This window comes from Strix aluco, chromosome Z (genome assembly GCF_031877795.1).
Source record: "Strix aluco isolate bStrAlu1 chromosome Z, bStrAlu1.hap1, whole genome shotgun sequence".
NCBI classification, from domain to species: domain Eukaryota; kingdom Metazoa; phylum Chordata; class Aves; order Strigiformes; family Strigidae; genus Strix; species Strix aluco.
In genome coordinates this window covers 38,251,392-38,453,534 of record NC_133971.1, presented here as the reverse complement: position 1 = coordinate 38,453,534, position 202,143 = coordinate 38,251,392, and the positions used below count along the sequence as shown (strand labels likewise).

The following is a 202,143-nucleotide window of genomic DNA, read 5'->3' as shown; positions in this document are numbered from 1 at the left end:
TTACAGATCTGTTTTCAGTTTGCAGATGGACTTAGCCCAGCATACACCAGACTGGACACACACTTCAAAATGCTGTTTTACAAACTAGTGATCTGTAACACTGTAAAATACCAACTACCAACAGTTTAATCAGTTTTATTTTTGTACAGTATTCGTATCCTTTATAAGTTATTTTGCTGTCCTGTTTTGTAAATCACATGAAATTGTAAAAAAAAGAAAAGGAAAAAAAAAAGTAGGCATAGATGTTTTTGTATATATGTATATATATATTCTCCAAATAAAGAAAAAAGGAATAAAAAAACCCTTCATGTTGTTTTGAATTATTGGAGTCAAGCAGTGGTTGTGTAAACCAGTCCAAATGATAATGAAAAAAGTACTGCTGTACATGATGAAATCCATGAGTTGAGTGGTGTATGAACCAGCTTCAAAGGTCTTAGTGTTGCTAGTCATTATTTGCTTGGGTCTTGTTTCTCTGCTTTTCACAGGTGTTTTCACAGCTATTCCTTCTGCCGACACTGCAGGGAGACAGACATAACCTGCAGTGGGAGAAAAGTGTCCCCTCACCAGCATGCCCCCGCTCCCAGGAAGTCCCTCTCCCATTGCTCACTGGCTTTTGAGCTCAAACTGGTGCTGTCCCTCACCCCATGCAGCTGCTCCACAAGCTAATGATGCTTCAGCCTGCACAGCCACACTGCTGCCTTGAGATTTCCATTGGTTTGGAGGGGTTGCTCATGTAAGGAGAAAAAAACCATCCACTCAGCCTCTGAAGGAGGGAAAGGCAAGGAACCCTGTGCCAAAAAGTTCACTGACATTTACAGTCACTGACATTATGGTTGCTAAAAGCAACTACTTACACGAACTAACTTAACCTGGTACATGGGAACAGTGCTAGGGTGTGACTGCAAGCAGAGACCCTGGGTCCAAGGGAATATGTAACCCTCCAGCAATGCCGGCAGAGACAGAGGGGTGGAAGCGTGCCATCTGCATCTGGAAAAAACTTGTAAGCAGCCTCCAGATTTGACTTGCTGAGCTGGAGTTTTCTGTTCTCAGGTTGGATGGCCAAAGGACAGATACAACAAATTCAGCACAGGGTTTTCTTTTTTTAGCTTGTCATTGATTTTAAGAATAAGGGACACAGGACTGTGGCATTGGCCTCATTCCCCTGCAATCCCATCATAAAAGACTTTCCATAAATGTATCATTCTTCACCTTAAACCCTTTAATATTTGTCTTTAGTGCTCTAATTGGAACAGCTACCAAAATCTTCCAGTGTAGAGAAGACCTTAGCCTTAGAAAGATGTTTCCAGCCACTGAGATCTAATACACTCTACAGAATAGTCTTTGCCAGGAGTGATGTAAATTTTGGCTGGAATAGGTACAACATGCGAAGACTGGGTGCACCCCAGTGGATGCTGGCAGAGTTCCACAGTGACATGGGGAGATGTGACCCTCAACACAGACCAACTGATAGAGAGAACACAATTTCTACAAGGTGAATTTTCATTTCTCTTGTCTTTCAAGGTCAGAAGAATGGAAACATGACATAAAATGCCATAAAAGTCCAGTTAAATGCCTACAGAGTGGTTCAGAAAGCCACATGCAAGGGTGGCTTTCTGAACCTGCCTGCTAGGGTGACTAGAATGACTTTCGCCTCCACGAGAGCTTAAAACAATGTTGTTCAGCACTCACTCTTTCAGGGCTAAGGAGTCAGTGAGGTTTCCTTTCTGCATCAGAGCCCCATAACAGCAGCTACTTTCTCAATGGCTTTGACTTTGGAAACAAAATCTCTTCCAGGTTGAGCTCCTTGCACCTCCCAGCCACATCTGGCAAATTACATCAACAATAACTTAATGCAAAGTCAGAATTGTCAGAACAATGTACTTACCCAAGTCCTTTGTAAGGGACTGCCTTAAAGCAGGGGAAGCTTTCCCAATGGCAAGAATTTTGCAGCAACCATGCTTTCAGTGCCATGCTCTACTAAACGGAGAAACGCCATGTTCCCTAAAATACCTCCTCAAACACTTCCACAGGTATTATGGAAATCTTCCCATTTCAAAAAAGGAAGGTCTTGACCGGCATCAGTTCTAATCCTTAATAGACACTTGTTTCAGTATTATTACACATTGTATTTTTTCAGTTCATGTACCTCTATATGGAGCTCATGTATACCTTTTGGGGTGAGAGAGTGGAGTCCCTGTTGTCTTCAGTCTGTATTTTTGAAGTTGCTACAACTGTTACTGTTTTTTACTGGCTTGTGGTCCCCACTTAACAACCGATAAACATTGTATTGCTTTTCATATCAAAAGCCATCAGACTCTGTTTCAGTATTGTCTGGTGCCTCTTAGACCATGTTAATGCCAATCAAAGCAACACCTGGATGTCCACACAGCTGAACATCAGGTACAAAGGAAATGGAGTGTGTAAACTACAGGACTAGGAGAATCACTGAGTAAGTAGGTAAGGACAGCTTACCATCCCAAGATCCAAGAAAGCCCTATGGGAATTCAGAATGCATGGAGAAAGAGCACAATGTCAAAGCCCTCCTGACATTGTGCTAAAACGGTGCACAGAAGTCTTGGGCTTTCCAAATGCCTTCTTCTTCCTCTTCTGGCTAATGGGCAGCGGCCAGAAAGAGAGCAGCAGATGTTTCAGGAGATGCCAGTGTAACTTACATGAAAGCTCCCTGGAGAGACCACATGTAGAGGTTTGGGCTCTTCTGGTGTCAACCACTGCTTTAGTGGCCTTGAATAGTGTTTCCAAGCTGAAGACTTCTGAGAGCCTATGAAAAGGCATGCTTAACTGCCCTGTCAAAAAAACACACCCAGATGCCCTGATTTGAGCCCAGAAGGCAACTGAGCACCACACAGCTGCTTGCTCACCCCTTCCCCCTCAGGAATGGGAAGGAGAAAGTAAAGAAAAAAGGCTCAGGAATCACGATAAGGACAGGGAGGGATGACTCACACCCGTTATGGTCACAGGCAAAAGACAGACTCGTTAGGGGAAGAAAAAGAACATCAATTTATTTCAAACACTAACAACACCACTTAGCAGACAGAGTAGGACAGTAAGAAGCATTACCACATCTTAAAAACACTTTCTCCCCACCCCTCCTTTTTTCCTGGGTTCAGCTTTGCTCCTGATTTCTCCAACTCCTGCCCACCAGCAGTGCAGGGGGACAGGGGATGGGGGTTGTGGTCAGTCCCACCACTCCTTCCTCCTTAGGAAGAGGACTTCTTGCAGCCTTCCCCTGCTCCAGCATGGGGTCCCTCTCATGGGAGACAGTCCTCCATGAACTTTCTGCGACATGAGTCCTTCTCAAAGGCTGCAAACTCTTCCTGAGTTGCTCCAGTGTGGTCCCTCTCACACGTTGCAGTCCTCCCAGAGCCAAACTACAACAGCGTGGACTTCCCTCAGTCCCGGACTTCTTCAGGCACAGCCACCTGCTCTGGTGTGGGGTCCTCCAGGTGGACATCTGCTCCACGTGGACCTCCACGGGTGGTTGGGGGGGCAGCCTGTTGTCTCTCCATGTGCTGCCTGGGAGTCTCTGTTCCAGGTGCACCTCCTCCCCTCATTTCTTCCACTGACCTTGGTGTTTGCATAGCTGTCTCCTTCACAACTCCACCTCACAACTCCCAACTCCTCCTCAGCAGGTTCCCCCTCTTAAATATGTTTTTCGCAGAGCTTCAGCCACCGTCACTAATTGGCCCAGCCTTGGTGAAAAGGCGGGTCTGACTTGGAGGTGGAGGAGCTCTGAGAAGCTTCTCACAGGGGGCCACTGCTGTAGTGCCCCCCCCCCCCCCCCCCCCCCGCTATCAAAACCCCACCACACACAAACCCAGCATACCAGAGAAAACCACAATTGTGTTATTAGTCTATGCAATGCTGGAGGTAAATCACTGTCTATGTTTTACTGGATTATAGAAAGTCAATACAGGCCTTACCTAGAAGCTAAGCTACATTCAGTTCTTATGTCCAATGAACCATTTTTCTCAGAGGTATTATTTTTTAACTGAAACATTTCAAGGGGGACAGCCTTACTGTAAACTCCTTCAAAATGAAATAAAGGAGATTCTCCCAATATAACTTACTCCAATAAATTTTCATTAGCAGTACATTTTATACAGCAAAGTGTATTTTAAATACTACAAAAGTTCTGACCAAAAAAATCCTTAATGAACAACAGCACAACTGGGCTGAGAAGAAGACATGAAGTGGATCAAGATTCCTCAGCCACTCAGGCCCATAGAAAACTGTAACATCAGTGGCTTTTCACATGAACATACCTTTTAAGCATCACTGCAGCAGCACAGAGTGGGGCCAATACTGTTGGTGGTGTCTGAGAGCAAGTGCCTTTGTACTCCTTGCACTGATCATCTGCTTTGGATTTACTCTGTTTGTAATTCTTCAGGAAAACCAACAACAGAAAATACCCCAGCAAAAAAACCCCAACTAAACCAACCAAACGTTTGTTGTCCGTGAAAAACCTATTGCGTGTCCCAAACTGAATTAAACCAGTGCTAGCGGATTGCAGTCAAGATCAAGCAGCATAATGTTCACAGTCTACAACTTTGATTACAAACTGGGGACAGGAGAATTGGAGACTTTTCCCCTTTGAATTACATGATCCTGATTTCTTTAAAGCATGTATTTACTTTGAGCCATCCATGTTGCATGTTACCTGTGCCTGCATGTTACATGTCATCTGCGCTGCTCTTTTTCACGGCTCCCTGATACCTTTCGCCACCATCTTCTCAGTTTTCATCTGTTCCCTCCTTCATGCAAAACCAGCTTTGTCCACCATTGTGCATGGTTCCTTATCCCCAACAAAGTGAATTTTGTCATTCCTTTCCAGCTTACTTCCCAAATAAGTTGGCAGTCTGCAAGATGATGCCTTGCTCTTCCACAAATACACACTGGGCATATTTGCCACGACTTCATGTACTACCAGGTGCAATAATTGACAAGAATAATTTACAATACTAAACTCTAGCTAATGACATGAATACTGTCATGTTTTGAGACTAACATATACTGATGTTGTGGGGTAACCCTGGGCACCAGCTCAGCCCCAGCCAGCCAGCCACTCACTCTCCCCCAAGGGTATGGGTCAGAGAATCAGAAGAGTACAAGTGAGAAACCTCCTGGGTTGAGACAAAGACAGTTTAATAGGGAAAGCAAAAGCTGTGTGCACAAGGAAGTCAAAATAAGGAATTCATTCACTGATTCCAATTGGCAGGCAGGTGTTCAGACATTTCTCCAGAAAAGCAGGTGACCACCACACATTACTTTGGAAGACTAACTCCAAATGTCCCTCCTTCCTCCCCCAGATTTTACTGCTGAGCACGATGTCATATGGCATGGGATATCCCTTTGGTCAGTTGGTGTCAGCTGTCCCAGCGGTGTCTCCTCCCAACTTCTTGTAAACTCCTTATGCTGGCAGAGCAGCGTGAGAAACAGGAAAGGCCTTGATGCTGTGCAATCACTGCTCAGCAATAGCTAAAAGCAGTACAACTGTCAAAAACCCACTGGCTTAGCGAGAATAATAGATCAGCACAAGACCAGACAACTGGAAAATTACTTTGAGAGCAACTGGGGAGCAGAATAGTTGAGAAAAGCTGCTGGAATCTGGTGGAAAGCAGAAAGATGGGAACTACTGGCCGGGGATTGCATCATTGGGAGAGCTGAGCCACACAACGCCATGTCAACATGTCGGCTGCTATAGTGCTGGTTATCACTTCTTTTACCTTCTGTCTCTGATGTTGCTACTTGCCTTTTGTTTTCCATGCTGGCTTTCCACCCTGACACAGTGGTGCCTGGAAAGCTAAACACATCTGGTTCCCGCACTCGTCTCCCCTCTCCTGTTTAACAGTTCAGTCTTGTCAATGGGTAGTTAGCAGTAACTACTAAATGAACTACTTAATGAAGTAAAATGCAGTAACTACTAAATCACCCCCTGAATACAAAACACTGCTTTTCATCCAGGCTGTCCTAATACGCAAAGGACAGCTGATCACTGAGCCTCACAGAGGAGTGGCTCTTGGCAAGTCTAGTCTGTGAGTGCAACCCCTACGACTTTCAGATGTTTAGGCTAGTACAGGAAGAGGAATTTTCTTGGAGCAGAGGTGGATTTAATTCACTTCCCCATCTCCTTCCTCTCCAAATTATGATGTACTGAATCCTGGGTTTATTCTTAATTAGCACAGTACTGGGAAAAAAATGCTTCTGTAACAAAAAGTTCTAGGAAAAATTATTTTGGACATTGTGTTTCAGTGAGTCAGAACTGAAGAGAGTAATTCTGGCTCAAAGTTATTTACAGTGAAGCTAGAATGCCAAGGTTCCCCCCACCCCCCCCTTCCCATGCCTCCTGCCAGACACCTCCCATCAGATATTGTGCCAATCAAATCAAAAGAAACTACAGTGCACCTTTCAAGCAGCAGGCCAAATGAAGACAGGAGAGAGGACAGGGCAATGATGCATGCAACATCAAAACAGCTTCCATAAAATTACAATACATACTGATGTAGTTACTAGGTATTGCTGAGACAATATAGCCCTTCACCTCAGTGTCGTGTTCCTTCCCCAGCAAAGGTGGTGTTGGATGAAGGTTGTGGGGTGCAGGGACAAGAGAAGGAATTTTGTACTATGTGAGACCATCCCCTAGCCAGCCCCCACGGATAGCCACAGCACCCCTGCTCAGCTTAGCAAACACTTGAACATCTTGAATTCTAGATCTTCTCACATGTCCTTCCCTCCCCCAGGTAAACCCCACTACCCAAAGCCTAAGTGTGGACAGCATAGCAGTATTAGACAATGTTAATGTTATGCAGGTATCTGTAAAACAGAATGGCAAATTTCACATCTTATGTATCTGTTTGCTCCAATGCTTTGCTTTCAAGAAAACACTATGGAATGACATGTGAAACAGGCAAAGAAGGTGAAAATTAAGACCTATTAGTTAGAGATGTTCAGAAAATTAAGAAGCCTTACTAAGGGAACAAGCAGGTAACTGCAGGCTCATGGAAGAAACCCAAGTCAGTTTCCACAATCCACAGGAAGCAGTGTTTGAAGATGGTCCAGAAGCTTCTAGAAAGGAAGCATCAGCCAGAGAGCTCAGAAAAGAGAGGGCATCTTGGCATGAACCATACACAAGAGCCTCCAGTAGTGTTAACTCTTAAGTAAAACTTGTGATCAGGCCTGGAGCAGGTGCCTGTCCTGGTCTCTAAAGAGCAACCACCATCCTTTTCCATAAGCATCCTGCAGCCCAGATCAGCTCTGTGTGTCTCATCATCTCTTGCAAACTCCAAAGCCTGGAGAATAGATGCTCCCAGTCAGCAAGAGCCTTAACAGGCCTCGTTTATTTTCTTCCAATAAAAACCTAAGCTTCATGTAAGCATGTTAAAAGCACTGTAGTTGTGCAAGGCTCCCTCCTCATTCTAGTCTGCTGCTTCATCTAAGCAATCTCTCCTACTTAACAATAACATAACACACACGAGTGCCATTTACAGTCATAAAATACAGTAAAAGGTGACGTATAAGTGCTTTTCAGTATTTGGTTTCTCAAGATCTTTTTATTTCTCAAAGTCACAATTTCCATGCTGCCTTCTCTCTTTGTCTCAGCACATGAGTAGACACAGATGTTTGTCAGAACTGCAGATGGTGGTGGAAGAGGATCTTTCCCATAGTCTTCAGCTGTCTAAACAACAGGGAAAAGTATTTTTGGGAGAAAGCTCTATTTAGACTTCAGCTGACAGGACTATTTGGGGTCTTTCCACTTCTACATTTTTGAAAGGTCCTGTCTAGTCAGCAGAAAAAGTTGGATACTACATATATATTTAACCTAAACTCCCACTCATTCCCCTTCCCCTTCTCAAAGTTACACTGAAATTAATTCCACGGGTTTTTATAGCAAGAGTCCCTGAGGAGCTGAACAGCAGTAGCAAAGCATAAGGAACAGCAAGAAAGCTGGCAGCATGGAAGGACCCTACAATGCGGGTAAGGAATGCTAAATAACGCTGTAGCTACACTAAGCTACTCAGTGTGGATTTTCATGGCTGAATACACTATCCAGTCCAAAAGACTTCCTTTTAAGGCAGAACATATCTGTATGTGGACGGGACGCACCTGTCAGGAATTAGGTGGCTAACAGGAACATGTGTATGGGAGGCACAGAGTCATGTTGTATAGCCCATTTGCAAATAGCAATGGTTGATTTTATATACGAAATTGGTTTTACGGTTCCTTTTTAAAGGCTTTAGCTAGCAGAACTGCTGGATAGTGAAGCTCTATTGGTCAGTAACATGACAGTGGTACGGTTTGGTAGCTTATTACACTGCCTGGAGTAAGGTAATATGAATCACAGTGCAATATTAAGATTGTAGCCAGATACATCAAAATCAGGACCTCAGGTCAATACTTGACAGACCTCCAAGGAAAAAGCAAACACCCACAAGCCCGTTGCCACACTTCTGCAGTGGCAGGCACGTATCCAGAAGACATACTTTTTGAGACAGGATCTGAAGTGCCAGACTCTTGAAATAAGTCAGACTTACATTTCAAACCTCAGCCTGAAACATGAGAAAGGAACTGAATTCTAGGAAGAAATACCACAAGGTCTAAGATGACAGTATTAAGAATAGTCAGTGTTGTCTAGCCATAGAAGAATTGAGTCCTAACATGTGTTCATGTAAGTAGTTTCACTAATTTAGACACTGAAAACAAATTGCATTTTTCATATAGTGATCCTCAGAGACTAAACAAAATGTATGTTCTTGCATTCAATTTAAGAAAACCCCCCAAATCTTAGGGTTATGAGAATCCAAGTATTTTGAAGATCAAAGAACACATTTAAAACCCAGATCTTGCAATACGGTGGACGGATAGGCCTGTAGCCTCAATGAAGTCGAGGATACTCTGCTGGCCCACTCAATCCCTGGACTACAGCCCAAGTTTCCACACTCTTTTTAGTTCTTCTGTCAAATATTTGTGTATGGACACTAATCCTCATGGAACTTAGTCCAGGAACTCATTTCACAGTCAGATGGAGCTCCATTGATAACAGTGGCCTGTGATATAAGAATGTGTACTTCTCTATTCCCTTGAAGGCTTGTCTACTCAAAACAATTATAGTATTTAACTTTTAATATCTGGAACCTTTCAGATCCTAGGTTCTATTTTGCAGCAGGTTATTTTATCTCTAACATTCTAATGTAAAAAGCCTGGCATCTCAATTCCATTGGCAAAGTTCACTGACAGGATGCTGTTAAGAAAAACTCCCACTCAAAATGAAGTGGACACCAAATTTTATATAAAATTCTATTGAAGGCTACTCTCCTCGTGAAAACAAGGATACTGCATTTTTTCAGATGGTGTCCTGGGACTCCAGCATTTTTACATACATTCTACATACCAATTAGTTTTCATTTCTTTACTCTTCACAATTCAGTATTAATTTTTATTTATAGTTAACTAAATAATTGGATTTTATTTTAAGTATTCAGCATTCTGCTGATAACATCTACTTTCAAATGCTTAACAGCTATGGCCAAAACCCCGCTAGTTAATTTTATGGCTATCTTTTGAAAAGCCACTGTGTATACAACCACTCCAATGCAGCCGAAGCCTTGTAAAAGCCTCCTGGTTTTAACCTACATGTGAAATCAGCAGGACTATTTATTCCATCTATCACCAAAAACCACACCAGTTTTACTTAAAAAAACCAAAAAAAAGTGATATATTGCTCAGTTTCACTTCTGCAAGCTAACTAGCTCATTGTTTCAAAAACACCTGGCTCTTTGTCAGTCAGTCTCTTTGCTGAGAGAGACTTGCTAGAAAAATAAAGACCTTATCCTTCCGGGAAGAAAAAAATGGAGCATTAGCTCAACAACAATAAATAACAATAATAAATTATATTACTCTAACAAATAGTATATTCTTTATATTAACTTCAGGTGTATTTTCACAAAACCAATGCACAGGTACTTGCGAACTCCATTCTCTTCTTGCACATCATCATCTTCATTCACTCAGAAAGTTTCCATTTCAATAGGAAAAGTCTGAGGAACATCCTTAGCTGTGGTAGGGGAACACTATTTACCAAAAGTGAATTCCAATTTGGGGGGCAGGGCGGGGAAGAGAAAAAACAGACATAGAATTAGTCCAGTATAACCTAGAAAAATTAACTGTACTTCTGATGCTACATTACTAATAAAATAGCAAAATACAAGAAACTTCCTTTTTATTTAAAAATACTATTGGAAAAAAAGTAGGTTCTTTGAAGACGCTGCTATGAAAGATTTGTAAAAACATCACGGACTTCAAATCAAACTTCAAAACCAAACACTTCTAACACAAGTCTTAAAAATCAAAGTTCTTAATCATCAATTCTTTGCAGGTTCTCATCTTTCACAATTTCTGAAGTCCTGAAAGCCTGATGTTGCAAAAAGTTCTACAAAAACATTATATATATATATATGTATCACTGCTCATCCATCCTTCCAAGTCGCCGCCGCCGCCTACAGAAAGACTTTAAGTCCCATTTGTTTGACTCCAACATAAAAGGTCCATTGTAGACAAATAACACCGTCATCTTGTCACTGTAAGTGAGATTCTGCAGGAGCTGGTGAAAAACACAAAAACCAGTCAAAATAGCTAGACGAGATGTTCCCCATTATCTAAAAAACCAAATCACAGAATCATCTAGGTTGGAAAGGACCTTGAAGATCATCTAGTCCAACCATTAACCTAACACTGACAGTTCCCAACTACACCATATCCCTCAGCGCTAAGTCGACCCTACTCTTAAACACCTCCAGGGATGGGGACTCCACCACTGCCCTGGGCAGCCCATTCCAACGCCTAACAACCCGTTCTGTAAAGAAATGCTTCCTGATATCCAGTCTAAACCTTCCCTGGCACAACTTGAGGCCATTCCCTCTTGTCTCATCACTCATTACTTGGTTCAAGAGACTCATCCCCAGCTCTCTGCAACCTCCTTTCAGGTAGTTGTAGAGGGCGATGAGGTCTCCCCTCAGCCTCCTCTTCTCCAGACTAAACAACCCCAGTTCCCTCAGCCGCTCCTCGTACGACCTGTGCTCCAGACCCTTCACCAGCTTCGTTGCCCTTCTCTGGACACGCTCGAGTCATTCAATGTCCTTTTTGTAGTGAGGGGCCCAAAACTGAACACAGTCATCGAGGTGCGGCCTCACCAGTGCCAAGTACAGGGGTAAGATCACTTCCCTGTCCCTGCTGGCCACGCTATTGCTGATGCAAGCCAGGATGGCATTGGCCTTCTTGGCCACCTGGGCACACTGCTGGCTCATGTTCAGCCGGCTGTCAATCAACACCCCCAGGTCCCTCCCTGACTGGCAGCTCTCCAGCCACTGCTCCCCAAGCCTGTAGTGCTGCTGGGGGTTGTTGTGGCCCAAGTGCAGCACCCGGCATTTGGCCTTATTGAACCTCCTACAGTTGGCCTCAGCCCATCGCTCCAGCCTGTCCAGGTCTCTCTGCAGAGCCTCCCTACCCTCGAGCAGATCAACACTCCCACCCAACTTGGTGTCATCTGCAAACTTACGGAGGGCGCACTCGATTCCCTTGTCTAGGTCATCAATAAAGATGTTAAACAGAAGTGGCCCCAAAACCGAGCCCTGGGGGACACCACTCGTGATCGGCTGCCAACTGGATTTAACTCCATTCACCACAACTCTTTGGGCCCGGCCATCCAGCCAGTTTTTTACCCAGCGAAGCGTGTGCCCATCCAAGCCGCGAGCAGCCAGTTTCACCAGGAGAATGCTGTGGGAAACGGTGTCAAAGGCCTTAATGAAGTCAAGGTAAACTACATCCACAGCCTTTCCCTCATCCAATAAGCAGGTTGCCCTGTCATAGAAGGAGATCAGGTTTCTCAAGCAGGACCTGCCTTTCACAAACCCATGCTGACTGGGCCTGATCATCTGGTTGTCCCACATGTGTTGTGTGATGGTACTCAGGATGAGCTGCTCCATCAGCTTCCCAGGCACCGAAGTCAAGCTGACAGGCCTGTAATTTCCTGGATCGTCCTTCCAACCCTTCTTATAGATGGGCGTCACATTGGCCAATTTCCAATCTGTCGGGACCTCCCCGGTCAGCCAGGACTGCTGGTAAATGATGGAAAGCAGTTTGGCGAGCACCTCAGCCAGCTCCTTCAGCACCCTCGGGTGTATCCCATCCGGTCCCATAGACTTGTGTGTGTCTATGTGATGCAGTAGGTCACTGACTGTCTCCTCCTGGATTGCTGGGGGGTCGTTCTCCCAGTCTCTGTCTTCTGGCTGAGGAGGCTGGATTCCCTCAATACAACTAGTCTTGCTATTAAAGACTGAGGCAAAGAAGGCATTAAGCACCTTATCACTTGTTACCATGTTTCCTCCCGCATCCAGCAGGGGATGGAGGCTCTCCCTGGTCTTTCTTTTGCTGCTCACATACTTATAGAAACATTTCTTGTTGTCCTTGATTGCTGAAGCCAGATTAATTTCCAGCTGGGCTTTAGATCTTCTGATTTCTGCCCTGCATAGCCTCACAGCCTCTTTGTAATCATTGTGAGTCGCTAGCCCCTTCTTCCAAAGGCTGTAAACTTTCCTTTTCTCCCTGAGTTGCAACCAAAGCTCCCTTTACAGCCAAGGGGGTCTTCTCTGTCGCCGGCTTCTCTTACAGCACCTGGGGACTGCCTGTTCCTGAGCCATTAACACTTCCTTCTTAATGAGTGCCCAGCCTTCCTGGACCCCTATACCCTTCAGGATTGTCTCCCAAGGGACCCTGTCAAGCAGGTGCCTAAACATGACAAAGTCAGCCCTTTGGAAGTCCAGGATGGCAGTTCTGCTTCCCCCTCTCCTGGCCTCTCTAAGAATAGAGAACTCTATTATTTCATGATCGCTGTGCCCTAGTCGTCCTCCAACCGCCACATCATCCACCAGTCCTTCTCTGTTCACAAAGAGGAGATCCAGCAGGGTACCTTCTCTGGTTGGTTCTCTCACCAGTTTTGTCAGGAAGTTATCTCCACACATTCCAGGAATCTCCGGGACTGGTCTCGCTCTGCTGTGTTGTATTTCCAGCAGATGTCTGGGAAGTTAAAGTCTCCCACAAGAACAAGGGCAAGCAATCGTGAAATTTCTCCTAAATACCTACAGAATATTTCACCCACCTCTCTGTCCTGGTTGGGTGGCCTATAGTAGACTCCTACTACAACATCTGTCCTGTTGGCCTTCCCCCTGATTCTAACGCAGACACACCACCCTGTCTTCACTGCACTTGTACTCAAAGCAATCGTAACAGTCCCTAACATACAGCACCACCCCACCACCTCTCCTTCCTTGTCTGTCCCTTCTAAAGAGCTTGTAGACCTCAACAGGCGCACTCCAGTCATGGGAAACATCCCACCATGTTTCTGTAATAGCCACATCATAATTTTCCTGTTTCATCATGGTTTCAAGCTCCTCCTGTTTGTTACCCATGCTGTGTGCATTGGTATACATGCACTTCAGATGGGCTGATGTTTTGCCCCCTTCCCCCTTCAAATCTAGTTTAAAGCTCTGTCAATGAGCCCAGCTAACTCCTGCCCCAAGATCCTCTTCCCCCTCTGAGACAGGTGCATTCCATCTCATGCCAAATGGTCTGGTGCCCTGTATACCAACCCATGACTGAAAAATCCAAAGCCCTGACGGTAACACCAGTCTTGGAGCCACAAGTTCATCTGTTGAGTTCTCCTGTATTCTTTTTCATCCATCCCCACAACTGAAGGGATGGAGGAGAACACAATTTGTGCCCCCGACCCCTTAATCACTTTCCCCAAGGACCTGAAATCTCTCTTAATTGCTTTAGGACTTCTCCTAGTAATGTCATCACTACCTACTTGAAAGACCAGGAGAGGGTAGTAGTCCTTGGGTCTCACTAGAGCAGGGAGTTTTGCTTTGAGGTCCTTGACCTGGGCCCCAGGGAGGCAGCAGACTTCCCTATGAAACAGGTCCGGTCTGCATATGGGGCCTTCGGTACCCCTCAGAATGGAGTCACCCACTACAATGACTCTTCTGGGGTTCTTTTTAGAACTGGGTTTAATACCTGGTCTAGAATGACCCGGCCTTGGTGGACCTTGGTCTTCCTCCTTCTTTGTCTCATTTCCTTCCTCCTTCTCTTCCTCACTCAGAAGTTCCAGGGCCCTGAATCTGTTGTGGACGGACACCATGGAAGGTGAGGGAGGTCGGGAGAGGATTTTCCTGCCTCCCCGAGCAGGGACCTGTTTCCAGCCTCCCCCATCTCTTAGGTCCCCTCCTTCTGCCTGGTAGCAAGAGGTTGAGGGATTACCTTCCTCCTTTGGAACCTCCATTTGCTCCTGTTGCTTTAGGGGTGCTAGGGTGTTATCCACCAATCAAGTTCCCTTTCACACTCCCTAATACTTCTTAATCTTGTGACCTCTCCTTTGAGTTCCACCACCAGGCTGAGCAGGTCATACAGCTGATCACAGCGCACACAGGTGTTATCACTGGTGCCTTCCAACAGGACTGACAGTCTCAGACACTCCCTGCAGCCCTGAACCTGGACCGCTGCATGTTTGCATGGCAGTTCCGTCTGGGTCGTCACGTTCTTTCTGGTGGTGGTTTTGACCGGAGTGGAGACCATGGTTCAGTCTACTCGTGGAGGACAATAAGAGAAACTAGCTCAGATAGGCTCTAGAGCCCGGAGATAGACTGCACCCTGTCCGCTCGCCCTGCCTGCGCAAACTGCCACGCAAACTGCCGCGCAAACTGCCGCGCCATGCCCTGTTTGCCCGCCCTGTTCGCGCTCCTGGTCACTCGTGCTCCCAGGGGGCTGCTCTTGTACGTGAGGGGCGTGGGGTGTCACTCCAGTCTCCGCCCACTCTGACTCACTGCCGCCCTCGTTAGCGGCAGCTCACTCTTCCCACTCAGGGGGGAGGCGACTTGAGGCTCTCCCTCTTCCCTGGGCTTCTGCCTTCACAGCTTGCAGTTTTGCCGTGGGTTTTTGATGCTTTCAGGAGGGTCCCCCGCCGCTATCCTCCTCCTCGGAGCCCCTCTCCTCAGCAACTCAAAAAACCGTGAAGGACGTCTATGTAAAGCCTTAGATCTATAAAGGTCAGTATAGCAGGATTATAGCCTTTCTGACAAATTATGTATATTTGTTCCTAGAATGCCCCCAGAGAGACTCCACTCATTCTTCAGGCAATTTCCACGCTTCACTATTCTTACTACAAGAAGATCTTTGTATCTAATCTGTACCTTCTTGCTGCAAATGAGTAATTACTCTTTTGCCCTTTCCACAATGGGCAGAGAATACTGGCTGTTTTTCCCTTTCTGCCACGGCAAGGCAGGAGGTAGAGTTACTTGGGCACAATTATTATGTTTCTCTTCAGCCTCATGCTCCTCTGAGCTAAGCAATGTCCGTTAGTGGAAACTCAAACCTTTCAAAACTTCTTAAAAGTTGCACTGCTGTCTTCTGGAGTTAACTCCAGCCACTGTACTACTTTTCTGAAGTGTAACAGCCAAAGTTCGATGCTTACCATCGTCCAAATCTTGTCAGGCACAAGCCCAGCAGACTGATAGATGTCATGCAATCTCTAGGGTTATCTGCAATGCTCAGGAAGACTTTTAGCAATTTACTTGCAACTGATGCTCAACTTGTCATCCACAATAACTTCTCTCTCTCCAGTCATTTAGGCATTTGTGCCTTAGACCAGATGCTGTTGCTGATTTTTTGCCACTTAAATACCAAGTCCTATGGTGACTGAAACACATCCTGTTTTCAAATAAAGTTACCTAATCTAAGATTGTTTGGAATTCTAATCTTGCTCTACAGCAAAGAAGCATTCACTCCCAACATGGTGATTATTTGCACGTTTAATAAATGTAATCTGTTTCAGCACAGATTGATATTAAAAATACTGATTTTCAAACCCAAGACTCACTCCTAAGGAACATGTTCAGTTCATCTACTCATTCTGACAGTGAATCACAACTATTCAGAATACAATTTTCCTAATCAACTCTACTGCATATTGATCTACACACCTTTCCCTCTGTAGCTTGCTTAAAAATATAGCTGGGGAAAGTGTCAATATACTGAAAAAAAAAATAACAACAGTTTTTCCTGTATCCACAGGATACATACACAGAACCTAGCTTAGTATGGCAATTTGTCATACTTTCTAGTATGTGATTACATACTTGCTTTCTAGTAAGTGATGACATACAGCACAGGCTCAGGAACTGCAGGTAAGCCACTGGAATAGCAGAGCCTGGCTTTCTCATCAGCCTGCTCTGTACAGCCCTTTAATTATCCTCCAATGCAGCCCACTCAAACTATCTCATCAGCTAAAACCTTTACATGGAGTGCTATCTCAATAATGTTCTTTGTGGTAGGCCATTACAACTTCACCATGTTAACCGTGGTGACCACCTACTTGCAGCTAAGAGAGGGAGGGAGGGAGGGAGGGAGGGAGGGAGGGAGGGGGAGAGGGAGAGAAAAGAAGAAGGAAATACCTTTGGCCACCTCTTCATAATGCCATCCGTTGTTGCTGAACAGTGGTGCAACACATTCCTTGATTTTCCTCTTACCATAAAGTTAAATGGACTTTTTTTTAAGCCTCTGCAATTTCTTACTTCTGCTTTCTCATTTTTACTCTTTCTGATTAGCTCTGCACACAATTTTCCCCCTGCTCTATTCTTAGTAATTTGACAATGAACACAACTTTTAAAACAGGCTCTGAACCCTAGACAGTAACTTTCTACAGTTCCTTATAGGTGAGAAGCATTATAGTTACTAGAGCTATTCTATTCTTTCAACATCCAAACCACTGTCTTATTTCTCAAAGCAGGAGAGAGCACAGAAAAGCACATCCAGTAAGGAGAGAAACTGCAAAAAGACAAATGGGAATACGTAACACACAGAACAAGAAGGAAGTATGTGAACAGGAATCCACCAAACTGTGTGGAGTTAAGTACAGTGCAAGACCAGAAGGAACAACAAGCATCACCTTCCTCCTTCTTTCACTCAGATAAATGCTGTAGGTGTTTTTTCTCAGGTCCTTCAACTGCTTATTTACAGAAAAGAAGAGCACATACCGGCCAGATTTTCTAAAATACAGTGAAGTACAGGATGCTGGAGAACTGATATCTTAATAAAAAGTGTACAGCCCATTACTGAATGCTTGTCTCCTTTGTGCACAAGTATCTTTACTGGTTCAATCTGTCTTGGATCAAGTTGAACACAACATTAGCCTCTATTAAAGGTGCAGGTTGTGGTGGTTTAGTCCCTGCTGGGGTCTGAGACCACGCGGCCGCTGCCCCTCCCCCACAAAGGGAGTGAAATACAAAATCCCGGGGCTGAGATAAGGAGAGGTTTAATGCAACAGTGCAACGGCAACACAACAAACAACAACAATAACAATAACAGTAATAACAATGAACAGAGCAAGATATCTACCGATACAGCAGTGAGAGCAGAGGAATCGCATAACACACGCGCCTTCACCGACTCTCCCGCGCTCCCACGCTTGGGCGCCCAGAAGTGACGTCAGCATGGTATATGAATAACCTGGCTAGAGCTTCCCCCTACTGCTGGGGAAACTTAACCCTATCATAGCTAAACCAGGACAAGGTGAACAGCAACCCTACTTACTAGTCCTTTCAAGCCACTAGTCCTTTCAAGTCCTTTCACATCACTGCATCACCTACTAAGTCAATTAGCTTTTTTTTTTTTTTTTTTTTTTACTTTAACAGAAGAGCACAATTAAGCACTGGTCATTCTTGACTTCAAAGTCTTCTTCAGGCCATTCTCCATGGAGCATAGCACTGACCTTTTCTGAGCTTGCAAGTCTCAGATTATTACTTGTTTCCCTACATTGATGTGGGACTTCTCTAGTTCTTCTGACATCAGCAGCACTAGCCTGTTCCAGTATCGTCATCTGACTTGTCTGAAATTTCATCTCTGCTACAATCCCAATTTTGTGTGAGCTAGAGGCATTACATTTGACAGCCTTGTTACATGGTACCTCTATCCACTGGTGGTTAACCTGTGATATTTCCACAGAGGACAGAATTCCAGAATGTGTTTATGATGAGATAAGCCTTGGTATAAGTTGTCTGAATTCCTGTCAGGACTGTCTTTAAAATGGACAAATTCTCTCACAGTTACCCTTTAATATTAAGTTCTTAGGTAAAACAGAGATAAGTTATACAGTGTTTACAGGGCTATTACCACACAAGACTCAACTCTCCTACACATTAAACCTTCAATTTCATTTCCTGCCACTCACCTTTGGTGTAATAAAGAAGTACTGTGATGTGCTCTCTTTAGAAACAGTTTTCACAACCATTTCAAAAACTCTTCTCTCATTCACTGGATCCATTCCCTAACAGAAAAAAAGAAAAGAAGTCTGTTCTCTTCACTGTCATAAGCACCTGTAGAGTAAGCGGTTATATACCACACCATTGATCCTCACCTGATTTATTTCATCTACGACCCTGAAAGGACATCTGTTGAGTTCCTGCAGAGCCATCAGGTACAACATAGTGGAAACACTTTTCTCACCTCCACTCTGATGATATGGATTCAATTCATGAAGTTCAGTGCCACTGTGGAATTTGACTCTAATGCGAATCCCATACTTGTCATACTCCTCCTATAAAAGTCAGCACATGTTAAACTCTGTTTCTCTGTACTGCGGCTTATTTGATAATGACATGCAAATTAAAGGAAATTTATGTCAAGTGTTCTATAAGGGTCTATGAACTACTCAGGTTCAACTTGATATCAATATATTAACTCTGTTTCATATATTTTCCTTAACTCTGATTTATTCTTGTTGGACAGAGAATTTTTCACTACCACTCCCTCCCTGTGACCATTTCTGAATCCCTGGTAACAAAGACTTCATACATATTAAGAACATTGACAAGAAGAAAAACATTCTTGTCTAGAAAAAGCAGCAAGCAATGCCCCTACAAATTCCATTCATCAGAAAAAATGCATTAGGGTACATGCATAGGTGTGGGGATAACAAATGTGGTTCAAAAGAAGGCCCATGCAAGGAAATACATTCATGATTTAAAAAAAAAAAAAAAAGTAGTCGTCTTTGGAGTAATCACTAGTATTTCTGAAGTTCAGGTAAACTCAGTGCAAGAATGGGAATGCAACCCCCAGTGCAGAAAGCCCACACTGATTGCTTACTGTCTGGTCTATGTAAGATGCAATCTTTATATGCACCTATCAAGTTAATGAAGCTACAGGGAAGGTTCAGAAGTTTCAGGAATATGAGTTCCAAAAGGTCTATCCTTATTCACTATGGAAGCGTAAATCCTGCACTTGGAGGTGACTGACTCATGTTCTTTTAATAACACAGTTGTAACGCTTAGGGTAAAAGAAAGGAGTGGAGGTGATTCTGGATGGTTACTTGCAGAATACTTCTAGATTCAGAAAAGACATCTGTGGCAAAGAGACAATGAGGAGCCTGTCCCATAGAAGCTGGCACATGCCGGTTTGGTTCACACTGCCACGTGCAATGGTCCTCAAAAGGCATATGAATCTGGGTGACCTGGCAGAGCAGAGTCCCATTGTAGGGCTGGCTTTTATAAAGCACAACAAGGTCTAAAAGCCACCATGAAGTAAATAAGCCTTAAAGTCTTAAAACTGCCTTAAGGAATGTCAACTCTGTAGGAACATTTTCATCATCTTTGCTACCTTTAGGTCTTGCTTTGGAATGAGTAATGTACATACCAGATAGCATCTAACATTGGAGAGGTTCTATCAAATCCTCTCAGATCAGCTAATCTGTTAAATAAGAAGAACAAGCCATCTTTTGGTGCTCCTGGTGTTTTACTACCCCTGCAGGCAGACAAACATCCTCAGCACTGGAAAGTTAAGGTCTTGTACTGGTATTTACCACAAACTCCGGTTCTTCTGGTATACCAGTAGTACAGAAACATGGAACTCTAAGTCCTTGAGGCTGAGGCAAATGCATACACACTTTAGGACAGAATGAATGTGACCTGACATAGTTATAAACTCATGTTTTCTAAGTGCCAACTTTTTCCAATTTTGAAGACAGGTCACCTTTCTCACCTTTGATGTCTTCCCTGTTGGCAAGAGGCTGGCACTTCCAAAGACAAACTGAAGACCTGCCTTGAGAAGGAGTGCTTATGATCGTAACAGACACACTGGAACAAAGCAATGCTTAATGCAACTAAAACTACTTGCAAGCTGATTTTGCTTAGCATTTAATTCTCCCCCACTATGGAAGAAATTTCTTCTTTGGCACTTAATGCCAAATGCTATCAATGCTATCAGAAGAACAATCAGCTTCTTGGATTTGCAGATTGGAGTCTGATAGCCATGCCTGATAATCAGGAACCTAGGAAGGAAAATCATGGGGCATGCTTTCAAAACAAATGAATGCTGCTGCACTGACCTTTCTGGAGGTGATATTTTGCTAAGGGGAGCTAATAAGACGTTCTCCTAATCAGAGAAGATAACAGCACCATAGCATAGACGAACTTTTTCCATTTTAGTAGGATTTAGTGCTTAATCGTCACGATCAAACTCAACAAACCCACAGTCTGCCTTGCTTATGACGAGGAACACTTAGCATAGTGGAGTGACAAAATATCCTTAAGTTCACAATTCAGTTTGTGTTTCTTGTCTAACAGATACTTGCAGAGCTTTTGCTATATTGTTTGGAAAGTGATGAGGCTGTAGGACATCAAGAACACAATGACTTCATGTAAGGAGAAACAAAAAACAGGACCTAAGGCCTCCAGGCCCACCGTACTTTCAGATGCATTGGCACAGACTTGGGAAAAGTGTACAAGACACAGGCTCGCAAAGCCTCCAGTGAAAAAGATCTTCCCTCCAGCACAGCCACAATGGCTTCAGAAAGCTAGGCCTCTGTTGTCAGACTACTGGGAATGCCAGTTCATACAAAACTGACGGATATTCCAGGACCTGTTAAGATTGATGCTCGAAACTCCCTGTGGGGAATCGAGGAAGGGGAGGGTTATCACTGCTAGCACTCTGAATTCTGGTTACCAAGTGTCCTGGTTTTGGCTCCCCACTTCTCTTGGGCTGAGAGGGAGCCCAGCTAGAGGGCCAGGCCAATCGATCACTGGAGCATTCTGTACCATGTGACACCATGCTCAGTCTATAGGCAGACGTTGGCTCTCTCTCACATGTCGTCTTCAGTTTCTGGGTCAGTGTGGCGGGATTTTCTGCTGCGGTCAGACCGCTGCTGTGGGGGGACGGGCTGTGTACCAGTCGCCGCGTTCGGTAAGCCACTGCTGCATTTTACCTGTTTTGGACTTACTACTGTTACTGGTTTTGCTACTATTGGTAAATTTTTTTTTATTCAGCCTACGAATTTCTTCTTTTGTCCCTCCCCTATTTCACTGGAGAGCGGGGAGGTGAACGGCCAGCCACGTGGCAATTGGCTGCCGTCTGAGTTCAAACCACAACAGTTTTTGGCGCCCAACATGGGGCACAGAGGTTTTTTTGATATAACAACAAAATGGATAAAAATGTTGATTGCTTGGCTCCTTAAGATTTCGTCACCTCATTTGCAATATGTATTTCCCATGCTGTTGCTCACAGTTCGTGAGAGTTGGGTTAAGATTTTGTTTTTGATGTAGAGCAGCAGACAAAGAGGGAGAGATGAAGAGGGACCAACAGTGGAAGAACTGGCTTGCCGACTACGACAATATGAAAAAAGTCTCTTCTCCCCTCATTGCAGCTGTGGAGAAATTATCTCAAGAATTCCAGCAATTTAAAGAGGACATGTCCTACTCCCCATCTGCACAGACTAGAATCTCAGCTATTAGGAGCAGTCGTTTCCCTACTCAAGAGAACCGGTACACACCACAGGGGAAGCTGTGGCATTGCCTGCGTGACTATGGAGAAGACATGAAGAAATGGGATGGAAAACCTACCTACCTCCTAGAAGAGCAGGTATGTGAGCTGGAAGCAAGAACAACTGCAAAACAGAGTTCTTTTAGGAGAAATGCAGCTCCGGTTTCCAGTAATCAAGTGCCCAAACAGAGCAGAAGGGTCGACTTTGCTCATGATCCTATGAGAAGAACCTCTGACTTGTATTCACAAGAAGTGAGTGATCAAGATGAGTGTGATGGTTTAATCCCTGTCGGGGTCTGAGACCACGTGGCCGCTGCCCCTCCCCCACAAAGGGAGTGAAATACAAAGCCCCGGGGCTGAGATAAGGAAAGGTTTAATACAACAGAGCAACAGCAACACAACAAACAATAACAATAACAGTGATAACAATGAACAGAGCAAAGTATATACCGATACAGCAGTGAGAGAACCAGCTGCGCCAACCCACGCGATCACCGATTCTTCCCGCGCTTGCGCCAGGAGGTGAGGTCAGCATGATATATGAATAACCCGGCTAGAGCTCCCCCCCACTGCTGGGGAAGCTTAACCCTATCCTGGCTAAACCAGGACAATGACACTGAAACCCGTGCACACCACACTAACCCATTTGTCATTAGTGGGTATTATGACCAACATTAGAGGGGTCCTGCCTCCAGCCAGGCGGAGGACAGGGACAACCAAGTTTACTGGACTGTGTGGATTCGATGGCCTGGCACATCTGACCCCCAGCAGTATAAGGCTCTAGTGGACAGTGGTGCTCAATGCACCCTAATGCCATCAAATTTTAAAGAGGCAGAATCCATTTGTATTTCAGGAGTGACAGGGGGGTCTCAACAGTTGACTGTATTGGAGGCCAAGGTGAGCCTAAGTGGAAAAGAGTGGGAGAAACACCCCATTGTGACTGGCCCAGACGCTCCATGTATTCTTGGCATAGATTATCTCAGGAGAGGGTATTTTAAGGACCCAAAAGGGTATTGCTGAGCTTTTGGTATAGCTGCCTTGGAAACAGAAGGAATTAAACAGCTGTCTGTGTTACCTGGTCTCTCAGAGGATCCTTCTGTTGTGGGATTGCTGAGGGTTGAAGAACAACGGGTGCCAACTGCCACTACAACAGTGCACCGACGGCAATACCACACCAATTGAGACTCTGTAATCCCTACCCATAAACTGATTTGTCAGCTAGAGAGCCAAGGAGTCATCAGCAAGACGCGCTCCCCCTTTAACAGCCCCATATGGTCAGTGCGAAAGTCTAATGGAGAGTGGAGATTGACAGTGGACTATCGTGGCCTGAATGAAGTGATGCCACCGCTGAGTGCTGCCGTGCCAGGCATGTGAGAACTTCAATATGAACTAGAGTCGAAGGCAGCCAAGTGGTACGACACGATTGATATTGCCAACGCATTTTTCTCCATTCCTCTGGCAGCAGAATGCAGGACAGAGTTTGCTTTTACCTGGAGGGGTGTCCAATACACCTGGAATCGACTGCCCCAGGGGTGGAAACACAGCCCCACCATTTGCCATACACTGATCCAGACTGCACTGGAACAGGGTGAAGCCCCAGAACATTTACAGTACATTGATGACATCATTATATAGGGTAATACAGCAGAAGAAGTTTTTGAGAAAGGGGAGAAAATAATCCAAATCCTTCTGAGAGCTGGTTTTGCCATAAAGCAGGGTAAGGTCAAGGGACCTGCACAAGAGATCCAGTTTTTAGGAGTAAAATGGCAAGATGGACATCGTCAGATTCCAATGGAGGTGATTAATAAAATAGCAGCTATGTCCCCACCAACTAACAGAAAGGAAACACAGGCTTTCTTGGGTGTTGTGGGTTTCTGGAGACTGCACATTCCAAATTACATTCAGATTGTAAGTCCTCTTTATCAAGTGACCCAGAAAAAGAATGATTTTGTATGGGGACCAGAGCAACGACAAGCTTTTGATCTAATTAAACAGGAAATAGTTCATGCAGTAGCCCTCGTGCCAGTTCGGACAGGGCAAGATGTTAAAAATGTGCTCTACACTGCAGCTGGGAAGAATGGCCCTACCTGGAGTCTCTGGCAGAGAGCACCAGGGGAGACTTGGGGTCGACCCCTGGGGTTTTGAAGTCAGGGTTACGGAGGATCAGAAGACTGCTATACTCCAACTGAAAAGGAGATACTGGAAGCATATGAAGGGGTCTGAGCTGCTTCAGAGGTGATCAGGACTGAAGCACAGCTCCTCCTGGCTCCCCAACTGCCAGTGCTGGGCCAGGTGTTCAAAGGGAGTGTCCCCTCTACACACCATGCAACTGATGCCACGTGGAGTAAATGGGTAAACGGGCTCGAACAGGGAGCCCCAGCCATCTGGGAATATTGGAAGTGATCACAAACTGACCAGAAGGCAAAGATTTTGGAATGGTGCCAGAGGAAGAGGTAACGCGTGCTGAAGAGGCCCCACCATATAATAAACTACCAGATAATGAGAAGCGATATGCCCTGTTTGCTGACGGGTCCTGTCACATTGCGGGAAAACATCGAAGATGGAATGCAGCTGTGTGGAGCCCCACACGATAGGTTTCTGAAGCTGCTGAAGGAGAAGGTGAATCGAGTCAGTTCGCAGAGGTGGAAGCTATCCAGTTGGCCTTGGGATATCACTGAGCGAGAAAAGTGGCCAGTGCTCTACCTCTATACTGACTCATGGATGGTGGCAAATGCGCTGTGGGGGTGGTTACAGCAGTGGAAATGGAGCAACTGGCAGCACAGAGGCAAACCCATCTGGGCTGCTGAATTATGGCAAGATTGCTGCTCAGGTAGAGAATGGGGTTGTGAAAGTACGCCATGTAGATGCTCATGTACCCAAGAGGCGGGCCACTGAAGAACATCAGAACAACCAACAGGCGGATCAGGCTGCCAAGATCAAGGTGGCTCAAGTAGATTTGGACTGGCAACATAAGGGTGAACAATTTATGGCTCGCTGGGCCCATGACTCCTCAGGCCGTCAGGGAAGAGATGCAACATATAGATGGGCTCATGACCATGGGATGGACTTAACCATGGATGTTATTGCACAGGTAATCCATTAACGTGAGACATGTGCTACGATCAAGCAAGCCAAACGGTTAAAGCCCATTTGGTATGGAGGCCGATGGTCAAAATATGGGGAGGCCTGGCAGATTGATTATATCACGCTCCCACAAACTCAGCATGGCAAACACGATGTGCTTACAATGGTGGAAGCAGCCACCGGATGGTTGGAAACATGTCGTGTCCCATGCCACTGCCTAGAACACCACTGTAGGCCTTGAGGAGAAAGTCTTATGGTGGCATGGCATGCCAGAAAGAACTGAGTCAGATAATAGGACACATTTCCAAAACAACCTCATAGACGCCTGGGCCAAAGAACATGGTATTGAGTGGATATATCACATTCCCTACCATGCACCAGTCTCTGGGAAAATTGAGTAGTACAACGGGTTGTTAAAAACTACACTGAGAGCAATGGGTGGTGGAACTTCCAAACACTGGGACGTGCATTTAGCAAAAGCCACCTGGTTAGTCAATACCAGAGGATCTGCCAAGCAAGCTGGCCCTGCTCAATCAAGCCCCCTACATACTGTGGATGGGGATAAAGCCCCCGTAGTGCACATTAGGAATATGCTGGGGAAGACTGTCTGGGTTACTCCAGCACTGGGTAAAGGTAAACCCATGCGTGGGATTACTTTTGCCCAAGGACCTGGGTGCACTTGGTGGGTGATGCAGAAGGATGGAGAAATCCGATGCGTGCCTCAAGGAGATTTGATTTTAGGTGAAAATAGCCAATGAATCGAACTATCAAGTAACTGTCAAATGCCTTGCAACATTCCCCTGCCACATTCAAAGCCTCCTGCTCCACTGACTGAGCCAACTCCACCTGACTCCTCCAGCCTTAAAGACTGTCATGATAGATGGGACCCAATGTTATGGACTAAATGAACTCAGTAGACGTTTTGGAAGGATGGCCCATGGACTAAGGGACTGATATCTGTGAGACCCAGGAAACGGGGTGGTGATTCCTTAGGATGTATTTGGAAACTGAGCATAACGTAAATGGTATGGAATAAGAGGCGGAGACTGTCCTGGTTTTGGCCAGGATAGAGCTAACTTTCCTTGGGCTGAGAGGGAGCCCAGCTAGAGGGCCGGGCCAATCGATCATTGGAGCATTCTGTACCATGTGACACCATGCTCAGTCTATAGGCAGACGTGGGCTCTCTCTCACGCGCCATCTTCAGTTTATGGGTCAGTGTGGCGGGATTTTCTGGTGTGGTCAGACTGCTGCTGTGGGGGGACGGGCTGTGTACCAGACGCCGCGCTTGGTAAGCCACTGCTGCATTTTACCCATTTTGGACTTACTACTGTTACCGTTGGTTTTGCTACTATTAGCAATTTTTTTTTTAATTCAACCTACGAATTTCTTCTTTTGTCCCTTCCCTATTTCACCAGGGAGGGGGGAGGTGAATGGCTGGCCACGTGGCGACTGGCTGCCGGCTGAGTTCAAACCACAACACCAAGAGCTACCAAGTTTACTGAGGTTTTTGCTAGAATGTCAAGGAAGAACCTAGTGAAGTGTTTCACCACCAGTAGGTACTATCACCAAGGACATCGTCAGATCTCAAGGTTCCTGCAGAGCATGCTAACAGAGGCTTGAACTTCAGTGTCACAGAAATATTTCTAACAAAGATAATTCTGTCTCAAGCACTTCTCCTTTGATCTTTACAGGTCAGGGCAAAAGAGTCTCCCACAGAGAAGAAGGGTAAGGAATCCAAGCTCTAGAACAGATAATCCACCTCTCTGTATTATAGGCATTGACCCCTCGAGGAAAAAGTTTTAGTCATTGGCACAGTACCACCAGCCCTCATAAACTATCTGTGACAGCTCTGCAAAAGAAAAGCAAGACCTTCCAAAGAAGGTATTCCTTTGCTTTTAAACTGCTTTACTGTTTTTCTGTGTACTCTCTCCCAATTTACTTTTAAGATAAAACATAGTATTTGTGTAATACAGATCTGACTCTGCCAGTAACTATCAAAAGAACTGAAGAACTATGTTTTAATGTCCTGCTGTTTCATAATACTAGTTTCTATGTAAACATTTTTATGCAGTTTATGTAAAGAGCCTTGTCAGTCACTATTCTGCCCCAGTAATAACTACCACTTCAAATATTTTAAGAAAAGCAGCTTGAGTAGAACAGCAAAAAAGTGTTTGTCGACTTTCACTATTGTGGAGTCTATGCATTACATATGAAAGTCTTAAAATCATCATTACAGGTATCAATCTAAAACAAAATACCCAATTTCTCTTCAGCCCACTGCACTGAATATTCCTCCACAAGGTACTACTGATGCTTTAAACTCTTCATCAGAGATAACCTCTGCCTATAAATGTTACTGAGGGCATAAGAGGCTGGGCCAAATGACTGCTACTTCCAAAACAGACAATATGGCAGCAGACTTGAGTAGAAACTACACGTAGAAGCAAATCAATGCAACACTTAATAATAGTAGATTTAGCCACTAGATAGCACAAATAGCGAAAAATGTAGAATTAAATCACTAACCTAATCAATCTGAGTTACAGCTGAAGTAAATACAATGCTTCTAACCAAGCCCTGTAAGTTGCAAGAAGCTTCCAAAAGTCAGTGAGCTGAAGTCCTATGCATCTGGGCATTTTCCTTTAATCAGACTTAAAAGTCAGTTCTAGCACAAAAAAGTGTGTTCATCAGTAAAAGTTCTTTTTTTTTTTTTAAATAACATCTTTCCTACAATCCAAATGACAATTTGTTATTTTTGTCTAGCATTATACAAGCAAAAGATGATGCATGAAAATGCTACTCTTCCATACGAAAAATAAATCATACCTCATTTTCCACATGAAGATCAACTTCACCAACACACTGCATAGAACTAAAGAAGTTACTGAACTTCACATTAATTTGCCCAATCAGCTTTTTCAAAGGGTTTAGCCACCTTTCTTTGACCTAGAAGTAGACATTTTCATGTAAAATCACTTTTAAAAAACTAATTTTCCTTTACAGATAGCATTTAAATTAAAAAATATAATTAGAGAAGGTAAATCTCAGTTTATACTCAAGATAACTTGGTAGTTACCCTTTACTTCTGTACATACATTCTATTCTAATGAAGACATACTGATACAGAAGTGATAATTTCAGCTATTACCTGTGAAATCTTTTGCTTATAGTCATTCAATTCATTTTTCTTTTCCTCTAGATATTCCTTCAACTGCTGTATTTCTTGTGTCTGCTTATTGTATTCTTCAACCTGTCAGAATAAAAAAAACAAGCAGTCAACAAAATGTTTGCCAATTCCAACCCTGCCTGTAAAAATATCACACTGCACTGATTCTTTTCAAACACAATTATATAGATTATTGCACTGCACACTGAACAAGATACATTTCCAGCTTCAAAGCAAAGTAACTGTAAAGTGTTGCTTATTTCAGGTTACTGCAACTTTTTTTTTTTTTTTACAAAAAGGCACCGAACACACTGTTCTTTTGGAAGAACCTACTTAAAATTCTAATAGATGCAGAATCTGGCATTTACAGCACATTGTTCCTGCTGTCTAGCTTATTATACTACGAGATCTAGCACAGAGTGGGAAGCAAGTACAATACGGGTGGCAGGGAGAGGAAGGGAGGGAGGAAGGAAAGCAGTGAACATACTGAAACATTCAGGCCAGTGAAACAGGAGGCCCTGGTTTTCTCTTCATACAGAAAAGCATCAATTTCCTCCAATGTGGACGGAAGAGACTGAAAAGCCTACAAGAGAAAGGATGCATGTGTTACACAGCAATGCTAATGAAACACTCAAGTTTGCTAAAAAGAAATCGAATAAGCCATAAAATACTCGATTACTTTTAATCAGGATGTCACATATTCAAAATTCAACACAGCAAAAATCCCTCAAACTATTCTGGACAGAGAAAGGCTAGAAGTGCTACTACATAACAAAGATACACAATAAATTGCTCCTTAGTTGTCTGCCTTGTGTAGGTACACATGCTCACAGACTTGGTATAAGCCAGGGGCTATGCTAGTTAAGCCGTGCAAATACTTCTAGAGGCTCCAGGTAAGTAGCTGGGCCCAGATTTCAGTTCGTGTTGCTTCATTAGAGCAAGAAGCTAGAAAAATATGGCCTCTAATTATTTCTGTGAACACAAGACTATGGATTTTAATTGAAGTTTCAGATCAGATTTTCTCTCCCTGTGCACAGAACAAAGCAATAGGCCAAGGATATCCCAGCACTATTTAAAGGTGCTTTAAGTGACAATGTATGAGTCATCGCTAACAGAAGTACACCTGATCCTTTACAGGTAGCCTTCTAATATAAAATATGTAATATTCTTTGCTGGAGAAGTTAGAAGGGTGTACATCATCCAAAATTTAAGGGATATATGGAGATTTGTTTGTGTACATACAGTTTGGAATTCCATAGGAAGCTGTTGATCCAGACTCATTTTGCAAACGTGTCGAGCTTTTTTCAGCAATTCCTTGCACTTCTCAGCAAGAACTTGCTTCCTATCATCCAGTTCATTAAATTTTTCCTGTTGGAAAATACATTAAAGATATTAAAATACATATTTTTTTACTTTATTATAAATTTCCAGAGGTGACACTAGCATACTGGCAACAAAGAACAGCAGATCAGAGAATGTAGGTGAAATCAGACTGTTTAAAGGTTGAAAATCTTTTTCAATACACAGCATTCATTCCGCCTCTTTGCTTTAAGTCAAGAGATGCCAAGGTAAACTGATCAAAAGCATATTCTTGTAATATAGCTAAATTTATTTTCTGTCAACTAGACAAGTGTGCATGTAGATTCAATATATATCTCAAAATAGACTACAGGAAATTCCCTATAAGCCAAAACACAACTACTGAACTCCTTATTTTTTTATTAGCTCCCATTTAACTATATTTATCTGCCTGGGAGAACATGGCGGACAGGATGTACACTGAATCGTATTTTAGTTGAAATTTTAGAGTAAACATCAATGACACAATCAGAAGTACTTCCTTTGCTGTTCCATATTCTACCTCTGTAATACAGCCAGCATAATACAAAATGGAAACACACATAACTTTTAAACTAGTGCTGAAAAATAAGTGAAAAGCAGGTAGTTTCTGGTTTTGAACAGTGGTCTCAAGGCTAAACTCTTTGCCACTTACCCAGCCCTACGACTTTTACAATGCAATGTTATCACAACAGTAGTTAAAATACAATACACAAAATACGATAGTCTTTCATGAAAGACTAAGTTAAAGATTATCTCAAATAAGCAGTATTTTGGCAAAAAACTTGGAGAGCCTTAAGTATCTCTTCCCCTTTGTCCCAAGAAATCTCACTCACTTCTCTCTATATACGTGGTCCCTACTGCAGGCCTGCTGCTTCCAAATGCTAAGCTGGCAGTGCTTGGGAGTAACCGCTTGCTGCTGTCTCCCAGCTCAGGTGAGCACCCAACTGCAGATAGATGGAAGCTGTCAACCACTTAGAAGTGACAAGGAGTACATACCAAGACACTGGAGATTTTACTCAGTGATTACACATGCAATCCATCTTTTTAACATACAGTTACACCATGGGAATACACTGGTTTTACTTTTATCAAAGGCACACAATTCTAACTCAAAACCCACATGCACAGTATTTTGCTTCAGAACTTTCTTCTGAAAGTTTGGAAAGTTTACTTAAGTTCCTACACTTTGAGAGCTTTATCTTCCCAGTTTTTATTGTCGTGCACTTCAGTTAAATATGGGAGCCCTCCAGTGGCAAAAAAAACTCTGAAGTGTTTGTTTGGAGATGATACAGTTAGATAAATGTTTATTCCACATTTTTAAAATACAGGACACAGACACTGATAGCAACTCACATTACCTTCTGGCAATTTAATTAATCTTTACTAAATACAACAGAAGCAGTAGTAACACATACAATCATGAGTGATCATCAGTGGAGTTCTCACACTCAAGAATTAGGGCTGCTGTTCTCTACAGCATATATCAACTAAAAAATCCTGGTTTTCCTTCCCCCCACCAAGCACTAGGAAACAGATTTTGCATTAGAGGTAAGCATTTCACCATCTTCATAAACACACTATAAAGATAATTTTTCTACATTGTGTTGATGTTTTCAGAAAGGTTAAAACAAAAAAAAAAAAGGTCTTTTTTAGGTATTTCCTCTCCCCTTTACTTCATAAAGTCTATTTTAGAGAGGGGGGAAATGTCACATGGCGGGGGGGCAAAAAGGACTGGCATTAAGCTATACAGATAACACACCAATAAGTGGAGGATGGCCCTCCTTTTGGTTACAGCCAAGATTTTATGTCATTAGCACAAATAAAACTGTACACCACAACTCTTATATTCCATTACATATCTGCATATTCCATGTAATACATTCAATAAACAATTTTTAGGAATATTTTAGAAAGTTCTAAATTAAAACTGGACTGTATTTTGGATCCCAGATATTTAAAAGCCAAGTGACTTCACCTGAAATGTGCCTGACCTCATGATAATAGAGACAAAGGATCCAGTGAAAGGCAACACACCCATACTTTTTTATACAAGAAACACCAATTTTATACTTATGTGTTTTGATCATTTCCAGAGCTAAAGCCAGTTCTGAATCATCTGAAGTGGGGAATCTCAGCTCTCAATTATACAAAAAGTTCCCACTTGAAACCCTGCAGAGTTGCATGAAACAAGATTTCAATTTGATCTCTAGGCACTGAAAATCTGAAATAGATTCAACATTGCATCTGACCCAAGCCTAACGCAAGTATAATCCTTCAGGGTGCGAAAAGGAAAATACATTGGGCAGAGGAAAACCTCAGCATTCAACAGGGAGGCTGGGAAGCAACAGACATTTGATGTGGTTGTGAAGCATGTACTACCATGTGTAAATGCACTGACCGTTCAACAGGTTAAGTCTCAATTTTGACGCAGCTTTGTCAGTTCATTATCATGGCAATTAGATAAATATAAATAAATAAAAATACCCAAGTTTTGATTCCTTCTCCCTCCTATATATTCAAAACTGCATGGCAATGTTAAGGTTCCTGTTGATTTCCTGAAGGTGCTTCAATAAAACCATCTAGGTAAAAAAGTAACTAAGAGGAAAGAATTACCATCTTGCATAGAGGTGCTACCATGAAAAATCATAGCCTAGACAGAACTTCACATTTGTTTGAGCCAACAGCATAAGAACTGGCTTGGAAAGAGCTTTATCGAGGTACTTCAGAAAAGTTCTGTACTAGCATGGGGCTGCAATTACAGCTTCCTGAAAGGCAGCTATCAAACAGCAGAAACTAATGATATTCTGTATGCACAAGCTATCTGTATTCTGTTGTGCTCATCAGTACTGCAACTGGTTTTGTGGAAAATAAGAAGCTGGTTAAAGAAAATATAGTTACCAGTAGCCAATGTTTTCTCATTAATTTGTGTTTGAACACATGCACAGTGACAGTAATTATTTGAAGTTTGGGAATTTATACATAGAAAAACAGAATCTGCATTTTCTTAAAATTTGGCTTAAGGAGCAAATGCTGCAATGTACATACTGAGTATTAATACCAATTATTAAAACAAATTTACACCAAATGAACCTGAAAATTAACAAGCTATCAAAGCAAGACAATTAGCAAGACTCTTTCAAACAACCACGATAAACATGCAGGCAACTGTGCCAATTATCTAATAGCAGATGGGGCTAACAATTCTCCCTGATGTTCAGTATGGGTCACCAAACACAGATTTGCTTTCTAGGCTCATTAATTAAATTCAATACAAGGAGTTGTTAAAATAACACTGAGGTTCCCACTTGAACTGCAATGACAAAATACAAACGCCAAAAATCTGTTGCTTCTAACTTGACTTATTCAAAAACATGTACTTTTTGGCCTTTCCACCTGTGGAGGTTTGAACTCTGCCGGCAGCCAGACGCCACATGGCCGGCGGTTCACCTCCCCCTCCCCCCTCTGGTAAAATAGGGGAGGCACAAAAAGAAGAGAATTCGTAGGTTGAATAAAAAGAAAGAATTTACTAAATATAACAAGAGAACAACAGTAACAATAGTGAGTCAAAAAAGAAAACAGGTAAAATGCAGCAGTGGCTTACCGAGCGCAGCGACTGCGCCCCCCCCCAGCAACAACAAGACCCGACGAGCAGATGGCGCAAGAGAGATAGCAGAGAGCGAGCCCACCCACCTAAATCCCTGGGCATGACATCACATGGTATGAAATACTCCAATGAAAATTAACTCCATCCTGGTCGAAACCAGGACACCACCTAAGTGGTTAAAAAAACCCTGCCACGAAGCAACAAACATGCTGCTCTCTCCGCAGTATCCCAGTGTGAAGAACTCACAAAAGGAACATATGTGATCTTCTTTTAGATATACTAAGTGGGATTTGTGTTTGCTTCAAATCTTAATCAGATACTCAGGTATTACAAAGACTCAAGATTGCTTGGGGAGATAAACACTATGAGTAAGCTCTAAGTATTAACAAAGTTTCACAGCTTCTTTGGCTGATACCCACCATTCCAATTTCAATGAATGCATCATGACCAGCACATGACCTACAAAAATGTCTGATGATTAAACAGGGAATTAATGGTCCCATAATTGTAAAGTTTAGGCTCCAATGTAGTTCACCACTCAGATTTTGTACAACATACTTATTTCTATTTCTGATGGGCTTCCTCCTTTCTGCAGATTTATTTATTTTATAAGAACACGAAGCAACTGTTTGCACAACTTCCAAAGCTGCCCATCAGGGTGACACCACAACACTTAGAGGAGCAAGACTACCATAACGCAGTAGTGCTGTAGAAAAAAAAATTATCATAGCCAAAGCCACCAAGTAGTTGGAGAGAAGGGCCAATTTAAACATACTATTATACAAATAACACTTAATTTGAGATGAAGTTAAGAAATACTGAGTTTTCCCAAGAAAGTGCATCTCTTCAGGCAGAAAATAAGAAATAAACCACAGAATGTACAACATATATTATATTCACAAAGTAATATAGGAAAGAGAACTTCTAAAAAAAAAAAAAAAGGGCTAAAGATTTAATTCAAAGGCTCAACGTAAGTATATGGGGAAGTGTGGCTTTGGACTTCCACATACATGAAAACTTACGATGCACTTGAATACTCAGAAGAGTTTTCCTCCAGAAAAGTTAAACTTCCCAAAATTCTAATCACTGGGATTACTGATTTTAGTTTTTTTTCTATTTTAATGTTCCTAGAACCAACCATCCAAAATATAAGCTCTGATATGATTTCCTCTACTTACGTGGTTGAATGTAACCCAGCAATGACAATTAATGGGACCTCAGCTGACTCAAACACCTCTTCACTAGGGAAGGAGGCAATTCTTATTTAACCAAGAATTACCAGAACATTTACCTTACCAGTCCTGTCTACTGATCTGACCAGACATCTACCTGTGCATCAGCCCAAGCTACTATCTAAACAATGGAGAAGATGGGGAGAGAACTAAAAACATTAAATAAATTTCCCAGTGACTACACACACTACTCACATGAGGTTCACAGCTTTGTAATATATTCTCACTCCTTATGCTCCAGCAATGAAGTTAATTACATTGGATTTTGATAAAAGTCTGAATAACAGCTGCATCACATGACGGAACTGATGCAACAGTGATTTTCCAATTAATATGCTGGACTTGTCTCTGTCTTCAAGTTATTTTTTGCTCCTTTTAGGAAGTTCTCCACTTCCTAACTTTCCTGCAAGTGATGATAACTATAACCTCAAGTGATTTTCTAAATACATGCCAAATACTTTTCATTCTTTTTGGAACTGCATATCCATCCAAAATAACTATCACTTACCTTCTGAACTGCTTTCCAATTTAACAGCAATTATTCTATTTTTAATTTTTTTTAATAAAATTGAAATAGTAGTAAGTTATAGTTACCCTGACTCTTGCAAGATAAAGAAAAAACTTGCCATCTTGTACTTTGACAATTTATCCCCTAGTACACTGAAATATTATGCTACACAAATACAAAAACTGACCTCTGCACCAATCCATGAAAGATCACAGCATCCTCTGCTCTTAGAAAAGAATACTTGACTGTGGAACTACTTCTTCAGAGACTGTCTTTTTACCTGAACGTAGCATAGCTTCCTAATATGATCAATAGAACGACTGTTTATTCTCCTTTCTGTCCTCCAAAAAAGGCATTTACAGTATGAAAATACAAGCTATGAAAGAAAACTAAAACAGCTCCGCTCCGCTCTGATACATACTTTCTGGTTCATCTTGAGCTTGCATCTCCCATGTGGGTTGGGGCTACTTATCTATGACAGACTCAGAAGAAAAATAATACTTCCAAGTAACAGCTAGCCTCTTTACACACACCATTATAACAAAAAGATCCAGGACATGATGACTGTTCAGCACATTTTCACAGAAGCTTAGGTTTCCTGACTGAGGAAGGCAAAGCTGGTATTCATTAAATGAAGAGACTGAAGTCAGACTACAGAAATCAAGTCTAAATATTTAGCAGTACTAATACCCATTTCTAAACAAAGACACATACTTTTCTACACCATAAAGACTTCCACAGAAGATGTTTTCATAGTAAATATCCCAGTATTCACAGAAATGGTTACCTCTGCAGCTCTTAGCTGTATACTTGCTTCTTTATAGTCTGATTCTAGTCTGTTCTTTTCAGCAGCCTCTGTAGCACTCTGAAGAACCAAATCTACTTTGAGGATGTTCACTGATATGCAATTCTACATAGAAAAACAGAAAATATAATTTATTTCCACAGCAGACTCAAAACTGATATGATCACTACCAGGCTTTAAAAACTGTCCATTTTTTAGTCATAGCATATGATCTCACTCTGTGTTCAGCTCTTTAACACTGCAGTCTGTCAAATTCAATGAAAAAAAGGTGACATTGGTGACCCAAGCTCTTCAAGATGCATAGTTCCCATGTACTTTTAATCTGTAAGCATATACCTATCACGTGCAACCAAACTATTTTACACCAAAAAAAGGCACATTCTCTTTCCCTACACCCTATACTCACCTGTGAAATTGAGAAAAGACAAAGCCATCTCAATTCTTTCTCAGAGACAGAATCCAACAGGTGGATTTTGGTAGACTTTCTAAGTCACAGAGACGTAAAAAGGTCAAAAAATAAAGACATAAGATATGTGCCTCTGTCACTGACAATCCAAGATGATTGACCAAATGTACAGTGCCTCGTGTCTTAACTGAAACAGCATACAACAAGCGAAGCATATGACAACAGAAGGAGGCTCTATTTTAGAAGTTCCAAAACAGACTTTAGTGATCCCCAGAACCTGATTTGACAACTCTGACACTAAAATGGTTGCTTCTTTAAACAAGTCAGACTTGGAAATGGTCCAGAGGCTTCAAAATGAGCAATATAGACTTGACTGTGTGAAGGGTAGCTTCAGACCTTGAATTACAGGGCACTGAGAACACCATCCTTTTTTTTTTTTTTTTTTAATGATTGGCACATAAATACAAAGGAATCCCCTCTCTTAATGAAAGGGAGGCCAAGGTTCCAACTGTAGACCTAGGGGACCTGCAGGATGAAGTTTTGAGAGTGTTAGCTTCTGACCACAATAGTGAGCCAAGGTCTGAGATATTTAGTATTTGTCATGTCAACACAAAGTTTCTACAGTGTGAACTAGGACATAGGTATAAGTTTGTTTCCAATCCACTTAAACAGTTTGAAAACAATTATCAGAGACGTCAACTGAAAAAAAAGTTGAAAAGAAAGGAGATGAAAAACGGAAAAAATGAAGGTTGTTCAAAAGCAACAGCACAAAGACAACTACATGCAAAAGTAGTGCCAGAATATGAAACAGTAGAACAAGGCTATTTCTGTCAATTGGTTATTAATACATGTCAGTACTTTACAAGTGCCAGGTACACTCTGCCTTGTGTATCTGTGTAAATATACATGCAGCCTGTCACTCTAGTTGATTGTTCCATACAAGCCCCAGAACTCTTAAAGCAGATCATACTGCCACCACGCAAACATACAAAAATCCCATACGTGTTTTACGCTTCCTTCTGTGGCAAAGTGACTATGCCCGAAACACATGACTACCTAAGTTTTTATCACTTTAATAGCCTACAGCTATTATAACTACAAAACCTATTGAAGAAAGTACAAAGACTCCCATAACCTTGGAACCGTTTATGAAGTTTGGCTTGAGGATGACCAGAAATGTATGGATTTCAACAACTTTGATAAAACATGTAATGAAACATCTTTCTTGTATGAGTTCAATTTTCTTCTTTTCAGTACGTACTAGCATATTTTCCTACACAAAGGGTGAAAATTAAGCTGATGCACAACTGAAATAAATCCCTTTTGTAATCAATAACTATTTCAGGCAAATACCACCCATCCTCCCCTTACACCCTGGTACACTGAGAAATATACAGTATGTGTCAAATCCGTTTTCCTCTACTGGGTGAAAAAGATTAAGACACTCCTTCTGGCAGACCATAGAGCAGCCAGTAAACAACTTCAGCTGCACTTTACAACAGCAACACACTTGGACAGTTTATGTATTGGGAAATGGGCATCAAATACAAAAATCAAAAGCATGTTCTAGAAATTCCTGTTCTGAATTACTGTTATTACCTGCACAAATTCTGTAGTTCTGTAAAGTAACCTACAGCCTAAGGAACCCTTTTAACATGGCAGGTGTCTTCTGCCATTGTTTGGCATTTTCAAAATTGCCTTGGCCAGCTGACCCAAAGGTGATCTCTGAAACGCTCCAATTGTTGCAGTGTGTATCTATCAACAAACAGAAACAGCCCACCCATTTGAAATAATTTTTTCTTTCTTTATTATATAAATACTAACAACTCAAATATATTGAAATCAGCCTCACTTCAAAGGTAATACTCTTTACAGGGGTAAGCAAGAACACATTTCAATGTTAGGAAGGCACAGCAAAGGAACAACATATATGCTCAGAGTGCTTGCAAGAATGGCACCACTTCTTGCTGAGTACAAAAGCACAAGTAGATTCCCTTGGAACTGAAGGTAACTGTTTCTTGTTCCTTGGTCATTAAAAAAAAAAAAAAAAGAAAATTCACTTTGTGGCAGCTCCCATTATTAGGGCTTTCAGGCTAAGCTAAAACAATTAATTTCAAACTGGTTTCTTCTTTTTGAGTTAAAGAAAACCTCATGATACTGGAGCCTGAGACTTGAGCACTTTTCCCATCCCAGCCCTCTTCCACAATCGTGGATCCTTACAGTTTCAGGTCAATTTTTCACGACTACTCTTTTTTTCAATAAAAACAAAACCAAGGAGATTATGAACTATAGTGGAAGGAACAGTTCACAGGATTATGCAGTATTCTGAAAATGTACAGGCTGAAATGGCTACAACAGCTCATTCCTAGTGTTCACTGAATGAGACCATGGATTGTGAGACTTCAGGTCACTGACAGTCTAAATCAATGCAAGCGATCTACAAATCGAATCAATAACAGATGAACAAGTTCAAATTCATAAAAGCTTCAAAAGATGTCTATCTTGAAGCAAGTTAGCTCATAAACATTTACATCAAAATGTTGCACATTGACTTAAGTTACAAGAACTGGACTTTTCACAGTAGTGGAACACGTACCAAGTTAAAAATACATACCTTTATGAGATGTGTTAATTCAGTTACAAGTTTTGCTTTCTGGGTGTTTATTTCTCTGATCTTCGCATCTGCCTGTTGAGATTCCTTCTCTAGGTCGATAGCATCTTGTTCCAGCTGTCTTAAACTATGGGAGGAATCAGTATTTAATTAATCCTGATTAAAAATAAATTGTACAAAAATACAAAGATTTTTCATTTTGATGATGAACCAACAGTTAGCAAGAACAGTAATTTGTATACCTAAACATTCCAAACACATTAGAGGCATTCCCAGTCTATGCACTTTCAACCTAAGAAATTCAAAAGACAAAAAAAATTGTAATTAAAGAAACTCTGATTTTGGCTACTACGGGCATCACTCAGCAACTACACACCTTTACTTCTCTAAGTTTCAGATTTAAAAAAAAAAAAATCAGCATAAGGATGACATTTTTCTTCTGCTGCTAGCTCCTTGCAACAATACCGCATAGGAAAGTTCAGGAGGTTTGCTTAATTCTTGCCATATATACTAGCAAAAAAATTCTTCAAGTTACTGCAGAAAACCAGAGTTTTCACTCATTTTAAACCTCAAAAACACAAAACTATGAATAACTTCATATGAAATAATCATGATGCTTAGTGAGCTGCAAACTACAAACCAATCAATTCATACTTTGATACCTGGGAGAACTGTGGAGCAAGTCCCCTCAGAAAACAACAGGCATAAGGGAGAAGGTGATCAGGAAGAATCACCAAGTATACATCATACCTGATAAACACAACTGTGAAAAAGACTGGATGACAGGAGATAAAGTGGTTGCCATTTACCTCACTTTTAGTAATGCCTTCTGTTAGAGGTTATCTGATAAAAGCTCACCCACACACCCAAAAAGGTGAGACAATAGCAGGTGGAAGAAGCCCAAATAATACCCTACCCTGGATACCCCCAGGCCCATCACAGAAGTCATCAATCCATGAAGTGTCCACCTCCACAAGCCCAGAGGAGGACAGGGGCACCCTAGCAGGCAGGAACACAAACTAAGGACTCAGAGGAAGGGACACCCTGTCCAAGGGCAACGTCAGCACCAGTGTCCAGGTGTGAAACCAAACAAGGTAAGTCAACACCACAGCACCCTCTGGACTGAGGGAGGTTGTTTCCTGAGGGTACAGAAGATGTTACGGGATGCAGCAGAGAAGCATCCCATTGCGACTGTGCAGGACTTACTATTGGATATTCATTGGAGAAACCAAATGTGGGGAAAGGGAGGGATCTAGATGACTTGGAGAGGAACAAGTGTGGGAAAACAGAGGGATATGAGGATAAAAGGACAGTTACATGTAAATAGTTGGCTGGTCAATACACTTATCTAGCCATGCCCAATTGGCACACCCTCTTATTCAATTCCATTTTTCACTACTTTCCTGGGTGAGAGACTCTATTCAGCATTCATGTGTGTGTATGGGAATTTAAGTGCAAGCAACTACAGCCACATCATGTGTCAGAGGAGAGGGTCTGCTTGTCTGTGGTGCCAGCAACTGGAGAGACCAGAGTGAGTAGACTTACATGACAGTCAATGGAGTGGGACCTCAGGTCAAGAGGCCCCTCTGTCCATGTGGTCAGCACCTGGTACACGTGCAGGTGTGCAAGTGAGTGTTTGATCCCTAGCAAAGACCAAGCCAGACTAGCTGGCAAGTAGGTGAAGTGGTCTGGGAACCAAGGGAGTGTGTCACTAAGGGTGCAACCACAGGAAGAGACAGCTACCGGAAGGACCAGGGGAGTCCAGCCTGGCTGCCAGAGACCATGAGGTCTGCTGTCTCTAGGGGTGACACTGTCTGGCATTTAAGGCTAAGATGACAGGGGTACTGGATGTTGGGGACTAGGGAAGTCATGGCTACCTCTTCACATTTGTATGCCTGTGTTTCTCTGAGGACAAGACCACAGAATTAGCTACTGGGAAATCAGGAAGTCCCAGCCAGTTCTGCATGTGTGTGCACATGGATGAGTGAGGCATCCTGCACAGACAACAGGAGCAGGGCTGCAGCCTCAGAGGTTTGCATGTCCAGGTACCAACAACTGAGGAGACAGGTCCAGGGGCAGCTACTGTGCAGACTCAAGAGTGTCTGAACCCAGCTGCTGATGGGATCCACAGTGCCCATATGTCTGCCTAAGAGTCTCACTAGGGCAGCCCTGTCATGCTCAGAGTAGGAACATGATGAGGCCACTGGTGCTGTGTTTGCCCTGTTGCTCTGGATGTCCATCTGTGCTGTGTGGCTGGCTGTGGGTAAATACATATATATATGCTATTTAGATGTGCTCTGCGTGAATGGGTCTACTGGGAAGACAAGCTCAGCCTCACTACTGGTTGCATCTGGGCAGATTAAGCGGCATTAGCCCCACCTTCCTCTCAGGCTGCTGGGTCCAGACTCCTTCCCCTAACTTTTTCAATGTTGGCTCCCACAATATTGCTGCACTCAAGAAGACCAGATAGGCAAAAAGAAGTGGTTGGATGGTCAGGCTCAGAGGGTCATGATTAGTCTGTTGTATTCTGCCTGAAGACCAGTATCAAGTGGGGTACCACAGGATTAGTCCTGGGACCTGTCCTGTCCTGCCAGTGACACAGAGGAGCAGACAGAGGGCACTCCCGTCAAGCTTTCAGATGACACTAAACTTTGGGGAGCAATAGGCCTGTCGTTCAGAGGGGTCTGCTGAGGCTGGAGGAAGAGGGTGACAGAAGGCTTGTGAGATTCAGCATGGACAAATGCTGAGTCCTGCCACTGGCGAGAAAGTGGGTCTGGCAGTGATACATGCTCAGGGCAGAATGGCTGCAGAGAAGCTCTGGAGGGAAGGACCTGAGGTACTGGTGGACAATGAGCTGAGCATAAGTCAGCAGTGCGCCCTACCAGCAATAAGGTTCCGCAGGATCCCTGGCTGTATGAATGGAAGCACAGGCAAGAGGAGAGTGTTTCTTCCTCTCTGTTCAGCACTGCACTCAGTTTTGCCCCTGCCCCAAACATCAACAAACCAGAACAGGTCAAAGGCTACAGTACAGGCCCTGAAAAGACAGGATGAGGGTGCTCAGCTTGTTCACCCTAGACAAGAGACAGCCTTGGGACACTTAACAGCAACCCCCCACTATTCTTCCAACAAGGAAGCCACTGACAGGATGGAACCAGGCTCTTACAAGCGGTGCACAGCAGAAGGATGACAGACAGTGGACGTAAGTTGAAACAAGCAAGATCCAGACTGGATGTCAGTAGAAAATTTTTCCCCATAAGGACAGTCAAGCAGTGGAACAGGATGCCTGAACAGGTTGTGCAATGTCCATGAAGACTTCCAAGATTCAGTGAGATGCAGCCCTGAAAACCTGGTCTGTATTCAGTGTCGACCTTGCTTTGAGAACATGGCTGGACTACAGACTACATAAAGTCCCTTTCAATCTAAGTGATTCTGCCATTGTATATTACTTTCAAAATTTTATCCAGCTTTATTAAGATATAACCAATCAGAAACATGAAGATTTGAAAATACTGATACTCATTGCAAGGATTATTTAAATAATTTCTATCGCTACAGAAAGACATCCACATTATACAAGAAAATTTGTAACAGCCTTGTTTGTAATTGTGTCAGGATTCTTAGCTCTATTCAAAATTAAAGAGTGCAATTATCTTTTCAAAGGAAAGGATTTAATCAATATTTTTTTAGGTAAAGGGTCTACCTCCTGCCTTCAAACCATATTCTTTATTCTAGTAAAACACCATGACAATACATGTATCCGTAATAAGAAACCTGAGAGCAATACTTGGCTTTGAGGTTAAGCTCACAATCACACTGCTTAAAGCTGTTTCTTTCACAGCAACCTGGACCTTGTGACTATACAGCAGTTGATTCTGGTCCCACTCATATCCTCGAAGCCCTAATTTTCTTTTATTCCCCCCCCGCCCCCGCCTCTTTGCCATTGCATACACCACAAGTAGTGCAAGAGGTGTGCACACAAGCACCAGCACTAACTTTCAGAAAATGAAAAGCAGTGTGGCATAAGAACATCGAGGAGTATTTGAGGTACAAGGTTTGCCAGGACTGTGTCACAGAAGTGGAGGGAGTGAAGCCTGGGGCAATCTTGTCTACACTGCCTTCTGGGAGTGTGAGCTTAAGTGAAACACCTCTTGAACCATGACCAGGTTCTCGTGTATGACAAAGCAGTAACAGAAGAACTAATTGTACAGGCCCACAAAACCAGAAAATATGTTAAGACAAATACTGTCAACAATCAGGGTCTGACTTGATCCCTGACATGCTTAGCACCGTTTACGTACACTACAGTAATATGTGCTACCAAGACAGAAGACTATGGTAGTATTTGAGTAAATGAGTGTAATGATTTCTCACTGGAATCCTATTATTTTATTACCAGAAACCACTTGGAACATTGTTACATGGTTGCTTAAACACTGTCTTAATCTCCATTTTTAAACAAGTTCTTTGTCTTGATTATCACCTGTATCTGATGCTCAGCTACTTACTTTGTAAGTAAGTACACGCTGCAGTAAGAGGAAGCCAAAATACCTTTGTGATTAAAATTGTTCATGTTTCATAGATAATATGGCTGGTTTCCTACCTATCATACTTCATATCGATTTTTGATTGCAACTGTGTCCTCCTGTTTCCTCTCTCTAAAAGTTCTTTCTTCTGTTGCCTGAGCTCATTGTCTCTGTGTTCCAGATGTTTCTGTCTCTCAGACAATGTAGACAAATGCATATCCAATGACTTTAACTTGTTATTGATGTCCTGAAATAAAAGAACACACACCATTAGCATTCTCACTACAAACATACCATACTAACACATACAAGTAGGCTATGCTTGTTGCAAAATAAAGTGGGTAGTAGTTCACATCATACACAGCACAGAAATAAATTCCTACCTGTTGTTGGTTTTCCAACCGTCTTCTTTCATCTATATCCACTGAACTAGTGAGAAACTGTGCCTCCCTCAGGGATGTGTTAATAGAGAGGGTTAGGTTTGTATAAGCAGATACTTTAATAACATATTTTTCTTCTGCTGTGTACATTTGCTTAAGTTTGGTTTCTTGTATGACCTAAAAAACACACAAAAATATTAATCTGACAAAAACGTTACTTAAGGCAATGCTTTTCAGAACAAGGAATAAACCAGGTAAAATCTACAGTAAAGACCTTCAGCTTAAGCAAGACTCTGACTTGTTAACAAGCCTTTGCAAACAGATGATGCTAAGTTTAATGCACCCTATACTTGTAATTCAGATCAGTCAGCAAAGAACTGTTAAGATACTGTCAAACAGAGTATGTTAACATAACCAATTAAACAGGTTCTGATTATTCCTATATTACAGCTAGACACTGGAAAAACCTGTTATTATTTGTACTGCACCATGAACAAGGATTGTACTTGCTGTAGATGCATAACATGCAAATGTAGCCTGTGTACCAGAGAACCAAACATACTTAAGGAATTAATAGATGAAACCATAAAGGTGAGCTGTAATGCATGAACTTTAGTGAAGTAAATATATCTGCGTGGAAAAAAAAGAGGTATAAAAATACTAGCGTTACTATTTTTAAATGACCCATGTCAAAAAGGATATTATAGATAACCAAAGATTTACCATAACACAAGGTAGTACAGTACTTCAAAAGGATATAAAGTGTACAGTAAAGCAGGAACAGCTAAAAGCCTCCATAGGACATTATAAATTTGACTAAAGATTTTTTCAGTTTATATACACAGTACCAGCAATATTCTGTAGATTTGGTTCCTGGACACTGAAAGCATGTTTACATTGCTTTATAGCTCAGACTGTGGTTGATGACATTTCCATCTTAGTCATTTTTCCACATGCTCAGCTCTATAAATCAGTTCTCCTTTTAATCTTTCTCTGGCATGTGTGAAACGAAATGTTGCAAACCGCATTTTTCAATCAAAAATAGTAAAAAAAAAAAAAAATCTTTACACAACTGAACTGAGAAAGTGTCATGTGTAATACATTCAGAATAGTGGCTCATCTTTGCCCCTAGATCAGTGATTTCTCACTTGCTTCCTACAGAGCTCTGGAAAGGATGGAGTATCTAAGGAGTAGTAATGACTGGTTTACAAAATGTAACTCAAAGACCTATTATATAGCTAATCTGCTTCATCAGGTGATAAACACAAAGTGATGGAAGAATTGCAGTTTAAAGACAAAAATGCTCAGAAAAAACATTAAGAGCTTTTCATCTAGGACTCCTTCCGCTTTTACTTTCCTCTTCTTCATCCTTAGAGCCTCAGAAACAGAAGACAGGAAGGAGCAACAGCTACCCCAATAAAACAGGAACTGCTCTCTATTTGCAGAGCCTGTTCCCCCCACTTCTCAGAGAGCCCAAAGTAGTCCTTTGAATCTAAAAAAGAGTTCACTCTCTTGTACAAGATAGACAACAGCTGTCCAGCACAGACAGAAGAGTGAATAAGGATTTAAACTGAAAACTGTCAAGTGTGTTACCCATTAAAATCCAGCAATGATGAGCTTGCAAGAACCCATGAAAGACTAAGGTAGAGAGATTATTCCTAGAGGGAGCTCTTAGTCTATTTCTAAGAATCCAGAAGATTTATATACAATTTACCACATCAATTCTGATTGAAGCTATACAACTGTATTTGCCAGAAACTGAACATCTTAACGTATTTTAAAAAAAAAAAAAAAAAGAGCAGCTTCTAATTGCTGCTTTAAACATGACAGGTCAGCATTGTCATGTATTATTAACTGTTTGATTAAAATTTTGCCCAGAATATCTTAGGCACTTGGAAGTAAAAGTTATAATAAAACAACTTCATATAACTGACTTGAAACAGTATGCAGGTGAAAGACATATTTAACTTCTGTGAGGTACTGCATTAGATTGACTGGATTTGTTAAAATGTCTTGCAATATGTTTGTGTACAACGTTCTCACTTCTAAAGGCCAAATAAAAGGCTAAAGCAATTTTTTGTTTTCTCCACATTAACTTGCCAAAGAATTTCTGAAATAAAACTCTAGATCACGGGTGTGTTTGTGCTATACAGGACATCTCACCCTTTCAATCATGTTTCTGGTCTTCTCTGTTCCCACAGGGACATCATGCACATGGTACTGGGAGCAAAGATAACTCATCACAAGATGAGGAGCATCAAATAACTCTCGTAAATATGAGAAAAATCCATATTGGCTGAAAAGGAAAAAAAAAAAAGCATGCATGAGAAATCAAATTTGGCTGGTAAGCAAGCTCAAGTTACTGAAGGGTCAAAAAGCACTCCTGCTAACCCAGAATTGAATTGGTGAAAACTTGATTTGAATAGAAAATTCTAATGTATAGCAACAACACCAAAATACTGTATTTAAAACCATTTCCCACTGATATAATCTGATACATACTGTAATTCTTCAATAGGTCTCGAAGGTAAGCTTTTAGCACATGATTCAGCAGGCGTGCATACCGCATTCACTCTTAGTTTCTGATGATCGCGCATCTAAGTATAGATTACATTAGATTATTTGGTAAAGAAAAGCAGAAAAATTCACTACATGAAAATCAAGTATTTATTATTGATTCACAGAATTGGAATTATTTTAAACTGACAACCTCTGGAAGAACCCACAAATACCCACTCTGGCTGAGGCATGACTGAGTTCTCTAAAAGTCAGGTTCAGTTAATGTCTGTCCATGAAAATACCATGCATTAGAGAAAACAAAAGCAACCAAAGAAATCCAGAGCTAGGTGCTCAATTGAAATAACCAAGATGGATGTAATAAGGAAGGCCCTTCTTCCAGGCTGTATGGCCATTTTGCACAGATAGTGGGAGACCACTGGCTACAGAGGCTCTGAAAAGCCTGATCCTAACAGGATATAAAAGATTGAGGATACAAATGAAACATCCGTTTAGCTGATTAAAGCAGCCTTGCACAGGGTTTCACAACCATGGAGGCAAGACAAACCCGCAGAACCTCAGATATCACCACTGCTGTTCACATATATGAAAATGACTAGCTTCTCTGAAGGGCAGATAGGTCTTCAAACATTGCAGGACAGCTTCTCATTAATCACGCTACTCCATGGACAGTAGTTGGGAAGCATTATGACAGTTACTGCCGTATCTTGTGGCTTTTTTCTCCTGCACCATCTGTCTGGCTCTCAAAGCAAACAATCTCCTTATCGCTCCAGGAAACAGCAGTATTAAGAAAATATAAGCCTGATTTCTGCTTGGACCATTGTCTTCTAACAAAAGATGTCCTCTCGCCTCTTTAGTCAGGAGGCATTGGAAAAACATGGTACTAAATTTGTAGCTTCATGTTCTTGTCATTTTCTTATACACAGTATTTTCTCCTCAGTGATTATTGCCTTGTCAAGGAAGACAAAACTTATTTCTCAGAAGTATTTGCTTAATATTTCTGCATCCCTCCAGTTGGTCTAGACTTTAAAAAAAAAAAAAAAAAAAATCTTACTCCAGAAAAAAAAAACCTTAATGTGGAAGAAAACCTTTGAACACCTTGTATTACCAATTGCGCTGATCTTGCCAATCAAAACTTAATAAATACAGACTTACTTGGTAGACTCCAAAGTTTAGGGCTCCTACATCAGCATTTAATCAATTTTAACATTGGTGCCTACTTGCCTGCACAAGAAACATTTCCATATCTTCTTGACTCTCAAAAACGAAAGCCCTCATGTCATTGGACGATACGTGATTTTCAACATATTTAGCATGTCTACTGTCTTTCATATTGATCTGATAGTGAAAGGTAACGAGAAAGTCATTTAATATAATTGGACTTAACACCTCCCCCAAAACATTTTAAGCAGCCACATGATATCCAACCATACATTTAATGAAAACAAAGACAACGTCTTTAAAAGACATATTCCCTGTCATTTTGCAACCAATTACCTTGGGAGGAAATCTACAGTAACTCAGATGTCATTGTGTTTAGTTTTTAGCCGTCCATATCCTTTCCCAGCATTCCTGGAGCTATCATCATCTCCACCACACCACATCCCCCTCTTCTGCTCCACCCTAACTTTGCAATTGCAACCACCACCATCTCATGTCTAGTGGCTTTGCTCCAGTACTACTAAAGGTATATCACTGTTTAGAAGCAATTAACCAAAGGAATCAAAACCAGAAAATGCCACACTGCACAAATTATTCATATGCCGTTCCCTTTGATTTGGACACAGTGAACATCACCAAATACAGAATTGTGAAGACCTTGAAAGACAGAGATTCACAAATTGATTGAATTATCTTAGAATTCTTTAAAAAAAAAATTAAAATCCATGTTTGAGATCGATGACGCTTTTCGTATTTGAACGAAATGTTAATGTTGGAACTCTTCAGTAACTCTCACTAGTAATTAGACATTATGTCACTGTACATGACATCCAAAGGCAAAATTACACAGAACTACACAATTTAATAACCTCAAGTTAGCCAAAGGTTGGGTACACTTACCAGCAATTTTAAAGTTAGAATTTAGATGTACATGAGACTAACTTACATTGTAGCAAAGAAAACAAATTCAGACATTAATGGATATTACGGAGGTTAATAAGGCCTTAAAGTAAAAGCAAAGGCATCCTTTCAAGGCATTTGTAAAATTAACTTGATGTGGTCTTCCAGGAAGAATTGGAAGTTCTGGTAATAACAGGAAATACTTGGTATTTTATAATCAAACAAAAGTAATTTTGAACAGTTCTAGCACATGCACAAAGCATAAGAATTGGTATACAAATATTCACCATTCAACTGATTTAAATTGTAGCAATACATTATTAAAATAAGCTTGTAATTCTGAAGAAGAAGAGGAGGGGTCCACTGGAGTTCTTCATCCTCTTCACATTGCATGGAGAACATACTGCAAGAGGCTGGGATAATGGTGGAGGAATGCACTAGAAAACCAATGGTCTCTTTGAAAATTTAGCCCTGCTATTCCTAGCTAGTACAGTGTCCATCAAACCAAAACACAAAACAAAATAGGGATAGATTAAGTATTTGTGTGTGTGTAGCTAGCTGTGCAAAGACAACCACAAGAACACCTGGGGATCACAGTGACATGTAACAGTTGCTGAGCAGGTTGAGCTACAAGGGGAGATACCCAGTTGTAACTGCCACTGCTTTTTTAAGCAGCAAGTAAGAACTACTTAAGTCTAAGTAACTGAATGACCTTAGAGACAATTTGCAATAGGCTGCTCCCTGAGGAAGAAAGGGGAAGGAACCACCTCATCTTATTCAATGTTGAATATTACTACATTGCTTATGGAATTAAAATTACAAGTAGTTCACAATACTAGTACATCCCGCATGTAACTAGCAGCTCATTTCAAGATGTGTCTTGGAAGTCTTAAAGTCATTCTTGAAGTTTTGCAAGGCATAGATAAACTAAATATTAACTGGTTAGAGTGATATGCAAGTAAATTCTCTTACTTCAAGCATTATGGGTTCACAAACTTCTTTTTTAAACTTGTCTTTGTTCTTTCTTAGCCACATAAGAGCAGAGTGTGTATCTCCAAATCTTGCTTTAAGATTCTCCTCCTTCATATTCATTATATTATTAAGCTGTTCAAGACGGTCAGTTATTCCTGTAATTTAAGGCAGTTTCTTAAACAGAGTCCATAGCAAGTCCACATTACAACTAGCATTTTCCAATATTTATTGACTATGCTATTCCAGCAATAAGGTTGTTAGGAGATTATAAGAATTGAGAGTTTCCACAATCAAGATGCTGCTTATTCTAAAACTATTAAAGCTCAAAATCTAAAATAAAATTAAGACTTAATGTGGGAATACAACAGAAGATTTGTGAGGAGGATTGTAAACACGCCCAAGTGACTTGCAGCTAGGGTGTCAAAAAACATACCATAGTAATTGTTGTTCGGTTTTGTGTGTTTGACAGGTAGAACGACTGTGTTTACATAACACAGAGAGTCATAGGCACCTCACAGCACAGCCTTGAGATTCCTGCCCTGCTATGGGAAAGATCAAAGCACAGCGGAAAACTGTATCTGAGAAAATCCCTGATAAATACAGGCAAAAGCAGCAGGTTTGAGATCTTTTTTCTTCTCTTTCTGGCTAGCAAGTACCTAGCTCCATGGTGCCTGTGTCCCCGCTTACATGCCTCTGCCCAGGTGCTGCTGCGGTGATCCCCTGGGTCACGAGGCAGTAAGCATAAATTTACTCTTCGCATCTCATCCATGGGTTTGTGGTTGTTCCTTCATCCTGCGTCTGTCAACTCAGACACCAACTCAAAGGATAACAAAATGTGATAGTGCAGTAAAGACACAGGAATTTAGTTCTAAATATATATTTTCATAACTTGTTCTACCTCTGCATTTAAAATCAAAAATGACCCAAGAGGAAAGAGGTAGTGGGACTAGCAGCTCCGAGTGTTACTGCATGGTTGCAGAAAACAAAATGTGTGACTATAGATTGTGTGCAAAAGCATTTGCTATTCAGGAGAAACAGAGATCGAATACTTTCTGTGCTTCTCAAGGTAAAATATATAGTGTCTCCTTCCCTAGGTCACTTGGTCTCTCTATACCTCAGTTTCTTCTTGGATTCTATGACAAGTTAAGTATCAGACAGACAGGTACTTGCAAGTGTACTACATTCACTGAGGAATATATACAACACCTGCTACCTGCCAAACTATAATTTTTGAATTTTGTTTATTTGAAAGAACTAATTGTAAATCCTAGGCTAGTATAAAGGAATTTACTATAATCAAGGTTAGCTCAAGTTCATTTAGAAAGGACAAGAGCAGCCTCAGTAGCTAATATATTGCCAAAGAAGTAATTTTAAACACTGCATCTTCAAAGCAAACTGCTTTTGCTTCAGGTTTGGGTTTTTTTGTATTCTGCTAACAGTACACACCTTCATTTAATAACAGAAAAAAATGAAACTGGCAAAGCAGTCTCCTTACCCAGAGATAAGAGGAAACTAATTTTTTGGAACAATAGTTTTAAGATCAATTGCCACTTTTGGATCTTGTTGTTCTTTCTATTTTGAAAGCAGTTTCTGTTACTTTTAATAAAACTGGTAACAGATGACTGCTATACATGTAAGATACAACTATGAGGCTTGAGGTAAACGTCTCCAATTATTTCACTACAGCAGGACAACAAAAAAATTCTGTATGAACAGTCATAAAAAAAACAAATCAACAAACAAAAACACAAGTAACTTACTTTTCTTTTCCCTCTCTTCATTCATTTTCCCTGCTGTTAGATCACTGATACCACTATGAATATTTGCCCTTTTGTCTTGTAATTTTTTCAGCTCATCATTAATAGCATCAGTTTGTGGCTGAAGATTCTCACAGACTGCCATTGCATTGAGCTCTTTCTTCCAGTCCTTTATCATCTTGTGAGTGTTGTGGATTTTCCTCTGTCTGTCCATTTCTTCATCTTTTTTCATTCTCAAAGCTTGATTAATTTCTTCAATCTAAAAAATTTGAGTATTTCTAACATTAAAGGAGCTTAGTATACAAAACCTATGACAAACAACTAGGATATCTGTGCAACTGACATAAAATGCTGATGTAACCATGCACTGAAACTGTAAGAGTCTGTTACAGTTCCAATAGACCTATGACAGTCGAAGAACTGATAAGATTTAGTTAAGATTTAGGAACATCTAAGCAAAAATACAATCAAGCCTTTAAATCAAATTTTGAAGTTCCTTTATTTTTACAGAAGCAGAAGCTTAAAGCTTAAGATCTTCCTTAACACATTTGAAAGTTAGTCTAAGATTGCAGAAAACCTATAGCACAATGTGCAACATTGACTCTGCACTCTCACACATTTAATTTACACGTTTCTTGACAAAGTGCTTAGATGAAATCCTGTAACTGTTCTACAACGTATCTTTGCATTTTCTTTTTAAAAAATGCTGGACATACACACTTAACAGAAGCAGTAACCCTAGCCTCTCACATAGAATATTTGAGTGCATGTTTAATGCTGAGCGCATTACTGTACCATAGAGGCTGTAGCTTTTCAAGGAAAACCTGTAATACACAGTATATATACACACACTAAGTTTGTTGCATCAAGGTAACCATTTTATATAGCATGCACCTGTCCCTTAGCAATACCTGTCTGACTAATAGGCGTTTTAAAGATTCACTGTGTACTGGAGGGAGTGAAGTATGCAATCACTTGCCGCCTCTTCAGAGAGACTTCCCTCCCCACTAACAGGAGAGCAGACAAAAAAACCCGTATCTGTGTTTTACTGCAGAATTTAAGAAGTAACATTCCACCTGAATGCAGCATATGCTATAGATAGTACTGAATTAATACATTAGCAAAGAAACACCAAAAAGTCATAAATAACAAGTGTCTTACTTGTTTATCTTTCATCTCCAAAGCATCTTGCTTCTGTTTACATTTTTGAGAAATGTCTTTGATTTCATCAGCCTGTACAGTAAGATATTTAAATTAGGTAGCCATAAACTCAGTTATATTTGTAAAAAGAAGTCGTATTTTCAAGAACATTCTGTATATGCATAACTAAGCATTTATTCTGCATTTTATTACTGACAAAGTTGTACTCGACAGTTTCTTATTATTCTTACTTGTATCTGTAACATGTATATTTTCAGCAATTTGTGAAGAACTGAATAACGGCATATAAACTACAACCATCCAGCTACAGATCTGCAAATTCAGGCATGACAGATAGAGAAAGTCTCTTAACCTAATCTGAAATTAAAATAACTCCACCCTCGATTTCAATAAAAATGTTACATTCAGATCCCTGCACTTCTGCAACGCTCTTGACTCTTTTTGCAAACCAACTTTACCAAGGAAAGCTTATACTTAGAGCCAGAAAGGCATAAGTTTCTAGGCACAGGACAGCCAAAACAGAATTTGTCAAAGCCATCCCACCTCTGAAGTGCATTGTGCTCAAGCTATATCCTACACAGCTGAGTCTGACAACTTGTTGGCTCATGTGTAGGCACACCCATGTCTCTGCTATTTCTCTATCCTTCTCAGCTTCTATAGAATTGTAGAATAACGTAAATTGCAAGGGACTTCTGGGCATTGCCCAGTCCAATCCCTTGTTCAAAGAAGGTCTTACTAGGTCAGGTTGCCCAGGCACTTGTACAGCTGAGTCCTGAACACAATGGAAGCATACTATGTTTTCTCTACAAACTTAATTCCTCCTTCTCTGAACCCTCAAGGCTGAAGAGAGTGCAAGCAGAATACTGGAACTCTGCAAAAGGATGGAAGGCCTGTAAGTAAATTCCGGTGCAAACACGGAAACAAACACAGCACTCTTGCTGGAAGAAACGTCTTTTTACAAACCGAGTCACACTGAAAGCGCTAAGATGCATCAAGAATGGAGAAAATAAAACTATGCAGAATATTTCCCTCTCACAAAGTCTTAAAGCTGACTGGTACACAGTACTGATTCTGTGATGCACTCTCCAAAGACCTCTGGCAAGCACTCTGAGGAGGAAGTTCTCTCCCAGGAAACTAATGCAAAATATCCACAAAACAATTCTGAAAGCTCTCAAAATCAGGACACTAGTAAGGAACTGGAATTACATTTTGCAATTATCATTATACTTTCAGTTATCATACATTTATATATTCCTATCTTACAGAACAGATTAACAACTGTAATTGTCTTTATGGCTTTCATAAATTTCCACACATACACAACCACAACATACCACATTATACTGTCAAATATTGCTTAAAAAAATTGCATTGCATAGTCCACTCTGTTCAAATGCCTTTGAAGAGACTAAAGTGGAAAATATTCTAGGCTTCTCTCACACAATTTTATCAACCTCTTCCTACAAAAGGGGCTGATTTCTTTTTCTCAGAATCTACACTTCCTACACACCCAAAGCACAAAATTTTACTAGGAATTCTTAGTATAGCCAAATCCTTAAAAGTGTTTTAACAGAGAGAGACAAGAGAAAATAGTCATGCAGTGTCTCGATCCATTAATTTCTTCCCAGATTTAGCTCCTCCTTCATTTTCAGTCCTTCCAGGCAGAATCTGTAGCACCATGCCTGGCTTTTTGCCAACAAAGTGCAAACAAAATACAACGAGGAGGTGATTCATCTCTGCTCTCAAGATGATCCTCAAACCAAGAGCAAGATCTCAAGTAGCAGTCAGGATTACAGTTATTTGATAACAGATATAAGTATGGACCAAAGGGCCTGAAGACAACTGTGTTTGCTACAGGTCAGTGTCCCCGAAATGGAGAGAAATTAAAATGCCAAACTGCCTTCCCTTAATGCCAAATTGAAATTTGGCTTGGAAAAAACCCACACTTTTGGGCCAAAAATAGAGTTATACTTCCTTTTTAATAAAATCGTTCATTAATCAACTCCTGATGGCTTACAGCATAATTACCTGTGAAATGCTCACCCGTATGCTTGCCTCTACAAAGATAAAATTCTAAGTTACAATAAATTCAAGCAGTATCTACAAAAAAGTGAAGAACTAATGAAGAAGGAGCAGTTTAAGCAATTTTAAGGAAAGGTACTTAAAAGCCTTGAGGTTTTGCCTTAAGACAAAACCATCTCCTGACAGTGCAAGCAGCACTGATTCTCCTTTAAAATAATTTCATTTTCACAGCCCAACTAAGAAGGTATGTGGGAGAGAAACAAATTTCAGTACCCAAAAAAGATCTACTTTCACAAAAGTTCAAAAAGTAGCAATACACCTCTAACATCTTGTTAACTTGCCTGATGTCATACAAATTGTTCATGCCATAACCAGGTATATAATATATTCCCTTAAGCCTTTTTCCACCATTTTGGACTCTATGGGGGCTTCTTCAAGATGTATAGACTCGGATATATCATTTAACATCAGAACAAAACTCAGGTTTGGAAATGTCTTATTATAATATGACATACAACATAGTATCACCTATACATTACAATAAAAATAATGGCAAATAATCACTGGAAAGCAATATTAGAATATCTCAGTAAGTCTTCTGTAAAATATTTATTTCAAAGGTAGCATCTTTCCTTCTTCCCATCTTTTTGGCTTCTGGAATACTGTAGAACAAAATGCACCCAATTCACTCTCTGGGCTCAAATTAAACATCACTTTGGCATATAATTAGCCTTGTGAACGTTTAGAGTGTAAAAGCTTTACTCCACAAGTTTAGCTTGAGCAGAGAAATATGTTGATTTAAGAGTATAAGTCAATCAGCTAGTACCTTCCTCTAATTCTTCTTTCACAGTTCTGTAGCAAATAGCCTATGCTGAGCATGCTCCCTGCAAGTTAAAACTAAAATGCTCACTGGTTTGTCCTAGGTTCTCATAAAGAGTATAACTCATACCAACAGAGGGTAACTTTTATATGAATATAGTCCAATACTTCTAAGAATTGTGGTAGCAATGGTTCAGTAGAATTCTTTCTTGTTTGAAAAAATATTTTAGTATAACATTAAAATGAAAGATGAGTGAAACCTAAGAGGATAATACCAAGCAGTGAAAACAAAGCTTGTCACTTCACAAGCATGAAGGCCCTTACTGCAACATGAAGATTAATTTCAAGATTCCAGCTGTTAACTTTCCTCTAAAGAAGTACACTTACTCTTAAACAACAAAAACCCACAAAACAAACAAAACTCCAAGGACGTACAAAAAAGTCCACTTCAATAAAACTGCAACATTTTTAAACATTTAGATATTTTGAATCACAGTATAATAAACTCTTGCAGTACTGTGGAGCACACAATACAAAGGATACATTTAGCGAAGAGCTTTCTCATTACTACTACTAATAATACTGTACTTGGGTAAGTAGTATTGCCTGGTACAGTCTACATCACAACAAAACCAGACATGGTGTGAACAACAATCTATGGGTTTTGTTTATCTGGTCTTTCTGGTTTGTTTTAGGTTTTGGTATTTTGGGTTTTTTGGTAGTTTTTTCGTGGGAGAGTGTGCTTGCTTGGTTTCTTTAGAAAGAAAACACACAGTGTATTAGCTCACAGTGCCTTAAATGCCACTGAAGTTTCAGACCCTGATTCTACAAGATGCTTCATGACAGCAGGCCTCTACATGTGTCACACGTCTCCACACCAAGTCCTTTCATCTGCTCAGTTGCCTTCAAACAGAACCTCACTGCAGAAAATATTCTCATGTTATCATTTAACTTTGGTTATCCACTAAAAATTTGTGCAGCCTATGCATACAATACTATTCTGAAGCCTGAACAGTACGTGATAGTTAAAATCCTGCAGAGAATTATTTTTCTGTTTTTCATACAGAAACAGTAATTTTCCATATGCCCAGAGAGAGCAGCTGTTCAAAAAACAGTAAGCTGTAAGACTTAGGTAGGTTTACAATTAAATTCTCTTATGTATAAAAGTAATCACAACTGATGGACAATAACAAAAAATTATACCCTAGTTATGGAATTATGTTAAATAATAGAGGAACGCTTTTAGGCCAGAAAAGTTGTAATTTAGCTTAAATTAACCACCCAAACTGGCTACATTTTAAGAAGATAAACAGAGCATCCACAAATCCAAACTACAGAACAGATGAAAACAGGCAACTAATTCAACAGAAGTATCTAATTTAGGGAAACTGTAACATTATATCCCTGAAGATTTTGAAGGTTCTATGAAGAGAATTACAAATTTGCATGCTCTTATAATACCAAGAGAGGCAACTTTCAGAATTGGCACTGAAGTTTTACTGAGAAACATATTCCTTGAGTTTTACTGCTTAATGGAACAGAGACATGGAGAAGCCAGAGCACCAAGGTGTCCTGGTTCAGCTAGGATAGGGTTAAGTTTCCCCAGTAGTGGGGGGGAAGCTCTAGCTGGGTTATTCAATACCATGCTGACGTCACCTCCTGGCACCCATAGCGCGGAGCACGGGACAGTCAGTGAACACTGTGTTATGCCATCTCTCTGCTCTCACTGCTGTATCGGTACATATCTTGCTCTGTTCATTGTTATTACTGTTATTGTTGTTGTTTGTTTTGTTGCTGTGGCACTGCTGTATTAAATCTCTCCTTATCTCAGCCCCGGGGTTTGTATTTCACTCCCTTTGTGGGAGAGGGGCAGCAGCCACATGATCTCAGACCCCGTCAGGGACTAAACCACCACAACTTTTGGTGCCCAACGTGGGGCTTGAGAGGGCTGAGATAAGGACAATAGGAGAAGGTGTGTTAGAGCAATCTGTTAGGTGCAATTTTTCTGTTTGTATTGTTTGATAAGAAACGTTTGCAATGCTGGCCAATTTGCTTGCGTGGTGGGGCTGGATTAATCCTTATATCCACTGTGTGCTCCTAGTGCTGGTGTTTGTTATCAGTGGAAAATGTGTCAAGGGTCTTGTTTTGCTGTACTGGATACTGACTGCTTATACTGTGCTTGTATCACTGCTTGTGGGGGTGAACCAGTATCTGTTTGCTGCCCAGGCTTTTGTTAGGGGTCTCACCCTCTCTATGGGTGAGCCAGGAGAAGAGATCCTCTCGGTTTTTGAGAGTTTCAGCTATCCCTGGAGCATCCAGGCCAGTGTGCTTGCGGCACTGTGCTTTCTAAATGTCTGCCAGATCTTGTTTTGGGCCATGCAGTACTTCTCCAATAATGGCACCACCTGGAAACCTGCCCTGAGGGCAGATAGTCGTAAATGGCAAGGTGTGTGGGAAAAGATGGGCAAGTGCCTGAGGCAGTGGTCACCCCCAATGCTTTGGGATTTCACTCCTGAACAAGTGCAGAGTCCTGATAAACTGGTGGAGTATCTGGAAAAGGTGTGCTGCCAATCTGACAAACCCCGGGAAACACAACTCATTGCGATGTGCTGGGGGCTTGCCCATGCCTACCGTGTCATTTTTAACACTGTTCACTGCCCTCAAGGGGGAGAAAGGGCTGCAGGATCTCAAAGTGAACCTACTGGTACAGCAGCTGGGCCAGGGGGACAGGCAGTGCCAGTACCAGTCGCCTCCACCAGCACAGCAGCTGAGCCAGAGGGACAAGCAGTACCAGTATCAGTCGCCCTGATACGGAAAACCAAATATACCAAAAAATCCCCTCGCAGTGTACAGGGTGGTGATGAACCAGGCCCATCACAAGAACAGGAGGGAGAGCCGGAGGCAACCATCTGATCTCTATCCCTCAGTGAGTTGCGAGATATACAGAAGGATTTCAGCCGCCTTCCAGGCGAGCAAATTTGTACCTGACTGCTCCGATGCTGGGATAGTGGAGCTGCTGGTTTTGAATTGGAGGGGAGAGAGGCCAAGCAGCTGGGACCTTTAGCCAAGCAGGCTGGTATTGACAAGGCAATAGGGAAACAGACTCTAACCCTCAGCCTTTGGAGGCGACTCCTGCTCTGTGTGAGGGAGAGGTACCCCTACAAGGATGATGCTCTATGGCGGTTGGGCAAGTGGACCGACATGGAGAAAGGCATTCAAAACCTCAAGGAATTGGCTGTGTTTGACATGGTCTATGGTGATCTGAATGATGAGCAATCACCAATGGATCCAGATCAGGCCCCTTGCACACAGTCAATGTGGCGGAAGTTCCTGCAAAGTGGACCAGAGGCACATTCCAAAGCATTAGCAGTAGCGTCCTGGTGGCGAGACACCCAGACTCAAACAGTGGACAAAGTGATTGGCCAGCTCCAGCAATATGAGGGAAATCTCCCTTCCTCCCAACATGCCTGGGTTTCAGCTGTAGAGGAACTGTCTCAGAGGCTCCAGAAAGTGGAAGAGGACATGTCCTACATTCCACCTGCACGGGCCGATATCTCAGCCATCAGAAGCAGGGGTTTCCCCACCCAAGAGAAGGGCAGTGGAAGACACACACCACGGGGCACCCTGTGGTTCTTCCTCCGTGACCATGGGGAAAACATGAGGAGGTGGCATGGACAGCCCACTTCTGCCCTAGCTGCACGAGTACAGCAGCTGGAAGGGAAGACCACCATGAAAGGGGAGTCTTCCAAGAGAGACGCAGCTCCAGTGTCCAGTCGGAAATCCCCCAGACAGAATAGAATGGCCAGCAGTATGCTTGACCCTCTTGAGGGGACCAGTAAGTCATTCTTGCAGGAATCACTCTTAGGACAAGTGAGTGATGGTGAGCAGGATTAGAGGGGCCCTGCCTCCAGCCAGGTGGAGGAAAGGGATAATCGGATTTACTGGAAGGTGTGGATCCGATGGCATGGCACATCAGAACCACAAGAGTATAAGGCCTTGGTAGACACTGGCACACAGTGCACCCTAATGCCATCAAGCCACAGTGGGGTTGAACCCATCTGCATCTCCGGAGTGACAGGGGGATCCCAACAGCTGACCCTATTAGAGGCTGAAGTAAGCTTAACTGGGAAGGACTGGCATAAGCACCCCATTGTGACTGGCCCAGATGCCCCGTGCATCCTAGGTATAGACTACCTCAGGAGTTAAAGACCCAAAGGGGTACCAGCGGGCCTTTGGTATAGCTGCCCTGGAGGAGATTGAGCAATTGCCCACCTTACCTGGCCTCTCAGAGGACCCCTCGGTGGTGGCGTTGCTTAAGGTTGAAGAGCAGCAAGTGCCAATTGCCACCAAGACGGTGCACCGGCGGCAGTACCGTACTAACCAAGATTCCCTGGTCCCCATCCATCAGCTGATCCGTTGACTAGAAAGTCAGAAGGCAATCAGCAAAACTCACTCACCTTTCAACAGCCCTATATGGCCAGTGAGAAAGCCTAATGGTGAATGGAGACTAACCGTGGACTACCGTGGCCTGAATGAAGTTACACCAGCGATGAGTGCTGCAGTGCCGGACATGCTAGAGCTCCAGTATGAGCTGGAGTTGAAGGCAGCCAAGTGGTACGCCACGATTGACATTGCTAATGCGTTTTTCTCCATTCCAATAGCACCAGAGTGCAGGCCACAGTTTGCGTTCACTTGGAGGGGTATCCAGTACACCTGGAATCGATTGCCCCAGGGGTGGAAACACAGCTCCACCATTTGCCATAGACTGGTCCATACTGCACTGGAGAAAGGTGGGGCTCCAGAACACCTGCAGTTCATTGATGATATCATTGTATGGGGGGACACAGCTGAGGAAGTCTTTGAAAAAGGAAAGAAGATAATGGAAATCCTCCTGAAGGCTGGTTTTGCCATCAAGCCACAGAAAGTTAAGGGGCCTGGAAGGGAGATTCAGTTCCTAGGAATAAAATGGCAAGATGGGCGTCGCCACATCCCAATGGAGGTGATAAACAAGATAACAGCCATGGCCCCACCAACCACTACAAAGGAGACTCAGTCCTTCCTGGGCGCTGTGGGGTTCTGGAGGATGCACATCCCAAACTACAGCCTGATTGTGAGCCCTCTCTACCACGTAACCTGCAAGAAGAACGAGTTTAAATGGGCCCTGAGCAACAACAAGCCTTTGAACAAATTAAGCAGGAGATTACCTAGGCAGTGGCCCTCGGGCCAGTCAGGACAGGGCAGGAGATTAAGAACGTGCTCCCCGCAGCCGGGGAGAATGGCCCTTCCTGGAGCCTTTGGCAGAGAGCAGATGGGGAATCCTGAGGCCGACCTCTAGGCTTTTGGAGCCGGGGATACAAAGGCTCTGAAGTTAACTATACACTGACTGAGAAGGAGATACTGGCAGCGTACGAAGGAGTTCGAGCTGCCTCAGAAGTGGTCAGCACTGAGACACAGCTCCTCCTGGCACCCCGACTGCCAGTACTGGGATGTATGTTCAAAGGAAAGGCTCCCTCCACACATCATGCAACAGATGCCACGTGGAGTAAATGGGTTGCGTTGATAACACAACGGGCCCGAATAGGGAACCTCGACCACCCAGGACTGGTGGAAGTGATCATAAACTGGCCAGAGAACAAAGATGCTGGGGTGTCACCAGAACAGGAGTTGAAACGTGCTGAGGAGGCCCCACCATATAATGAACTGCCAGAGGAAGAGAAATGATATGCCCTGTTCACTGATGGGTCTTGTCGCATTGTGGGAAAACATCAACGATGGAAGGCTGCAGTGTGGTATCACACACAACGAACCACTGAAGCTGTTGAGGGACAAGGTGAATCGAGCCAATTCGCAGAGGTGAAAGCCACCCAGTTAGCTTTGGAGATTGCTGAGCGAGAAAAGTGGCCGAGGCTCTATATCTACACTGACTTGTGGGTGGTGGCAAGTGCCCTGTGGATGTGGTTGCAGCAATGGAAACAGAGCAACTGGCAACGCAAGGGCAGACCCGTCTGGGCCGCTGAAGTATGGCAGGATATTGCAGCCCGGGTGGAGAACCTCATTGTGAAGGTGCGCCATGTGGACACCCATATACCCAAGAGTCGAGCCACTGATGAACATCAACACAACCAGCAGGCGGACCAGGCTGCTAAGATCGAAGTGGCTCAGGTGGACTTGGACTGGCAGTGTAAAGGTGAACTGTTCATAGCCTGGTGGGCCCATGAGACCTCGGGCCACCAAGGCAGAGATGCAACATACAGGTGGGCTCAAGATCGAGGGGTGGACCTCACCATTGACACCATCGCAGAGATCATCCACAGATGTGAGACGTGTGCTGCAATCAAACAAGCCAAACGGGTGAAGCCCCAGTGGAATGGAATGAAGATCGATGGATGAAATATAAATATGGAGAGGCCTGGCAGATCGACTACATCACACTGCCACAGACCCGCCAAGGCAAGTGCCACATGCTCACAATGGTGGAAGCGACCACTGGGTGGCTCAAAACTTATCCAGTGTCCCACGCCACCGCCCGGAACACCATCCTGGGCCTCGAAGACCGAGTCCTGTGGTGACACGGCACCCCAGAGAGGATTGAGTCAGACAATGGGACTCACTTCCGAAATAACCTCATAGATGCCTGGGCAGAAGAACATGGCATCAAGTGGGTCTACCACATCCCCTACCACGCACCAGCCTCTGGGAAGATCGAGCGCTACAATGGACTGTTAAAAACTACATTGAGAGCAATGGGGGGTGGAACCTTCAAACACTGGGACACACATCTGACAAAGGCCACTTGGTTAGTCAACACAAGAGGATCTGCCAATCGAGCTGGCCCGGCTCAGTCAAAGCTTCCACATGTTGTAGACGGGGATAAAGTCCCTGTGGTGCGCATGAGGGATCTGCTGGCAAAAATGGTCTGGGTTAGTCCTGCGCCAGGCAAAGGCAAATCCATCCATGGGATTGTTTTTGCTCAAGGACCTGGGTGCACCTGGTGGCTGATGCAGGAGGATGGAGGGGTCCGATGCGTACCACAAGGGGACTTGATTGTGGGTGAAAACACACCGTGAATTATACTGTGCTTTTGTTAATTCTTCTTTGTTATTGCTAATTGCTAAATGGCAGCTGGACGTGATGCAGATGGTATAGAATAAAGGGGTGGATTACGTCCTGGTTCAGCTAGGATAGGGTTAAGTTTCCCCAGCAGTGGGGGGGGAAGCTCTAGCCGGGTTATTCATATACCATGCTGACGTCACATCCTGGCGTCCAAACGTGGGAGAGTCGGTGAACACGTGTATTATGCCATCTCTCTGCTCTCACTGCTATATCGGTAGATATGTTGCTCTGTTCATTGTTGTTACTGTTATTGTTGTTTGTTTTGTTGCTGTTGCACTGTTGTATTAAACCTCTCCTTATCTCAGCCCCGAGGCTTTGTATTTCAGTCCCTTTGTGGGGGAGGGGCAGTGGCCGCATGGTCTCAGACCCCGGCAGGGCCTAAACCAGCACACAAGGGCATGAGTATTTCAGAAAAATTTCTTCTGAAACACACCCTTATGGCACTCTAGAAAGAAAGAGGTTATTGCTTTACACTTTATAAAAGCTGAACACTGAACACCTGACATATTACATAAGCTAACTGAGAACTTAAAATACCTACCTTATGTCTGATTTTCATATTCAGACTCTTAAAATATTCTTCAGTTTCTTGGATTTTTTTTGTCACTGGGGTCTGCATTTCTTTCAGATTCTTCAGTTCTTCCTTGGCTTGGTCTCTGCTTTTTTTCACTTCCTCATGCTGCTGACGAACACTTTCATATTCCTTAGAGGAGTTGAAAGTAAAATAATTACAGACTTTTGTCTTCTATTCCAGTATTCTACACTGCTCTAACATTTTATTTAATTGTAAATGAGTTTTAGGAAGAAAAATCTCATTCAGAAGCTAGTATTAGAGCAACTACTTAAGTAATCCTCCTGTTACTAGTCACTATGTCTAGGAGATGTAGGGACCATTCAGTCCCCAGTGAACAAGCCCACACATTCAATGGTTCTTAAATAATATGCAATTCAAGTAGCAGAAGAAATGACCAATTTGTCTGCAATTAACTTGCCTCTAAGTCAATCTGGGATCAGTGTGGAAAGAGTAATTCTTTAGCCCCTTCTGTCCATAGTTTGAGCACTACTTAGGCAGAAGTCCTCAAGCTAAGGAGCTAATAACTATAGAAAACTTCAGGAGAAAGAAAAGGAAGGAGCTGGACAGATCAACAGAGCCAGTTATAGACATAACCTGGAAGTAAACCAGTGAGAGAGCAGAACAGAACTTTGGAAAATAAAACAAAACCACCATACACCACAAATACCAGAGAAGTCGCTATCTAGGGAGTTTAACTGGAGATGCATTCCTGAGAAGAAAGAGATTGTGAGCACTGTGGTGACCAAGAACCTTCTCTTCAAGAAGGTGGGAATTTTGGGGAGAAAGTAGTTTAAACTAAAGGAGTCATTACTAGTGAATTTTTTTGTTATGCTGTCTGGAGAAAAAACAAAAACAAAAACCCACCCAGAACAAACCAACCAACCAACCAAAACCAAACGAAAAAGATATGATGATGTTCAATGATCGTTAAGGGTTCATCAGAAAAAATATACTTAGAGGGCCAGAGGGAGGAAGAGTAGATACATGTACATGGAAGTGCAGAGGAAGGGAAAGCCATTGGATTTAGCAGGCACTAAAGAAAGCCCCTGGTTTAGAGCATACGCCTGGATTACTCTAAGCTTTGGAGCATTAAAAAAATAAAGATAGCCTGCACAATCTATCTGTAACTGCTAACTTTGCCTTATCCGCTACCACTTTTTCCTAGTTAGTTTTTTAACTACCCCACTTGTAAACACACACAATTAATCACAAATAAATGAACTTAGGCTACTAAATCCAGATTATTTCTTCATAGTATCTTCCTCATAAAGCCAAAAAGTATTTGAAGAAACCTGCTGTAATTCCATGTGGAGTACTATCAGTAGCCACCATTACAAAGTTACAGAGGTAAAGCAATTATACTTCTACTTCGCTGATAGAATAAGCTTAAAATTTAGCTCTGCTCTAAATACGGTATTATATTTCAAGGTTAAAGCAAATGCTCAAACATACAATTACAACTTACATCTTCAGATACAAGCAGAGTCAAATTTTCCTAGAAATTGTCATGACATGGTTTTTATACAGCAAATCCCTTTAACACTTTAAGAAAACCTGACTTTCACTAGAACTCTATTTTGGTAACCTTTAAACAAATAACCTTGATGCCTGTAATTATGCACTTAGCTAAAGATTGCAGTACTTCCAAAGGATTGCAGCCCTCCTAAAAGGCATTGGCACCTAAACTACATAATAAAGCTTTTCTTGATTGTGATTGGAAGAGGAGGAAGAGAAGAATGGACATGGCTTGGTCAAAACACACTTTCAGAATTACGTGTTTTCATGGCATTTACAGCAGGAGGAACAGCACCTTCTGCTGATATACTACCTTAAAACAGTATACTTTATGGTATACCATACTACCTTAAGCTTGGAGGGGTAAGAAACTCCTTTTCTTTAAGACTCTACAAAAAAACAGCTATCCATGTCAAAAAAACTGTAGCTCCTTAAATCTGCTCACTGACTGTAGATGACACAATAAATTCATGGAAGTTCCATTAAGGTACACACAAGAACATAAAATGTCCCCTAAATCCCTGAGTCCAATTGTTTAAGGCTGTACTCCTAGGGTTCATTCTATGGAATTTAAAGCAGATGCTCAAAAGCCTATTAAGACATAGACACATATAAAAATGGTGTAGAATTCTCCACATACAGAAGTGGCTGGCACTAACTAGAAAAAACACTTGACTACAAAAGTGTTTCTCAGGTGAAAAGCAGTGGGGTTTTCAGAATAAAAACGCAGTTCTGCAGTGGTCAAACAGTAAAAAAATTCAGCACTAAACTTCCTCTTTTCCACTAGGATCAAGAGACAATCTAATGTCATATTTCAGCTGATCTGTTTTCAGACTGTCTGTCTTCTCCATTACATAACATACTGTAGTGTTCATACATCTGCCTCTTGACTGATTTGGAGGGTCTTCTAGTTACTCGGTTTTGTTACAAAAGGCAATTCTAAACAGCTAGGTATGTTTGGTCTACAAGTAGAAACCTACCTTTTGGGAAGGATGGGAGAGAGGGAAGATCCACTGAAGGAAGAATAAACTCCTGTGCTACTCTCTTTGGTGAGCTCAATTTAAGGTATCAAAAACATTTATTCTTCGGAATAATAGTGCTAGGTCAGATGACAAAGAAATATGACCTTGTAAGAGAATGTGTTTCTTCTTTTAGAGAGAGCTTGATGTTGCAGTATAGAATACCAAGAGATCTATCAGAAGGATTTGACAAAGTACAAAATAGCAACAATCTTGTACACTGAAGATCACAATGTAACGTGAATGGAATTTTGTTGCAGCCTACAGGTCAAATACCTTCTACCCAGTAAAACAATTACGTTGATGACCCTTGGTTTCAATTGTAGATTGTCTACAGGCAAGTGACTTCTGCTAAACAACCTGGTACACACTACTGATTTTGTACTACAAATCTTCACTGAAACACACTGTTGTTTCTATGGATTCAGTGGACAAAAAGTTAAATTTCTCTCAATTGAGAAAGCATTTAACAGTTTCAGCCACACAATTTAATACTCTCACCAAAAGTATTTAATAGTCTCAGCAACACGAACTGTCTGAAAGACAGCAGTGAAAGAGTAAGGTGTGAAGAAGTCTGTCTAAATTTGCTTAAGAAACATGTAACTAACAGCGATGTTCTCAAACTTATGGAAGGCAATTTAACTGAGAGCAGGTAAGATTCTTAGGTTTCTCCCCTGCCAGCTTTCAGAGTTCTGTATCTACAAATATCTTACAGTAGAGAATCTGTATCGGTCTAGATTATGCAAGACCTTCATCTCTCCTAATAAAATAACTAACTCTTCTTTTTAACTAAGTCAAGGTAATGCATATGTAGCAGGAAAAAACTGCATCATTCAGCAAGCACAGTAAGGGCACAGAGCATACGGCCCTCCTTTGCACCAACCACCATCCATTTCTATTGCTGCTCCTATATCCCTCTGTGCTGTTAGCACAGAGGTTTGAAAGCAGTGAAGGTACATCCCCTGAATCCAGTTGCTCTTCAAGATACGAGGGACAAAGTTCCATGTGAGGCTTTGTTATCTGCAAAACTGCAACAAAACACCTTACAAAAGTTTTCTGCATCCTCCACAAATATTACATATAAGTTTTCATAAGTTCTGTATCTGTATTTCATGAATTCTATAAAGCTTGAGAACAAAGCAAGCAACATAGTGCTTCAATAAAACCCATGTCAGCTTAAACAGTTTATAATAATCTGACTGACCATTCAACGTTAAAATAATCTACAGTCAAAGTGCTGTTTAGAAAGACTTATTTTGCTTTATATAAATGACCTGTCCTTGATTCTAGCTCTTTTAGATTTAAAAATTTCCATCTTTCCAAATGCCAACATTTTTGAGATTGGCAACCTATATTCACCATGATTCATGTCATATACACAGCAAACCTCAATTAATAAATTAAAATGAGCAAAGGGAAAAGACAATCTGTAAAAAAACAAACAACAAAAAACCCCAAAAAACCAAACCCATGTTCTGTTAAAAGAAGTTACAGCTGGAAGAAGCAAGTGGAACTGGCTAGGCACAGCTTAAATTAAGCTAGTTGTGTCTGGAAGGAAGAAAAGGAACACTGCTCTTGGCCCATACTGCTGGCCTTCCTAAACGGGCAGTAACTAGTTAAGTTACTTCCTAAGCAACTTCTTCAGTCCAGCTACATATGCAAGCAAACCTCTGATTAAAGTTAGGCCAAGAACAGTATTTCAAGACCTGGCCTGTTTGTACGAAGCAACTGTAATGATGTTCAAGTTATTCTGGTCAAACTTCTTTTAAAGAAACTTTTGGCACATTTCTAGTACTACAGTATTAGGAGAAATGGGTTAGGTAAGAAAAACACTGAAAAAATAAAAAACTTACCACCCAAGGCCTTTTCCTCTCAAGCATCTCAATTAAGTCTAGATGGCGCTTGTGCTCATGGAATTTCTCAATGTCTTGTTTGTAACGTTCAGTCCTCTGTATCATCTTCTCCAAAGACTGAGTTTTGTCTCTGCACAAGTTCTGTAAGAATATACATGTTCATGTTTTACAGTATCTACTTTGTGAAAACACTTTTCAGAAATAGTCCACACCTCACCTGTACATTAAAGCAGAAATTTAACACTAGAGAGGACATTTTAGCATAGCTGTAATTAGAGGTGAACAACCCAACTAGGAATAGCTCTCCAGCTCAAGTATGTGTATCACATACTTTCTGTGAAAACAAATCTAATTTAAACAGATATCTTAATCTGAAGAAAGTGTTTTAACTTTTTTTTTTTTTACATTTTCTCAGGAATTTACTCCCTACAGCTCAAGCCTCCATTAATCTAGACATTTCTAAATCACCATAACTAGTTTTGATAAAGACAAGTAGCAAAAATGCTTGTGAAAGATCTTGTAGATATTTGTAACAGAAACATTAAGGTTGGTATTTGAATGCAGTATGTATGAGTGGAAATGCATGTGTGTACACAAGCACAAAAAGAAACAGCACAACGAAGGATTAAAGGAATGGCCTGTCTGGCTAATGACAGACACTGCTCACAAGATACTATTCTCAGCAGTAATAGCAAGGATTATTTCTGCAAAGATCACTAAGCCTGCACTCTGGTGCAGGGAAAGATCCGGTATCCTAAAACCAGGACAGCAACAAGGTTGCAGCTTACCGCATACACTCTCCCTTTCCTCTTTGTCTGTTAGTGTTCCAAACCAGGAAAAGCAGGTATCAACAATCTTGTCCATAATTTACAGAAGTTAAAAGTCAGCAAGATTAAAGCAAAGAACCACCGTATAACAGCTGATGACTCCTAAAAGGCATAAGAGATCTGTCCAGAAAAGTTGTTGCCATTCAAGAATTCCAGAGAAGCGGTAAGTACTTGACAACAGGCATCCCTTGTCCTCTGTCCAGACCACTTGCCCACACGTGTCTGCATGCTTACGAGCATGTGATTGTTGGAGTGAATGAATTCTGAGAGAAGATGAGCATGATTTGGTAAAATGAACTTTGTGCAGACTTTCTATGTAAATACCACCTTTTAAGTCTGTAAGATCTTACATTAAATTTTATTACGCTAATTTCCCTATAGTCACTGCTCTCTGTCTCTATAATGTGCATACTTACCTCCAGTTCTCTTTCCTTTTCTCTGAAGTTTTTCAGTTCACAGTGAAACTGGTACATTTCTGGAGGACCGATGGATTTTTCAGTGGCTTCAAGCAACTCAATCTTACTCAGTCTTGCAAATTCTCCAACTTTGTCCTACAAAATAAAAAAAGTTACAAAAATGCAGTATTAGGTATAACAGTGCAATACAGTAATACTGGATTTGAATACCGCAACTTAGTTCTCAGGAACATCACCTGACTTACAGTTCTATGATGAACAGCTACAGTTTAGTTCAGTTAAGCATAGGAGGACCATCTCACAAAGTAGCAACCAAACCCTCCTAAACATTTGTAGGATTTCATACATGGTTTCATTGGAGCTGTTCTGCAATGATTTAAACTTAAACCTTAGCTGTTCTTGGCTGTTTGGCAGCTTTTGAGGGTAGCTGTGGAGGATATGGCTTGGTCCACTATTTTTGAATTGGCTATCATTCTTCTTAACAAGACAGTTTAGTACAGACAATTAAAGGTTTAATTCCACTGTGTTCTTAATACTGGTTCTCAGGTTGCTGAGGCTACACCTTCCCAGTATAAATGTTATGATGTCCTGGTTTCAGCTGGGGTAGAGTTAATTTTACTTCTTCATAGCTAGAATAGTGCTGTGTTTTGGATTCACTATGGGATTTGGTATGAGAAGAATGCTGATAATAAACTGATGTTTACAGCTGTTGCTAAGAGATCAAGGTCTCTCCAACTCCCCATGTCCTGCCCATGTGCACGTGTACAAGAAGCTGTGAGGGGGCACAGTCAAAGCACCGGACCCAAATTCGCCAGTGGAATATTCTGTACCATGTAACGTCATGCTCAGTATATAAAGCAGGGGCAGCCGGGAAGGAGGGGGGTTATTTCTCGCTTCCAGGATTGCAACTGCAGGATTTTGGGGTTTTTTTTTCAGGATTGCTAGCCGGGAACTAGCTGGGTATCAGTTGGTGGGTGGTGAGCAATCGTATTGACCATTACTCATTTGTACTTTCTATTATTGTTATTGTTTTATTTTATTACAATGTCTAAACTGTTTTTTATCTCAACCTATGAGTCTCCCTTTATTCCTCCAATTTCGTCCCCACCCGCTGGGAGCGGGGGAGGGTGAGTGAGCAGCTGTGTGGTGTCTGCGGCCAGGTTCAAACCACAACAACTCAAAAGTTAAGTCACATAGAAGTTAATATTAAGGCCGACAGCCAAGGGTTTCAGGAAGCATTGCTGTTGTCCAAGGCAGAACAGCAGCTCAAAACCAAGACTGGAGAGAAAGGTGTGCTTGCCATTGCTACAGTGGCAGAGCGCAAATAAACCAAAACTTTCAACACAGTAACATTCACTGAACTGACACTTACGTACTAAAGGAAGAGAGCTGTTTTAAATACAAAAGTTAGGTTGGCAGAGTATGCAGAAAGTTCTACTCTAAACAAATATTATGAATATGTAAGCAAAAAAAACCCAACCCCAGACTATTTTTTTCTGAAGTATTAGCTTTCTAAATCTGTGTTTTTCAGCATGTCTTCTCCTTGAATAGAACAATAAACCCATGGTTGGCTACACTCTGATAAGGTTTCCTTTTACCATGAATTGGGAAGGTCTTAGGAAGGAATCTGCCACAACTTTTTTTAAAGTGCAATTATGACGCAACTTAGGTATCTGCACAGAAATTCTGACATGCTTGACCATGGATTGAGACATGGAAACTGCTTGTAGTATTCTTTAATCGTCTCTCTCCTTTAGGAGCTATTTTCCATCAGGATGATTTTACTCTTACATAATTTGATCCTGAGTATCTTTAAGTTCTATGCTATACTCAAGAAACTGCTGAGCCACAGACGTTACCAAAAAGGCTCTAACAGCAGTCTCTGTTGCAACTGTAGAATCATTTAGTAGGACTGATTTCTGGTTTTTGGAGAAAGAAATCCAGACAACTCTTCCCCTTCGCTTACCAAGTACAGGATCCAATCCTGAGGAACTGACTGGATATAACCACAGGAAAGTGCATGCAGGAAAGTCAGGGATGAAGAACTACAGGAACCATGCAGGTAAAGGTACAGAAGCAGTGCTAGACCTCAAGACCTTATAAAAATTTCCCTACAGATCTGTAGTTTAAGAACATCCCTACAGCAGCACAGACAGGACAGAGAGATACCACTGCTAGTGCTGCTACTCAAAGACCAACACGGGGAACATCAGCAGCTTTCCTTTCAGTACCAAGTGACAGCAGGTACAAAACTGTCCAATTACTGAGCTTAAAGGTCACAGAGTTCCTCCTTTCTTTCACCATCACACCAGTATGGCTACCTCATCCCTCTCATTCTTTGTGCTGTCCCATTAAATCACTGAAGTGCTACAAAAGCTAAGAAGCAACAAAACCCTCTCAAAACAAAGAACTCCATTTGCACCCACTGTCTCCAAATTCGTTCGTACCTGAGGAAGAAACTGGCACAAATTGTCCACCTGGATGTTTAAGGCTGCAATCTGCTCTTCTACTGCTTTCAGGGTTGCTGACTTTTTGTCAATAAACCATGTTGAGGTGTTGTTCACTGCCTGAATCTCACGTGTGATAATGATATTGTCAGGCATCTTATACCTGATTAATAAGAAGAATTGTTTACACTTTTGAGAACATGCAAAGGTTACCAAGTGTCAAAGTATGTTAGAGATACGGTATTAAAAATTTTAAATATCTAAATATTTAATATAAATTAACTCAACAATAGCAGCAGATTCACATTTCACGCTTTAGAAAATGTCCAGTACTCCAGTGATGAATTAATCTTACAAAGGTATATGCAAATCTTAACTCACAGGAAGTTACTCATACAAATTACATACTCGTGCTGAATGTATGAACCATTTAAAAGCTGTTACAGATGTGAATAGTTTATATAAAAGTGTATTTTTTTATGACATATAGTAAATTTTAAAATTGGTATGCAGGAGATGCACACTAACACTATGCCTTTAAAGTAAAAAATATTAGTGTACAGAACTACATCAATAAGCTGTGTACATACATTCCATTTGGGAGTAAAAGTAGTATCATACAGTATGAAAAATACTAATTTGTTTTCATTTTTTTGCTTTTAAAGAACAGCAAAGATGCATCAGTTGTCCACTTAGTTCTCTAGCTTAACACTTATCTTCAAAAATTTAGTCTGGTTAAGATGCATCAATAATAAATGAGCAATGAGATAGTCATAAACTCTTGAAATTCTGGTCACCGTTTTGATTTAGAAACTGTCTAGTGCCTGTTCAGTCATCATATAGTTAAAGATGGTGTATAAGGGCTCACTCATAACATAACAGTTTGGAAGCTGTGTACCTTAGGAGACTTAAGAACAGAGATCAAAGTAGAAGCGAGTAATTCAACAGCTTGCAGTGTTTGGGTAAGTGTCCTAGCGATATAAGCCTACTTTTTAAAGACTGTACAATTATTTCTTCGCAAGTATCCACTACATTATTTTAATATAACAGACTTCCTTCAAAAGACCTACAAAGCCACTGTCCATTCTTTTATCAAATTAAGGACTTCATACTACTATAGCTCTTGATTTTAGTTACAATCCAAGGGCCAGATTCAACCAAGACAGTATAGGCTTATGGAACTCAAATTTTAAAATTCCTGTCAAAAAGCAATGTTCTACATCATTGCTCTCTTACCCTAGATGTTGCATTCAAGTATTTTCTACCAATTAGACAAAGGTCTGAATTACATTGCAACCACTAGTTACTAGAGTAAAAATGCTAAGTCTTCATATACTGCAAGTCTCTCTTCAGAATTCCAAGCAACATCAGGATGTATCTATGTTGAAACAATCACATCGTCTACCTGAAAGACATCCTACCTCCTTACGCATTGTTTGGCTGGTCTCCAAAGTATGTCTTACTTGATCACTCCCACAAGAACAAAAGTGAACAGGATTTTTTCAAAGATCTGTTCCAGTATATCTTTTTTCCTTAACACAATTTTATTTTTATACAATCTGATCCACATGGCCAATCATTATACAAATTAACTCAGGCTCTGAATCAGATGATTAGCAAAATGTTCTATTTAGTTCAGGCAAACAGATCAGGTTAAGGCTTATCAAAACCACCTGTGCTGTTGCAGCTTCATTTTAAAGTCTCCCTCAAAAAGCACCCATTTAGGAATTCTATTAGGAATTCAGGCTCTCTTTAGTTGTCAGAAAAACCCCAAAACCCTACCAACTTACAGGAAGCATGTAATATTGCCCTGTAACCACAAGTTACTGATGGAATTCTCCTGAGTAAGTCCAAATGATTTTCAGTTGCTCAGTTTTGCAAAAGCTTACCTAGAAGAAAGACTACATTAGCCAGAATTAGTCAGATCTACCCTTTTTTAAATCATTTTATTTCAGTATGTGATGTTCTCAGTAAGAATGTAGAGGAGCCCCTCATACCATATACATCAATCTTCATCTATATATTCTTTGTACATCAAGACAAGGTAAAATGCTTCAGAAAGCAAAATCAAGACCAGCCATCACTGTTTATTTCTTGCATGGTAATTATTTAACTTTAGAATTCTGAAGTCTGGGTGGAAAAAAAAAAGTAAATCACCAGCTTAAAGACAGACATCTGTACACCTGATTTTTTTTTCACAACTTTGTGAATGACTGTGTGGGGAAATAATCTAATTAAAAATGCATGAGGAAATACAATTTTACTACTTACAGTTCAACTTCTACTACACCTTTCAAGCAGCCCTGCTTTACAAAGAGACCAACCTACAAAATTAATTATAGAAGTCATTATTGCAAAATAGCAGTGTATTAACATATAAACTCTTACAAAAATATGTATTTGTATAATAGAGTTGCTGTAATGGGATATTTTATTGAAAACTTACAATTAAAAACTAAAATTTATTCTGGCTAAGTATTAACCAAAAATAAAGGAAGATGCTATTATCTTCCTTATCAACTAGCAGCATTAGAACTTCCTCCACAGGTTAAGAATTTCCAACCAATTTCAACCTCCAAAGCTGAACAAATTATAATCAGCAGATCCACAGAGGAAGACGTTCTCATGAACTTGGGGAACAAAGGCAATACAAATGGAAGACACTGCCAAATATCTGTACCAATAGAACTGACAATTCTAGTAACATAAAAATATATAAACATGTAAAGCCAATAAAAATACCAACACACAGTGCTGCCATGCAGTCAGTTTCCATATTTACATTTGCTCAAGACTGAGCTGCAACCAGAGAATATATACAATCATTTAGGTATGCAGATTCAATGCTCCAAAGATCTACTGAAATATATTCCATTCAACCAGAACATCCCAAGAAAGCACGAGCAAAACTTAAAAATTTGACAGTAAAAACTTCCTACTATAATGTCAACACATGATCTCTTGGGAGCAAAAAGTTAAAATAATAAAACAATCCAACATCCATTTAAATCAAAGACCAGTGGCTTCAGGCTTTTAGATAAATTCTCAGATACATTATGGACACGTTATTTCTACAGATTCAATATACCTGGAAATTTAAGTTAGACCTTTTTTTAATTTCTCCTTTAGTTGGTATTTCTGATCAAATGTTATTTATGCATGAGGTGTCATTTTCCTACCATACTGTGAAGGCTTAGACATCTTCAGATATAACCTCTAGACTACTCAGGTTCCAGTACAATTCAGAAGTTTCCATTTCATAGTTCAGCCAAGACAACAAGTAGTTAAGTAAAAACCCTTTTGGTAAAAGGCTATGTCTCTGGACAAGGTTATTCTACAATTTGGACACCTTACTTTTTATAAAAATAAAGCAAATCAAGGAAGACAGTCTTTTCCCCCCTCCTCTGCTAGACAAGGCTCTTAATGAAATTAAAATTACAGAAGTTCATAGTTACCTTATCAGCTCGCCCTATGAAAGAAGGTTTTCCAGCCAGTCCCAGGCAGATGGCACAAACAATGCTTGACTTTCCTGTTCCATTAGCACCTATAATCATGTTCAGATTGGGTCCTGGACGTACTTCACAGACGTCATATGTTCTGGAAAGCACAATATTTTTTCGAACCTTATAAATATTGTATCACCTTAAAAAAAAGTACTTTATTAAAAAACACTTTATAATTATATTAAATATGACAGATAATTTTATCAAATCTAGACTCAATCCTCAAACACTCTCTTGTAAGAAAATCTCAGCACGAAAAAACTACAATAAACCACTGTGGAATATACTCCTGCCAGCCAGAGTACTTACAACAACTTTCTTCAAAACAAACGATTATAAAGAATTAAATCCAGCCACCAAATGACAATTTCTATTGATTTTACTAGGACATCACATTATTTTACATATTAAGAAAAAAACCCCACCAAAACAGAAAGAAAATTGAGTGAATTCAGTCAAGTCTGTTATATTTAATTCCAGCTGCTTGCTGCACCACTAGCACAGAAGATTTCACTTGTCTAACCAGTACAATGTACTTGGGTCTTAAATTCTGCAAGAAGTCCATGGAACTCATCATGCATTAGCTTTCTTGAGTTACAAGAACCTAAAACATTAGCCTGTTATCAGTGATTTTTTTAAAAAATTGTATTATAGATCTTTCGTCGTGTGCATCCAGCATGCCTATGACAATAGCAACTACAGGAAGAGACCAAGCCTTAGCATGCAAATTGAAGACAAACCATTACCGTTGGTATGATCAGTAACATCCCAAATTTATAATGAACTCCACCACTGGATGTTCTGTTCCCACACTGTACCAAACATACAGAGAGGAACTGAGACGCTAACACCAGAGAAGAAACAGAAAGCAGTTAGTGATAAAACCACAACATAATCCATGTACCTCTGGAAGAGACTGTATTTGAACCCTTAATTCTGAGGCTAAAACTGCTATGTCTGAAGCTTCACTGGACATCTGTATCGTGAACTATGCTACTCAAAACTGTTTTCAAGGCTGACACGGAGCTGTCAGCATACCAGTCATAAGAAAATGCACTGAAAACTTCTACTATTATACTATAATAGCTCCAAACTGAGCAGTATTCCTAATACACAGAGACTGGAAAGAGCACATACAAAAGATAACACCAAAAATACTTTTTCCTAATGGTTCCCAAAGCCTGTCCCCGCTGCTCTATGAACATCCTCTGCACTCTCCCTTCCTCCACTGACTGACAATCACCTAACTGGTTGAAAAAAAGCGTGCAGAGGCTGACATGGACAACAGGAACTACCACCTTAGAGGAAGGAGGGCCGACACGACCACCTGCTGGGGAACGCACGCCAACGGAAGTGGCACTGCACTAAGCACCTACGGGACTCGTAACCCACACAGCACGCCCTCTCCCCGCTCTAATCACCTTCCAGGGAAAAAAAAAAAAAAAAAAACAAAAAAAAACGTTTCACGCACTCCCTCTTCCAGCCCGACTCGCCTCGGTACCCAAGGCTCTATTAAGGCCCCCTGTTAACCGAGGGTGACTCCCCGCTCCGTGCACCACGACGGATCACGGCCCTGCCTCGCCAGCCCATCGCTCCAGGTTTGGCCCTCTCGACTTAACTGCCAGCTCCCCAGCCCCGCAGCCGCTTTAAAACGGAGCGAGGTGGGGGACGCGCAGGAAGCCGAGGCCGCCCAAGCCGGCCACCAACCTCTGAAACGGCAGGGAGTCCGCACGCCAGCCCGCGGCCAATGGCGACCGCTCAGCCGCCACCACCTGGAAGGAGAAAGCACCCACCGCTCACTCACAGAAAGTTCTCCATGTAGATCCTGACGATGGAGCCCTCTACGAAGGAAGGACGCACCTTAGAGCTCCTCACGGGCTGCTTGCTGCCGCCCCCCCATTTCCTCTCCGACACCCCCGCCATCTTCCCCGTTCAGCCCGCTCTCAGCCCCAGGCTGAGCGGACATGCCTCACTCTCATTGGCGGGCGAGAAACGGCGGGCAGATGAGGAGCGCGCTCATTGGCTGAGGAGGCGGGACTAAGACGCTGTGTAGTTTTCCCCAGACTCGCAACAGGGCTTGGGCCGGAAGGGCCTTCGGAGATGGCTGTGTCGTGCCGGTGCCCACTGACTGGAGGAAGGCGGGGCGGGGCGGGGCGGTAAAGGGGGCCCGCTGGGGAGGTTGTGGTGTTGCTTTCGGTTTCAGACCACGGGGCGGTGGTGGTGGTCCCCCAGCCGCGTCGTTTACCCGGCGTGCAACACGCCGGTGTCCCCCCAGGGCAGAGGTATCGGGCTTGTTTCATGTCTGCGCGGAGTGGGGTGCCGGGCGGTAATTCCGCACAGCTAGCACACGGCAGGAAAGCTTCAGTGTATTCATACACTTCAAACTACACGAATACACGTTTACTGTAGTGACCATTGGTTAGTTTCTTACCACTTTGGACCCTGATTGGTAAACAACTTGCCTCGTCTCGATTTAAAGTTACAGTGTCTTTTTATTATTCTGCGCAAACTCTAAAGGGGGGACAAGAGTCTTTTTGGTCTTGAATTGAGTCGGCGGGCGCGATCTCCAGCTGCTGTCTTTACCTTTCCCCCCATTTACCATAGGTTTTTGCTGCCTTCATGCTTCTTTGGCAATTACTCAACTGTCAGCGCCTTCTGGGCAGGATGTTTCCCCTTCTGGGAGGCTCCTGCCCAGGGGCTGTAGGCCCCGGCGGCTCTACCACGAGGTGGCGGCACGGCACGGCACGGCCGAGCAGTTGGGCGGCCGGCGGGTTCCCCGGTGGGCGCCGTCCAAGTGTCCCTTTTCCTTCGTGGGGACTGGCTTGTGTTCCCGGCCAGCGAACTCTTGTTTTCATATTCCGGCACCTGTCTGGATTAATTTACTCTTTTCTTAATTTTTAACAAGACAAGAGGAAAAACATTTTTTTGCATGTGTTATGTTGGTGATCACAGAGTCCGTAGGAAGGATAATGTCCTTTAGAAATGATCCTAGAGGATCACTAATATACATAAAAGTAATGTAAAAGAGTATTAAAAGTTTATTCAGTCATACTTAAGCAACTAAGAAACTTGAAATCCCGAACTGAAATGTATTTCCAAAGGAAGTGCTAAAATTAAGTAAATTTGACGTCTGACACCTAGTGTTTTGTTCGAGGTAGGACAAGACTCATGTTTTTTTCAAAATATGAGGGGTAGAACCTTTTGACTCAGCGTGTCATGTTGCAGAAGAAGCATGCTCTCTTCGGTCTTTTATCTTACACAGCGGTCCCTTCAGAGCAGTGGGTCTCCTGAGTGTGGGCAGTCACACTTGTGAGCTGTGCTCACATCCAGGTAGATAAAATCCCAGGTCTTTTAGCGTTCAGCTTGAGCTGTCTTAGTGAAGCTTCATGACCCAAACCGGATTTATCTTATTTTGGTGTGACACAATAGTCAGCCAGAATACAGTGTCATTTACATTAGCACACAGCTAGAATAACAATTCTGGTTTTCCACTGGTGTAACTGAGATCTGAATTTGGCCCTCTTTTTGGAAATTAATAAGGATAATGACAAAGTGTCGGCTAATGGAAAAAGAGTATTAAACAAGAGGGCAATAAAAGGGCTTTTCCTCTTGCAGCCTTGTAGCCAGTACAGATGCTTCTCATCAAGCACAAAGACCACTAATCACTGGCTCCACTGTGTAAGCCCGATAACAATTCCCATCACTGAAGAGGAGATAAAAGATGGATAAGAGGTGAGCATCCTGCCCCAGAAGGTGCCAGAAGCTGGATGATTGCCCAAGAAGCATGAAGTCAGCAAAACTCTGTGGAAACTGGGGGTGAAGTAAAGGCAGCAGCAGGAGATCGCAACCACCTGCGATCAAGACTGAAAAAACTTGCACACACACCCCCTACACCCTCCTCCCCTCTGCGCCCCCGCCCCCGCCCCCCCGCAAGGAGCATGCATCCTAATTTACACAGCATGTGAGGCTAATTTAAATATATTACTAATCAATAGCAGGTGGAATGGTAGTTACCGACCAGAGAGTGTAAACTTAGGTTTTTACAAATCATGTAATAGGATAAATAGGCTGTAGTTCCTTTGTGTAGTGTGCTAGCTTTGTGGAATTACCCCTAGAACTCAGCTTTGCACAACTATGGAATAAACTGAGATGTTGGTTCTGTGTGTGTGAGATTGACTTTTGCATACCAGGTAAGGAACCCTGTTTGAGGGACAACACTGATCTCAGAACAAGTTCAGTTCCACTCCAGGACAAAGCTACACGTAGAGCAATGAAATACAAGCCTGTTAGTGTTTGGGGTGTTACAGCTGCTTTTGAAGGTTTTTCATTTCCATTTTGTGGACTGTGCCACAACTGGGATCAAAGCAATCACTTGTACATTCTTCATTAGCTTTTGAAGAAATTTTCAGTCAGTAAACAGGCCTAGTATGGTAAGTGTCAGAACTGTTCTTTGCCCTGCTGTGGTCCCTGTACAGCTACTGCAGCAGTGAGAAAGGAACAGTAGTAAAGAAACAGGGATCCAGGACAGAAATCAGTTGCACAGGGAGTTTCCTCTTTGGACAGAGCTGATGGAACAGTTTTTATGTCACCATAAAACCAAAGTTCACCAGTGGAGAAATCTTAATGCACCTTCCCTAGTTTTCAGGTGTTTTGCAGCCATTCTTTCACTACTCTGAATTTCCTATTCTGTAAACTGAAGTAATTTAAAGCCACCTTTCAAACTCTTCCTCTGGTCTGTAATTCCTGCAACAGAAATGGGTGGAAAGGTGCTGTTCCCTGCTGAAGGAAGAACATAGGCACTTTTTTTTTCAGTCAGGACAGGGCTTCAGGCCCTACAGATAAATACTATCCTCAGTGATACTGACAAAATCATTGTACCAGGGAGGTCCCTAGAGAATGCTCAGTAGAGAGCAGAATAGCATACTTTGCTTACGTTCTTACCCATTTCAGCCTAAATCTCATTACTTTGATGGAGTGAAGCAGAGTTGCATGAATTGTTAAAGATAGGAATCCAAGAGTTACACTTTGTGCTTCATTCAATTTACAGAAAAATCCCCTCAGAAGTATGGAGAACCATCAAGCCTGACGACTTTAACCACTTCATTTTCACTTGTTTTCTGTTTAGATAATTTGTTCTGAATGTTGATACCAAAGTATATGCTTTACAGAACAGCTATAAAACTTATTGACTCTTAGGAAATGGTCCATTGTTTCTGGTTGCTATCATTTTCAGAATAATAGCAAGAGTGATGCATTCATAACCAGCTGCCAATGGGGACTGTAGGTAGCTAAGATAGGCACTTAAGATGTCAATTCCTTTTGGCTCTTCCTCAGTCTCTAGGAAATAATAAAATGTTTCAATCTGTGTGGTCAACTAAACGTGTTAGTACTGAATGTATTTAATTGAACAATCTCTTCAATTGTTTGGGTCACCAAAATGAAAATTAAAGATGCAAGGAGCTAGATTGTTCCAGGTGCTGTTGATCCTTATAGGCCATTAGGAAAAATGTATACTTTGTTCTAAAAGGAACAAAGCCTTTTCCCACTTTTCAGGGCTTACATCTTGCAGAAGCTTGAATGTGGTGGCTGTAAGAATAAGTTCTATGGCTCAATACAGGAACTTCTTGCAGCAGGCCAGATAATTCTTTCTGTTAGCTGTCTTAGGTGATGTGGCCTACACATTTCATTTTGTTCATATTCAAAATATTGAATTCAGACTATTAGATTAGGTTCAGTTGTTTCTCTTTACACTGATAACTATAAAGTCTAGAGCAGAGCAGTAAGATGATTTTCAAAGTTATATTTTATTAGGAAGTTATAATAATTCCAAACCAAAATCTTACACACAAACACATAAAACCTTAAAAAATAACAATTTGTGTGAATTTAGTTTCCTGTTAATATAAATGCAAGGCATCTGTGGTTGGGTAAAGTATAAGTACATTCTCTGTGAGTGTACAAACTGATTTATTAAAAAAAAAAACAAAGACTTGTATGCCAGAAAACATATGGCTTCAAATGTTTCATTTCATATAGTTCAATGTCAGCAGCTTACACTGAATTAACTGGAACACTAAAAGTGAGTTTGTTATTGGCAAGAATGACAAACATATTTGTTATAGTAAAAGAAGACAAAACCACAAAAAATTGCCATCAGAGTGTTAAGAGTTTCCCAGAGAGATTTGTCATCATGAATAATTGCACTTAACCTGTAGGCTATTACTAGTAGCTAATACTATTTTCTTTATTATTTCAAAATATTTATAATTTCCTTAACAAAAATCCATTTGGTACCCATCACAAAACATTCACTGAATGCAGATTTAAGATAACACAATATTGGATTTTAATTGTGCACCTTTACTTTCCTCTTTTTACCTATATATCAGAAATGTTATTTTAAAAAATAGCATTAAGGTGAATGATCTGTGCAAAATGGGAAGCTTTTATATAATAACTGATACCTCATGCAAAAGAGCAAAAATATTGAAAAAAAACAGTCTAAGAAGCCCTGAGTCAATAATTTCATTGCAGAGGCGGGGAACATGAGTGCTCTGAGTTCTTCCTATACATCGGTGCATATTCAAACTTGTCCAGTATTTACTTAAAACATATTTTAAAACGGGCAGTTTGTGCAGTTTCTCACATATAAATCTACACACTTCATTCCTTTCAGCAGACTGTATTTAATACTCAATTTCATTTAAGCTGTCAGGATAGCCTGATGAAAACTGAATTTCTTCCATTTCTGGAATACAAAGAAAAGAGAAACAGCATACATAAGAGTGCATAAGACAGAATGTAATTACCATAGTGGATTTAAAAGGGACTGCCATACAGTTTTTAGAAAGTGTTACAGCATCTTTACTACTCCAGATTCTGAGGATGGTCTCGCATCTTACCAGAAAACAAAAATTCTGCACTAACCCAGCAGCATGATACTAAACTGAGATCTATGCAGTGGGGATTCAAGGGAAGAAGTATCACCTGTCTAATTACAAAAACCACTGTGAATTGATAAGTGTCTCCTAAAAGAAACAAAGTATGTTTAAACTTACCTAAACAGGGTCCTGCTTGGAACAGAATATCATCAATAGCAGTGTCACTTCTCATTGACACACCGCGGATCGCCTCAAAAATAATCTGTAAAGGTAAGACACAGCTTTTTATGAATCCCACAGGAAGAAGGACTAAAAAAAATAATACCCATGCAGTCTATTGAAGGATCTAATGTGTCCTGAAAGCCTGTTTCTTGGCAACTTCTATGCTCCATCAGTGGACTGAAACTTCTATGTTCCATTAGTGGACTGATTGACCTGGTCAGAGAATTTGGGTGTGTGCTGTGCTGAAAGAAGCAAATTTGTTATCACAGTTTTTTAAGGAAGTGTTGTATGTTATTGTCATGGTTTTGGCTGGGTTAATTTTTCTTCTTAGCTAGAATAGTGCCGTGCTTTGGATTCAGTATGGGATTTGGTATGAGAAGAATGCTGATAATACACTGATCTTTTCAGTTGCTAAGAGATCAAGGACTCTCCAGCTCCCCATGTCCTGCCCGTTCACAGCTGTACAAGAATCTGGGAGGGAGCACGGCCAGAGCACCGGACTCAGATTAATCAATGAAATATTCCATATCATGTAACGTCAAGCTCAGTATATAGAGGAGGGTCGGCTGGGAAGGAGGGGGGTTCTCTCTCGCTTCCAGGATTGTGGTTGCAGGATCTTGGCTTTTCCAGCATCACTGGCTGGGGACAGGATGGGTATCGGTCAGTGGGTGGTGAGCAATCACATTGTGCATTACCCATTTGTACTTATTATTGTTATTATTGTTTTATTTTATTTCAATTATTAAACTGACCACTGATAAATTTTCTCTAGTGATGTGGCATTTCTGTCTTGCTTTTCAGCCCAAATGTGTCACTGTGTATTTCCCATACGCAAGCAAGACTTGAGGGGAAAAAAAAGCCTTACAATATTATTTTATGGTCTTACTGATGAAGCTAAACTTGTTTTTCAGTAAAAGGTTTCTTTATTTTTTTTTCTATTTAATTTCTAGGCTCTTAAGGTAAAGTGATTAAAAAAAGCCCCACACAACATCTTTAGTCAGTGACCAGTGCGGTTTTGTGCCCAGTGCATTTCAGTCAATAGCAATTTCAGCTTCCTCTGATAGAAACTGAAGCAGGCTTTGTCTCTGGCAATACTGAAATGATGACACTGTTGAAACCAAAGGCAGAACTCTGGCTTTGCATCATCCCTTGCCTTTGGTACCACCCCAGAAAGACCATCCTGGAAGAAGCACCCATTTTATCACAGCTTAATGGTTATGTCAAATCTAGACAGGGCTGTAGATAGCTGAAGGAAAAGAAATTGCACAAGTGATCTAAATATAAAATACTACTACTGACAATAAATGATGAGAAAACAGCATTTAAGTACTTTTAAAAAATTGAATTAATGTATTAAAGTCTTTAATAATTCCCTCCCTACCTTCATCTGGAAGAAATTACGTGTTACTTCAGCTTGTTCAGGTATTCATTCAATGCTATCTACATTTTAACACTTAAATTTTTTGTATACAACACAAAACTTGGATTCTAGCACACAGTGCAGTTCAATATTCCATTTTGACTGTTTTTTGTTTGTTTTTTCTTACCTGGTAGTTTCTATCACTTTCATATTCTATCAGTCCCCTTAGCCATGAGATGCTTTGTTCCCCTGTCCTCCTCCACAAAGGAATCTCTTCATCATCACCTTCCTTTTTTAGATAAACACTTAATAATCCAGTCCCAGCTCCATACATGTGATAGAAAAATGTCAAGCACTGTTTCCCAGAGGTTCCTCTTAGTGATCCTGAAACTAGGTATGCTCTCTGTCCATAGACCATGTTGGAGGCCTCTATATACATGTAGTATCCTTAAAGAGATACACACCAAATATTAGCAAAGTAGAACACATTCTCTCAGCATGTTCATGAAGCTCAACATGCTCATTATATAAAAAGCTATGATTGAAACTATTTTGATAAAGATTTTTATGTCATAGACTCATATCCGTGAACTGTAATGTTTGTGATAATTGTAATAATTGTGTAGTGTAATAATGGTAATATTTGTGAATGCTAATATAAGAACACTTAAAAACTTGTTTATATCTGATGAAATACATAGCAACAGAAAGGACTACAAAGGAACTAAAAATCATAGCTGTTCATAAACCAGGAATGCACTCTGACAGTGGCTGATTAATTGGAATTCAGAAACAGCTGCGTGTACATCTGAGGGTACAGTTTAGGCAGTGGTTGGAGCTGATGCTGTTAACAAAGCACATTAATTGAAATACCTGTTTTAAATCACATATGACACCAATAACATTTTTCTTTCCATGACCAATTTGTGAAGACACAAGGAAAACTAGACTCTAGAATCCATGAATGAATGAATGAATGAATGATTGTCATGAACTCTGATCTGTGGAAAAATTAGTCATTAATTGGTGGCAAGCAAATTAATCCCCCCCATCCCAGTCAATCCATCATTTGGTTATTTCCAGTTGGAGCAAACCAAAGTGTGTCAAAAGACTGAGGAGCATCCTCACGTCCCATCTGCTGCATATTGCAGCTGTTCTGTGTCTTGAGATGTACAGTCCACCAGCAGGCAATGAACTCAGATTTTGCAGCAGCTCTTCATGCAGTCCAACTGCTCCCTTTTTATGGTGTTGGAGAAAACAAGCTGCCCTTCTGTCACCACAAGTCCTGGCAGTGAGATTGGCCTCAGGGGCAGAGGGGACTCCAAAGGATCAGTGAGGCAGGAGAAAAGCTGAGAGACTCTAGAGCAGCTGATGGATGCTTGGGGTGTCTCTCATGATACTCATGAGTCCTGTTATCTACACAAACTCCTGCTGAAGACATCCCCTCTAACCTGAGTTGTAGTTTGGTGGTAAGCAGCAGTAAAGTGAAAGGGTGAAAAGGAAGATTACAGCTGTAGGTCTGTAACGAAAAGATAATTTCTTACAGTGTATTGGTGAATTCCCAAGGCTATTTATACCAAACCTTGTGCAAGCCATTGTGAGGATTTTGAGGTTCACTATGCTTAAAAGTTCCTTGAGTTAGAAATCAAAACCTACAGCTCATACTATAGTATAATAAAATAACTTGCATTTAGCTCTAAGGCCTGAATCATATAACAAACTTGTTGGAAAGACTAGATCAGCTCTTGGGTTTGTGAATTCAAATCCACATATTCCTCAGCACATCTTGCTGCAAAGGGATGTGTGAAATAAGGAATAAATGTTGTTGTCGCAGGCCAGGCTTAAAAGATTCTCTTGCTTCACCAGTTCTAAAGTCCAGCTATCAGCTTCCAATCTCAGAATGCTTAGTGATCTACATAAAATGAAAATAGGTCTAGTCAGTTTCTGCCTTAGAATCTAATCAAGAAAATTGTGCTAACAGACCATTCCTTTTCTTGAGCAAGAAATTCCTAAGTATTGCTCCTATTATAAGGAGAGGGTTATTGTCCTTGAAACAGAAGAGCTGGGATATACAGTATTTGAAAGAGGAAGAATAAAATATATTATCTAGGGAATAACCAGGGGGGAAAAAAGCACCAAACCAACCTGAATGTTGAATCCTTTTACCAAATTGAATTTGGTTACCTACCAAAACAACCAGCAACTTTAATGTGATGTGGTCCTTTTGGATTGTATTTTGTAGAAAAAGAAGGGTCTGCCAGATAATACAGAGATTGCCTACAGATGCCAGTCCAACACCCGCATTTCAAAATAAAAATTCTCAAATGAACTTTAAAAATTTTTAGGAAAAATTCTCACTTATTTTAAAGCTGGTGATCACATGTCTAGTGATGCAGAATAACTAGACAGCACAAGTAACAAAGACTTACAGACAGTATGTCATCTAATTCAGTCTAATGTCATCTAATTGATAAATGGAAAAGGGACAAGATTTCAATATACCCTTTTGAAAGTCATTCCACAGTACAAAGGTGTCATTATTGGGAAAACATTCTTGATTTGTAGATAGCCTACATTTTCCACTTAGATAATTTAGCCAATTGATCTGGTCATAGTATGGTCAGATTTGTAAGTAATGTTTCTCAGTTTTATTTCATAACACATACGAGAAGTTTTAAGGTTTAAAGCTTACTTATCTCTGAAGGCTATTCATATTTTTACCCAGAATCAGTACTGTTTAGAATTAACAATGGAAGAACATTATTTCTTGATGATCTAAAATTTCAAGCCAAAAAGAAAAATTGCCATCTGCATTCTCAATTCCACACGTAGGATTTTGGCCATACAGTCCCATACACCAGTCAATCTCCATACTTTGCTCAGACTGCAGCTACTACAGAAATTTTACCAGGAGGTAGGAAGGGGAGATTTTGCTGAATGTGCACAAAGCCATCTTTTTAGATAAAGAGATCAGAAACAAGACAAAACATTTGTTATTTTGTTAACTAGAAACAAAACAGTTTTCCAGAGAAACTTGAATTAAGCTTGCATAGAGCAAGAGACTTCATATGCACAGCTGAAATAACTATGCTTGATAATGCTTAACGTGGATTACACTCAGTCACAGTTGACAGAATAATAACAGCTTTTCATGAGCCTTTTGAGCAGGCCAACTGTTTTTGTAATCCAGCTAAAATTTTTAACGGGCTGGATAGATGGCTACTGTGAATAAGCCAGCTTGTCTGCAACTGACTATAACTTGTTGAATGAATGCTAACCACTGTGAAGGAGAGCAAATACAAAGGCCCCAGAAGCCTTTTAAAACCTGTGTAAGCATTTAAAGTTCACAAGCCTCAGGGCAGTTTCATCCGTTATACTGAAGTCAGTGAAGTTGTTACTGAGGTCCTCTTCTGCAGGAACACAAACACCCAAGGCAGTGTCACAGTTCATCATTTCCAGTCACCAGTAACTTCCCCCGCTGTGGGGGCAATTCTGATGCAGTTTTCTGTGTGATCACTCATGCTAACCGGGGCTCCACTTGCCTGAATACTTTAAATTACACATGTGAGGTTATGGAGCAGATTTTCAAGACAAAGGGTTTGTGGAACCTCTTTTATTATCCATGTTTTCTTTGTAAGCTTGAACAGAAAAGTATTGATGCAAAAGAGCCCCCAACCACTTGTTTGCCTTTTAGTTTCAGGGAACATTCACGTAAGCTAGGAGTTTGGAAGATGGCTCTTCTGCGGACTCTGGAGACTCATCCTGTGCTGTTTTCTTCCAAAGGAAAGGGCTACTTTAGGACACGATGACCAAATTACCCCCTTGGTCTGCAGATAATTCACATTAAACATCATATTCTCAAAACCACCCACAGGTCCCTAAGAAACGTGTTTGCTTCATTTTATTAATAACTGTTCTGAACAGAAGAGTAAAAACTCCCTCTGTGTTCTAGGTTATAATTTCAAAGTATTTTTGATTAACTATCAATCTCTGTTCTGAAAGTTCAATGTGGAGCTTAACTCACCTACCCCAGTAGTGTGGTCTCCTTTTGGTCCAGTGTAAGAAGTGGGAGTTGGACCCCTCCTCCTGTGCCAACTCCCACGACCTCTCTTCTTCTGGGTAAACACACACTGATCTTTTTCAAAAGTACACTCTCCAGGATTGGGCGGCAATAGATCTATAAGGAGAGGACATTGTTTAAAATTGCAAATATCTTAGACAGATATATGGAGAGATTACACCTGTACTAATATTCTTTAAAACATCTCGTAGTCTATTATCTCATCATAGCTCTTACTCTGCAATGGGCTCTACCAGTGTAATTTTTTTCATTATGGTGGCACCCCAAGCAGTTTAATGAGCTCCAGCATGTATAGCATGCATATTAAATGAGCCTTGTCAAAGATTGGAGTTTCTGTGATCACAAATCAAATGCCACATTTAGCTCTCTTATGTTCTCTTGGCACCAGATTCTACTATTGCATACAATACATGACAGAGCTACAGTTACTACAGTATTTTCATTATTTCAATTCTATTAAATGATGCAGAAGAGAGAAAGTTGACAATTCAGGTGCTCACCAGGAATCTTCTGTCAGCTCTTCTGCTATAACCTGAATTTGTAGTTCAGGAATAGACACTCTGAGCTGCTTTCACCTTTTGGAAAGAAGGAAGCCTTGATGCTCACATACTCTGGGGCAATTTTTTTGGCATTTTTTGCTGCCATCAGTGACAAGTCCTCATATGACTATACACTCAAGTATCAATTCTGCACCTCTGGTTCCTTTTCAAATTACAGAACAGAACTACAGAAAGGCAAAACAGACAACTGTCAGAAATACTTTAGAAAAACAGCATCTTGTTTTATACATGTGACTTCTCTGTTCTGTAATGGTTAGCTGCCTGAATGCATGAAATCCAATCAAAAGAGGTCGTTACAAAGTTCTTATTACATGGGAATATAAATGTCATGGTAGGTCAGCCTCATCACCATTTCAAAGGCATGGCTTTATTCCAAAAAATGGGAGTATAGGTTATGCCTGTCTCATGAGAATGGTTTCCAAATTAGGATACAAGTGTTGCATTGTCAAACCTCAAAAAAACAGAAAGAGGGAGTTTGTGTGAGTTCAGAGAGGTTAGCCAGTGCATGTCAGAGGGTAAAGGCTCAAAAACTTTCAGTTCCTCCCACTACAGGAGTGAGAGTTCAACTCATCTCTCTTTAGAGAACTGCAGCTCAGATAAGGGACTGTGTCTTGGCCTTGCACAACTGTACTTCTGGATTAAAAAGAATAATGCTGTGTTTTGAAAATATTGCTTTTGGGTCCATTCCTGGTTTTCTAAAAGCCATTTGGAAACTACTTTCCCCTGAGTTGGACTGCTGTTTCTTAAAAAATTGTAATGTCCCAAAAGGAACGCTCACCTATATACAACTTGCACCGGAGTCAGTGAAGTTAATTAGAAGTTAGCTGGTGCCCCTGTGAACAAAAACTGGTCCTCGATGTATATGTGCTACTGCAAAAATAGCGTTTATGCAGTACTTACTGGAAAAAGAAAAGAAATCACAGTGGGACGAAGGCAGCTGTAGGATAGGCTTAGAAAATGAAGGTATGAGACGAACTCTTACTAAAAAGGGTAGCAGCTGTTAGACAACAAATATGTATGGTCTTACCAGCAGCCTGGCAACTTCCCAGGCTCAATGATACATCATCCAGTGCCACAAGTCCACAGTCCCAGAAGCTTTTACACCAGCTGACAAAGACAACCTGCAATGCATAAAGGAGGTTTCAGGTATCTAACAAAAGATGGCACTGTTAAGAATCTGAAATTTTAGATTTTTCCAAATGAGCTAATAATTTTGACATCTACAGAACAGAAATTATGAATCCACTTTGTTTTGGCACATACTAATACTGCCAATGGCTGAAATTTCAAATCCAATGGGGTTTAGATCTAAGTTTTCATTCAATAGAAAGTTTTCTTTTATAGGCAAATGATGTACCTCTGTATGTAGTTTCCATTTTATTAACAGAGTGTGTATTTTTTAGTGCATGAGAAAACATGACTCACTGAGGCTGTTGTGGTTTTCCTCCCCCAAAAAAACAACATGAACAGCTTAAATGTCCTCAGCTATCTTATCCTTACAACGAGTAGGTTTTATCCATGGAAAAATAAATTTGGAAGAGTAATGCAGAGTGATGGCCAAGAGAAATGGCTGTGGCAAAAGACAAAGAACAACAGAGATGAGATAAGGTGAAACTGCTGCATAAAATGGGATTATTCAGAGTGACACAAGTCTATGATATCATAGAGCAGGTGGCTGGAAATTCTAAGCATCATTCACAGTATTCATCTGGGTTTGTGAAGATTGAGAATAGTGTCCAAGACGTTTTCATAGAATGATTTGAGTTGGAAGGGACCTTAAAGATCATCTAGTTCCAACCCCCCTGCCATGGGCAGGGACACCTTCCACTAGACCAGGTTGCTCAAAGCCCTGTTCAACCTGGCCTTGAACACTGCCAGGGAGGGGGCAGCCACAGCTTCTCTGGGCAACCTGTGCCAGTGTCTCACCACCTTCATAGTGAAGAATTTCTTCCTTACATCTAATCTAAACCTACCCTCTTTCAGTTTAAAGCCATTACCCCTTGTCCTATCTTTTTTTTTTTTTTTTTTTTTTTCTGCACAAAAGTACCAAAGTTTGGGGTTTTTTTTATTTTGTAGACAAAGTTCTACTTGACATTAATTCTGCCATGGAAAATACAAGTAACTCATGAGATGACAAAATAAAGAAACTACGAGATTCCCAGCTGCCCTTCTCCCAAGGCTGACACAGATCTGTTTGAACTACAGAAGACACAATAAGGTTTATTTTGTGAAAATACTGCTGGCAGTTTTCTTTGCCTAACTACTGCAAACGTCTGTCTGACCACTGGGGTTCTGACCATAATCTGGGAGGAGCTTTTCAAAACAATTCCTTTGTGATGAGGTCTGAGCTAGTGACTAGAGATGGATGAATGTAACTTCTAACAGTTTAATATTCTGGAACAACTGTAAACATCTCAGTTACATATTTGAGCTTAAATGTTGACTGACAGTTTCACACGGATACAAAAAGGTTGTTAAAAGTTGTTCATTCATTATTTAGTATGTCCTTTTTTAACAGTTTTGGTAACACCTTCAATATGGTCATTATACTGGCTTTTGCTAGATTTCTTTGCTAAGTAGCATTTATTTACCCATTTGCTTCCAAAACAGCCTGGGATGTAACTACACTTTAACCTTTGAAGCATGTATGGATTATGCTGCTCAGGATGGAGCAATTTTCAAAACCAATCCTCGTAACAGTGATTATCTGTCTTGTAAACTGTTACAGGTGTTGACTTGAGGAATGCTCCTGCACAGCATGCACAACTGCTCAGTGTATAGTGGCCTAAAACTGGCCTTTTGCTTTTTTTTTTCTTTTTTCTTTTTTTTCCTTTTTTCTTTTTTGTTTTTTTTTTTTTTTAATCTGTAGAGTTGCTCTCTTAGCCTTAAAGTCTAACGGGACAAAAATTATTTCCTACTTTTAAAGTTCATTCTCAAGAAACAGGCGTGATCTATAAAAAAATCGTAGCATCTCCTGGAATAAACAATACAACAAATGCTGACGCTGGGTGGATGTCATTCACCAGACTTTTAATAAATGCATTCTGGTGAACATTTGTAATAAACTAAAGACATATTATAGTCCTAAACCCAAGAATCTTCAGAAAACCACACATGAAAGGATGAGGTCAGTCCTCATTTGTGAAACAACATTTCCACACTGTGAAATCATGTTGTAAGTGATGTTTTCCTATTGACATCACTGGGAGCAGGATCAAGTTCTTTATTCTTAAATTGCAATAATTTGTTCCATACAAGGTATGTAATTACCTACTGGATCCTGCAGAAAGCCCTCCATTTCAAAAGCATAACAACAGTAACTGTTGGTCTCTCAAAGGCCACTGAACCAGTAGCTTTTCTACAATCAAAGGATTGATCTGTTTCAGTGACACTTGTAACTTGTTCAGCTTTGTCATCTGCAGCTTTATCGTTACTAATTCTGCACTTGCTTTCTGTGGTGTTGAGTGACATGCTGCCCCAAGCAGACTTTATAATTTTACAGGTGTGGGGGAGCTTGTGCTTGGGAATGTAGAGTTTCCAGTATTACCTATAGCAAATGTACTGAAATTGTTCATTGTCCTGTTGACTTATTTGGTTGTTATATACTTGATTTGGTTTTAAGCATTGGTGTAGAACATATTTTCATTCACAGGTCAAATTTATTCACTCTTATTTTGTCCTAAATATCCTCTTTTTGTTATTAAGGGACACCTTTGGCTATTTGAACTTTACCTACCAAAACTGTATCAATTTGGATTTACTCAGCTACTCATTTTCACCCTATATCAGATATGTAGAATACCTTCTACAGTCTCAGTAGGACTAATCTCATGATGCTTTACATTTGTTCTTGTTTTGAATGAAAGTATTTCCTAGGTCAATTCTTCCAAAAGAAATTTTTATGAAGTTATCTTATGCCTTGGAGAAGAGAATAAGGGGATCTTTGTGCTCAGCTCATGCTTTCTTCATAAAACATGACAGATGAGGAACATACTAATTGTTTCAACTAGGTAACAAACCTTCCCGGGACTTGCATGCTATCTTGGAGGCTAAATTAAAAACATTATTAAATGCAGGCAGTTGTTGGCTGTGTTACTGAAAAATAAAGCATATTTTCCTCTCACATCTCTTTTTGTTCCAACAACAGGACATAGCCAGGGCATTAGCTTCCTTCCAAATCATTGCCCCAATTTCTGGAAGCTGGCTTGTTTATTTTGCAGTGCTTAATCAATGTTCCTGGACTGCAACTTCAAAGTATCAATAATCAGTTCTTAGCATCTGTCCTGGATTACATCAGTAATGAACAATGCCAGATGAGAAGAGCTGGTAGAGCAAGCAGGGTTTCACTTTTCCCATGACATGTTGTTGGGTCGTGCTGCAGACACTATGTGAGGTAGAAGAGACTTCTCATCCTTAGCACTCTGCATCTCTACAAGTAGATGTGAATTAAAATGTATACATACGAAGTTTACCTGCTTTTGGAGGAGAAGAAAGAGTAGGACATGCAGTAGAGTATCTCCAGCAAGAAAGACTAATGGGGAAGCTTTTAAAAGGAGGTTTGGAGGGAGCTGGACTGAGAATAGGAGAAAAGATGCCCCCAGATCCCTATAGGTTCTGTGTATTTTCTTTCCTACCTCTTTATCCCAGAAATTATAGCTCTTGCTCAATTAGAAAGCCAGACCCGCCAAACAGAACTGTGACAGTGGCCAAATCTTGTGACTTAAAAGCAAACTATGTCTCTGCAGCAAATTCATTTACCTGATTTCATCCTAGTGAACATTTCTAGGTTTAAACTGCATATTGTATATCAGTATAGACACAAAACTCAGTCTGTCACTTAGACACATATTTAGGTTCAATTTCTTAAAGGAGAAAGGCAGTTATAATAGAGTCTGAGGTGGGTTTTTGTGAGAAGCAACTGTTGTGATTTCCATATAGTGACACGGTATTACAAAATCAAAAAATAATTCAAGCACCAGAAACAGAAGTGTGACATGACACAAAGAAGCAGTTGAGATGTTTTCACAAAATGGGAAGCCTGACTTTTCAGTCAGTTACGCTAGTATGCAGCTATATAAGCATGTAAACCAGGGATCCATCACTGGCACAGGGAATGGGAGAACCATTCTGATTGTCACAGGGCTATTTGATACAAATGTTATCAGTTTAGCCCAAATTACTTTTAACTAGTTTAATTAACCTAGATTTTAAAGGACTTGTTTTTCTTTGGCTTAAACAGTCAGAAACTCATTTATCAAAAACACAAGTAAGCTATCAAACCCAAATTAGAATGTTTGCAAGCTTCTGTCATTTGAAATAAATTGATTTTAAATGGTACTCACCAGGGAAGTTCAATTTCTTGACATGTAAATACAATAAGCTTTTGCAGGAAAAATAATGGATTATGAAAGCTTCTACATAAATAACTGGATGACATTGATAATAAGCTTGTGACATTTGAACAAATATTTTTGAAAATCTTTCCTGTCCAAGGGCAAATGGGTTGCAGAACCAAACAATGAAAGAGAAACATAAAGGTAACAGAACAACCTAGGGCCACAGGCTGTTAATGCTACATCTATATTCACTGGATTGCACTACCTAGTAGAGAATACTGCCTGCACAGAAATGTATACAGGACACCGATATTGTTAGCTGTCCCCCAGGGCCCTTCTAGTTTTCCAGAAATATGCTATTACGGCTCTATCCTTTTTGGTGAAACAGTTTCCTTGGCTGTTTTTATAAGAGGGAAAGGTTCTTGCCTCTAGACTGAGGAGTCTTGTCAGATGATGTGGCATCGTAATAATCACAATATTAAGTACCCAGAACAAAAATTGAGCAAAAAAGGAAATGTCAGATATCAAAAGGAGGTACATAACATTTCATGCAATGTATCTCCTTGCTTAGCCACTGTGAAGACGCAGGCCACTTAGTAACACTTTCTAACCTGAATTATTTTTACAGTTTCCAATATGTTGTTTCCATAACCATGTATGAAACATCACAGACAGTGGGGTAGACATTTTGCAAGCACTAATCCTACTATTTACAGACCCTAATGTTCTTATTTTAAACAGGCATTTCCAGTGACTGTTCTTTAAGAAATTTCTTGGTTTAGAGGTGAGAGAAGGAAGGACAGAATTGCCATACTATAAAACTGCAGCTCATTCTGTAGCCTTGTAGCCCATACAGATGTTTCTCACCAAGCACAAGGACCACTAATCACCAGCTCTATTGTGTAAGCCCGACACTTTGTGGGCCTCTTGTGTAAGCCTGAGAGTCCAGGCCTTACTATCGACTCCCATCACTGAAGAGGAGATAAAAGATGGATAAGAGGTGAGCATCCTGCCCCAGAAGGTGCCAGAAGCTGGATGATTGCCCAAGAAGCATGAAGTCAGCAAAACTCTGTGGAATCTGGGGGTGAAGTAAAGGCAGCAGCGGGAGATCGCAACCACTGACTCAATTCAAGACTGAAAAAACTTGCGCCCCTCCCCCCCACCACCACCCGCAAGGAGCATGCATCCTAATTTACACAGCATGTGAGGCTAATTTAAATATATTACTAATCAATAGCAGGTGGAATGGTAGTTACCGACCAGAGAGTGTAAACTTAGATAGGTTTTTACTAATTATGTAATAGGATAAATAGGCTGTAGATCCTTTGTGTAGTGTGCTAGCTTTGTGGAATTACCCCTAGAACTCAGCTTTGCACAACTATAGAATAAACTGAGATGTTGGTTCTGTGTGTGTGAGATTGGCTTTTGCACACCAGGTAAGGAACCCTGTTTGAGGGAACAGCAATTCCAACCTCTTTAGGTTGCATACCTTATTGTGGGAAGACTAATCAAGGGCTGTGTCAGAACAGTACCAAAACGCTCCCTTATTTCACACAAGGGGTTTTTCAGAGGAGGAGAAGGAGGAGGAGATGAGGACTAGGATGTCTGCCCTCCTCCACTTGATACCTGTGTCCTTTATACTAGTGACTTGATCACAGGGATCTAGGATTTCATCATATATCCAAGATTGTTTTAGTCATTTAGCTATGACTTCGGTGGACAAGTGAGAGACAAAAATTTCTCAGCAGCACATAGAAGTGATAGAATAATTTAATATTGAGCATCATCACAGTGATGATGTGAGAACAAAGGTCCAAAGACCCTCATATCAAGCCCTAGGAAGGCAATGGGGTGATAATGGATGTTTAGGAAAAGCAGTAGAAGAAACAAATTAGCCGTAAAGCTATTTGTGCCATTATATTATGTTCAGCCCCCAGAGCGTTGAAGAACTTGTTGAACTGGAGGTTACACCTGTACCATTCTGTTTATGGTCACTGTGAGATCTATTTTCCATGAATTTGCCTAATCCCTTTTTAACTGCATGTGTACTATTGGCATCCACAGCATCCTGCAGCAAAAGATTTCAGTGTTTAGTCATTCCTGAAAAAGTCCTCCCTTTTGTTTATTTTAAAACATGCAAATATTGAAGTGCAACACTTAGTCACTTGATTTTGCTTTTTCACAACTACAACTAATATTAGTTACAGAGGATGGGTGAAAACAAACAGATGAACTTGAGGAAAGAGAATGAGGAAAAAAAACTCTATCAGAGAGGAAGGAAAGTAGACTGAAAGAATGAAAACCCAAGAAATGCTGCCACAACTACTCTGATGGAAGTAGACTGTTACAATGTCAGCTACCTTTCTGAGGATTTGGTTTTGAACTCTGTGGGAGGTATTCAAGCACTACAGTGCTAGGTAATGTTGTAAAACCTTTCATGAATGGATACACAACATGAGATATTTGCTTTTGAAAACCTGAGCTTCAGAATGATGAACCAAATCTAGCAGAAATTAACAAATCTGATGTAAGTAGACCCAACTGCACTCAAACCTTCATTTTCATCTAGGCATTTGGACTTTGTTGTGAAGTTGCATAAAAGAAATATTTGTCTGTGGAGGCGTATACACACAAACACACACACACACAACATTAAAATGCAGATTCTTGCTCCATGGTGCGTGTGAGCATCTCTAGGTTAACATATGTGAATTTTATTTTCAGTTAACTCTGACATTTTCCTGTTATATTGGTCTGGAAGGCCAGTTTCAGTACATTTAATCAGATCAAAAGAATCTATGTATTTCACACTCAAATTTTTATGCTGCCTTTAAGAGGCTTATACAACAGAGCATGAAGGGTTTCATTTATTTTAATAAATGTTAGGGAGTTGGGTTTTTTTAACTTCTTCATTCTCACATTTATTCCCTGGGCACTACAGAGTAGAAGGACAACTCTGTATGTGTATAGCATCATAGGTACTTACACTAACTAAAAGAGAGAGTGCCTCAAAGACAAATTCACAACTTGGGATTTAAAATTTCCTGCCTTCTCACTAGCATTATATAGCATATGTATTTGTAGTATGCACACACATATACATATATATATATGTATAACATTTATTATGGCTTGCTTAGCTGGATCATACCTACCTAACCTTTTCAACATGGTAGTTTCAAAGTGTCATATTAAAGCCTGTTGGCCAGCACCACATTTCCTACTCCCAGAACTCAAGCCAACAATCTGTGCCAGACTGCAGTTAGCTAATTCAAAAAGAACTTGCAAAAACCATTACACAAACCAAGAGGTGAAAATCTGAGCCTTTTTATTGTTCTAATGAAAACAAATATGTTACCAAAATTAAAACATATCAGACAAATTTTATATTGTTTTCAAAGTGTTGGGAGTAGTATTCATAGTAGAAGAAAGATGAAGTACATAGGTAATCAGGACTTTTAAAACAATTGTTTTCTGGTTGCAAAATCATTATGATCTTCAGGACTCACTGGCCAAAGCAGCATATCAACTGCCTTGCTGACTTTACTGGCCATTAAGAACCACAAGGAAACTGTTTCTACAGGCACTGAATCAACCTACAAGTCACACCCAGTAACCAAGAACTTGATCAGCCAAACTACTGTGCATGCCTGCAACTTCTTATCATCCAAGTCTAGACATGATGCATCTCAGAAAGCAATGTGACAGGCACATCAGCCACCACATCTTTATTAGAGGAAAGCCCTATCTTGTTTTGAGACCACCTCACTCCATTAAAAGACTGTTTTTCACTTGCTTATAACATTGCCAAGATGCAATGATTTCAGCTCAGACTTTCCATGCTGGGTCCCTGCTTCAGGCTTGTTTTGGAAGATTTAAGCCAAAACAGTTCCATCATTTCTGAGAACAAGGCTAGGAAAAAAGGTTTTATTTTGCCCCAATTAAAAAAATTCTTTGAAAAGCCTGGGCCCTTCTAGGGACTGGAGTAGGAGCATGAAATGTGTCAGGGTTTGGTCTTTGTTCTAGAACTGTGCTTTCTGTCAAGTCAGTAGTTTTTTAAAAATTAACATTTGTAAGAACTGGGACAAGCAGGGTAAACAGACTGAGACATGGACAGGATTAGAGGGGAAAAAAATTGGACTGTCCAGAGCTGAGGAGCCAGGAGTAAGATGGGGAATGGGGGTGTTGCTGCCTATAGGGCAAGATAAATAAGACAAAGATGCATCAGTGAGGAGGCAAGAGATGGAAAGACAGGTTGGAAGAAACAGGACAAGAGAGGTCAAGCTTCAGTGAGCTTGTTTCTCTCATGTTTCTCTATACTGTCTATTCCTCCAGAGACTGAAGTGTAATCACTGACTTGTTGGTTCCCACCACTTGTTGCTGTCAGGCAAAACGTGCTCTGATGCACCTCCACCACTGGCCTACATTGGAGACAGCCACAGCACTGAGTGTTCCTTGTCAGCTATTTCACCAGGTCCGAGACAGACACATCTTTACAGATAACTAACCTAAATGTTTATACAGTGCTCCTTCATTTCCTTCTGTGGGCTTGGAAAAGAAGAAATAAACAAAATAAAGGATGAGAGGATTTTTTAAAGTATTAAGGTTGAACAGTTGGGCATGAGATTGCAAGGAAAAGCCAGAATCAACTTCATTCAAGCGTGCTTGTGAATATTACAAGCAGACAACCTGTAACTACACCAGTTTTTCACCCTTGCCTTATGGCAAGCAGACACATGCTCAAACTTCGGTATCATTTGTCTTTTGTATGCTACCTTCTCAGCTGTAAACATATCTTGATATACATTCCATATGCTCATCCATTGTCTTCCATGTACTATTTCTGTAAGGAAAACTTTATAAGCTGACGGTGTACATACATACACAGCCATCATGAAAACCATAAAACTGTTATACAAAATTCAGCACACTATAGCTTGTGCAAGATTTATTATGTACCAACGGCACCTACTACATATGCAAAACTGCACCTTAATCCCTATTCTAAATCTAATTTAATTTTCTAATCCAGTAAAAAATACAGTGCAAGAGAACAGGTTTAAATCAAGGCTAAGGGTAGAACTTCACACACACACACCCCCAAACACATAGTTATTTGGCTAAGGGATGTCTGAATTATGATATGCTGGACACATGCTGAGTTCTCTAAAGCCCAATAAATCTCACCTTTTGTGATACTTGAGGAATGCCTCCTCAACAGAAACATTTTGCAACTTGTTTCCGTGGGAAGGAAGGCTTTCCCGTCACAAGACCTGAAGGACCCACTGAAGGTTCTTGAGAATTGCCAGAGGCCAACAAACCCTCCTGCTGCAGAGCACGGGGTTTCTTCCCTCCTGCAGACCTTTGGGCTCAGAAGCAGCGAGGATATTTCCTTGACTTCTTTATTCTCCTCTGTGCTGCTGTCCCCATCTGTTACTGCGTACAGACAGACTAGTAACTACAGACATGAAAGCTGCAATTCACGAAAAGCTTTCCATTCCAGGCAAGCTTCTTCACAACTGTTTTAGATATAGTGATTTCTAGGAAAACATAAAAATAGTTCTTCATAAATTCATATTGGAAAAGATTTTCCATGTAAATGTCAGATGCTAAAAAAACTGCCACCTCCAAGGCTATAAACCATCTTTAACAGTCATGCTTAGCTGTCACCACTACAGTGTATTACACCACACAAGCTACTGAACCTTTTTAGGAGTAATAAAGAAATACATAAACAGGAGATGGCAAAAGTACGTTATAAGCTTGCATTTTTAACCAATAACTTTTCATTATTTAAAAAAAAGAAAAATAATTTTCTGAAAATATTTTGGGATGATACTATGAGAGACTTTTCTATCACGCACTTGCTAAGTAGTAATAAAATTTTTTTTTGTATATCAGTTGAAAGGGAATTAGAAATTCTATTATGTTTTATGCCTAAAAAGTATGTACATAAAAATCCCATCAATTTTTTAAGGTGTCAGATATCTGAGAGAAAACACTAGCCAACAATTAGGACCAAAATTTTCAGTGTAAATTTCCCTTTTAACACAGTTAGGCAACGTTTTTACTTGGTGAACTTTTTCTTTTACAGTGTATTTACTTCAAAGAAAACTACTGTGGTTTTTTATTCAAGAAAAGTTAAACTCAATAACTACTGCAATTTCAACAATGGATTTGTAGTGGGAAAAATGCTTAAGATAATTCAGAAATTATAGACTCAGGTATTAAATTAGAATAAATTAAATAAATTAAATTAATATTTATTAAATAAATAAATTAGAAATATATCTGAGTCTATAATTTAGAAAAATGGGAGTTACAAGACAAGCTTTCATTCTTATGTTCATAGTTCTATCACACTGAAAAAAAGCTGGATTTATCTCAGTGTCATCAGGTAGTAATCCATCTGGTCCTCCTCAGATCACTCACAGATAGTTAAAAACCATTACAGAAATCAGGATAACTGCAGAAGTGGTGCATACACAAATCTGTGTAAAAGTCAGTCTTTGTAAAAAGAGTGGAGGTGAGGAATAACAGCAGCTTGAGGACTTACTCAGGAGGTGATGTGAAATATATACGTTATTCTTATTAACTAGGTGGGACAACAAAGTGACCTCTCCAACCAGACACTGGAAATACTTCAAGTTCATTCCTCTAAATTACACTGACTTCTGGTTTCATATTTTAACCCAGTGGTTGAATGTAGGAAAGTAGGATGAGCTCTCCATTTTGACCAGAACTTACCAGTACTGACTTTTTAGATCAATTAAAATCTGTAATTGAGTACAGTGATATGAATCACATATGAAACAAACAAACAAAAATGAGTGAACATGGAGCCTGCTGAGAAACCAAGAAACAGATGGCTCTCATTAGAGGTCCTCAGGTGAAATCTCCACAAATACTGTGACTACAGTTGAGGACACCAGGGTAACACTGCCCCGTTCCTAATACGAACGGGGGGCTCCTATGGGAGCCAGACTGTGAAGAAATTCTCTACTCCCCACTCTACTGCCTGGGGAACTCTATTTCACTTTGCAGGTATAGGTCACTTAGAATTAATCCCCAGATAACAAAGAACCCTGGGAAGAGAAGGCAAGGAAAATCTCCATTCAGAATTCAGCAGATTTGAAGAATTGGCTCTTACCTTGCAAGGCATAGGCTTTTTGAAGGAGATTTCAGCTTGAGTCCAAACTCCCTTTGGAGAGTCCAAGACGGACCAGATTTTCTCTTGAACGACATGATTCTCTTCAAAGATATAAACAGCAAGAGTGCCACTCATTTTGAAAAACCCATATAAGGCATAATAAAAACGCAGACAAAATTGCAAATTTCCTGGCAGGGTTGGGCCATACAGACGTCCAATGTACCCAGGCTGTGATGTAAACTTTGTGTTCGCCAACAAGTAATAACCTGCAAGACAGCACAATTACTGAGTATTTCTAATACTCAATTAGCACAGCTGATTTGCTATTAAAGCAGTTTCAGTTATTGCATCAGACTTTGGTTACAAAAACAGTTTCTACTGGCAGGAAACAGATTATCACACTCTGTTTGAAAGGGAATAAGAATTTTTCTAAAAGCGTCCTGGCTACTTCAAGCTAAACTTGCACATGGCTAAGTTACCAGAAATAAGCACTTTTCAAATTTACACTAAAAAATCCTCTGGCCTGCTGGCCTCACTGGAAACCTGGCTCTTTCAAGGGTACTGTTCTGAGACCAAAGAATGAAGGATGGGCCACAAGGCCTATTATTCCCTGCACCAAGTATAAAGAGGTGAGACTTTTGCACATATGATTAAGAACCATGAATACTCTACACAAAAAGATGTGTGAGTTTCAGAACTTACTAGCAGGCCTTTCACTCTGTGGCTTCACTACACAACATTTCACAGTTTTCTCTTAAAAATGCCAACTATACTAAGCCTTGAAGTGCTAAGACGCCATCATTTCTCTATATTAAAAGCAATGCATTAAGCTACTATTATATGTGCTTGCATATTTTTGTGGAATCATTCTGTCAGTGACTACTACTTCAGTATAGTGAATGTACTCTGATTTACGGTCCTGCATGACTATTCAATAGGCGACCTTCCCCCTTTACATGTGGGGAGGCACAGCCAGAGTCCCAGCTAGGACAGAGTGGTGTGCACTGATTTTTAATGGCAGGGAGTTGCAGTGAGTCAATCTAACTAGTGTGCCAATGACATTATTTAACAGAGTGAACAATGATACAACAGATTAACCTTTATTTCCAGTTTGACTCTTCTAGTGAAAAGGAGTTTTAATTTACCAAACCCGGTAGTGTGATCTCCAGCTCTATACATGTTACGCTTTACTTTCACTCTGCTCCATCCTGGGCCATCTTTGTGATCCTGGTAAAAATTACACAGATCTTCCTCAAAATTGCAGCCTGCCTCGGCAGGATTGAAAGGAGTTCCTAAAAGATAGATGCATATGTTCTGTTAGGAAAAGCACAGTATAATAAGCATAGGTATTTGAAGCACAAGGATGCCAAAGTATACTCTGCTTCATCTTTCTTTGCATTACAGAAGATGAGCCTGTGCAAAGATCTTATACACATATAGTGCAAAGTCACAATGATATTAAACTATCAATTTTCTACCACAAGTGGGTGTTATTTTCTTGTATTTTTGCTGGAGCTGGGAGGAAACCTCCTTTACAGTCCCTATAAAATATAAATAAGATACAGATATTAAGAGAAGATTCCTCCTTCAGGACATAATGCAGAAAGACATTCAGACCATTTTTTTTTCTTCCCCCTCCTTCATTCAAAAGATATTTGGACAAAATGAGCATGAGTGTGTGCATGGGTGTCACATTTTCATTTCAGCTTCCAAGGGGATAACTTTCTAACATCAACATTTAATATTTTTTTAAAGAGCAAGGGTTTTTTTTCTAAAAACCCTTTTGTTGTCATGTATAATGTGTGTACGTATGCATGCCACAAGTATGTAAGTCAAATGGCTTTTGGTTCATGTATCACCTCATGGCTACTGACCTCATGCATTTTAGCACAGCAGCAAATAAAGCTGCACCATTTACAGTGAAGTTGATTAAAAGCTAAGCTAAGCTCCCCAGCCTTTCTGATAGCTCCCTCTTGACCTGTGATGCAGAATTCAAGGGTCAGGATTTGCTTTAGTCTGAAAAAATCTCCCTTGTGAATGGGTACTTTTCAGTAAAGCATTTCTACTTCTTTGAAAGCCTCATCAGTCACTTTACCAGATGCTGGGGGAAGGAGAGGCACAAACCAAACCCACCACGCAATTTTTGGCTACGTCAGGAGTCTCAGACCTCATAAGCATCACTCTACAGTAGCACACACGAACCTTCTGCATGGAGGCTGATGGACTTCCCAGAAAGGGCAGGGATACAGATGATCAGCTTCAGAAGCAAAATGTTGTCTTTGGAAAGATACCTGTGGCCTTTCAGCCTCAAATAAGCCAGATCTAAGCACTGCCTGTGTCTTTCCATGCCTACAGAGAAAGAGGAGGCAGCCCTGACCTCCCTGCACTGCTCTCCTAGCTAAAGAAAATGGAGCTGGAGCACTGCCAGGTCCATGCAGCATTAAGCCCACCTTTTGATCCATCCTTTGGCGAGCAAGTTTCATAGTCCTTCTCCCTTCTCTCAATGAGTGAGTCCTTCTCTCAACCTTCTCCCTCTGTTTGGCTAACATTGAGACCTTTGTTGGCCAAAACTTCCAGAAAAATAAGGAAAAATCTTAATTCTCTTACATACTCTGCTATGTCGGCATACAAGAGAATTAAGATCTTTTGCTTTTTTAACATCTCTATTCAAAACATCTGAAGACGGAAATACAAAATTGAAGATGGAAAAACAAAGCAAAAACAGAACAGATGTCAAGGAGTTAAAGAAACAACCAGATTTACTCAGCCAAGAGTTGTGCATTAATAACATATCTGGAATCTACTCCCTACTGATACTTGAGCAGTGCAGGTAAAGCTGGCAGAGACTCCAAGCAGATAAAAAAGGGGGAAAAAAAAAATCTCTTTTTCCTTGATCACCTCAAAACATTAGCCCAAAAATTCAAACTTGTGACTGAAAGAATGGATGGGCTCGGTGGGAAACCACTAATCTACTTTTGACTATTGCTTAGCGCTACAGTCAAACCCAAGCAACCAGTACACAGCTACTTAAGAGGCTGCATTCGCAAATTACAAGTCCTTCATCCCCAGTGCCTCTACAGCAGGGGTCACATGGATTCAGCTGACTTCTGCTGCTGTGAAAACCTACTAAAAACCTGTCAGATGTGCCACTCTGAGATAAAGAATACCTCCTGGAAGAGTGAAGACGGGAAGCCAAGGCTCCCATTTGGCTCTGAAGAACACCTCAGGGCATGTGGCATGGAAGAAGATAATCTCTGCATCAGCAATAATGAAAAGCCCAGGACATTTTCTTCCATACCATCACACCTGGGGAAATCCCCCTCTCTTACTGTGACAGGTCAGCAAGTGGTAATTTGTTCAAAAGCTGATGAAAATACAGCATTCAGTTCAGCACTCCATCTGCAGATCCACGAGGCAAGGTCTTTGTAGAAGCAGCATGAAGGACTGGTTTCTGGATCAAATGAATGGCATTAGTGTTTATCTGCTCTTTTGTTGCCAGGAGGAAGAGGAGCCCAATGGCACTGGTCAGTTGAGAAGGCAGCATCTGCACATCACTACTAAATATTGCAAGTACTGACAGATGGTGCAGTGGGGCAAAGCAAAGGGGGAAAACAAGGAAGGTAAATAGCAATAAGAACTCATACCTGTCTGATTGCTGCAATAAACCGGAGAGAAAGAAATGTCATCAAGGGCAACGTAACCTCCCTTGGCACTATTGAAAGCAACTTCAAATATTACCTGGAAATGACAATCATTTGTTATTCAGCTACCAAATACACAGGAATAATTTTGGTACACATCTTCATATTACACAATTCTGATCAGATGTCCCAGATGGATTTCAGGGCATCTCAGACAGCATTGCAGGTGTCAGGACAAATGAAATTGTATCACTTATTAGGAATATAAATCAGAGCCTGACCCCGGCACCAGATCTTTGCCCACTCAAGGTCAAGGAAAAATCAAGGGGAACATAACTCTTCTGCTGCTTTACAAAGCACCAGTTTTAAAGATGCAGTAAGGCTACTCTCATGATACCATACAGAGCCAGTATTCAGCGTCATCAGTCTGTATTGACTAGAACTCCAAAGCAGCCTAATTATTACTGTATCTAGAATCCATCTGGATCAAGACCTAAAAACAAACTGTGAGGATTACTCTGCTGTTCCAATATTAAGTTTTACTATTTTCTCTAAACATCCTCAGATACGGAAACCTGTGCCTTGGCATCAGCTGGCAGGGAAAATTTCCTTTAAAAAATTTAGTTAAGATAAGAACCAGAAAAGCTATTGCTGTGTTTTGTTTACCACAAAGATCAAACAGTGTTTGTACTCAGTCATTCCCAAGGGATATAATTTCCTCAAGTAAGTGGAGGACAGTCCATAACTCTTGAGGAAGCGTCTTAAAAATCCTTTTAAGTATCAAAGCTCTGAGTTACAGGAAAACTTTGAGAAAAGGCCTAAACCACAAGGCAACCCCAGGGACAAAACAAGGATGTAAGGACAAATGCTTCCAGAGTGAGATCCTGTTCAGTGAAAGCAATGCCCATGATGTCTCGCCTAGGGATGGGAGTCAAACTAGGAGAGCTGTGAAAGAATCGTGAGCCATCTCCTTTAGCTGCATGAAACAAAGAGGAAGACCCTCTTGAAGCAACTGAAGAAATTATATGCAAGGTTTAGTCTTATTTCTGTAAAGTGATCTCTAAAATAATGACCGTGTTGGATAACATAAAAATTCCTGGAGCAGAATAAAGGCCCATCTAGCCCAGTGTCTTGTTTCCAGCAGAGCTCCCTATAGAAAGAACTGAAGACAATGACAAGTTTTCAGTTCTTCTTCCCTCACATTGCATTCCTGATGGATTCTTTCTTTCCCATTAATTTGTCTAATCAGTTTTTGAACTGATCAGCATAATGGTATCCATCGTATGCTGTGGAAGTGAGTTCTACAGTTATGTGATGTAGGAAAAAACTCTCCCTTTCATTTATTTTAACACTGTTACCTGATAATTAAGAATTTGGAACAGCAAATTACGAGAAACATGGAACAGTTAATATTTTCTGTGTCATTCATGATTTTTATGAACTTATACCATATTCTACTTCAGTGATTTTTTTTTCTACAGGCTGAAAACTGTTATTTCATTAATTTATAAATAATTCATCCATACTTTTGATTATCCCCACCTCCCTCTTGTAGATCTAGGATATTCTTTTTTAACTGAGGGAGTTGGAGTTGCATACTCTGCTGAACACAGGGGTACTTTGCGTCTTCATCCAGTGGTACAACATCCTCTGATTTGCTGTTTATTCCACTATTGATAGTCTCCAACATTCCGGATGGTTTTATGAATGCCATTAGGAACTGAGAGGATTTTTTCGCAAAATTAACCACCGTAATGCCACGCTCTGAGCGATCATTAATTAATTTCCATCTATAGCATTAGGACTGTTTTTCCCCTTGCATGTTACTTTATCTTTATTGAATAAGTAATTCACTTATCATTCAGTATTATGAGAGCTTATCAGATCTAATCTCCTTTCCCATACCATTGGAAGTCTGACAATTCAAATGGATGACTTCGTCAATGACTTTACAAAGCATGAAAGACTATGTAACAGCTCATGAAAATTAGCTTGACCCCTAATAATTTCTGAAAATCTGCAGGTTTATGGTGAATTAATAAATAACCTATATGGAGTTAAAGCAAGTAGAATGAAAGCCAATTTATTTGTAATCCTACTATTAGAAGTGTATATGTATATAGGGAGTGAGTATATATATATAAAAATTACATATATATGTATAAAATATGCATTTGCATACATGTAATTACATATGTATATATATAATATATATGCAGCTTATTCCAATCTTCTAAGATATTAGATATAAGAATATACATTTTACATATATGTAAAGATATAAGGCACATATATGTGTATGTATATATACACACATACATATACACATATATACACATATATATACATATACATACAGATTTTTATATGCGCATATTTTTTTAATGCATATATACATATACATATATAAATGTTTATTCCACTATTCTAAGATTTGGATTTTTTTCAGTAAACACTACAGAATAAAAAATTCAAATTATTTCTGATACTCTTGAAATTAACTATAGTAACCATAGAGAGCTGGCTTTCACATCTACAGACAACTGTACTATTAGGGCCGAAGTTTGGACTCTGTCTCGTGAAAGCACAGAAAGACTGAATTTCAGGACTGTATAAGGTAGAGAAAAGAGCTTGAAATTTTTTGAAAATTTTTCTTCTGCAGTGGGAGGCATGCATTATTTTATGATACTCAGCATCCTCAAAAATGGATCATCGAGTCACAGAAGTATGGGATTGTGAGAACACTGACATTATTAAGAACTGAAAGACCTCACATTAGTAGGACTCTACAATCTCCCAAGGTATTCTATTCAAGCATTTCACCACCAGACTTCATCTTTGCTGAAAAGCAAGCACCAGTATGGGAAGTGATTCCACCTTGAGCCTTATGCAGTGGACAAAGGAAACAACAGATCACGAGCATCTTTATAACCATCTTTCAGATACCGGATGGCCAATGTTCCCAGCTTGGCCTGAGTTGGCACTGATGTCTGATGCAACCTGAAAGCCACAGCTGGACTGTACAGGAATGATTGCTTTACCTCCACAGGGTACAGCGCATTGAAGTCAACTTCTGCTAGTGCCCAGTCCACACTCAGTGCACTGTCTGTTTTCCAGATCTCTTCATAAAAGCCACTCGTGTCTCTCAAGTAAATGGTAAAAACAATGCTACTCTCCTGCTTTAGTTGATAATAAAAAGATAAGCAGCCAGACATCGGGGCTGTCGTCTTTGGTGAGATTAGCTGGGCCACTTCCTGAAAATGTTTGACGTAAACAGAGTCCACATACATGTAGTGACCTAAAAGTATAAAAGAAACTTGGTAGAAGGACATTCTTTAAAGGACACCACTTACAAGAAGTATGAGGAGATGGGCAGGGACTTAGACATGTATCTCTGTGACCTGGACAACGATGGTTGATTCCTAGGAAATTTTAGTAATTATAAGAGGTTCTTTTTTTTCTCTCCTTTCCTTCTATGTACAACCCAAAGCTGTTTGGCTAACATAGCACTGGCAAAACAGTCTCAGCTCTTTCTTAAGTCTTTATTCAAGTCCTTTATATCGAAGAAAGTAATAACCTCTCTGAATTTTGGGAGCTGTTCATAAATGGAAAAAAGTGTTACAACTGAGTAAATTCCCTGCCTCCCAACAGCTCATCATAGTATTTAGTCTTCCTCCAAGTGCAACTTTTACTAAGGCAACTCAAGTAAAGGAACAAGACTATAAGCCATGTGTTTCGTCACATTTTACTCAGCATGTATCTAATGAATTGGCAAACAACCTTTATTCTGTACATTTCACAATTGTATAATTCTGCTCAGTCTATCTAGGATTTGGTTTCTAAATGTTTTACCTTTACTGAATAGACTGGTTTTTTTGTAAAACCCTAAAAAAAGACTTTTGGGAGATGTTAATAAACAGAAAAATGCATCACAGATTAGTAGATTCCCTCCCCCTTCAACAGCCAATATGACCTGCAGGATTTTCAAAGGGTACAGCTTCTCAGACTTTGACTTTGGGAGAGTTATCTTGATTTAATCAGGACGTATCCATGTGCACGCATCTGGTTTTTCTTCTTCTGCACTCTCAGAAACACCCCACCAAACAGTATCAGTTGATGAATGGAAAAATGGTTCTTCACAAGTAGAAAACTTAGAGGAGAATGACATGTCAAACTGACAGGGTGCTTCAGCATGGACAATGCAGACTGTGCTGTTAGGTTTGTATCTACACCACTATGTTAATTAGCTAATAGTGTTCTCAAACCTGGAGATGTCATTTCTTGCTTCACTCCAGTGGAAGGAGGGGAAAGGGCTTGCTTGGCTTTGGGTCTCCTCCATCCTGCCCACTGCCAGGGACTGGTGACACTTCAGCAGTACTTGCCTGAGAAGTTCTGGGCTTCATTTTTGCTCTGCAGTTTTACCACATTTCATAGCTTAATTATCATCTCCCTGTCTGATATACATTCATAGCCCAGCTCTCACAAAAAGAAGGCTCTTCCATGACTTGCTGCTTCTCAGGCTCTTCTCAGTCGATGGTCAGCAGTGAGGGTTTGGTGTGAAAAAGAAACACTGTGGCTACAAGAAAACAGATCCCTCCCAGTTGGCAGTGTTTCCTATCACATACAGTACTTTATTTAATAGGTAGATCTGTCTGCTGTTGGAAGTAGTGATGAGTTAAACTTCCATCAAAATTTTATCAGCATTTAGGTGCCATGGGGTGATGCAGGGACGGACTGACACTCTGTACTCAACTCACACAATTGTGAACTAAATAAAAAAGCACAGCGGCATGAGTTAAGGGAAGAGGATCAACCCTGCTTTTCATGATGTGATTCCTTGCACTGTCACAAGCGTCACAATATCCGAGATGAACAGTGTGCTGCAGCAGCCAGATCTCCTGACCGTCACCTACTGTGGTACTTCATGAAACAGTACAGCAAAGGCTAAGATATCCCCCAAACCTTCTCTATGACTATGTAAAATGTTCTCCTCTCAAAAAGGTGGCTGGGACAAGTATTTCACACAGGGCAAGTGCTGAAAATGCTTTAAGTCTTTGCAGCATTCTGCCTCCAACAGACTGTATTAACAGCACCGTGTTTGACTGAAAGAAGCAAAACCCCTAAATGGTGCAATTGAACCCGAGATTCTCCAAACATGTTTCAATCCCTTAGCTCTCCTACTCAACTTTTCTACTAGCCACTGGAAGGAAAACCCCTGCCAGCTGTACAGAGCAGCAGTACAAGATTTTAAAATTTACTGTGGCCCATACTTTTACAATCCACAAAAAGATGAAATCCATCCAAAATTTTATCCTTATTTTGAGTAATTTTGAAGTCTAGCAAAGGGTATAACAACATTATTATAAAACTTACAGGAAACATTGTGTGAACTTCTGCAAATTCTCCCATTCTCTTCTAATCCCCTTTTTCACATAAATCATTCCTACCCAGTCAATGTCAGAAGAAAAGAAATAACTCACATAAGAATTTGCAGTATAAGACTCATACATGGATAACAGACTCAAATTTTCCACTATACTTCTGTCATACATTCATTGCTTACCCAGTTCACTGTTAAGTGTGTGGTCTCTGGGCAGGATAGACTGAGAATTGCGAATGTTCCCTCCACCAACAAACCAGTTGACATTGGGGTTCCAGCGGTTCACAAAGCCACAAAGATGATTTTCTTCAAAGTCACATTCTGCAATTGCAGACATCACCAGCTGAGTGCACACATTTTCATTACAGAAACTGGAAGAGAGGTGGTAACTAAGCACTGGCATCATTTTACATATGGCAGTGCAAAGAACACCTGTATTTATAAAACTGGAGACAGCACTTAGCTTTAATAAATGGAAGCAAACCTAGCCACAATTTTGGATCAATTTTTGCTAAAATTTTCATTTCCATCCTGTTTGGTCCTATCAATCTTTTCATTATTTGGCAATGTGGGACTACTGTAATTTAGAACTGAATAAAATAATATAAAATATTCCACTTCATAGTATTAAATAGTGAGAGAAGAGCTTCCGCTTGTAAATCACAAATGGCTAGAAGCAAAACAGGACTAGTATTTCATAGCAGTAATGAGACTGCTTTGTTTCCTTCACAGAGCCAAATAATTGTGACAATTCAGTTGGACTCCACCAGAGCTCCCCAGAAATATAAAGGTCTCCCACAGAGCTCCCCAGAAATACAAAGGTCTCCCAGCCTCCTAGCCACTGAAATTTCTGAACTTCATTAGTGGTTTTTGGCAAATGTCATGAGGAAATAGCAGTAAGTGTAAATATCAACAGAGTTTTGACTCTGCAGCCTGCAATATGCCACTATAAGGAAGCATGAGCAGGAAGACAGCAGAAATAGTCACAGTTGTTATGTCTAATATTTGCAGCAGTCTAGTTCTGTGAAAAGATAACACTTGTTCCTCCTTGAACAATAAATAGCTTTAGAATGAATTATTGCGTGTGAAATGTATATATATAGAATCTATCTCAGAGATGGGTGAACAAAAACACATATCAGTGTGCAACCTTAGCTTAAAAAATATCTATATCGAATACGGCAGCCATTGTCTTTTTTCTAAACCCAGACTTGAATTCAGTTTTAAAACTGCCAAGATATTTTTTTTCTGTGCAGAGAATATGGGACCTGAGCAGACAGTACTTACCAATACAATATCCAGGAGTTATTTTAATTTCAAAAACTGCTATACTGGCGGATTTATCTTGTCCCATTTCACCTTCCAGTACAATCTGCACAATATAAACCAAACTGTAAATCTTACCGTTTCAGTATTTCCATTATCACCCTGGACATTTAAACAGGATAAACACAAGAACAAATTAAATATATATGAGAGGGGGGCACTCATCATTCTTACAGTCAGGAGAGGTGTTTTTGCCGGAAGAGCTTGGCAGAATGTGTTAAAGACGGAGTCAATGCCCTTCCTCAAGGACAGAAGGCACACTGAAGGACAATGATACAAGGCCAAAAAATCCCACACTTCATATAAGAGTATGGAACTCCAGATTCCTCAGCTGTGGCTATACAGGACGTTACTGTGAGAGATGCGATGTGATGGGTTTTGGGTAGAAGTGCTCTCCTCTCAGCTTCTGACTCCTCCCAGAAGGAGCTGCAGACCCCAGACCTGGGAGGTCCCATATCTGCTGCAGGATGCCAGCAGCTCTGCAGGGCTGCCATAAGGTGAGACATCCTTGCCACATGGTCCAGCTGGCCATGCTTTCCTGTGAGCCGTGCCACGTGTTCACTGGGAAGAACACCGACTGACTGGCTCAGGACGGCTCTGCTCACTGATTTTAGGGACAGAGGGGTTAGCTGACTCACATGCTGCCAGCCCTAGGGTGAAAGCAAAGCATAGGGCCCAGAGTGAAAATGTTCAAAAAGCAGTCCGTATACCCCAACACATGCAAACAGAAAGCCCATGGCATGTTCTAAAACTGGCCTTACCTTGTACTTCTTTGTGCTGTTCATTAAATCTAAGCTGGCTATGAGCCAGCTATCTGAAGGCTCCTTGGCTGACCACAGCAAACGATCAAAGCTCTCTCCTTCCTGCCTCAGGTACAGGTTGAGCTTCGCAGGATCAGGTGAAGTCTCTGAAGTCATTGCTATCTGATAAATCAGTCTGACACAGCTCCACTCCTCAGAGTACAGCTCAGGGCTGGAAAGCACTGCTTTCTCACCCTCGTAAGATGTATCCACAGAAATGTAATGTCCTGGGGACAGACACACATCAGAATAATAAATGTCAGAGGCTTTGCTTTTGCATCCCTGGACAAAAGTACTTATTTATAAATGAATGGTTGTTCTGGGGCTAGGTCAGGAGATTGAGACCACCACTCACTTGCTGAGCAAGTCATTTAACCTTTTGATATCCCACTGTACCCACACAAATGTCACTTCATATGCCTCACAGCATTTTTAATCACGGTTTTTAAATTATTGGAAATCTTCAGAGAAAGATGTTACATCACTGTAAAGCAGATTATTAAATAAGTATTGCCCTCCAGAACTGATAGCTGTAGACAGACTGTTTGATCGACAAGATAATTTATACAGGCAGGAATATGCTGCAGGAATATTTAGTTGGTTTACAGATCAAAACTTTTTAACTTCAGTTTTTGTGGTGGTTTGAGCCCAGGGAGCAACTGAGCACCATGCTGCTGTTCACTCACCCCTTCCCCTTCAGTAATGGGAAGGAAAAAATAAAGCAAAACGCTCAGAATTTGAGATAAGGACAGAGAGAGATGACTCAACCATTACAGTCATGGCAAAAGACAAGCTTGTTAGGGGGATAAAAAAGAACATCACTTTAATTCAAACACTAACAACAACACTACTCAACAGACAGAGTGGGGAGTGAGAAGCATTACCGCATCTTAAAAACACCTCCCCCACCCATCCCTTCTTCCTGGGCTCAGCTTTGCTCCAGATCTCCCTACCCTCTCCCCACAAGAGGCGCAGGGGGGCAGGGGATGGGGGTTACAGTCTGTCTGCCACTCCTTCTTCCTCAGGGGGAGGACTCCTCACATTCTCCCTTGCTCCAGCATGGTGTCCCTCTCATGGGAGACACTCCTCCATGAACCTTCTCTGTCGTGAGTTCTTCCCACTGGCTGCAGCCATTCCCATGCTGCTCGACATGGGTCACCCCCACGTGTTGCAATCCTCCCAGTGCCGAACTACAACAGCGGGGGCTTCTTCTTCCCATGGGGTTCTGGCCTTCTTCGGGTGCAGCACCTGCTCCAGTGTGGGGTCCTCCACAGGTTGCAGGTGGGCATGTGCTCCACTGTAGACCCCCATGGGTGGCAGGGGGGTGGCCCTGCCGTCTCACCACGGGATACAGGGGTGTCTCTGCTCCTGCACACCTCCCCCCCTTCTCCTCCTTTCTTCCACTGATCTTGGTGTTCGCAGAGGTGTCCTCGCAACTCCTCACAACTCAAACTCCTCCTCCCAGGTTCCCCCTCTTAAATATGTTATCACAGAGGCACAGCCACTGTCACTAATTGGCTCAGCCTTGGCCGGAGATGGGTCTGACTTGAAGCTGGGAAGCTGGGAACCTTTGAGAAGGTTCTCCCAGGAGCCGCCACTGTAGCCCCCTCCCCTGCTACCAAAAACCCCATCACACAAACCCAACACATTTTTATAATTTAGATTTTAAAACAATACATAAAAACTTCTAAAGCATTTCCTGTTTCAAAGAAGAAAACTAGAAAGACACGCTTAAGTAGTAAAACTACCATGTACAAATCTGCTGCTGCAAAAAAAGTGCTAAATGTAAAGCTACATTTAAATGTATCAGCAGTCTCAATGGGATTATTTCAAAATTACTCTCTGGATGGATATTTTAGGAGAAGGACCTAAAACATAACCTTCTCTGTAAAAACTAAAGAAAGGATGCGATGGCAACCATGAAAGGATGTGTGAGGAGGCCAAAAAATGCCAAAGAAACAACAGTAAAAAAGGGAGGCAACAGTAAAGAAATCACGGTGAAACAGAAGCCTGGTCCTGGAGACTTTACTAACACATCAAAACCAAGATCAGGAGAGCAAAATGGGATACAGAAGTCACAGAAACCTGGAATGTGGCACCAGAAACAAGTGAAACAGTGAGAGAAAGAAAATTTTTAAAAACCCAAGAAAACAACAAAGCAAGCTAGGACATCAATATCTGAAAGATTATCCTATAGTCAATCTGGAAAATGATCCTCCTAACCTAGTAGCAATGTACATCAGACAAATCCCATTCCTGATACTAATTCTCAGTAGCCAAGCTGAAAGCAAGGGCCTAAGTGCTATCAGGGACTGTGTCAAATCAGTCCTTCACCCAGCAGCACATCACACCTATCCCCTTTAGACTTCCCAGAGCATGTATTTCTTCTTCTTTAATCTTATTTCACTTGACCTCAGAGCTTGTCTCAGTTGCCACAAATATGTAAGCGCTTGCTTAACTTGGACACATCAGCAGTCAGACTGATGTTAAATATATTGCTTCCCTTCGAGGCACATCCTCCCCTCCCAAATCCTGCCTGAACCCTCCAACTCTACCAAGCCACCCTGGTTGCTTCCCAGGAGCTCCCCTATTGCCTTTTCAAAAGTATTCTCTCTGATGTGAAAAAAATCATCTGTATGGACAGTCACAGCCTGCCCCTCCACAAAGGCAAAGAGCAGGGACTGATTTAATCTACAAGGTTCCCAAAGTCTTCTCCCATACACCCCCTGGAAGATGCCAGGAGCAGGCAGCAGCTCTGACAACACCCGATTCCTTGGGCAGTGCGTATTACAGCAGCCCCCTGCATCTGCTCCCTCTCTCACCTGCAAAAACTGTGCACAACAATGCATTTGTACTGTACATTTTTGTTTAACAGATGTAAGATAAATGACGGCTACTTACTTAGGGGGTAGATGAAGCCTTAAGCAGTATAAGAGGCTGTGTAAATACAGAAAAGCTTCATTTTCTTTCCCTTTTTAGGGAATGGATTTTTTTTGCCTCTTACCATAATTTCTCTTTGTATCTACTGTCTCTTGGAGGAATATACAAAATCACTGGTTAAGTATGAGTAACTTGTTACTGCAGCAGCATATGAATGAAAAATAAACACAGGAATAAATATTTTAAAATAGGCACCTAATGTGCCTGCCAAATACTTAATCTGCCACTATGTAAAATATGAATGCATAAAACATCCACCTGCATACAGATAACCAGTTAGTTCACAAGAGTTAGCACGCACAGTATGTATTTTCTGGCATGTGCCAGTCTAAGGTATGACTGTTTTTTCATATGCATGGAGGATAGAGGGAAATCACCAAGGCTCTAACAGAAATTGAATGCTTCTCACATATTTGTTTTTAATGGATGTAAGTGGCAATATTCAGTTCAGATGAAGAATCTGTGTTTTTAGGCTAGTCTCAATTTGGATCATTTTGCTTACAAAGAAACCTACAATTCAGAATCCATGCCTGGCAATTTCAGTTTAGATTTCAGCCCTATTTTTGTCTGTACTTCATGAGAAACTCCATAGGAAACAGAGCATTCTTATAATATCCATTTTTTTTTCCCCTGAAATAAATTAGTGTCGACATAGGAAAACACACTCACAAGAAGACCTCAAATTACCAGTTATGAGGCTTAAATGGCTGCCTGGCTTTAAGACTTAATTATAAGTAGACTAAGGTTCTTCTACAAAAATAGTGGTTTAAAAGAGAAAGAAAACCTCTTAGAGTTTCCAGTTGGGATGATTATTTTACTATAAACTTGACTCGGAGTCCTCTGTTTGCTGTACACTTGTTTTCGCTTGGTCTGATTCCCCACTGATAGGAGAGCAAAGACCATGAACTCTCTTTTTAATTGGGTTTTTTTTTTTTAGTTGCTTTTTAAAAAAATATTAATTTGACCTATTCATTAAGTCTCCAGAAATGGAGTGCTCTCACCCGCAACCTGCTAATCATTTTAGCATCTTCTGGAAGTTTAAATGTGCAATTTGCTCCACTGTAATCAATGGGAGTACTGATAGCTTTATGTGTAAGTTTAAATGCTTTGCTAATCAGGATCAGGGAGCCTGGCACTTTGCAGCATCAAGCACAGAAAATGCTAATGTTAAACTGCTTCCAAATGAATGTTGGCATTGATTAAATGGCCTTTATACTAAACTGTATTTCAGTAATAGCAACAACATGTACCATTGATGCAGAAAGGAAGGTCTCACAATGCAGACCTCGAGGACTGACACAGAGCAATTGTGAGAGCAAATCAATGTGAAGAGAGGGTTCCTTGGGGTAAAGAAGCAGACAACTTTCCACACTTCTTTGTTGGAGTAACAGAAGGATATTTAGCAATCTATCGAGAATTTGGTGAATGCACAGTGCTGTAGACTGAAATCTCTCATTAAAAATGTAACATGCAGCTTCATTTTCCAGCATGCCACATGACTTTTTCCTCAAAATCCTCCTCCAAATGCCCACAGCACTTAATTTGTAGCAGTCACTCAGGAATTATTAAGAGAAGGCTACTCTTCAAAATCACAGGAAAGCAAAAGAGAGGTAATCCCAGAATGCTAGGAAAAGCCTTATGACACAGTGACACAAGCATACAATTTCTGGCAATTACTTGCTCAGAGGGTAGATGCAGCCCTAATCAGTATAAGGGGCTGTGCACATACTGGAAAGCTGAATTTTCTTTCCATTTTTAGGGAATGGCATGGAATTTTGCCATTATGATGAAGACACCATACAAGTTTCTTCACACATGACAAAAGCCAGGGACCACTAACTACTACCTTTGATTGCTAACAGCTAGCAGTTCCCTGGTGAAGGCAAACACCTACAGCCAGGAGAAGAGATGGGAAAAAGGGGACTCTCAGATGCGTTTCCCTCACCACTCACTCACTACTGAGGCTGGTGAGTAATGTACTTTTTACCCACATTCCTATAATGACTTTTTACCTCCTGTGGAACTTCACTGACTTCTCCTTGACAGCTGAATTGAACTGTACAGGGCCAAGCATGTGTTCATTTTACATTCCTCCATGTCCAAGCAAAATATTGAGCCCAGAGGCGACTAGGAGCCAGTGTTTCAAACCTATCCCCCTCCACACAGCTAAGCACTGCAGTGGTAAGACTCACAAAATGAGACCTTTAAAATACTTCTGTATGCATGTCTCTCCTCTTGCCGCTCTAATAAGCAGTTCCATACAGAGTCTCTCAATTACAGTTGGTGATACATTATGAGTCATACACCCAAATTTTCATTTTTTTTTTTATTTACTTACCAAATAGGCATCAATACATCAGTCAGCAGTGATTATATCAATGGCTTAGGGAAAGGGGGGTTGAGACCAGCAATACTACTTTTTCTCAAACGCAGTGCAGAAATGACACTGATTGCTTTCTCTGTAGATAACACAAACAAGACAAAATGCCAGATACTGGCTAATAAACTAAACCAAATTCTGTTGACAAAATGAAAAAACCCAACTGGGCTAACTAAAATTACCAGTTAGCTTTTCAATTATATATTTTCTCTGTAAAAATTTGGAAGAGTAACCACAGACATGTTAGATCCTTTGTGGGGTTTATATCTGACACAGCTGTTCATTTAATTCAGCAACAGTGCAGCTTTACAAGAAAAACTACATATAAGCAGTGAGCTCCAAGAGAAACAGTATTAAGGAAATATGAAGCAGAAAAAGTTTGGGAATTTACATTTGATTAGGCACTCATTTATACAGAAAATGTGCAAGAAATACCTTGAAGTTGCCAGTCATGTTTGGATTTTCTCTGTACTTCCCATACAGAAACAGGAAAGAATATTACCAGGGATTCTTAGGACAAAAATTGATCTAATGATACATTCTCTGGAATCGCAGTGTCTGGATTTTGGGCTGTGGCTTCAGGGGTTTTTTAAAAATATTCTACTGCCATTAAAAAAAAAAAAGAAGAAAAAAAAAGGCAGTAAAGCAGTTCATTTTTCAGGACCTGTTAAGCCTTCTTCCGTCTCCAGGAGAAGTTAGTTAAAAATATTAATGATACAGCCAGAGAGACATCATTTTGCAAATGAGTTTGCACATGGAGGTCATCCCTGGGTACAGATAAGATTTATATGAAGGTTCAGAGTTTAAGTTAAGAACTCAGAAATTCTACAGCTACTTCACATGAGATTTTGGGTGAACCTAGGAGAAGGCTTGTGGTCTGAACTTCAGACTCAACACTCCACTTTTCATTCCATTTCTTTTCAATAGAAAGCAAACTTTTCAACTAAAGTGGACATCTTTTGCTGACAATTTGGCTTGAAAAAGACTGTGTGAATCAACGTTAAATCTGTCTATCTATGAAAAGTTGAGGTTTCTGAAAAAAATTCTTTCTCTAATCAGGAACAGACACCATGCAATTTGGTAAGGCTTTTTGGAGGGAAGAAGAAGAGTTGGAGGGTGAGGTGGGTTTTTTTCAAATTGTTTTAGGCAGTGTCTTGAGAGAACAAAAAAATTGCATGAGCAAGTGACTTTTCAATTGGAGGGAAAGGTTTTGCCCTACAATTCCATGAAGAAAATAAAAGAAATCCCCAAACCTATCAGACACAAAAAAGCTTGCATAAATATTTCAGCTAGGTCCATAATATTGTGCTGGGATTAGAGAATCAGCTTAAACTGCAACTATAGTGGCAATTTTTAATTAGAAGTCAAACGAATGCAGTTTGGAATACTTTAATAATCTTTCAACCTACAAGCAAAGAGCTGTCACCAGAACCAGAGGACTTTGCAGCAAGTTTTGGTCCAAGCAGCCTTAAAAGCTAGGCAGCATGGGGCTAAAGGGCAGGGAGCCCTCTCCCAACTGGCTGCAGGTGGGGAAGGTCCCCTCTGGGCCGTCTTGGCCACAAGGTCACCAAACCTGACGAACATCAAGAGCCACCAAGACCTCTTGTGTGAGCAAAGGTCTCTCGGTAGCAGCAGTGCATCCCAGGCAGTCAGAGAAAGCGTCACCTCTGGCCACTGCTGCTGGACCCGAGGACGAGGTCTGTCCACGAACCCCTGGCGAGGTCTTCCCCACAGCCCCCTCTCCAGCCTGATCTGGCAGACAGGGAAATGTGCAACAGTGGAGTCGGTGTTTAACCACTTCCCTTTGGCCCTCAGGAGACTTGTGGCAGCAGTTTCTCTCCCGGATGGACAGACAGATGTATGACACACATGGGGCTGCATGGCAAAACCTGGCCCACATTAATGAAGGTAAAGGTTCAGTCCCAAAACATCCAGGGTGGTGCCACGATTAAAGCTACTTGACCCCACAGGGCATAACTGGTATTTTCACTCCCATCAGCCACAGATTATTTCTGGTAAACCATTAGATTCACAACAGAAGAACTGCATGGTATATGCTGGGACCAATTAGTGTTGTCATCATAGGAAAAAACTTTTCGGTCTTTAAACCTCCTTGTCTCCTCTGTGGTTTCTTAAAAGCAAGTCTTAATAGCTAAGTGATGGAGAAGCAGGAGGTGGTCTGTGTTTGCTGTCTGCAGTGACTGACATGCACTGCTACTGTCAAGGCTTTTCCTCCTCTTGTGTATCTACAGGGGCACCTCAAGCCTAAAGCTGTCACCTTTCTGCAGCAAAAGGTGGTGGTCCTGCCTGGGCGCTGCCAGCTGCCCGAACCCTGCTCGCTGCCCAGGCAGGGAGGGCACCTGAGGACCCGGTTAAATCTGCTCCTGTGCTACTCTGCTTCTTCAAGGGGAACAATGGGGTTTCCAGGCAAGATTCACAAAGCTGAGTAGTATTTATTGAAAACAAAAGCATTTTGTAGAAAAGCACAGCCTCGGGCAATGAACACCCATGCAGCTCACCCCAGGCAGTCACACACCTTCCTCTTACTGGATGGACAGCCCTGACAAAAGGAGCTCCCCCAGCAGCTTTCTCTCCAGCTCACCTTAATTTACAAACGAAGTCTCCTTCCGGGGACCGAGATTTATCATTTGACCCTTTGTTTGCCACAGTCACCAGACCGGGCCAGAGAGCTCATGCTTCCCAACGAGGATGAATCTTCAAAGGCTCCTTTCCCGGAGGAGGGCTTGGATTAAGTACCAGCTCCACCTCCTGTCCCGTCCTTTGCTCCCCCAGCAAGTTCAGAAATACAGCTGTTGGCAAGCCAGTGAAAAACCATAAAAGTAACACAATTAGCCCTGAAACACTCTGTGACTGCAGCATCTGGTCACAGCTACTACCACACTGGCAAAGCCTTCCAGCCTCGATCCATCAGCGTGCCTGTGAAAGTCTGGCAAAGGTCCAGCTCACACTGCCGTTTTCTGTTTCTTATTTAGAGGAGTTGCTCCACTGCACTGGGGAAGCTTGAACTTGTAAGAGCTATTTGGCAATAGCTGGGTCCTCTCCTTGCTCTCCCTCTTGAAGTCCCAAGATCCTTACATCATGCACCAATTACACCAGATCTTCTGGTTGTTCCAAACAACAAAGCATGTGGGTTTGTCTTCTTTCACAATGACCTCACAGATTTTTATACAATTTTCAAGTTTTCTTTCTGCTTGTTCCAACCAACCCATTAGTCCCAGTGAGCTGTTGTTCAGACCACACAGTTCTCCTTTCCATGCTGTTAATTACATAATTTTAGCAATTTTTTATCTCTTGACACAAAGGCTGCCAAGTTCTTCTCCAGTATCTCTGGTTTTCTTTGCAACAGCTCTTTCACAAAGCCATTGTCATGACTTCTATTAGCTGGGATACTTGATTGAGCAGGATGTAGGTAAGATTTAGAGACAAAAGATTCTCTGCTGTGAATTTCTTAATTGGAAATAATTTAGAAAAGCCTTTTGTTTGTTCTTTGGCATCCTATATCAGTTTCCATTGTCCCCAGTGGATGGGGAATATTAAAGATAAAAAACAGATAAAGTAGAAATCATCAGACATCTATTTGTTCACAATGCTTATCTCTTTCATTACTAGCTCTATCTCTTTGCTAAATCATGTTTCCACCAGGATCAAGCACACAGAGCACTGCGATAGCTCTTCTAGCACAGCTGCTTGTCCTGGCAGAGTGCATCACAGGGCTGCCTTCCTTTAGCAAAAGAATATGAAATTTCACTCCTACAGTATTGCCTTGCATTATGTTGTCTATTTACTTTTTTCATTGCTCCTATCATTTATTTATGCAGATGCATGTGGTGTGGTGGAGTATGCTTGTAATATATTACAAGCTCTGTTTTGTACTGTGTACTGAGCATGTCTCAGCCTGCCCAAGGCAAACCTACCTATCCGCAGTCCCCACAGCTTTGGCATTTTTTTCAAGAAAAATCCATGAGATCTGCAACCCAGACCAAGCTGTTGGCCCACAACCTGCAGGGGAACCAATGTGAGGAAGTTGATGAGCCAGACCATGAGTCAGGGAACTTCTCATTGTGTTTTAGAAGAGGGGGTTTCTGGGGCTATGCTCCTCCTTGGATCAGAGTGACAAGCACAGTCATGGGGAGCAGGAGTTTGAGAGAGAGAGAAAAGAGATACTCCAACCCAACTTTGATTTGGTTGCTGCATGTCAGGATTTCCATTAATATGAAAGATCATGCTTTTGTGCTTCAAAAGCAAAGAATTCTTGGTTGAGAAATCTCCTTGGTATGCTCCAAAGCAGTTAAACTAAAAGCCCATGGTGCTCACTGTCTTAGCAAAACTCTGAAGCAAACCTACACTCAGCCAGGGAAATGGGAAGACTGGTGCCAGCAAGCAGCGGCCCTGGGAGGGAGAGGACAAGTAAGCCTTGGAGCCGGGGTGAGCAGCAACAAGTCTGCCCAGTATGAATTGGCTTAGGTGCACAAGGGAGTGGGGTCATCATGTGCAGGGGGGCTCCTGGGCCAGGTGCAACACTGCCCTTGGGGAAAGGAAAAAACCCTCAACCAGTAGCCTTCTGGAGTACATCTGCAAATCACAGGGATACACTCAGTATAAGTTTATAAAAGCAAAACTTTTTTACTACATGGATCTGCTCTCTCTGCATCTGTCAAATCACTTGGCCTACTGCATTACCCTAAAAACCAGTTCATCTGCCTAAACAGTTGTCTGTCTCTCCCAGCTACATCAGATCAACTCATAAAATATAACCTTTGCCCTCAAGCCTTGTCCCTCCAAGGAAAGTTATAAATGTGCTTGGTCTATATAAATTATATTTACTCTGATACTCACCTGGGCCCTAGGTCTTACATAGACTGAAACGTTCGGTTTGAAAATATTTGAAATATTTATTTGGCTTCACTGGCTTCAGAAGTTAAACTCTGGTGAGTTCAGTTTCCTGCTTTCCAAATTTTACCCTTTTTTTATACTAAGATCCTTAGGATGACTGGCAGGCTCATGGTGGGCTGATCAGTGATGTCACATCACAAAATACAAGTAGAACTGCTAACAGATGGGTATTTATATCCATGTCCTGAAATAGCTGGCTACAGAAAGTGCTTACAGGTGAGATAATCAGATCCTGATGGGTGCTAGCAGCCACCTGAGGGAATCAGCCTAGCTACACCATCAGTTTCCAAAAGCTGTGGAAGGTTGCTGTCTCGTAAGTTGTTCATCACCGGCTGCTGCTGTGGCTGCTGTGTTTACTCAATGGCTACTCTCGAGTAATCCACTCTAAGCAAGAAAGCGGTTGCAGTGACTCATCTTCTGCCCAGCAAGCTTCATCTTGGACCAGGAACATGCAATGGTGGAGATTCAGCAACTGCAACCACAAAACCTGCAGCCAAGGAATGCATCCATTGATGTTGAACATAACAACCACCAGGACCATGGCTAATATTTCCTGCAGCTCTGCAGAACCGCATCCAGCAGTTAGCCACTTCAAAGATCAACGCTGGCGGCCTCAATTTACCAGGGATGCTTCTAGGCTTGCAGTCCTGTACGTCATTCCTACCTGGTAGGCAGCTGTTAGGAACTGAGGATGTGTGTGTGTACAGACAGACTAAGCCAAAATTCACAAAATTGGAGAATGGGGTTTTCCAAGTGTTTATCCAAATAGCCACAAGTTACATAACTGTAACCTCTAACACATCTCATGCACATTTTACGGGAATGGAAAGTAGCTGTACCTTTAATCCTGAAAACTACATTTGACCTTTAAGTATAACCTGTTGTACCATCACATTCATTAGGTATCGAATCCCCTATGCCCAGAGATGTTTGCCAAAGGATTTTTCATTCAAGTATAATGCATCTAACTTCCTGCCTCCTCCTGTCAAGCAGAAAGTACACTTCAAATGACATGTGCTCCATGGCAGAGTACATTCATGAGAAGCCGAGCACAGCGGCTCTGGTCATAACCCTACTCCTGGAAGGGAGCTCCTGTTGACAAACATGAATGATGACTTCTGGTTGAGTACTCTTAAACAGAAACTGTTAAAACTGGTACAATTAAACAAGAGGTTAATTTCACAACCCAGGAAGCCTGGAATCCAACCTATCAAGGCTACTCTGAGCTTTGTTTTTTCTTCTTCAATTATTACTCTTTACCCCTTTTTGAGTGTATAATTTAAAAAATACTTTTAAAAATATGAAATGCTATTCATAAATATGAAATTCATATTTAAAATTATGAAAAGGCAGGAATGAGAGCTTGCTTTTTTTTCCAGAAACTTGCATGTACTTATTAACCCCAGAATGACTTTCCAGTTTTTACAGAGATTATAGAAAAATTGCACATTGATAAATTTACTGCTGGTCTCAAAATTCAGAAGATCCCAAAGTATTTTACAGGATGCTGTGGGCCTCTGTGGGGAGGGGCTGATGCTCTATGGCTCCTTCCACTCTGCCTCAGTAGTTGCAATCTCTAGTACCATTGGAAGGAGATTCAGTTGAGGAATTTTGGCTCCAAGCAAGACATTTGGACTACCCAGAATTACATTTGTAAGGATCACTTGGTATCAAAAGCAAAAGACACCTCCTTGTGCAAACTCCAGCCTAAAGGAACAGGAAGAAATGGATGCCAGTGAATGTTACGAATGTTTAGATATTTAGGAGATTTACAAACCAGTATTCTGCTTTCCACAAGGTATCTAATGGCTGAGCGTAATCAACAGAATTTTGATACATTTTAGCTTCCCTGGACTTTGTGTTTTAATTAAAACAGCCAGTCAAATTTTTCTTTGTGACTGAGTCCCAGTCAGTGAACCACCTTATACATCTGAATTCATCTCAGACCGTCGGATGTCACCCAGAATATGCACTGGGCTCTGCCATCTGTCTGGCCCCATCTACTCCTCACACATATGTCACACCGTGGTGGCCTCTCTGCTTCCCCTCCATAGGAAATGGTAAACAAACTAAGTCCTTCAGGCAGCCCTTTCACATGCTGCCTAGGGACACTTGTCATCACAGATGCTCAGACTTTGTTCTTAACACAGGTCCCAGATATTTCCATTCTTTTTCTAAATAACTTTGGAAGTGAAAAACTACTGAAACTTTTGACAAATTTTAGCACTTACTGCAACATCAGTCCAGTGAATATCCAGTATTATCCTCAGGCATTTGCTTGCAAGGGCATTTGGCATACCTCAGCTGATGTAAGACATATTTTTCAAGACAGAAATAGCACCTGAGATATGAACTGGTCATTGGAAAAAATCTATCAATCTGATGTTGCCAGTTCATGACACTGTTTCCTTCAGGATATACTCACTGACTCCCATTTTCACTGCCAAAGTAAAAGCTTGTCAAAACCTTCCTAAGTATTAGAGTTCATGGGCACTAATTAGATTTTTTTTTTTTCCCCCCCTAACGGATTATTAGGGCTATTAGGTCTCATTCTACTTACTTTACATCCTAAATATACTAGGGTGATCACACCGACATTAATGAAGTTTAGGTAAACCTATAAAACACCAAGATTAACTTACCTTAGTGCACTTGGGCTGCCAAATCTCACTGGGCACTTAACACTATCCACAGTGAGCGGTCCCCTTGCAAATGGGGTCCCTGATTTACAGCTCAGTATGTAATTAAAGGACCCCAAAAGGCCCCAGCAGATCCGACCCTGCATCCTCCCAGCTGGCTCATAGTACCTAACAGTGGTCACAGATGGATGCTCAGGGAAGAATTAAGTGTAAAACAAGAGCATTGAGATACTGCCAGCTGTGCCCTCCCAGTCCTGCTGCCATTTTTCAGTGTGGAGGACTGCCTGAGCTGTTTGTGGTATTGACTGTATCAACAGATGAGCCCAACTGAGCAGCATGTGCCTCATACTTATTCTAAATGAAAAGAAACTATGCAGAAAATAAACCCTGCAGAAATAACTTTGCTCTATCTGCCAAGCTTTGTGTGGTCTTTCTAAAAACAGTCCTTAGTCCAGTTTCTCTGAGAAAGCCTTTTAGTGTCACATTTGCCATAAAGTATAGTTCAGAAGTTATTTGAGACAAGGCAAATGCTGGAATGCTTGAAGGTGTTACCAAAGTTCATACACTGTCAACAAACACGTTCAGCACTGGTCCTAACACATTTTCTGTATGTTTATAGTTTCCCCAGGAACAGTGAATTCTCTGCTCGAAAAGTATTTTCTGCAAACACGCAACCTTTGGGGGGAAATCGGAGCCAGAAGCTCACACAGGGTGCACGTGGGCTCTCCCATATACAGCTCTCTGCACTTGACAGCACCGGCTGGAGTCCTGGCATGCCTGTCTGGTCACTGGCAATGACTCACTGCTTTGTTTCTGGTGTCAAGAAGCAGATTTTCAAGTCTCAAACTGTCCTGGCAGCTGATCCCACCAGTTTTGCCTGTTACGCTGCAGTCAGAAACTTGTGCTGCCTGCAGAGAAAGCTCCTTGTTTACCGAAGAAATTTGCAGTGGTATTCGCCCAAGAAGTATCAATGGACACCTTTAGGAATGCAGAGGCAACTAACTCCTTATTAAATGTTAACACGTGATTAGACTGGCTTCACAGCGTTTATTTTGGGTTCAAAGGTGTAGGATTGTCTTTTCCAGCCTCTGCTCCAGACTATAAACTCAAATAGCATTGACAGCTGCTCTGCAGCTCTCACACAAGAGACATTTGCCATGAAACGTGTTATCAGTGCAACTTCCTGACATGGTCCCCAGCCTCTCCCATTATTGTGGAGCAGGGGAAAGACCTATTTCCACAGCACAGAGAGGGTGAAACTCCCAGAGCTGCTGCTCCTCCTCCACACCTCAAAAACTAAGAGTAAACTAGGCCACAAGAGTAGCTGCTTGCCAAGTTTTATGTTGGAAAACAAGGGAAATATTTATGACCGTTGGGAACTTGGAAAAAAAAAAAAAAAAAAAGGACAGATTTTCAATGCATGATACTGAAATAACCCGAAGTACTGAGCCAGTATTCCTGTAACTGTGGTGCTCTGAGGGAGGAAAACACAAGGTCTCACACACCACTCTTCAAAAGTCCGGTCTCCAATGCTACTAAGAAGTTGATCCAAGCTGACCTAGTATATGACAATCACCTAAGGCCAAAAATCTTCACATTCAGAATTTAAGTAAATGTAATTTCACAAGATCACTGCAAACCAGAATTTTGCTATATAATTTTATTTTTTTATTTAGGAAGGAAAAATGCTAATGAAGGGGGAGATCAATAAAACATATCATGCAAATAGGTAACTAAATTTTCTGTAAATTTTTAAGATGCAAAAAAGGACACAGTATTTTAGAGAGCGAGGGATACAGCATGCAACACAAAGAAAGCAACCAAGCAGGGATATTCATATACATGGTTATTTCCTTGCTTTTCAAAGTGCTCTATTTTATTTTCTTTTCCACAGGATTTTTTTTTCTTCATGCTGGCTTTTTAAAAACCTGCTTCAAAAAAGAAATCAAAGCCTGCAATATCTTTTACATTTTGCAAATAAAGGAATTGTTTCTTTGTCATGCTTCTGACTCTTGAGGGAAAGTATAGGAGTATTAATGGAGAGGAAACTGGCCTCAAGAAATGCCCGTGGTTGTTCTTGCAACCCTCTGGGGAGGAAAATGGCTTTGCTTCCCAGCCGTTCTCAGACCCATGAACCAAGCTGTTTCAGGAAAATATAGACTGATTCCAGCAGGGGAAGCATACTATGAATTTTAAATCTGCTTTCCCCTTCTCTATCTCTGTGCCACATGAAGCCCAGTCAGGAGAAAATTAAACCCACAGAGTCTTACTGAAAACAGATCTAACTGGGTAGCTCAACCTCTGCTCTGCTATTTAATGAGAGAATAAACCTGTACTTAATTCTTTGTATCTCTCTCCATAAGTAATTCAGCAGAATAGGAGGGCTTAAATACTGCATCAGATACAAAAGGGGAAAGAAAATTCTATCAGCTGAAAAGCTTGTTTAATCATGGCCTGAGGGATTGCCAGTGGACCACTGGATATAAGCGCAAGCTAAATTATCTCTTATATTAAGCAAAAGCTATGGCTGCCTGCCAGATGACGAGAAATAACTATATGGCAAAGAGGCCTGCAGATAGGCAGGTCAGTGACAGGCAGAAGGCTGGCAGCTACTGAAACCTGCTGCACCTTTATGTAGATCTCTTGGCATTTAGCGTTTGTTCTTTGGCATGGAGGAAATGTGTCACAAGAAGCAGTTGGCAACCTTATTTGGACAGGAAAGGAGTCCTCCAGTGCAGGATCTGAGGCAGAAATGTGCATTCCCTATTGACTAATTTTTGTGGTTAAAACTGGCGAAGACTCTCCCCATCAGGCACTCACCTACAGAACACAGTGCACAGGCTTGCTATTGCCACTGTGACCTGCACACTGCATAAATGCAGCGTCTCCTGTCAGGCTCATTACCTTCTTTACTCATTTGTTGAATTTCCAGGACATCCAAAATCCCCAGTATCAAAATGTCCTTCTGGGCACATTTTCCCTCTGAAATTTATATCCTTTCTTTTCAGGGAAAAAGGGTACATAGGCTTTTGATGGGACAATGAAATAGTTTAGTAAGTCCTTCTTACTGATAATAAACTGTGGGTGACTTTTTAAAGATGCTTACCCTTCTTGTGGGAGTTCCTAGTTATATCAAAATAAATGTGAGACAAACCAAACTGCCCACACTTTGACAGTGTCTGGTTAACATTAACATTTATTTCTTCTGCAGAAGGAATGACAGACTAGATTTCCATTGTAGCACCATGGCTTGAATTTTCAAATAAAATTACACCTCACCTTTTTGAATGCCCTTTCACAACAGCGCAGAGTTAGATGCTAGTCTTCAGCCTCAGGGTGGTCTTTTAACAAATATTAATTGAAAAGGAGAAGTATACTTTCTGCTCCAGGAGAGCTGCAATTTTTCTTTTAGTTTGCATATGGTCATATTGTGTATTAGTACAAGTGTTGCCATAGAATTACAACATATGGAAACCTAGGCAAACATAAGGAAACCTAGATCATACAAACAGACATAATCCTAATAATGACATAGGTAAATAAATAGAATGCAAATTTCACTGCAAGCAAACTGTACTCATCAGGCAGACCTGTTGTAGTATATTTCTGTGCAGGCTATGAAAGAAATATAGCAGCATAGCTGAATGTAAAAATGAGGTTCAATAAAATTCAGAGCCTGGCCAAGATGAATCAAGTATTAACTATTACATTCAAAACTAGCAGTCATTTGTTAACCTCAGAAAATTCTCAGATACTGAGAACAATCTTTGATACAGAAAGATACGGATTTGATGGATGGACTACTCAATGGATAAGGAGTTGGCTGGATGGCCACATCCAGAGAGTCACAGGCAACAGCTCAATGTCCAAATGGAAGCCAAATGAGTGGTGTACCTCAAGGGTCTGTACTGGTATCAGTACTGTTTAATATCTTCATCAAGGACATAGACAGTGGATTGAGTGCACCCTCAGCAAGTCTGCAGATGACACCAAGCTGAGTGGTCGTGTTGATTCACTTGAGGGAAGGGATGCCATGCAGAGGGACCTTGACAGGCTTGAGGAGTGGGCCTCATGAAGTTCAACAAGGCCAAGTGCAAGGTCCTGCACATGGCAACCCCCAGTATCAGTACAGACTGGGGGATGAACGGATTGAGAGTAGCCCTGTGGAGAAGGACTTGGGGATACTGGTGGATGAAAAATTGGACATGAGCCTACAATGTGCACTTGCAGGTCTGAAAGCCAGTTGTATCCTGGGCTGTATAAAAAGAAGCATGGCCAGCAGGTCAATGAGGTGATTCTTCCCCTCTACTCTGCTCTCATGACACCCCACCTGGAGTACTGTGTCCAGCTCTCGGGTCCCCATCACAAGAAAGACATGTGGAGGAGGAGGGCCATGAAAATCATCAGAGAGGGCTGGACTGTGAGGACAGACTGACAGAGTTGGGGTACTTCAGCCTGGAGAAGAGAGGGCCCTGGGGAGACCTTATTGCAGCTTTTCAATACGTAAAGGGGGCTTACAAGAAAGACGGAGAGAGACTTTTTATCAGGGTCTCCAGTGACAGGACAAGGCGCAATGGTTTTAAACTGAAAGAGAGTAGATTTAGGTTGGACATAAGGAAGAAATGTTTTATGATAAGGGTGGTGAGACACTGGAACAGGTTGCCCAGAGGAGTTGTGGATGCCCCCTCTCTGGAAGTGTTCAAGGTCAGACTGGATGGGGCTTTGAGCAACCTGATCTAGTGAAAGATGTCCCTGCCCATGGCAGGGGGGTTGGACTAGATGATCTCTGAAGGTCTCTTCCAACCCAGACCACTCTATGATATTCAATATGAATGCAATTGTGAAATAAGTTGTTGGGATGGGAGAATAAAGCAATGACTATAGAGTACTTCATTATAGTTGGTATTTCAAAATAAATTAATTTTAAATAATGTTACTTGAAAACTAAAAATATATCATCACTGAAGGTAACAGGGAAGTCAATTATTTGGACTAATACCTATGTAACCAGTTTAATATGAATCTGGCCAGGGAATAAGTTAATGTACTCACCCCCAGAATAACAGTCTAGAGCTGAACAACCCATCTCATGCTTGTTTCTGACACTTACTGAAGTTGTCACAGAGCAGGTCCATCCTCCCTCACAGCTTATTGCTCTTTGGTTTTGGGAGCTTGCAGACACATTGCTGACACGAAGCTATTATTATCAGCTACAGATGATGGGCAGCAGAAACAGTTGGGATAGAGGGCTCAGTATTTCATAATTTTTATAACTCCCTCAGCTTTCTGGGAAAATGTTAAGATTTATTGTTTGGCAATTCACCTCCATAAAATGTTGGAAGAACTAAAGAGGTTGAAAAGCAGAGCCATGACTCCAGGTTAATTATAAAAATTCCATGGTGCATATCAATTCCTAATTGACCTGGACTCCTTCAGCATCCCTCTCTTAACAGGTTTACTGTGGTCTAACTACCTAATGCCATCATAACTTGAGACAATCTCTATCGCTCTAGAGTCTCATCCATGCCCTTACAGGGCTGTATTTCTTGTAGCCTTCAGGTAGCTCAGTAGATAACAGTGACCATCGGAGCACTAATGGAAACCCTGTAGCAGATTTCCCATGCACATCATGCAACCTTCTCAGAAACATGTCAGTAGAGTCACCAGCAAAATGTACAGACTCACTGTGCAGGTACAGCCTGCAAACATCTCTCTCCAAAAGAACTTCCAGGCTGCCTTCTTCCATCAGGCTAAGAGTGATACATTATTATGAGAACCCTTCTATCTGTCACCCTTCCCTCTCAGGAAGTTTCCTGCAGTACAATACATGTCATACACATGCTATACAAACTAGAATGGTACAATCACCAAATTAGAAAAGGTCTCAAGAGGGAGGTTCAGCTAGTGCAGATGCCCAGCAGGCAACAATTCAATTTTCCAGCAAGTTTCAAAGATTAAGGTTTTTTTTCTCTTCTCACGGAATAATTTAAATATTTTCAAACCCTGGACTTATATTGAAACTTCTACTTGCTCTGGGCTTCAGCTGGAGCTCTTCCTCTCTCTCTCTCTCTCTCTCGTGTGTATCAGAGATACCTAAGCTGACAAGTGGGTGCTACATGCAATCTTGCCGTATGCAGCTATGTCATTTCTCTTATGAATAGTGGACTAACTTGCACATTGACTAAAGGCATAGCAGTGAAATTCCCTTCTAGATGCATAACTAACAGAAAACACAAAATGGTCTATCAAAAAGAAACAGCACAAAACCTAAGCTACCCTGTAAAGGCTAACTAACAGAAAAAGATCTAGCTGACCCAGCACAGGAAAAGATTGTTGGAGTCCTCTGCTAGTAAGGGGTGATTGATCATGTAACTCTATTTTTGGCTTCACCACTCACCAGCTGTGAAGTACACTCCAAATTCATGAGTGCTTTTTCATATAAAAACAAACACTGATTACAGGTCTTTGCTTTTTACCTACATGTGGTGGTCCAAACTACACATACCACTCATCTTATTTCCATATATGACAACTTTACTGTGCCAAGTTCTCTCTTCTTTTTCAAACAAACTACAGTTATTGCCCTAACAACTCTCCAGTTTGACACTTAGTTTAAAATAAGCACTGGAAGTGGCTATATTTAGAGAACAATTTAGTATTGGTATAAATCCTCTCATGTTTCCACTTAAGTACACAAGAATATTCTCGGCCAGGAAATAAATCCCTTTGCAAAAGGTCTTGTAAGAACTAAAATGCAAAGCAATGGCTATAGAGGAACTAGTAAAGATTCATGCGTTTTAACTGCTCCTGCTTGTTACTAAACTTCAAATAATGTTACCCAAAGCAAGACCTTAGATTAGCATTGCCTCACTATATGTATGCATATTTAAAATGTTACAAGTCACCCTACTTGAAATGCTATAAGCAACAGCTTCAAATGAATCATTCATATAGCTACACACAAGTTTTCAAGGATATATATGAAGATGCTAATAACTGATTTGCTGACAGTAAGTACTGTGAAGCTGAATATGCAACTGCAGATGCAGATGCTAAGCAAACCAGTATACAGACATAGACTTGTAAACAGACTTTATTCCGCATACTGACAGATTTTATCATTGTTTGTGGCCTGGACGTTGTCATGCCTCCAAGGCATATCTCTAAGGGAAAAAAACTAAGTAAATCCGGTTTTCTTATATTCATTGTTGCTATATTGGGTACACTTTAAAAATCCAGGTGCCAGGATTCTGTATTTGTAGTTTTCATTTATGTACGCGTATGTACTCTAGTATTCAAGGCAGCCTTTATTTCCCTTTATGAAAACTTAGGGATTTAAACAATCACAAATTAGTTTACACTTAGGAAAACCATAACCATTGATCTTCTGATTACTGGGAAGGCTCCAAATTTGTTCACAGCTATGGGAGTATACTGCTGCTTGAGCTCAAAGCCTAAGCAGTACTGAAAGGTCCTTATCTTCTTGCTGCCTGCATTAAGTAAATTTTCTACTGAAATTCACAGGATGTATCTATAATGGAAAATTACTAACTGTAGAGTAGAAGCAAGATATAAAACCAGTGGCATTATCCCATCTTCTGCTACAGATTCTCACTGTTCTGCCATAATGATACAGGACGAAATTGGCTCTCACCTGACACTTGGGTACTCAGATACGATTTTCCTGGGATGAAAAAGGTCTCAATAAATTGTGAAGCATGGTGTGACACACAGAAACATGTCTCCAAGTCTCTGGTCTTCTGGTTCCAGCCCCTACTTAGAGCTTGTAAATTTTTGTGACTGCTTGCCCCAAGTGTGTACATGTTTAAGGCAGGGAATACACTTTTCTGCACACTAGGCACCTGGCACATGGGGGAAGGACAGAAGAAGGGATTTGCTAAGAGCAGACACCAGTAATAAATACTGATAATGAACTGCAGGTCAGCTTGGGGATACGTGACTTGGGAGAATTAAGGTCTCTATTTCCCAAACAGATGCAAGGGAGACAGTGCAGACATCTACATCTGTTTCATCACTTGCCTGAGCCTATTCTGATCCGCTGAGGGCCGCTCACATCCATATCCATTCATCCATCTGCTTCCCTGCTGACTCCACTAAACAATGATGCCAATTACTGTCAGCTCTGTCATATGGCATTAAATGAACTTAACTCACTGGCTAAACAGCTGTGAGACGGTACTTTCAGTCAAGGAGGTTCATTTTCAGAATGATCTGTCAAGAGTGATTAGATGGAGCAGAACTATTTTGCTAAAGCTTCCTCAGGATAACAACCATGTGTAAAACAGCACATCCCAAAGACAAGTCTTCAAATGGAAATTACTAAAAAAGTAGGAAATGATGAAGAACAGACCCTGTCTCAAAATGCATCAGAGTGTGCTACGCCTTAGCTTATCTGTTTCCCATGAAATCCTGCAGCCATGAGCATTAGAAAATGTTAGCTACATGATAATCAAGCCCTGAAAATACCAGTAAAGAATAAGTTTTCCCTATCCTGTTAAGAAAAATTAAGTGATCCTTCATTTAACAGGAGAGCTACAACAAACTCTCATTTCTTCTCTTGAATGAAGGTGCAGAGATGTCATATACTCATAAATGGACTCAGACATGTACAAATACATGTGACTATTTTGTTTAATTCTTACCTTAAAAAGTACCAGAAATTCTCATTTTCTTCACTGTGGGTGGAGATCTCTCTGAAAGACCACTGTAACAGGGCTTTTCTTAGCTTTCAGTCAAAAACATGAAGATACCACAGAATCACAGAATGGCTGAAGTTGGAAGGGACCTCTGGAGGTCATCTGGTCCAACCCCCCTGCTCAAGCAGAGCCACCTAGAGCCAGTTGTCCAGGACCATGTCCAGATGGCTTTTGAATATCATCTACAAGGATGGAGATTCCACCATCTCCCAACCACCCTCATAGCGAAAAAGTGCTTCCTGATGTTCAGGGGGAATCTCCTGTGTTTCAGTTTGTGCCCATTGTCTCTGGTCTTGTTAATGGGCATCACTGAAAAGAGTCTGGCTCTGCCCTCTTTGCACCCTACCTTCAGATATTTATTTATTTAAGATCCCCCTCAAGCCTTCTTTTCTCCAGGCTGAACAGCCCCAGCTCTTGCAGCCTTTTTTCATAGGAGAGATGCTCCAGTCTCTTCAACATCTTCATGATCCTTCACTGAGCTCTCTCCAGTATGTCCATATCTCTCTTGTACTGGGGAGGCCAGAACCAGACACAGAACTCCAGATACAGTTTCGCCAGTGCTGCACAGAGGGGAAGGATCACCTTTCTTGACCTTTGATGATGGCAACACTTCTCCTAATGCAGCCCAGGACACCATTAGCTGCCTTTGCTTCAAGGGCACATTGCTGGCTCATGTTCAACCTGGTATTCACCAGGGACCCCAGGTACTTTTCTGCCAAGCTGCTTTCTAAGTAGACAGCCCCCAGCATAAATTCTGGCACAGTGTTGTTCCTCCGCAAGTGCAGGATTTTGCACTTCTCCTCGTGGAACTTCATGAAGTTCCTTTCAGCCCATTTCTCCAGCCTGTTGAGGTACCTCTGGAGGCCAGCCCCTACCCTCGGTTTTGTACCATCATCAGACTTGCTGAGGGTGTACCCTATCCCATCATCCAGAGCATTAATAAGGATGTTGAACAAGTTAGGACCCAGTATTGACCCCTAGGGTACACCACTAGTGACTAGCCTCCAACTAGACTTTGTTCCAGAGATCACCACCCTTTGGGCTTAGCCAAACCATTCAGCTAGTTTTCAATCCTCACCTCACCTCTGCTCATCCAGGCCATACTTCTCTATGAGGATCTTACAGGTATAGAAAATCAAACAAAAAAACCCAAACAGAACTTCGAGGTACGTGAAATGTAAACAGGTACTAAAAATATTGAAAAAGTTTCAAATTAAAACTGGAAGTCCTCTTTCCTTGTTCTTCAGCTTCACACTGCTTATAATGCTACAGCCTCAGCAGCTGTTTCCAGTTAGTTCTCCAGCAACAGAAGCCTAGACTTCATATTTCTAAATTGATCCCAGCAAAGATGCCTTTGTACACGAAAGAGGCAAAAGAGATTAATTTTTTCCCCTTTGAAAACAGTTTTCAAATATGTCTTTGGGCATTTCTACTGTCCACCTCCAGCACACGTGCAGTGAGAGAGCAGCCATGCCACACAACAGCTCTGTTTCTGTATCACCCACACCTTGGCTGCAACTCATGTTGCCTTCCCCATCAACAACATGAGTTGCCTTGCCTTCCCAGAGCAACTGCACCTCAAAGAATATAGTCTTGCAAATATCAATAGTAATAAAACCAATAATAATAATAATAATAATGTTACCTCAGAAAGATTTTTAAATACAGAACGCATTGGTTAAGCTCATTAGTTCTAACCTACTTTATGAGAGGGGACATGCTCCTTTCTTTAAAGGAAAATAAAAGAGATTTTCCTGTTGTCTTTTTCCTATTTTATTTTCCTCTGTTCAGATTTTCTAGATGAAGTCCTTAACACCCAACACTGTATTATGTATTTGCTTCCCAGTATGTATATGAACTTAAGCAAACCAAGAGATTTCTGAAGACAGAAAGCATATAAGAGTCAACTCAAAAAATCCAGATGCTCTCCAAAATTTTCTGACTGAGATGCTATTATACCCAGTCATTGCAATAAAGTTGTGCCATCCAAGACCTGCCAACATCCACAACAAGAAATAGTCAGGAAAAAGTCAGAGTGTTATCTGTAACTCTCCAAGAAAGTCAGAGTTATTGATTTCCAAAGAAAATGACCCACAGACCAAATTATAATCACTCTGCAAAAAATAAACGGAAGAAAAACTAAGGCAGAATTCATGGGTTTTAACTCTGAAAGGTGCAGGTGCATTCTCCTGAGGGCAGGACTACTGACTCCTGAGTGATTTAGTGGTATGGCCCAACAGCCACACAGAAACAGAAAAGTATCTACTGCCCACTCATCCTTTCCACACTATTTCTCAGATATATCTTCTCCCTACCTCATGCAATGAAGAATCTGTGTTCCCCCATTATAGCCCCTGGACTTATGACTCCCACTCTGCTATTCTCAACCTATGCCCAGAAGAACTGATGACTCTTCTGTAACATAGTGGAAAATAGTTGGAGCACTTCAGTTTGCCACAGCATAAAACACCCAGAGGACTTTAACTCAGATGTGACTTTGCCTTACAGATACCTATATGTATATGTGGCTAGCCTGGATTCTCATAGCCAGGCACCAAGCTTATCATCTAACCCTGGAGTGAAGAGACAGCCATTAAAATGATATTTGCACCCTTTCTGCACTTCACAGTTCCCTACTCCAGACAGAGTACTCATCCTGCCTGCTGACACCGGCCTTCTTCAAGGGCTTCTCATGTCATGTTCATGATAGTTACTGAAAAGCAAAAAACTGTGTTCCAGGCTAGAAGAAACATGGTTCAGCAAATGTGAAACAGGCCTATGAAAGGAGACACATTTTCACTACAAGATCTACAAATGAATCATGGAGAGACACTGGACGATCTAGTTTACTCGTTTATATGTCAGCTGATTTCTACTGCAAGTAGAAAGTGCTTTGTGGAGCACTTAGAGCTTTATTGAAGAAAAGTGTTAACATAGTTAATCTAAACTTTGTTCTTAGATACAATGCATTAAAACATGATCTTTAATGTTATTATTAGAAAACAGGGAAATCTTCTGCTTATTCACAGACCAGGTAGGATTGTCTGGCTTCCTTACCCTCCAGGGGTGACTTTTTGCCACAAATGAATCTGCTCCAAAGTGGAATGTAATAGCATTTCCCTAGACACCACTGTCACACAGAAGCCTGCTTCACCTTTGTTCAACCAGGAGTGCTAGACAAGGCAACAGTGTTACAGTATTGATTGATTCAAACCTCATGAAGTTCAACAAGGTCAAGTGCAAGGTCCTGTTCATGGGTCGGGGCAATCCCAAGCACAAATACAGGCTGGGCAAAGAGTGGATTGAGAGCAGCCCTGCAGAGAAAGATTTGGAAGTAGCAGTGGATGGAAAACTGACTATGAGCCAGCAATGTGCGCTTGCAGCCCAGAAAGCCAACTGTATCCTGGGCTGCATCAAGAGAAGTGTGGCCAGCAGGTTGAGGGAGGTGACTCTTCCCCTCTCCTCTGCTCTCGTGAGACCCCACCTGGAGTACTGTGTCCAGCTCCAGGGTCCCCAACATAAGAAGGACATAGACCTGTTGGAGCAGGTCCAGAGGAGGGCCATGAAGATGATCAGGGGGCTGGAGCACCTCCCCTACAAGGACAGGCTGAGAGAGTTGGGGTTGTTCAGCCTAGAGAAGAAAAGGCTCTGGGGAGACCTTACAGCAGCCTTTCAGTACTTAAAGAGGGCCCACATGAAAGATGTGGAGGGACTCTTTTATCAGGTAGTGTAGTTATAGGACTAGGGGTAATGGTTTTAAACTAAAGAGGGTAGATTTAGATTAGATAGAAGGAAGAAATTCTTTATTGTGAGGGTGGTAAGGCACTGGAACAGGTTGCCCAGAGAAGCTGTGGATGCTCCGTCACTGGCAGTGTTCAAGGCCAGGTTGGATGAGGCTTTGAGCAACCTGGTCTAGTGGAAGGTTGGAACTAGATGGCAGGGGGGTTGGAACTAGATGATCTTTAAGGTCACTTCCAACTCAAACCATTCTATGATTCTATGATGTAACACACACACAAAAAAAAGAATCTGAAAGATGGAGAATTACTTCCTTTGATAACTTTGCATCTCACCATGGTTTTGTATACAATAGCTGTAATCTGCTGTTCCATTTCTGTAGCTCTTCCCGCATTTTTAATATGAAATACACTTTGTGGCCCAGCAAATTTGAACAAAATCATCAAGTCACAACAGAGGCTTTTTAAGTATTTTAATGGTTCACTAATTGAAAACTGTGAAGAATGTTTCCTAAAAGACTTTGGCTGACATTTCAAACTGAAATCTAATTACCATGATTCATGGATATTTTCATACTAGGACTTGCAAGGTTTTCAGAACAGACCAAAGTGTTAGTACCATGTAGCTTGTACTTTATCAGAGAATATATCTATTTAAAGCAATGTTCAAAGTACACCGAAAAAATGACTCAGATTATTAGAGTTGTCTAATATACTGATCTTGAGCCACATTTGCCAAAAGAAGAATGTGTTGGAGGAACAGTCATATAGTGTAGAAGAAACGCTGTTAATCAAAGAGCATTTTTTAAGTGGTGGGTACTATATTGTTGTGTAAAATTTTCTTGATTATCTGTGTTAGGTTGGTGTGTGTGTGGCAGGGGTTTTGCTAGGAGGGGAGGGGGCTACAGTGGTGGCTCCTGTGAGAAGCTTCTGGAAGCTCCCCCAGCTCCAAGTCAGACCCACCTCTGCACCAAGGACAAGCCAATTAACAACGGTGGCTGCACCTCTGTGATAAGAAGGGGAACCTGGGAGGAGGAGTTGGAGCTGTGAGAGGAGTTGTGAGAGAGACACCTATGCAAACACCGAGGTCAGTTGAAGAAAGGAGGAGGCGGAGGGGGGAGGTGCGCTGGAGCAGAGACCCCTGCAGCCCACAGTGAGACAGCAGGGCCACCCCCGCCCCCCCCCCCCCCGCCCCCGCCCATGGAGGTCCACAGTGGAGCAGATGCCCATCTGCAGCCTATGGAGGACTCCATGCCAGAGCAGGTGGCTGCACCCAAGGAAGGCCAGGACTCTATGGGAAGCCTGTGCTGGAGCAGTCCGTCACTGGAAGGACTGCCACAAACAGGAGAGATCCATGCTGGAGCAGTTCACGAAGAGCTGCAGTCCATGGAAGGGTCATGTTGGAGAAAGTTCGTGGAGGAATGTGTCCCATGAGAGTGACTCCATGCTGTAGCAGTAGAAGAGTGTGAGGAGTCCTCCCCTTGAGGAGGAAGCAGCAGCAGAGACAAGGGGTGATGGACTGACTGCAATCCCCATCCCCTGCCCCCCTGCACCACTAGACGGGAGGGGAGGAGGTAAAGAAATCAGGAGCAAAGCTGAGCTGAGGAAGAAGGAAGGTGTGGGGGAATGTGTTTTCAAGTTACGTTATACTTCTCACTGTCCTACTCTGTTTCATTGTTAAATTAAGTGGTGGTGGTGGTGGTGTCTAAATTAAACTGATGTTCTTTTTTCTTCCCCTAAGGAGTCTGTATTTTGCCCATGACCATAATGGGCGAGTCATCCCTCACCTTCCTTATCTTGATTCCCAAGCCTTTTGTGGCATTTTCTCCTTCCTATTCCTGAGGGGGAAGGAGTGAGTGAGCAGCTGGGTGGTGCTCAGTTGGCTTCTGGGCTCAGCCATGACAGTATTATATGAAGAAGGACTATAATAATCAGACTTGAATCTCTGGCTGCCTAGAACCACAGGGAAGGATGGCCAAAGATGCTTACTCTTTTAAACGGGAGTAATAAAATACATTCAAATGATATAAAGCCTTCTAAGCAACCAAAGCATTGTATGAAGTTACATGGATGACTATGCTGGACTTTTGTAGCATTACTGCTACAAAGTAACATTAAGACACTAAAACCTGAAAAATTAAAGGGAAATATATCTTTTTTTTTCTAAGACATATTTTCCTTAGATGTAACAGTAGAAGGTTTGACCCTGTTTGATGTTTAATCTCTCAACTAATTATAGCATTGCCTGTACTGCTCTTGCACACAGTGGCTGGGGATGAAAAATCTCCAAAGGTAATATAATGGGAGGACTAAAAAAACAAAAAGGTAATTCAAGACAACTATTGGTAACTGCTTTTGGCTGATTTTTTCAATAAGCTTTCAAAAATTTCCACTTGATAGCATTCTACATAAGACTACTAGGGCATTTTCAGGTGGATCCTATTACAATTCTGAACAGTCTGTACCATATGCAAGGTGAACAAGCTGCTTTTACTAGTAGAAATGTTCTGAAACATCTGTGGTCAGCCTTCAGCACAAGTCAAGCATATTTTTCCTCACTGCAGATCTTGACCCACATTAGCTCTTGACCAAATTTTATACTGAAAATTGACAGTGCTGAAAATACCTTCCCTTCCCTCCAAAAAAGTGAACTAGCAAATGATTGGCTCTCCTCTTCATCTTCAAGATGTAGTTTATGTAGTTTAATAAGCGCAATGAACCCAAAGTACTGCCTGTCAGCAGTCTGATATAAAAACTCATGCTATGCCTGCACCCTGAAATTCTTAAAGAGGAACTTTAGTTCGATTCATTTAAGTCTTTCATTTTTTTCAGAAAACTGAAAATATTTCTAGCTCTTTTCAGCATGTGAGTTTGCATGTTTGTACCTGTATTTTAGCAATCTTCAACAATATTTGCAAGGTCACTATCCATCCTGTTTATAACAGAATCTGAAAACATATTATTTAACTTACTGTTAATGGAGATTATATTAATGGAGAAGTACAAAACCAGGCTGATTTCCTAATCCTGGGCCCTATCCATCTCCATCAGAGCCAGCCACAGCAGCTGTGATTTCAGGCGGGAAGCCTTACCTCACCCTCCAGCATCCAATTGAGACATGCCCAGATCCCTGCAGCCTTTCAAGCGAACTCTGTGTATAGTCACCTTGTGTACATGTGCAAGCTGCAGTGGTGTGACCGCAGTCTCTCTGAGTAGGCTATGCAACCAACATGCACAGTTGCATTACAAATTAAATCTAGCCCAGGATATGTCCAAATGAGCTGAAGGCTCATATTGAGTGGCTGCTACAGAGATGCACAGTTAGTTTTTCATGTAAACATACAGCATCAGTAAACATGAAGCTGCAATATCATTTTTAGTAAGTGTGGTTTACAGTGCTGTATCAGTGCTAAAGAATCATACGAGTTGCTTCACCCCGCTAATGAGTAACAAGACTTGTTACCTGGAAGGAATCAGTTTTTCCTCTGGGGTTACATGCAAGTTATTTGTTTGACTGAGGTGATTTGGCCTCCATCACCATTCCCAAATGCTCTGCCCTCCTACAGTTTTTAAATTTTTTGTTCAAATTCTAGTGGTAAATTATCTATCTTCAATTGTTTGCATGCAAAACAAAGTCAGCCTATTGTTGGGGGTTGCAGGTATATTCAATAAACATGAATTTTATAACACCTATCCTCCCTTTCTTGTGGCCAGTCTCCATGGCTCAGTGTAAAATGCACTAAAATAGCTTGTTGACTCTCTGAGCACTGAATCACTAACAGCTATATGTGAAAATACACTTCTGAGAACATTACTGTCCTGTGGAGGAGAGGAATGCTTTGAAACTCATCTCTCACACAACGACTCACAGATAACAATTCAGGATTCATTTGTTCTCCTGCTGCAAATGCAAAGACACTTATCAGAAGTGTCACACACAGGCAGCTGCTGCTGAAGCCCTCCATGAACATAAAGTGCTCTTGGCCATCTTTTTTTGCACAAGACCTGCCTCTGAAGATGAGCAAAAAGTATGCTAATAACTGTAATTTGGGCATAGTTCAATAAAAATGCTATTGCCCAGAAGCTTAGGACAGAAGTTACACCTGGGCAAGCAAAATGTCAGATTTCCCACTGGTATCATCAAGATAAGTGGGAGGCTGGACCAAGGCTGAATGCTACTCACACATGGTAGTATTAAGCTGCCGGTGACAGAATGAACAAGAAAATAGCAAAAAGAAATGAGCTGCTAACACAAGAGTAGTGGCTGAGTAGTCAAAGTGGAGTGTACAGTAGAGGTGAAGGAGAAATAAGAATATCAGAGTCTAAGTGTACCAGAATTATGTGAGTCAGCCTTTTTCCTCCTTCCCTAGGAGTGACAAGGAGGACAGTTGTCACTCCAAATGCAATTATTTTGGCCAGGAAGACAAACATTTTAATTATCAGGTCAAGGGAAAACAGACCATGTGTCAGTTCTAATGGCTGCTCCACTCCATCAAATGGCATTCAGTGCAGAGATGGCTACAAATCTGGGAGATCCAAGCCAATAAGCTCCCATGGCAGGGTGGATTTATCAGCTGAAGACCCTGCCAGCAAGTGAGCATTGTGGTATGCCAGCCTGGTTCTGCTGCAGCTAGCTACATGCTGGTGCAAGTCTCCCTGAATTACACTCTACTTTGCTCCCAAGTAAAGAGTTATCACGAGCATGTGAGACCACTTGTCTCAGGGTTGTACAAAGGCAGCAATATTACACCTTTTTTACATGTTCAAATTACTTACTTTCCTATGTACAGGAAAGTATTGAAGATGGATGGAAAGAAAACTGAAGACTACAGACATGCCAATCTATCTGCCTGTAGGTTTGTAACTGAGTATGACGCAGCACACGAGATATGAACCGCGCTTGCTGTGCAACAAAATCTAGGGTCACCAGTGATTACTTATTTCATTATTCTGCATATTACAACCAAATGATGTGGCATTCAGGATGAGAGAGGTCAAAAGAGGTCAGTTTTAAGTCATATGGCACAGCTGTAAATACAAGCCATTTAAATGGTATGCAGGCCATGTTTAGATTTGAGATTCTTTATGCTGCTGCTTTCCTGCCTGGACTTATCTGATGGCCTGGGATGGCTGTCCTGCCTCTGGAAAGTATTTTCCATCTTAAAACCATTTTAAAGTGTAGGTATATGATACATATGTCATAAAAGACAAACTTCAGTTTCCTGGTGCTGTTGTTAGTGACATTGCTTGCTCACCTGCTTACCATAAACTGTTACCGGATGGATGCCCATTTTGAGTGTATCACAGAAAGAGTCTTGGACTAATGCAGCAAAAGTAGGCATGTTTTAAGAAGAAAATCAGGCTATTTTAACATATACTGTAATTTATACCATCACTTTGCTGAATGAAATCTATTTCTTTTTAAGGATGAGTCTCTTTTGGAATACTGCAGAAAGCGAAATCATTATTAAAAAGCTCTAAGGTGCATGCTATTAAAATATATCCTTGGGGACATGACATTTGAAGTAATAGGCACTTCCAGAATTTTAGAAGGAAAGCAACACACACAAAAATATGCATTTAAAGCTGCCAGTGATCATATGAGAGCCAGATGTATACGGTTATATCAACTACCAGGTATAGCAGTTCAGTGCCACATAGCTCATTACAGAAGATCAGCACTCCACAGAACAGCAAAGGTGATAAGGAGACAACTGCACAAAACTCATTGACACTACTACTAAAGTAGCTCCAAGTCCAGTCCAATTGGCAGTGCATGGGCACATTTAACAATGATCACTTGCTTTTTGGAGCACATTGCTAATACAAACAACCTCTCTTCCCTTTAGCTTGCAGTGGTAATAGACAAATTTTCTCATCTAAAGCTTAAATCGAGAAAAGCAGATGCAGAACAGCAGGCTCCATTAGTGCAAATTTGAGCTGACAGCCCAAATGCACATTATTTGTTGCTCTATTAAAGTGGTCTCTGTTAAAATGAAGTGAGACTGAGAACAAAACATACCTATAGACACAAGCTGTGACACAAAATGCTGTACAGATTTCTTGGCAAAAACAGAGACATTGTCCAGAGTCACGAAAAATACATACCAGAGTTATTGTGTCTAATGAAGTTTATCTATAATAATGCTATGAGCAGGATGTTCTTACAGTTGCGTTATGGCTGGCTCTGTGCTGGACAGGGCTGGGAGGAAAGCAAAAAATGCCAAAATTCAACCCTGCAGAATGGCTGCAACTGACATAAGGCTGCGTTTGCTACTGCCATTTCAAGTGGGTCTACATGGCTTTATTTATTACTCAGGATTACTGCCTATTACATACAGCACCTTCCTTCATTTTAAAGTCTGTTTTACACTTACAAAGTAAGCACACTTACAAAGAGGACACGTGTGTCCTCTGAATTAAATGCACAGTTTGGTTAAACAGAATCTCAAGATTATTTGATGAAATCCTATCACACAAGTTTGACAGTATCTATTAGAATTAATGAGGTCTTTCCCCTGCAACACATATACTGCTGATACACAAATAAATTCCTGTGGAAACTCACCACTATGAACCTGCAAAGCTTTATGCCCCAACATAACTGGACATGAATCATGCTAAATATACCTGTGACTGCTAGTGGTAAGCAACATGGTATTTGAGCTCCTCAACTATCTCTAAATACCACAATAGTGATGAATATAGATCTACTTTCAAAATTAGTTGAGTCCAAGGAGTTTGATCTTTGTCTTATATTCTGTACCTGGATTTTAAAAAATAAATTATACATAATACATATAATAATATATAATCTATGTATATGCATATAGAATATATCTGTATATAAATGGTATATTTATTATAATAAATTATAAGATAACAGATATTTAAATAATTTATTTTAAATAAATTCTTTAAAACAAATAGAGGCATCTTGAATGCAAAAATATTTATGGGAGCATACCTACACCTCTGAAGTTAAAATGGACCACTTACAACTTGGTTTATGTGCACTAGCAAATCACAGAATCACAGAATCATCTAGGTTGGAAAGGACCTTGAAGATCATCCAGTCCAACCGATAACCTAGCACTGACAGTTCCCAACTACACCATATCCCTCAGCACTGTCGACCCTACTCTTAAACACCTCCAGGGATGGGGACTCCACCACCTCCCTGGGCAGCCCATTCCAATGCCTAATGACCCGTTCTGTAAAGAAATGCTTCCTGATATCCAGTCTAAACCTTCCCTGGTGCAACTTGAGGCCATTCCCTCTTGTCCTATCGCTTGACACTTGGTTAAAGAGACTCATCCCCAGCTCTCTGCAACCTCCTTTCAGACAGCTGTAGAGGGCGATGAGGTCTCCCCTCAGCCTCCTCTTCTCCACACTAAACAACCCCAGTTCCCTCAGCCGCTCCTCGTATGACCTGTGCTCCAGACCCTTCACCAGCTTCGTTGTTCTTCTCTGGACACGCTCGAGTCATTCAATGTCCTTTTTGGAGTGAGGGGCCCAAAACTGAACACAGTCATCGAGGTGCGGCCTCACCAGTGCCAAGTACAGGGGTAAGATCCCTTCCCTGTCCCTGCTGGCCACGCTATTGCTGATACAAGCCAGGATGGCATTGGCCTTCTTGGCCACCTGGGCACACTGCTGGCTCATGTTCAGCCGGCTGTCAATCAACACCCCCAGGTCCCTCTCTGACTGGCAGCTCTCCAGCCACTGCTCCCCAAGCCTGTAGCGCTGCTGGGGGTTGTTGTGGCCCAAGTGCAGCACCCGGCATTTGGCCTTATTGAAACTCCTACAGTTGGCCTTAGCCCATCGCTCCAGCCTGTCCAGGTCTCTCTGCAGAGCCTCCCTACCCTCGAGCAGATCAACACTCCCACCCAACTTGGTGTCATCTGCAAACTTACTGAGGGTGCACTTGATCCCCTCGTCTAGATCATCAATAAAGATGTTAAACAGGAGTGGCCCCAAAACCGAGCCCTGGGGGACACCACTCGTGACCGGCCGCCAACTGGATTTAACTCCATTCACCACAACTCTTTGGGCCCGGCCATCCAGCCAGTTTTTTACCCAGCAAAGCGTGTGCCCATCCAAGCTGCAAGCAGCCAGTTTTGCCAGGAGAATGCTGTGGGAAATGGTGTCAAAGGCCTTGCTAAAGTCAAGGTAAACAGCACCCACAGCCTTTCCCTCATCCACTTACAGCTTGCAGATCTTATCATTGGTCCATTGATCACACACAAAATCATCTGTTGCTCATGAGATTTCAGAACGGGGATTACATAATGATGCCCTTCTACTGAGCAACAGCATCACCGTGTTCCTTGTGTAGCTGGTATCCTACAAACACTCACTTCATGAAGCACATCACGTTTGCATGGGATTTCCCAGCTTACACTGAAAACGGAACTGGCACATTAGGAAATATGCTGCTTCAAGCACCATGCTACATGTACCCAGCCTGGGCCATAACCTCAGCTGGGTGTCCTTCCCAGCCATAGGTAAGCTCCCAAGAAATTTACCCTCAGCTGTTTCTATATTTTACATTTTCCTTTGCATGGTTACTGTCTGCTAAAAATCATTATAATTCTAATATGCAAACACCGTGTTAGCAGATGACTGACTCAGAAAGCTGACAGTTAAATAAGAGCACCTTGATATTTATACCTGAAGGTCCTATTCCTGAATTCAGAGCCATTTGAAAGAGCTTGAAACTTACAGAGGGTTTCAGTGAAGCAGGTCCCATGGTATCCTACAAACACTCATTTCATTACGGCCTGATTTGCCAGTCTTGAGTAAGGCAGTAAAGAGTGAAACAGCTATCAATTGACTATTTTGTTTTGATTTTCCTTTTGCACTTGACTAAAATAGGCCCTAAAATACCTCAAAGGCAATTATAGGTATCAAAACTTCAGCTAAAAAAAAAATCACTTGACTAAAATAGGCCCTAAAACAGCTAAAAAGTCAATTACAGGTATCAAAACTTTAGCTAAAAAAAAAAAATCAAAATATTTTCAATTGTAAAAATTCTAAAATTAAATACAAAAAACATCTCTTATCCTATCACTACCAAAAAACTCAAGAGAAGCCAGAGTCATTTAAAAAGCAGTTGAACCTTAGAAACCTACTGGTTTAAGTGGGAATGCATAGCTGTAAACAAAACCAAACTTTAACCTCACACTTCCTTTCTGTTCCTGGCCCTTCAGAAGATATTGGCTTTCTTGGCAACTGGGCAAAACACTTTCAAGTATGGAGTGGAAATTTCTGGGCAGGATTTTAGTTATATTTACCTCAGCTTGACAGTTTGGCACAAGACCACACTATTGAGAGATTTATAAGATGCAAGAACTTGCACTGCAAGTCAGATAATCCCTGTAAGAGATTTGCTGGGTGTAACTCTGTATTAAAAATAATATTTTAAAATAATAAAGCAATTTTGAGGCAATGCAAGGAAAAGTGGAACAATTCAAAACTAAGCTGCCACTCCCACCTTTAACTTCCTCTGTTGTCCCAGTAAATTACCACATGTACATACACTGACTTGCAAATACCAGGGCCCAGGGCTACCAAAAGTAACACGGTTTTACTAGAATAAAAGAGCACCTAAGGAAGACTGGTTTTGCACACCTGTTGCATAGACTTGGACATAATATTTTCAACTAGATTTAGTTACGATTCTATGAATGTATTTCTGAAGAGGCTAATACCTTATGTGCCAAATGTTTGCACAGAATGACTTACTATGATTAAATTACAGGCTGCAGAAAAAAGGTTTATAATGGAAATGCTGACACAACTATGTCTATTAAGAGAGCTGGTATACCACACATCCTCCCAGAGTGTAACAGTTCAGTTATATATGTCTGAAAAACAAGGTCTACAATGACAGAAGCTGTGTAGCCACTGGTATGCTTATGGTCACATAGAAAAATCAAACTACAACAACCAAAATAGTGTTCTGGGGGCCAAAAAAGTAGGCTGCTGCTGATCCAAATCTCTGATCAAATTTCCCTGTTTCCTGAAGTACCATAGCATGGATGTGCACAACATGATGTACATCCATTTCTGCAGGTATTACTCCCAGCACCACACAATCCCTTGGAGCTGAATCAATACAATTACCATGTGGCTCCCCATTAACCACAAGGAGGAAGTGCTGCTTCCAAGACAGGTAGCTTAAATAGGCATGATGTTAAGCTGCATAGCTGGGAAAGCAGAGATTGTTACTAAATTTCCACCAAAATCTTAAAAAATACAGGAGAATCTATGTATATTTAAACAAAAAAGGAAGAAGAGAAAAAGCATTTATTTTAATCATGACATCCTCACAGCCTTTTCTAAGTTAGCACTCTTCGTACATTCTCAAAACCTAATGATTAATCTAAAAATTAACAATTAAGGTGATTTCCTTTGCCTATGTAAGAACGGGGTACAAATCAGGGGGGAAAAAAAAGTTTCACTATCAACTGAATAACAAGTGGAATGACAAAACTGGACCAGCCAGTTTTGAAGGGATGAGGGGTAATGAGGGGTGTCTCTCTCTTTGTATCTGTACTCACCTCTTCATTATTCTTGGCACTTGTTTTAGAGCTTAAAAACTTGGAAAACACATAATCCCTTTTACTGTGCGAGCACAACTTTCAGTTTATGAATGACGTTGTGGTCAAAACATAACCAAAACTAAATTATTTTATTACCCAGTTATAAACATATTATATTTACTTTTGTTTAGTCTTTGGTATGTCTGTATTGATTCTGTCAAGAACGGGAGCCTACATTAAAAACTTAGCCATTAAGAGTTTACTGTTGCATGGAAACTGCACTTGTTCTCTCTTTCAACTGCAGTCGGTCCTAGTAAAGTTTCATCCAACTTACTAAAGACTAATGCTTATGTTTTTCCTATTGAATTATAAGTACCATAAAATGGAGAACAGGCTTAATTGAACATGTTGTAGAGATACTCTTCACAAAGATTGCCTCCTGCCCTGAAAATGCACCCGCACCTAGAGTAGAACCCAATCTATATTTAGAAAATCACGCAGATTAATAGGAAATTGACAGATGCGTTTTCTTCTAGGAAGCGGGTAAACTACCTACAGCAGATGTGGTAACGGCCACCTTTTCGCAGCAGAAAGTTAAAGAAACAGGAAGGAGGTTTCTGAGGCATCCTGCACAAACCTGCGGAGAGACCCGTGCCCGGGGGGAGAACGGACGCCTCTTGCAGCGCCTGCGGGTCAGCTGTCGCGGCGCTGACACTCTGGGACCGAAACCGCACCCGGGAGGGCTCCGACGGCGGCTGTGCCCCTGGGGAAGCCGAGCAGCGCGGCGCCCCGGGACACCGCCCCGCCGAGCCGCGGGCTGCAGCAGCGCCGGGCGGGGAGCTGTATACGCCCGGGGGGAGGCTGCGCCTTTACCTTCCCCGTGCAGTGTCCAGGGCAGATGCGCGTAGTCCCACTCGTAGCCGCAGGCGCTGTCTTCAAAGGCGCACGACCCGGGGGAGAGCAGGGCCGCCCCGGCGAGCCGCAGAGCTGCAAGGACAAAGCGAGCCCCGGTCACGGCCCGGCCGCCCCCGAGGCCGCGGGCTGGGGACCGCCGCCGACCCCCGCGCGGCGCCCACACTGCGCCTCGGGCGGGCGGGGGGCGTCGCGGCGCGCCCCCCGCCGCCGCTTACCGTGCGCGGCGAGGAGGCAGAACCGCAGCATCTTCCGCGCCGGGAGAGCCGCGGCTGCGGCGGCGGGGCGGGCGGGCGCGGCGTCCGGGAGCGCGGGAGCGCGGCCGCGCCGAGCTCGGGGCTCCGGCGGCGGCGGCGGCGGCAGCGGCGGGGCTGAGCGGGGCCCCTCGGCACCCCGGCGGGGCGCAGAGAGGCGAGCCGCGGCCGCGGGAGGGCAGGGGAGGGGAGGGGCGGGGAGGGCCGACGGGCACCCCGGGTGGGCGGCCCGTCCCAACCCCGGCTCGGAGTCGGGGCGGCCGCGGCCGGGGCGGCTGGGGCCGCCGTGTCCTCGAGGATGGGGGTGCCGCCGCTTCTCTGGGCCACCCGCTGAGGTGCGTCACCCCCCGCACAGTAAAATGGGCTTTCGTATGATTAAGTGGATTTTCCTGTCAGCCTGTGCCCGCTGCCTTTCTCCTGTCACTGGGTACCACAGAAGAGCCTGGCTCCACCTGGTGTAGTCCGCCATCAGGTAGTTGTACACATTTAGTAAGATGCCCACTCACACCCATCTGCAGAGGACAATGTGGCTTCCACCCCACCAGAGCTCCTGTGCCACCACAACCTGCCCTGCTGTCCCGCTGCATCACAAAACCTGCCATACTGGGGCGGCAATGCCATGGAACCCTCACTTTTTCCTGTAAAGAAAGGTGCAGGAGCTGCTGGGATGCTCCAAGAGCTGTAGTTCATAGGACTACAGAATAACTCAGTTAGGAAGGGACCATAGGAGGCCTCCACTCCAAGCCCTGCCCAAAGCACAGCCAGCTTGGAGCTCACAGAATCACAGAATCATCTAGGTTGGAAAAGACCTTGAAGATCATCCAGTCCAACCATTAACCTAACACTGACAGTTCCCAACTACACCATATCCCTCAGCGCTATGTCGACTCTACTCTTAAACACCTCCAGGGATGGGGACTTCACCACTGCCCTGGGCAGCCCATTCCAATACATAACGACCCGTTCTGTAAAGAAAAACTTCCTAATATCCAGTCTAAACCTTCCCTGGTGCAACTTGAGGCCATTCCCTCTTGTCTTATCGCATGTTACTTGGTTCAAGAGACTCATCCCCAGCTCTCTGCAACCTCCTTTCAGACAGCTGTAGAGGGCGATGAGGTCTCCCCTCAGCCTCCTCTTCTCCACACTAAACAACCCCAGTTCCCTCAGCCGCTCCTCGTACAACCTGTGCTCCAGACCCTTCACCAGCTTCGTTGCCCTTCTCTGGACATGCTCGAGTAAATTCAATGTCCTTTTTGTAGTGAGGGGCCCAAAACTGAACACAGTCATCGAGGTGCGGCCTCACCAGTGCCAAGTACAGGGGTAAGATCACTTCCCTGTCCCTGCTGGCCACGCTATTGCTGATACAGGCCAGGATGGCATTGGCCTTGTTGGCCACCTGGGCACACTGCTGGCTCATGTTCAGCTGGCTGTCAATCAACACCCCCAGGTCCCTCTCTGACTGGCAGCTCTCCAACCACTGCTCCCCAAGCCTGTAGCGCTGCTGGGGGTTGTTGTGGCCCAAGTGCAGCACCCGGCATTTGGCCTTATTGAAACTCCTACAGCTGACCTTAGCCCATCGCTCCAGCCTGTCCAGGTCTCTCTGCAGAGCCTCCCTACCCTCGAGCAGATCAACACTCCCACCCAACTTGGTGTCATCTGCAAACTTACTGAGGGTGCACTCGATCCCCTCGTCTAGATCATCAATAAAGATGTTAAACAAGAGTGGCCCCAAAACCGAGCCCTGGGGGACACCACTCGTGACCGGCCGCCAACTGGATTTAACTCCGTTCACCACAACTCTTTGGGCCTGGCCATCCAGCCAGTTTTTTACCCAGCAAAGCGTGTGCCCATCCAAGCCGCGAGCAGCCAGTTTCGCCAGGAGAATGCTGTGGGAAATGGTGTCAAAGGCCTTACTAAAGTCAAGGTAAACAGCACCCACAGCCTTTCCCTCATCCAATAAGCAGGTCGCCCTGTCATATAAGGAGATCAGGTTTGTCAAGCAGGACCTGCCTTTCATAAACCCATGCTGACTGGGCCTGATCCCCTGGTTGTCCTGCATGTGTTGTATGATGGTACTCTGGATGAGCTGCTCCATCAGCTTCCCGGGCACCGAAGTCAAGCTGACAGGCCTGTAATTTCCTGGATCATCCTTCCGACCCTTCTTATAGATGGGCGTCACATTGGCCAATTTCCAATCTGTCGGGACTTCCCCGGTCAGCCAGGACTGCTGGTAAATGATGGAAAGCGGCTTGGCGAGCACCCCAGCCAGCTCCTTCAGCACCCTCGGGTGTATCCCATCCGGTCCCATAGACTTGTGTGTGTCTATGTGATGCAGTAGGTCACTGACTGTCTCCTGGATTGCGGGGGGGTCGTTCTCCCAGTCTCTGTCTTCTGGCTGAGGAGGCTGGATTCCCTCAGTACAACTAGTCTTGCTATTAAAGATCGAGGCAAAGAAGGCATTAAGTACCTCAGCCTTTTCCTCATCACTTGTTACCATGTTTCCTCCTGTGTCTAGCAGGGGATGGAGGCTCTCCCTGGTCTTTCTTTTGCTGCTCACATACTTATAGAAACATTTCTTGTTGTCCTTGATTGCTGAAGCCAGATTAGTTTCCAGCTGGGCTTTGGACCTCCTGATTTCTGCCCTGCATATCCTCACAGCCTCTTTGTAATCATTGTGAGTGGCTAGCCCCTTCTTCCAAAGGCTGTAAACTTTCCTTTTCTCCCTGAGTTCCAGACAAAGCTCCCTGTTTAACCAGGGTAGTCTTCTCTGCCGCCAGCTTCTCTTATAGCACCTGGGGACAGCCTGCTGCTGTGCCATTAAGACTTTCTTCTTAAAGAGTGCCCAGCCTTCCTGGACCCCTATACCCTTCAGGATTGTCTCACAAGGGATCCTCAATCAGGCTGCTGAGGCTTGATAACCTCCAAGACTGGAGATGGCACAACCCATCTGAGCCCCAGCGCCGCTGCTGGTCTGTCCTTGTGGGGAAAATTTATCTTCCATATGAACAGTCCAAATTTCCCCTGTTTAAGCTTGTGCTGCTGCCTCTCACCCTCCCACCATGCACCGCTATGAAGAGCCCAACTGCATCTTCTCCATGCCCCCTGTCAGTGCCGGGGATACTGCTGGGTGCTTTCAAAGACGTCCCTCCACCTGGCTGAACCAGCCCTGGTCCTGCAGCCTCTCCTCTCAGGGCGAGGACTCCAGCCCCACTGTCTCAGGGGCCTCCCCTCACCTCAGTGTTGTTTCTGTACTGGACCCAAACTGGAGGCAGTAACCAGACAGGGTCTGGCAAACATCATGCAGAGAGGATGGTCCCTGCCCTCCCCTGGCACTCAGGGTTGTGTCCTGCTCATACATCCCCCCCAGGCACCGTTGGCCCTCGTTGCTGCCCAAGTGGCCCCAGCTCAGTGCCCAGGGCCATCTACCAGAGCTGTTGCCAACACCTTCAGCCCCAGTCTGCATCTCTGCAAGGCTCTGCCTTCCACCTGCTGGGCTCAACATTTGCCCTTGTTGAATTTCCTGGTTTTCTTGTCAGCCCATTTTCAGGTCCACTTCAATGGCAGTCCTGCCTACAGCATATCCACTGGTCTCCCTGTCTGGTGTCGTCTGAAAACTTGACACGCTTGCCCTCTATTCCCTCCTCTGGGTCAGATCTGGCAGCTAAGCCCATGTAACACAGACTAAAGCCCCTCTCAATAGTTCTGCACTCATCTTGCTTGCTTCAACAGGCAACACAGTTCCCCACTGAAATGTCTGGGAACACTTAGCTGACCAGAGGATCCCTCTCCCTCTGTCTAACCCAAGGTAAATTGGCTTCAGGCATGGTTTTGGGTCATCACCTAAACTAATCAGGCACAGTGAGAAATTTGAACAACTGACTTCCTGAAAACATCCTTCAAAATTACAGAAGTCATCAAGAGGATGTCGGATTTCAGAACCTTTTTGTTGGACTACTCCAATACCACCTTCTACCAGTCCATGGGCTCCAGGGAAACAGGAATGAATATCAATCCATAGAGACCTACATTTCAAGAAAAACTGCTTTAACTCATGTCACCTACTCTTCTTAGTTATAACATGTCATAATTCTTCATTTTCTCACAGTCTGTATTAAAATTTACTACTCATGGAAATTGATTTTCTATGTACAATCCTTGGCTTCGATATTAGGTCATTTGGTGAGGTTATGTCAGTGAATTACTGGGAATAGTGCAGAACAGCTACATAAGGTTTTTCTTCAGCCATTGTGAACAAATGTGTAGTTTGCATGACAGCCTACACAGGCTGTTTCAGTTATTTGGCCTTTATTTTCTTAATGTTGGCAAACTTTGGCATGCATCAAAAGTCTCAACAGGTTTCTAGCAAAGTCACTTGAAGCCAGTAAAAGAGCTCTTACACTCACTGAGTTTTTATATTCCTAAGTAACTGTCATGAAACTTCATAATATACTTAACATATTCCCATTACTGAAACCCATGTAGCATCTAGAATTTTTCCCCTTAAATTGACATAGGCACTGCATCTAGTCAACTGTGCAGACAGCCATGGTGATATCTTGGATAATCGCTCCAGCCCTTCCCCAGTTCACGTTTTGTCCATGAAGATTTTGGCTGACACACTTTATTGTGTTTTGGCAGGGGGTGTGCGTTACAATATCAGGTTAGCCATCTACATAACCTACTTCCTTATTAATCACTCCAAAACGTGTTCGATTTGAAAGGCATTAATTTTGTACCTAGAAAAACAGAGTCTGTTTTTCTGTCATGGGGAAGACTTGCTTGCTAGCTTTGGGGAACAACAGTGAATGGTTTATGGAAAGTCTTGCAATCGTCATGAAGTTATTCAAATTTTTTGTGGTGTTCCTTGTGCATAAACAACAGGTCCTTGATTTTGGCCACTTCATTGTCAGAGGACTAGAGTAGCACCTACCCTGGAGATACCCACTGACAATTTAATTTTTAATTTGCTGGGTATTAGTGCAATTCCTTCAGTTTCTCCAAAAACATAATATTTGCATCCTTCATTCATGGGTTTGCACAGTGGCATTTTCAGGCTAGGATATCTAGATCGGATAGCTGGATTACACGAAATTTGCTGGATAGTTCACCTTCCAAAAATTCCTTGTTCCCTTTCCCTTCCCAGAGTACACTGGCAGTGCCCTGAACTCTGATTTGTCATTCACCTGTACTCTTTGCTGTATTCATGACACTTCTGTATTACAGAATTTTCAGCTGTTTATTTAGCTTTTGCCTCAGAGCCAAAAATCAATCTAAACTTTCAATCATACTCCTCTACCAGCATCCCAGATCAAAACAGCATGTACACAAATCTTAGCACCCACAGTAAAATCTGGAAGTTATTATATTTTCTAGTGAATCACTTCCCATATGCAGCCTGTGGAATTGGTGTGTCCGGAAACAGTTTCTGAATGTGCACAAACATATCCTCTGCTTCTCTTAAAGACACCCACCAGGCCTCTCTGGATACATCAGGCAAGGAAAATAGGTGGCAAAAATTATCTGGCACAGGCTCCTTCCAGAATGTTTCTTCTTGGGTACTGGAGAAACTTCCCCCTTTTAGATATTTGCTCAATTCATATGGATTTTTAATAAAACTAGTGGTCTTGACCAGCACAGGTAACCTAATTTTTGTGGGTCTTTTTCTTTTTTTTCAGCTTGACCTGTGATTTCCAGAACAATGAGCCTGCCAGCCCTTCTTCCAGTTTCTGCTCCAGGGAAAGTGGAAGAGTATAAGCAACCCAGTGGAGAGGGCTCCCTCACCTCTGCTTTGAACTGTATTATCTCCTTGAAAAAGTTCTCAAAATCTTCCTCTACTGCCAGGGTGCCCTATTCCAACTCCTCCTTCAAGGAATGTGCTGTCCTGATGAGATCCAGAACTTGGCTCATTTTTAGCTCAATTTATGCCCTGCTTTTACTACAAGTTTTATATTTTCAGCCTTGTTTTTATACATCACAGACTTTTTGGGTAGGTTCTTGCAGGGTGGTGTGCATCAGACTCCACTCATGAGCTGGTCTCTTCTCAGGGATTTGACTGATCCCAAAACGCAAAATTGGTTCTTCAGCCACAGGCTGGTCATAAACTCTACAAGTCTTTTGTCTTCTTTGCATTCTCTATTTAAAAACACACCATTCCCTTAATCCATTTTTTTACAGTATGCAGAATATCACAACTTGTTAGAGACATTAAGTGTTTCAGAACCAGCTTCTTCAGAAATAAGGTCAGCTTTCCTTTGTTTGCCGGGGTCTGTTTCTCATGCATGTACAGTTAAGCACACTTGTCTGTGTTTTCAGGGAGTACCCTGTTCCCATCTCTACTCCTTAGTTTAATTTATTCCTGATATTCTAGACAAAAGATCCTGGTAGGATGCAAAAACTCATTATGGTCCCATGTCTTCAGGCTTCTGTAAATTAGATTGTTTGTCTGCAAAAGGAGATAGAGATAGGCCTGAAACTGCAAGCTTTTGCACTATTACCTCCTCAAAAGTTGAAATGTTGTCTGCATAGCATCTCAGCTCAACTTTTGCAGCTGCCCTTTGTCTGCCCTGCCTTCCCAATTCTGTTGCAGCAAATCTCACACAAATACACAAACTTAAAGTCAAGGAGGTGATAGATTTAAAAAAAAAAAAAAAAAAAAAAAAAAAGAAAGAAAGAAAGCACATTACAAATTTTCCAGATGGCTAGCAAAACTAGATGGGTTCTCATCAGCATCTTCTTCAGAATCAAGTTGGTTAGACTACAGTAAAATGGTTGCTTGCTCAGGCATATGGCAAATCCAAACATCAGCTAAAGACTTTTTCCCTTTTAGACAGAAACATAATGTTGCTTTAGGCTTTTTTTTTTTTCCCCCTCTCTGATATGGCTGCCAGTTGCATAATGACCATGTTTCACTTGAGGTGACCAAAGCAGACTCCTCCTGCTGAAGAAGAAACAAACAAAACTTGACACACTGCATGCCATTGTTTCACTATAATGCAACGACAGATTCAAAACAACTCTGAGTGATGTACACAGAAACTCCAGACTTGAAGAAAGAATCAAAAGGAAATACTTTGTTTTTTCCTAAAACTATTTTGATTACTTTACTCTTCCTTTGTTCCAGTATAGTTGCTGCAAGTTTTTTTTAATACTAACTGGTCAGTTAAGACTAAAGGTATCTTTTTCTCCTCTCAGTCATACCCACTCTGAGTGCTATGGAGAAGATCAGTTCCCTAACTTTGACCGTCACACACCTCTCTTCCCATTCCTCCGTTTGCTCTCCTCTCCCATCCTGTTAAACATAAGCTACTTGCTTTCAATTTCAAACTCTTTCACGACCTCCAACTCTTGACTGGCTTTTCCTCTGCATTGACATCAAATTCTACCCCCTTTGATCCTCTCACATATAAGAAGCTGTCCATAACCATCCACATGGTTTCTTCCTTGTTCTACTTCACCTTAAAAGGTGGTTTCTTTATGTTTTGTTTTGTTTTATTCCTGTGAGACCTGTAGAAGATTGACAACAACATGGAAACTGCTGTGCTGTGTCCAGAAAACTTTTGGAAGAGGCAAGGATTACTTTTATTTCTGTTTTTGAACAGGGACCAGTTTAATAGAGGTACTTTGGTTCCTAATTGCTATGGTAACACAAACAATAAGAAATAACAAAGAAATTAGGATCACTTCATTTGTTACATTGCAAATACTGAAATTTTGCATTATCTGTCTATCCAGGCTGCAGACACAGCATACTTGCCCAATCTGACTTGTGGCATACAATAAGTATACAATAAGTATTCTGTTGTTTCCTCAGCAAGAAGACTTAACCTAGGATTTATCTAGTCAAAGCCATACACACTTACTATTTAGGTTTCTCTCCCACTCCAAACTCTCATAGCTAAAATCCTCAGAGAGTCAAATGATCTCATTTCAGGACATATCTGCTGTGAAGCATTCTTGACAGCTGGCTGACTAATATCACTACTTAATCTTTTAGAATAAATGGATTTATTCCTGTTTCAAAGAGTAACAAACTCTTGGCAGGTCTTTTAGCCAGATTTTCTGAAGCCAGATATGCACACCTGACATGAATTAATTTCAATACCACAGAAGCTGATTAGCTAAATGTCTCCAGCTGCTTTGAGAAATGCCCGTTTTTGCACAGTATATACACACAGAATTGAGTATATTGCATTGCAGAGTATATACCAGTTTTGAAGAACTGATGGTCCAAGTAGCCAACTGGCACTGGTGACTAACCAGTATAAGCACTTCACTGAGAACAGCTGAAGTGGCTACTGCCCTTGGTTGTTTTCCTTACTTGTCCTAGCAGAGGTGTCTTAGCTGCATGTGCAGCAGCTCCTCAGCCACCAAAGTTTACAGCTCTGTATGTTAAACTGGTTATTGAAATGGCAACTCCAGATTGCTGTAACCTTTCAGTAGCCAGGGAAGTAACAGGACAGGTGTGTAATGGCAGAGAGGCGTGTGAATGAGATGTTCTGAAAGGTAAAGGGAAAAGGTGAGCAGAAATTTGAATAGAGGTTAGTATTTGGAAGGTAAAGAGAAATGCAATAGATGCAGAGTTGGTGAAGAGATTTGAGAAAATATTTAAAATAATGAGAACAATGGTTAGGGCAGATGCTTTTTGAAGTGTCATTTAGATTTGCAGATTAATTTAGAGGAATTGGAAGAGGATGGTACAGAATTTCTGAAAGGCTAGGTGAGACAAATTGTGACAGACAAAACAAAATGAGTCAAAATCCAGGCACGGGTCTTGAGACAGTAAATATGAAAATGCCATAAAAATTCCTGAAACTGATGTAAAACCACAGAGTGGCCCGCTAGACTCTCTTCCAAGAAATGTGCAAAAGGGGACAGAACATTTTCTTTAATAATGAATTTGTAAAAGTAGTTTACACCTTATTAATTCACATTTCCCAAAATCCCACCGTGTCCTTTCCTGCTGCTAAGTCAATTAGGTTGTCCTCTTCATGTCAGGGAGTAACATAATTGTGCATATGTTAATCAGGCTACCTCTCAAGGGAAAACAAATGTCAGAAGTGTCATTAGTTGTTATATATGAGTTTTTGAGGAGTACAAAGCCTTCTACAAATGGCAGAGTTTAATTCCATAGGCACTTCCCCAGTTCATTACTAAACAGCCAGGAAATGGGTAAGCCACATTTGTGCTTGTTGCCTTTTAAGACAGGGAATGCAGAGATCCAGGATAAGGCAGAAGCCAAATTACATCTTTTGTTAAATCCTGTTATTAACTGAGCTTGCTTTAAGGACAAAGTTGATCCACAGGGTGCAATGTGCCTTACGTTAATTTGACTCCTTTCATATTTCCAGATTAACTGCAATACCAGAGAAGCAGAAGAGCAATGGTTAAAGTCTGAGCTCTTCCAAATTCTCTGCTCTCCTAGCTACAGATACTCTCCTCTCCAGTGTTTGTTTTGAAATCCTGGAAAATACACTTTGTAAAAAGATCTCATTGCATGCCCAGGCACATCCATACTTTCCACTTGTTCTCAGACATTGGACACCAGTACTATTCTCAGTTGGAAAAGGAAATGAGGTCTTGTAGCACAGTTCAGTGTTCATATTTCAGTCTCCTCATATACATGTGTTAATGTTATTATTTTATGCCTTATATGCTTTAATGGTACTATAATAATGCATGGCACTTTACAAGTCTAATTAGGCAGAAATCCTGTCGTCTATTTTATTTTATATTTATCTTCAACATGAAAAATACAAGTAATTTGAGCTGAGGTCATCTGCTCAGATTAACTTTGTGCTGGTGTATCCATAGTTCTTATGTCCTTTGCACATTGTCTCCAGTGCTTCACAATACCAGCTGATTCTGATCTTGCTTACAAGACAGTTCCTGCAGCTTCTGTGTCCATTCTCTGGAAGTATGTCATGCTGTAGGGATACTTCCATTGACTTTCAATGGGGTTCTCACGGAGTAAGGTACAAGTCTACATAAAAGTCTAGATCTGTCTTTCTGAGGACATGACTACATTACATCACAGAGTGACATTAACAGAGCAGTGTAGTCATATTTGGTTCAGTTGTGATATCTGGCTTTATTGAAGCCCTTGCATACAATGCTTCTGTTGTTCCCAGACCTGGTTCCAGTACTCCAGTGCAGTTTCAGTACTCTTCCATGTACTGAAGTTGCTTCTGGTGATTGACATCCTGAGAACCTCATGTGGAGACCATGGAGCTCTCCATTACTTCTGGTTTGCTGAGGATTGGTGACCTATCTTAAGAGGCACCTGAGTTTATTAATGGCAATTGCAGTCAGTCCAGTGCTGATTCATCTGCTGGGACTCTGTAAAGAGAACTGTGCTGCATCTGAGCTTGGCGTGATCGGCTGCTACTGAGCGTGGTCATACAGAGCCACGACAACAGATGGCAGGGGGTTAATCCATTTTATCTGTGGAGGCAGCATCTGACGTACACATGTAAAGTCAGTACTGCTGTAATTCCAGGTAAAAATTTAGTTAGTGACTCAACTGAGCAAACTAAAAAAAAATTTTTAACAATTCTGCAACATGCTGCCTGCTCATAGTAGGGATAAGACCAGGAGGCCAATCTCAGACAAGGTAAGGCTGGGCAAGAAGATGACTCTCTGTGAGTGACAACAAAAAGACTCCAGGATCCCTCTCTTACATTAGAAGCATCAGCCTACTTTTTTTTTTTATTATTATTATTATTATATAGTAAGTTTTTCAGACCTCATTTAATTCCCTATAAAGCAAAGCCAGCTGCTTGAAAGAAGCGAGCTCTTGCTGCATATCACACTGATTTCATGAAGAGGAGTAAAACAATCAAGAATGACACCTGCATGTGAAGTTACTTAAACAAGTTAAAATCCAGTGATTTGTTTCTTTGTAAAAACTCTGCTGGCACCAGCAAACTGCAACTTCCTCTGTGGAAAAAACCACTCAGGTGCTGGAAAAATAGCTAGCATAGGAAGCTCAGTTTTACAGTTAATTAATGTTTTATAACAGCTATCAGGTCTGATTTCTGTGGGTTTTTTTAAACCAGACAGCAGCTGATTGAACTGTAAGGTATCTAAACATTGGCTACAAGCCTGGTTAATGATGGCCTGCTAGCCAGATGGTAGCTTCTGAAGGCCATTGAATATTGCTTTCAGCTACAATTCTGTCCTTTTCAGTCAACAGAGTGCCAGCCATTGGTATAAATGATCAGGTGGAGGGGTCTGAAGAGGATGCCCATGCTTGAGCCATGCTAGAGAATACCACTCTACAAGAGTTCCTTCTCTATCCTCACACCATGGGCTGGTCACCCACTTGAGGAGAAAAGAAAGTCAGTAGGTAGCAGTCACAGCAGCACCATCCATTGCAGAGCAGGAGAGCCAGAGCCCAAAGTGAGACAGGCAACCTCATGGCCATGGTGACTGCAGATAATCCTGATAAAATGTAGCCTCCAACATGCACACATGTAATGGCATTTCCTCGCATAAATCCACACTACATCACCCATGCTCCTCTATCAAAAGACAGAAGTCACCACAAGAGAAGACCTGGCTTCACAAGGCAAAGTGGAGGCCTTCTGTGTTGAACTCCCCAGATGCTCTGCTAACACTGAGTAGTTATGAAATGAACTTGGAGAGAAGAAGAAGGAAATATTAATATTCCATCTTTTGGGTTCAGTATTCAAAGAGGTTTTGGGTCCTGGACAATATCTCAGAATTACTTCAAGGTTCGGGTATTTTGCTGAATATTTCAGCTACTCAGTTGAAAATAATAACAAATGCTTCAATTAAAGCTGTACTATAAGCATCCAACTACTGGAAGTTAGTTATATCTAGACAAAAAGAAACAACGTTTGCTGCTGTACATGAAGATATGAGTTTAAATGTTTACAAATTTAGAATAGGGGCTACTTGCAAAAATATAGTCTAAATATTAATTTCAACACGAGTACATTTTTCATTTGAATTGGGATTTAAAGTACACTGAAACAAGGCATGCTGGAGCAAGCATTTATATAATGAATGATAGTGTAAATCTAACTAGTAAATGGCATATTTTTCCCATGAAGACAAAATTCCAGGAAAGTCCTGCTCAGCCCAAAGCTAGGGTAAGGATTGTTTTAGGATGGGGGATTTGGATAATGATGGTTTTATTACACATTTCCAACTGGGTGGGTTTGATATCCACACCAGTGAAGGATAGCATTAGAGTTAGAGTTAAGGAAGCAAGGATCCTCAGGGTTGGAGTAACATTGAAATCCTGCTTCATCCAGAAGCGTAGATGAAGGTGGGCTCAGGATGGAGTGGTAGGTCATCATAAACTTTGGACTGGGGGGTTTTATCTTCTACGCTGAAGAAGGGTAGGGTTAGGGTTGGGTTTAGGGCTAGGGAAATCAAAGACCTCGGAGCTGAAATACCAACAACATCCTGCTCAGCCCAGAGACATGGGGTGGCAGCGTGACTCAGGACAGGGCTGTAGCTCAGTGCACATATGGAATCAGAAACTGGTCTTATCTCCTGCAAGGAAAGCTGAGTTGTAAAGTTAGGGGCTACATTAGTTAGCTGAGTGCCACCATATGATCCTTGGAGCAATATATAATTGACAAAAATAAACTGTTCTGCTATATATTTTAGCAGAAAAGTATTCTTTTGTTTAAACAATATTTAAATGCCAGTATCATCTTTGGACATTACAGAATGATTCAGGTAGGAGAAAATTCTGTAAAAAATTTTGTAACAGTTCAGAAAGAACAAAACACTATGGAAAGTACTCTTTACAAATTTGTACCAGATGCTACACTATAGGTGTAGAAGTAAACACAATGAAGCCTATTAACAGCAGAATAACATAGTTGATTGCTTATAAATAAGTGGTTTTTACTTATAGGCATGAGCAAGCCAAAAAGCTGTTGACAATTGCAGAAAACCTTTTCTGTGGATGATGTCCCTTTTCGTTATTGGTTCTGTTCCTATAACAAAGTATTTTCAAGCTTTCTTTGAGTTACCAGCTGCTGAAGAAGCAGGGGAATGCCCAGCTGTTCAAAAGTAACTTCATCATCCAGAGGACTGCATAATGAAAAAAAATAGGGTTGCCATGGTAAAATATTATTTGTGTACAAATAAATGCCCTGAGGTCAGTTTCTCCCCCAGATGACAGTATTTTTGCAGAACTTGGAAGAGAACAGAGGAGAAAACCAAATATAAGGAGATGTGCAGAGATGGAAAATTGAAAAAAAAAAAAAAAGGAAGTGAGACAGAAGAAAAGGAAGATTTGTTCAGTTCTGTTTAAAACTATCAGCCCTCATTTTTTAAGACTGTGTGAAGTGGATCTGCATGTGGCATATCTTGCTGTAAAGTAGCTTTTCAGGGACTTATGAAGATAAGGCTGGCACTAGGGTAATGAATCTCCCTGGCAGGGGCAAAATAACTACCAAACCAGTGCAGAAATTCTGCAGAGGAGGGTTGTCCTGTTTGAGAGAGGCCTCCAGGACTAGTTCAGCTGTGTCAGGAGCTTTTCTGTCTCCTGACTCAGCAAAGAATTGGCAGACACCATGTCAATATCGTATCATTGGGCTTTTGAGTCCTACAGCTGGATGTTACTGCACCCACCTGGCTGCTGGGCTAGCATTTTGTGTGTCTTGAAGTCATGTAGTAATCCATGTCTTAGCTGGGTATCTTCTCCTGCCCTTGTCAGAACTTTCTTTTTGCCAGCATTGGCACCATCTCTTCTCTTGAAATATGCTGAATAGAGCAAGGTTATGTATAAAAAAACAAAAAACATGTTCGTAGCAATAGCAGTTCCAGTTGCAACATCAAATAGTAAGTGTATGAGATTTAAAAAACAAAACAAAACAAAAACACCACCACAAAAACAAGAGAGCTGACATACATATGGCCCTTTTGCCTGAAGCAGCTATGGCTAAAGTTTTACAAATTCATATTAAAGTGAAGAATACTCTATCTGACTGCAACTGCAAAGGAAATAGGGATACTCGTTCATACTGGAGATTGCCGATTACTACAAAAACTATAGCTTCACTTTTAAAAACCTTCCCAATGAGGCAATTCCAGCTGCTCCCCATTTTTCAGTTTGACACATACCATAAATGTACAGACCACAAGATAAACATATATGTAAAGCTGTACAGGCAGGTATTGCCACAGGGTTCCCCCCCAGCCTGTTCATGTTAAATGCCAGTATTTCAACAGATTGCATACAACAGAGATCTTTGTAATGTATCGCTTACTTTGATTACAGGTCACAACTTGTTACTTACCTGATGAAAAACCTGAATGGCAGCTCCACAGTGTTCCTGCACATCCAACTGATCCTGACATTCATCTTGTTTCATGGGAATAACTGGCCTTTTGTTTTCCTGTTACACTGATTTGTTTTGACCTGTGAATTTTGCGGCACTTAAGTAGTGTTGAAAATCTTTAAGGCAGCAGAAGAAAGGAAATTGTTGGAAGAAGAAAGAAGAGGGATAAAAGAAATGGTTGTTTATTGTTCAGAATCATCATTTTCATTCCTCAACAAGAAGAAAGCATGCTAATGAACACAGGTGTTTGTATATTCAACGTTGTTTAAGGCTCGATTGGGGTTTCATATCCTGATTTTATACTTCTGTCTAGTTCTTCCTGACTGACCCTGTGGTTGGTGTGAGGAGAGTGAAGCTTCCCAACCTGAAACATCATGTAGCCCAAGTTAAGGGAGTATAGGATCCAAGCAATGGACATAAATATCTGAAACCTTGAGGGTATGGAAAAATCCCTATATATTCTGGTCTTTAAAAGACAAGTTCCATGAAAGAGACAGCACCGCTTTGCCATTCCTGATTTGCTTTCCAACCGAAAAGCCTTGCCAATTTCAAAATCTGCAAAGACAAAAAATGTATTCCTTAGGTTAAAATATTTGTTCCCCAGGAATTTTTAGGAGCAACTGTTGGATATTATGAATTCTCCCTGCCTGGCAGAAGGAATAACTGAGTCACACCAATCATCTCTAAACAAAAAAAGACAGCCAAAAAAAAGTAAATCTAGAAACTTTAGAGGCTCTTCTTCCTGTTTTTAAAGATAGCAAACAGATGAGGCTATTTCTTCTAAAGTTTTTTACTTAGACAAAAAAAGGAAAGCCAAAATGACATCCTTTCTTGTGGCTGTGGTTTGCACTGTCAGCTGGTTTGATCAATGTCTGCAAAAAATATGTGTATGCACACTGGGCATCTCACACCAAGCCAAAATGTCAGATCTGCAAGTAGTGTTCTTTGCACCAAACAATGCACTTCATGGTAAACAAACAAATTTTGGTTGCCAGCAAAATGACAAATCTGTGGCTTCATTGCTACCATGTAGAGACAAAAGCAGTGAGTGAGAATTACGGTAGATGGCAAGATCCAAGGGGGAGAATGACTAATAATGACACTGGGTATGAGGTTGCCACAACAATGTGCTGTTGTGGACTGAGTCCTGTGACTGGCTTACAGAATATGGGTATTTCTCTTTGAGTTGTGTTCCCATCTGATTAGGAGTATTCCATTTTTAGTTCTAGCATCATGACAAGGTGGGTTCAATAACTAGCAAGCTGCCAGATCCCCTGTTTCCATCAGTTTCTAGACATCGAGTGTTACTTGATCTTCTGAAACACACTGTGAGTCTCACTAAATTTTCTGCTGTTCATCCAGTATCAACCTCAAGGCCAAAACTCACAGACAGATTTATGGTTATGAGGTGACAGTTTCTGTAGTGAGCTAGGGAACAAACCAGAGTAAGTGATGAGGTACTCAGTTACAGGTGAGTCAACAAGGGTTGGTCTTCTGCAGAGCTCCAGAGCAGAGTTTGCACCCAGATTAGACATCTGTCACCATGACACAGTGGCAATTTCATCAGCTTCTCCAGACTGACTCTGAGCTATCTACTGCTCATCAGTGCTCCATCTTTTCCAAGCACTGGAGCACTTAGTTCTTTGTCCAGACCTCGTGATATGAAAAGGGAGAGCTAGGGTCTGTCGGCACAACAACCTTCATCTCCCAGTTAACTTTCTATTGATCTTTATACTGATGTGAACTTGACTGAGGGTCTGGAAATCATCACCCCAACTGACAAGTAACAGGTTGTTAATAATAATATGAATTGATGGTACCCATCAGTCCAAGTTATATGAGAGCTTACTGTGTCACTCATATCACCCTCTACAGAGCAGTGAAGCCATGGGCTGAAAGGTCCATAGAAGTGTTCCTTGTGGGTTAGATTTGACACACTGGCTGAGAGAGTAAATAGGGGCATGTACTGCCACTATTTGTATTGCACTGTGCGCAACAGACAAAAGAAAGGAAAGCCACCTTGTTGATCATCAGCATTTCATTTACCTCTCACATACGGGACCTTCTTTCAACCCATAAAATCCTTTCTCTTTTCTTCTTCCTGTCTTCTCTCTGTCTTTTGTTGCTATGGCTGATCAGTCACAGTCAGAAGTGGTGCACCCTGAAGCACTTCAGACCAGGCTTCTTGGACTGTCCCAGAAGAGATTAAGAAGCTTTACCAAGCACAATGGGAAGAGCACATGCTGGGAAAGCTCACCAGAGAAAAGCAACATAAAGTAATATGTTAGTCATTACACAGAAAATAGCTGTTATGAGGACAAGGTGAATATTTCTTTGGCAAAATCATTCCTTCAATAAATATTAATTTGGAGGCTAAGCACTTGGTGTCATTGCAAAACCAGCTAGGCAATGTGGACACCATTAACCTTCCTAGTCAGGTGATTGCCAAATTAGGTTTACAGTGTTGTCTGGGAAATGCAGTATCTCAGTTAAGCACTCTTTCTGTCTGATTTGAACTGGGATCTTCCACTTCTGGAAGAGTGCCTTTGCCACAGGGACATAGGGTATTTGGGGTCTGAGTATCTCTCAGTCTGTACTAGAGGGTTTTTGCTTTATGTAGAGAAAACACGACATTTTGAATGGGGGGAGATAAATGCAAATCATAGCATCACAGAATCACTCAGGCTGGCAGGTACCACAGGAAGACTCTGGACCCTGACAAAGCAAGGAAGCTCTGAGCTCAGATTGGGTTCTCTGAGCTTCGTATAGTCAAGTCATAAAACCCTGCAAAGATGGAGATGATGCAACCTCTCTGCATCCCAGCTGCATTGCTTGGATGTCCTCTTGGCTGAATCTTTTTTTTTTTGTTATGTCCAGTTGAATGTTACCTGTTTCCATTTATGACCATTTTCTCTCACTTGGCAACATCCTTATGGGTGCAAGGGCTGCTGTTCGGTGCCCTCAAAACCATCCCTTCTTCTGGCTAAACCAGCTCTAGCCCCATAGTTTCTCCTCACAGGGCAAGAGCTCCAGCTCCTGGCTATCTTCATCCACCTCTGCTGAAGTCACTCCAGTTTATTGATGTTTGTCTTGTACTGGATGGGAGCACAGCTAGACACAGTGCTCTGGAGATGGTTGAACAAGCACTGAGTAAACAGACACTATACCCTGGGATGTGGTATCTCTCCTCACTTCCAGTGACTTCAACCTACCACCACTGGGTTACTGCACACAGAAAGGGTGTGGACACTTCCTCCTCCTCTGTTTTGCTAATTCAGCCTTCTGTTTCTGCTTTTCCTGTTCTTGTATAAAAACACCCCAAAACAAAAATATTAAATTTTGATCAAATCAATAATTTCATTCAATATTCTTAAAAAAAAGTTTCAATATGAAACACAAAACAAGTTTTCCTGTTCTTTTTGGGGGGATGGAATCATTAAAAAAATCACCCTATGGAAATCTGTGTCGCCAGCTCTGTGGAAAAGGGTTTGGTGACTGGAGATCTTGCTAAGTAGCAGCTAGCAGCTGTGAGACTCCACAAGACACCTAAAAATCATCCCTGATTCCTCGGAAACAGTAGTGGAACTAAATGCCATCAGCCTTCAAGCTCTGTTCCTCTTCCCATCCTCTCCATCTTTGGTAGCAATCTGTGAGAGAGCCTGGACTACACCTAGCTGTATGCCTGGAAAACAGCTTCTGCTTTTCTGCCGTAGCCTGATGTGTGCCTGCTTAATGCTCAAAATTAATACTTACACTGTATAACTTAGTGCTTTTCATTAAACAGTGGACTAATTGGATCATGTTGTGCTAAAGTTTCTGCACAATTAGTCAGGAAGGACCATGTAGTAATGCATGAATTTCCTGGAATTTCTTTTAATCAAATTATTACAAAGAACCATTCTTCAAACAACTATGTTAAACAAAGGTGTCTTGCAGCTGATGCTGCTATAATCTTGAATAAATCACCCCTTAAAATTGGTTCGTCAGCTGGGATTCCTCCTTGTAATATCTCTATGAGTAAGCTTTTCTAAAGCTTACTGTGAAGTCTGTTTTGGAATATATTTTGGTCACAGATTCACATCACAGAATCACACAAGTTAGCAGACACGTCTGTAGATCATCTAGTCCAAACTCCTGCTAAAGCAGGGTCAGCTACAGCAAGTTTACCAGGACTATTGTCCAGTTGGGTTTTAAATACCTCAAAGAATGGAGACTGCACCACCTGCCTAAGAAACTTGCTCCAGTGTTTAATTGTCCAAACAATAAAAGGTTTTTTCTTCTGTTTAAGTGGAATTTCCTGTTTCAGTTTGTGCCCACTGCCTCTTGTCCTGTCTCTGGGCACCACTAGAAGAGTCTGTCTCTGTCTTCTTTATTCCCCTCATCAGGTAGTTGTACACACTGAACTCCACCATCTCACGGTCACTAAAGCTGTGATTGCTCCCAGCATCCACATTTCCAACCAGTTTTTCTGTGAAAGTATCAGGAACAACAGAGCTTCTCCCCTCTTTGGCTCCTCAGTCAACCATGTCAGGAAATTGTCATCAGTGCAATCCAGAAAATTCCTGAATTGCTTGTGCTCTGCTTCATTAACCCTCCAGCAGACATCAGCGTGGCTGAAGTTCCCCATGAGGGCCAGGGCATGTGAAAGTGAAGGCATAAGGTGCTGGCACTGAAGAGCAGTCCTCACAGGTTCCTGTTCAATACAAAGTCTCCAGAAAGCACAGGGCAGGAATTCAAGGGAGAACACAAAAAAAACCCCCAAGAGAATGGTTTCAGTGTAACCCAAAATCCAAAGGAACAAATTTCCCTTAAAAATAAAAGGCTTAGATTAAGTCCTTATGCTGTTATACATCAGAGTACCTCCACATACCATTATGTCCCTGCTAAAGTTTATCTGCTCAACCTGACAGGAATCATACAGTGCAGTCCTGCTGTGAATACAGGAATAGAAAACGTGACATGGGGCCTGTGTTTGTATCAAGCTCTGAAGACAATGCATTTTCTTTCTCTAAAATGAGACATTTTCTAGTCATGGACTGACTATGCATTGTGACTATCTATTGGGTTATGTGTAAGTATATTAAAGGAGACATGGTGGTAGTTATTCACCATAGTAGAAGGCACTGTAAACACCTGCAGGCTTTGGTCATAATAAGTTCAGAAACTGTAGAATCAGAGATAGAATGTCCAGTATCCCAAAGTAAGGAGTGAGTTAAAATAAAAGTGAACCATATTTCAAGGTATAATGCCATGCAAAGATGCTGACAAGTCTGACCTGAGTTGAAAAGATCATGGCCAGTTTAGTACTTGGCATGGATGTCGCAGCAACAAAGTAAAATGGTTTTTAAAAGCTACAGTGCATATACAGAGGGAGAGTATTTCTATTGAGACAAGCTGTCTCATTTTGAAGGCACCAGAAACTCGATGGAAAAGACGTGCAAATCTATGCCAGAAAGGTATGCCATGATCAACAAAGTCTTCCTGCTTGGAGTCCTCAGATTCAGTCCTGCCAGGAGCTTTTCATTATTACTGCAGACAGCTTCACACTAAACATGAGTGTGAAAGCAACAGCTGTTCCTTCCTGCAGACATGCGGGGAAAAGTGGTACCCATCAGAAAATAATTACATTTTTGTATGAAAGATATGCAGAAAACACAACAGAATTCTTCACTTAAATAATTTGTGCTCAAGAACTACCTGTGCTAGTTTTCTTCAAATAGAGGAATTCCCAACCAGCTACCAGAAGCGGGACTTCTGTAGGCAGAAGTGAAAGCATTTGGTTTTAAAGACAGCCACATAGTAAATGAGTGTTCACAAATTTGTATAAATATAAATCACATATAGAAGCTAATTCTGATCTCCAGTATGCTCATGAAAACTAGGAGAAAGCCTCCCCAAGCCAGTGGAACTACATTCATGAGGAAGTTCAATTTAAGAAAATACAAGTACAATGGTGTAAAACAGCTGGTGACCATCAGGCCTGTTGAATTCAGACCACAAACTCATTAAGGCAGGAACTGCTTTTTTGTTCATGGCTGGTGTCTTATTCTTTAATTGCCAGTGTTATTACCAAATGAGAGTAGAACAGAAAGCTCCAATTTTTGCTAATTCAAAGCAGAACTAGAACTACATGAATCTGTTAGAATTGGAAACTGCAGTTTGACATGCATAAATAACAGAAATCCAATTACACCATGTCAAGCATTAGAGAGTCAGTCATATTTGACTTTGCTATGGTTGCACATTGTGTCCAATACTAACATTTTACACAATCTCCTGCTTTTAAAAAAAATTAGCCATTCATGTTTCTCTATGTACAGTTCAATGAAGGTTCAAAGCTTCTTGATGAAAATAGATGAGAAAAACACTAGTGTTGCAATAAACATACTTCTGAAAATGTTGGCACAGGCAAAATTAAGTAGTCAGCCTACTTCAGTCTTTCTCATAGTGATATATTTCCCTGGGTTTTTTTGTAATAGTCTCTGAATATTATTAACTAAATCTTTCCACTGATGGTTCCAGTGTGCCAAAACAACACATTGAATGTTGTAAATAGAAAATGAATGAAGCAAAAAACCAGAGAATAATACAATATTAATATCTAGTTAATTTCTGTGATAGACATAAGGAGGAAAAGGTAAAAAGACAAGATAAATCCAGATCAGACATTGGTTTCAAAAAACTGCAGTTAATGACTCGGCTATGCTCCCACTGAAGGAAGAAATAGACTTTCTCTTGATATTAATGGAAACAGGCAAAGGACCTCCATCACTTAGAGATGCTGCAAACTGAAAAGATGTGTATCCTTGAAGACTATGTGGGAAACAAAGAGAAGAGTTACATTTTATTCTACTTTGTTCATTACCAGTTGACACCAGAAATTGAAAGGTACTCTCAACAGCACCAAAAAGCTTCAATCAGCCACTAGAGCATCCAAACACAGTAATAAAGATGTTTATTTTTTTTTTCTCTGGCATCCAGTGAAGATGATACTGAAAAGGCAGCAAAAAACAACAGAGGTCCTAACATAGGCAACCTGTGCTTAAAAAGCATGCTCTGAACAGCATGGTTGGGATTTGTCTCCAAGAAAGATCCAAGGACAAATAGGGAAAAAATCCATAATGGTTATGAAAGGCGTCTTAGCTCAGCTCATCCTCAACATCACAGCAAAGGGTAAAGATTTCTAATTTCGGAACAGAAACAAATCTGTATTTTTAAAATTAATTATTTTGTGAATAGGTTATTTTCGCTACCTCAGTGTGCATTTTTTCCTATTTAGTTTTGAGATACAAACTTTCTAATATACTGTAAAAAAACCCATAGCACTAGACTAAAAATTTTCCTCCTTTCTCTTTCAACAGAATGTAGATTCCCATTCTGAGTATCACTTCAGCTGTAGGCAAAACACTGGGATGCAAACTTAAACCCAGTTCTTGTTCCTATACACACTGTTTAAGTTTCTGTGTGACTGAAAGGCACACACAAAAGCCAATGGGTCAAATTCTAGTCTCATCCAATCAGACATAAAAGACAGCAAACCCCCATGAAATCAAGTCAGGCAGAATAACATGCAAAAAAAAGCCAGGTCTTTTAGGCAGGAGCATTAATCCATTCACAAAACAGCCTTGCACATATTTTCCTTTGCCTTCCAATCAGTTTGTGTACAGCTGTGACAACCGTTTACCATTTCTGCCATTGCTTATCTTCAGGGCAACCATTTATTGGTACAAACAACCTCTGCCCTCCTCCACCTTCACCAGCTGCAATTGTGGATCTCCAGCCACCCCACTGTATTCAACTGAGTCTTTGACAAACACTCCTCCCCGTTAGGAGTGGTGTCCCAAAGACTGAGTTTTGATTCGCATTTGACAAGCATTCTGGTGTTAAAAGAATTTGCAGAGTGTTCACAACTGAGGGTAACTTGCACACAAGCTAGTCATTTGGAGCCGGTGACTACGCCAGCTTCAGACATAGATTTAACGTTGTGGGTTTTACAAGTCTTTGAAGCTAACCCTAGAACAATTGTCAGCATTTATAGTGGTGATTTCTAACATGACACTGGGGATTGCTTCATAATCGTAAAGAAAAGAAAAAGAACCACAAAAGTAAAAGTCCTGCCAGAAAAGAAGTAGAGCAAATCAGACAGATGGTTAATATTAACTGAAAGGGCATCCAGATTTGTGATTTTCTTTTTCCTTAACAGCAATATCAACAAACAAGTTAAGAAAACTCATAATATTTCTTCAATTAACTGTTCAAACTCTTGGTCTCCTTGTATTCTATATGTGACTTGTCAGCACCATCAGCTTCATCTCCCATAATGACAGGGCAAGTGGAGATCTCACACTGTGCCAAAGACTTATCCTTTTTAATTAAGTAGTCTTTTTTTTTGGTCCACTAAGAACACAAGTAACCCATGTTCTATGTCTTTGATAACTTTTCAGATGTGGAGTATTTTTAGGCATTAACCTTGTCTCAGAGGATATGGATTATACATTCCTCTGTAATTTAAATACAGCTGCACAAGAAAAGGACCTAAGGGGTCCAGGCAGTAACTAAAACAGCTGTTGCAGTATTAAGAGAAACTGTTGAACTCTTTTGTCACAAAGTATATCTCAGGAGATAATAGCAAAAGGTCTATTTTTCTACTCCAGTTAAAAAGTGAAGAGGACAAAGTGAAGAAGGATTCGGCAATGGACCTGACTGTCTCCCATAATTATGGTCTAAAAATAGGAATGTTGCTCTCTCTGGCAGGCTGAAGACTGATCAAGGGTGTTACCTCATCCACCTACTCAGGGTTAGACCAAGGCAGAGCTACATGAGACCTATGTCTAAACTTTGTAAGACCTCTGCCACAGCAGTGATTACATCTGCAGTCCCTGGTACCTGTTTCATGGAGAGAACCACAGCCGGGAGGTCAACCTGGTGAGGACTGGCTTTTATCCAGCCTGCATGGGGCCAGCAGCCTACGGAACAGCATGGCTGTGCCCACACCCCATGGCCATTGGCCTGAGCCTGCTCCACACCATCCCTGTGGTCTCAATCATAGTTGCTAATTTTTGGTGGAAAATTATGCACAAAACCAAAAGGCATAATTCACACCCTGCCACTGCAATATTACTGAAACATCATGCTAATTATGTGTTTTTCTGGTCCTAGCACAGAGCATAAAGGCAAGCACTGACCTCCTGGGATTGCATGTGGTAAGACAAGCCATACGTAGTGCAATGTGTATTTGTGCTGCCTGTTTGTAAAGATCTTGGGATTGAAACACCTTGACAGCTCTGCCCGATTACCCCTTGTCTTATCTCAGAGCAAACTAGCACCTATACATCCTGAATGATGAACTATGGGATAAGGTCTTTGCAGCAAAGCAGACATTATGATAAACCATCAGAATACTTGCTCCCATACACTCATCAATGGTAGAGGAAATAATGTCAAAGTTCATTGATGTGCTTTTGTTTCTCCCATAGTAGTCTACTCTAACTAGGTCCCACAGAGGTTTTTTTCTTCTTGATGCTCCAGTCTCCACTCAAAACCTAGAATTCATGACAACTAGGCTGCTATCTCCAGAGCTGGGAGCCATGTGTATTTCTTCCTGGGTGGCTTCCACAGTTGGATACTACAATCAGGATCAATTATGGATTTATTTTTTACAAAGAACGGCCACTCCTCATGGCTTATTCTGCCTCTTGGACCAGTGCATGAGACAATTCAGATTCCTGTGTCCCAGACAGAAAAGAAATTCTTGCAAAAGAAATAGGAGAAGGTTTAGCAGACGGGATTTCTTGGAAATAATTCTTCCTACATATAGTAGGCCACAATGTGGGCAAAATGTGTCATTAGAAAGTTATTACTAGGTCATGAGAAACCCTCTGAAAATCTTAGAGCAATCTATGTGAAAATCTTTTGAAACATCTGAAGATAACATTTAAACATCAGACAAAAGAAGTACAGAGATGAATCAAAGAAGAAAGAGGGAGAAAACCATAGCTTTCTCATACATGAAGCTTTGTCTATGCAGGAAATGGAGATTCATGACCCACCAGATGGAGGAGTTCCTTGTGCTGAGTTTCCTCAACAAAACCTGAATTATCAGTGTGCACCAAAAGAAGAGGTCTGTGCTGAATGGCCACTGGCTGTATGAAATCCTCATCCACACAAAAAAATTGCTCCAGCAAAACAAAGGCTACAACACCTCTTTTTTCCTACCCAGATGCAGATCTCAATAGTTCTGCTCTATTTTACAAGCCGTGAAGGGTACAATCCCAGTATAACCACAGTATGCCTGCCTCCTGCTTATGCTGTTGCACTGCAGTCAAGACTGCTCCCACACAAGAGCCCATTAAGCTCTTTGTGCGTGGAGCAGCAGGAAAAGGTGTATTTCCTCTACCAGCACCTGAAGAGAAACATCAGGGTCCTGCTGAGTCAGCAGTCATGGTAAGCACCGGGACAGATATTCCAGCCCTATCACGCTAATTGATGCAGCTGTTGAGAATATCAGATATCAGTATTTTGAAAGTTTTATTTGTCACTGTTGCCAGATGTCAAAGTAATTATTAACATAGATGTTAGCTGTATCTGCAATGCCTGGAGTGAGGTTATGGTGACCCATATAAAAAGACTCTGTTCACATTCCTGTGGTCTGGGACTTTAGATGAGTCCTATTAGCAGAGAATTCGTACATTTAGTAAGTGTTTATTTGCTTCTAATTGTACTTGAAGCTCCAGCCAAGATATCTGCAAGACCTTGAAAAGGTAACGCATGACCCAGTAAGCCATCAGAACAATGAAGAGGCCTTTAAAGACATACCACACTGCAAGCTGAAGAAACATTTTTAAGACTTGCTCCTTTGTTACAGCTTTCCCAGCAAATTAAAAACTGTTCTTCAGTGGTTTTAAAAATAGGTTACTGAAGTAACAACCACTTTCCTTCAGCGCCTCTTGAATTAAGGGGAAAAGCAATGGGGAAGCACAAGGAAGGGGATAAATATTTCACTATTGATTTGTTTTGTTCTGCACCTTTTGCACTGTGTAACACAAATGTGGCTCAATAACTCCAGCATATCCCTTTGAGAGAAGAGCTTTCATTTTTAAAACACAATTCTTTCTAGAGTAAAAAGTAACTAACAGTAGGATTGAGATTTGCTACCCCCAAAATGCCTAGATTACATAAACTCAGTTTACAAAGAAAAAATACGTTTTGTTACCTACTCACCTCATACACCTGAATGGGTTCTCTGGTTTTTGTGCCATTGCCACAGATATTTTAATTTCAGTTGTTAATGAAACGTGAAACAGGAAGAGTCCAGTGGAACAGAGTGGGGAGAATGGACACAGAGGTGGCTTTGAGACTTTTTCTCTGCCTACATCTCTCCTGGAAGAGCTGTTCCTTCATGGGCTGTCAGCACAGCCACAACTCAGGATTGTGCGGGGATAAAAGTCCTTCTCTGTTAGCTGCAAGAGTAAGGAACAGAGTAGGACACACAGTAACAGTTGCAGTTTGAAACATGTTTTGTATCCTCTTAGCTACATTTTGAGTGGTTAAACTGCCATTGTTATTTCTCAGTTTAATAGGAATTGTTCCAACCGCTCATGTTCATTAGCATAGGAGAGCAAAATAAATGTTAAACCAGATTATGAGTCCTTGTTTCTACAGTTTAAACAAATAACCTGTCTTATTTCAGGGTTTATTTTTAGTGAAAACTACAGCTAGGCTGAGTATTTACTTGTAACATTTTTTTTCACTTTTCTAACTTTAAAAAAACTCAGAGCAAAATACATAACATATAGGTCTAAAACGAAAATTTGGCTCTGCTGCTTTATCCCAATGTGGAACTTGTCCTCCATATGAGAATAGCTTGGATAAAACAGTAATTTCTTGAAAGTGTTGTCATCACTTATGTATAGGAAGAGACAGAGCTAAATTTTAGTCAACGAAAGCTGAGAATTTTAGCAATATACTTCTTTTTTGCACTTTCTTGGTACTGTTTAAAAATTCTTCTTTCAAACTCCTCCAGTTTGAATAATTATGCTCTTTGGACTTTTTCTGAGCTGTAACACAGAAATAGTTTCATTTCATTCTGAAGCCACTGAAAAGTTATAGACAACTGTAATCTTTTTCCCATGTTTTTCTTTTTAAGCCTCTGCAGTTTTTTCTTGTGGGGAAAAAAGAGAAGAGTAAAAAGCATGAGTGGGGTCAGCAGTGTGCTGAAAATTAAAATAGAATGGTAAACTGAAATTTTATATAATAAAAAAAGAGATTAACTGTCCAAATAATAGTTGAAATTATTTTTTCTTTTGAAGTTTCTCCATCAACAAAATGAAAAATCAAGTCACAATCATTATTCTCTCATGAAAAAAAGCCAAATTCAACAACATCACACTTTTCCAAGGTGTATTGGTATGCAATGTATTGGAGAAAGAAGCAAGCATAGTTAGAGCACCGTGTACCTATTATGGAATGCCTCAAGGTCTCTGAGAACCACATCAGTGCCAGTGCATATAAGAGAGAACCCCTGCAAATGCTGATTTATTTGGTACAGCAAACAACCTGGATACATACCACCATCTGAAAGAGTTTTTTCCTTTTTAGACTGTGTGAGGCTTAACATGGCTATCACCAGATGTCTGGGCTTGTACATGACCAAGGTAGAACACAACAAGCTGTACCACAACACACTAAAGAAATTTGAGTTGTGATGCTGTGAACAACTACAAAAATTGTACTGTCTGTTCCTTATAAATATATATGTATACCTTTCAGCAGGCAATGTTCTTATGCTCCTCCAGTGAAGCAAGAGGTTTTATCCATCAAATTCATATGACATCTGCTGGCTGACATGAATTCTACTAATTCTAATTCCACTAATTTTGCACAGATCTTCAATTGCCTTCTGGACAGGTAGAGTAGAGTAGAGTAGAGTAGAGTAGAGTAGAGTAGAGTAGAGTAGAGTAGAGTAGAGTAGAGTAGAGTAGAGTAGAAGGCAGGGATCTGAACAATCCATATGTGGGTTTCTCTCACAGTTGTAAGTATCCTGTTACCGGCTTTGCATTCTCCATTCAACACCACTGTGTTGCTAAGCATAAGCATATCCTAACAGGTATGATTCCAGGAAGTGACTTCAGGGGTCCTTCCATTTTAGAATCATGGAATCATTTAGGTTGGAAATGACCTTTAAGATCATTGAGTCATCATAATAATTTGAGGGCAGGACTAGCCAGTATATGACTAACCGCTAGGAAGATGTGCTCTTTGAGAACTGAAATCATTCACAAAAACACCAGATCCCAAGGGATAGATATAGAGATAAGAATATGTGGCTACTTTGTAATGCCCTTGGATGAGGCTTTGAGAAATGAATTGTTACTACAGTAAAAAAAAAAATCTTTGCCTGAGACAAAAACACTCTAAAATCTGCTGGATAAAAAGAGTTTAAATAAAGATGTTACTATAACAGTTAATCTACAGAAGCAAAATATGTAAGTGTGATTTCCCCTTTTTGAGAGACAACTCCTCAAAGAAAGATCTGGCAGTTTTCTTGCAGATGAGAATATCCATCAGGACTTTTCTTCAAGTAACCATGATGCAGAACTGGGTGCCTGTGATGGTTTAGCCCCTGCCGGGGTCTGAGACCACGCGGCCGCTGCCCCTCCCCCACAAAGGGAGTGAAATACAAAGCCCCAAGACTGAAATAAGGGAAGGTTTAATACAGCAGTGCAATAGCAACACAACAAACAACAGCAATAACAGTAATAGTGATGGCAATTAACAGAGCAAAATAGCTACCAAATACAGCAGTTTGAAGCACGATGTACAAAACCACGAGTGCACCGCGCTCCCGGCCAGGAAAAATGTGACCTGCCAGGATGTGACATCCATGGTATCTGAATAACCCGGCTAGAGCTCCCCCCCCACTGCTGGGGAAACTTAACCCTATCCTGGTTAAACCAGGACAGTGCCACTGCCAGATAGCAGGTTATCCTGTGTCCCTCCCTCTCATTTCACTCCTAAATAGATTTCAAATGTAGCATTATATTTCCAGTATGATTATGTGATTGTAATACCCCAGTTTGGACAAAAGACTTGTGATTTTTCAGCCTTTTGCTTGGCATTCTCTTAGCTTTAATACAAATTATAATGCCACATATTGCTCTCTGGGACTGGAACTGCAGCAAAGCATGAACTGTAAAACTTAGTGGATATTGCAAATAACAGCAGACTTTGTAACACTTAAAGAGCAAGAGCCAAGACCACAAATTTTCCTAGGAAAAGAGAACAGGACAAAAAGGCCTCTGATCCTTTATTCCCCAGCACCAGTACACATTTACATTATTTCCTTCTACCCAGTTAGTGGAGGAACAGCTCAAAGAAATCCTCAAACCCCGATTTTAGCTTCAGAAAAGTTAAAAGATCAAGTTGGGCCTTCATCCCATTCCAGGAAAAAAAGACACAAAAATCCCTGAGACAAACTGCTGTCGACTAGAAGATTCCTCTTCAGCCAGCCCTGAATTTACAGGACTGCGTACCTATTTGCCAGCTCTTTGTTTGTAGGAAAGAAGGAGGAGAAAGACTGGCTTAAGGCTTCCTGGCAATGTAGCCACAAGTGAATCAACTATCCCAAAGTTTTAAGAGACAATGTTGCAGATAAAATTCTCCTTATCACAATGAAATGGAAGAGAAGTGATGGAAAGCCTAGCAAGTCTTCAGTCCTCTTTGCCACCCTATTCTGTCCCTCTTCCCAACTAAAAAAGTAAAATTTTCTCACCTAGAAGTAGGGACAAAGGTAGTAACAGGTTCAGTTTGGGCCTGATGCAGACACTCCAAGATTTTGCAACTGAATGGAGCCTAAGGCATCTCAGGAAAGATGCTCTGCTATCACAGGGATTTCATAGCAGTCACAAGGTCATAGGAAATTCAGTTTGGAAGGAGCTGCAGGAGGTCTCTAGTCCAACTTCCTGCCCAGAACAAGGCCACTTCTTAGCTCAGATCAGGTTGCTCAACGCTTTACCCAGTTGGGGCTTGAAAGCCTTCAATGATGGAAATGGCACAGCCTCTCTGTGTCCTGGCTCCACTGCTGCACTGTCCTCATGGGGAAAAAGTTTCTCCTTATATCCAGCCTGAGCCTTTCTGACTTGTTTCAACAAGTTTCAACTTGTGCCCACTGCCTCTCATCCTCCCACCACACAGAGCTGTGAAGCGCCTGGCTCCATCTCTTTAATCACCTTCCTGTAGGTGCAGGGAGAATGCTAGGTCACTCACAAAAGGAAAAGTTGCAAAACCTAAGTAATAGAAGACTGGATTACTGCTTTAATGTAGTTGTCAAGTAGCAATGGGTTAATGTAAAATTTAAATCTGAGGATTTAAATCTGAGGAAATTCATGGTCTCCCAAAGCTGTTTATCGGAAAAAAGTTATACCAAGATGCAGTTTTAGAGGCGGGCAGGCTGAGAGTTACACAACTGTGTTAGTACTTGTTGTGGAGAGTTAGTACACTACCATTATGGACTAACTCTATTCCAGGAGCTGGCCAATGAATACAGCCAAAGCACTGAAACTACAATGAGAACAGAAGCCTTTCTCCAGCAAATACAAGATAAATGTAACTTGAATACTGATTAGAACAGACCATTTAAATTATTCTGATATTATTTTCCTGCAGTCCTGGCAAAGGTCTATTCTTTTATATTTTTTTTTTTTTCAGCTTGGGATTGTCTTCAATTGTGAACTTAAGCACAGCAGTTTCAAATATTTGTTGAAGTGACAGAAGTGACTGTCTCTATGAAAAATATCACACTTCAGTCTTCAAATGTCGGATCTGAAACTGAGACACAGACAACTGGAGTTCCTTGTGTTCAGAGGTAAGCTAGAACAATGACAAAAGCCTGACATCACAGACCCATGGAGGAAGGAAAGGCAACATCTAAAGGGTGAAGTGAGAGATTCCAGGCTACAAGCTAGGACATATAATGTTCTGCATACGTGAGATAGGAGCAAAAATCCCAGCTAGGCAGTACGAACCCAAAACACAACATCAGCTGGTAGCTAAGTTTTGCACTAACCAGCAAAAAAACCCTTTCAAGATTACCCATGTGCTCAGGTAATATGGTAATATTTTCCATTTGTCTGCTTAAGTTCATTAGTCCCTTTGATACTATAAGCCTTATTTCAGGTAGCTGCAGGGTTAAAGACCCTCTCTCTCAGATTTCCCTGATAGATAACAAGGTCCTGAGGTGCACCATGTAATACAGTGCATTCACTAAATTACTTACCTTGATTGCCTTAAGAATTTTTATAATTTTGAGACTATTAAACTGAGTGACAGCTGAATGGTGAATAGAATAGAATAGAATAGAATAGAATAGAATAGAATAGAATAGAATAGAATAGAATAGAATAGAATAGAATAGAATAGAATAGAATAGAATAGAATAGAATAGAATAGAATAGAATAGGTTCAGTTGGAAGGGACCTACAAGGATCATCTAGCCCAACTGCCTGACCACTTCAGGGCTGATTGGAAGTTAAAGCATGTTATTGAGAGTATCGTCCAAATGCCTCTTAAACACTGACAGGCATGGGGCATTGACCACTGCTCTAGGAAACCTGTTCCAGTGTTTGACCACCCTGTTGGTAAAGAAATGCTTCCTAGTGTCCAGTCTAAACCACCCCTGGTGCAGCTTTGAACCATTCCCATGCAGTCTATCAATGGATCCCAGGGAGAAGAGACCAGCACCTCCCTCTCCACTTCCCCTCCTCAGGAAGCTGTAGAGAGCAATGAGGTCATCCCTCAGCCTCCTTTTCTCCAAACTCAGATGCCTCAGCAGCTCCTCACAGGACATGCTATCCAGTCCTTCCACCAGCTTTGTTGCCCTCCTCTGGATGTATTCAAGGACCTTCAAATCCTTCTTAAAAAATGTGAGCCCAGAACTGCACACAGTACTCAAAGTGAGGCCACACCAACACGGAATACAGCAGGATAGTCACCTCTTTTTCCCGGCTGGTTATGCTGTGTTTGATGCACCCCAGGATGCGGTTTGCCCTCTTGCCTGCCAGGGCACACTGCTTGCTCATGTTGAGCTTAACCAGCACCCCCAGATCCCTTTCTGCAGGGCTGCTTTGCAGCCACTCTTCTCCCAGTTTATACTTGTGCCCAGCATTACTCCATCCTCAGTGCAGAATCTGGCATTTAGACTTGTTAAATTTCATTCCATTGATCATTGTCCAGTGCTCCAATCTATCTAGATCCCTCTGCAAGGCTCTTGTCCCTCAAGAAAGTGAACAGCACCTCCCAGTTTGGTATCATCAGCAAACTTGCCAATGGTGCATTCATCTCCTTTATCCAGATCATTGATAAATACATTGAACAGAATTGGCCTTAGGATTGAGCCCTGAGGAACACCGCTGGTGACTGGTGGTCACCAGCCAGATGTAGTCCCATTCACTACAGACCCTTGAGCTCTGCCCTTCAGCCAGTTCTTCAGCTGCTGCAGGTAGTCATCAAACACTAAATAAACTGAGACATGGGTTATCTAGCTTCTTTGGTATGATGGAAACACCTGATTCACTGAATTGAGCATGATCACAAGTTACACCTAGTGTTTGTGACTACAATTAATAAATTTATTCTCATGGCAATAGTAAATGATCCTTATAACTACATAGTTGACCAGAATAGAATTAAGAAACTAAATAATTTACTGTTTGCACTAGATTAAAATATGAAATATTTCAGGAAATTCAATGATGATGAGTATCTTTAAATAATAGTTACTGTAATTCATCAGCCTTAACATTGCTTAATTTATATACCTATTACATTCTCATTTGTCATACCAGCTTGAACCATCAATGATTTCATTGTCTGTCATTAATAAAACAGTAACTGAAATATCAACAAATTGATCTAATAATATTGACAATAATATTCTGGCAAGAATATTCTGATGTGATTTTGTTCTAAATACATGAAAGAGAAATTCAACCTATGAAGTAACAATGGTAGAAAATCTGCAACTACAGTACTTTTAGCAACTGACTCCACTGGCAATCTAGAGGAAGACTTAGATAATTATATCCTAATCCTATGCAATATTCTCTCAAAAGTAGCACTCTATTTTTACCTCTTAACCCGATTTTCAAGGAAGACATACAAAAAAGATGAGCTTGTTAAACAAAATTCACACTTCTGCTGAAACCAAACACACCAATTCAGTCAAGACACGTTTATTTTATGAACTTTTACAGACTTTCCCAAACCTCTGTTGACTTCTCTGTTTCAGAGATGCTAATTATAAATTTCTTTTGCTCCAAGAGTGATAACAGCCTTCAGTTCTCTCCCTTGTGACACTCCATGTTCCAGAAATTTTCTTTTCATTTAACCTCTTTCACTGAAATATAGTTAGTTGATGAATGCAATTAGTAACTTAATTTCACCATCTTCATGACAAAGCAAAGACTAAGCCCACAGTCACATAAACAAGGAATACCTGCCCCAGAAGTAGCACAGTTATCAATAGGCTTAAACAGATGATGAAAATACATCCCAAGTGCTGTTCTAAATTATTTTATCCAGGAATTTGCTACTTCTTTGTTAGACTTCCTGTGTTTGAAAACTTTCTTTTCCTCCCTAAATATATTGTGTAGTCTTCTAACAGGTAACATCTACTCTTCTAAACATTCTATTATTAAAATTATCTCAAGAAAGTGCTCACATGTTTAAAGTTTGTGTATTTTTTCTGCTAAATTACCTGGTCTAATTAAAGGTGTGATTTCTATATATATTTTGTCTCCCATCTGTCCTTAGATCACCACAGCTAAAACAACATTATCATTAAAAGAACAATCATTCTCTCAAATATGCTATTTTCTGCAGCTATGACACTCTTTAGCTATGAATTGCTGAAATTAACATTTCAGTTAAGATTTTCAGAAACACTTGTCATGACCTACAACTGATCCTGTTGAAGACATTATTGGAGAACCATAGATTTTAAAGAAAATAAGGCCAGTACTACAAACCTTCACATACCTTGGCCTTTCATACCTAGCTCCCATTGAAATCAAATGCCTAGGTAAGATTTCGGCAGGTAGTAACTTTCAAGTTTACCTGATTAGTATGATCTTTCTTCCTGCTGCTCTGTGTCACTGCTGAGCAAAGAGTATGTAAGATCTGGCTCTCAAGTGGGCATTCACCTTTTTGTGAGAGAATATTTTACAAGAACAGAAATATCAGCTGTCTCTGTTGGTGTGTTTCATTTGTTACTGTGAATTACGAATGGTAGTTCTGTTACTAGGATTCTCCAACAGGATTAGGACATCACATCTGTGTTTGTGAAGTAAGAAGAGGAGGGATAGGAAAATGAGAAATGCACATGATTTTCCTGCTCCTCGTACTTGATGTACATGATAGGCACTATGCAGACTCACGTTTACACACTTTCTCTTTTTCTATATTGTTTGCAAAGCAGTTTTTAACCAGCTTAAAACCTAACAAAATTATCTGAAAAACAGAATAAGGCCCTGCAAATACAGTCTTTGCCACAGTATGAGTCTAATGCAGATGTAACCCAACAAGAATGATCTACAAAAATAAGAAAAACTTATTACATAAGGCCCCAAAACAGCCTCTGAGAAACCCACAATTATTCCAGATGTAGCTTTGCTTCCAAGCCCTGCAGAATTTTTGTTTTCTCCTGTTTTCTCCCCTTTCTGGATCCACCTCCAAATAAAAAGAAAAAAGGAACATATAACAGTATCCTGTAGGTAAGAGTATATCTTCCAGGTGTGCCCATAGCAAACACATGACAGTTAATATTCTTCAGTTTCCTGAGATGGTAATTTCTTCTTGGGAAGCACCTGGAGATATACAGCAGTTCGGTATCTCTCCATGCTCACTCATCAACACTTGTTTTCTTCTACATCTAGCTATTGTAGAGCAATAGTTGCAAGGTTTTTGTAAATGCTTTGTTTAGTCTCCAAGAAGTTATCAACAGAAGCTGTTTACACATCTTATCATGGCCTCTTGTTGATCTATGAAAACTAATGGATAGTTCAAACATTATCAGTTTTGCTCATTCACAGAAACTGCAAAAAAATTATGAAAATAAGTAAAGATTAAGCAAAAAGTGTTCCATCTAGTATTGTTCTATCTTTTCTTCCAGTAACAAATTGTTTTAATATTAGGGCTAGTTCTAAAACACAGTAAATACCATGTGAGGAACATATGCCATGCACAAATTTACCAAATATGACTACCACTGTGACTAATTTAATTATTAAGAAATCCAGACAAATTAGCACTCTGTTTTTTGCTAGGTTCATAAGCAATGGAAGGAAATATGTCATACATGGGGTATTTTTATGGTAACTGGACAGACAATATGCAGCAGCAGGAATGATTAAAAATCTCCCACTTAAAATGTTATGATGGTTTTGTAAAAACTTAAGCCAATTAAGTTTCCGTGTTGGTAATTCAACACAATCACATTTAGAGCTCTCTAGGTTTCACATGAGAGCGTGGCTGCATGGTAGCTTCATACACAAAATACTGCAAGGAAAAAAGAGCAAGGGAACATTCAAACTGCTTTTACACCTCCAGATAGAAAAAAAAATCAGGTTCTACCTTATTCCAGTTATTAATGGCAGAATCATTTCTCTTCTTTAAGGTTTCAACTTCAGGGAAAGAAACCAACTAATGAACAGCACAATAAAATGTTTATATGAAAATCCCCAAAGAAAACCTACAATTTGTAACTCAGAGTGGCCAGTGTTTGGGAAAAGGGCTATAGTTATTTTAATTCTATAGAATTGAGCTTAATCTATCTGCATATTGAAAACATTAAGAACATTGAGAAAATACCTTCCTAAAAAGTCCTGAAAAGGTTCCATCTGCTGGGAGCACAGCAAGAAAGATTTTACTGTTTATCAGCTTGACTCAACACTTAGGTATCTCCATTTGGTTCTGAGACGAGACAGTGGAGAAGAAAAAATCAAACTTATCTGGCTTTGATTACATGATGTTATAGTGACCACAGCACTAAAAAAAAAAAAAAGCCAAAAACCCAAACCAAAACAAACAAAACAACCCCCCCAAACCCTGAGACATTAAAAGAAGCAAAAGCAAGAAGACTACATAGTTTCCAAAAAATGTAGTTTGAAAATTCTTTCCTAATAAGCCAAGATTTGTGGCTGCCTGCAGCTGGAGAAACCTAGTAAGACATGTTCCTGATGGCTGATGGTGCCAGATGGATGGTGCCATACATAGTCCAGACTCAAGGGTACCCATTTAGGTAAACACAACAACCATTCAGGGGATTTGTAGCATTTTCTACAATTTTCTGAAGTTTTCTAATGATTGGAACATTCAAGATTGACTACCTTTTAATGAACAAGAACATCAAATTTTTACAGCAGTCAAACAAGAACAGATTTCATTTATGTCTGCAGATCCTCAGCTAAGATAAATCTTTGTACCTCTGTTGACTTCAGTGAAATTACTTGTATGGCATTTGAAAACACTCTATCAATATATCATAATAGTTTTAAGACATAGCTGTCAATACTGTTATTAGATATACATCCCTCAAATTTAACTTGGTGGTCTAAATATAATTGTCAAATGAATCTTACGCTGATTTTTGTTTAACTGTGATATTAATGGATTCATATCCTCAGTTCAGCTCCTACCCTCGAAATTCTGAAAGGAGATTTACAAGAAAGACTGAAAATTCAATTCTACTACAATTGTTGTAGCAGAAATAAACACAGAGTACTAACAAAAGTAAAAAAGTAAGGTTATTCCAGTTACAGCACGCATCCAAGACAATTTCTGACAAATCTTAAACTTCTGACAGCTCCACTATAAATCAATACAGCTTTAATGTCAAACTTAAAGCAGAGGAATCTAGTACACAGACTTACGCATCAAACTTTTAAAGATTTCTAAAACTTTCATAACACCTTCTTCAACCACTCCAATTTTTGCCTACGGGGATAAGAGTATGAGAAGGTGAAATATTTCTCACTGTATAAATGTTTTGTTTCACATGACAGAGAACATATAATCACTCAGCTTGGAAGGGATGTCAGAAGTCCAGCCTCCTGCTCAGAGTCATTCAGATCAGAATGCTCCAGGCTTTGTTTAGTTAGGTTTTTAAAACCTCCTGAGATGGAGCTACCACAAGCCCTCTGGAAAACCTGTTCTACCACTTCATTATCCCCTATAGTGACTTTTTTCGTTATATTGAGTTAGAAGCGTCACTGTTTTAATTTATGATCACTATCTCCTGATGTGCATCTCAGAAAAGAGTGTGGCTCTGTCTTCTCAGGAACCTTCTCGGCACTGGAAGGCTTCTATTCCGTCACCAAAAGCCACCTCAGTGCCTCAAGCCAAGGTAGCTCACATCTCTGAAGGCATCAGCAATAAGGTTTTATTGCACCCTCTAGTGTCTGAGGACAAGCTTCAGTGTGTTTACAAGTAATTATCTTGTAATCGTTCTTGTCTTTACATCAAATAATTTTCCAGCAGCCACAGTCAAACTCAGGACATTATAATAAAGTATGTGAAGTGCAAGTGCTTTTTACCATAAAAGCCTCTTCATTTTTCACTTATTTTTCTTAAGACTCTATTAAAATAGCATTTAGTACTTTCACTGCAAGATCAAAGCCTTAAGTGACTACGTCTGAAAATAAACATTGAGTAGTTACTCCAAAAACCACAGCCTCATAATACAGTTATGGAGTATGGGTATCTTCAAACTATACCTGCACCAAAAGAACAGAGGACTAAACAAAGGAGTAAAATACATACACAGGCCCTCTTTGCAAGCTACATCTCATGCACTAGCATCTAAGTTTTCATTTAAACTGCCTTTCTATATTTCACCCATGTTTTTCTAGCATAAGTGTCAGAGGGAATCAGTTTGGAAGTCAACATTTTTTTACTGCTTCTTCTAGTCATGGAAGGGAAACTTACACATACTGACAACCAAGAGCAGATTAAAAAGCAGTTCTGAACTACACTGTGTTGAACTTCCTTATAATCTTTCCAAACTTTTTCTTCTGTGCAGGATATCTTCCACCATACAGATCTGTAACATTCTTTATCTGAAAGAATAGAAATTAAAATCATGAATATTTGAAAGTGATCTGGATGACATCCTGAGAAAATGGCTCCAGAGCCTGAAAGACATTCTGTCAGTTTCCTGAAAATCAGTTACTAATCAAACACATTTACAGGAATTTGTTGGAAGTGCATGTTATTTCCTGCATTCAGGGAAGGTTGTTGCTGAAGACTCAATAATAGTATCTGTCACAAAATACTGCTCCTTCTGCCACAGCTAAAAATGGTACAAAAATCAGCAAAACAAATTAATAAGCACAAACTTCATCATGCATTATCTCACTTATTATTTAAATATTTCTTTGGTTTTCAACAGTCCCTCTTCCCAACTGATATATATATAGAAAACTTTTACCTTAAAACACACAGATTAAATTCTAACCATATTTGTATCATACAATGCTATGCATATTTTCAGGCCATATACCATTCTCACCACCATATCTCTCCATCAGCATGGTTTTAGGTCACGGGTTAAAGGGCTGGATTAATCAGGGGAAAATTCTAAACATGAAGTCCTTCAAACACTGTCTTGAAGGGGCTGTTTCAGTTCATAATGCTATAAATTATAATTTCAGAGGTCCAGTTCAGAGTTCTATAACACACATTGAGATAAATGCTCATTATGCTATAAGAAATACTACACTGGAAATTTACTTTCATTTAGCATGGCCTTCTGAAGCTCTTCAATATAATTTCCTTATATTTCATAAAGATAAAAGAGCTGAGAAAGGTGAGCTTGGTATGTGATGATCCAAGTCTGCAAGAAAGCAGAAGAAAACGCATACCCTTATCTTCTGGTGAAGTAGTCCAAAATCTGGTGGAGTTTTTACGAAAAATGCTGTATTATTTACCTCTAGAAATATTTTTGTAATTTTATCACCTTTTCTGAAAAAGAGGATCTATACTTCTTTACAAAGGATGCTGGAAAATGGGCTGATGGGAACCTCACAAAATTCAACAAGAAGTACAAAGTTCTGCAACTGGGGAGGTACAACCCCATGCACCAGTACATGCTGGGGGCCACCCAACTGGAAAGCAGCTTTACAGAAAAGAACCTGAGGGTCCTGGTGGAAACCAAGCTGACCATGAGCCAGCAATGTGTCCCTGTGGCACAAAAAAATCCATCAGCATCCTGTGCTGCATTAGGGGGAGTGTTGCCAGAAGGCCAAGAAAGGTGATCCTTCCCCTCTACTCAGCGCTGGTGAGGTCACACCTGGAGTGCCGTGTCCAATTCTGGGCTCCCCAGCACCAATGAGACATGGACATAGTAGACAGAGTCCAGCAATGGGCCACAGAGGTGATGAAGGGTCTGGAGCATCTCTCCAGAATCTTCTGGAGAAGTGTCCCCCAGAGCTTGTTTTTGGGGCCACTCCTGTTTAACATCTTTATTGATGATCTAGACAAGGGGATCGAGTGCACCCTCAGTAAGTTTGCAGATGACCCCAAGTTGGGTGGGAGTGTTGATCTGCTCGAGGGTAGGGAGGCTCTGCAGAGAGACCTGGACAGGCTGGAGCGATGGGCTGAGGCCAACTGTATGAGCTTCAAGAAGGCCAAATGCCGGGTGCTGCACTTGGGCCACAACAACCCCCAGCAGCGCTACAGGCTTGGGGAGCAGTGGCTGGAGAGCTGCCAGTCAGAGAGGGACCTGGGGGTGTTGATTGACAGCCGGCTGAACATGAGCCAGCAGTGTGCCCAGGTGGCCAAGAAGGCCAATGGCATCCTGGCCTGCATCAGAAATAGCGTGGCCAGCAGGGACAGGGAAGTGATCTTACCCCTGTACTCGGCACTGGTGAGGCCGCACCTCGATGACTGTGTTCAGTTTTGGGCCCCTCACTCCAAAAAGGACATTGAATGACTCGAGCGTGTCCAGAGAAGGGCAACGAAGCTGGTGAAGGGTCTGGAGCACAGGTCGTATGAGGAGCGGCTGAGGGAACTGGGGTTGTTTAGTCTGGAGAGGAGGAGGCTGAGGGGAGACCTCATCACCCTCTACAACTACTTGAAAGGAGGGTGCAGAGAGCTGGGGATGAGTCTCTTTAACCAAGTAACAAGCGATAGAACAAGAGGTAATGGCCTCAAGTTGTGCCAGGGAAGGTTTAGACTGGATATTAGGAAGCATTTCTTTACGGAACGGGTTGTTAGGCGTTGGAATGGGCTGCCCAGGGAGGTGGTGGCGTCCCCATCCCTGGAGGTGTTTGAGAGTTGGGTTGACATAGCGCTGAGGGATATGGTGTAGTTGGGAACTGTCAGTATTAGGTTGATGGTTGGACTAGGTGATCTTCAAGGTCTTTTCCAACCTAGATGATTCTGTGATTCTGTGACTCCTATGAGGAAATGCTGAGAGATGGGACTGTTCAGCCTGGAGAAAAGAAGGCTCAAGGGGATCTTGTTAATGCATATAAATACCTGAAGGGAGGTGCAAAGAGGATGGAGCCAGGCTGTTTCCAGTGGTGCCCAGTAACAGGACAAGAAGCAATGGGCACAAGTTGAAACACAGAAGGTTCCCTCTGAACATCACAAAACACTTTTACTGTGAGGATCACTGAGCACTGGCACAGGTTATGCAGGGAGGTTGTGGAGTCTGCATCCTTGGGGATATTCAAAAGCTTCTGGACATGGTCTGGGTAACTGGCTGTAGGTGTCCCTGGTTGAGCAGAAGGGTTGGACCAGATAACCTCCAGAGGTCCCTTCCAACCCCAGCCAGCCTGTGATTCTGTGAATACCAGTGAGCAGCTAACTGTCAGGCCATGAGTTCAAACTTAGAAGTTTCTGTACTCAAGAAAGCATGGAGAGTTTATTTTAGCCACAGTGCAATGGTTGCTATGCTACTTTCTGCGATGAATTTTCCAGTGGAAGATTCTAGAATGTGCAATGGCACCACAACAGCCTCTAAAATTCATGCTACAGCCCACCCCTTTGTCATTCATTGTGGTCTTCTCACCTTCTGACACTAGTGTGGCTGCTGTGAGCTCATACTTCTGAGCCGCTCCTCCACAACTGTGTGTGGCCTTTTACCTACGCTGCTTCTCCTTCCCAAAGACTCAGCTCAATATTAAGCACCAAATTCAGTTCTTATTTCAAGCAAAGACTACCAGAGAACAGTGGCAGACACAGGCCTACTCAGTATGACATTCTTTACCTTTAACTGAAAACTCACCTGTGTTTCAGACACAGGTGAGTATTCCCCAGCAAACATACAGTTCCTAAACACACGGGGAAAGCAGTATTTCAAATACCATCTTCATCACCACTTCATCCATTAGTAAATAAGCCTACAGTCAAATCTATCTGGTGCAGAAATTAATAATAATAAATTATTTCAGTACAAGAGAGGGCCTGGGCAATATGCAAATTAGTGTGTATTCTTCTGCCTCTGTTTTTTCTTTTAAGACTAGGATTCAAACATCATCCCGTATTGTAAATCAACAGGTAGTATTCTAGAGAACATTCTCATTAGGAGGAGTGTATTTCAGCCATGGCAGTTTCTCAGCACAACCACACAGAGGAAATCCATCTATAACCAGAGCTCCAAGCCAAGGTAGCTCACATCTCTGAAGGCATCAGCAATAAGATTTTATTGCACCCTCTAGTGTCTGAGGACAGGCTTCAGTGTGTTTAAAAGTAATTATCTTGTAATCATTCTTGTTTTTGCATCAAATAATTTTCCAGCAGCCACAGTCAAACGCAGGACATTATAGTAAATTATGTGAAGTGCAAGTGCTTTTTACCATAAAAGCCTCTTCATTTTTCACTTATTTTTCTTAAGACTCTATTAAAATAGCTTTTAGTACTTTCACTGCAAGATCAAAGCCTTAACTTTATTTAGCCTCTGCTCTGAAAATAAGCATTGAGTAGTTACTCCAAAACCCACAACCTCATAATACTGTTAAGTTCAAGTCCAAAAAGGTTCAAAAAATGAGGTTAGAGTCTAATATAAATCAAGTTTCTACAACTGCAGTAAGAACTGCTGTTCCAGAGGAACATAGCCACATGGTTTCTTCTATTTCACATTTAGAAATGGCAGCATGTTACCGGGATTTAACAAAGAAGGAGTGTAGGAAGTGCTACACATCAGAAATTTATGTGATATCTCTGCCCTAGACTTGAGTAACTTTTAACTCTCCCTTCTGCAATAAATAGATTCAATATGAGATGATTCAATATGAACTGGGGCTTTGTCAGCCCTACCTGAGAAGTGAAGTCAAAACTACTGTACCACCATCTCAATTAACAATGAAACAAAACAAGAGTTCCTCCATTACATTTTAACACCAGTCACATATTCAAGCCTATTTTCTTAGCACTCAGGAGCAGTAAGGTGTTTGATAAGTTTTGCCATGAAGAACACCACTGTATTCATTTAATCAAGTGCTAGTAAATATTTCAGATTAATAAATTTAAATAAGAATAACACAATTCCATAATCCTGTGGTTTAAACATAGAATAATATCCTAGAATCACAGAATGATAAGAAGGTTTGGGTTGGAAGGGACCTTAAAGGTCATCTAGTTCCAAACACCCTGCCATGGGCAGGGGCACCTTCCACTAGACCAGGTTGCTCAAAACCCCATCCAACCTGGCCTTGAACACTTCCAATGACAGGACATCCACAACTTCTCTGGGCAACCTGTTCCAGTGTCTCACCACCCTCACAATAAAGAATTTCTTCCTTCTATCTAATCTAAATCTACCCTCTTTAGTTTAAAACCATTACCCCTCACCCTATCACTACAATCCCTGATAAAGAGTCCCTCCACATCTTTCCTGTAGGCCCCGTTTAAGTACTGGAAGGCTGCTATAAGATCTTCCTGGAGCCTTCTCTTCAGGCTGAATAACCCCAACTCTGTCAGTCTGTCCTTGTAGGGGAGGTTCTCCAGCCCCCTGATCATCTTCATGGCCTCCTCTGCACCTGCTCTAGCAGGTCCATGTCCTTCTTATGTTGGGGGCCCCGGAGCTGGACGCCCTACTCCAGGTGGGGTCTCATGAGAGCAGAGGAGAGGGGGAGAATCCCCTTCCTCAGCCTGCTGGCCACACTTCTCTTGATGCAGCCCAGGATACAGTTGGCTTTCTGGGCTGCAAGCACACATTGCTGGCTCATAGTCAGTTTTCCATCCACTGCTACTTCCAAATCCTTCTCTGCAGGGCTGCTCTCAATCCACTCTTTGCCCAGCCTGTATTTGTGCTTGGGATTGCCCCGACCCATGTGCAGAACCTTGCACTTAGTCTTCTTGAATTTCATGAGGTTTGCACGGGCTCATGTCTCAAGCCTGTCAAGGCCCCTCCGGATGGCACATCCCTTCCCTCTAGCGTGTTTACCGTACCACACAGCTTGGTGTCATCAGCAGACTTGCTGAGGGTGCACTCAATCCACTGTCTGTGTGACCAACAAAGATGTTAAACAGAGTCAGTCCCAATACTGACCCCTGAGGAACGCCACTTGTTGCTACTCCCCACTTGGACATTGAGCTGCTGACCGCAACTCTTTCAATGCGACCATCCAGCCAACTGCTTCTCCACCGAGCGGCCCATCCATCAAACCTATGTCTCTCCAATTTAGAGACAAGGATGTTGTGCGGGATGGTGTCAAATGCTTTGCACAAGTCCAGGTAGATGATGTCAGTTGCTCTTCCCTTATCCACCAATGCTGTAACCCTGTTGTAGAAGGCCACCAAACCTGTCAGGCACGATTTGCCCTTAATGAAGCCATGTTGGCTGTCACCAGTCACCTCCTTATTTTCCATGTGCCCTAGCAATAGTTTCCAGGAGGATCTGCTCCATGATCTTGCTGGGCACAGAGGTGAGACTGACTGGCCTGTAGTTCCCTGTGTCCTCTTTATTTCCCTTTTTAAAAATGGGGATTGTTTCCCCTTTTCCAGTCAGTGGGAACTTCACCATACTGCCACGACTTCTCAAATATGATGGACAGTGGCTTAGCCACTTCATCCACCAGTTCCCTCAGGACCTGTGGATGCATCTCATCAGGTCCCATAGACTTCTGGTTCCTTGGATGGTCTCGAACCTGATCTTCTCCTACTGTGGACAGTTCTTCATTCTCCCCATCCCCACCTCTGCTTCTGTGACTTGGGTGGTGTGGCGGGAGCCCTTGCTGGTGAAGACTGAGGCACTGAGTATGCCTTCTCCATATCCCAGGTGATCAAGTCTCCTTTTTCTTTCTGGAGAGGGCCCACATTTTCCCTCGTCTTCATTTTATCACTGACATATCTGTAAAAGCTTTTTTTGTTGCCCTTGACATCCTTGGCCAGATTTAATACTATCATTTTTAGAATATAATTGTCTTCAGCAACACTTGTCTTCATTAAAGAAGACACTTAACACTTAAACACTTGTCTTCAGTAAAGAATGGTAGTGCTGCTAGATCCATAGAGAGTGGTTTTAAACTCATATTGTCCCGTATTTTAAGCAGTCATTTACAGTATTTTTTTAAAGTGTGAGATCTTTTCACATCAAGTAGCAGTGCTTGTGTTTTATGTTCATGTTACACAGGTTCAGTGCAACGTGGAATCTGACACTTTGGAAAGCTCTCTCACCTACTGCAGATTTACTGATATTTTTCATATTTACTATGTTACTATTCTATGTGACAGCTATAACATTTAGATAAGCAAACCCGAACACATTAAGTCATACTACTACAAAATAAGAGTCAGGCCTTATTCTCACATGTAGCTGAATTTAAGTTTTCATCCCTGTGAGTGTAAGTGAACTTGCATTTCTGAAGACAAGTCGGTGAAGGATTATAAAATCCCACACACAACTGATGTAAAACTGTAATCTGTTCTCCTGGATTCTACTGTAAAGAGTGCTTTTTAGTTTTGGGTTTTTTTGTAGAAAATGCTTCAGACATTTTCCAAGCCTGACACTTCTTGTGTTAACATATTTCAGATATAAGAATGTTTCTAAAAATAAAAACATAATCACATAATATATTTTTGTAGGCAAATGAATAAAAATGATAGCTAATTTATTTAAAGATGCCTAGCAAGAAATGTAAAATGCATAGTTGATCTAGAATCAAAACATGTTTTACTTTAGACTTAGTCTGCTGAAGTGGTTTGGTTTCATTATTAAAAAGGTGTATAATAGAACTGTACCAGCTTCTGACCCTTGATTCATTTATCTTAGGAGTTCCACAGAGTAACTCAGAACAAAAAAAACCAGGAGATACTCTCAGGGGGTTGTTGTCTTGGAAACTGCAGCACAGCCAACTGCAATTTCTAAAGAAAGATTGCTATACAAATACCTTTGTTAAATTAATTGTTTAGCATAATTGCATTTTATTTGTCTCCATACTATATCCTATGAGTAGAGAGGTCCACTTACCCAGCACAGAACAATGTAGACCTATTCCTCATTTTGCCTTAATGGCATTCCCATGTGTCAGCAGATCTGTCCCAGAAAATATACAGCCATGTCTACTATATATGAAAAAACTTTTTTGTTTTCCGTGCACATCACATGATTATTCACAGGGTGACTATATCTTTAGTCTTCTACATAAAGAGGAAAAGTTACTTAGTTTAACGGAAATGAATTTGCATTTAACTTTCTCAATGGAAAGCGCATATTTAAATGTTATGTTTGCTGAATAAACCAAACCTAAAGGCCATGAAGATGCATGTTTCATTATTCAGAATTGCAAGCAGGCCTCACAGATGTGTGCACTTAAATTTCTGAGCTATAACAAAGGAGAAGGCACAATTACTTACCCTCTCTGTATTTACTTGTATCAAATAAGACCAACATAAATTCCTTGAATCCAAAGGAATCTCATTTATGTCGTACTCTTTGGGATCAGCCTCTTGGTGCCAATGCAAGGCAAGGCAAAGAGCAAGGAAAAAAGAGTACTCACATTTTTGGAAAGCCAGAATAAGCCATTCTCCAGTTTCAGGACCAAGGTTAAAAACTAATCTTACTTTTAATGCTATTGCCCTACTCTCTTTCTGTTACCACCTTTAGTTTAGATAGCATTTGCAGTTGCATCTCACTGCACTTGAGAGATGGCAAATAATTATGCCTTCCAAAACCAAACATCTAATGACAAGCAGGACCAGCAACAAAACTAGCTGAGATGTATGCAGCTATAGCATATTGCCAGAACTATCATAACTCCTCTTTCCCCCAGCAATATCCCTTAAGCATTCTCCAGATTAACAACTACATTCTCCTATTCACCACCTCAAAGCTACTTTATCTTAATAAGAGGTATTCAGAATGTGAGTCATCAACAGCACTGCAAAAGTATAACTGAAAAAGATGCAAACTGAAACAGCAGCTGCAGATACCAAAACCAGACATATTCCAAGAATCCCTCTACTTCCTTCTCAGCCTTTAAAAGAAAGGCGAGACTTCATCCATTCATCATACTATGGGTCCACATGTATTTGCCATCAACTTAATTAAAAAATGTGATGTCACCACTTACAGTATGAGGAACAAACAAGTCCCCGATTCAAAGTAAACTTGAATCTTGATATCATCTCCCTGTTTCTAGCAATCCATGTTAGTATCCACATAATGCGATATGGCATTTTAAGTTGCAAGTACTAGGATGAGTATTGCAGGATCTGAAGGCTTCAGAAGTGACTGCTGTTATTCTCAGCAGACCTCTGCTTATAGGTGTTTTTACCTATACATTATCTAGTCTTTACCTTTACATTATCTAGCTTGATTGAACTAATTGAGGCTTGCATGTGTCACCCTTAAATAAAATTGTTCACTTGCTATCAAGTCAATACATTTTTAAAAGCTTAGAGGGGTAACCTTAACCCAGGAGAGGGGAGTGAAGGAAGACTTAAATCCTGGAATAAGCTTTATTTGTAGTCACTGAAAAGCTAGATTCTGAATCACAAGTACTTACTCTAGATATGACATAGCTTTCTTCCACTCTTGAGCATTTAATCTGAACAGCATTTTCTGACTTCTGAGAGCTGTGGATTCACAAGTTGAAGCCTCAATACTAAAAAAAAAGATCTTTTACTCAAAACAGGGTAGATGATGCACACGTACCTCTCAATCTGTTTGGTAACTGCACTGGAGGTCAAATTCCATTTAAAATCAGAATTATTTGGGACATTTTATTAAAACAGTTCAGGAAGCTAAATCAAATTAAATATTCCGCACTTAAAAGACCACATTTGGAATACTGTGTCTAGTTTTGCACTCCCAGAACAAGACAGACACTGACATACTGGAGAGTATGGGGGAGGTCACTATGGTGGTCAAGGCCTGGAACGCATGATGTGTGAGCAGAGGCTGTATGTATCACTGTCATATGAATATATGCCCAAACATACAAACAGAATGCAAAAAGCAGAGGGCTAAGTCCGGAAAGTCTTTAAATGTATTTTTCTGAATAAGGAGTGTTTAAAAAGTGCCAGAAAAATAAGTCTCCCTAATAAAAACAGATAAAAATCCCCACTCAATTTTTTCATTGAGTCACCTGATTTCTAACTGTTAAGAGCAGAGCTTTTCTACTGAAAGCAGAGTAGTAGCCCAGATCATCTGAGATACTTGAACCTGGGCAGTCACACCGGTCACTTGTATTAAGAACACACATGCCCTAAAATATTAATCTTAAATGCTGTCTTCTCTGAACTTACATAACTTTACTGCTGACTGATATGTCACAATGAATCAGTTATTTTTAGTGTAATGACATTCGTAATTCAGAAACTCCTGAATACTAACATCAAAAATCACAGTGAGAGTCAACAACTTACTCTTCATGTTCTATCTAATTCACATATCTCTTCTGTATACAAGAGAACCTGAACTTCCCTTATGCAACATTCTTACGACAATAAGAGCACAGCTATTCATATTTTTAAAAACTGTATTTAACAAAGGTAGGAGTGAGGAATTCAGCTGCATGAGGAGCCTCATCTTTAATTCTGAGCATTTTATGACATTGCAAGTGATCTAGCAAATGTCAATAACGTTAATTAGGTTTCACCCCTTTGTCCCCCAGACAGGTAAAACTATCAAACTGCTAATTAATGATCCAGTCCTAGTTATGCTTTCCCTTTCTTTAACAGCTTTGACAAAAAAACCCAAAACACTGCAAGAGCTTTTCACAGTGGGAAGGGTACAAGACAACTTTCCTAATCCCTTGGGCAAAGGACTGTTTGTTTGCCCATCAAAATTTATACACATAGGTACACACAATGATTTAGCAAAAGGGGCGAAAAAGCTGGGAACAGAGGAAGATGCAAAATAGCACATTTCAGAAAATCTGTGCAGTTGAAGACTACCAGAATCCCGTAACTGTGTTGACAGTATAAGATCAAGGGTTTAGCCATAGTTGTTCCTCCCATCCAGTATTGAACTACTAAACCTTCTGGAAAAGAGAAAGGAGAGATCTTACCTCATCCAGGTAGAGATGACAAAGAATTTATATGGGTTCAAGGGAAGACCCAAGGTTTTTTTAATGAGATCTTCTGAGGTTTACTAACAAACCAAACTACAGATTTTGACTTCCCTGGAGCTGAGGAATAGTCAGAAGCTAAGGGATTACTCTAATGGGGGAAGGAGACAGAGGAGAGTATCACATGCACAAGCTCCTTTTAGTCCTCCCTGGGTATCCATCTGTGACCTCTGACCAGTAACAGACTCTTGGAGCCAGACAGTCACTTAGTCTGAATCAGTAGAGTTACTCCTATGTCTTCATTTTTAGCTATGTAGGCAAAAACCTGATTGTCTCATCTTCAGGGAGACATAACTCAGCTTGGTGCTTAACTACCCATAGCAACAACTCCAGCTCCATGGAAGAGGTAGAACTGGTAAACAATTTCAGAAAAGAGTTGATCTCATCATGGCTATACTTTAACTGCTGGAGGAGGGTAATGGCTCATGAACAGTATTTCTAAGATAAAAATAGCACCACAGCTTCCCAGCACACACTCCAGAGACATTAATCACCTGCAGAATACTATTTTAATCAGCAGTATGACCTTGGTCAACACAGCAATGCAACCACCTTGTCATGTTTCAGGGACAGGGCTGTAGCATGTGTTCTTTCTTTTTAAAGCACAACAGGATAAAAAAAACAGAAGAGAAACTGACAGGTATATTCCAAGTGTCCTAATTTATAACAAGTCTAGTCTTCAATCTCAGTCTGGCTCTCTAAAAGCATCAGTTTGCATGGTTTTGTGCTACTGCTCAGCCTTTCTACATCTCCATACTTTATATTTGAAATGAAATGATGAATATTCTCTCAGAATTTTCATTTTACTAAAGCCAGAAAACACAGGCTTATCATTGCTTTCAACATCTGTAGGCCTTAGGCATGAGCAAGGGCTTCTGGAAAACTGTTCTGGTCTCTGTCAACATTAATTGAGCAGAACTCATCTACAGGAGCTATATCAAGCAAGAAACACAGAGCTTGCCTTCTTGTTAGCAGCAGGGCTCCCGAGGTAATTCTAAGAGCATTTAGACATTAAAATAAGGATAGGAATAGAAAACCACGGGAAGAAAATAAAGCAGGGCATGAGGATACAAGGCCAGAATGCAATGACAGACAATACTAAGAAACAGATTAAAGCTATGCTGTTTACTTAATGCTTCTTCTCCATAACATCTGAGGATAACACTCTAGACCACTGTCCAGTGAATGTATAATTATTGTATACATGAAAACAGACAGAAGTCTCCTCAGTTAGCCAGGGTTTTTTACTTACATTTGCTTCTGGCAACATTTCAACTGTGTGTTAAAGAAACTAACCATATATATCTGTGACTTCTTGAAAGTATGGACTCAGAGTACAGGACCATTTTTAACACTAATGGAAAAGAAGTACAGACATAGTTTGAAGCAAGATGATTTTTATCTGAACAAAAAACCAAAACCAGGTAACATTATTTTGAGAATTACAGCTTTTTATTTAACTTGACAGCCAGGCTTGATTTCTTATCTGTTTAGTGAGTGATGAGCTAATAAGGTTTTTACACTTCAGACAAAAAAATTTATATGTTAGTAATTCTCCATTCTAATGGCTAAACAAGAACTTGAAAATTATTTTATATATGGTGTGAATGAATTGGAAATGTCTGTTTTCTTAATATTTTACTCATTGCCTGAGAAACAAGTTGAAAAGTTTCAAAATATGCAGAGCTACCAAGAGAATGTACATTTTACGTATGTAGCTCCTCACATACCTTATTTTACATGCATGCAAAACAAACTGTAAGATTTGTCCTGGAAGCGGCAGTTCATATTTGCACACATTACTGAAGCTTTGCCAGCAAATTTTGGATCTTTTCATTTTATTGGAGCCTATTGGAGCACTGCTAGTCTCTTGGTGAAGAGAGAATGACACCTTACATGCTTGCAGCACACACTTAACCTTGGATTTTCATTTTGAACTGTGTATGAGAATACTTGAGATGAGATAGCTTATACTCTAAGAATCATTGTTCACCTCCATGGACATTTAATTTCAGTGGATGCTAAATATGATTCCTATTATCTTTAAAGTTTTGAATATAGAAATCTAGCAACACAAGAACTTAAGAAATCACAAGTACTAGTATGAGCCAAGAAAAGATTTAAGAGATAAGATTTAAGGGGTAGATCAAGCAGGGCAAAACATGTGAATTTGGGAAACAGAAGAAAAAGATGCTTCCTTTGAAATACAGGAGTGAGATTCTTTATCTATCCAGTTCTCTGAATGCTTACTTCCTCCCATCCCTCTACCATTAAGCAGGATTGAAACTGAAAAAACACCCTAGGGTGAGGAAGAAATTGAGAAAGTAAGTAGGTGGACTGCCACTATCAGTTTGGACTAAGAGAACACATTCAGTAGCACTCAGATAGTCTAGGATTAGGCTTTATGGGTAAGGCAAGGATACAGACTTAACATACAAATTCAGAAGACGACCAATTAAACTAATTGTTGTTGTTATCATCATTAACTGGGCTATAACAATTTATGGTTCAACTAAGACATGTAAGATGCAATCATCACAAGAAGACAAGGAATGGTAAGAAGCTGATGAGATAAACTGACAGTTGCAACCAAGCATGAGTCACTGGGATATTACAAATGCTGCTGTCAGTTTGCCTCACATCTTGAGATCAAGTGGCAGCAATTAAAGGTTAAGACTATAGCTACTGTTCAGGTTTGTATGATGGGAGGAAGTCACAGTGGCCCAGAGAAAGGTCAGTTCTAATCTGAATTATGGGTTGTGCTACAAGAAGCCTATGAACTAGCTGTTTTTCGTTCCAGCTGTGACATAAGTGAGGGATAACAGCAAAGGAATTCAGAAGGCATTGCCATGTAGTGAGTACCTCTATAAGCACAGTGCATGAAGCTAAACTTAAATGTGGTGTGGCAGGTTGCTGCATAATTAGAGCTAAGGAGAAGGCCCATATATGGGTCTAGGTCTGGGAGTCAGTTCAAACCAAAGAGCTAAAGAAAAAGAGGATCAAGAAAATCTGGCAGAGTAACAGGGAGACTAACACAGACATTTGGGACGGGGCAGGGGGAAACAACCAAAAAAGTCACTGGTCTAAAGCTGCAAACACCTGGACTTCAGCTTATCCTATATAGAGAGCAAGTTCTTGTGCAAGACCAGTGACTTTTTAGGCTTAAGTCCCCAGATCCACCAAGCCCCTGTCATAAAACACAGAGAGGAACTCTCCCTGCGGGACCCGAGGAGGCTCATTCCTGGACTACACTTCTCAGCATGCCACACACCACCCACTGCAGTGGTAACTGGCATTAGAAGTAGCAAACACTTACTTTCCCCTTAAAACTGGTAGAGCTCTCTAGAGCAAAACTCTACCATTTATTATTGAATGTTCACCTTTCAGAATTGAATGCTGCTTTAAGAACACATGGATGTGTTTTAACTATGTTAATACACAGTTTGCCCCACTTACAACTGCCAAGAGGACAGTTTTAAGCTGTCGTGTGGATTCAGCACATCCATCAGACTTTACAGAGAGCTGAATTCAGCCGCTCAATTATGCTTCTTTGCAATTACAGTCAAGTCCCAAATGCATTCTGATATTCTCTAACTCTTGAGCTTTTAGTAAAACACCAGTTAACATTTGCAGAGAAAATAAATGATTACATACCAATACCATTCCAAACTTCCATTAACTTCTTTTTTCCTCAAATCATTTGCGTTTTCGTTCTATTAAAATACTTGAACGGAATATAACTGAAGAATCTGCAACCTTAGTGATGATATTTTGCCATTCTCAATACAGCAAAAAAGATGCAGTCATGCAGTCTCTGTACAAGCAATTACAGGATTCCTTGTATTATTTTTCTAGTTTTATAATTAAATACTGCACTAATATGCTAATATACCATATTACTCTCATAGAATATTACTCTCATGAGAGTAAGTGTTAAACAACTATATCCTCCTACAGAACCAAACACTATTGTTAGTAATTATGGTAAGCAAAAATCTGGAGGTGTTAGATGGAGGAATGGATGAAGTAGCACAAATTATTTTATATTCCTGAAGCATTCTGCTCCACTGTGACCTCATTCTATGTCTCCAAACAGCACTGAAATATTTCCTCCATTATGTCACCAGTATAGACATAGTGCGTCTAAAGTCCACTTTCTAGATGCCCTATGGTATGTTCTACAATATATATTACAAAGTTGAAATAGAAGAAAAATATTTTATAAGAAAATCCATTCAATTACATACTAGATAGTTGTAAACAGGTTTGTTTTTTTTTTTTACTTTGCTTTTGCAGTCCTTATCTAGCAGCCTGTTACACACACACTGACATCAGGAAGGAATATGTTCCTCATCCCTTCAGTTTTCAGATGAAGGATACAACACTTTTTAATTGAAATCAGTCAAGAATCAGGCCCAACATCACTGATTCCCTTGCTTGTTTATATCACAAGATTGCTGTGAAGAAGCGTTAGTTAAAATATGTAAATATACACCAAAAGGAAATCGAGTGGTCACCTAATTCCATTCTCTACCATCCTTATCCTAAATGAAAATTAATGCTTTTATATATAAAATCAATGTCCTTACATATTAGGAAATACTCTTGAGACTGACCTCTGTGCTTCCCTAGAAAATGAGAAAGCATTCTCAAAAGTTGTCTAAAGTGACACTTAGCAATAAGCACAAACATTTCAAGATATTCTAAACACAATACAAAATATGCTCATTTACAAAAACAATCATGCCATCCTCATACTACAATAGGAAGGAAAACAAAATAGTCACATTTATTATTTGTCTGTATCAGTCCTTAGTGATTGTAAGGGAAAGCATACGAGTTCCAACATGGGTTTACTGATACGGAAATCTGAAGAAATCTCAACTTTGCCTTAGCTAATATTGGACTGACAGTATGCACCTAGCATTAAAAACAATTATTTATCCTTTGGAGAAATTACAATAAATAAATTACATCTAAAGAGAAGGAAAATAAGGAGACAGACTTACAATAATTGATTCTGTTGATTGCGGATGGTTTGCTGATTCAAGTGCATATTGTAATCAACTGCTGCTAAAAACCATCTTGCTCTGTGTACAAGGTAGGTGTACTCAAACCACTTGGTAATATACATATACAAGTGCTGCTGGAACTGTTCCAGATCAAATGCAGATCTTAATGAAAATATACAGTTCGATTTTAAGAAAAATTTTGACACTACTTAACGTATCAGGAACACTTTCACTGTATTAAATATGTATTAATAGAACACAAGTAGAAGTTTTTATCAATTTAACATTTTTTCCTTAAGGTTACTCTAGAATTAAAATCAAAGTAGCTTCAATTGTTACATAACTTCATACTCTGCAACAAAAGAGAATTAATAATTTGACATATGTGAGATATTTTTTTCTTGGCACATCAATTGCATTTACTTCTTGTAAGAGAAGGTAATTAATTTGGAGAAACACAGACAAACTAATATCCACAAATGAAGTCCTTTATACCTAAACTGCAGAAAGCATGGGATGTTTCTGAGAAACTTTTTATCCAAAATTTTTCAGCACATTTCAGTGTGAGGTTTGCTTCCATTCCTTTTCTCTTTCATCCATTTGAGGACCGGTCCCTCAGTGCCATTTCCACTAGACCACTGATATTCATTGACTACATGATGAACTAAGCCACACCACATTCCCTACAATGTTAAGAAACCATTATAGTAAAACATAATTTATTGCAGTAAAACCATATTAGAATATTCAATTTTGATGCAATAGTAACTTACAATGAAATTTGCGCATGAACTAGCTTCCTTGCAGCAAAACCAGAAGTAACTAACAATGTCTGAGCACCACTGTAAATAGTGTCACAGAAGAATTACTGAGAGGAGCCATTGTTGTGGGGTTAACCAAAGGTTTTATTAAACAGTGATTGAGCAGCGGTCAAAGAATCTACTACTTACTACATGTCAAATAAGTAGCTTATATAAAATATACTTCTAGATCTTTTAGATCATCTCTCGTGGTAGACATCATATGCCAGGTAAGGGATCTCTCAAGCCTCGAGGGGTAACCTTGAGAGGCATCCCTGATCAAGAGGAGATTGCCATGCCTCCTGCTACCGGTGGCTGCCGGTATTTGTAGCATACAGTGACTGCCTTATAGTCAAACTCCCTCTTGGTTTATGCACAGGTGTTCAACCGTAGCAATTTTTAGTTCTGTCTAGTTCCAGCTCAGATGGGTATTGCGGTTTTGGCTCAGAGCATTAGTTCTTGATAAGATGTGCCTTACCATGAGTTCACAAGGTTTGCACAACAGGGTTCATTTCAGTCAGGCCTATTTGTCTGAGATGCCTGAACCAAAGTATT

The 202,143-nt window shown here is 41.1% G+C and overlaps 2 protein-coding genes across 8 annotated transcripts; both read right to left on the bottom strand.

Moving 5' to 3' along the window:
- Nucleotides 1-243: 243 nt before the first annotated feature.
- Nucleotides 244-76,135, bottom strand: SMC5 (structural maintenance of chromosomes 5). Of its 6 annotated transcripts, none has more exons than XM_074813179.1 (24): nucleotides 75,911-76,135; nucleotides 74,059-74,200; nucleotides 72,875-72,927; nucleotides 70,604-70,766; nucleotides 68,157-68,291; nucleotides 66,914-67,054; nucleotides 62,494-62,655; nucleotides 51,999-52,070; nucleotides 50,841-51,096; nucleotides 49,081-49,235; nucleotides 47,272-47,385; nucleotides 46,033-46,127; nucleotides 45,694-45,826; nucleotides 43,534-43,707; nucleotides 43,228-43,397; nucleotides 38,631-38,754; nucleotides 35,593-35,715; nucleotides 29,363-29,488; nucleotides 28,608-28,703; nucleotides 28,103-28,204; nucleotides 27,781-27,900; nucleotides 18,476-18,655; nucleotides 18,290-18,385; nucleotides 244-515 (listed from the first exon to the last, which is right to left on the bottom strand). In XM_074813179.1, the coding sequence occupies exons 1-24, from the start codon at nucleotides 76,027-76,029 to the stop codon at nucleotides 498-500; spliced, it is 3,069 nt and encodes a 1,022-aa protein (XP_074669280.1). In that variant the 5' UTR covers nucleotides 76,030-76,135; the 3' UTR covers nucleotides 244-497. The 6 variants fall into 6 exon arrangements, with proteins under 6 accessions (XP_074669280.1, XP_074669278.1, XP_074669282.1 ...); XM_074813177.1 differs by lacking the exon at nucleotides 244-515 and adding an exon at nucleotides 5,147-10,615 and having other exon boundaries at nucleotides 75,911-76,131; XM_074813181.1 differs by lacking the exon at nucleotides 244-515 and adding an exon at nucleotides 5,147-10,615 and having other exon boundaries at nucleotides 75,967-76,037.
- Nucleotides 76,136-79,891: 3,756 nt separating this feature from the next.
- MAMDC2 (MAM domain containing 2) lies at nucleotides 79,892-147,974 on the bottom strand. 2 transcript variants are annotated; one of them, XM_074813183.1, is made up of 14 exons: nucleotides 147,848-147,974; nucleotides 147,591-147,704; nucleotides 110,805-111,070; nucleotides 110,005-110,089; nucleotides 108,901-109,038; nucleotides 106,379-106,635; nucleotides 103,341-103,434; nucleotides 100,842-100,988; nucleotides 99,697-99,962; nucleotides 88,238-88,331; nucleotides 86,594-86,746; nucleotides 82,757-83,016; nucleotides 81,165-81,249; nucleotides 79,892-80,854 (listed from the first exon to the last, which is right to left on the bottom strand). In XM_074813183.1, the coding sequence occupies exons 1-14, from the start codon at nucleotides 147,876-147,878 to the stop codon at nucleotides 80,793-80,795; spliced, it is 2,052 nt and encodes a 683-aa protein (XP_074669284.1). In that variant the 5' UTR covers nucleotides 147,879-147,974; the 3' UTR covers nucleotides 79,892-80,792. The 2 variants fall into 2 exon arrangements, with proteins under 2 accessions (XP_074669284.1, XP_074669285.1); XM_074813184.1 differs by lacking the exons at nucleotides 79,892-80,854; nucleotides 81,165-81,249 and having other exon boundaries at nucleotides 82,851-83,016; nucleotides 86,598-86,746.
- Nucleotides 147,975-202,143: the final 54,169 nt, after the last annotated feature.

Bases quoted from the DNA above. Each gene is read 5' to 3' on its own strand.
- SMC5 (XM_074813177.1), bottom strand. From the start codon at position 76,029: ATGGCGGGGGTGTCGGAGAGGAAATGGGGGGGCGGCAGCAAGCAGCCC. The intron at 29,489-35,592 runs GTAACCATTTCT...ATTTTCCAACAG, and splicing joins TACAGCTAAGAGCTGCAGAG to GAAAAATTTAATGAACTGGA. The intron at 28,205-28,607 runs GTATGTTCACTG...TTATTCTGACAG, and splicing joins TCACTGGCCTGAATGTTTCA to GTTGAAGAATACAATAAGCA.
- MAMDC2 (XM_074813183.1), bottom strand. From the start codon at position 147,878: ATGCTGCGGTTCTGCCTCCTCGCCGCGCACG. The intron at 106,636-108,900 runs GTAAGCAATGAA...TTATACTTTTAG, and splicing joins CACACTTAACAGTGAACTGG to GTCACTACATGTATGTGGAC. The intron at 99,963-100,841 runs GTAAATTAAAAC...GCTGTCTTGCAG, and splicing joins AGATCACACTACCGGGTTTG to GTTATTACTTGTTGGCGAAC.